We start from the raw sequence: 211,151 nt of genomic DNA, 5'->3' as shown, positions 1-211,151 counted from the left end.
TGAACAGAATTGTGCAGCAGCAGTTTTTTGACACACAAAACCTTAAAAACTCCTTTAAAGTTGGGGTAGGCAGTTTATTTTTAGTGCACAAAGAAATCCATAAACACCTTTTTAGCATGTTGTGATTTAAGTGGTCTGACAGAAAACTAGACTCTCTTTCTATTGTTCCTATTGTTCTACAAACGCAGATGTGCCTGGACTTCCCTTCAGATGTCGGTGAAAGCCTGATTCAGTGGAGGAAAGTCCAGCAGAAAAAGTTTCTATTGCAGCGTCAAGAAACAATAAACGCAATAAAACACAAGTCAAGACTGACCAAGTGTTTCAGAAATGAAGAAAACTATGAAGCTGCTAACTTTATTTTCCTGTCGTATCTAAATGTGTTGCAGGTTGTCTCAAGGACGTAACCTTATTGTCAGACCTGTTTAATACATCCATCTGTAGATTTACCATGAGAGCAGGCGAAGAGCTGCTTTGTTGAATGTTGCTAATAGTTTAGCCTCCTGCTGACGGTAGCCAGAGGCTGCAGCTAATTCTAGTTCATGATTATGTAGCTCACGTTAGCCGACGTAATATCATCTTAAAGGGCTTTACAGGTCCACATGTTTGCAAAGAAAACAAAGCGTTAATTCTCATAGTATTCCTGCTTTACAGTATGACTGCATTGGGATCACACACATGGCTTTGACGCAGCTGACTTCATTTTCCTGCATGTATGCAGCATTTTTCAAATTCTGGCTCTTTTTTTTTTTTTTTGCCTCCCCCAGCTTTAGGCGCTCCCACAGCTTCAGACACCTCACACAGTTCACATCTGTGCCTCACTGCGTCACAGCAGAAGAGCACCTGTCTGTTCCGACATGTTCGGTGCACCAAACAAAGAAAAATCCCCATTATTCCTATGAACACTGTGGAATAATGGTGACGTTGTTTGATGCTGCACCACGAGCTTGGTGGGTTTGCTGTCCACAGCTGCATAGGTAGCCCCGGCTCTGAACTCTGTCTGTTAACGTGTCATGAGATGTTACCAAGGTTGCCTTTGGAATCTCCTTTTCATGCAGAATCAGAGCCTTTTCAAAGGTCCTCTGAAGAGATAAGCGTATCCTGCCAGCCTGACTCTGGAATACAAATGCCCTTTTTAGCATAGGGAGGTGAAAAGGGAAAAGATAACACAGAGGGAATGTGTCAGAGAGGAGAATGTGCATGAATGTAGACCTTATGGCGAGGAAAGGCAAGGAAGGACCTGACCGACGGAGACAGATATGTGTGCGAAGGCAATGTGGACAAAGGGCAAGACAAATAGAAGGAGAAGACCAATGTGAGGAGGGAGAGGAAGGCTGGTGTGATAAATGGGTTTGCTGAAATATGGAATAGATTTTGGCATTTTGTAAAATAAGAGAATACCAGCCAGCATTATCTTTCCCAGGTCCAAAATCTGTACATTTTTCAGTAGAGTCTTGGTTCCTGGTTGCAGGCAGCAGCAACCATAGATTACAGCAAATTCATGTTTTCACAGCAGAATCATTGCAGTCTGCACCATAAAGAGACGAGTTTCTATCCTAGCCCTAATTATAAGGTCAACTTATCTTATTATCTTATTTTTCTGGCAGTGAATTACATGAGAGGATTTCTACTCAGTCTAGTTTCATGTCTGTGCTCAGCTAAGCTAACCAGCTCTTACTTATTGGACAAAATCTGGAAACTGGGGGAAACGGCACGTCCGGCTAGCAAAAATCCTCCTACCGACATCTCCAAAGCTCACTAATTAACACGTTACACCTGGTTTGCTTAATCCAAGGTAGAAAATTGATGTTTAGTTGTTTTGTGCCGGACTGCTTGGGACCAGTAACTGGTTGTCTGGCAGCTGCTCACAAACAGCGAATGCATTTATCGACATATTTCAGCCAAAAACATAAATTCCAACCTCACTGTGCCGCAACAGCAAAAGTCAGCCAGTCGCCAAAGCAACCAGGATAATTCGGTTGGAGACCACGAATGTCTGCATGAAATTTCATAGCAATTCATCCAAAATTCAACATATTTCAGTCTGCACAAAGTTGGTGGACAGACAGATCAGCATTGTCATTCATAGAGCTGCACCACTAACATTGATATATAAAAAAAAAAAATGAGAGAGGAGGAGAAAGTCAGAGAGAGAGACAGCATAAGGGGCAGACATGACAAAAGAGGAGTACAGAGTCATCTGCCTGGGGGCAAAACCATCAGTCAGCTCTTCAGAAGTTTAACTCCATATAGGACAGGGATCCTCAGAGCAGGTTTCTTAGATTTCCTCTCTCATATGTTCGCTCTCCAATCCTGTAATGCATATTAAATCAATGGGTGAATAATGAAGCCTATCTCACATAAATTAGAGAGACACGGTGAATTCCCCTCAGGTTCAATCACCATGAATATTAAAGCAAACTCACAAGGTTACAGAGAGAAATGAAGACGGGGAGTACAAGCGCAGGGTGGATGAAGAAAGATGAAGAATGAAGGACAAAGAGGGAGCAGATAAAGGGGAGAGCTCCTGGCGAGGAAGGGAGGAAGCGGTCGTTATAAATTTGTATCAGAGTTGACCGTGTAATCGTTATGCTCACATCTGAAAACAGGGTTAGGAAGTGGGATAATTAGATTGCCGGCACTGCACGGCATGTCACTGTTAATCTGCAAGGTTGTTTATTAAAGCTACTGAAATAAGAAGAAATAAACATACAGTTGTTACGGCGTAAGCTGCTTAAAGGAAATGGATATTCAGTCTGTGCTGGTGGTCTATGCACTATAATTAGAATTAACACTAACTACTTGTACAATAGTGGAGGAAGAAATATTCAGATCCTTTCCTGAGGTAAAAGTACAGTGTGAAAATAGTATTACTTGTAGTGGAGTACACTTTAATTAAGTAAAATGATGTACTAGTACTATAAATGTACTTAGTGTCAAAGGTAAAGGTTCTCATTCTGCTCTGTGTCAGTCTTTTACTATCATATCTGATTCATTTTAACTACTTTATATCCTGTTGGGTAGTTTAATCTACAAGCAATGCATCATGGGATATAAGATCATCATATGTTTGTATCATTGCTGTAATGGGACGACCACGTATCTAAAAAAAAGAGTCAACTTCCAATGAGAGAAACAGAAACGGCCTGTTTTCAGCTTAGTGATGGTGCATTTCTCTGCTGAATCTAGAGGCTTCTGAAATACTTGATTTAGCTGAAGAAGCAGGAGAATTCTCTCAGTGCATGAATCTCATAATTTGGAGATTCTTTGTTGTGTTTACTGAACAGGACGGGAAGGAAAACCTGATTAGTTTTACATTTACATTCACCCATTAGGAGTCTAAATGGGGGGGAGGGACAAGTTGGGGTTCAGCGTCTTGCTTAAGGACACTTGGTCATGCAGACTGGAGAAGCTGCACCTCTTAGTAACTAGTAGTTGCAGAGGTGGAGTCATAAACACAAGCACTACAAGTGTTACACAACAGAGGAACATTTCAGGGACAGAAATATGGATTGTAAGCAACTATAAAATGATAAGTGGAACCTGAACTTCAGCAACAAACCACCTTTTGTTCTCATTTTTCCTTTTACTTTTTGCACTGAGAGGCACAAAAATGGACAGATTTATTTGGGTTATTGCCAGATGGTGCCTTCAGGTGCAGTTGATCATATCAGAATTAAATGCTGCACACACACACACACACACACACACACACACACACACACACACACACACACACACACACACACACACACACACACACACGAGTAAACAAGAGGAGCAGGTAGAGATCTGCAGAGAAAGCTTGTGCATAGCTTGGTTATATTAAATTCCAAAGTTGTGTCTACTTTCATGAGCTGGCTGTCACACATTATCACTTTGTCAATCAGCAGTTCAAAGCAGCAAAGCAAGCATTAACTTCTATGAAAAAAACAAAAAACAATTACAGATTATTTCTCAGAATCAAGCACAGGGTCAAAGACTGTGATGCCAGCAAAAAGCCACAGTCAACTTCCTGCCTTTTATCTGATGGCAGGCATTCTTGATATTGACTGTGACTGAATTGTGCGTCTCTTTTCCAGAAGGGGGAAGTGAACAAGTGAAAATGGACTGGCACTAAATGACTGAAAGATCAAGGGGATTTTAGAGCCGCGGAGGGAAGCGCGTAGCAGATTACTGATCGGAATAAGATATTCACGTCTTTCAAATAGACATTTCTCCGTGCTTGAGTGAAGTTTCCAATTTTAGCCGTCGGTTCAGTTCGGAGGATGTTATCTCATGTGTGTAAATAAGATTGGAAGGGATGAAAGTTTTGTTAGAGTGTGTGTGTGTGTGTGTGTGTGTGTGGTGATCTCTGACCTGAGCAGCAGCTCACAACCCAAACTCTGCATTCAGAAACACACTTGCATGGATTAAAGGGTCATACCCACAATAATGACACTAGGACCCCCCCTCATGTATGTATGTATGTAAGTAGACGCATTAATGCAGATTTGATGTTCACTATTGATTTCGTTTGCGCTCACGGTAGCTTCACAGCTGCTTTTCACGGCCTTCAATTGGAGATGTCTTGATTCAGAGACTTAAAGTGATAAGTGATGACTGAAGGGTTCAGGTAGGCTGTTCATACAGAGGAAGAATCGCACTTTGCTGTCTTTTTGAGCGTCAAACAGTGAAGAGTTACTGCTTTATCTTTTTGTCGACAAATCCATCTCGTAAATGCTTTTGTTCCAATTGTTTAGTCAACTCAATAAAGCTTCTACAATCATTAGAAAAAATTTAACATCTAGTGAATCACCACAAAACGTTTGGTCCGGTTTTACTTCCTCCTTTGTGCGGCTTTAAATCCCACTAAGAGCATTTCAGAAGCATTTTACCCGGCTGATTAGTTTTTTTATTTCAATAAAGCCTCATTTTTGTTTCTATCTCAGTTAATGAAAATGTTTTTTAACATCTAAGCTTTGGTTATTTTCTTAGCTTTCATTAACAATAATAACTTTGGTTGGTGGAGACCAAAAATGGAGCTACAATTAGAGTAACTACTGGACTATCAGGTATCCATCAGGTGGCTAAAAACACTTTGACTCTAAACTATAATGTTGCTCCAAACCTGCTAGATGTGTAAATAAGATACCAATAATTTGACCTACCAGCTAAAACATTCACCTCCTACACCTTAAACATGACATCATGATTTCCACATGAAAACAATTAATCGTACACATACTGTGAGTTTTATATAAGGGGCTAAACTTGGTTTGTACAATAGAAGAAGACACTAAAATCAGTTCACTGTGTTAGAATTGGGCTCATGCATACAATCTTCTCACATCTTTGTGTAGAAGTCTTGACTTTGACTTCGTATCTGCTCTTCTTCAGCCTTGTTTCATGGAAATGAATCACTGCCACAAGAAAACCCAACTCATCCTGAGCTCAGCGGCACCATCACCTCATTATTAAATACAAAACCTCTGAGACGGGGCTGAGATTTATAACAAATACTGCCGAGGTCTCCTTCCACGATCAGCGCTTGCTGCATTGTGTACCGTTAGTTAGAATCGCACGGCTCCATTTTCTGACTTAAATTAATATCAAATCAATCATTAAAATAAAACGGGGTCGCACAATTTTCGGGCCATTGTTTTCATAATTACAGGTTTTAATTTAATATAATGTGAAATCTCTAGCTGCGTGCCCCTCTCCACAATGGAATAATCCATCCGCCCACCAGCTCATTCAAGGCTCTGACAGAAAGCAGTGGTTCCCGGCCCACCAGCCTGTGGAGAATCAATTGGCTCTGGCTGGGGAGAAAAAAGAAGATCACACTGACGAATTTGCAACAGGCAACTCCACACACACACACACACACACACACACTCACACACACACGCACAGGAACACACTCATGTCATTATGGCATTGAGACAGAAATACAGACTCATTCACGGGAGTGTGAGGGGGATACATGATCTCAGACACGCTGTGGCACATCCAGCGCCGAAGCAGCACTTCTGATCTTTGCAGCACTTCTGATCTTTGCAGCTCTGGCCTCTCGAGCTGTGGAGGTTCTTCCACATGTGCTCACTGACTCCTGCTGCCCTTTCACCCACTTCTGTTCATGCAGAAGGATGAACATGCATGTCAATACTTGTAATTTTATATTTCTACACACCAGGACACAAGCTTGGGTTGTTTTTGCTGATTAACTCTTGGGTGGCAGTACTTTCTGTGGATGCTTGAGCGTTTTGATTCTACAGCAAAGGGATCCTGATGAGGATCATTTTAACCCTTTAACCTTCTGCTCAACCATATGGTAGAGCACATTTTGACTCACTATATCTTATTGAAAACATGTTTTACTTACGACATCTCAACCGTTTGGTAGAGGCCAATATTTTAAAAAATGTGGGGTCTGTTCATAAAAAAACATAGATTTTTGTAATTAGTGCCTCAAGAAGAAAAGAATAAATTTTTTCATTGCTTTTTTCTTGGTGAGGAGGTTAAAGGGTTAAGAGTCCTGGAAATGTATTTTCTCCATCAGCACCTGGTACTGAACACTGGAGTCCTGCACGAACACGGTATTTTCTGCCGAACTTTGAAAAGTTTTGGTTATTTTTTCACGAGCTCTTTCTGTATGTGTGATTTTTGTCACTGCTTCTCTCAGTGGTTCGCTCTTTTTGCTCTTCGTATCCACTGAACACTTCATTTAAAAGTAATGTGTGTGTGTGAGACACATAACGTCACTACAGACGTTACATAGGGCCGAAATGTTGGTTCCTTACATTTAACAACGTTGAATTATGAATCTGATGCCTGTCGGTGGATCTTTTGCTCATGTTTTCAGGCCTCTGTTAGTCAGATCTGGTCAAACCACACCCACACCCTGCTGGTGGAGCAGTTTCAGAGTGTTGAATGTTTAATAAAGAAGACCTAGGGATGTTTTTCAACTACATACACATGCTGTTTATTTAGTCATAAATATGTCATGAAAACTGTGGCCTCCAAATGACAAAATCTGCCCCAGAATCCTGATAGTAAAAGTAAAAACACCCTGAAATGTTTTTAACTGTACAAAACTGAGCTGCTACACCTCCATCAACTTAAGGCTGAATCAGACTTTGAGGGATGTAAACAGGAAGTATACTGTTGCCGTGGAGACAGTGGGTTAGCTGTGGGCTGCAGCTTGACCCTGTTTTTGTGTACATTTTGGCACCATTTCAAATGCACCATTAAAATATGCAGAATTAGCTTTTAGCGGTTCGAGCCGGCAATGCACCCCTGAGTGTACACACAAGTATCACTGAAGAACACAAGTATTTACACAACTATTTAACAGTGATAGACTTGGAGATATTGATATCCTGCAGCATTAAGCTACATGTATCTAAATATACATGTGAAAATCAATGAATTAATTTCTTTATTGTCCATTTTTATATGCAACACACATCAAGTAAAGCACTTAAAGCATCCAGTGCCACAAATATAAAGTACAGTCAGTGCAATGGTAGAATAAATATGGGCTGGAAACATAGTTAAAGAGCAGTGCGGAGTGAAATGTCATTATTAAAAGCAAGTTCACACACTGAGGCAGAAGGTCTGTTTCCATGCTGTGGAGAAGAAGCTGTTCAGCAGTTCTGTGGTCCTGGAGCAGAGGCTTTTGTACCTTTTTCCCTGATGGCTGGAGAGAGAACGGGCTGTGAGAGCGATGGGAGGGGTCGTTGGTGATGCTGCGTCCTCTGCTGATGCAGCGTTGGCTGTAGACGTCCATCAGATGGATGGAGGAGCGGCACAGATGATCCTCTCTGCCGTCCTTACAGTCCTCTTCACTTCCTCTCTCTCTCATCTGACCCGCAGCTGCCAAACCAGGAAGTGATGTAATGTGTGAGCATGCTTTCGATGGCCTGTCAGAGCTGGAGTGGGCAGGTCCGCTGTCTTCAGTCTTCGGAGCAGGTGGAGACGCTGTTGTGCATTCGTGCTGATGGTTGAGGTGTTGCTGGTGTAGGACAGGTCATCATTCAGATGCACGCCCGGGATCTCGGTGCTCTTTTCTCTCTCTAATCTGCTGACGATCTGTGGTGGGTGCTCAATCCTCAATCATCTCCTTAATTTTGTTTGCTACATGTCTGTGTGTTCATATTTGACTTAGTTATGACTCGTTTTGCAGCAACTAAGCACTCAGGCTTTTCAAGGGCCTTAATTGGCTCCATGAGTGATGTGACCGTGAACCACTGCTGCTGCTGCGACCGCCGACTGTGTTGATAAGTGACCAAATCAGCGGGTCAAACCACAATAACTAACTTCCAGCATGCACCTGTTTCCTTTCACCTCTCACAGCAGCCTCCTGCCGCCTGCTCCTCTCAAAGTTTGATGTGGTTGTTTTTTAACATAATACACGTCTAATAATAGCAATAATTTGTAATGTAGTTACACATAAACATGATGACTTGTAGAGAAACACTGACGGGGACAACGCTGACGTTTCTTTAAACATGGCAACTGAACTCCAGACTTCCTTTTTAAAGATGGCAAAGCGCTCCTTAGGTGAAATGCGGCAGCGAGATGGAGGTGGGTGGTGAATTTATACAGCGTTTAATTTATTGATCTGAGTCAGCTTGACGTTTGAGATTCCATATTAATGGCCCGACTCCCTCAGACGGCATTTAATTTGGTGTTATCAGAATCACTAACAGGAACACAGCTGTGCTGTCTCATCAGCTGTGCCGAGGGAGAAGAAGGAAAGAGAGCTGGGACCTTAACAAATCAGCTGCAAATGACAAGACTGATTTGATTTTTCATTTTGGAAGAGGAGAGGAGCATATTTTCAGGCTGAAAATGGGGAAGGGTACATTAATTCATTAGCATGAAATATAACTTTAGGTGGAATTTGGAGTTGTTATCATTGCTCTGGGGAGAGGCAGCGCTGTGCGGGGGCCTGCCGCTCAGATGAAATCCCCAGCCAAGGTTGTACAAATTGAGCTAAAGCACACTCTGACTGACACACGGGATAGATGGTTGTTGTAGTTGGCAGTTTGCCGAGAAAGTCATACCCCACAGTCCTCCAGTCCACCGCTTTTAAATATAGATGACCATATGTCCAGAGCAAATGGAAAAAAGAGAGGAGCAGCGCCAGAAACAGTAATGAGACGTGCAACAAACTGGCCTGAGATATGACTCTTACATTTTATTATCATTTGAAGCATTTTATTATATTACCTTTATTGTGTGAGTGATCATGGCTGCTGACTGTGTCTTCTTGATACTCAATGAAACAGATAACAGATGGTTTTTATCGGGCTTCAATATTTGTAATCCACAGAAAACAATCAACTCACTTGCCACAATATGTTTGTTTCATTTTGTGTTGTGTAAATTCATATCCACAATAATACAGAGCGATTTGCAAATACGCATTACTCTGTCAACATGCGTTTTAATTTAGGTTTCACCACAAACATACATTTGTGGATCCATTAGTACATGTGAGGCGAGGCTTTGCACATTTATGGATCGCTTCCTGTCAGTTTGTGTGCAGAATAACATCAGTGACTTTCCTTCTGCTTGTTTGCAGGTTTTTCTAATAAAGTCTGTAGTAAAAATCCATAAAAATGCCTAAAAGATCTTTGCAGGGGAGAAACGTCTTCAGTCAAATGAAACTTTTTTTGGGAGCTAATCCAACTTCCAACCTCACAGAGCTGCTAGCATGGCACGTTATATTAACTGCATGTTAAGATAAATCTTGTTTTAGATCCAACAAGAGCACAAGTGTTTAACTACTCCAGTTAAGAGGAGGAATTATACATGCGACTTGGCAACGTGGAGATATTTCCAGTCTGCTCAGCTCATAGAGCCCTTTGGCTAACGCAATGCTAGCAAGCTTCAAAGCCAATAATGCTTTGTTTAATGTTTAATGACAAGACTAGCTAGCTAACCAGTGTCCCCAAATCAATATCAAGATTTCCACGATTGAATGAACGGCCATTTGTAACGTAATTGTCGGCTGCAGCCTGAAGCAGCGAGATGTGAGACGATCTCTTGTGCAGACTTCGCTCTACGGGCTCGCTGCCCTGATGAACAAAACGTAAACAGAGGCTCTGACCGCATCCCTGTTACTATGGTTACTCATTTAACCTCGTCTCCGAACAGTAAACAGACAGTTTCACTGGAACTACTTAGTTGGTGTCTATTATGTGATGGATAACGCTCGCTGTACATCGTTCCTCTGATGACATTTGACACACAATACTGACTTAAAAATGACTTTATTGCTTCTGCTATCAGAACTGCATCCATAGCAACAGTCTGCTGTCCATAGCAACAGCCTGCTGTCCATAGCAACAGTCTGCTGTCGTCCATAGCTGGCTGTGATTGGCCAATCAGGATCGAGTATTCAAAGAGGAGCAATAACACTTTTTAACAGACACCCAGCAGCCAATCAGAACCGATACCGTGGTGTAATGAGGATGTTTGAATCCAAAACAGCTTGCAGTTGCTTTCATATAAAAACATTAATTTGCTGTGTTTCAATGTTTGCTGTCTTGAACTTTTGCTGCTAGGACGACTGTTTTGTTTACATTCAGTTCACAGATGGTTTCCTTCAGTTGGATTTTCAGTGATTAACTTCACACTGAAACTAGTTTTCACCAATGTCCTCTATTATGGACAAAAGTGGCAACACAGCAGAACAGGGTAAGCTGAAATCTAATTTTGATTAAGCGCAGGGTTGTGCGCTCCCTTGAGTACGTGGCGTCACTTCTCACGGCTTAGACGACACACAGCTTAACCTCCCTGCCATGACGAATAAGAATTACACTGCTGCACACTTTCACTGTTTTCAGGGTCTAAAAATCTGGTCGCATAGTTTCTTACAATTGAATAATGACGTTATGGTAATGCACTTTTTGGAACTTGTATTCAGGACCTGGGAGCATTAGGCTAATGCCTTTTTAAATTTCTATTGTTTTTGCTATGTTGCAACACTTTTAAGCACCTCTGTGCTTTTATTATTTGTCTTATTTGATAAACTTTCATCCTTTTCTTTGTTGCTTCACTCTCAGACTTTATTTTTCATAAATCTTTCTGACTTCATCTCCAGCTAGTCTGCTTTGTAAACATTATTATTTCTTTGTTTAAAAAAGCACATATAATGAAGTTTGTAATTCTTATTATTACAGCAATTGCTTACCACTGAATCTGGTGTATAATATTGTATTCGATCATTCTGCAGCTGCTTCATCTGCCAAGTATGTGCTATGTAGGATTCCAGCAGACTGGACTACTCTGCCTGTGCATGCTGGCCCTCAGCGGCCTCCACCACATGATGGTGTTGCAGTTTATACAAAGAAAAGCTCAATGAAAAACCTTGTTTATGAAGGCTACATTTGTCCAACTGCTCCTCAAAAGATGCCTCTGTCAGCGCTGCAGCCACCGCAGAGAGAGGAAAACCTTGGCAAGAAGTACGCAAGACTGCAGGAGAAGATCATAGCTGAGGAGGCCAGGGCCGAGGCTTTGGCAGAAATAGTTTCAGAATGTCGCAGGAACAGAGAAACCGATTCTGCATCGAGAAGCAAACCGGGAGAAGTTGTCGTCAAAGCAGGGCCGAGCACCACGCCCCCCCCAAAAGACACAGCTGATGAACTGAAACAGCTGCAGATAACAGTAGCGGCTGAAGCAGAGGAAAGCGAAGACAAAATGCCTCCAAATCTGCCTTTGCTGAAGATGGAGTCCAACACGGATAATCCACTTCCTCCAGAAATCCCTAAGAGAAGAGAGTGTTTATTTCCAGAATCATATGAAGGAAGGTTGGAAGAATGTATATGTAGTTTTGAACCTTGGGAAGCAGAAGACTTTGGTTTCCTTGTGTGAGATTCTTCCACAGTTCAGCCCGAACAGACCTGCTGACATGAGTCCATTTAAATTTCATATATCTTGTGAACAACTATTTAAAACGTGATTAAACTTTTCTCGAACAAAATCCTCACTTTGAACAGTTCTCACTGTTTTCATCATGTGATCACAGATACTCAAATCCTCTGCTCGCAATCTTCAGCAGGAAATAGATTCTGTGAGAGACACTGACATGTCTGTGTATAATTTAATGGTGTTGAGGAAAATCATAACATTCATATCAACAACTCAACATATCCCTTTGGTGTAAATTAAAGTACCTCACAGTACTTCACAGGTTTACGGGAACCTTAATTTAATGGGTATTTCATGTCAAATTGGGGTAGACATGATAAAATAAGGACTGGAAATAGAAAGACAAATCAAATAAAAGTGATGAAATTGAAAGACAATGTCACCAAAAGATAAGAGAGCCAAACCAAATCTTTACTAGAGAGGCCTTTACTTTTCTGTATTGAAGTTTTATTGAATTTGAGTGGAGACGTTTCTGCTCAAATCCATTGTGCATAAAAATGAATAATTAACGCTTCTAAGATATCTCTGGTATTTTATCAGAAATGTTTTCAAACAGCTTGTTTAACAAGACAAAAGATGAGGATAAAGCAGTTGGTTTGTCAGATGCACGCTGCGTTAGCTTCCCAAGCTACAGTTAAGTGCAGGACTCAGCTGCTTCCTGAAGCTTAAGCATCCGATTCCAGGACAAAAGCTTCTCCAGAGCGTGCGGGAGGCGGTCCCTTAAGATTGTGCATGAAGATAAAAGGCCAGGACATAAGCGACAAAGAAAATATGGTCTCCAATGGAGGTTAATGGAGTTTTAGTCTTGGATTAAACCAGCAAACTTCCAGATCACCCATAAGCAAAAGCTTTTATTCTGCTGCAACACAACACAATCGCAGAGCAGGCTTGTTTTCCTTTATACATCTCCTTCATCCTGTACTACCTCTTAATGGCTATCGATTTCCTCCATACAGGTCTGATTGATTTTGCTGGTTTTTGCCAGAGATTAAAGTCCTAACCCTCTCACACACCAAGAATGCTTGTGATGCCAAAGCGTGACTGTAATTAGCCTAAATGTCACATAGTGAGTCCCAAGGATTGATAATGCCGGTGGGAGAAATGTTCCTACAGCTGTGATTCTCCCTTTATAATCTTTAATAGTCCTTATTCTGTGCAGCATAAAGACGTTCTTGTGAGTTAATTTTGATTGGATTAATTTCGTTGGCCTGTGGGGGGCACGAAAAACCTGAAAACATGTACGAAATATTATATTTTATATTATATTATATTATTTTGGTGACTTTTCTGTTTACAAATCCAGCACACAAACAAAAACGATCATTAGTAACACAGTAAACTCCACATACCTGCCTTCAAAGGTATGGTAGGTTTGGTCATAAAGTTATATACTGTGTTAAGAATGAACTTCTATGCATGTCAAGTCGTGTTTCTGACTTTCTGAGGAATATAAGTTCAATAATCACTTTGATTTCAGTTCTGGTTTGGTCTCTTAAGCTGCTAATTGGAGCTAACAACATTATCTTTATCTGCTGTCTGGTGCTGGAGAGGCAGCTGACAGTGGCTTCATCAAAGCTTTTTTTTTTTTTTTAATGCTGAAAAATAAGACAGAAATTAATCCAGACTGAAGTATCTCAACAACTATTTGATAGATTGCTGATGAAATTTTGTCCCCAGAGAAGGAATCCTTATAAGTCTGATGACCTTTCCTCTGAGCATGAGGCTGACATCTGTGGATTGATGAGACGACTACCAGTGGATGGATTGCCATGAAATTTAGGACTCATATTCATCTTGGCCCTCTGATGAATTATAATAACTTTGGTGGACCTGTAGCTTTTCATCCTGCACCATCATCAGGTCAAATTTGTATTTTGTATAATCTTTTGGTTTGATGTTAACAAATAACATTCCCATCAGCCTCAGCTGTACTTCCTGTTTTGTGCTAATTAGCAAATGTTAGCCGGTTAAGATGCTAAACCAAGGTGGGGAACATGGTAAACATGACACCTTAACATCGCATGTCAGTGTGCCAGCGATGTAACTATGTTGTATATCATGACTTTGACTTATTTCTATATATTAATCTGCAGCAGATTCACTTGGCTGAAGGCTAAAACTCTTCTTTTACACCCACGAAATGGTGCAATGGACATTTATTTCTTAAAGCATGTTCCTGATGTAACTTTATTTTGTATTTCCATTATTTATCTTGTCTGCTGTTTTCTCTGGCGTCCACTGTGCTTCTTTTTCCAGCTGAATCAGATAGTTCCCACTGCAAGGTCAAGGATAACACCACACTAAGTGGAAAACTGGATTACAGGCATTCACATTTGCTTGGTCATGCACCCCCCAAACACACACACACATACACAAACGCAGGTGAAATGTGCCAGACACAGCCACAAACTTCATGATTGCCAACAATTATCTTTTGCACAAAGTCAACCTCTTGACCCTTTTCTGAACACAGACTTTATCCCCACGAAGTCAAGCAATCACTGCAGTTTGTGTGTTTTATCCCGCTCTAATTGCCAAACTCTAGCATTAATAAGTTTCCTCAGTGATGCTATAATCCCTGCAGAAAAAAATTATCAAGTAATTACATATGCTGCAAACAAACCTTGTGACGATTTTTTAATAAATGAATTTATAATACATCAGAGAAATACAAATGTCATTACAGAAGGCAGACTGAGGACAAAGCAAGAATAGGCCTGTGACTCTTATTTCCCCAGCTGTCAAGTCTCAGACACTAAATCCAAATGGTTGCCAGAGCTCTTATGTAAAGTCTTAGCAGTAGATTGGTAGGAATGGTGACATACTGTTTGGATGCCCTGCAGAGTGACAAATGAGGCGCATTGACATTGCAGTCACAGTGCAGAATTTCCACTCATGCATTTATGTGCTGCATTTGGAAAGTGCCGTAAGTGTTGCAAAAATCAAGAGCATACATAATGCATTTTTATATAAGGCAAGTCACAGTAACGAGCAACAGTAACAATAGAAATCAGTACGAAGTGGTTACTGAGGAGGCTTAATTAGGCTGAGAGATGATTGAAAGGACCTAAAAACAGGAATAAGAACAAAAGTCTGCAGCCACACTAGCAGCTAATACCAACACGCTAACATGCTAACGATGACAACAGTACCATGATGATGTTTGGCAGGTATAATGTTTACCATGGTCCCCATCTTAGTTAGCATGCTAACATTCGCTAATTAACATTAGACACAAAGGCTGAAGGGAATGCCAACAGTTTTGCAGGTGTTTCGTAGTAAAACAGGAAAGCACACAGGTTTTCCTCCTCAGATAACTTAGCAAAGTGAAACACAGAATCCTCTCTCCTCCACTTTGGTATGGCAGCCAGCCTAGATGCTTTAGATCATAGGCTGCTCACTAAGATCAATTAAATCACTGTACATCAAACGCATAATCAAAACGGGCCCATTGTTCACTATCTGTTTCTGCCCTCTGGGTGGCGCTACAGGTGCCCTGTGCACCAAAACAAGGCGTGGCTTTACTACTTCTATTTCTAGTCCTTTCACCTTACATTTTCATACATTCAGCTCTTCATTGTCAAGAGATGTCGTGATTATCATCCATCCATCCATTATCTATAGCTGGGGTGCACCCTGGACTGGTCGCCGGTCAATCACAGGGCCGACACATAGAGACAGACAAACATTCACACTTAGGGGCAATTTAGAGTCACCAGTTAACCTGAGCTGCATCTCTAATTGCAGAAAACCCACACAAGCACAGGGAGAACATGCAAACTCCACACAGACCAGCACCAGTTTCAAACCTGGATTCGAACCAGATGTATTGTATAATATGTTTTGTCTGCATGCTGTGGCGCTGACACTGCCTCCTAAGTGATGTGTCCGTGCTTTAACAACAACTGTGCCTGAAGTCGGCGTGTGATCCACCTCCTCCCTTTGCCTGCAGTCGTACAGAACCATTTCTGGATTATTCCTCACCATTGCTGCCACATTAGACAGACTCCGTGTGTGCTGTCATGCTATGCTGCACACTTGGGAGGCTTCAGAATAAGAAAAAAAACCCCAACTGTTCGTATTCAAGAGGGCTACCCTCATCAAAACAGCAGCTGTCTCACTGACTGTGTGCAGCTTTCTCCACGAGCGCATGCTTGGGCAGGACAGGACCCCCTGCTGCCATCCAAGCCCACTCTGCGAGGGGCATGTCATCCTCGACAGCTCCGCTCAGAGAAATTTCGCTGGAGGATATTAGCGTGGCGTCTCTGTGCTCCTCCATTTGTTTTTAGCTGTGTTTTTATCATTCACTGTTGAATGTGCTTAGTGATGTTTGATGTTGTTTTCTTTACAGCCTTGCTTGGCAACTCCAGCCCCTGGTGAGCTGCACCCCCGTCTACGGAGAGCACTGAGGCTGCACTGCATTATGAACACAGCGATGCGTGCACATGCTCTCTCATAATCACCTTTGTGTTACTGTTTTGCACTATTACAGTGCATAACTATCAGCATGGCTTAATCTCCCATATGGCCGTTTACTGAGAGGTTTGTGAGATTATGTTTCACGGCTGTTTTGAAGCATATTTAGCCCACTTTGCTTATCTGATTGGGGCTGTTAACATACATAAACCATCATCCCCGGTGTCTCTCTCAACAGCAGGATGCTCTCAGCTTTAATTTGGTGGTGCGTTTTTACTGCTATCATGACAGTCGCTCCTCTCTCCCACTCAGTGCGTTATGACACTATTGTTCTCGTTGTTAGAATTTAAAATCCTTCTCCTCACCTATAAGGCTCTTAATGGTCTGGCTCCATCATTTCATACCATTTCTCTTTCTCCTGTTCAATCTGAAAACACTGAAAACCTCCTGAATCCACCTCGCTGTCCGCCGTCGTTCTTTCCTCACTAACGCTGGCTCATGGTAACACGAAGATGTCGAAGGTGAAGCACAGAGTTCTTCCTAAAACGAAGCAAGCATTCAGAAAGAAGCTCCATGTGTGGTATGAGAAAAAGAATATGTCTTCTGAACATTAAATGATGTAAATCTATTCTGATGGGACCTTTAAAGAAAGATAAATTGAATATAAATGTGTTTATATCTCCAACCCATGTCTTAACATTGAATCTAGTGCCACTACTGTTTGTTTACAGTGTGAATGAAGCTGCAGCACCAGCCTGAAGTCTGTGTTCCACCTGTGAGCTCCTAAACTTGAACCTTTACTCTTGCTGTAGTGTTTGTGCATGTCACTGAATGATATATTCTGTATTTTGGTAACGCTATTAATCGTCTCTGAATTACATCCTTCCGTGTCAGTTATCACAGATGTGATAACATGTGCGTGTAACACATTATTGCCTGCTGCTGCCAGCTACCTTAACATTTAAATTTGGAGACAGCCACACACGGCTGTATTATGTCTCTGCGATTCTCATAGTGAGTGGATATTTAATACAGTGGAAAAGCCTCTTTCCTCTTGGGAGATGTCACTCCCTTCTGTACCTTTTTTTATTAAGCTGTAGGAACGGCTGTAGCAGCTTTGTCTGTGTTTTCAGTCAGACTGAATTTGCAGGTATTACTGTGAAAAAAGGTCAAGTGGGTAATAGGATGAACTGGTGTCGGTGCATGAGGGCAGATAGAGGGCTGAGAAAACATGTTTGGTTGTGAATTATGTGAAGTCAAACTATTGACAGTTCCCGGAAAGGTGTGAGCGGAGGAGAGTGGGTAAATAAAAATTATGCACATGAGCAATTGAATATATCTATGCGTATTACCCATCTGGTCAATTTACAGTCTATTGGCCGAAGACATCCCACCGTAGAGCTGTATTTTCATTTATACGGCAGGACTAATGAAGGGAGGGCAGCGCAAAAAGCAATCAGCTGAAATATGTCATTTTCATGAAAAGGGAATTATTCTAATGCGTATAATGGGTGAGCCACCACTCCGAGGACACATTTGCAACTCGTTCCTTGTTATCTACACACTGTTAATTAAGATAGGTGAACTGAAGAGCCTGGGAACCGGATTTCTCTCTGAATTATTAAACATACAAATGTGAATTGGCCTGTAGTGAAGCTTTCCCTTTGACATTTCATTGTTCTTAAAACAGCACTTTGTATAGCAGCAGGCAGAGGATACATTTCCTGCTCTGCTTGACTGGTGTTAAGTTCTTATATGTCTTGTATGTTAACTATATCTTGTATCTAAAGCAATCTTAGAGCCTCTAAAGAACACTCCTGCAGTGAGGCGAGGACTTCAGACCAATGGGAAGAGAGCAGGGTCTCCATAGAAGAGATGGACCACTTCCATTAGCTCTCATACTTCCTGTTTCCAAAGTTTAATTGCTTCTATGTTGTAACAGACTGGGATGTTACTTGATGGAAACTTCTTCACATTAATTCTGCATTGAAAAAAAAATAAAATCCACGAAACACATCCATCCAGCTATACTTCTTATCCTTAAGGGTCGTGAGGGGGGGGGCTGGAGCCAGAGAGGCGGGGCACATCCCGGACTGGCTGCCAGTCAATCACAGGGCCGACACAAACCCATATACAGGCAATTTATAGCCACCAATTAATCTGCCCTGCATGTGTGGGGGGAGGAAGACGGAGCACCCAGAGGGAGGTTCAAACCTGGAAACTTGTTGCCGTGAGGCTGCGTGTTCATTATGAAATACAGAAATACAACAGTTCTCCCTCAGTAAGATGGCTTTCCACCTTCCTCTTATCGCCCAGGATACAATGAAGACCTTAAAAAAAACCCAACAGAAATAATGTTTTAGACAATGTGTTTAAAGAGGAGAGCTGAAATATGCAGAGGGGGCCTGCTGGCTACGCTGCTGCCTTTAGAGGCGTCAATCCAACACGCCGCACCCTCGCTGGCAGTGAAGGAGCAAAAGGAAGATTTGAAGTAAACAGTGCACCCTGAGTGACTGTGCGAGCGTCCTCCTGTCAGTCTTCACGCCTGGAGGACGACACAACAAATGGAAGCACTTTGTGCTGATGGGCCTTTGAGACTTCCCTTGTTCTTTGTTTGCACCAGCTTGTGGGGACTCATTTCAGAGGACTTGGTTCGTTTGGAAGTCTGACATTTGGCAGCGCTGGACATGATCACAAACAAGCTAATAAAGGTTGACAGATGGAAAAGTCTGCCTGAAAGAGGGCCAAACAGCTGAGGAGACTCTGTCCAAGTTTCACACAATGCTCCTGATTCATGTTTCTTCTTATTTATTTATCAAATGAGAAGAAGAAGCACAGTATTTTTATGCTGTGAAACAACCACAACAGCGACAGCAACACATAGAAACAAACATAAAGAGAAAGAAAACACAGAAAAAAGAAAGTATATGTAAATATCAAATTATCATACAGCCCACATATCCATCCACTGACATATTCATACTCACACATACATTCATATGCATGCAGTCATACATACGTTATGCCTGTGATCTCCCTGCGTACAGCGGACACTATAAGAAACACACATAAAACCAAAATAATAGTTCCTCCATTTGTTTTCATTGGAGCCACGTGCTGCATTTTGATTAAAAGATTTAAATAAATAAATGATTACCATGAGAAATCTTGAAACATGAGTATAAACACTGAAAACAAACGAGACCATCATGCTCGTTATGTTTGCCCGTCTCTACACCGCTGATAGTATCCGCTGCACACATGAAGGAGGTGACATTCCTCCAGCACAAACACTGCTGAAGCTTCCAGCGCTGGAAAGTGGACCGAATGGACGGCAGAAATGCCAAAACAGCAAAAAAACAAACCACATTCAACACAAACAAAACACAAGCATCACTTTTAAACGTCCCCTGGAAACAGTTTGGGGTGTCGTCTGTGCCACTTGGAGCGTTTTTCTATACTTTGCTGTGTTGGGTTTTCTAAATGGTGCCATGTGGTGTCAGACTGGTGAAGATCTTTTCTCAGTTTGCTTGTGTTTTTTCAGAGCGGGGTAGTGGTGGGAAGGAAGCAACCGAAGGAGAGCAGAGAAACAGGCAGAGACATGACTGCAGACAGTAAACAAAACATTAGTGCTTGATTATTGTAACAGATTCTTGCTGTGGCCTCAGCCCTCCCAAATGTAATCTGGACTAATACCTAAATATAACCCTTCCTGAGCGTGTGGCCAAGCTAAACTAATTTGAAATGTTTGCAGCATCACATGACTGAGTGGACATACCATGATAGACCATTAAAATGTGTTTTTAGCTAAACGACAGCAGGTGACAATGACGAGCTGGACTGTTGTAAATAAAGTTTAATGACTCTCCTTCTCCGCCTGAGTACCAGTAAAGATGCAGGTTACAGCGGAAGAAGACTCTCTGTTAAAACACAAGTTTTTTTTTAATGGTTTTGGCATTTTGGGAAATAAACCAATTCTCTTTCCTGCCAAGTGTTGGTTGAGGAGACTGACGCCGCTCTTACATGTGTACCATAAATACGAAGCTGAAGCGGGGAGGTGATTAGCTCAGCTTAGCATAAAGCACCTCTAAAGTGCGCTAATAAGCATCTCGTTTGTTTAATCCAGGTGTCATGGTGTCGCTGTGAGGTTGGAGTGGAGGAGTCGCAGATTAAACCATGTCTTACTCTGGCATGTTAGCATGCGAACATTTGCTAATTAGTAGAGCCGAAGCTGATGGGAATGCCATAAACCAAAATATTGGACACATTTAAACCTGGTGACGGCGCTAAAAGTCAGGAGATCACCCTCATCCTGTTATTGCAATTCCTCATGAGGGGAACCTGAATGTTTATGCTGAATTTTGTGGCAATCCACCCAGTAATTGTTGAGACATTTGGCTAAATGTGGACACATGTTGAAACTGCTGCATATTCTTGAAGCTCAAAGTTGGACATGTGGCTTACTGGGAATCTAAGAGGCCGCCGTGTTTAAAATCACCTGATGTGGCTGTGCAGACATGCGGCTGACAGACTGGCTGATGGGTGACAGGAAAGATGACATCAGCTGCCACTCTGCTGTCTGTTGATGGTGGGCAGCAATAACAGGGACATGAATGAGAGCTCTGTCCTTGTGCCATTACCAACAGTTAGCAGTCACAGATTCCTACTGTGGTGCGTCTGGAAGCAGCTCCAAGCATGCTCCTGTTTCCAGGGGAGGAGTGTTTAGACACAAGACAAATACTGAGACATACATTATGTATGCATGCTGCATGTGCAAGCATGAATATAAAGTAGTTTTCTGTAATATTTACATTGGAATGCCTGTTTTGTTAACGCAGAGAGGTGGTGTGAATAGATTTTTGCAGTTAGTGTTTTAGAATTCATCATTTTATCTGCCCCCCCTTTGTGCTAATGTTTGGAAATCTGACACCGCCTCTGTTGAAGATGTTGCCAAAGAAGAAGATTATACTATAGAGGTATATATAAAGGTTTAAGGAGTTACAAAGGTGCCTCCAATGGTCACAACAAATGCACAACCGCCTCATGTCTTCGTTCTGACCACAGGTCAGGGTAAGGACATCTGTCATTCTGCCAACCTGCATCAAACATCAAGGCCGAGGCTCTCAGTCCCTCAGAGGCCCTGACTGTCTTTTGTGTTTCACATCATTCATTAAAAATCAAATCTATTTTAGAAGTTACTGAACAACATAATGTTCTTAAACTGCTTCTATACATTTGGTGGCTTAAGGTTTTGGTAAAAATTATCTCAGTGCAGTCTACCTCCCTGCTCCTGAACCCCACCCTCCTGTTCACACCCCTCTGCTGCCAGATTTTCCCCTCCAGTTCACCGTCCACACCCACTGCCACGCCCCCTGTTTCATCTGCCTGCCAATCAGCTGCCAGCCTGCTCGCTCTGCCACTCACCTGTTGCTCATCAGCTCATTAGTCCTCTGTATGTCACTTTGTCTGCTTCTTTGCCAGCTTGTTGATTGTGTTTTGCCTGCTTTGTATCTTGTCTGGATATCTGACTTGTTTCTCTGCCTGATTGTCTGAGTTTATGGGTTTTTAACTTCTGGAACGTATTATATTCATCTAAATTATACCTTTACTCATCAGTAAAGTCACTGTGTTGCCTAACTAAAGTCTCTGTTGGTCTTCTGAACTGTGACATCAGGGGTATGTGTCCATTTAATACTAACACTATCAAATTTGAAATTTTCAAATTGTGCACACAGTTGCTTTAATCAATTAAGAAAATAAACCTCTGTCTGAAACCTAGAACGAGTTAAATGAAATATTAAACTGTAAATCACACTGGTGATTTTAGTGCTCAAAGATTCATGGACTGTTCTCCACATCCAAATAAGTGCAGGCAAATGGAATCTGATTGCAGCGAGAAGAAACAGCCGTCAACGATGCACAAGGAGAATCTTTTCAACAGGAATCTCTTTCAAATCCGTGAGTCAAATCATAAAAAGTTACAGCATCTCTGCTGAAAGAAATAAAACACGGTCTGATGCCCCAGAGCAGCCCTATTTTGGACACAAATGCCATCTTGGATGCCCCTATGGTTGATATAGCTTGATAGAGTGCCACATATGCTGGCCCGACGTGCAAGAAAACATGATGAAGTGCCCTCTAGGTGCCTTTCCAGTGGAGAAAACATGATGCAGTGACATATAAGCTGCCCTATATGCCTCTAAAGGGTTAAATACTTTTTTTTTTGTCATTGTGCTCTTTGTGCTCCTTGATCCGACAAGGTCTGCAACTGCAGCACCAACAGGAGGAACCGCAGTAATCAGAAATGAGGTTAGCGGCAGTAGATAAGGAGTGAGCTCACTACATAAGAGTTTTCAGTGGAGCTGCACTGGACTAACTAGAATTAAATCAAATTAAATGGAAAACGGGTTCCAAGACAGAAAAACAGCACAGGGGCCAGTGATAGATGAAAACAATAAAGAGTGAATGTTAAATTAACTGCTGCTGCACATGGTGACTGCACTCTTAATGAGTCATTTACAGGAATGGTACTGAACTTACAGTGGGTTCAGTAGCATCCTCATTCCTGCTCAGTCTGGGTCGGATCGCTCCCACTAGCTTGTGATTCATCACCACCAATGTTTTCTTCCATTTTGCATTTAATGTCCTTCCATCTCTCTCTTTTTTTTTTTTCAGAAGGTGGTGATTCCTAATGCACTTCTGTTTTAAACCACCTATAATATTTTCAGTCGAAGCCGGTCACATCAGGTTGTTTCAAAATGTTCCAGTCAGACTTTAGAGTGCACCTGGAAGGCATTCGTAGTCTCTGATTGGATAACTAGCAGCAGCTTGTTGAATTAGACACTAATTATGTGCAGATTTAAATCTAATAAAAAGGCAGAGAGCAAATTGCCTTTGTGTGCATAAATCTGGTCCTTGGAGTAAAGCACAAACAGAATCATTAACTGACGACATAATACGTCACCACGATTAACAATGACATAAGTTACAATACTTGCTTACTAATTGTGATTTTGAGTGAAATGTCATAACTATTGCATAAATATAAAATTCAGTCCACACGTTAATCCCTCAACCCTCCATCCATCCTGCCTACTTCAACTCAGCCATTCTGCCTCACTATTTAATAAGCTTTATTGGCCATTTTCAGCCTAATTTGATCAGCCTCACCCACATGTTCTTTTCATCTGTCCTCTCCTATTAACAGCTTTTGGTTTTCTGTTTTTATTTTGGTATTTTGGTTTTAGTTTGTTTAAGTTGTCTGGACATTTACATTTACATTAGTGTAAGAAACAGTCCTAACAGCAGAAAAAGCTAAGATGGCAAAGGGAGAGGGTGAATACTCCAAGGCCAGATCTGAAACCGGTTATTGTTAAATAAAGAAAACACTTTTGTGGATGTCGATACTCTTTGCATTCTTAAATTTTCAGAAAGCTATTCTTTTGGCTCTTTGTGGTCTCAGTGAACATAAAGGAGGAATGTGAAGCCTGCTAGCACCTGCTGAGAGCTCTTTTTCCCTCTGCCAGTAAGAAGAATAGGTCTGACAAGGTGACTGGCTCCACAGAAAAGAATTCAAATCAAACCCCTTGAGCCCTGCTCGACAGGCTTGTACCGATGACAAAGGACCAAATGGCAGACTTTGCAAAGGCCACACATTGTCAACATTGTCATCTTTATTTATTTATTCATTCATTCATTCAGGAGTCAAAGAAAAACTCAGATTAAAGGGACTACTGTACATGTTTACATGTTTTAATGCCATTTCATAAACACCTGTATCTGACAGTGGAAACAATGTGGTTGTGGCTTGACTTAATTCGTCTTGAACAATAATATTGAGTCAGTATAACCACCTCTGATATAATGGAGGCTCTCTGATGTCTTCCAGTCAGGAGGTGGACCAAACCATAGCACTGAGACAGCTGTTGTTTGATGACATTCACTTAAACATGGACAGTGGCAGAATTTCTTATCATAATTATGCAGACGACACACAAATTTACCTTATCATGTCAAAAGAGGACTTTGGTCCAATAGCAGCACTGAACAAATCTGCTTTTATCACTTAAACCTTTCTGATATTGTTATTTCAATCTCAAATTAATCATCAACCATCAATCATTCTCGTAACAAATCTTGTGAACTGTTAAATGACAGGAAATATGAAAAATGAAATATCCAGGACAAGGCCATCTACCATGAGACCGTTATATGTAGTTTGACAGTCCTGGACCAGTGAAGGTCAAATCCTACACTGATTAAGCTTTTGATGACATCTAGATTTTATTATTATGGAGGTTGAGTGCAATCATTGTGAGTTGCGAGGGATAAAAGCATCTGTCGAATGATTGTGCCATTTCCAAAAAGACAAAGTCAGACCAAGAGAAGAGACACTTTGCACCAGATTTAGTTACTTTTTTATAATGTAATGAAATTAAATGACAATCCCATCAATACATTTTCACTAAAACATAGTGGTGTTTTTATATTATTCTTTTTTAAATGGGAACAAGAGGAAACCACAGCTGAGCTGTTGATCAAACACAGAAAGTAAACCAAGCATTTCTGTGTTGTTTTATAAAATCCAATATTCACACGTTTTAACATCCAACATAAATTTTTAAAATCTTACTTTGCCTTAGACAGCAGAAACAGAGAAGAATGACCCCTAAATGCTGAGCAGCCTCTTCATCATCATCAACATGCACACGGACCAATTTCCCAGCAGCCACTTCAGCTTTCCCTCTCATGTTCCTCCTCCTCACATCATACGGTGGTCAGGCTTACTTGACAAGCGCATCCTGACATGCGCTGCATCATGAGCAGCTCTGCAGCTGCAACACACCATGAATAATGATTGTGGCGCGTATCAATGGTGCTAACTTGAGTGAGCACCAGAACCGCCGTTTGAAGACAATCGTCTGGTCTTTTTCTGCGGCTCAGGCTCAGATGTTGTCTGTGGGAAAGCAGCAGACGATGAAAGCTGCTGGCAGTGTGATAACAGTGACTTTAAAAGGCCAACGCGGGCATTTAGCCCTCAAGTCACTGACATAAACAGCTTCCAGAGTCATTAGAAATGTACTAATCCAAATTAACAGCAACATTTGCAGGAATATGTGCGTCAGATCCTGATCTCAACTTGGTTTTATCATTCGCAGCTTGCAGCATTGCCTCCCTCGCTCTCACCTCTGTCTCTCAAAGTTATTACAGCAGTGTGCTCCTTTCCCTCTGCTCTGCACAGATAACAAGCAGCTACACTCATCTGCTGACTCCTCTTCACCCAAAGCAACGCTTATCGGTCTTAAACACACTGCTCCTGTGAAACTAATTATTGTGCTGGCTTTCTGCCGCTTTGTCGCTGGACCAGTAACGCAAAAGAGTGCGAGGATTTCCATCCCAGCCAGTCTTCTCTTGTCCCTTTGACTTCTCTGTCTGAGTCCTGCTCAGGTGACGATTAACATGTTTAAATGTTAAAATCACACCTTCAGTCTGAATCCCACGTTTTCCCTTCTTATTACGGTCAATATTAACACCAAGAAGGCTTCAGGCTGTGAAGTGTTACACTCTTTTGGCAAACATGGCTTAGTAGTAAGAGGAACAGAATCCAAGTCATGTTTATTTTGTGAGCGACACACCTCCCCCACATACTGCAAGTGAGGTTTTTACACGTCTTATTTGCACTTGACCATATTCTAAAAACCTGTTTTTTCACAGGACCGCTTTTATTTTGTAACTTGTTGGGTGCCCAGGGGGAAATACTTACTTCACACCTCTTCATGTGTACTGTTTGCAGTCTGTGGCCTGGAGTTGCTATAAAGTACAGTGACCTACATGACATTGTCAGTATTTGTCCCTGAGCTCCATAAACTAACCAGTACTCTGGGGGGATGAACCCTGAAATCCATATGAGGACTTTAAAAGCAATGTGGCAGGCAGTATAAACACACACCTATTCAAATATGTATGAAACAAATATATTATTTCTACTTATCCTTACTCTATGTGCAGCAAAGAAAGTCCTCTGACAGTAGCAGTACTGGCTGCATGTTAAGACCAGAAGCACACACAAGAAAACAGACTCGACGCAAAGTAAACATGGTAAAACAATCGACAAAGACAAGGCACCAAAAACAGACACAATCCAAAAATAATTACTGAGAAATAGAAGATTCAAAAACTCTCAACAAGGACTAATGATGCTGAAACGCTCGACACAAGAGCACAAGACGATCCGGCACATGACCGGAGAAAACACAGACACAATAAAACACACAGGAGCAGGAAGGGGCCTGAAATAAGAGGGAGAAGTTGAACGCTCCAATAAAACAGGAAGAACATAAAACACATGAACTAAACTTAACATAACACTGCATTAGCTGAGCTCACACACACACGTACAGATGCACAAACACCAGCGGTGGAAGGCAACTTCTTCAGTAAGGTGCTCACTCTTTATTTCTGACACTTTTATACAACATTTCAGAGAAAAATATTGTACGTTTTACTGCACTACATCGTCACTGTTACTTTTCTGATTAAGCATGATAATAAGATAACACTATTCAACAGTATATAAAAAAAAGTTAATTAGTGCCACTTTCATCAGCTACAACACTAAAATAATCCTTAGAGATGATTTAAAATGATAATCTGATTATATATTACATGAAACAGCAACATAACCCTGATGTTGAGTTTGATTTTTACTCGTCAGGAGTGTTTCGGCTGTGTGATGCTGCTTCTTTTTACTCAAGAAAAGGATGTGAACTCTTCCTCTATCACTGACTCATGCTGAATAATAACAAACACCTGCTCATAACACCTCACAACATTAGACTCCAGCTTTTTTTTTCATGCTGAAAGTATCAAGGATTTCCTCGTCCTCATACACCAATTATCTTGGTTTCAGCCCCAAACCTGGAATCTTTCCCCCCGGCTACGTCTTTGATGCCGGGAGGGAAACCACATCATCAGATTCTCAGAGCGAGTGGAGTTAGTTGGTGTGTTTGTGACGGTGCTGATCAGGTTGATGTCGTCTACCGCTGCGCCATGATGACAGCTGGCGGGGATTCAGTGTCTTGCTCGAAGGCACTTCAGCAGGATGTGACGGGCCGGCTGGTTCTCCGATCACTTCTCCACTCTGCTGTGCACAATGTGTTGGTGATTTTCCTGTTTATATTTTCATCTTGCAATCAACATCATCAACATCACGTGTGTTTACTTTGCTGTAATTGTGTTCTGTGCATGAAAGTTCCCTGTGAATGCAAATGTTCCTGCAGACCACTTTGTAATTCACTTCAGCACAAAGGCTGGATTTTAAAAACAATGTTGACATAAAAGTGTAACTAATAAAAGCTTTTCTGATTTGCATATTGTGCCACCACTCTTTTAGCTAATCAGAGGTTTTTCATTTGTTTCGTGCGCTTGATTAATTTTTTTATCACACGGCTGCACTCATTAAAACCTAGTTAACAGCTTGTTATTGTGAATTTGTGGAATTATATAATCAGCCAAATTATTGATGTAACCATATGATTTCAACTTACTTTGCCTTTTTATTTCATACAAAGCTCTTTACAGTTTGACAGTTTGACTTGAACATAGTACTGCAGCTATTTCCCATAACATTATGCATAGATGAATAAGTCTAAGTGACCACTTGTGTTGCAGCATGGACTGATTAAAACGTGACACCACGTGGATATTCTGGATGTTAGTAAAGAAGGTAACGCTTTAACTGTCCATTCAGTGAAGTCAACACAAACATTAAGTGTGACTGAAAGGAACTAGTTCAGCAACCAACAAGACTTTCATTTAAAAAATGATACTGGGATAAAATACTGACTTCTGAGGTATGAATAGTGAATAAATGAATATGGGTGAATGAGTAAGAACAGGTACTTTGAAATTCTTTGTGTGTTTCTCAGTCGGCTTTGTGACGAGATACAGAATAAAAGTAAGAGCAGCAAAAAAAAAAACAACACAATAAATAAGAAAACAGTAGTAAAAGCACTCTGTATAGAAATATGAAAATAGTAAATCCCCGAGTAGGTGTTGAACATGTTATGTAGTGTACAGAAGTAATATTGCACATGTTTATATTGGTTTGTATGAGATGCAGTTTATCAAGACCAAGACCTCAGTTTTCTTTGTGACTGCAGCTGCAGCCCAGGACCCATTGACACTCTGTGTTGGATGTGAAAACCTACATAAGTAATGAGAGCTTTCTCCCACATTCCCTCATGGCCAACCACGTGGTAGCGAGACCAAGACGCCCCATCCGTTCCAGTGTCACGGGGGGGGGGGCAGGGCAGGTACAGGTCCTGGACAATCCTACCTGCTTATGTTGCAGACTTCTGTCAAGCACAATCCCCCATGCATGGAGTCTCCAGTAGCTTCGCTCCGGTCCTGGTACCTGCTGCGGTCCTGGTTCCACGGCATTGCCCCCACAGTCCAGTGCACAGCTGGGGGGGGCTGATGATTATTGGGGGTTCAGAACAACAGGCTGTCAAACACCGGCATGGTGCCTTTGGCTGTGAACCTGGTTCAGGTGTGTGTTTCTTTGTGACCTTGCTTTTCTCCCTTTTGGCCTCTTTGCTTCTGATGAATTCTTCCACATAGAAGAAAGTGAAACACCATCAATGTGCATCAACATCAAACAGCACGTTATATGGTCTATGATTAAAAACACCGTTTTAACTATTTCATTTATTATTAATTACACAATCTGTGCAATAGGTTTTTTGATGTTTTGATGTATATAATGACAACAAAGGCTTCTCATCTCATCTCATCTCATCTTTCTTATTTCTTGTCAATGTGCAGATTTTGAAAAACACCCAGTAACATATGACTTCTGTTAGAAAAACATTCATATGCACATGTTTTTATTCTTTTTTATCCCCCCCCCCCCCAAGATATCTACATACCTCAGCATATTACTGGAAACATCACAGACATGATTTTACGTTTGATATGTAGCAGGTGGAGAAAAACCTGGGATGGATCTGAAGGTCGTGAAGGGTTTGTCACACCTCAGGGCTACTGTGTGCAGCTGAGTGTAGAGACACAAAGCAGGAACAGGGCGGCTCTTACTCAGTAAACAAAGCTCACAGAGTCTCTGGGAAGGACAGATAATTGAAGAAGTGAAATACAGATGGCAATATTTTTATCTCTTCAGCAAAGCCTTAAACACCAGGGAGAGGATGATGGGGAAGAATGGAGATTAATGAGAAAGCTGGTGTTAATTTGCTGTAAAACATTAGCTTTAATAACACCTCTAATGACAGTGGAGCAAAATATCACACTGATTGTTGTTTCCAGATTTTCCACAATGCAGCTTCATTTGGAGACAGAAACACAGATGATGTCCACTCTATGATCTGTCGGTGACATATTGACTGATGCATTAATGGTGCACGCTCCCTGTTGTTCAGACACGTTGGACTTTGCATGCATCTGTATTTTGTAGAGATAGTTTGGCTTCGGCTTGCTGTGCCGAGAAAGAAGCTGATTGAAATCTGATGTATAATTTATGTTGTCGAGGTGAGCCTGTAATTTCCAGGGGAGCAGTAGTCTATGTGCTTGGCTGGCCACCATGAATGATTAATACGTAAACATTATTCATAACTTTCCCTCATAAATTTAGCTGGTCATTAATTCTGCCAGCCTCCGCTCAGGTCGAGAGGGGAGGGAAAGAGGATGAGTTTCAGGCGGAGGTGTGAAACGGCCGCAGACCCCGAAAAACCCAACAGAGAAAAAGATGTTAGATGATTTTTACTGTCAACTGTTCAGTTCGGCTGCACCTACTTTTGTCTTTGTGTTGTTTTTGTAGCAGCCATCTAATGTTGTGGTTAAACATGCTGTTAACATTTTCAGTCCAGCGGTTTGAACTAATTAGCTGCTAATTAGCCTGCGTCTGTGTGGTCCTCTGAGAGATGTTTCTCTGCGGGTTTTTTTTTCAGAGAGAGGTGCTTCAGAGAGCAGCTGATCAGAGGTGAGAGGCTTTTGACAGAAATAAGAGGAGATTGATTGTCCTGGATAATGAGTGCAGGAAATACACTCCGTCTAGGACTGAGAGTTTCATTAAACAGCCAGTCTGCACACACAGAAAAGGTCTTCAGGTGGAACACACTAGCAAAGACTGGCTTTCCTAGACTTGCTTCTCTGTAAATAAACAGTTATGTTGCATTTACCAAGATGTTATTTGAGAACTTATTACTTAAGGCCAGGAGCACAGAAGAAGATGATGAGTCAGCCAGTTCATACAACATTCACACTGAGCTGAAAACACACTGTTGCTGTGTCACTAGCTGTAGTTAAAAGGGTTAAGATGGGCGTCTGTGACAGAATTAAGGCTTCTTAAACCCCAAATCATCTAAATGCTGCTAGAGGACCTGGTTTAAAGTGCTAAATTCAGTATGTCTCCAGCTCAGATTATCTTAAACAACATCATACACGTAAGACAAACATAATTTTGTGAGGTTACATGTTCTATGGAGAGGGTGGATGGGCCGCTGCTTTCAAAGTGCCTGCTGGATGGTTGAATAACTTTGGACGCCTCGTCCCCACACCTTCCCTGGAGAGGATCTGAGTCCCACCATTTATATGACAAGACATTCACACCCGTTCTGTGCCAAAATAAGCCGGCTGTATGGAAGCTGGAGGTGAGAAAGGAGCTGGAGATACAACTTCTATCACTTTTCATGTGAAGAACCAAGTGCCACCCTATGAGTGTGTCCTCATATTTAAATACAATGATATAGATGATCATCTCTGATGGTGGGCCTTCACTGATCAGGTATAAACACTTCTGATGTCCGTTGTGGCGTCATGTCGCATGAATCATTTCTATTCTCTTATAATCTGGCATTTATGGATTTTTTGACAAATGGAGGGGATTATTTCATGAGCAAGGCTAAAGCAAGGCGTGTCTGTGAAGGTATCATGATGATGGTAAGCTGGTGTGATGTTTACTAAGTTTGCTCCATCGCCCACATCCCCACTTCTATTGAAGCCAGGGTGATTGATGAATTTTATCATGTTTCTGTGTTATTCCCAGTTCACCTGTGTTATTTATTACCCACGTCAGGACCAGGACATCCCGTCCTTCTACAGGACCCAGTGTGGGGAAACCTAAACAGGAAGCTGCACCTTCAGATGTTGGTTGTTGCTGCTCTTTTTGACCACTTTCACATATTCACAGTCAACCCTGCAATCAGGAGCAATTAATTCAGAAAAGTGAACGATGTTACAAACAGATGTTACAATAAAAGTCAATATGGCAAAATATGACACAGCGATTTGATTTGAAAAAGCAGTCAGATTCAATTTAGCACCCTGCAGCTGTGCTTTAAACCTCTGAACGTTGTGGTCAGAACGGAAATCATGGTCACATTACGGGACGTGTCACATCCTCCAGTGTTTGAATTATTGCAATGTTAAAAAAAAAAGGTAGGTTACAACATATCTTTTACAATATTAATGTCAATGTTAACCTTGAGTTTTGTCAGAAAGATACACCTCCATAAATCATGCAGAGAGCTTATCCTCGGACTGAGAATTACATTTTACTGTAAGTGAAATAGTTCTCAAAAGCTAACATCATTAATTTGTTTTTGCATAGTGGTGTTACTCATCAAAAATGATTAGATCAGGTATGATAAATGTTTGCAGATCTGTGCGTGAAGGATAAAGATACTTGAGCTTCGAGGCTCGTTTCACTGTTCCGATTACACGGTGCGTCCATGAGCACCTTCACTGTGTCATAAAATCATATGAATCCCACCCTTATTAAGGAAATGACAGAAAAACATGTAAAGCTAACACTCTCTCTTATTTTACTTTATATTCTAACATTCTGTGAAATATTACTAATCCTCACTATTCTTCCTTTGGAAAACCAAAAAACATAACTTTAACTTGTGATCTGCTGGATTGGAGGCAAAAGGTTCGACCACCCAACTATCTATAGCTCAGTCTGATCAGTCTGGCTTTATGTCTACTGCCACACATTCAGGTGCAACTCAGACTTTCAGAACTAGTAGAAGTGTTTCATATGAAGCTTTGGGTGATTAACCGTCAGAGAGCTCTTCACTCTGAAGCACATCTCAACAGAGAGAGTGTTTAATAGGCAGGACCTCAGAGTTCACTGGCTAGTACCTGTGTGATGATCTTTTCTAGACTCCAGTCCTGATAGGCCAGTTCAAACTGGGAAGGCGGGCTCTCACTCAATAAATGTTTGAGTGCAATTGGGCGGGGCTGTAAGGAATGACTGGTTCGGAGAGTTTTGATGTTTTGCCACCATGTTTTTCTTTTTCTTCTTGTTTTGGAGTGTTTTTCTTATTGTTTTTCCTCAAGTCTGGACGTCAGAGGAAGGTTTTGTCCTCCTCAGCCTCCTCCCTGCTCACCACTGTTACAACTTAAAGCAAACCAGCTGCGTCCATCTCCTGACTGGCAGGTAAGGCTGATGATCAACTATGAACACCTGCTGTTGTGTAATGTGCTGCTTTGTGGCTGCAGTCCAAGACCTGAGTACCAGACAGGTTCTGGTCTCTGCACCGGGTTCGTTGACCTCATAGACTTGGACCAGGACGGAGCTGTTTGTTCAATATATGACCTTTTTTTTATGGGCTCTGTTCAAGACACTTTAAATCATTTACAGTAATCATTGCTCCTTAACTGTAAATATGCAGTGATTCTGTCAGCTTTAACTTTTCCCAATCAATCTCTGCAGGTTGTAATCCAGGGAGGGAAAACCTGTGATTTAACCGTACTCACTTTTACAGTGCAGTTACATTATTTATTAGAAGTGGGAACGAATTATGTTTCTGACTTAAAACCGGCCAAAGCTCAGTCACTGAATGTCTTCAGCTCTTTGCAGGTTGGTGGTGTTGATGGATGGCTGCCTAGTTGCTTTATTGGTCAGGCTCACTTGATTCTCAGTGATTATTTTTATTTTGTGGTGCAAAAAGCTTTGTGAGACTTGAGGCCGGCTTCACAAGGCCCCTGGTGTTCTCCAGCTGAGACGGTCTGTGATGAACTGTTGAGATCTGTTGGTGACTTTAGCCTCCTCTTTTCTTCTTACTTTATTTTAGAGAGCTCTGGAAAAGTGATTGCATCAACTGGATATTGTGCATAGGTGTCTGACTGTCTTTTGTTTGACTGTTTGTTTACCTGGTAAGTAAAGGAAGATGAATGAATGAATGAATGAATGAGAGCGCTCCATCGCCCATAAAACAACGGCAAATAGATTTTTGCTCTTATCAGTCTTTTTCTTTAAGCTTTGGGTTTATCATTCTCTGCGTGAAGGTTTCCCACCAGCTCCCATATCGACATCAGACTCTAATTTAAGCAGACAGGGCACATTTAAAGGGTCTGTTAGAGTTTATTGGACACGCTTCACTGTCGCAGTCCCGCTTTGTGATTCAGGCCGGTGCGTTCACAGAGAAGTCCTCACTAGATCAACTTGAACTACAGCACATGTGATAAACCTACGCCAGTTCATCAATTTGTCTCTCTGCTTCGGAGAAGCCGTTTCTTTCTTTCTTTCTTTTTTTGGGCACCCGTCTTTTTCAGCCACGAGAGGCTCCTCCTGTCACCACTCTGAATTAACCATGGTGCATTTCTCTGCATTAAGTGAGGATAGATTTGTGCATTTTCTTATGAGAGAGCAAGAATGGGCACACCTTAATGAGGGAAATGCAGATTGTTTGGATGCCAATGAGTCGTGTGCTCCTTAACGTTGCATAAATCCCTCTAACGCACACAGATATGTGCACATCCACACACGTAGTTAGACACTTACAGGCTTTCTTTCATTGGCTGATCGTTAATGCAGGAGCTTGTGTTTCTCTTGGCTGGGAATCAATACAGTTTTAGACACATGCAGCACTTAAGTTGGATGGTCTATAAATAAGTCAGTTTGAGGTTTAGCCCATGACTGGGTGGGATCACGGATGGCTGAAGCGATGGCATTTTTTTTCGATGGTGGAACTGATCTAAAAGCTTCAAAAGACCAACTCCCCGGGGGCATCTTGGAAAGGTTGGGCACGTTGACCAGACGGTGCATTATTTTACATGCCTTCAGAGGCTGCCAGTGTTCCTGTGTTTTCCTTTTTATTTGCTGTCCTTTAAAATGAACGGGACCTGATTCAGATCAGCCGTGGAGCCAACACATCATTACCCGGATAAAAGCTCCTCTTCTCGGCACAGAACGGCAAGACGAGCCTCTCCTGCCACTCATTTGAAGTCGTCAAAGTTTCCCTAAACAACATTGATTGACTTTTAACTGACTTTGCACTGAGCTTGTTATCAGTCTGGATTTGCTGACTCCAGCTCGCATCCCTCATGTAACAACTCGGCCCCCTCTGCCTCTGCATTAGCACTTTAAAGCACATCTGTTGGCTGCAAGGGCAAATTACTGCCACAGATACGATGATTTCACATGAAGATTTCTCCCAATCATAGACGGAAAGTGAGGCTGGAATTTTAAAATGAAGGAACTAATGATGGAGCTCGAAGGAAACATGTTTAGGCTTGAGGGGAAAAAAGGATGCATGGAGGGAAAAAAAAAAAGATATTAGAGAAGGTATACATCACTCATTATGAATCTTATGCGCTGCTTCCCTTTAATGTTCTGTTTTATTTGTGCTGACCCACATTTTTTGTTAGTTTGCCTCGGAGGACTTGGCTTTGTTTTCAGGGTTGCGTCTCTCCGTCTGGCCATTTCAAACAGAAAAGGCATTTCCTAAACAAAGCCATATGCTGAGCCGGAGTCCTCTCCGCTCAGAAACACACACACACACAAGCAAGAGCACGAGCCACAGTTACAAATGATGATTTAGTCCAAACGTGTCGGTTCTTAGATGCAGTTTTTGCCTTTTTATCAACTATTCCATGGATTGTAGAGCACAAATGATCAAAATAACCATACTGGTGACTAGTTGAAAGGTTTATTTTAAGCATCCATCACAGTTAACAGTCTGACTTTCTGCCTCAACTTCACCATATTTCCATTCTTTAAGGAAAACAGTTGTTTTTGCATGTCTTATTGTTGTTGCTCCCGTTAAAAAATGCCAGACAATCATTAGCAGTTAAGTCCCCCCCCCAACCTGAACATTTAGACTGATATCCTGGTTTAGCTGTGACCTATTGGATTGACTGTGCATTGTGGGAGTATTATCAACATATCACTCTCAGATTTACCTTCCAAATAGAGCTTTTGATAATCTGGCTAAACTGTTGTGTAGGTTTACGTCCTGTCAGATCATTTCTCTGCTCGTGTTTGTCGCCCCTGATGATGTTGCCTTCTTGCTTGATCTCACTAATTACTTCAGTCAGTAGTTGTATGTTTTGAGCCTCATTTCTGACCTCACCACTCCATACGTTTCTCCATTATTCAGTGGAATAGATTTCCTCATGCAAACATCATTTTTACCTGTTAAGGAGTAGCAAAGGTGTTTTTATATCTCACAGATGTGTACTGTCTGCCAAGAATGATAAAGTTTTTGCAGCCATACAGCCACAACGTGCCACCAGGTCTGATCACACTGTCTAAATGAAGATGAATCCAACCGCAGGCTAATGAGGATGTGGTGGCTGAGTGGTTTAGGCAACAGACTTTCCCCCCCAGGAGTGCAGCTCCTGGCTCATGGGCAGGTGGAGCCGATGATATCAGAGAACATTTGTTTGTGCCCTCATGTTTACAGAGACCTGGCTTCGTCTCACCACGCTCCCGATGGATGCACCGCGCTGTGAGCCGGCAGGGCGACGGGCTCTGGTCTGGTGGTCCAGGTGTCTTTTTGTGTGATGAGTGTATGCATTTAAATATCTATGCATACAGATGCCTCCCCCTTTCTGTTTGTGGTCGTTACAGTGTGCAGGCTGGAGCAGTGAATGGTTCAGAAATGTTGAATTCAAGCGTTGGCGTTGCCCTGGGAAAACATTTTATCTTTCCGGGCAGACACCAGACATCTGCCCGATCACAAAGATATACCTTCCAAGATATGGAATAAAAAACCCTTTTCATATTTTCCCTCCAGATGTATAGAAAGCTGAATGAAATGTATGCATTGCATGGGGTCACAGATGGGGCTCGTTCTGTCCATGTCATTTTGGTCCTGCATTCGTTGTCGTGTGTTTATTCAGCTGTCTAGTGGGGCTCGCCGGCGGCTGAGTGACACTCAGTTTAAGTGGTTTCTCCACCCTTATCTCTACATAATCAGCAGCATATCAGCACACTTCTGGAGTGCACCCAGGTATCACATAGATGTCCCTCCCTGTGTTCACTGCACAGTCGCTGGTGTTATCTCACCATCTCGTCTCTGAGCCTTGTTTTGTGGGAGACGTACACGAGTCACACGTATGTCGGATATAAAAATCGCATAGATGCTTCTTTTGTCTTTTCAGTAAATCCGACTTTACCTGCAGGTGAGAATCTCAGGAAGAATCTAATCATTTAAACTGAAGACTTTCTCTGACCAGGACAGATGAGCAGGACTTTTGAGCCCACATCCTAAATTAGAAACTCTTCTCACATCCCAGGACGCATTAATATTAAACTTGCTCTGGTCATTAAGAAACCCATGTGCTGTACATCTGAGCCCTATTTTGGACCTGGAGCATTGGATGAATGAATTTAGAACCAAATAATTACACAAAATGAATGTTAATTGTATGTGCTGGGGAAGAAATTAGACTAGTTTACATCACAATATGGATCATCATTCAAATTAATTTAAGATATAAAGGAAGAAAACTTCTGTTTAGTAGCTGCGTCTAGTTTATGAACATTTTTAAATGTGTTTTAAGAAGTCCTAAACTTCAGGAGTCCGTCTGTGTGAGGATAAAAGGGTAACACACATTTGGTCCAGTAGATCGGCTCGCTGGAAGCTGAGAACAGGCGGAAAACCAACCAATCAATCAATGCATGCCTTCTGAAAGTGCATATTTTTTGCCACTGACATGCTCAGAGTGTTATTCTAAGTGTGTGACAGCATCATGGAAAGGATCCCTACAGAGAGAGACCTGGAAGATCCTTTTGGTTTAACCACAAACAGCTGTTATATCGCTCTCTGCACACACACACACCAGACTCCATTGACAAAAACAGTAATTTTACCTCGCAGAGCACCACAGCGGCTGCTCTACTGCTGCCTCGGTGGAAGACCAGCAGCTACTGTGTGATATTACTGTTTTTGTTAATGAAGTCTTGTGGCTTTGATCCAAGCGATGCAACGGCTAATTCTGGTTAAACCAAGAGGATCTTCCAGGTCTCTCTCTGTAGGGATCCTTTCCATGATGCTGTCACACACTTAGAATAACACTCTGAGCCTGTCAGTGGCTTAAACGAGCACTTTTAGAGGATTTGATCAAGGATTACAATACAGCCATTGCAGCTTGTTCGCTGCCTGTTTTACCAGTTTTATGTAATTTTGATTCCAACATATGTAAAATAAGGCTGAGCAGTAAAATTACTGCAGTTGTCCTTTAAATCTTTGTTTAACTGGCAGAATATGATGAGATAAATACATTTTTTGACGCTTAACATTAAATCCAAATATTTAAGTAAAGTGTCATTCAACTTGTACAGGATCAGGCTAGTTTTACCTTTGGGATGAGTGGAATCCAACATATAATAAACCAAATTATGATAAATCACAGTACTAATTGAAATAAATGGGAAAGCCTTCCCCTACAAACTCAGAGAGATGGGGCCGAACACATACCGTCCCTGTTCAAAGACAAATGAGCGTGGCTAGTTAAAAGACAAAGGAAACCACTGGTCACCTGAAGGGATCAGTTGCAGGGACCAATCACCTGTGTGGTCTGCTGCTCACACCTGTCACACGTGTTAAATATGTTTGAAACAACTGGTCACAGGTTGAAACTCTTGAAATAGTTTTCTGCTGAAGCTGCTTCACACGAATGTCGATAGAAGGACTAATATAACATAATGGCTGTAAAAAGAAAAGATGGCTGTGTTTTTGATAGCTTGGTCCGCTGCGTCTGTGCACGTGACAGATTTGGGTGTCATTGAAAACTTGGCAGCAAGGCCGGCCGTGCATCGTAATTTCAAACAAGCCTCCTGAGTCCTCAGAGCAGCAGAGGAGACAGCTGCCAATTCAGACCGCCTCGCCTCGCCTCTGCGCCGTGATGGATGAGCCTGCCTCGTTCTCTCACCTTGCTCATGTAATTGAGGCTTCAGTTGTTGTCACGCCACATGGTTGTGGTCATAAAGGAAGAGGAAAAGAAGGCTGCACTTTAAAGGCGGCGCCAGTGAAAACAGAAATGTTGGCTTGATGGATTTTTGCTGTCCTATAGGAGCCCGTTTTCAGTTAGATAGTTGAAATATGTGTTCAATCAGTATGATTGAGACATCTTTGGCATATGGCTGAGGTATGTGGGGGTCAAAACGATCCCCAGAGTGCGTTGCTTTTCAGGCTTCATTCTGGCTTCCTTCCAGAAAATAAGACTCATCTTATCATGTGGCTGTACAGTAGTGAAGTAGGGAATTAAAATAGTGGGATTTAGTTTAACGAGAACTTTTAAACTACCATGACATTTTGTAAAATCATTCATCGTCATTACAGCGGCTCTGATTTACTGACTTCAGCTGTACGGGGACCAGCAGGCCGCCATGTTTGGATTTTTATTGGATGAATTGCCGTGAAATTGACTTCATGTATCACAAATGACTTCATGTATCATGTAACCATGATGTGGTTATTCCTTAACTTCAAACATCAACACATCAAAATTGACATATTCCCAACACTTGACCTGCCAACTGAAGGCTGTGCTTATAGAAACTACCTCCCTCTGGAATCTAAAAATCAATATGTCTGCGCTGATGTTGGGTCATGGAAAAATCATGAACAGGACATTTATATTTCAGCTCTAAACCTGTCAATTTTTCTTGGCCAAAGACTGGAAAAAACTAGAAGATGTTCCCATCAGCCTGAGCTGTGTGTTTTGTTCAGTGTGGGGTGATTAGCCAGCGACAGCATTATAACAAGCTACACTTGGCGTTTCGCTAATATTAGCATTCACTCGTGCAACCAGATGTTACTGTAATGGAGACATATTCATGCAGATTCCTCAAAGTGAGCTTTAATTATAATAAAAAAGAACATCTCAACTGTTTGCTTACTTTAAAACTGTTAAAACAAAAACACATAATAGTTTATCTTTGTCGGCGCCCAAAGGAAATAAATAATTTACTTTTTTTGCAGGTGGGACGATTACATCTCATCCCTGACAAACGATCCATCTTCTCCTCGTGTTTTTCCTTTTGTTTGTCAGAACCAACATGCTGTGCAGCACTCGTGGCCTCTTAAAAAAGTTTTTTAAATGGATCTTTAATGATAAGACCCCTGCCAGTCCAATCAGTGTAATGTTTGTGAACGTAACAACTGGGTACAAATATGGATCATCCAATCATGTATCAGCATTTTCTAAGTTTTATCACTCTGATCTTAGCTTGACTTTCATCTACTGAAGTGGAAATATGTGTGAAGCTTTTGCCAAAAAGCCTGATGATCCTCATAAATGGAGCCGGATGGGTGATAACGTTCTGTCTCGCATTGCAAGACCATAATACAACACAGATTTACACCAAATCTGGATGTTAGTCAGATATTCTGCGCTCAGTATCCATCAGTCTGCTAATGCATTCAACCCGAGTTATGATATTAATGTTTGCTGCAGTGTATTTCATTAAGCCGAGCGTATTTTGAGTCAAATGAAGTTTGAAGGCTCAAAGTATTTCTGCCTGGGTCGAACACATCTCGCATGATAGCTGAATGCTTAATATTTAATATATAACACAGCCTAGCGATCTGTGAGCACAAACTGTAATATATATGAGCAAACGCTCTGCGAGGGACAGGGCGGGCTGCTCTGTGAAGCAGAGGACGTTTGGCTGGATAAGGCGCTGAGGACCACTTGACACCCAGACTTCATATCTGACGCTCTGCTTCTCCTCCCTTCAGACTGCTGTGGGTGTGGGCGGAGGTGGCTGGAGTTGAGATGAAGTGTTCATGTTAAAGTGTGTGACAGTAGACCAATGAGGAAGCATTCATGCTTCAGCCTGCGTGAGCCTCTCTGTGTACTTTGGTTGTTGCAGCCACAGAATCTCAGTCATGTAAAATGGCTGCACGGCCACACAGACATTAACTAAATGGAATATCCGATGCTGCTCATGTGGGGATTCTTGAATCCTTAATTTTGAATTCCTGAATCGTTGGGTCTCTCTCTGAATTAAAGAGTTTGGTCTAGACCTGCTCTTTATGGAAAGCGTCTTGAGATAACGCTGTTATGAATTGGTGCAATTCAAATAAAGAAAAGATTTATGTATTTATGGAAACTACCACCCTCTGACAAAATATGTAGCAACAACATTCCTGCAATATTCAGGTCATGACCAAGACGTTTTATATTTGAGCTCTAAACCTGTCAATGTCCCTTATTTATGCTGCAGACACATTTAATTTACTGGTATATCATTATTCCTGGCGGGGATTTCACTATAAGGAAAAGTAATGTTTTGGACAAGACTATATTAAAATAAACTCTCAAACTACTTTTCATTTCATTTAATTTCCGTGCAGTTTACTCACGTTGGCTGTCAGCCATTTCCTGTTGGTGATGCTGCTTAAGGCAGACGCTCACTTGGGCGTGACCATTATGGTAATGTCATCACCACAGGCATTGGTCTATCGGGCTGGAATTTAATCATTAGGAAAAGTTTTCTGCTGGAATATAACTTGATTTTAATAAAGACGCACATGATTTGAGATTACATAAACAAGCTTGGTATGCAGCCTTTAACGTAGTGATTCTGAAACTGGAGGGGTGAAGTGCACGTGGCTGGAGGGGTTTAGAAACCTTTAATTTAGATTAAGGTTTACAAGATTTATTCAGAGAGAATGAAATGTGCATCTTACTGTTGAGTTCTAGATCAACGTGGAGGTTTTTTGTGTTTAAGAATAAAGAAAGAAATTAACTTTGTACTTGCAGATTTAATGTGAACTTTGCATCTGCACAGTTGCATTAAGTTTAATGCATGATGGGGTCATGACTTGCTTGTTTGCTTCCCAAGTGGGGGCATGACGAAGCACTGCTTTAAAGGGATAGTTCGGATGATTTGAAATGCAGCTGTATGAGATTTTTCTCCATAGTTATTGTATTACCTACAGCGGATTGTGGTGGGCACGCCCCCCCCGTTAGGAGAAGCAGGCAGGAGTCCTAAAAGAGGCCCACTTAAATGTACCTTCTATTTAGTATATTTTCCCACCTTACACTGACGTCAGACACTTATTTTCCAAAGAAACTGAAGCTGTTCTCTCTTGTTCTTCACTGTCTTCAAGGCCTCCAGACTCCATTGACTAAAACTGTAATTTTACCTGGTCGCAGAAAAACACAGCGAACAAGCTGAGCGAGGCGACATTTAAGTGGTGGCTTTAATGTGAGCGATGAGAAAACAGAACGGCTTCAGATTCCTGTCAAAAAGGCCGCCTGATGGCCATTTAAAGCAGTAAATATATTGTAAAATAATATTGTAAATACAGCATAAAGTTAATGTGATGTTTAGGCCTTTTTATTAAGTGGCTAAGAAGTGAGCCAAGACCTACTGGGAGCGTGCTGACCACCATGTACTGTAGCAAATACACAACTATGGATAAGCACCTCATACAACCCCACTTTAACAATCAATCAATAATTTAATAATAAATAATCCTTTTAACATCATTTTCATATAACCCCTCAGGTGCCTGCTCCAAACTCCTCCTGAATCTCCTCCAAGACCAACTTGACTTTGTGCCTCCTGAGTTGAGCTTTTAGTGTATTTCACAATGCAGCACATCAGAACTTGCTGTAAATAGTTTTTTACTCAGGCACGTTAAGGATAATACAGACCCGTATTTTCTGACTTTCAGTCCCTCGTATGGGCCAAGCTCCAAAACCACTGGATCCTAAATATATCACTTTTCACGAGAGCTTGTTAAATTCCCGTATCTTCCACACTGAGCACCCCCCCGGTTTTTAATGTAGCTGTAGTTCTCAGACTTGACTTCGCTCCTCCAGAGCTGAGTGGTGCTCCTCGTGATTAGTTCACTGACCTTTCATGTGTTACGTCGGCTCTCTTTTAATGCGACTGTTAAACTGAACAGACTTGCTGACAAACTGGACATACTATTCACATTAACAGTTCATAATAACTATGCTACTTGCTGATTGACAGCTCGTCTATGACTTATGATCGACCCATCACCCCGAGCACATTTTAAAGGATAAATATTTACTTAATTGCTGACAAATCAGTGGTGAATCAGCTTCTTCCGCCCCCCTGAACGCACCGCTCTGCCCACTCTGGCACACAGAATGTGTCATGACGGAGAGGACTGTCCAAACTGTTCAGACCGGCTCCTTCAAAGGACAAACTGATGTCTTTCTGCAGGAATAAGCAGCACCTTTATATATCAATTCATGACAATTAAATATGCTGCAAAATACAAACACACTTACGCAGAATTTGCACTTGTGATGATTAAAAACACTCCCATTGACATTACCGTGTTAATGCTAGTGTTCATAGTGGTGAATTCAATAACCCCATGTGCAGTTAATTTACTCTGGCTCTGACTGTTTTCTAAAATAATTACACAGACTGCATTCAGTGACTGATTTAACTCTCCATAATAACACCATTAATGCGACTTAAGTGCTTAGTCGTTGTCAAATAGGGTTTTTGTTTAAAACAAAAGGAATAGAAGAAGAAAACATTTGTTTCCCGTCAAGTCATTATCAAACTGAACTGAGAGCTGTACACCACATTGTCCTATTCAGAGCAGCTCTGTGGCAATTAAAATGCACTGCCTCCATTTTTAAGTCAATTTTTTAATACAGCCCAAACTCACAAACCTGCCACAAAGGGCTTTATTATAATCTGCACAGCTTCTATCCTTTAGACGGTCAATTCTGATGAAGGAAAACTCCCCCACAAACCCAAAAAAGAAACCACAGGAAGAGCAACAGATGAGGAATTCCTCTTCCAGGACGGACAGACATGGGTACCGCAGTACAGTTTAAACAGAAGAAAGTATAGGAAAATTAGAATATGCAGAAACAGAACGATGGTGTGCAAATTTATACGAAGAGTAAGGATGGTCGAGCAGCTTCCAGGTGCCACCGAAGCTGGTAAAAGCTTCACCACATGACTTCATCACTTAATGCACATCGGGTGAAACAGAGGGTTTAAAAAAAAAGAAGTGTAAATGCATTCAAGAAGCTTTCAAGATGGACTAAAATCATCAATCATGTGTCAGAAAGCCTCCGAAGGTGGCAAACGGATTCTAGCCGGATGCTGAAGAGGTGTAAATGCATCCACTTGTTCCAGACGGTGTTTCCAGTGAGTCATTATTATGGCAGCTGCAGCCACACTGAAGTTACACTGAAATCACTCGTTGTTCACCTCCGACAAAGAGATCCAGGGAGAAAAGTTGTTTGGGTTCATAAAACCTACTTTGTAATCTGTTTTTTTTTTTTAAAGAACTGATATTTCTGTGATAACAAAAGATGTGGAAGGAGCCTCCAGGGGATGGAAGAGTGAGGGGATGATTGTGATGGTTAACGGGTCACCATTGTATGATTACTAACCCATTTAAGAGAAGTGCTCCTTAATGTTGTGATAAATGCTAACAGCTAAATCCTTTTAAAGCTTTTTATATGAGCAGCTTTTCAGCTTTAATTCAGCTTCTAACTTTGCACCTCTTTGCTCCTCATAGCCTCCAGCTATGCTGCTTGAGTCGGCGCTGATAATGCAGGTTTATATTTAAAACATTTGTCTAAAACGTGATCTATTCTGGCATCGTTTACGTCCTGTCTATGCTGACACAAACGGCAGATCAGCCGCAGCTCGGCCCCTCTGTCTGGTGTCAAACAGTGGATCTAATCGTGTTTGTAAATCCAGACTAATGAACTTTATCTCTCCTTTCACAGTGTGCACGAATTCAAATGGCTGTAAAGCGAGTGCATGTTGGAGGACACCCAAACAACTCCAGAGACTCCGACACACAGCCGTACAGAGACAAATACGATAAATTCAGCCAGATCGACACTGTGGGTAGAAAAGCAGAGCGCCCGGGCCATATGCCACACTTCATAGACTCTATTTAGTAGCTGTTGTCATGGAGGATCAAAGCATTCGCCATTGCGCTCCCTTCCAGTAAGATTTCAGTGCTGTGCAACTCTCAGCTCAGCTAAGGGATTAGGCCAGCCTTGAATTTAAAGGGGTGGGGACGAATTTTAGCCTACAGGGGGTGGCATGTTTCTATTTATGGCACGAGCTGCATAAACTCAAGCTTGGTGTCTTGCAGGCATTCACTGGAGTCTTGGCCCTGTTTTGAAAGGAATACTGCGGTACAATTATGTGTTGGCACAAAATGAGCCACATGCAGGTATTTCACCTCCCCAACACGCTGTACTTCATGCACTTAGTATCATACAGCAAATGTAAATCAGTCAGATTCCCCAAACTATTTTAAGGTCTATGAGAGCATATCTGGAATGCATTGGCGTCACGAGGAAAATGTTTCTTTTCCATGCGTATCCATGCCGAACCCTTTATAATTAATAGGAGCCGTGCTGCGTTCACGTCTTTGACTGTCATCTTGTGTGAAACGCAGGTGTCACTGAGATCACCGCGGCCCGGGGCCTGGTGTTACATCCACCAATCACACCGGGGCTAAGAGCAGATCGACCAATTACACACCAGCTGTGCACACAGGGGGGGGGGGACGAGGGGATGATCGGGGATGGGGGAGAAATGGGGAGGGGAGGGGGGCAGTAAAAGAGGCTGCAGATGACAGAGACATAGAGAATCTGAACAGAGCAGTTTTGACAGGAATGGCATGTTGCCCATTTTCTATTAATAGTTGAATATTTGTCGGTGAGTGAATAACTGATGCTTCATCTCCCTTTCAGTTGGTTCCCAACTGCGAGCTGCTTTCCACTTCTCTTCAACGCTGTCATGAAAAAGACGAATATTCGCTCTTTCTCTCTAAAGTTTATTCATTCCAAAGAGCCACTGATGCAGCGTTTAAATGACATGACACTGCTCTCTGCTGAGGCTTTCAGCTCATCCTACTGCCACTATTGGTGAAAACACAGTGTTCATACATGACAACATACGGAAAATTATTCTATATATATATGTATTTTTGTTACTCCCATGATCCTTTGCCTCCCTGCAGCCTGTTGGTCACCTAAGGCCGGCACTGAGTGCACACTGAAATCATGATGGGGTCTTTTTTTCTCTGACTTCCTTGTGTAGTCGACACAAACAACATAGCTGCTGGTGATTAGGACTGAAAAAGATCTGTGGAAAAGTAGTGAAACAGTAAATTTCATTACTTTATATTCATGTGACAAACATGCAAATGTCAGTTAGATGATAATCTGAAGGAGAGAGAAAGAAAGAAAAAGGTTTTCAACAATCATCTGATAATAGTGAACGATGTGAGCTGTCTCCAGCGTACCGACTAAACATCAGTGTGTTAGCATGCTGGTGTTAGCATTTAGCTCAGACCACCGTTTAAGTACATTCTCAAAGAGCTTAGGATGGAGTCAGGCTAGCTGTGGTGGAGGTAGAGCAGGTTGTCCATCAATCAATCAATCAGCGGTTCGATCTCCTCCAAGTCCACATGTCACTACATAGCTTCAGTGTGTGAAAGAATAACCTCCTCCAACTTAGATTCCTCCTGAATGAATGAGGATGTGATGTAAAAAGTGCTTTTAGTTGTTGAAATAACTTGAAAGACGCTTTATAAATACAGACCATTTACCATTTAGCGGTTTCCCCTCGTTTCCAAACTTTATTTACCTGATGCACCAAATGGTTTTTTACCCAGAACCATGTGAGAAGTCGTCCGTAGAAACGGTTTGTTAAAGAACGTCTAACACTACATATGACGTAGTGCCAGTCCGAACAGGAGAGGTGCTGCTCCTTTGTTCTACTTTTGAATTAAGGAATCGTCTCCACTTCAGATGTAACTTTAGCTTCAGCAGCATCTGTTCTACCCTCTTTAAGAGCCGCCATTGTTTTTTTAATCTAACAGTTGCTTCGTGCTGTCGTCACATCCGAAACCCCGTCTGTCGCTTAATGCTGATTGGTCCGAACCACTGAGGTTCTGCCACAAGCCCGTAACTTGGAGCAAGATGGATCCTCGCATGAGGGTGATTTTGCGACTCCAGCTGCCTCACAAGGTAAAAACATTACGCCAAATGAGGATAATCACCTATGTTTTCCATATTTACATTTCACAGACTGTGAACATGTTTCCACTGAGTTTATGAGTGAATGCCATTAAAGGAACGATGCATTTCATAGCAGAGGATAAGGGTTTGTGAAGTCTGGAGATGATGAGCTATCTGTGAATTGTACTACACTGTGCGGTTGTGTTATCTATATTAAAGTGTTACCTCTTGCCGAGAATCCAAATGGCTTGCTTGGTTCTGGGAGACGTCATGCAGATATTTCTCTGCTGAACCAGAGGAAAACATCTGTACCTGTGATAAAGCCCAGCCTGGCTGTCATACAGATGGCAGCTGCAGGAAAATCAAACACTTTCATTCTGTTTATTATATATAGGCTTTGTTCCCTCATAGATATTGTTGTCCATGTCTCAAAGGGAGTGTGTAAGGCTGTGTGTGTGTGTGTGTGTGTGTGAGTTTGTCAAGCAGCCATTATGACCACGGAAAAAAACGGATGCTGGAAATAAACAGAAATATCTGTGGAAAAACTTTTCTTCCACTCCTTCGTTCCCGTAATGATTTAGCAAAGTCTTATTTAAAAATTCCTGCAGTTGCCTCTCCTCCACTCCACCAATAAATAAACACTTAATAAAATTATGCTAATTAATATTTAATTGTGTGAATTATTAAAACCATAATGAGCTACTTTGGCATTTCTCATTGATTTTTATTTTTATTTTTTTTTGCTAATGGTGTTGATCTAATCTTGGAGATATATCTTTAAATGTTCTCAGACAGCGGGAGAACATTTAGTCACAAACAGATGGACAATTGAAAGCAGGAAAAGACAGACAGACGAGAGCAGCGACAGTGATGAAGTCATTAGAAAATAATTTGGAAAAACACTGATAATGTCCAATTCATTCCGTGCCAGTTTTCATCTTTACACTTATATTTAAACCCCCGTGATGCAACACTAAATACGCATAATTACTCTGCCTGTAAAGGAGTTAATTAAGCTAATTAATTTCAAATCCGACTGTGGTGTAAGGGTTAATCACCTGGCATAAATAGACAGCCCACGCAGTCCTTTTTTTTTTTTTTTAATTTTCTAAATCCATCTACAGATGAAAAGCAGACCCATTGCTGTGCATTTATCTGTCCTTGCTTCTGCAGCAGAGTGCGATGTTTGCTGCCGGATCGCCCAGACTGAACACCAACAACGTCGGTTTTATCTAAACACCTTTGAATTAAGGTGGAGTGTGTGTCGTACGTGTGGTGTTAGAGAGATCGGATGATTATAGAAACTATATCCTTTTTAAAGTGTCCTTAATCTGACCTGTTCCCTCAAACTCAGCTACTGTGTGCAGCATAAATGTCAAAGGGCTTTAGAAATATAAAAATCAATTAGAGCAACACAGTAACCAGGATTAGGAGGAGACAATTAACAATTAACAAGATGAAAAATAAGAAAAATGGGCAGACCTAATAGAAATACAGTTTCCTTTTAAGGGATCCAATGAGACATGTCTGTTTATTTTAAAGCTGCAATATTCTATATCAGCAATGGATCAAATGATGAAATGTGTTGAAGATAATTATTATTTAGAGCATTTATTGTTTAGAACATCTTATTTAGCCCATCGTTTTGGTCTTCTGGACAAAATAACTCCACTTTTAGGATCATTTTCATCAACAGCAGCAGCAGGCAGCGAAAAAAAAACTCTGATAAACCTCCAAATGGATGGCAAAGATAGCGACTAACTGGAGAACAACTAGATGGACTAGATAGATGTGTCTCTCAGGAGGTGGTGGAGACTAAAACGGAGGTAAAAAGGGGCATTGATATTGGACTGATGTTTCGTCATGTTGCCAAACACAAGATTACAAATGAATTAGTTTGATTAATGTAAGTTTAGTACTTTACATGTTAAATGATGTTGTTAAATGTTGTTCTAATTTAAGTTTCTGTGGTTTTACGACTCATGAGTTCTGAATGTTCGGTGAAGAAGTCACCTGTATATCTCCTAAAACACACCTTGAGTCTGGCAGAAGAAAAAGCACCAAGTAAACTCAGGCTGAAGTGAAGCACTCGGTTACTTCATTTTCTCTGAATTGAGGGCTACTGTGGACAAGAGGTTTCTAGTTTATACGTTGGAGAGAAGTGTTTGTCCAATGCCTTAATCTGCAATGTCAGACTGATATATAGCTCTACTAAAAGCCAAGGTGGGTAGAACAGACTGATCCGTTCTTAAGGGCACCTTGATGCTTCAGCTATTGTGTCATTATCAGTGAGAGTGGTTGGGGATTCTGTCTGCCCGAGTGGATGTTGTATTGGCAGCAGACCTGATGACTGTCCTACCCTTCACTGGCAGTGCAGTAATTTAGAAAATAACAGTAGATCGGTCAAGCGTTCGGCCCTGGAAATGAGAAGATGATGCACAGCCTTTTGGTTCATTGCCACTTTTCAGTTGTCACAGGTTTTGTTCTGTTTCACACATTTCGTCCTCTAAAACGGTTATGAAGGCTTGACCAGTCATCTTTGCAAATCCGACCCCTAATAAACATGCGCATGCTGAGCCAATGAGGACGACCGGTGCCGGTGGTGCTGATTTGCCAGGACTATCTGCAGTATGTGTGTTGGAAGAGGTTTTCTCCTCAAATATAGAGCATTATTTTGACGGGTGCAGCATGCAAAGACCGTCACACTTTGCCCTGTTGTCCTCCAGCCACATCCAAAGGCAAAAGTGTTTAGAACTGCACACTTGAAAGCAAAAAGCCAGTTGTCACTGACAAAGAAAAGACACAATGAACGGTACAAATGGTCTACACTTCCAGACAGGTTCTTCTCAAAGAATTTTACGGTGATGTTACGGTTGTTGGCGAGGAGAGGGAGGCCGCCTGCTGCTCTCGTGAATGCGCCTCTTTTTGGAGCTGGTTCAGCTTTTTTCGACCGTGGCAACCACAGTGAGGGAAACAATACAGGAACTGATGTTACTGGCACCTGTGTTCCCTGAGTGGGACGCCTCTGAACCAACGGAGGACGGACGGACGGACGGACAGACAGACAGACAGACAGACAGACAGACAGACAGACAGACAGACAGACAGACAGACAGACAGACAGACAGACAGACAGACAGACAGACAGACAGACAGACAGACAGACAGACAGACAGCATTAAAGTCTAAAGACTCACTGTATGAATAATACTCTGTATTAATGGTGTCCTATTTCTAACCATTCCTCTATTTTAGCCACAGCCGACTCTATTTGAACTAGTTCAGCAATGGTAGACCAGAAGCCTGTGTGATTTGGGGGGGGCAGGGGGGGGGGGGGCTTCTCTGCTTTTGCACATAAATGGGGAGGGTTAGTGCTGCTGACTGGACTCTGATAGGTGAGTGTCGACACTAGATCCAAGTTCAATCACTTCAAACTGTGTGGTGTTGCTGTTGCGTGTTGGATTCTCCCCGGCTGTCTGATGTGGTTAGGACTCTCCCTGGCTCCTTTTGTGGGACTGTTAGTGCTGATCTGCATGCGTCAGCTATGCTGCTCATCACAAAGCAAGAGGAGGAGGGGGAGGGAGGGTAGTCAGGGGGGGGCAGATTATTCTGTATCTGGATGACCTGTTGGTCTGCGGTCAGTCAATCTGGTGTCACAGAGAAGTCTTGTAGTGGAGAATAGTGACCTTACTGGGGTGCACGTAAAGCCTGTATGAAACATAGTGACTCCTATCTATGACTCCTACTGCACCCACAGCTGTCCTCATGTTTTCCTCATTGTTTCACATCTTTTGTGCTTTTGTTCCTTTTTATTTAAAAAAAAAAAAAGCTTAAATACTTGGACTGTAACGCTGAGCCTGATTTAAAATCTTTGTTTTAGATGGATGCAGTTCTGCAGTCTTTTGCCGACATTATTTACTTCGAATGCATCACTTGTCAGTTAAGACTTATTGTATGAAATGAGAAGCATTGCAGCCTCACAAGGGTTCGTTAAGCAGACAGATGCAGCACACACTGTAAATGGGAGGCTGCTTGAAGATGTGTAGCTAAGCCTGTAGTGCCCCATTATGAGCTCAACCATTTATCACAGCGCTTGAGTTGCAATGTTTACTTTTGTTGTTTGTTGCCATTATTGTTTGCACTATAATTATAGAGCTGTCTCTGCTGTAAATGGGGAGGTGGTGGTGCTAAACATGAGTCCTGTGATTAGAGAAGCTGGCCTTGCGTAGACCAATTAATTAGACTTACACTGCTAGAATATGGCCTGGGTCCTGTCAGCTACTTGCATTAATACTCTGCTGCAGGAAATGACTTAAACAACACTTTTTAAAATGTTCACTTTAAATGGCCTGTGTGCTGGACCCCCACCTTCGCTCGTGTCTAAAACCCAAAGGACTCCCGGGAACACGAGCAGAACCAGAGAGCTGCGGCACATTTTTCCACTCGTCTCCTGAAAAGTGCCATTAGTCAACATTAGTCGAATTGGCAAACACAGATAGTTAAAACTGCATTTGAATAATTAAATAAAGCAACATTATTTTTCCCTACATTTGAAATCCAGTGGCTGTCAGCGGTTGTTTGGCGCTCGGCAGTGTGCAGCTCAGCTCTGTGTAATGGGACTAACAACTCCGATAAACCTAAACTAGAAACATAATGAGAAACAATTCATCATGCAATACAGCCAGCCTGTCACACAATGTAATCTATTGACCACAGCAGTGTTGCACCTCGTTCTTTTAGGAAACGGATTGCTTTCCTCAAGAGAATAATGATACCTGCTTCTCTGTTTGTGCACAACTGGCAGATATGCTTCATACTATTTTATGTATTCAGGGATCCGCAGCAGCAGAGTGTGAGCTCACTGAACAGCATGTTTAAGGTGGCAAAATGTTTATGATGTCAAATTCATGGTGCAACACTCACCAATTTGTTATCTTTCAAAATGACAGTTACACCATAATTGGGTATTTTACATCATTTTAGATGCAGGAACCAAAAAAGAAGCATTTCATGATAACACCCACTACAGCATCTTTTTTTAGTTTCTTATATCTTTGTAGAGGATTTTAGAAAAAGCTGCTATTTCAATACATGCCGTTAGCGTACCTGCCTGGACGCAAATGACAATACCAGGCCTCGCCGGCACAAACTTGTGTCCCTGGAGAACGTACTTGACGTGTGCTCAGACAAAGTGGAAGTAATCATCTTCAAATGGGGCCACACAGAGCTAATCAGAGCGTTTCCATGACCTCAGTAGGAAACAAACATGGCATCTGTGGAAGAGCGTGTACGGCTGCATTCACTGCACAGAGGGAAGAAAACTAAACCAGATGATGGGATGTGCGTCTGAATGAAGAGGAGGCGGAGTGGCATAAATATGCCGACGTGTACGGACACGTTCAGCTACAGCTTGAAAGCTTGTGGTTGTTTTTTAGTGGAAGTGAATGTGAGAAGAAGGGCTCAGCTTTCTCGTTGTTTCCTGCTAAATCGCCTGCTAGCTGCTCCATCGATACGCTCCAGAGCTCAGTGACGCATGGAATCAGTCTTAAGGCGTTCAAGTACTTGCGTTGACCATGTTTGTGTCTTTATCTTTTCATGACAAATTATCTCTACAAATGAAATAAAAAGGGGGGTAGGATTAAATAAGTATACACTTCTTCCTACTCCTTTTCGTGCATGTAAATCAAGATGTTATGTGTTAATGGATGAAATTCCTTGTCCTTTTTTTTTCTCTTCTTTTTTTTAATTGTTTAATTGTTTTTTTACAATAAATTTAAAAAATCAATGCTGCGACTATGAGGAATTTCAATGATGGAAAGGACTAAATGTACTTTTGTGATTTCCCCATTGTGTGACTCAATAAATACTGCTCCGAACAAGGTCGTAGTCATAATCATTTCAAATAAACAAGTCTCACAGGTCGTTGAATGAAACACATTCTCCTCATATCTCTCTTTCTCACAGTCATGAATTGGCATCTTGCTGGCAGCAGATGCAGGTAGAGATCCGGTGTTGATCCCACTAAACTTTTGTTCTTGTGAAGCACGTCTGCCTGTCCGCTATGTTGTGAAGGTCAAGATCCAGGAGGAAACTGTATTGTCAGATGCAGAATTCACTCTGTTTGGTTAATTTTGGTTTGTTATAAACAGAAAAAATTGAAGATGATACTGGTTATACTGCATGTTGGAATAAAATTACTTGGGGCAGATCAGAAAACATCCCTCTGAATAGCTACAACTTCCAATGGGACTTAATGGGATTCTGTAATGCTGTGCTACATTTCGGGTTTACCCACAATTGACTTTCCCTCCACATAGAGGGGTTTAGAAACACTTGGCATCATCTTACTGCTCATGTTTCCTGCCCTGTCAGACTCATAGTGATATAGTGCTGCACCCTGTTCCCCCCCAGACCCAGAGGAGGTAGTAATAAACTGGAATCATCCTTTAAAACGTGCATTGTATTGTACAAATCATCATGTACCAGATTTATCACCACGTATGAAAGTGTTGTCTTGTCCACACACATACACACACACACACATCTGATCTACACCTCTAATAACCTTAGTTGTTATCAGTTTCCGTCCCCTTAAGGTGCTCCATGTTCTCCTGGAGCACTATTGAGCTTCCAGTGATGTATCTGTGTGATAGAGCTGAGAAATTGGGGGAAAAAAAGGCAAAAGGAGAGAGCAGCCACAGCAGGAAGAGGGGGGAGAGGCCACTGACGAAAACCCACTGACAGCAGCTTTAATCACAAGAGCGCAGGCATTTGTTCTGTCAGCAGAAAAGCAAGCGTCACAGGGGAAGTGTGTGTGTTCAGAAGGAGGCTGATATGATTGTTCCTGCCTCTGTGGACGGGAGTGTGAATGTGTGTATTAAGGTGAGAAGCACCACAACAAACGGCAGAGACTCATGCGGTACCTGGACATATGTGAGCATTTGTCTCATCGTGTCTGGATGAACCCACACAGGGGGGAGTCCTGTCTCTCCTCTTCACCTCCCGCTCCATCATCCCATCCTTCTCCTGCTTCTAGTGATTTTGGCACAATCGGTGGCAATCATTTACACCCAGTGGAAGATACTGATGGATGCAGGTCGACCTCTTGGGCTCCCTGGTGCTTTTGCACACAGAGAGAGAGAGCAGAAAGAGGAAGATGAGGGGAGCTTTGTCTTCTGAGCTAACATATCTCTGCAGAGATTTAAATCACTGTGGCTGGCTTTGATTCAGCTGGGAAGTGTAAGTTTAGGCTCTTGGATGGAGCAACTTTGCAGTGTTACCTTTTGGTTGATGATTTGTTATCGTCATCATTCAGTGGCAGTTATTTCCCAAGACTGTTGCCGATGTTGCTGATGCTCAGGATTCTTTTTCAGACCAAATTGGCACAATTTGAATAGAAATGGAGGGAAATACTACTCTAGAAGAGTTTTTTCCCATTTGGAATCTGCACTGATTTGTTCATAAAAGTCCTTCAAACATCCACATGAAAAGGCTTCAGTAGTGCTGGCAGTGCCCTCTGAATTACCAGTTGCACTAGCCAAGCCAGCATGACAGGTGCTTTAAAAGAGAGTGTGAGCTTTTTACTCTTGTGGGAGATAATGATGCTCGAGTTCAGTTCACCGTTCATCCAAAAACACGAGCACATTCAATGAACGTGCACTTTTAACGTGTTCATGTGCAACACTGATCAGAAATATGTTTGCTGTTTGCTCTTTAATGATATTTGCAAAGGCTGCTCAGGTTAAAGTTGAGGTCTTTTCAGTGCTAATAGACACTTTCAAAACAAAGGTTCAGTCCATACTTCTACATCTTCTTTTTTAGAGCCAAACCATATTTGTGAAAGTTGGCAATGAAGTGTCATTGTTCCTGAAAAACTAAGGTTGGAAAGGTGCTTTTGTGAAAAGTCCAAAACAGAAAGATGTGTTACGCTTCAGTGATACCAGAGTGAGACCAGTAGCTGTGTTTGCCAATTTAAACAATCTGATTTTTGCTTTAAATTTGACGATGAGCAGTGAAATAGTGAAATATAAACTTGTTGTCACTCTTGGGACGACAAACCATGTAATATCAGAGGTGTTTTTCAGCCTGTAGAGCACTCACTATGCTCACCATCTTATTTTAGCATATTAGCATTTGCTAATTGACAGTAAACCCAAAGTACAGCTGAGGCGGATGGTTATTTGTTTTTAGTTTTGCAAGTATTTGTCGAAAAAACCAAATTATTAGACAATTAGAGTAATGACTGGGTGACTTGGTTGGTAGATGAAAAGCCAAAAGAGCACCAAAGTCATCAGGATACATCGTCTGTGAACCAACATCTTGTAGATATTTCACCTCAACTTTGACCTGCTAATGAGTAGTTGGGGGATCATTGGGGTTCATCCTCTGGTGACCATGCAAATCTGCACCATTTTTTGTTTATAAATTCTTGTTACACTGCTATCGTGGCTAGAAATGGGCAAATATACAGAAGATGAGCGACAGATGTAACCTTGGGTTTACTTTTTTTTTTTAAAAAAGGTATTTGTGTTGCGTTGCCAGGTGTGTGACTCCAGGGACGTGACAAAAGGTGGTGGCATACAAATGGGTTAACCTATTTACAAAAGTCACCAGTTTTTGTAGGTCAAATACTCTACAGCACATACTGACTCATGTTGTGTGAGTCACTCACAGCCCAGTAGCTGATTATGGTGGCTTTCATTCTTTCCAGCCCACCTCCGCCAGCCGCAGAGTTCAGAAAGGAGCTTACGGAGGAGTGCAAAAGGCAGGAGTTCATAGCTTTGGATTATTCTCACTAATGGTTAAGTCCTTCTGCAGTGGCAGCAACCAAGCGCATTGCAGGGACCCCACATCTTATATTCATGAGACGAGCAAAAGACAGGAAAGCAAGTGAGAAGAGGAGAATGAAGGAGGAAAAAGAAAAACCGGTGAGAAGACTGAGCAGGAAGGACTCAAACCCCCACATTTACGGTTCAAGGACCCTCCATTTGCCACGGAAAGTGTAGCTATGAGCCTTGGGTGGGGGGTGCGGATCATTAAACCGGTAGATCAGTGAAGAGCTGTCGAATCTAATGTATAAGAAATGAAGACAGAGATTGGTAACAGAGGGTTGTTTGTAGAGACGGGATTTATGGCTCTTTGAAGGGAGCCGGATCTTCAGGAGCCGTTCCTTTCAAAGAGACGTTCAAACGACTGACTCGCTATTATATTTTCTTATTTATTTATCAGAAGTCAACCAGGGGTAACTTGTTTTCATCAAGGAAACAATCACTGGTAGCAGTTGTAAAATAAGATTTGGTTCAGAAAAATTCAAACTTATACATATTTATTCTAAAATATTGATTATAATTTCATTTGGCTTGTGTTTTCAGAGTAATCATTCCATAAGATGGTGCCATACCAACATGCTTTGACAGTGAGATCACTATTTTGAATTTTCCCTTCACCTAAAAATCTTTGTGACTCAATAAAAACTATGCAGGCTGCAGATAACTTCCATGCAAAATAACGTTAGTGTGAAATTTTCCACATATGAACATTTTAACAATACAGAAAAAATATGAAAATAATAAGTATGTATATATATATATATATATATATATATATATATGTGTGTGTGTGTATATATGTATATATGTGTATATATATATATATATATATATATGTATATATATATATATATATATATATATATTATTATATATTAAATATAAATAAAACTAGAATAGAAATTAGGACATGATACAAATGTGAATGCATAATTGTACTAAACTACCTGGTGTGTGTTCACCTGAACTACTTTACAAACAGGAGCTCAGCTCCTTGACTCGAATCCACATCAGAACAATGGAAACAATAACAAATGACTTTTCTTCAGTCATTAATATCTCCTGCTCCCTGATCCAGCGGTAAATGTAAATCTCTTCAGTCCAGTCGGGCAGCGCTCACTAATGTCTCCTCCCCTGATGCTGCACATCTGTAGCTGCGTTCACGTGAATGCAGCGTGCTGTGGACGACTCAAACTCGATGTCATTAGTCGTTCACGTGAAGGCAGTGTGGACAACTCAGACTCGTGGGGCACACAGGTGACACATGAAGGCAGCGCAGGCAATTTGCATATAAGAACGTCTCGCAACTGCGAATCGGCTCTCATCGTTCACTTAAAAGAGCCGTTCAAAAGACTCGACTTGTTCGCGAACGTCACATCTCTAGTTGTTTGGTTTCAGTCTGGCCCCAAACAAAACCTACGCTCATGTTTTGCTTGATTGTTCATATCTTCTGTGTTTCTGTTGACTTTGATTGCCTTCCACTCATCAAGGTCAATGTTCAAATAGAGCTGGAACAATAATTTGGATAAATTCCTCAAATGTTTTGCTTCACCATGACACTGCTATACAGTTCACATAAGAAAAGAGAGAGAAATGGAGACGGAGCAGAAGCCTACAGGCACTAAAAATCAGAAACTATTGAAGCTTTTGAAGCATCTCAGTCAGAAAGCGCTCCTGCTGTTGCACTAGAAGCTCCGCTCCGCTAGGTGGTATTTAATTATGGCTCCCTTTGCCGGCTTAGATTCCACAAAAGGCTGCAATCTGGGTGACGGCTGCCTTCAAGGGTCAGTGCCTAAAGCGCCACCTTTAAAACCAACCCACTGATGGGGGTCGGTATCCGTCAGTGTCATGGCGTTTAAAGGTAGCTTAATGCAATGTGCTCATCATAGACGGCCGCTCTGTTTCTGAAGCTGCTGCACATATCAGACGCTTAAACCAACTACTCCGGCCGTCCCTTACCTCCAACTGGTTCTCATTCCCAGGTCGTCAAATACTGGTGCCCCTTCCGTGTCCACATGAGACGCCTCGGTCCCCGACCTTTACCGCAGGCTGGACTGCAACAATAAACATGTGGTCAGCGTTTTGAAGTGGTCACAGTTCCGTTTTAAGCACCCAAACTACTTGGTTAGATTTAGAGGAAGATCATGGGTCAAAATACATCGGTTTATTATGTAAGTTTCACTTTTGGTTTCACAACAGGCACAAACCCCCTCCCCTCCCCTCCCAGGTGAAAGTCCTGTGTTTGACCAGTCCAAACCCCTCCGCCTCTTCACTATGTGGACTAATCTGTGTGCCATACAGATCTTCACACAGACGGAGGTGACGAAGTGGCAGTATATTTGACAACCTGAGAATGAAAAGCGTCTCCATAGACTACATGCTAGTACAATAATCTATATTGGTGAATACTGAGAGGTTTTAGATTTAAAGAACTAGTTGCCTGAAGATGACAAAGAGTAAAACGGGATGTTTTGATACTTCAGAATCAAGTGTTAATGTGTTAATTTAACATGATGGTGGATGGAATTTATTGGCTTTAGACTGAGCCAGAGTAGTTGTTTCCCCTGCTTTAGGTCTTTATGCCACGCTAAGCTAAGCATCTCCTGTCTGTAGCTACATATTGAACGGATAGACGGAGACTAGTATTCTTCTTTTTTTTTTTTTTACTATTGTTTATTGCCCCTGCACATTAGTGATAAAACGTATTTCGTAAAATGCACCTGAAAACCGTCGGGCAGTTTCAAGGAAGAAAATCATTTATCAGCCTTGAATGAACAACTTGTGTCCTTCCTGCCACCACTTGTTCCTCTTTCTATCTCCTCTTCCTACGCTTTCATGACCTTCAAGACTTTCAGAATGTGCAACTTTAACTTCATTATCAGAAAAGCCTCCAGATTCCTGAGTTTCTTACACTCCAAATGGTACATTTTATTTACTCACTGGTATCAACGCAGCCCCCTGCATTGTTATTTTTGACTAAATTGGTCTAAATGCCTGATCAAAGTTAAACAACTGCCCCTCCTGGAAGGGCAACCTGTGATTTCAGGGGGTGGTGGTGGTGCCTGAGAGCCTTTAGTAAACGTGTATGTGCTGGTTGATGAGGATACAGGCTGCAGTGCTGCGGAAAACAAATGAATTTCACCGCAGAAAATGTCATGTGTGTGAGATCAGAGAGGAGGCCAACCTGGTTGAGAGCTAACTGTATGTATGTGTGTGTGTGTGTGTGTGTGTGTGTGTGTGTGTGTGTGTGTGTGCGCGTGTGTGTGTGTGTGTTACAGGGGGGTTGGCGGCAAGAAAAGGGTATTTATCATAAAACACCAGGACGGTTTCCTATTTACAACACAGAGTAATCCAGCCTGGAGCAGCCACCAAGATTGCAAATAACACACGGCAGCACACAGGCGTTCATATACTAGTTCACTCATTCACACACACACACACACACACACACATAATACATGTATACACCATCCTGGGGGTATGAAAGGGGGGAGTGGTGTTGCAGTGGTTTCCACTTGGTCTGCACAGTACGAGGTGGCTGGTGGCAATAAGAAACTGTCAGCCTGATACTGAAGAAACATACAAATGTAGGTAATACAGCTGCACTGTTTGAGCTGCAGCCTCACTATAGAATATATTCTCTTAGGTGCACTAATTGATTTCACTTCTCGCTGTGAGGCCTGCAGGGGTAAACGGGTTTAGACTTCTGAGTTCATTATGCCTGAGGGTACATTAGGAAGGCACAGATCAATAACACAATTATTATCTAGGGGGCATTTTTTTTGTTTTTTTTATTAGGATTACTACATTATTCAACCCGTCCTCACTGACACTACAGAATATCTGTGGTGCGGGATGCTACCTGAGGAGGTGCATGCTAAACAGTTTCTGCAGAAGGAGACGCAAAATTATGTCCATTAAAATCGTTATACAAGTGGCCCTGGTTGTACACAGGAGGAACCCCTCAGAGGTGTACGTCGCAGATTAAAAACGGTGCTTATTCATCTTTTCTGGGAGCGTAATGCCAATTGGGCTTTTTTGCTGCTTACTTGAAGGAAGCTAATCCCTTTGCAACGCGCCGCCTGACGAGCAGAGCGCTACTGTACTGCAGACGACGTGTTAAAGTTCGACTGCAGCACTTTGTAAGGAATTCCCAAATCAAATAAACATGGTGTCACCGAGCTCTGTGCTGATTTGCTATTTTGCAACTATGCTAATCGAGGGAAAAGGTGTCAGTAACACTTTAACTGTAAATCAGCTAAAAAAAAAAGTAAGAGAGTGAAGTGGTACTATGCAGTAACTTTGTAATCCCTTACTTTGTTAGTTCTCCGTGTGATCGACCACTTAACTTGAGGGGAAAATAATAACTAATGATTATTAGTGATTGATAGTTACAATTAAGAGGTCAGTATTCACAGCTGTTAATGAACCAATCGTTACCTAATCATTCATTAATCTAACATCTCCTAGGCTGTTCTCTAGTCACTCATCATTATCTACTGTATGATCGCCGATCCAGAGTTATTCAGGAACGACTCCTTAACGATTTATTAGATATCTGGTCCCTCCTGAATCAATCCTAACTTCTTCCTCAGTAACTAAACAGTTTTGTGCACTGACTGTTACCAAATTGTCTTTACAATATTATTGCACCCAAAGGACGTCTTTCTCCGCTCACTGGCTTTTTCCAGAGCTGATGAACACAAGAACAGACGAATTGCCTAAATAATTTATTGGTTGTATATGATGTTCGGCTTATGAACTGTTAAGCTGTGATACAATAGCTGCTGTGAACGTTGTCCTCTGTGGCTGTTAAAACAAATGTTACGGTCAAATATCGAGTCATTATGTTTAGTCCAGTGAATAATATGAGTTGCCGGCTTCATTCTCCTCCTTGCAGTGATCTCATCTTCCAAGATGTTGCTTTTTATCTTTTTGCTCTGTAACTATTCCTGAATTATATACTCGAAGGGGAAACTGACCTGCCTGACCTTTACTTCAGTGTCACCATCATCTTAAAACGTCCACTTTATAGAAAAAAGAAACATCAGGATGGTAATGGACATGAAATGTATTCAGCATGTTTAAAGTTAAATGAACTCCTTCAGTGGAGACACTTCCTGCACTGTGTCTCCGCCCTCGTGTCAAATCTCCTCACAAGATTATCTCAAAATCAAATCAGCAGATTGGCATGAAATTTGCTGAGCACATTCATGTCCCCGAGGGAAAGAAACCTTTTAGATTTGGTTTTAAATCTAGCACCACTCTGAGGAAAGACTTGACATGTACGGTTCATTTCCAAAAAGGCTCCAAAGCCTCTTTATGTTGTGGAACTGACGCTCATTCTGTTGGGTATATTCATCATTTAAACTATTTTCATGTTACTGTTTTCATCCAGAGACCTTTTTTTATTGCAAAATATTAGAAATAACAAGAATCAGATGATGGCTTTTCCCCTCAAAAGTGTCTCTAATAAGAGCTGCTTGATGCTCACATTACGAAATAATAACTGGTCATAAAGAAAACAATACTTTAGTGACACAGTCATGAAGGTGCCTCTCTGTGTGAAAGCATGAGAGTTGTGTTTTTTAGGGATGTAATATCCTGGCAAAGGTTCCCTTCAGGGCCGCTTTATTCATTAGCCTTTATTGCCAAAGCATTCAACTTGCATTGTGGGAATTCCTAAGTGGAATAATAAAACAACAAAAACCGTTTTTCCAGCTGTCTTGTTGAAACAGTTTGTTTGGCTGAGTCGTGGAGGTGTCGTGTTGAATAAGAGTCACACTGCATTTACATCATGGGAATAACCGTCTGAGCGAGTTAATGGATCAACGCAGGACCTTGGAAGTGAATCCATGTTGGAAATGTTTTAAAGCCATCCTGATGACGGATCTGCTGTCCGGAGGCCGTTGTGTCAGCGGGTCCTTGCGTGTGGATGTTACGATGTACATTGTGGATGGATGTGTATCATCAGCAGCTGTCTAAGGTGTTCTTTAAATTATGGATGAAGGACATCTGCTGCATGTGGACACCTTGGATTGTCTTATTGAAGGAGGTGGCAGGCTAAGATCACCTGTCTCTCTCTTTCTGTCTCTCTCTCACACAGACACAGTATCCTTTCTACCACACAGTGGAAGCAGCATTTGTAAATCATGTTTTAACCATTTTGATTTGGGAATAACAAATAAAGATGTTACTTCAGAATAATGGCTGTTTGCACATCTGCTATTGTTTTATTTAATCTGTGACTTCTCACAAATCTGTTTGCCACTCAAATGTATTTTTGATGTAGTTATAAATAGTGTCTTTACTTGTGAGGGAACTAATTCAGCATTTTGGGAAATTACTCACCTTCATGTTGTGAGATTTAGATGAGTTACATAGACAGAAGATCAATACTGCAAACATCTTAGCTTAGCATAAAGACCGGATACGGGGAAATGTATAACTCACTTTTATAATTAACACTTTATATCTCACTGGTTTAATCGTAACATCTTGTATTTCACATGCAGCTGAAATTATCTGACACATAACGTAAAACAACGAATTGTGTATAAACGGGATATAAAATGTGATTAGTGACCTTTACGAGTGCTTGTAGGGGGACCAGGGCTAGCTGTCTCCAGTCTTTATGCTAAGCTAACATGAGAGCGGCATCAATCCCATCATGTTACTTTCTGCAAGAAAGCAAATGAGCATTAATAGCAGTCTTAATCCAACTATAGTGTGACCATGAATTGCAATAATTGTAGTTCAGCCCAGTCAAATGGACTCGAGTCACTCTTCAACAAATATAAACTAAACTAATATTCATCTTCATCAAATGCTTGCTGTAATACCTGGAACATTATTGGTTATTGTAGCAACAAACAGACAAAAATCAGCTCCACATTAACCTGAAATCCTATCTGGCTCTTTATTTTCTTCACAAACACAATTCTTTCTTTACTTTTTAGCAAATCATAATTTCGATTTGTTTCTAATCCATTGAGCTACTTCACAGTCTGTCCACATGCCCTGCCAGAACCAAAAGTTGGGCATGACTGATGTACCAATATACTATGAAACACAAACCAAAAATCCAGCGGTTGATAGTGTGTTAGAGCTGCGATGACAAACCAGCATGCCCTGCAGTAAAAGCTGAGTAAGTCTGGGGTAAAATATATTTTTAAAAAAATGTTTCAGCACATGAAATGGGTTATTTGGGACCCATCACAGGCTTAGTGTCCCAAATTGTAAAGGCACTGAATAAATGGCTTGTTATTTAATGTGGACACACGTTGCATGTCTTGCCCTGAGGACAAAATTATTTTTATGATGAAAACCATTCAGTGGGAGATGAAGGCACTGTTCCCTAAACTTGCCTGCAGGTGTGTCCTTGGTGACCCCTGGATTGCGGATAATTCGGGATAAATGTGACTCATCGGGGTCGTCTATGAACACCAGGTTCCCAGCTTGTATTTATAACCTGAGAGCTTAGGTGACCTATATTCCTACTAGTATTTATCAGTGTTTTCAAGTGCTGCCTCCTCTGGAGATGTGGAACAGCGTATTTTGTTGTTTGATTCGGGCGACTTGTTGCACCCGTGACACAGATGTTGATTTGGAAATCTGGGATGGACCAGATAAAGAGTAGACGGTGACTGGGGGTGACTGTCTGCTGGCTCTGATGTGGAAGTAGAAATTGCTGTTCCCCCGTGAAGCATCCTGTGAGTCAGACCCCCGCCTCAGCAAGCTTTTCTCGGGGGTTGCTGCAGGGCCTCGTATCCCCTCTGTCTTTTCTTGTCGCTTTCTATCTCCTTCATTTTTCTCACTCTCCCCCCTTCCTCCCTCCATCTTTCCTGCTCTGGTGCTGGGGCTGCTTATTGTCACCCTCTGTCTTTAATTCTTTCCTTATTTTCACCCCATTTACTGCACGGCTGTGGAAATCAATAATGCGCCTTCGCCAAACCTCAGCCATTTAATTTGACATTTGATCCAGTCGTGGGTTATTTATGTGGAGGAGATACAAATGAATTCTTTCTCCCTCCCCTCCCCTCCCCTCTGTTCTCTTCTTTGTCCCCCTCTTTGCTCTGGAGGTGAAGCCATCTCCAGTGGAAGTGTGCTTATGTAAGCCTCCTTGATACACCATGTAGTAATGCCCATAGGACCCCATTTACGGTGATTGGTGATGCTACCCAGTCATTGCCTAAGCTGTGGCCTAGTCTAGATCCCCATTTCAGGTTGCATGACTAATATCTTGCATGACTAGTCACATGCATCCCAGACCTTACACAAAGTGAGGCAATTGGCGATTTAGATGGGGCCTCACGCAGTTATGGTGTCTCTGTTAGTTAAGAATAAGGCACTACCTCATTTTGAAATCTGGATGACTCAACTGGGATTACGATGGAGTCAAATTGTGTGTGCTTGGGCCTCTGATATTTATTATTGAATGTAGCAGAGGGACAAGGTGAATTACATTAGAGAAAAGAGAGCAGTCCTCCTCCTCTTCACCTTCACTTCTTTATTCCCCTATAACACAGCGAGTATATGATATGAGTAAAAAACTCTGGGACACAAATTATGGGGCGTCACCACAAATTGGATGATGTGGCCCAGCATACACTCATGACTATGACGAAAAGATGTCCGCGGCGTTTTCTCCTGTTCTGTCAGATGAAAACCTGCAGGTCAGAGCAAAGGTTGAGGCAGCTGAGAATCAAGAAACACTTGCTATTAACATTTAAAATGTTTACATATAATCCACATAATCAACTGACCTGTTTTCATTTCCTACTCGTATGAAGCCCACAGATAATCAAGTGGTGCTGTTTTCACATTTTCCTATTTCTAAAAAGACACTGAAGTGTGTCATTAGGATTTCTAATTTGTGGCCGAGAGTGTTATGAAACAGCGACGTCACAGTCTCTCTCTCAAGAGTCGTCCTTCGCCTTACTGAACCTGAAGTGTGGGATGCTTCATCAGTGACTCTCCAGTCAGAGGAGTGTTTTTAGTCTTGGTTTAGCTTTCAGCCTGATTCCTGGGAGGGATTCTGAGATGTTTGTGCTTCCTGCTACCTGGACAATACCTGTGTGACAAGAATAAACCTCTAAAAGTCTAATTACAAGCTCCTAACAAGACTATGAGCTCTAGTATTTATCCCTTTGGGAGATTTTAAATGTTTTGTTTTACTATTTTGAACATTGAAGCAAAATAGTTGGGTGCAAGGCTCGCAAACCAAATAGTTAAGTTAGAAAAAATGTAGAAGAATTACATTAAGGCATCCTACTATCTGAAAAAGGGGAATTTCGTGGATCAAAATAAAACAAGAGCACTCGTGTTTACAGACGGAAAAAACAACGCTGGGTTTCCTCCTTGAAGAGGAACACATACATCTCTATATGGGGAGAACCATCATGTCACTGCCACTGTTTTTATTTCATATTTTCAGTTTCAAAGAAATTTCTCGGTCTCAGACTCCTGATTTGGACCCCAGGGTGTAAGAGTCTGGAGAGCGAATATATAGAAATAGAAATATCTCTTTGCAGCAGGACGATTTTACAATTTTGAATCACTGGAATAGTAAACAGAGGGCAAAGTTAGCAAAAAACACACAAACAGTAAATAAATCTGTAGCAAAACTGTCAACTGTGACATTGGGGATAATCAGACTAATAAGTAGATGGCAGAAAAATAGTTATATAACCAGTCAAAAATGTTGTTTTTTTATTCATCCCAAGACACAAATCTTCAGTAAATTTGGTCAAAGCGATCAGAAATGCCTCAAAGTAGTGAAATGGATAAATTTTTAATGAAGGTTCCTCCAGTGGAAATTGAATTTCGTGCAGAGACTAAACACCACTGCTGTTGAACATCGTCGGCTGTGTGGCGGTTTGTGTAGCACTTTGTGAATTTACGATTATGTTTCTGAGAAACGCTCTTGCCTCTTGACCCCCCACCCCCCCCCTGTGTCTTTGTCTCTGTGTCCAACGTGTTAATCCTCATCAGTGTTTGACTGATGAGGATTAACACGTTTGGAAGTAATTATTTTTAATCAGCCAGTCATTTATTCCTTCCACCATCTGTTGTCACCAAAAACTGAAAAGGCTTTGAACAGCTCCCCCCTCCTGGCTGGGCCACAGAGCCGTCCGGCAGAGTTCTTTCTGAATTTGAGCTGCTGTGAAAGGCGACACCTTTTATAGTGCTGGTTTTCCCCACGGGACAACAATTCATTTATGAAGGGGGGGTATTTGTATTTGCTAAGTCCAGCATTTGACACACAAAAGCTTATTTCTGATCATTGTGACCCATTCCAGCAGTGTGGCTCAGATTCTGGTGTTGTACGGGCACTCATGGTCCCCAGAGGATGAAGCCTGATGACTTTGATCTACTGACTTAATGTGGTCACACATTCATGTCCTGCTCAGGATGAACTGTGATGATGATGATGATCCACTGACTGTTCCTCATCAGGTCAATACTTTGGGTTATCACCAAATCCCTGCATAACAGACTACATAACCACCAGCCCCCAGCTGTGCTCTGTGATTAGATTATAACCCGATCAGACCCCCCGGACCATCAGGCAGAGGTCCTCTAGCTGGAGTTAGAACCAGGCCCAGTGAAGGTGCCGTCAGTTACTGTGGTCCTGTTCTGTGGAGCGAGCCGCCCGATGACCTGAGGTCCATCACAACCGTTTCCAACATTTAAGAACAAACTCAAAACTTTCCTGTTTTCACAGACTTACAGGTGATTACTGTGTGTGTGTGTGTGTGTGTGTGTGTGTGTGTGTGTGTGTGTGTGTGTGTGTGTGTGTGTGTGTGTGTGTGTGTGTGTGTGTGTGTGTGTGTGTGTGTGTGTGTGTGTGTGTGTGTGTGTGTGTGTGTGTGTGTGTGTGTGTGTGTGTGTGTGGTAGCACGTTGTGGATGAATGTTGGGTGTTTCTGGGTTCTAAATTTATATGTTGCTCATGTTTATATCAGAATTTAGCTTTTCACATGAAGCACTTTGAGTTTACCTGTAATGAATTCTGCTGTATAATTTAGTGCTAGTTAGCAAATGTTAGCATTCCTCACAGAGGCTGTGGACTAATGTGGACTAACTCCATCAGTGGCTCTGGTGTCGGACAGGAAGGGCCTATTTCCCCACATGTTTACCAGATGTGTTGACACACGTGCAGTCCTACCTGATTTCCTGTTTGGCTGCTGCGTCTCATATTCTCCATATGATCCTTTTTGCTGCTCCATTTTAAACTTAAAATGCACTGGAATCATCTGGGTGAGCACATGCTGTTCATGTCACGCCAGATCTGTTTACTTCAGCAAAATGTTTGCTTTAATACACTAGTCAAGTGCACTTGTGAGGGGGAACCAGAAACTAGTGAAAGTGAGGAAATGGATAAACCATCAGGGGGAGAGCACCTGAGACCGCCCACAGAAGCTCCTCCGGTGCTCCTCTCTTCTGGCATTGCCGTTAGCGATGTTTGCCAGCCGGCAGCCGGATGAAGGACCCTGGTGTCCAGACTTGAAAAAATAACCACCTGCTAAAACTCCACAACCTGGAGAGGAGCTTCATTCAGAGCTCCTGTGAGCACTAAACATGCAGCTTAGACGTTTTCTACAGTCTCCGTCTGTGTTGCTTTTTTTTTTTTCTCACTGTGAGCAGAAGTTTCTCTTTTATTATCCCTTTATTATTATTATTTTTGCCAAAGACTGCTGTCTGCACTTCTATCAGGGAGCCGAGTATATACAATATATATGTACTGACGTTTTTCATTTAAAAGACTTGTTATTGTTTTATGAATGGCACTTTTGAATGATAAGTCTTTGCAGTGGGCATGTGATACTTTAAATGTTTGCCTTGCCTTATTTATTTATCTGTTTATTAGCAATTCTATTCAAAACTAGCCAGGACAGGAGTACTATGATTTCATGATTTGTATTTCTATTTGAACACTATCATAGTAAGTATTCTGGTATTCTTCATAAAGTAGAAAAATATATGAGCGATTGATGATACTTGATGGTTTGAGGGACATTTATGCATCCAGTAGCTTAAACATCACAGAAAATAAACCAGTTTAGTAGTGTGCAGGTAGTGCAAATGTAAGGAGTGCAAGCACAATGATTATTGGTAAGACAAAATAGAATACAACTAAACAAATTTAAGATAAACATAGATTGACATATCCAGTGATCAACAGTCGAGCAGCCTGAAGACGGGATGCAGGTAAAATGACACATCTGTTCATGCATCCACACGCCAAGATGAATATGTCTTATAAAAGGGGAAACACCAGTAAAAAGAATCACTGAATCTCTGTTCAAACTCTGGATAAAACTAATAAATGCACGACATATATAATTAAACATAAGCTCACAGATCCATTCATAAGACGGCATCACTGTGAAGTAGTGATCAGTTATACTATAAATATGTAATCTATCAAACTGCATCACATCGTTACATCATCGTCTATTATAAATGATCAAATCTTCGTTTTCTCCCCAAAAAGAAAAATCCAAACTTTGCAGTTCAGCTTCATCAAAGTAACTTTTATAAGAGTCTAACCACAGCTGCTCTTCATAACAAATGACATTTAACATTTTAATTACATCCTCTTATCATGGTGTTTTTTTTCTTTTCTTGTGTTTTAGTGCAAATTTAAAGTGTCTGAAGCTCCACTCAGATGCATCAGTGGCTTCATGGACAGTTTTGTTGGAAAGATACTTTACAATGGAGTATATTTCCTTTACTTATTCTTTAAAAAAAACAACACAAACTTTTCTTTTTCCGTGTGTGTTGTCTTTTTCCGCTCTGCAGTCCTGGAAACTCTCAAAAGCAGCTTAGAAAAATTGGGTGTCAAAAGCTGGAAATTGAGTTCTCAAGTCCCCTGAAAGAAGTCTGGATGAGTCCTGTTGAGCTGCAAACTTTATTTATTTATTTATTTATTTATTTTGCAAACACACACACACACACACACACACACACATGCACGTAAAGAACAACACTGTGTGTGTGGGATTCCCTAACAGCGGTTGAACAACACTCTTCATCACCCCTGATGTGAGCAGGAAAAACCTACTGCAGGCTTCCCATCTGCTCAGCTCCAGAGTTATGGCAGAGATCCATCACACACACACACACACACACACACCTCATTCATGAAGTCGGTCAGATTCAGACCCTCGTCCACTGGGAGCAGAATGTAGCAGCAGAGTTAGAGAACCTCCTCTGCAGCCTACTTTTAACATACTGTGTCATTAAAGATCCTGACTGTTTGAAAACAAACCATAATATATAACTTGGAATGAACTGTAGTCCCAGATCGACGATGGCCCAGATGAAACAATATACTAATACAGTATAGAATAAATAATATAGTAAATACACACAGCCGCAGTGATTCTAAGAGGCTGGTTCTTGCCTTGCTGTGGTTCAGGTGACTGACAGAAGTGTGATGTTGCACAAAAAAATCAAATCCACTCACATTGTTCAAGGCTCTCACGAGGTTTACAGCCATTCAGCATATAATATGCAAGGTACTCGCAGTGTACGTGCTGACGAAAAGCAGGAAGACAGTAAGTGACAGGCAGGTATGATTGGGCTGGAGGGCAGGAGTGAAGAGTAACAAGAAGAACCAGAACTCGGCGTGACAGCTCAGGTTATGTGACAAACTGATGCTCACATTTATGAGAAGGTCATACTGAATTATGTATCTAAATTTGTCACTGAACTGGCTGGTTTTTGTTTTCTGCAGCCTGACTGAGTGCATGAGTAAACATAGCCATTATAAACCTTGTTCTGTCACTTTTGTGGCCCTCTGAGGGGGAAAAGAAGAGGAAAGAATGGCTGCATAACTCCAACAACTGGAACTTCAGTTAATGAATGAAGCAGTGGGGAAAGTGACGGCTGGTAGTGCAGCTGGTAACGTTACCTGTAAACCTGCTGAGGAAGGAGTGGCCGCTGAAAACCTTGAGGTGGAACACACAGATGATTTATACGTAATTTCTTACAGCGTTTATTTATCTGTATGTACGTGAGTTGGGCCTTTCAGTGTTCTTTAAATGGGCTGATTGTCCTTAGAAAGGCAAGTGTAAAGCTTTAATTTGATGCAGTACATTAAGTAAGGAACAAAACATTTACCGGGAACGAGCCTACTCAAGTTTAAAAACACCACATAAAGCTCTGCCCTTGTTTTTGTAATGGATCAATGTTCCCACCGGCAACCCCTCTCTGACTGAAGGATGCTAAAGCTACAGTTGAGCATAAAATAACACTCAAGTAACTAAGATAAAACTAAAAGTACTCCAGTTTCCTCTAATTGTAAAGTGATTTCTGCCTCTTTAACAGACGTCACACAGGCCTGTAAAGCAGCAAAAGTAGTTCCTGCTCTGTGTTTTTTATTTTTTGTATGTGTCCCTCAGGGTCGAGTGTTTTGCTGCGTGTGTCGGGACTCATTTTAAGGTTCATTTTGTGTAATAAACAGCAAATATAATAATTCAGCGGTCTCACGTGTTCTAGCAGAACCTCTGCAAAGGAAGGACAAACAATAACTAAACTAACTGCCAGTGAGACGGATGCAAACGCTGATGTCTCGTCTACATGACGTCGTCTCGGGCTTGAAAAACACCTCAATAAATTGGCTAATGGAGCAGGAGCTGCGTTGTGGTTGTGATGGCATTAATTGATGTGAAATATACATGGAGAAAGGTGCAGTTACGATAAAAAATGGCTGCTCCGCAGTGTCGTACTGTTGCTCAAGTGTTTGTCAAACACAGATTTTATGCATGTGTCACATTCCTGCCATCCATTATCCAAAGCAAACATTTGTGTTCTGGCATTTTTTTGACGTTTTTAATGGGAGTCGGCGTGAAAATGAACTTATAGTGACTTGAATCATACCTGGAATAGGTAATCAATCACACAGACCATAATGTATGCTTGGAAGTTACTTTATTAAGGCTCTTAAATCAGTGCAGATCTTGGGAAATCTGCCCCGACAACTGTATTACCACTTAACAGAAACATAAATTTGACATCGGATAAAAGCAGACAAGTTTGACGCCCTAAAAGGAAATTGTTGCTCGGCGTTCATCTTTGGAAGTTTCTTTTTTTTATCAACATGGATATAAGTTGCTTTTGATCATTAAGATCCTGCACAGTAGGGACGACACCTTTTCTTTTTTACAAGCGTGGATTTTCTCTGACAATGGGACAAAATATACAACAGGGGAACATTCTGACGCATTAATTTGCATTTGAAAGATTCTCGTTGCAAGAAAATCCCAACATTTAATACAAAGTATTGTTGCCTTGAGGCAAATTTCCATTCATTATATGTATTCCTTTGGTGGCGGACTGTTCAGTTACTGCAGGATGTCAGAGGTATCTATAGTATCTATAGGCTCTGTCCCTTCACACTGCATTTCTCAGAGTTCCTTGTAGTTAAATGCACCCAAAACAGGAAAGGTTTGGAGTGGAAAAGGGAGGAGGAGGTTGCCAGGTCTGATACTGATGTGGACGTGCTGCACAAAAGGCCTGTGAGAGTGGATAAAAACCACAAATTGGCATCTTTGCATTTCTGCTTGTGTGCGAATCAAACAAATCAGATACGATCTGTTAATTAGTGAGCTTTACTGATGTTGCTGTTTATTTATTTTAAACTTTGTGCAAAGCCAGACTGACGTAAAAAATGTTTCGTGTCTCTGAATTGAACAAATCATATGATTCCCAGAATGAAGTTTGATGTTGCTGGCAGGAGTTTTCAGCACCACGGTCAGCTCCACTGTGTCCACAGTAACGTCCTGTTGAGTTGTCATAGACGTCCCAAAATACCACAGCGGTTATTAACAATGTCCTTCTTTTTACTGACTTGAGGGCTGAAGCCAGTCAGTTTCATTTGTTTTAACATGGCAACACAGATTTATGGTAGTTTTCCATATTTTACACATTGCCAGAGAGGAGTGGCCACTTTCTTGTCATTATATCCACATAAATTGAGGGCTGTCTGGTTTAATGGGTTTCGTATTGAGGCGGCCTCATGACAATAAAAACTAAAATATGAAAAGTGTGCGCCAACATCTGATCCACTGGAGATTCACTGAGTCCTTCTGCTGCTTTTTATATTATAGAGCATCAAACTGGGATACAAGCAACTTTGTGCTTATTGCTCATCATCTTTAAATGCAACCAAAGTAAATATTCAAGAGATGTACATATGATTCAAATCCCAAGAAATGCAATTAGGAAGTGAGTGATCTTCCTAACAGTCCATGGAGGACTATCGCTTTTTACAGATTCTGTGCACAGCGAGAGGCCACTCGCATAAAAAAAAAGCTTAAAGAAAAGCAAAAATTCAGCTCGAACCGCTGTGGATTTTTGTCTATTTGGTGCTTAAGCTGTGGAATAACATATTGGAAAACTGATGAGTGAACTCACAGGAGTCAAATTAGTTTCCCGAGACGTCAGCAGCGTTTGCTCAAAGGGTGTGAATGAAGTAAATCTTTATTGATCTTTATGGGGAAATCAGTCCTTCGCAGCCACAAATATGATCAGATACAGAGGGGAAAAAAAAAACAAAAAAACCTCTGGACCTTGGAGAAAAGGTCCACTTTCAACCTCCTCTCATGGTCTTCATCATGTGATGTTAGTGGAGGGAGGTTTTGATTTACAGAAATGTAATTCGGGGGAATGACTTTGATGGGAGCGTTATCTAGAAGCTTTTAGAGTTTTAAACACAAAGAAAGAAGAGACGCTAAAATTTGCTTCCCTCGGTGCATCAGAGCTGAATTTCCTTTTTAAAATCTCATAGACATCAGTGTGGTTTTCTGTGGCAACGTTTCCTTTAATTGGATTCAGGATTTGGTATTTTAAGCCCCCATTAATATGACTTGAGATAGTAGCTTGTCTTGCAGAGTCGCAGACTTTCTCAAGGATGAATATGTGCTGATCCTCCTTTGAACAGAAGCTGTGTTTCCCAGATTTTTCTTTCTCACAGTGACAAAAGCAAAATCAACTTCCTGCACTGCTCCCAACACTGTCTCGCATATAATTACTCATCTTCAAGCAGCTCTACCCGAGGCATCTGCAAACCTCAAAATCAGCAAAACTTAAGCTGACTGCAGCCTCGCTATCTCCTACGGTCTCCACTTTTAGAGCATCACCCCGAAGAGAAGTAGCCTCCACTTCCTCTACTGTCTGCTGCTCACTTCTGCTCACAGGGTGCAGACAAAAACTTCCAAACTACTTTATTTCTGGAGAAATTAAATCAATTTCTGGAGAAATTACGAGTTATTTGTTCAAAAACAACATGGTGTGAGTTCACCAAACCATCAGCTTAAAGGAGCAGTGCAACATTTGTGGGAGTCGGGCTCGCTGTTTTCCCCCTTGCTGCTCTGTCTTTAAGCTAGACCAAGCAGAGCTAAGCTAGGCTAACCATCCCCTGACTTAATTTAGAAGTGTCAAGCAGATCTAGCACTTCTGACGCAGAGAGCTGTTTCAGGCTTTAGGATGATGATATAAATGGAGTGGACAAAATAACAGAAACATCAGTGTAGCATCTAGTGGCCATTAGAGCCACTGCAGCTGAAGACCCCTCACAGCCAGCCTGGTTTTACACTTGCTGGTGACACATTAAAGTGTTTGCATACAGTTAACCTCCTTCTGCTGCGTTTTTATTAATTCCCCCCAGAGGAGGAACACTGACACATGATGCAGCAGGGAGCATTTCTCAACCCTGTTTTCAAGCTGCTGCCAATGATGCTGCTGTGCTCCAAGTTTAGAGATCTGTGCCCTTAAAGCATTTTTGTGTGTAATTCTTGAGTCAAAAGTTATTTATCACACTGGTAATTGAGCCATAAATCAGAGCTGCTCCGTTTAATAATGTAGGTGGAGGTTCTGTACCTGCACTTAGACCCTCATGACACCAGGCATCCTGCTATTATAATGAAAAATGACAAATCAGACTAAATAACACAGTGTGGTGCCATTTTAATCCTGCAAAAGGAGGAAAAATAGAAGCTCGTTCGTTAAAATCACATTAATTGGGGCGATTAATGCATTTGAAATGGCACCTTTAAGAAGAAAGAAGAAAAAAAAGAAAGAAAGGAAGGAAGGAAGGAGTGTGCAGAATGGTTTGGAGGTGGCACAGAGAGCAGGGTTTATGTTGGAGTTAGGGACATTTCTCTTCTCCTGCAAAAAGAACCATCCGTAATCATTTGTCGGGCGGAAAAATAAAATCTCCTGTCAGCCATCAGTCACGGCAGACATCCTCCGAGTGTCTCGGTGTCAGCGGCTCTGGAAGTTTTGCTGTTAAATGCGCTGCGGGGACTTTTCCGCCGCTCGGCGCACCGCGGACTGCCTGCCGCCCCTCCTGCTGCCCCGCTCGGGTAAAAGGCGCATGTGTGTTATTGCTGTGATGTGAGTTGAGCCGCATCCAGACGCACTGGCCGCCGCTGGCTGATGCTCCCCCCCTCCCCACCACCACCACCACCACCACCTCCCCCCCCACCCCCAACCCCTCATCTCGGCGGTGTTGTGCGCAAAATCTCCAGCGCCGGACGGACGGACGCAGTTTGACGGAACAAACGAGCGGCTCTGCGGGGGGACATCCAAGAGAAAAAGCCATCCAAAGCAGACATGGATATTTAACGGGCATTTGCTTTTTTTTTTTTCTATCTTTGTTTTTTTTCCCCCCTGTGATGTTGCTCTTGCCCCGGGGGTGTTAATTAAACCTGCTCGATGTCTCTCATCAGTTTATAACCGAAACAAAATGAGGATTTCTTCTGGCGACTGGGTTCTGTTGATATTCTCTGGCTTTTGGGGACTGACAATGGGTGCTTTCCCGAGCAGCGTTCAGATCGGTGAGTGTGTGTGTGTGTGTGTGTGAGCCTTTAATGTTAATTCTAAGCAGAAAAATGAATCCTGTGGATGGATCATGTGGACGTCCTGTCTGCCCGCCGTTGAAACACCTCAGCACTACAACTAAAGTGGGAAATTGTTGATTATTTTTTCTTCCGCAGTCTTTATCTCATTTTGTTCCTCCTCTAAATGATCCCGTGCACACTGGGCTCCTCGCTCTGTTGATGCTGTGCATGTTTAACACACACACCTAATGCGCTTTGTATCTGCAGGCTATAGAGTGTGTATCCCAGTGCACCCCGCCACTGCAGCAGATCAGAGCAGCAAAGTGTGTGTGTGTGTGTGTGTGTATTCCCTATGCAGGCTGCCTGTGCATTGACTGCTGTTAACACTCTCGCAGACATCGGACCTGGCGCTGTAATAAACCTCTGCCACGGTCCCGCAGGCCTCTCAGCTCCACTGTTTCCTCTCTCTCTCCCCCCCACAGTTTTTAAAACATCTCCATGTTTCCATTTAACAAGTTAACAGCGTTTGTCGCGACAGGAAATCAAGGTGATGGATTCGTGGTTTTCATTTCACTTGCAGGCAGATTGACTGGGTTGATTTAAAGGCAGGGGGTGAAAAGAAGGGCAAACTGTGACCTCCAGTTGCTGATCATCGCAGCCCTCCCAAAAAAAATCAATTATCAGAAAAGCAGTTATTCATCCCTTCTCATGCAAAAAAAAAGAAAAGCCCTGCTCTCCCCTCTCACATGATCCCACGCTCACCCTGAAGGTGTCAGAACCTTATTTCTGCAATTAAACATTTGCACAAACTAGACTTTTTTCTGGTTTTTTTACCCTCCACTGCAGCCCGGCTTGTAGTGGAGTTGAGGCACATCAGAACCGGAGAGGCTGATGGAAAATGACAAGCTGTTCAAATGATTCTCCTTGTCCTTTTGTATCAACGTGATACTCCGATGCCCAGCCCCTCCAGGGAGGTCAGAGGTCAGGGTCTCCTACAGAACGGCACTTCTGAGACCGAGGACACTTGAGCTTGGTGGCGGGTTTTAACCTGCGTCTTTGTGGAAGCGCTGTGCCGTCGTGCTAAACAGTAATATGTGCTGTTGGTGCTGATTTAAGCAGAACTGCTGCTGTGGCTGAATTCTTGCTTGTACGGTTTCTCTGCACAGTTTACTGATATTTTTCTAACCACTCATTATTTTTTGGCCAACAGCACTGCAGCCAGTGATCCCAAACATTGTTGATGTAATACCCGTGTCGTCATATTTCCCATCTCAGTCCTGTAATTGACCTTTTGGAGTGCAAAAATCCACTGTGCCAGTGTTTCCTCACCCACCAGGCTTCATTTGACACTTTATACAGTGTTGAGCAGCCACCACAAAACTCCCATCAGTTCCCAGAGAGGGCAAACATATCCCCAATCAACACTTGTCAGCCAGTTCCAAATAATTGTCAGTGAAAGATCAACACTTATTAGCAGTGGGGAATCTGCTGTGTACACATGCATGCAACACAGAAACAAGTGCACAAACAGTCACGGCAAACATGGTACACAGCTGCTGCAGATTAATTCTGACAGCAGTGATACATGTGAAGATGGAGAATTCACTCATTTGCTCCACTGTGTGTTGTTTCCTTCTTATTAAGTTTCATTATGGGGCTGCAACCTGGCCCAGCGCACTTTACATGGAGAGCAGAAGGAGCATCCTTGACAGGAGAACACTGATTCAAATCCACATTCAAAGTGAAGCAGGATTTAGAAACATTTCTGTTCCAAGCGACACGAAACACTAACTGGCAGCGTGTGGGCGGCTGTGACTCCTCAGAGTTCATTCACTGAGGTGAAACTGGTGTTATCATGTTTACTGACACCAGTTACACCTTGAGACCCCGTTTCCACCTGGTATTAACATGTGATCTCCTCTCTGGATAAGGAGTAATGCACGTTAATGCAGGTGTAAAAGCAAGCACAATGCATCGCAATCGAAATTGGCCCAGATCACGTCTGGAGGTGGTTTGGCTCGCACTGAAAATGGATCTCAGCCAAGTAGAAATACAATTTGTACACTTTGACCACAATCTTGAGGAGAAAAAAAGAAAAAATCCCAATATGCTGAAAGGATCACCAGACTCCCCGTCCCCTCCCCCTGCTGTCTCAGGCTGCTTGTTAAAAAGCTACAGACGGCCCCCTTCCTCCAAACCGAATAAATAAACACAGCCCATGCAGCAGCATCTCTTCCTGAACTAGGAACAGGAACAGCCGAGCCGAGCCAAGCTAGCAGCGCACTAGCAAGCACCTCCGTTGGCTCTGATTACCTTCTTACGCTTAGTAGTATCAGTCAAGCCTATGGATACCATCGCCTGTCATGTGAGCCTCATCTTGCACGTCATAGCGGCCCCTTGAGACTATCGTGCATTGCTTCCCTCAAACCTGACACACACCGTGTTTTGTTGACAAGTCGACCAGCTCTGCCTGCATCATTTGCATACGGAGGTCTGATCGCAATGCAAAAAGAATTTGGATAAAAACCCTTCAAATGTGAGGTGTAAATTTAAAAGGAGGCTGTGATTGTGTGTCATCAGGTAACGTACCAGGTGGAAACTGGGTTAAAAACAAACTGTAGCCAAAAGAGTGTTGTTTTTGGCAAAGCATACGGCATTTATGAAACTTCAGAGGCCCCTACAGCACAGTGTATCTGAAACATCTGGCAGAAGGGAGCGCCGTAGCTGAATAAGAGGGATTTGGGTCAAAGCTGGAATTTTTTTATCCTCTTTTTAATTAGCAGTGAAGATAACTTGTCAAATCTGAAAGGGGCATTCCCACCGATCGGTGGCCAAGATAATCAAAATGTTCACACCATTAAAAAATCAATAGGACATGAGACCGTCACAGTGGACATTATATGAAAGTCATAACAGCTCCTTTCTGTGACCATTACGAGAGTTTGGCAAAAAAGATTTACATGAGTGGGCATCGTAAAGGAGTAAAATATTCAAAAGTTTACCTTTAAAGAGGTCAGCCATAAAAAGAGCACACTGGCATTTTCCCTTAAATGACATTTACACTGTTTCATCCCAAGAAATATAGCCTGAAGTTAGACTCTCAAATGTGAAACAAACTGCTTCTAACCACTGACATTTGCACAACCATGAACAGAGTAGTCAATATCTTTGTACATGAACAAGGCTGTAATGTAAAAAAAAAAAAAAAAAACAGGAGCAAAGTCTTTCCTCTGACGCCAAACTGAAGGGAAATCTGTCAAAGGTGATTTACATGCTAATCAGACTGAATCCCACATTGTCTCAAAGGTTAGTGGTGCTTAAAGAGTCATGAGTTGCTATACTGTAGGATTAGCAAAACAAATTGTCAGCAATAGGATATCGGCAAAGTGATTTACCGGACCAATATTGGCCTTTTATTGCATTTCATATATTGTCCAGTCAGTCGGGTCCACTTCTAATATGATAGAGGTTCCTCTCTGACATAGAGAGAGGCCACTAAAACAGTCTGTGAACCCCTAATAATGATGAACTTTTGGTAAAAAGCTTTTAAAACTCCACATTTAGGTTGTCCTCACGAGAAAAACTGCAGTCTCTTATTCCAACATCTAATAAAACCAGTGTTTTCCTCTTAATGACCCTAGTTTTTCACCATAACGATGGAGGTTTCTTAACCTTAAAGTGTTTTTTTTCTGTCTCAAACTGTAATTCTTCTACTTTGGCAATCTCAGTTTGTCCACCACTTTGCTCCAGACTGAAATATCTCAATAACTGTTGTCATGAAGCGATGCCCTGATGTTCATGCTCCCCAAAGGATGAATCCTGATAACTTTGGTGAACCCGTGACATTGCCTTGAGTGTCGCCAGCAGGTCAAAGATCCACTTATCCAGTTAAAACCTTCTCCTCCTCATCTACTGGGTTGATTCGCACAGCTGATTTTGATCACCTGACTTTTCTTCGGCAGGTTGACAGTGAAATGTCTGAAATGTCTCGCCATTTATAACCAAACACCTACAAAATGAATGACATTCCCATTCACTTCACCTGTACTTTGTGTTGAATGCTAATTAGCAAATACGTTGCTGCAGAGCTCTAGCATGGATGTTGACTCTTCAACTTTTATTCTAACCAAAACCATGATTTTTTTCCTAACCTTAATAAAGTAGTTGGCAGTGGCAGATCTTACTGTAACTCATGTGAAGACTGAAGCCTGATTTTATTCTTGTGTGTTGAATCTAAGCAGAGCCTTCGCCATCATGAGCTGTTATACTTGGATGCTTCTGTGTCTGATACTGGCTGCGTACACACAGGAGCTTCTGTGCCAATGTGTTGAGTTTCTTTAATTTTCTCCATGTATTTGGATAATGGCACCCGAAGCTGAGCGGTTCATGTAGGAGTTGGAGCTGATAAGTGTTCAACAGTTACTTTTACTCAACTTAATACCCAAATAGGGAACACAGTGTATCTTTCAGTGGGATTGAGTTTACAGTTTCTGATGTAAATCACCAATTTATGTCCATAAATCTGCTTAGAAATCAGAGAAAAAGATGCTTCAGACCTAAACATTTTAAAATTTTCTTCAATATCAAAGTGTCAAGGGACGGCCAATAGTTGATTCAGCATATTGGTATCAATCTGGCAAAAATGTAAATGCTTATTGGGCTTGATTGAGAATAATGTTACCAGAACCTGCCTGCATCTGACATTACAGGCGATATACAGGGTGAAAAATGACCGTCACATGCACTCAATTAATGTTAAAATCACTGAGCAGATAGAAATGAATCTCTTCTAAATGGGGCTTTATTAACTTATGAACTTAAACAGAAGTAGGCTAATGCTAGCTAATGCGACAATTATACTAGATGTTGATAATGTAATGCTAACAAGCAAACCAATCACAGTTGTTGTTTTGTGTGCCAAAATGCCACAGACGTAGAAATCAGGCCTCATTCTTGATGTTGGGAACATGTGTGATGAAATATTTCAGAAAAGTCGGATCGGAAAACGCTCACATTGATAATTTTTGGAGGACGAACATCTTATTTTGTTCTTGTTGTCAATTCTACTTCTCCAATCAGGACCCCTTGAGAAGGCTCAAGGTGGCGCTCGTGTAGGGGAGGAATCATTTAATCCCACTGTAATCTGAAGTTTGAGATCCTCCCCCAACAGAGGAAGTGTACAAATCATCCTCGAACTCTTCTTCGCTGGTTCTGGAAACTCAATTTGTACAGAAACTAATTTTCCGCCTTCATTTCACTCGTTTCTTATCTACGAGCATGTTAGAAGTAAGGCGGAGGATTCTTCTTCTGGTGCCTTTTCTTTTTCCCTCCACATGCTCCTCATCAGACTTGTGTCTCTCCCTGTCTAGGCGGTCTGTTCATCAGGAACACTGATCAGGAGTACACCGCCTTTCGTTTGGCAATCTTCCTGCACAACACCAGCCCGAACGCCTCGGAAGCCCCGTTCAACCTGGTGCCTCACGTGGACAACATCGAGACGGCCAACAGCTTCGCCGTCACCAACGCCTGTAAGTCGGTCGCATGCTTGATTTGTTGTTCGTGCTGTGTGGCGTTTATGATCGCAGTAAAAATGGGGAAAAGGAGGCTTCCTGCACGGGAAAGTTGGCACAGTAACCAGATTTCACCAAGATAAATGGCCTGTATTAGCTTTTTATTAAGGGGTAGTTCTGCTATAATAATTCCTAACAGTAACAAAAACATTGCACTCACAAAGTTAAAGGAATAGTTCAACATGATTTTGGAGTAAGGAGCTGGAGATGGGACGTGGTTACACAACACGACTTTCTCTGAAACCACAAATGGTCATAAAACAAGACACAGGATGTTAATCTGTGAGCTGTAGAGACGTTTCCAGGCACAGTTTAGTTGTTTCACCCCCATTTCCTGCCTTTTTGTGCGAAGCTCGGCGAATCACATCCAGACTCAATGCACAGACGTGAGATTGCCATAGATCTTTTCATGTCATTTTCACAGGGAAAGTGGAAGAAAGCATTTATTCTAAAGTATTTCTTTAACAGCTGCGCCATTTCAGTCAAACTCTCAGTTGCAGGAGGGAGTGTCACAGACATTTCAGGTTCACTCACCTCTGATATTACCTCAGAGTAAAGTGAGCTGAAATTTTGGCTCGTTTGTCGCCCTGCTGGACCAACTGTTATCAGTCCTGCCGTATTCATAGATCTCAGAGTGCAATGTCATCATGTAATGGATAGAAATTATACCCAAAGCTATAAAAATAAGGCCTAAAGTGTAATGAAGTGGAACTATTGGACACTTTCTGCCTCTTGTCATGATGGATATTGTTGTTGTTGTTGTTATTAATAAAACAAAGAGAAGTGGTCATGGTGACAGTCAGGTTTAAGTCAGAATTTAAAGATATTTAAAGTAAGAGATGTCAAATCAAATGAAGAAAAGTGGAAATGACACATATTTAGTTTTTTGTTTTTCCACCCTGCCACAAAAATAGATCTGTGTGTGTGTGTGTGTGTGTGTGATGTGGCAGTACAGCTGTGTCTGAATGTCTGTTGGTTCACATCTGATCTGAGTGAAGCCTCACACACACGCTGAAGGGGAGAGCAGCTGTAAACACACACACACACACACACAGCCATTGTTAGATCTCCTAACAGTAGTAGGCAGTGATTTTGTGATGATCCTCTGGGAGACGTACGTTTTCTTTCCTTTTGTGTGTGTGTGTGTGTGTGTGTGTGTGTGTGTGTGTGGTTGTGTGGTTGTGTGGTTGTGTGGTTGTGTTCACATGGGGGTGGAGGTTCCCACAAAGACCATAAAACACTGCAGCCTGATGTCTTCTGCTATCTATGGTGTGATCTGGTGTTAGAAAAATCAATGGCTAAATTAAGCAGAGAATGAAGTGCTGTTATGTTTGTTTGGCAATCGCAGGGTGTATTGTGTGTGTGAGAGTGTGTGTGTGTGTGTGTGTGTGGATTTGACGACCAGAGACAGATTTCTTATTTCAGAATCGCAGCATTCAGAAAACACATTTAAAGCCTTCACATTACACCAGAGGTTTCACAATTTTGGTCTGTTAGCTCGATTGAAGTTGTGCCGAATCAGCTATTAGTGGTTCCTGTTTGCATTGAACATATGGATGCACAGACAAGTATCACTGGATTACTTTGATGGTGAAGGAAGCTCAAAAACATAAAGATTCCCAAGCAAGTTCTGTTATAATATCACGAGGAGTGTCTTTTGCTGGTTTCTAAATTGATTTATGGACGTTTGGATGAACACTGGAGGTAATGATATCCTTGGAAAGTGTAAGTCACACTGAATCTACGAACACGTGCATCATGTCTGTGTATGTTCAGCTCCACCAGGCTTTGAAAACAGAATCTGAATCTGAATCACTGTGATATTTTCTGTCTGTTGGCTCCAGGTCTTCATTCATTTTAGTAACATTTCATGTGCAGTTTTGTGTGACTTCAGCACAGCAGCAAACAAAAAAAGTCTCTTCTGCAACATTAGATTTGCTTTTCTCTGGTGGGAGAATCCACTTCAAATGCTTTCATAACTAAAACCCATGTATGTGTAAGGTTTTCCTATTAATGCCCTCTAAGCTGAAATTACCATAGATGAAGTTGTATCGATCTCTGTGGGGAAATCAACTGTGTTAGCAGCAGATAGGATAATGCAGGGAAAAGTAGGTTATGAGCATAAGAATAGAATATAAGATGAGCAATTAAAATGACTTCAGGTTGTATGTATATACAGTATATAAGTCCACATCCTGTAAACACACAGCTGACATATAAGCATATAAGTGCCTAGAAGGAAAAGGGGATAAAGACACCGGGAAATGTAAAATGGGAGAGGGGGGTGAAAGCAAGCGATGTGGTTCGATCTCAGATTCCCCGCTGTGCATATAAGTGGACAAACATAAATATTAATGTTGTCTTATATATATATAGTACATTTGATGATATAACCGTAATGATCTAGATCCAAATTACCACTAAATGCATGAATATTTTTAATGAGCAACTTAAAAAAAAAAGTCTTCTGCGCTCCTCCGTCGAGCTGCAGAATCTGAAATGTCCTTATTGCAATGATCCTGTTTGCATTTGCTTGTATTTCACTTGCAAGGTTACACCATCCTCGAAACCCGGTCAATACAGACACTGAAATGAGGCACTGAGACAGGAAACGGCTGTTAGAGCGACTCTCAATGACCGATGCGACAAGAGGAGAGCAGCAGTGGTCGTGCAGCAGAGGCGTGGGTGGGTGTAAACTGTATATTTCCAGGAACAGAAGAAACTATGGGATTTTTCACCTCTAGTCTAATGGCTGCACAGTCACAGGAAGTGAGTCTGCAGCGCATTGATTGGCCAAGCCAAATCAGAGCAGAATTACATGAGCCAATCAATGGCTCTGATAGCTCAGGGCCAGCGGGGAATCTGAGATCGAACCACATCGCTTGCTTTCACCCCCCTCTCCCATTTTACATTTCCCGGTGTCTTTATCCCCTTTTCCTTCTAGGCCCTGCTTCGCTTCATTGTCAGCGGCCCTGAGATAATGGTTATGAATAGGCAGTGTTGCTATGTGACGTTTAAGGGCATAGCGTACATTTGGGAAGGAGAGATGAGAGAGGGAGCTAATTTGTGAAGAGAGATTAGGCCATTCAGCGCCTCTGCATGCTGCTGTCAGGATGGCTGATGGGATAATTGGTGGGAGGACTTGGACAAATGTTGTTGTATGTTCCCATTGTCACTGATAATAATTCTATAGGCCGAGACACTGATCATTTCTGTTCCATGTGTTTGACTGTATAGTCTCCATATCCTCCACAGTGGGGTTAGTGGTGCTTCTGGCCTTGTGCTGTGATTTAAAGCCACTAATAACATTTTATTTTGTTGTTTATTTCATAGGTTTCAAAGGCCCTACTGTTCGTAGTTCACACAGCAGAGTGATATATCACATCCAAGTTAATTGTGACACCTCGGTATAATTATCATGAACAAATGAGACAATGGTCAAGACATTTGTTGTGCCACAGCGGTGCTATTCAATGTCTCCCGCCGGCTGAGAATTTATTTGTGCTGCTTAACTCTGCTGGGGGACGCTGGGCTTCTGCCAACTTAACAAGGAAATACTCAAAGATATTGATTCATTTGACTAGAAGACAATAAAAATGTGCTTTAAATATTATTTTTTTTGCTCTTAATATGTTAGAGAACCACGTTTTGCTCAGTTCTGTTGTGTTAAAAAAGCTTAAAAGCTTCAAATGTAGATTTTGATCCAAAAAAAATCAACAAAAGGAAAATATGAATGAATGTGTGTTTCAATCCTCTGCTGTTATACAAATATTAGGAGTTGAGATAAACAGCTGATTGTGTTGAATTTCCCAGTAAGGTGCCATTTAATCATTGCAGAGAAAACATGATTAATGTTTGTTTCATGTATCAATTTGAGCCACGCTACAGTCTCCTCACTGCTTCATTAGTTTTTCGTGTTGAACTTTCGTTGTTTCCACCCAGGTTGTTTTTAAAATGGATGCATGGAAACACACTCACTGTGCCGTGTGCCACACTGATGCTTTCATTCATTTCCACACACGTATATGGTTGATGATGTTGTGTGTTTTTTCTTATAGTTAACAAATCCACAAAATCATAGAACCAGCAATGAATCATCCTACTGACAGTCGCCAAAATCCAGATACTTTAGTGCCAAAGAGCTCCTTTGTTGTCCAAAAACTATTCAAACACACAGTGAGTCACGCTGATGCTCTGGATGACAAGTTCCTCCATCACCATGAACACACACTGTAGTTTATTTTTCCAGCCAATCCCACATACACCATCCTGCTGCTACTAATGGTCATGAGGGCATCAAATGTTCTGTTAATCCGCTGCTGAAAATAGTCCCCAGCAAATGCACTTGTTGCTCCTGTCTAGAGATTTAAATCTTCAAATCTGACTGACACACGTTGGTTTTTGGTCTTTTCATGGGATTTATTGAGAATAACAGAATCCTAGAATAACACCAGTCTTGCCCTTTTTAAAGGAAGACTATGAAAGAACCTGAGAGAACTAATGACACAATCTTCCTCTGAAAACTGAAAGGTCGAATTGATGAGAAGTAAAATCCAACTCCGGCTCCAGGGGACGGATTTAATAAGCTAAACGTAGTTGAAGGTAAATTCATTCTTCACTAGCTTGTGTCTTCATTTTGTATCTGGGGCGAGGAAGAGAATCCGGCGAGTCTGTCCATCCATTTGGTTTCATTTAGGTTTCGGCGCACAATGTGAAAAGCTTTTGCATTTTTTTTAAAGAGGCCATCGGGTCAAAACAGCGACACAGTTGTTACTGACTGGCCTGGAGGAGCATCAGCTGTGTGGAGGGAAATATTTAATGTTGCCTTATGCCACCGACAAATGCTGCACGAGGCATCACTGACATTGTAAAACACTGAAATCTGAAGTCATGTCGTTGTTGCAGAGCGCTCAAAATGATGCTGCGTACACACTGGATGCAGATTTCAGTCTGTCTGTGCTTTTTTTTTTTATGTAACCTGGTATAAAAACAGAAAATCTGTGTGTGTCAGATGTGTAAAATGCCAAAACAACAGACTGCCTGGTTTATTATGAAACACCGAGCCAGCATGATGATTATTCCATGGGCGTCTGCCGTGCTTTCAACGTGCCAACGTGGTCAAATGCTGACGTTCAGGATGATCAGGGTGACTCTCAGCCATTTGTCCCTCGGTTGTGAGGACATTTCCTCCTCGTCCAGGTGTTTTCAACTACGGCTTGTGTACAAGAGGCAGGTTTTCACCATCACCAGTCAGTGTCTCTGAAGAAAAGGAGAAAAATGGGCAGAAAGTTGAGGTGCTGTGACCGTACGAGTGTAATAATGAAGAACTTGGGATATCCCATCTATTTTCACTACAATACAGCCGATACAACCTGAGAAAAATACCTCAGTGAGGAGATTCAACCTCAACAATACTTTGCAGGATAATTCTCTTGGTTCAGTTTTTCCACATTGGAGTGAAATGAAAATGAGCAGAATACGTGCAGGGAATAATTGGAGGGAGAAAGAAGTCCTCTTTCCTGGTGCAGCTCTGCCTCCTCGAAATTATGTTTATATATAAAACTAATTTTCATCAGAAGTACATTTTGTGGGAAACCTAGTGCTGACCAAATGATGTTGTCTATTAACATGATGAGGAAATGCTGTTAATTAATACTGCTAATTGGAAAAATGAATGTATTAGTATCATCAGCATGCTCACTGACAACATACTTCATTTGCTTTCGTTGCTTAAACCCGACCACAGACCTGTTTGTGTGGACAACAGACTCTGGACTCCCTTGTGACAGTCCCGCCCTCCGTCCACCCCAACCACAAACCACGACCACAAAATCCAGTTTCATTCACTCATAAAAAACGCTGTCTGCGAACATATTCCAGGCAGCCAGTTGTAAATAAATGTAATTTCTGGGAGACGGGGTAGCTTGGTTACAGTGAAGCTCCATCCACCAGCTTTTATCTAAAGAGACGCTTTGGCGTGAAAATATTCCTCCATTTTTATGTCTAATGAAGAACACTGAGCTGAACTACGACCTCTGACAGATGTGTAGTAACTGAACTAAGCTGTAAGTCACCCTCAATGTTCAGCGAACTTTTAGGTCACATAAAACAGGTATCCTTGTATTTGTTTTGTTTGCCTGAAATTAATATTTAATACTACGATTAAAAAAATCCCAGTCTCCTGGCAGGTTATTGTCTCCAGAGGCCTCTTGATGAGGCTAAATTAAAAGCTTTGTTGCCTTTTTTTCAGCAACTAATTTTCCAGTTTAGTTTAGTTTATTCTTGACTCTTGTATATAAATATCTGTAAAAACAACACAAAATCTAAGCCTTAAGGAGCTTTCGACCGTGCAGTATCTTACTGTCTTACTGTTCAGCCATTGGAGCCCAGCTGTCGACACTGGCTCTGGTCATAGAGGCTCTTTGGTGGTGGATTCTCTCCTCGATTTCTCTCCGGTCACCAGCGTTAAAGATGAGAAAGCTGAATAAAAGAAAAAGTAAAGTTTTTATCACACTTTTCTCACCAAACTGGTTGCTGGCAATAGTCAGAGTTGTGTTAAACCGTAATTTTCCTTTAGATTGATCATCATTTTACAGTGTATGAAGTCAGTTGAATGCTAAGACGCACTTGGATGCTTCTAAGTTGCCATTTAGCGTTCAGGACTTACCGGTTTGTTTTTAAAATGACTTTAGGAGGTGTGGATGAAGCGAAAATGATGTGTGCTCCATCCATGACTAAGAAAAGATGAGGTGAGGAAGACTGGAAGTAAACTGAGGTGAGAATTTCTTCATGTAGCAAACAGCAGAAAGATGATTGAGCTGGAAATAGGACACTGAATACATTAACCTCTAATGGACAGAAGAAGGATTTTGAAGAAGGAGGAGGGGGGGCACACGGTTCTCTAAGCTTTGTTAACCAAATGTTAACGTTGAAAATAATCTAAAAATCGAATCAATATGCCTCCAGACAGCTGTCGAGCCCTCAGCAGAGGGCGTTACCTTTTCATCTGCATGTTGTTCATCCAGCTGATCCTTGTTGTGTGTTTCTTGGTAACCTTTTCACCACGCAGCCAGACAAAGGTTTTAAAGAGAGTGTGGGGGTGGAAGGGGTTAATTTGACCTCCTACATGCGGCCCCTGCCTTCGCCTTCATTGAAACAGTGACATCTTAATCTGCATTGAGTCATTTATATGCAGCATGGTGCTCTGACTCACTCCAGATCCAGATAGTGAGCAGCTTGTGTTCCTATGCACTCATGCAGCATAGGAGGATCTTACGTTTTCCCTGCCGCTCACACGTGAACACATGCCTTTCTTGTCTGTCCTTGACTATGAAAAAGCTCTCCCATTCGTGTTTTATGCTTGCCTGTATGTGTCTGCGAGCATGCACACAGATAATCCAGCCCGTGCACCATGTTAGCTCTAGTTAAGTCTATTATCTCTGCCTTTATGGGCTCCATTCAGAGGGGCTCCTCTGCTCTGTAGTGCTGCCCTTTAAATGGCTGCCTGTGCCCCTCATTTGTCAGAGGATTCCTCTGATGCGCGGGGGAAAATATACAGGCCTTTTGGCAATATATACTAGTGTGTAGTGTGTGTGTGTGTGTGTGTGTGTGTCATGGCTGGTGTTCAGAGAAAGAAAAGATGGAGAGAAAGAGGGGGAGGGGGCTGCTAATGAGTGATTAATGTGCTGAAGCAGGGAGGATGGAGAGGTGAGGAGATGTGAGGGTAAAAGGAAGATGAGGTTATGGGGAAAAAATAATTTTTACAGGAAGGGATTAATTAGCCTGGTAGAAGGTGAAATTTAAGCATAATAACGGAGCTAACGCAGCTCATGTGGTCCAGACTTTGAACTGTTCCACTGTCTTTACACATAAGAGAGAACTTTTTCTTTTACATTCAGCTGTATTGGCGTTTACCACCCTGAAATGAGCAACGATGGGGCGTTAGTCATATTTTAGTTGAGACATTTTGATGAAAAGCGCCCCCTGTTTCACCGTTAATGTGGCTCAAAATGCAAGGACGCCCAATGAAAGAGATGACTTTGCAGTGAGAGAAACGCCACAGTGCTGTTCTCTGTGCACAGCAGTCTGCAGCCCTGCTAGTCTGCCGGAGTGCAATGATTTTAATGTATTATTTCAGTAAAACATTACAGTTTTTAACTGATGCACATCAGGCTTCATGTGATGGAATAAAAGAACATTTCAAATGATTAAATCCATCATGAAATTCTGTATTTCTCTACGTCTACTGGCAGAAAGCTGTTTACGAAAAAAAAAAAATCTATTCACGTCACAAAGTAGGCATTCAGCTATATAAAGATTTAACCTTGGGTACAGTATGTGAAACAAAACCTGTAATATATGTACTCCTAAGTGTTTTACATCTGCGTGACTCATTCAGCCTCCATGTTTCTGTAGAAGGTGAAGTGAATAGCTTTACATTGGCTTTCATACAAACAGGTTTTTAGAACTGAAAGTAAAACTCTAACAGTGCAGCTACAAGTAGAACATCTTAAATTGATTGTCTCTGTTGATTTCCTCTCATTCAACTTGGTCTCCTCCCCTTCTGTCCTGTTCCACCTCCCTGCACCTCCCCCTCCTGATCTCTGGACTGGTTATGTAAGTGGCCCCCTGAGGTGTGTGTGTGTGTGTGTGTGTGTGTGTGTGTGTGTGTGTGTGTGTGGAGGAAGAACTCAGCAGAGACAACTTTCACTGAGCAACAGTTAACTGTCTGTGCGATTCATGTAATCAATAGCTGGTCTAAAGAGGATTATAAGCTTCAGTTATAACTTTTTATACGCAGTGCAGCAAGAAAAAAAACCCAGTCGAGAACATGAATTGGACAACTAGAAAAATATAAATGTTGCTTTCACAGATTTCTATTCAATGCAAAGGATTGTGGAGCAAGTGTTTTACTTCTTATCAATTCAACTTTTAATTTATCGGCAAAATATGTTAATTCTTCTATCAAGACCTTCATAGTCTTGCTTTTATTATTTGGTATGGGAGGAAATGGTAGTGCTACTGCCAGGTATCTTTAGGAGAGGCTTAAAATAAACATCATCCTTCTCAAACTCCACCAGAAGATAAATATTTTCTACTGAATATTTAAATATCGAGGGACTTCCTAAGCCAGTCTGTTGACTGAAGGAAAACCTGAGAGCCAGATGTTACTCTGCTATAATGGTTTTCAGTCTTCCAAGCCAGAAACAGAAAGTAATTTAGCAACACATGCTGAGGTCATATTGTTAAACTTCATGTCAAACATGCCCCTTCTATATTTAGAGAAAGCCATGTGAGCTCTGAAAAACAGCTGAAGTGTGTCAGCAGGCCGCGCTGGACGGTGTAAAGGCAGATAACGATGCACCAGAGGGAACTACACAAGTTTGATTAGTTATGCCCTCCGTCACTCAATGAATAATAATGAAATAAATGGAATGATTGAACATTTAGCAGGCATCGGGAATGTGAAGCAGCCTGGCCACCTTCTTGCTCAATTAGAGATCTATTTTTGGATATGAGGATGTTCGGATGGATTCTCTCCAAACTAGGACAGGGAGTCATGCCAGTTACTTTGTGTTAATCATTTAAAGACTTCTGTACAAATTTCAGCATCTTTCAGCTCCCATTTGATTTTAATGTGCCACTCAGCATCACAACAGAGACAAATAAAGCCAAAGAAATCAGAACTGGGTAAACAGAAAGATGCAAGTACACAAGTGCATTGTTTTCCATAAATTAAATAAAGTCAGACTGCCCAGTGGGGGGATTTCTACTTTATTTATTTTGCTCATGATTATAAAGGAGTTGAACTATACGCAATGAAATGAACCAAATTTTGCTTGTAGACCTCTGAAGAGGAGACACGTTTTTTTGTTGTGTTTGTACTATGATCTATTTTCTTTTACATGTGCAGCTTCACATGTGTTTAGCATTTGTGGTCGAAACTTTATCATAATCATGCAGAATAAAAGAAATATCATGTGGATAATTTGCACCTGCAAACAATCTATTAGCTCCTGCTGCTGATCTCCCAAATAATATAATCAGTCAATCAAAAACCAGGTTGGGTGAAGACGCTGCTGTTTTTCAAAAGTCCAACCTCCTGCCCTTAGATGCTGTTAGTATTTATCACACACCCTAAGGTGGTTGTTGTTATTCTTAACCTCATGAGCAGGACTAAAAATGGGAGGGTTGGGTGATGCTTTAAAATAACTGTGTGGTTACATGCGTCGTCTGACCTTGTTGGAAACTCGACGTTGATAGTTGTTCTGAACGACAACCTCAAAGTGGGAGTGAAAAGCCGGCCATCAGAGACGTAATATCGCTCTAATACGCTCTAATAACTGTGCATATTCACGTGCAGTCTCTCCTGGAAGGCATTTATAGTGGTGTTCACATTAACAGTGAGCTCACAAGAGCGTTTAAAGCCTCTATGCAGCCGAACAAACTGAAGTGGGTGTCAACATCACCACCACCCCCATGTCAAACCTGTTAGTTTTGATGAGGATGGCCTCCCAATTAAGTTATTAGATACATTATGTGCCTAATTAACGTTTCATTAGATCTAGAGGAAGGTTCATGGAGCGTTCACAATGGAAATGGTTAATCCTGTTGGGAGTAGAAATTTGTTTAGTAAAGTTAATGGCAGTCTGCCCCGATGTGGCATCCAAGTGGAAACGGTGATCCTCAAGAAACGTCAGAAGGTCGAGATGATCATTCTTCTGGCCGTTATACTCTCAGCAAATTTGATAGAGATCCAGCTGTGAACATGTCACACATTAAAGAGTTGGTTTGATCTGAGGGTGGGAGCAGAGGGCAGAAGGCCAAATATGGACAGAAAGTCATCAGTGTTGTTGTTTCCAATATACTTTTTGTTGAACTGATCAACATTTCAGTCAGTAATCCTCCTGGATGCATGTTTTTTTTTAATTTTTGTGAAATTTTCTACCCTCATTGTGGTTCAGAAATAAAATTCAAACACTTTAAACAGTAATTTTAGTGTCAAACACAAATGGAAAGAGCAACATTAAGGACAGAGGGTATGTGTTTCTAATATGGCTCATTCCACGTCGACCTTCACACAACCGGATCAGTCAACTCCTAATATCAACATTGTTCATGCAACATTAACGCTAATGAAAGCCTAACGGATTGAAGTGAATTGCTTCGCGAGACAGTGATGCCCAGAATATTTTAAGACCCCGACAGAGACGGAGAGGGGAGTGGGAGGGAAATAGCAGTAGGTCTGCTCTCAGATCACAGTGAATAAGTTGTGTGAATTCACAGATGGGTTTTAACAGGAACACACTCTGGCCAGGGGAGTTGTTCTCACACACTGGAGGATGCTGTTACAGCTCACACGCATACTCATACGTACTGCATGCATGAGCCGCTCTCACATTTGTGAAATGACAGGAAGAAGCAGCAACACTGCTGCTACAATCCTCAGATTTCAAGCTGCAAGTGGTTCCTTCGGTATGTCAGTCAACACTGACAGGATGAGGCTCATGTTGTATTGTAAGAATCATCAGGATAAAAAGACTAAAAGGAGGCTGAAATTATTATGATGTGATATCAGCGTTTTTACCTTCGTCTTATTCTGAAGACGTTATTTACATCTAAAGCTTAACTTTTCACTTTTCTACTTTTGAAAGAAGACTTTTGCTGCTACAGCCTACATGTTCTGGTATGACCAGCAGCCCGTGGTCAATAATTTTGGCAACCTTTAGATGGATATTGCTGCCAAACTGCCATTACTGAGTCCAATCACTGATCTTATCGATGCAGCTGTTAACATTGTACCTCACCGAGAGAGAGGTTTGTTGTTTCCTGCTTGTGGTCCCAGTCCACTGACTCTGAGTCAGGTCATCGAATGATAAAGTCTTTAAAGCTGCTCTAATCAATACTTTCATAAGAAACTGACCCATATTGGATTTATTCAGGCTGACACCAATATGGGACTTTTAAGATGTAAAAAGACACCTGAAAAGGACATTTTACTTTATATGTCAGGCTCAGTCAGCGTGGTAGCAAAGTCACTGTGACCCTTTTAGCTTGTGGATTCATCAACCTCGATTTCACTGGGTGCTTTTAGCAGAAGATGCTCTGATAAACCAACTGTGCAGGACCTCCCCAGCACCAGGTGGGTCTCTGCAAATAAGCACGTTTGCTTTATAAGATGTAAAATGTTTTCAGCTTGAGAAAAAAACTAATAATGAAGCGCATGCATTTGCTGTCTGTATAAAGTTAATCATAGCAGATGTGAGATGTTGTGGAAATGAATGGTAACACCGTCATGACTCAGCACAGTATAATACAGTGTGTTTCCAGCATTATGAGCCTGAACTACACAAGAAGCTCTGATAGAGAATCGAACGCAGACGGAGACGGTGTGTGATGAGGAAGCTGCTCTGGTCGCCATGAAGACAAATGAGTAACGTATCCATTAGTTAAATGAGTAGGTGTGACCAAACAATTAGCAGTCCTGGTTTAACGGTCATTAGATCTCCAGTGCGAGTTGAGGTGCTTTGATGGAGAAACCCTTGGAGGACTTTGTTCATTAGCCAGTGTTCATTAGTTAGAGGTCAAATGGTCAAACTCCCGCTGAAAGGCCTCCGGTGAGAATGAATCATGTCCGTTTTCGCCGGCCTGCAGCTTTGATGACCTCTTGACCTTTAACTCCGCATCCTCGGTGGCCAGATGGTTTCCCCCAATGTGAGTGCATTGTTTGCAGGGGACAACCAATATGTGTTTTTAAGGAATCAAAGGGCAGGAATATTAGCCTGATTAGGATGGAATAGGCCTGAAAACCAGCCACATAATCAGGTTCCCCTCACACTCACGTGTGTTGAGTCTGAGTTGGCTTAAAATCTGTAACTAGTGTAGCTTAAGCAGTTTTGATGCAGCACTGGGAGTCCCACTGGGAGTCCCACTGGGAGTCCCACTGGGAGTCCCACTGGGACTCTGCTCCTGGTGTCTGCGCTGGCTTGAATGTTGCTTTCCGGTGTTAGGAAGACGTCTCTTCTCTCCTAAGCTCTTCTTGGCTTTGATAAACCGCTGCAGTGAGGCGTCACAGAAATGTTTGCACCTCCATAGTCAGCTGTCACACATTCCCATCATAGCGTGTTACACATTAACACTGCTGTTAGCAGCATTTGAACGGCTGATTTGATGGTACACAATGAGAACCGAATCCAGAAAAACTACTGCTATTAAACACTGTAATCAAATTAGAGTTCATTAATCATTTTAATGCAACTGTGGTTATTCAGTAAAAAGGCTAAACAAATATTAACGCAGCACTTTTTGATGTTTTTACATTAATAATGGCTCAAACTTTGACACATGATTACGATTTTTTTCATTTTTGTTTGTATTAAGTTTTGGTATCATGATTATTGGACTTGTCTCATTGTGAGATCACAGTCTGGATATGTGCTTTTAGACAATTTGACCTTGTAAGTATGACATTTTTAACTGCCAGTCATCCAGAAACAAGTATTTTCTGTGAAGCAGCCAGATTATAGCAGTCAGCAGTGATTCAATGACAGTCAGCTTCATCCTTCACAGTTTGATTTCCAACATTAACAAGCACATACGTCTGCAAACATACAGCCAGTAATGAGACACAGGACCCCACAGCACGCCCACACACTCTTCCTCACACACACACACACACACACACACACACACACACACCAACCATTCACCCTATGCTACTGTTTAATGATGACACTATTATTAGAGCAGATCACTAGTTATCAGTTCTCTGCAAGCTATTTACCCTGTGTGTGTGTGTGTCAGTGTGTAAGTGTGCGTTAATGTGTGTGTGTGTGTGTGCAAGCTTTAGCTCAACAAAGCTGTTGTTGGACCGTCTCGGCATTTCATCCCTCTCCAGCCGGCTACCAGAGAAGAGCCCCTGATTGCAGCATGATTGGCGAATTACTGCGCTTTTATCTCTCCAGAGAGAGGTCGGTGGACAGAGGGAGGGAGTGGACGAGCTGATTAGGAGAAGTTGGGCAGCGTGGGGCTGATAACTGTGGTGGAGCTCAGGATGCTCGCAGTGCGGCGGCTGGGGGGGAGGGGACATGAAAAACAAGGCTGCTTTAACTGAGAGTTTGAAATAAACGAGGAAACAACAATAAGAATCTAACATCACTCTTCTGACCATGTTAAAATAAAATAAAACAAATTTCCACCTACAATTTAGCGTCTCCACGTGTGGCCGTCTGCTGCTAATCAGAAAAGTAAATTATGTGGGATTATGAAGACACATCACTTATCAGACACAGTACGATACTTCCTCATTAAAAGCAGAAGACAACGAAAGCTACGGAAACAATCATAATCTAATAACGCGTAAATAATAGGCTGCTGAGGTAATAACCTCGTGCGCTGCGCTTGTATTGGCTGTTTTTCGTGCTGGACTGAGTCGGGTTAGCAACCATTAGCGAGCTGTGATGTGTCCACTCACTGGAGTGTATTTGAATGGCGATGTGCTTCCTTAGCTCAGGAGGAATGGGGAACAAACCAAAGTGAGTGACTACGAACCTTCAAACTGAACTGAATTGGTTTGAAACAGTAAAAACAGTGACTCCTGTTTTAATGGTTGTATGGAGGCATCTCGAAGCTCTTGGTTAAGGTTAGTAAAAGCTCTTATCCACTGTGTGGGAGACGGCTCTGGATGCTTTACATAGAGAGAAGTTAGGTTTAATTGAACTTTATGCACATTTGCCTAACAAACCACTCGGTCCTCATCCTTGGTGTTTTCTCTTTTGTAAAGTTGACACAAACTCAAATCACCTTTTGTTTTGCTTGTCCGTGCAAGCTTTGGCGTGCCAAGCTGGAGTGGCATCATTACTGCCGGCTGAAGCCAATGGGGAGCCTCACAAAGGTGAGAGATTTATGAAAGCTTTATTCTAGCTTTTTAATGGGAAGCATCCAGGACTGCCCGCCCCCCCGGTAGTCTTGGTAAATACTGAGTTGAATCATTAGAGGGGACGTGAACCCCCAGCTCCTGTGCTTCTAACATCGCTTCACACTTCCTCGACTTCTCCTCCACATCCTATAGTATATAAGATGGTATAAAAACATGGTTTGTAGGAGACGGGGGTTTAGGTCTGTGTCTCTTTCTTCTTGTGTTTTAAGATAAGATATGATAAGATATTCTTTTAGTAGTCCCACGGTCGGGGAAATTTACAACGTTACAGCAGCAAAAGTGGGTAACAAAAGTAGAGTGTTCAATAAAACTATAAATAATAAGTTCGTGGACAGCAACATGAGCAGGAGGAGGTATAGAAATAGGAACAACATATAAAAGGGTGGAATATAAAAAGGTATGGCACACTGAGAAGTGAGGTTGAATATACTTATTGAATAAGTGTATATATTTATCATTCTTTGAATTTTGAAGAATCACTTTCAGCCTTTTCCAGCCACCCTTTGTGACAGTGTTTCCTCTCGTCAGGAAGTGGAATAGTTCCTTTTGGGGGTCCATGTACAGATTTAGATGACAACTATTCCTCTTTTCCAAGTAGAAGCCCTGGGGGTTACCCTGGGGGAGAGAAATGGTCACCGGTAAGCTTTTAAAGATGCTATGTGAATGAAGCATGGACATATATTACATTAGCAGTGGGAGTAGTGGGAGAACAACAGCAGGCATTTCTCTTTAAATAATTTTAAATAATAAAAAAACAAAAAACAATCACACAACACTGATTAGATTCTTTTGCAGGGCCTCAGTTTGCTCTCTTCTCGCTCTATACACATAGATGCACATTCACACAGCTGACGTAAGGGCTTATTTTCTGAGACAGCTTGCAGTGGATTTGGAGAGCGAGCGGGGAAGCGGCTTGTTTATGTGATGCCCTTGACATTTCCCAGCTCCTCACTTCAGCTCAGTCAGAGAATCAAAACACACATTATTGAACCGCGATCCTACAGCCCAGCACTACATCCAGCCCCCCTTCGTGCCCTGCCGCACCCTGGCAGTGATAATGAATTGTCCTTGAATCCTGACCGGGGATCTTAAAACCCCTCCTCTTCTCACGGAGTAAATCCGCTGACTTGCCCGATCCTGTGGGAACAGACTGCATTATGATGCACATTAATGGCTCGGAGAGAAAAGACATTTCTCTCTGCATGACTGGGGCCGGGGAGATGTTTGATTCTGTAAGAGAAACAAAGGCGGTGATTGAGGTGAAAAGAGAGAGGGGATAAAGGGAACGATGGAGGGAGAAACGAAAAACATGTTTGACTTTGATTTGTCACATTAACAGCGATAAGACTGAAAATGCAAATGGATGCAGAGAGAAAGAGGAATCCTTTAAGAAAAAAGGCAAATACTCTTAACATCCAAGGAGTTTATGACTTATGAGTCAAAGAGAACATATGCACGCAGGAATGCCTGGTGTCTTCTGCACTACTGTGCTGTAATGTATTGCAGGGGGCAAGTCAGACTTTGTTGTCACCTGTCAGGAGGAACAAGGTGAGAAATAGTTTGCAACACTGAGATTTAGCATCTTAGGATGTATGAAAAGATGCCACCGCAGTGAAGACGGATGGAATTAGATTCTTTTAATTTCAATAGTAAATCAAATCCGTCTACCACTTCCAGGAGCCAGTGCAGATACTAGATATGAAACACACTGAACTTCTTCTGCTCATTGCCTGGAGGCATTTTTTACTGTTTTAACCTGAAGGGAGACAAAAACTGACACTTTTTTAGAAAAGATAATTTCTCACTGACAATATAATAGTTTGAAATCCAGCCGAGCTCGACATCAACCACTCTGATGCGTCAGCATTCAGATCACCAGAGGACAACAAGGCGGCCTCCATTACAGTTAAGCAAGAATGCCAGAAAAATAAAAAATAAAATGTAGGAATGCAAATGATGAAATATTAGAGGAAAACCTTGAGAAATTTAAAATGATTCTAGTCTCAGTTGACCTAAGAGGTGTTTTGGTAACACAGATCCAGAGTTCAATTCAAACTGACTCATGTATTGACAGAAATGGAGGCAGGAATATTTTACCTCCTAGAAAATATGACATTTATGTACAATTACCAGCAGGGCAGCAACAGCTCTAGTCTATAGGGACTTGGCTTGGGAACTGTATTTCCGATGTATGTGTGTGTAAAAGGGAAAAAAAAGAATCTACTCACTGGGGATTAATAAAGTAATCTTCTTCCAATTTGCAACTGCAAATACATTTTGAAGGATACGTAAAGCCGGTGGGATTAAGCTTTCTATTACCGTGAGCAAATGTTGTTAATTAATGTATCTAGGAACTCGCAAAAATGTGGATATTGAATGTATCAGAACTTATTTAGGGGGAAAAAACTGAAATATATTGTCAATGAACATTTTCCTAAGTTGAAACAGGAGGATAAAACTACTCAGATTCTTCACTTATCTGTTATTTCGTCTGCTCCACCTCTCAAGCCATCAGATTTGTCCGTTATATCATCATCATCACCGTCATTATCTAGAAAAGAAGATGCTGAATACGTCTTTTATTAAACAACAGAGGCCACATATCTCCAGAGTTTTAAGTGTGGTGCTTTGAGAGCTGCCTAATCTACTGTGGTGAGAAGAAAAGCCTGTTAGTTACAAACCTGGTTTTGAAATGTTGAATAAAGAATGAAGTCTTTGTATATTAACTCACAGAAGTGTGTGAGGGCAGGTTTAGATGCCACACTGGGTTTTATTTTCCAAATCACATTATGACTTCAGATCAAAAACGCGTCTTATTGCTCCCTCCCCGAGTTTACGTCATCACTTTTAAGTTTTCCCTGAGCTCCTTTGCCCCATTTTTCTATCTGTCCCCTAAACACACACACACACACACACACACATGCACACCCATCATTCATACCACTCCATGGATCCAGCCCTCCTCCCAGTGTTATTTCCTGTCTCCATGGGGAGCTGAGGGTGGGTTAATGAGGCAGACAGGCCAGATGATGCTCCTCCTGGTGAAGAACATCCAAAGTGTCTTAAACCTGCATTATGCAAGACCCCCGTCTAACGAAAAAAAATTATGACAACATGAGATAAAAGCAGTTTGAAGCTGTCTTTTTTTTTCAGCTTGAAAACAACCTCCCTTAACTGGAAGGTTATTTATCAACCTGGAAGCTGTTGTCATATTGTTATTCACTGTGATGGCACTCCTGTATGTTCTTAAAACACTGCATTTATCCAATTAAATCCTTTCACACATTTATTTATCTTTTACAGTCTCTGAGTTATCTGGAAACTGCTGTAGCTGTCTTCATGAACTAGGTTGTTTTATAACTATAAATGTATTATTTTCACAAAACTTGCAGACGAGGATAACCTCCTCCGCTGCTGCTTCATCATGAGCACCAGCTAAATTGGATGTGAGTCACCATGCTCACAAGAATCTGGCGTCTAAGTCAGCCACCAATTGGACCTGGAAGTGGATCGGCTACTCTGTGCAGTTTGCTACAACAGCAACTACCCAGGGAATGCTGTCTGTGTTTACTATGAGCCAGACTCACAAACAAGCATTTGAGATATTTTCTGTGAGGTTAGAAATGTTTAGAAAGCTGCAGCAGACTTGTGCTCCTTCCCTGGATCGTGGTGTTCTTGCTGTGTTTTGCAAATCTCTGCACAAGATGTCCAATAACCAGTAAGACCCAGGTTAACAGAGATATACTCAATTTATCTGTGTTTTAAAGACCTGATGATTGTCAAAGTAAAGTTTTTATAATTATACATTATATAATTTCATAACAATCAATTCAGTAGCAGTTGAGATAATTCATTCGAACTTAAAAATGTCAAATGGTGCCAGAGGAAAAGTCGGGGAATCATCCTTTAGTGACTAAGCATGTTTGTGGAAAACTTGAATAATAGTTTGTCAAACTGTGGCTCATAAATGGCTTGTGTGTGTGTGTGTGTGCTGGAGTGTGTTCATGTTTGCATGTCTAACCCCTGCTGCAGACTAGATGCAGTAAACCCAGATGATGTGCATCCTTGTTCGATGGTTTAGAAGTCTGTGTGTGTTTGGGCAGCTGATGGGACTGAAAGATAATAGGCACAAAAACAGAGAGGAGGAGGAGGAGGAGAGACGGGGGGGCGGGGGCGGGGGCGGGGGCGGGGGGTGAGTGTAACAAGGAAGTGTGTTCAAGGGATGGAAGAGGTTGGGAAGAGAGATTTTCTGATGTGGTTTGACACCAAGTCAGGTCAAGTCAATTTTATTTATATAGCCCAAAATCACAAATCACAGCTCGCCTCAGGGGGGCTGTAGAAGCTTTACAGCATATGACACCCTCTGTCCGTAGACCCTCAAATCAGATGAGGAAAGACTGTAACAGGGAAGTGGAGGAAAGCTCAGGGAGAGCAAGACAGGAGGGATCCTCTCCCAGGATGGACGGACATGCAATAGCCTGATATAAACCATAAACACACACACATACAGAGCGTCTCAGCGATGTGGATAGGTAGCACTGGGGGAATACAGTTGTGTTGTTATTGTGCAAAAACTCGAGATCTCAATGTTGGACTGAATCCAGTCAGATGTTCTCCTCTAGCAGTTTCTGTTTACTCTGAGACCTTAGAAAAATGAGGAAACTCTAATGATCTCTGCAGGGAAATGGGTCGTCACAGCAGCAAAGATAAAACGGGACACATTATGAAAAAAAAACTGTATGAATGTATTTACTTTTGCAGGTTTACATGTGTGTGTGCATACTCACAGAAACTGCAGGTACACCAGCTGTCAGTTAAGCTGCTGCGCACGTAAGAGAACAGCAGCGCCGCACACATAAACAAAAACAGCAGCGGTTTTAATTAATGATATTCAAATCGACAGGCGATCTCACCTGCCGACTGCTGCCACAGTTTACAGGTGCACACCTGAACCGCATTCATTTGTTCATGTCGGAGATGAAGGTACGGGGTGTGCTCTAAAAATGCTGATGACACGTATTATTCTCGCTGGTTTTGTCCTCAGCTAGTGGTAAAAAAAAAAAAATGCCCTTCTGCATTCTTTCATTTCAGATTAATTCGTCAAACAGTAGGTTTTACACAAAACACACTTAAGGGACACAAGAAATCAAACCAAACCTTCATCGGCCTTATTTAGAGAACAATCTCATCTGTGTTCACTGTTATTGATGTACGCACCCCGACAGAAAGCCGCTCAGCTCTGAGGCCGCTTCTGTTTGAGGTTTCTTCCAGTTAAAGGGGAGTTTTTCCTGCTACTGTTGCCTAATGACTGATGTTTGCTCATGTTTTCGAGGTCTCTCTTAATTAAAGAGTTTGGTCTTTTATGGATAGCGTCCTGTGGAATCTGGGAGGTTTTCTGCAAACAACACGAAGCTTTAATCTGGTTTGGAGGATCCTTCTGTAAACTGAAAATGGGGCTGATAATGTTAAGGAGGCGCTTGAGAGCATCACGTTAGGGCAGTTTTAATCTAATGTGTTGATTTAAATAGACACAGAAGGACCAAAACAAACCTTGAAGACAATCACAATTACAGAATTACAATGAGAAGATGACTTTTATTTTGAAATTGGACTTTAATTTCTCATTATTTGTAGAGAATAAAACATCACGTGCTGATGAAAGCAGAAAATAGTGATAATAGTGACAAATCCATGGAGCTGTTAGTTAAAGCTTTACTCTCCAGAGCTCATGGAAAATCTTACCCCCATTTTGAGTTGAATTGGAAACGTCTGTGTGGAACTCCAGGAGTGGAAAAGCAGAAATTATAGCCAGTTAAATCATAGCGACACAATAATACGCTGTAGCAACCCTGAGGTTAACAGCAGGGCTGCAGATATACTGGTGTCACGAACACTAAATACTGTAGGTTTGTTCAGGTTGTTGTGAAATGCTCTCTTTCCTGCCTTTTACTCCCTTTTATAGTCATGTATTACATGCAGCAGAGTATTTATCTGATCGTATGTAAAAACTAAGCACAGAGCTGCTCTGTACATGGCTGTGATGGCAGTTTTTATAAAATTGATGTGGATGTTGTTTCAGATAATTCATTTTTATCAAAATAAGATGCCAATACATCAGAACTGGGGGAGCCAAGACTGCTAAAGAAGCCCAGGAGCAGCTGTGTCAGAATGCTAGCTATGCTAACATGTTTACATCATACATACAAGCTGTGGGCTTGACATTGGGTTTTATGTCTCCCCCCAAAGTTAAAGATGGGCCAATGCACCCTTCTCACTGCCTGCAGGCTATTATAGTGATCAAACATTACCTGCACCCCCCAGTGTTTAACTCAAGTCAGCTCCATTTTAAACAATTAAATCTCAGTTCTCCAATTTTCCACTCTTGAAGCTGCAGTTTTCTTCTTTTTTTTTGGCATGAAATGACATTTTAAAATTTAATATCAGCATGAATATGAGCTATTGCCTTTTGTTTTTCATGAAACCTCATTGGCCTTCATTTAACCCAGCCTGTACTCCGCGGTGAAGACATATAAGCTCTTAAAGCCACCAGTTTCAATGCTGTGTGAGCTTCCTCTGGTAGGCCGTGTGACAAAAAGAGTAGGGAGTAGTGGGGGAATGAGAAGATAAATCCTCAGCCCAAATGGTGTTGATAACGCTTGTTACCAGCCGTAATGAGGTCAGAGTCGCCGCTGTCTGGCTCAGATGGAGATTTATACAGAAATGAAGAGGTCCAGCTGTCTTCCACAGCACACACCAATAAAGATGGATCTACTTCAGTGGCTTGGAGCATGAAGGGTGACGGGCATGATGGAGAATGCAGGATGTCTGATACGGGCGTGAGACAAACATGCTGGGGCATTTCACGCTGTGGGGAAAGGTGACTTTTTGGACAGTTAAATGAGGTACAATGAACCGTGCTCACAGTCAGAACCCATTATTTTTGATGATTGGCCATCGACCACCAAACTGTGCTTTCACATTGTGAACAATTTAGGTAATGTGTTGGGCCAAAGTGGGATAGTGGGTGGTGGGAGATGCTTGATTGCACCCATGTTGAGTCTGTAGCAACACAGATTTAAACAGACAAGCCACAAGCTTCTGCTTTTGACTTTTGGCTCCGTATTCACTTTAATATCAGCGGAGTCAGAATGGAGTCATGCATGTGGTGATTTTGAGCAAATAATAAAAAAGACTCGACTTAAGCCTTTTGACTCGGAATGACGTGACGTCTTCTCCAAGCACAAAGATGAGAAATGTTACAAAAAAGTGTGCAGAGTAACGTTTTCAGTGAATATTATTCAAAGTCCAGCAGACAGACGACACCTCGGATTATCACTTTCTGATGAAAAGACTATATAAAAATATAAATGTAATAATAATATAACTACACTGTTGCCCATAAAGTTGGAATAATTGTTCAATACCCCCAATTTAGTTAAAGCCTGAATACAGTTTGCAAAGGTTCATTGTGGTTTAAGTTTCACTGTGATGTGTTTGGAAGAGTTTGATCAATAAAGTTGAGAAGATATAAACTTTATTTATCAAGAATAAATCACATTGGCACAATCATTTCATGAGAAGAGGGAAAAAACATTTTATTCCAACTTTATGGGCAGCAGTGTGTATCAAGGTGCATGATTAAGTTTCATGAACACTTAGTTGTTGAGTACTCAAAGTGACTTGGTACTAATAATGTAGAATATACTAACAAGTAATAATAACATAGAATACAATTTTTATTTTGTACCTTGAACAGTCTAGAGGCGGAGATTTTCATCACAACCCACAATGAAAAACAAATTTTTCTATTCTATTGCAGCAGTAATAGGGATGAAATCAAATAACAATGCATAGAATCACCACAGCTAAAATGGTTCTTCCTCTGGGGACCATTAGGGTTGTGCACAATTTGAGGGTTTGGTTAAAGTTGAAATGTTGTCCTGATAATGATATTTGCTCCACAAACATCTAGGGTGTAGCTGTCAGCAGCTCAGGATTCAACAGGGACTCCGATTCTTAATGTTCTTTATGTCCTTAATCTGCCTTTTCTTTTCTTGTCTCTTTGCATTCATGTATGGAGCAAAGAATTTGCTCAAGTTGAACCATTTCTAAGTTGTGCAGAGACTCTTTGCCCAATGCACCATCTTGACCGAGCCGTATTATTTGCCTTTTGGATAACTGGTTATCCTTTTTAGTTACTGCGTCACTTCAGGGTTATTAAGCTGTAGATGGGCATCAGACGGTTTTGTGGAAGAGAATTATTTTTGTGAAAGTGAAGTGCAGAATCTCGTCCCAAATGAAATACCGCAGTAGCACTTTATGAGTCTCACTCCAATCATCTGATGTATGAATTTCTCTGTCTGGGCCAGCAAGGAGGCCTCTTGGAAGTGGGAAGCAATTAAACACACAGGCTGAACCACTTCACTGTACTGAACTTTACTGAAGTGTAACAGCAGCAGAAGGATGAGAGAGACCAAAGGACCAGAGTTACCCACCGCCGCGTCATCTCTTCTCCACAGCGAGACAGAGACTACATCAGTAGCAGAACAAATACAGAGCAAAGAAAGGAAAGGGCTGCTGGGAACAGACACATTTAGCCATCAAAAGACAAGGACAAAGAACAGGAAACACCAGGGAATGACAGATGGAGTTTGGAGGTAGACACAGTATCTGGTTTGGAACTGAGCCGAATATTCCCGTGAGGACAGAAGGTGACAGCTTACCAGGTGCCTCTTCCTCAGGTACAAGGTAAAGTGCCCTGTAACACTGTCCAGCTGGAAGTCGTAAAGTTATCCTCACAGCTACCAACTTTGTCTCAGTTTAATATGATGCTCCTGACACTGCTCACTAATATCTGCAGTGCTAATGTGTATGTCTGAAATTACCTCTGCAGCAGATCAATCCTCATAATTAATTTTCAAACTGTTTGAATCCGGGCCAGTTAATAATGTTGTATTGAGGGTGAATAAGGAGCAGTGGGACCAACACATAATGACACAGGTGTTATGGGGGGGTTTAATTGCCCTATGGTTGATATTCTTTATACATTTCATGCCTATATTTACATTTTTCCTGTGTTGTTTGGTGCTGCACACATGTAAAAAACTATTTCCTGAACAGTCTGTAACCGTGACCTTGTCCTGCACGAACAAAAATGGCATCGGTTGAATAAAATGTTCCTTCGTGGTGTCACGATGTCCCATTTCAACAGCGGGCTTCAGCATTAATCACATCACTTGAAGGACGCATTGATACCATTTTCAATTAACACCTGATTGATGCGTTTTCTGTCAAAAGTCGTCCCCCTTCTGACTCAGTCAAACCGCAATGCACAGATGTAATTTCTCTGGTGTTCACTGAGGATAAACAAGCGCGTTATGCTTTAATATCTTGCCTCATAGTCATCAAATTTTTCCTTCCTTCCTTTTTTTCCTGTAAATAATGTAATGGTGTCACAGTGCCTGTTGTTTTTTTTTTTCAAGGTGAGAGTTTACCTTTTGATCGTGCAGCAATTTGGATTTAGAAAACAATGCTTGCTGTGTCGAGAGGCGTTTAAACGCACCACGAGGCCTGGATTATTTATGGTCTGTGTTTTAATAATGCATGGTGTTTAACTTTACATTCACTGCGCATTTCACAATAATAACAGTGGAAGTGAGAAGAGCACTCGCGAGCTCGACAGTCGCAGGGTTAAACCCCAGGAAAAGCCGGGAAAACGGGGGGAAAATCTTCTCTCCTTCAACAATTACTGCCAAAGATCCTGTAGCAGTGTGTGCTTATGTGTGTGTGTGTGTGTGGAAGAGATTGGGTGTCCACGCTCCTCTGAGCCTCCAGATGGTATTTGCCAGTGACGCAGCTCCTAGCTTCAACCTACAATCCTTCATCACACACATCACATACTGTAAACCCTCCACACACACGCTCCCTGTTGGGTCTTTCAGTGGTCCCTGTTGGTGCAGCCCAACACCGTGGCGTCGTGTTCAGGCATGACTCTCTCCTCATTAACCCTCCCATCTGGTTCCAAGTTGTGGCGGTGTTTAAATGGAGGCATGCTTTCCAAGCACCGTCACTCAATCACCACTTCCTCTCGTCTCTCTCTCTCCTGCTCTCCTGCTCATCCACACTGGTTCTGGCTCGCTCTCTCATGTGGTTTGTCTTCTTTTCCCCTCCGACTCTGTGGTTCTCCGTTTAACCTCTGAGGTTTGTTCTTCTCAAAGAGTCAGAAGCTGATTCTGATGTTTCAGTCAAAGTCAGATATGGAACATTATGAGCGCCATTAACGCCAATAAAAAAATACAGACTTATATGAGTTAAAGCTCTTTAGGTTTTTCACCACACTGGTTCCACGTTGATCCGGATTTAAATATCTCACCAAGGACCAACAGTCGGGCTCTTCAGGATCAGTTGTAACTTTAGTGATCCCTTTTTCACGAATGCTGTCATCATGAAGTCATAATTTCATTTTTATTGCTTTTATTCTTTTATTTGTGTTTAATTGCATTTTTTTAATCATTGTTTTTGTGTGTGTTTATCTTCTCGCTTTAACTTTTTCTCAACTTAAACTTAATGTTGTCTTGTTTTATTTTTGGCCGTACTGTTTAGCTGCTGTCAGTTGTTGTATTGTCCTGCTTTTGCTTTGTCTGTTAGCATGCTATCATTAGCATTTAGCACAGTGGCCAGTGTAAATGTTTGCTTTTATGAAGAGTTGTAACGGTGTAAACTAGCGAGTCAAACCACTTTTATCCAGTGAAACTTGGTACAGACATTCATTCATGCCCCTGAGAGGATGAATCCTAACGATGTTGGTGATCCCCTGACTTTTCCATTAAAGCCACCACGACGTAGAACAAGTTTGGTTCAGACATTCATGTTCCCAGCAGGATGAATCGTAATAACTCTTTTGTTATTATAATTTGTCCAATAATACTTTGTCACATTGCAAAAACACCAACTTTTTGTTTAGTGCTAATTTGCATCTCATTCAAATTCAGTGTTAGCGTGCTAACACACTAAACTAAGATAGTGAACATGGACATTACCTGATAAACATCAGTGTGTGTGTGTGTGTGTGTGTGTGTGTGTGAAGAATCTTTCTTCAGGTTTCTGTGTATCCACACGTCCAGAGTTCAGGTTTTTTATATTCCTCTGCTTCCTCCCATCTTTCTAATCTTGTCTTTGTGTTTAAGCTCTGTCTCCTCCATGCACACACACTGGCATTTATTAATGTGTGTGTATACTGTATATTTGTGTGTGTGTGTGTGTGTGTGTGTGTGTGTGTGCAGTGCCGCTAAGCCTGAAGGTCATTGTTCGTTGCCGTCTTTTTCATCCACCCCATGACCTTCTGTGTTCACCACCCAAGGGTGAAAGCATCTCATTGCTAAATTAATCACTTTTTATGCACATTCACTTTTTAAAATAGATTTCTGGCCGTGCTCTTTGATGTGCTGCTTCTGTAGCAGTGCTGTAATGCAGACGCAGGCGTTTCTCCTTTCCAGATACATTTGTGTTGGTTTTCTCTCCGATTGTCGTCTGAAGTCTTGTGTGGTTTCCTTCAGAGGGACTGAGCGGAAATCAAACATTTTAATGCCAGTTTGACATAAGCTGATCCAGAAATAGAACATGGGAAACAAATGCATTGCAATGTGCATTACAAGCATATGTTTAACATGCAGCTAGCAGCAGTGGGAGTCTCCCTGGCCGTTATTATTGCCACTGAGATGTTGACCTTGTAATGGCTTTTTCGTCTTATTGCGTAGGTTGTCAGCTCGGCAGCTGTAATGTGAATCCATTAGTACCTTCCTTTAGATATACATCACTAAAATATAGAGAATTTACTTAAAGCCGCTGCAGCATCTTCTCCTCTTTATCTTGTTTTGATAAAAGGCAGCAGAGAGATGGAAGCTCCTCCTGGCATTCCCTGGAAAACCAAGTTGTTGCCTACTTTACGTTCTAAATAACCGCCTGCCCTCCTCCTCCTCATCCTCCTCCTCCTTCCTCTCCCATCCCTTTGCTGGGTAACTGCAAATATATTGTGTGCTTTTTGATATTTTCTGCTTGTCTGAGCTGCTTTCAGCGCTTTCTAAAAATAGGACAAATATCTCTACAGCGGTTAGTGCAAGGTAGCAGCAGGACAGAACATGCCAGCTGCATGACATCAGTGATGGGACGACCACATTCCCGGGAATGTCGATGAAACACTTTGTTTTCTAAATTGTTTTGCATCTCAAAGGCAATGCTGCAAAGACCGCTGATAATTACACTGCCAGTCATTAGTTTATTAAGTTCACCTGTGCAATCTAATGTAATAGAACAGGCCTGGAATAAATCTGACCTTTGTGAAGCTTTTAATTTTCAATTGTTTTTTTACACTGTCAATTCATTTGTATGGTAATTTTTGAGGCTATAGTTTGTTCTGGTTTTATATTGAATTCTGTATTAGATATTCTGACCTCTTCAGAGCTGTGTTAATAATAAACTGGTACATTTTTAACGCTTTATTAATTGATTTTAAAAGGTTTTTTTAATCTAATTGTTTATAGCAAACAGTTGCCTATTTACACATCCAGCAGACACAGAGCAAGTCTCTTGCCACATAATGATTGTAAGTCCCAATACTCACTCTCTTTTTAGCTCTGTTTTGGTTCCCACCGGCTCCTGAGAAACATACCTGCCTCTGTTTTCATCAGTTATCTGTGAGTGAGATGAGTTTCGGGCCATAAAATCAAAACATGAGCCCAAAAATTAAAAGTGGCAGAGTGAGTTAGTGATAATTCTCAGTTTGGCACCACAAGCAACAAATGCCATATCACACATTTGATTAATTATTACTATTGTTATTATTATTAGTACAATTGTTAGGTTTAAAGTCATAACTTAAGTATTGGCTGCCTGCCTTTGTAAGCCCAACAACAGACGACGACGACAACAACAACAGACAGATGGAATAAGACTCTCTAGGAGTCGACAACAAAGAAAGTGTTGGGCAGAGCCAATGACAGACTGATAATGTAACCCTTGGAGCTTTGGTAGGAGTGGAGCTAAAAGTGAGAAAGACACCAGACTGAAAGGTCATGAGATCACTGAAAGCAAACGGATTCGTCCCCTGGGGAGCAAGAATGTGTCCAGCAACTTTCATAGCGGTCTACACATCCGATTGTGAGATATCAAAGTGTGCAAAGATGAAATTTGATCTTGAAGAAAGGGATAAAAGGTGTAAAGGCCACGAGTTTTCTAAAGGTACAGACAGAGTTCGTCCCCTGGGGAGCAAGAATGTGTCCAGCAACTTTCATAGCGGTCTACACATCCGATTGTGAGATATCAAAGTGTGCAAAGATGAAATTTGATCTTGAAGAAAGGGATAAAAGGTGTAAAGGCCACGAGCTTTCTAAAGGTACAGACAGAGTTCGTCCTCTGGGGAGCATGAATGTGCTCTGTACGTTTTCATTGAAGGTCAGTTTTCTCAGATACTTTCTCTTGGAGCAAAGTGATGATCAAGGGGAAACTAGACCTGATGAGGATGTTGCCAAAAAGATTGAGGGGGTCACTGGTTTGATGAGTCATCCTCTGGAGACCATGATTATTCATACCCCAATTTATAGCAATGAGCAGTAATCTTTAAGATGAATAGTCCATCAGCTAGTGAAGTGAAAATCATCCCATCCTACCCTCTCTTGTCCTGAGATGGACACATCTTTAATTCTTTATAAAACAAAAAGGAGCCGCCTGGATGGATTAACATGACTAAAACCACCATGAATGGAAGTGTGATGTAATTTGAAACACAGAGAAGGGAGGAGGAGGAGGAGGAGGAGGAGGATGGTTGAAACATGTAGGGGAGGGAGGGGAGGGAAGCTGCAGCGATGGAGGGGAGTGTGTCTCAGCTCTGGTGTGTTATGGCCACTGAGATATCGCTGTCTGTGCTGCCCTCTCTTTGCCCCGAACCTTTTCACCCCCTTGTCCCTTCTTTTCTTGACTCATAGCTTTGATTTTTCCTCCCCACAAACCCGCTCTCTCTCACACACAATGCACGTCATGAATATTCATCTGTTTGTTTGCCTAAATCTTGTCCTCTCAGTGTTTACTTAAGGCCCTGTGTGTGTGTGTGTGTGTGTGTGTGTGTGTGTGTGTGTGTTCCCATGTATCTTTGAGGATGAGCGGATCTGACAGCCTCAGCCGAAAAAGAACTGTTGTCCTCAGACCAAGAATCTCCCAGCTCTGTCAGTGTGTATATGTGTGCATGCATGTTGGTGTGTGTGTTTTCTGTCTGCCTGTGCTCGTGTGTGTGTGTGTGTGTGTGTGTCGGAGGATACGCTGTCTCAAAAATCAGCGAAGCTTGAGTGTTTCTTCAACCAGTGCGCTTCCTCTTTTCTGAATGCCCTTTCCCGTGATGTCTCGGTGTGTGCGCGCACATGTGTGTCTGCTCATGTGTGCGCTTCTGTGACCTAAAACAGATCCTATTAGCGATAATACTCCTCTATGGGTAGCTAGTCAGGGCCTTATGGCGGAGCTCCGAGCTGGGCCCCGGGGCTGACAGCAGACCAGCAGCCACCTGACTGAGCTTAGCAGGTGGAGGCCTCGTGGTGCAGCTCTTCCCCGAGGCCCAGGCTGTGCTTTCTGAGTGAGTCATAACCATTAGCTAACATGCTAACAGAGCCCCATCCTCCACCACTGGAGACGATGACAACACAGAGGATCATTTAATATGACAGTATTTTACTTTTCATAAACACCGCCCACACACCTTAAAGTAAAAGTACCATGTTTTCTTTAATAAAATCACCACATGATATGAGAATAATTAAATAAAATATAAAAAAACCAAACATTTTTCAGTCAGTAGCAGTTGTGTTCACTACAAATGGACTCAGTCCCTGCTGCAGCCATACACATGCTCACTCAATTGTTCACACATCCTGTGTTTGTGTGCACACACACACACTCACACACCACCTGGTGTCAGTTGTTGTGTCTGGCTGTGTCTGTGCTCCTTGTTTATTAAAGTGCAGTGGACCTCGCTCAGCTACTTTCTCCTCATTGTTCCCACTGTCAGCATGAACGGTGACATTTCTGCATTTGTGGGTGTTTTCGTGTGACATAACAGATGCTGCAGACCAGTGTTACAGTGAGACGTTGTATTTTTCCTGCAGCACTGCCGACCGCTGATCGCTCACGTACAGGTAATATCAGCGATGGGTCACACTCACCTCTGTACTCACATTGGTTCATCAGGTCAGAAAATGTGACCTGCTGGCACTCTTGGACAAGTGGGAAGATCATTGTTGGCAGTGAAGTAAAAAAGTTTGGACCTGAAGAGCTCATGATACCTGACACTGCAGGAACATCCTCCATCCTAAAGAGAACATAAGTTATGGTTTCATTCTAACTTGTTTGCAGTTTGAACTTGCTGGTGACAGCAGATGAAAAGTCAGCGGTTCACCAAAGTCAGTGGGCTTTATCATCGCCTCTGAGCCGGCAGTAGAGGTATTAATAGAGCTCAGTTGTCGCGCTGCTGTGTTACACGTCACGCCTCTTCTGTTTCTGGAAAGCCAGCGTGCTGTCTAAAACCACACACGTGGGCGGCAGTTTGCCATTGTTTTGGTTGGGTTGTGAAAAAGCAAAGCCGGCTCAACGGTGAGTCTTTACGGTAATATTGAGTGATCTGTGTAAAAAGGGTTTGGATCAAATTTCAAGGCAAAGCATCCAGTATTTGTCAGTTATTGAACTGTGGGCTACAACCTGAGGTTTTTTTCACCCACATTTGTTCACATTTTGTTAAATTACACCCATTAAAAGGCAAGTCCTGGAGCTTTAAGAAGCATCGTCTATGACTTCTAAGCGAATTTAACAGCATTTGTTAGTGAGCCATGGAGACAATGATATCCCCGGGAAACTGTAAGTCACACTGAATCTAAAAATATGTGTAACATGTCTGTGTGTCCAGATTTGAATGAGTTATGACTGAATTATGACTCAGAGAAGGAATACGAATTCTGATGCAAATTGTGGCTCACGGCTCTTGTCCCTCCCCCACGCCCACCTCTCTCTCACACCCCCCCCCCCCCCCCCCCCCCCCCTCCAAATCCGGGTTGCACGTCATAGTTAGAAAACCTCTGGACAATAAATGTGCCATAAAAAGTGCTTTTGTCTTATTTCTGTAACTGCTGACATTTCATGGAACATGGAAACGATGCAGGACAAGATGAACCACTTTCTCTCAAAGACATGTTGTCTTTTTTTTAATTTCACTGATGAACAATATTTTAAAAGTTTGGTGTTTTGTTTTAAATATCCTTCATCAAATCGATTTCATATCTGTATTTTACATGACAACAGCAAAATAAGTGGATTTTCTACTATAATATTAATAATTAAATGACTATACATGAAAAAAGGTTGAATTATTCTAAATCATTCTTTAAATAAATGTTAAGTGGACTCAAATGCGCCTCATCTATTAACAATACATCTGTATTTGCTTAAAGGATTTATTTTCCTGACTTATGTAGAGGTCTATGTGCAGTCGACTGTGCAGCAGCTGCTGGGTGACACTGGTGATGTCTGTATTGAACAAACCATCACTATATTGGCCAAGTCACCTGTGGAGCAGAGAAATGTCCAGCAGCTGCTGTAAATCAGGCCGCACAGAGAGGAAGCAGCAGCAGCGGTGATCGTCGGGGGTGCCATACGGCGGCTTATTGGTTTTCTCACCGACATCCTCACATGTGGCTATTTATGGCATGTGTGTCTCAGCGAGCATGCATGTGTGCGTTTGAGTGTGTGAGGGCACATTTAGGCTGATAAAGCATCTTATTTAACATCACGAGAACACTGGGTCTGCATTTGTTAAGGCTTGTGAAGTAAAAAGCAGGGACATGTTCAGGTGAAGTGCCTCATACACTCTTTTCCTGTTTTAGAAAGAGAAAGAAGAACTAATGGAGTAGATATTTAATAAGCTACAGAGACTAGAAAAAAGGGGAAACAACTTTTTTTTATTCCGCTGCTTAAAACAATTAACTGTGGCCTTTAGCGATGGATGAACCTTAAAATGGCAAAACTCCCAAAAATAAATGACCTTTTCCCAAATCAACCCTCATCAGCAATTAACTTGGTGAACACAATACAGTTCATAATTATTATTATCAGTGTTAGCGATGGCGGCCAAAATGCCAACATAATTATAATAAAGCAGAATTCCTCTTGAAAGACACAAACTACCCACACACACTGAAAATATCTATAACCAACATGCTGTGCACCCTCTAATGTGAATCTAGACACACACAGTGATGCCAGTTCACATAATTGGAGATGATTTTTCAGTCAAGCTTTGATGATTTAAGTGAAAACATACTCACTATTTATTATCACTGTTCCTCGGCTGAGATATTAATTTGTGTGATGACTCTGTGGGACACCAGCTCATGGCGCAGTACATAATAGTCTGTTTTTCACACCTTGTCAATGTTTGGCAGCCGTCTGTCCATCAAATTCTCCCCTCCTCTGAAATGAGGTTGCTTTACAGGAAAAAAAAAGAAAAAAAAATCAGCTGACTTTGACTGTATGTTAGTTAAATAACTGCAGAAATTAGAATCTCACGTCCATCAACAGAAAAAAGGAGGGTTCCTTATAATTCATTCAGATTTTTATAATCCACAAACACATTGGTGATCCAAAATGGCGTCCACTGCACTGAAGAACTGAACCAGTGCCTATTAATCCTTTATTTCTCTAGAATTGTATTTTATCTTTTGGCTCCTGGACTGTTTGCTTGTGTTTTGTATCTCTGTGTCTGCCAGACATTGTTTGTTGTAGTCGTCCCTGCTGTGACACGATGACACATCTGCTTGACCAATCTCGTCCAGCGGCTCAGCCGGCATCCCGTGAAGGTACGAGGAGCTTGGATTTAGTGTCACTCACTGAGCAGCGGTGAAATTTAGCTCCAGGAACTTCTTCGGAAATATAGAAAGCAGAACCTCTGACTATGGGCCTTTTTCATAGGAGGGACAGCACAGGTGTTACTAATAACATTAACAATCCCTTTATTCTGCTCAAGTGTCCCAGTCAGCCATGACAGTGCGACAGCCAGCAGCCGACATTTATTTTATTCTTTACATCTGTGCTTTACCTGCTGTGACGTGTCAAAATACCTTCGCTGAAAAACGCTTATGAAGGCTCCACGTTATGGGACTGTAACGTCATTAAGCTTCACGAGGAATGTATTTCACACCGCTGCCTCTCTGTCAGCCTCACTTTTACCTCCTTAGGAGGAGAAGCAGGAGGCCTGGCCAGCCTGATTGGCTGTTATCTATTATCTCCCAATAACTTACTCCCTGTGTCTCCCCATCGCTCTCTCTCCCTATCTTTAGCTCATGTTTTATGGATGCTAAGTGGTAAAGGATTTATGAGGAGTTTAGTTCACTCATCCCTTGGTGGTTGCACTTAAAATATTCACAGTTTGGAGCATTTTGGTGCCTCTTGACGATCCCTCTGAGGATCTCTGCAACATTAGCTGTTATCTTTGTTGTTTTTAATGTTTTTTGACTTGGAAATCTAATGTGTGTTTTTACCCCCCACCCCCCCACCTCTCCATTAAAGCTGGTATACAGAGAGCCATAGGCAGCGCTGGTGGCTTATGTGTGTCTGACTTACAGTCATAGCTGTATTTTACCCATCTGTCATATGCTTTTTCCCACCGGGGCCACAGCACAAGAAGCAGGAATCTACTGGCTGCAGCGTGCAAGCACTTAGTGAAATTGTGCAGCTCCAGTTCAGTTTCTGATTGTGTGTTTTTATGTGTGTCACCAATATATTCCAACATTTTGCCAATATCTTGGGCTGACAGCTTCTGGCATGATGGATATGACGCAGTTTGTCTGATTACATTTATTTACTGCCATGTTGTAATGGGGCTTTCTGAATAGATTCCACACAGACACACATAAACATGTTTTGCTGTTTGCTTTCTTGCTGCTAGTTTTCAAATCATACTCTGGTGGATGCGGTGTTAGCGGTAGGCTCATACCATAGTTGTGACACACACCCTCGGTTTAGCGGGCATCATCCATGTGCACATACACACACAAGTCTACCTCTAATTCTCCCAGTATTCAACCTCAGGCTGCCTGATTGTATGGCAGGATGGAGGATGGAGGAGGAGGAGGAAGAGGAGGAGGAGGAGGGTGGTTGTGGTGTAAATGATGTGCAGAGCAGAGCTTCATCTTCCAGCCCACCCTGCACCACCACTCTTTAACCCAGGGCATGGTGGGAGACAAAGTCAAGCAGACAGAATATGGCACTGCGCTGTGCATGTGTAAATGTGTACATGTGTGTGTGAAGTGTGTGTATGGTGAGACATGGTCTGTCAGTGGCACTCATGCATTATGTGGAAATGTACTGCAATGATGTCCAGTGGGACTCTCTCTCTCTCTCTCTCTCTCTCTCTCTCTCTCTCTCTCTCTCTCTCTCTCTCTCTCTCTCTCTCTCTCTCTCTCTCTCTCTCTCTCTCTCTCTCTCTCTCTCTCTCTCTCTCGCTGTGCGTGTGTTTGTGTCTGATGCCAAAGGAAAAGTCATGTGCACAAATGCGTACATGCATGCAACATGCACTTGAATGCACATAAGCACATGCAACGAACGCCTTATTCAGTCTGACACATACACACACACACACACACAGACACAGGAAACAAAGGAGGTTGCAGGTTTAACTGAATGCTGGCAGAGGGCAGGGACACAGGCGTGTGTGTACGTGTCATGCAGAGTTGTATCATGTAAATTAGTCATGTTCACATACTGTACATGCCTCTGTTGCTGCTCTCTGGTACCTGCTGCTGTAACACAACACTGATTCAGTCCACAGTGAATGAAAGCTGATCCAGTTTCTATTCTGATTTTGTCCCTGCAGAGGAGGTCACGTTTTCTGTCCCGCTGGTTGGTTTGCTTGTTTGAGGAAAGTCGTGCAATAGATTAAACTGGATGATGGACAAGATCAAATTTAGTTGCAAAACCTGGATTTTTTTAAATCAAATTTCTTAACATTTTTGGTATTTTTTGACTACTCACATATGAAAACAAGATTTCTTGAGTGCTTTCATACCAGCAATGGCCCATAAGTTGTAGAAAACTACGATGGCGTTTCTTAAAAGAAAGCCACTTAAAAGGTGATAAAGGTGGACACCTCTGTAATCCACTTATTGTAATTGCCATGATTTAAGTGTTAATATGAGGTAGTTTTACTGCTTTGGACTACAGAGATAATGATTCTTCCCTTTGACCAGTTCATCAGTTTGTCCAGCTGACAGAGTGGGATCTTGTTCAACCAAGTAATTAAACCTTTAAATAAAGTAGATTCAAGCTTAAATGAAGCCACTATATTGTGTCTGACAGTGGTCGTGTCAATAGAGGTGTTGAATGGGGAGAGGGAATTAAGCGATTGCTTGCTGCTGTGATCCTGTTCAAAATGGCTGCCTGCCCAGCGTGGGCTGTGCACGGTCGGTAAAATAGTGATGGTTTCTTTTCATGTGGACTGCTCAGACAGAGGTCCGTATTGATTTCTGCCTCGTTGAAACTATTACGGACACAAAGGAGCTTCATTGTCGTCCTTTTCCATCCTCTCTCATAAAAGACCTCCACTCATGTTGCTGTGCCTCTTTGTGAGTCGATGAAGACCTCTTAGCACTATTTCACACACCTCAAGAGCTGATGATGACAGAAAGAAAACATCATGAATGTCTTTTTACAGTGATTTCATTTACAGAGAAGTTCCCCAAACACAGTATATTGATGTCAGAAATATTCTTTTATCCTTTGAAACACAACAACAGTTCAACTTTATTTCAGATCATTGTCATAGTTTCTTAAGTGTTTTCACCATAATGCATTGCTTTAAAAAACCAAGAACAAACAATAACTAACGAAAGATGTTGAGGTGCAAATTTCACGAAAAGAGCCGTCTTGCTGCTAGAAATACTCACTCGAGCACCAAATGTGTATTAATACGCTGCTGAATATAGTCCCCAACAAATGCACAGGTTACTTCTTTATGAGTGTTTAAGGATATTACTGAGCCTGTTTTGAAAAACTTAACTATATTTTTTTGACTCTTCTTCAAGATATTCAGTATAACTAAACTAAACTGACTGCACTGCAGCTGTAATGTCTGATAATACAAATACAATTATCCTTGTATTGTTTTTTATATGGAAGACAAATTTCAGAAGATTATTCCGTCAATAAAGTGAAATCAAATCAAATCTCAAGTCGGAACAAAAGGGATTTGAATAGGAAATCTGGAAAGTACTGAGAGATAAACTACAACATTGTTGGTTTTGGTCTTAAGACAATAAGAAAAAAGGAGAATAGCACCATCCACATTCTTTAAAATGAGTCCTATTTTAGTAGAAAGTGGCTTGAAGTCTTTTTCGGATTTGGGAACAAGTAGCTTATGAGGAGTTAATTAGAATCCTGGACGCTTTTTACACAATAAATCACTAATTAGTTTCACTGTGACCTTTTTTCTTTTTACCTTTTTAAAACCTCCCACATATAACGATGCATATTGTTGGAGAAAGAATAATACAGTTATTACAATTCTCCATCAGTCACTATTCCATTTTGTCCACAATTTAATTCATATAAACAGGTTTAGGTTTTTTTTGCTGACAAATGATTCGACATCAAATAATTTTCCAGAACTCAGTGGGCTGGCTCCCTGGCAGCTAGCATGACATGCCTTTGCTCTAAAACAAGTGGTAAATAATGGAGGTTTGTTCTGTGCAGCTGAGATCAATTTATTGATGGGGCATAGGTCGGGGGCAGTCATCATCAAACTGGCCTGCGCTGTGGGTGGGGCCTGACACCTGGGGGACCGAGGGGAAAGTGTGTCACTGGCACTAGCCCGTATCCAGCCGTCCTCTGATTTACACAGAGCACTGATGACAAAGCAGTTTAGCCGCCGCAAGCCCTGATCGTCAATATGGCCGGATTGGGAAAGCTTATCTTACCGTTGGCAAGAGTTACTGAGCTCAGCTCGCTGGTTTGTGTCAAATGATTCAGGTAGAAGATGCACCTCCGCCGCGTTTACTCGCACGAGGTTTCTGTTTGCTGGAGGAGATGATGTATGCGAGTTGGTTTCAGACGAGTGTTATGTAAAATGACAGGAGGGCTTCTGTTGCACTGCTCTGTTAGTGTGTCACACGCAGAATGTCTGGCCCATTGATCAGAGTGAGCTGCAGTGAGTGTGTGTGCGCTCTGACCTGTTTGTGCAGTGGAGTGTGAGGCCAGCGGATGCTGTTTCAGGGTCACTGCTGGTGTGGGACTAAATGGACCAGTCCAGGAGGCCGGCCCGTCACTCGCGGCCGCCCACTCACTGTCAGTACTACTGCTGTCACATCACTACTAGGTCATACGGAGCTAACTCTGTTTGATACAGCTTGACTCTGATGGATTGCTACTATTGGCCTCTGCTGTCTCTTTGCACAGGAGCAATCCTGATCTGGAGTTTCTGTGAAGCTGTGTGTCTCAAAACACGTGGCTAACGTCACATCTCAGACTGAGCGCAAGTCACTTGGACATTTATTTTAGTATTTTTAAAAATGAATTCTCCTGAAAGCTATGAACATCTCTAGTGGAGTAACTAAATAGTTAAATGAGTTGCTGTACACAGTTGTTGTTCTTCCTATTAGACCCAGTCAGTTGCAAATATTTAATTGTGCATTTGTAATATTTCCCCGTCGTGGGACTCATGAAGGAGTATCTCATCTTATTTTCACATTTTTCTAAAAAAAAACATCCCATTTTATTCAGTTGGAGTTGTGTTTCTAGCCACCTGATGACTGTAGGTCATAATATCCACTCTCCTTTTGGCTGTTTTGATCCCCAGCGACTCCTCAAAGAGAGATGTGGGCCATCAGGAGTTTTTCATCTGCTAGTCTGCTTTTGTCTGTCGAGTGCTGAGGCTGGAAATGAGGTTGATGAGAGCGGTGGGACCGAACCAAAGCAGCAAAGTGGGGCCACAAAAACAAAACACTGAGCTGGAAAATATTTAAAAAAAAGTTGAGTTGAGGGGCTTCACACAGTTGGTGATAATTCCCTTTGGAGTGAACAGCATTACATTGATCATAACTTAATGGGTAAGCAGCTGGAGTGAAAAGGAAGCCAAGTTAAAGCTGTTTAATGTTTTCATATTAACATATTAACATCAAATTGCTCACTTTACTACCCATAAAACATACATTTAACATTTTCTCTGCCTCTGCAAATACTATATTATATGTAAATATGGTGCTACTCATGGTTCAACTGTAATTAATTTAGAGTTTCTGTTTAATATGAGACAGGTCTGCAGGTCTTTAGAAAGAGGCCACAGGAGGTCTTTCTATTGGAACAGGCCTCTTTCACCTGGCCTCCACTGATAGGTGATAGGTTTCTCTCCTCTCATGATGAACCTTCACATCCCCCCAAGTAATGCTGCATTACTTCCACCCACTGTCAGAGTTCAGATGAAATGATGTAGGAGTGAAGTAGCTCCTACCATTAGCGAACCCTCTTGCTTCACAACATTAACAAACAGCCTTTACCCCGGACATAATCACACTCTCATCAACCTAATAAGCAACGATAAATGATTAAAAAAGATGGGATTACATTTGTTCCGGCGCTGAGAACAGAAAACAAAAACATTTCCTCTCAGAATCTGTATTAATCTATTTACTGATGGATAAAATGAGTTGTTGACTCGTCAGATAGGACTCCTCTGGGGACGCACCAGTGAAATATGAAAAGAACAAATGGCAGGTATGTGAAAGTAGGAGCGATTTAATTTGAGTGCTTTGTGATTGATTTTAGTGTTTAGTTGATGGTTGTTGGTCAACGATAAATTCAACTGATGACTGCACCGTTAAGGTGTTTCCTCAGCGAGTCTGAAAAAGAACTACGCAGGTGTTTACGCGTCTTGTTTAATGGTGTTAGCTTCATTAAATGTCTCATTGTTTCTCAACATAACTAGTCCACATCTTAGAATCTAAATGATCTGAGTTGTGACAAATGCTGCCAAATAAAGTACAGTACAACAGGGATTCAGTGGCTTCCTAAACAAATACAAATATGAAAACAAAGCCTCAAACACACTTAAATAATGTAAAACCCTGTGATAGTATTTACATGCAGCATATACAGAGATGGCAGATGCATGCAGACAATACAATTGTTCAAAGTTAGTGCAGTGAATGCACATACAGAAGTTTGTCTTCAGGGGAAGCTACTGAACAAACTGGGTGGTGAGCAGAGCCAGGCTGTTAGCTCTTTATAGTTTTGATGGATTCCTCCTTCATTGCAGAGGCCATCTATTTTAATGAAATGGATAACACTCATCATCTGCCATTTGGCATTGTACAGACGCTCCTTACTGTCCTGTCCACGCTGCCAGCCAGCGCCTCTCTGGGCAGACTGGGCTCATTGGCAGCTCTTGAATGGGAGGAAATGTGACCTTGAAGGAATCCTTTGTTACGCTCAGAGCTGGACTGAACACCTACTGGAAAAGTTTATGGGATATTCCAGCGTCAGAGGTGGCACCTCTGAAAGGAAGCCAATTGGCCAGCTGCTCCAAACCTTATGCTGATGTTTTTAATGTTTCTTAAGCTATCCAGCTATATTTAAATATGGAATAATAAATTAGCTCCACTTTTACCAGCTGCAACATTAAAGTGATGAACATTTTAGTGCATCAATAACTATAATATAATAAAATGAGTGTGAAATATGACTTTCTGCATGGTGATTACTTTTGGTACTTTTAAGTATATTTTGATGTTTATACTTTATTTCTGCACTGTGGTATTACCACTTTTTAAAAAATACTTTCTATATCTTATCTAGATCCATACCTATATCTTTATCTTTCAAAAAAAAAAGCTCTACTTCCTGTATGCACATACACGGATAAAATAAAGGTAAAATAAAATGGTTGTTATACGTTAAACAAAACATTCTCTTTTCAAGCAAAGTGTTTAAATTCCATATTAAAAACCTATTAACATCCATACAAAATATTTTAGTAAGACTTTAGAAAGCATAAAAAGATGAGAAAGGAAGATGGTGTGCACCCTTCAAAATAAAAGTCTCTGCCTAATCCACACAGGCATTGATCCTACTGCATTGAGAACTGAAAAAAAAGACCCAAAAAACCCAAAACAACAAAAAACACTTGTAACCTCATTATAAAATGTGTTATTGCAGTTGATTTAACAAAACTTACCGTCACTTTTGTCGCGTCCTTTGTCCTCCAGCATGATTGTGATGTAAAAATGACTCAGAGTGTGCTTGAGATGAATTTCTATCTATCAGTTATGATAATCAATCCCATTGATCGTATTTATCTGATTGTCTCCATGCCAGAGTGGCAGCAGGCTGTTATTTACCCAGCAGATGCTCCCACAAATTCAATCAACATATAACAGGATGTGACATTGCCACTGACATGTGTCATTATATGGGATGGCAGCATTTAAAGGCACGGTAGCGCTGGTAGAAATAGACGATCACTGGCTGTAGTGGTTGTATTAGTGTTAGCAGAGGATGTACTGTGACTGTCGGTCCAAATATGTAGGTGAGAACTCTGTGTAAAATCCTGGTGGTGTGAAACAGGCAGTAATTAGAGACAAACACAGCAGGGGGAGACAAAGTAAGAGCATGAGTTTGATCCCAGAGTGGCAGGTGTCCTTACATACATATAGATGTGTTGATCTGCTGGTAATATCAATGTAGCACATAGAGAGAGAGGGTGTGTGTTGACCTATAAGGAATCAGGGAAATGTGTGTGTGTGTGTGTTGGAGTCGTCCCATCCCTTGAGGGGACATCAGTGGGCTGTGCGGATTTTCCAACCTCTGGACTACTTTCTTGGTTGACTGGATGCTCGCTGTACCACATCTCGTGCAAGCTTACATCCTTCAATATGGACGAACACACACACACATAGACACACACACATTTACAACAAGTGATCGTGACTGTGTTCTTCTGGGAGCGGGTGTGTCTGTAAGTGGAAATAACAGCAGTTATTTGACATTGTGACTGATTTCCAGCTGCAATTAAATCAAGCCATGTATTATTTTTTACTGCTCCACACAGATACTCTCTGGAGATAAGTCCTGCTCTCTATCTTCATAAAGATATCTTTATTTATATATACGCCTCCTATCTGTGCAGTCAGAATGCTGTTGTTTCTCTGCTTATATAGCCAATCGAGTCATTTGATTTTACATGTATTTGCATAATGCATTCATCATCGGCTGGTGCAGACAGCAGCCTTTGAACAATTACTTTATTTTTGGTGGCAGGACAACATTATCATGCATTTAGAGTCGTGTTTCTGGGCCCCCTGATGAATGTAAGCCCACTATTCGCTCTCTTTTTGGCTCTATTTTTGGTCTCCACCAGCCCCAGAGGGAAATATCTGGCTCTCTAGCTGCTAAATGCTCTGCTGTATTCACCAGCTGCTTGCTAACTTTGTCTGTCTGCCGTTTGGTGCTGAGCAGGTAGCGTTCAAAACAGCTGTGTAGATCTGACGGGATCTGCAGCGTCACATGACAAGTTTCTGCTGGTGACGCATGTAAGAATACTGATTATAGCTGTTTTTCTATCTGCCTTCCTACAAGTATGGACACATACTGTATCTTCAGATGAACGACCAAACATCCACAGCGGGAAAAGTGCATTACTAAAGTCTGCTAGTGAATTAGCCGGTTCGACATATTAAACAGCTTGAATCATACCTGTAAATGTCAGCACCTTTATGCTAAATGCTGTGGTCTCTTTTTTTTTTTTTCTTTCTTCAGTACAAACTGCTTTCTGTCGTTGGCTTTTAATTAGCAGCAAAGGTTTGTGTAGTTCGAGGTGCCCCTGCTGGCTCAGCTGTCAATCAAACACGTATGCATACCATCCCACCCACTCAGAGGCTTAAAGGCTAAAGGAGCATTTGGTGGATCTCCAAAGAACTTTTTACTTCGTTTCAGCGAAATGTTAAAGCTCCCTCTTGAAGACATGTGGAAAATATGCTGCTTTGAGGCATACAGTTTTTGTTTTTCCTGCAAAAAGACTCTAATGTACTTATTTAGACTCTAGACTTTATGAATATGTTGGAGTTAAGAATTCAGTGACTGCTACTTCAGTGAAAGCTCTGGTGTTTGTTCACGAGAGCCTCCAAGTTTCCGCATCCCACTTGTGTTAGCTTGGTTTATAAACTGAGATCTGATGTGAGCACAGAGAAACTTTCCCTGTTCATCAGACGAATGTGTGAAAACAGCCTCTAGTGTCCAACATTATTCTGCACAGTGAAGGTCAAACACCCGACTTAAGTAACAATAAGAAAATGACATTTTAGCGAGGAGGGAGGACTTTATTTTAAAAGAAACTTGACTTTTCAGTGTGTAATCTCCCCCAGCGGATACTGAGGCCGACTTTAAGTGAGTCATGACACAAAGAGGAGCAAACTTTAGCTGTGATATTATAACAGACCCCACAACAGTGCAGTCTTGGCTGCCATGTTTTTTCCTGACGGTGTAGTTCCCAGGACCTCTGTGTATCTTAATTGTGCCTACAACAGTAAAAGCGTGGCTCTCCTCCGTCCGTCTCTCTCTGACTGTTGTCCTGTTTGTCTCGCTGCTGCAGGCAGATCAGAAAAGACAGACTGTCTCTCTCTCTCTCTGGCTCTTCAGTGGAGTACTGCACTCTGCATGGAAACAATGGCTGTGTCAGTAAAGCAGCCCTCTTGATTGCTTCCCCACCCCCCATTTTTCTTTTAACAAGAAGAAGCTTTTCCTTCAGTTTGCCACTCGCTCTGATTCTCCTCGTACCCGGAAACTGGCAGAGGATGCTCATTATCTTCCCTTTCTGTTGTTGTTCTGCGTGAGGGTAAAAAATGGGCAATTATAGTGCGGCTCTTGTAGACAGCCAAACCTTTCTTTAATGAGATCTCCTTGAGCGGTGAAGACACTGCGTATGTGTTAACAACAAAGCTTATGTAGACTTAATGAAAATGCAAAGTTTCTATTTAATTCAAAGTCTGACCAATAAGACAGAATAGAAGCAGGTTCAGTTTGTGCTGTTTTGATGTCATGAAGCCGTGCGGCATGAATGTGATGTGTTTTGTTAATGGGGAATACGTCCGCTAGAATATATCTACACTACAGCAAGGGGAGTGATTCAGTGCCGAGCGAGGAAATGTTAGTACTGTCGTTGCTGTTTAAAAGAGGGAAGAGAACAGCTTTTGAGATGAAAGAGTCGGAGGAAACGGATGCGTTTGGTTTTGATCTCTGTTTACTGCATTCAGTGGTTCTCTTGAAAGGATTTAAAGTGGTAATCAGTGGGATAATGGTTTGTTATTTTGTCTCCAGTTGTGGTGCTAAGCATTCATTGCTTTGGTGATTTTTGCGCCGCGTTTCCCAGCCATCAATTGTCATTCAAATCAGTCAGCGGCCTTTTGTCTTCATCATATGCTCAGATGCATTTGTCAAGCATAACGGCCGTCGCTGCTCGTGGTAACTACCCAGTTCTTCCTCCATTTATCCTGAGCGAACTGAAAACATCACTCTGTGTGTGCCAGGATTAGTTTCCTGGCATTGTGGTAAGATTTGTATCATTTAAGAAATGTGTTTCTCTGGAGATGAGCGCTCATTGTGTGTGTTTTTGTGTCCCACACAATGAAATTATCATGGGGGGGGGGGAATATGCTTAATAAAAGATAAAAGACTGATTCACAGCCTGACGAGGTCCTCGTTGTGTCAGTGATGAAAAAACAACCTGCCGATGAGAAAATAAAAATATTCTATTGTGTTTAAAGCTTTTTTAAATGGAAACAATGGACCAGATGACTTTTAATGTCTTTTAGCTCTTTGCCACTTTCACCAACCTCATGAGAAACGCTGCCTGCTCAGCTCCAAACTATGTGGAGCATTTAGAAGTCAGAGAGCCACATGTTGTGTTTACATCTTGTTCTGCTGCACCCAAGTGGCCAAAAACAGATTAAAGTAGCTTTCAGTTTGATTTGAGACAGATTATTAGGTTATTTGTTCTCCTTCATCCTCACTAGCTCGATCTTCTTGTATATTAACTGATTTTGGTTGTTTTCCTCTGCAGTTTGCTCCCAGTACTCCCGTGGTGTCTTCGCCATCTTCGGCCTGTACGACAAGCGCTCGGTCCACACGTTGACGTCCTTTTGCAGCGCCCTGCACATCTCCCTCATCACGCCCAGCTTCCCCACCGAGGGTGAGAGCCAGTTCACCCTGCAGCTCCGGCCGTCCATCCGGGGAGCGCTGCTGTCCCTCCTCGACCACTACGACTGGAACAAGTTCGTCTTCCTGTACGACACCGACCGAGGTGAGTGAGGATGGACTGCTTTTGTCTTTGGAAACTTTAGAGGCTCTTCTTCTTTTAACCACGACCATGATCTTCCTCTTGACTAAGTAGGTTTAGTTGCCTTAACTCTTGACTGACTGAGTCAAAGCTGCTGTTCTGTTGTTTATGGATTATGGGCTGGTTCATCTGTAGACTTTTGCAATAAATCTAATTTTAATAGATTCAAAATGTCCACCGCTGTCAGACATTACACTGACCCGTCCTCACTGCAAAGATATATTTAAGTCCGAATAATTTGATTGCAAACAATGTTGAAAACTCAGCAGGCAGGTGGATGACGTTTCTTTGCAAGCACAGATGTGCGAATGGATGTGCCTCTAAAATAATGGCTGTTTGCTGTCCACAATATGTCTTAGGGCTACCAAGTGATCAATATCGCAGTGCAGCTGCCGTTAGCAGTGTTGTGGATGGTGTTGCACTTCTCTCTCTGTCTCTCTCTGACTGGCTTCCCCTCTGCAGGACCATGTATTCCTCTCATCCCTCCCTGTTTCTTTCTCTGTGGATTTTTTTTTTCTCTCCCTTGTCATTTTTTTCTGTCACCCACCCAGTCTTCATCTCTCTCTCTCTCCACACACACACTCACAGAGTCAATAGGTTTGGACTTACTCACCCTCTCCCCCCTTGTCACATTTCCATTACAAGACAGAATGGATATGGGCTACTGCTTGGATCACATCTCCACATCTCGCTTTCATACATTTTCCAGAAGGTAGTCAGGGGTTTTCATTCTGTCTCTGTGCTGCTGTGGGGACTGCAGTCAATGTCTGAGCAGATTGGCTGTATGAGGGCCACAGACTGAGCACCGTATCAGGATGGCCTCCCTTCAGAACAACTCATTCCCTGCCTCTTTTTCTCTTATCTCAGGTTGTACACGCTTGACTGGGTAAAAAGCCCCCTGTCCTCTCAACAAAACCCACTTGTATCTGATCAACTCTCCTCCAAAAGCACAACAAAGGTTGCCGGCTGTAACACTGTGCTTTTAGGTCGCTTGAAGCCTCAATCTGGCATCACAACTGCTTCCAGATCAGCATTAAGCTTTGACTGGAATACAGATGATCTTATGGTGTGATATTTAAAGAGTCTTGTCTCTCCGCTGCCAATTTAAAGAGACTTTAATTATCATTTCAGATACTAGACATCTAGACATCCAATATGTCCAGCAATGGTCTAAAAACTAACCCAGAAAAAACAATCCAACCATGATGTAACCCTGAAACTGTGTTGATTTATCATTCTACATATTTAATTCACAGCAGAAATCAGGTGCAAGAGAACTGAAACATTTCTGAAAGCATCTTATTGACAGGTGGCACATGCAGGCCTGTCAGAGCCGATGTGGAGTGATACGTCTGTAGTGCATCTGTTCCAGGAGACAGATGACTGATGGACGTCTAAAACTTTGCAGAACTGCTTTAGAAGTGGTGTCAGTACATGTTGGCCTGTGCTGTGTTCCTGTCGCTGAGACCATAGGACTGTCTCTTCTTGTTCCAAATGTGGAAAAGAAAAGAAAAGAAACATTTGATCTGCAATGATCAGTTTCAGTTTTAGATCAGTCAGTGTTTAGGTGTAACAGCCTTCATCTGTAATCCAGCAGAGGGCGTGAAGAAGTAATGTGAGGAAGCATTTTGGGTATGAAATTCTCCGCAGTCTTACCTTTGAGGCTGAAACGTATTAACTGTCATTACCCTCTTATAACGTCCTCACCCGGCAGCCATGCAGTGTCTCTGTCAGCACACAGGCTCATATTATTCAACCCTGCAGTTACATGAACAAGGATATAAGCGGTCAACATTTTCAGAATATTTCATAATGTGAATTAGAGGTCAGTCTGGACCTCTATTTTACAGCAGGAAGTGGATTTTAATTCATTGTTTCTCAGGAATAAGAATAAGAAAAAGGAAGTATCGACATAAATTCAATTACATTTTTAGTCGACTACCATATATGTAGCTTTGTTTTTGATTTTCTTAGAATAATTTAACATGTGAACAATACTTCTTCTTCCATACTTCTCCAATATTTACAGTTTGTTCCTTCCATTTGAATCTTTTAGTCCACATCACTGTTTAAATTGTTCTCCAGCACCAGTGACGGCCGACACTGAAAGCTCTGTCCATGGTGCTGAAGTCAGACAGCAGACGGCAACTTATTTCAACTATTATTTGGGCTGCAGTTCTGTTGAAGGTGCTGTCATCCATCCTAACAGTGGGAAACACTGGCTGTCAGGGATATGATATACTGGATGCAACATGTCAGATATGAAAAACATGTCCTGCTCACTATGGGTGTTATTTCTTTGTGCCAGTTTTTTTTAAATATATATCTACACTGTTGTCCATAAAGTTGGAATAAAATGTTTTTTCCCTCTTCTCATGAAACGATTGTGACAATGTGATTTATTCTTCATAAATAAAGTTTATATCTTCTCAACTTTATTGATCAAACTCTTCCAAACACATCACAGTGAAACTTAAACCACAATGAACCTTTGCAGACTGTGGATTCAGGCTTTAACAGAATTGGGGGTATTGAACAATAATTCCAACTTTATGGGCAACAGTGTAGATAACAGGATTTCTTTTCTTAAATGAAAACATTCCTCTGGTACCTCTTTCGTAGTGCTGCAGTAGTATTTCAGGCTCTTTTTCCAGTTATTTCATCCTGTAATAAAACTTTTGTTTATTAATTGCAATAAACCGGTTGGTTTTATGTGTTTTCCTTCTCTATAATGTGCTTTTCTTCTTCTTTATTAATGTCTTATTCAAGCATCTCCATCCTTTTGCGTCCCTTGGTTGTTTATTTTGCCCACCAGCTTTAGCTGATGAGTTGAAATCCGTTTTGCTGCCTGACGCAGCGTGAAAGCATATTTGTGCACAAGCATTTTCCACAGTCCTAAAAATCACGAGGCCGTCTTTCTGCAAGTGGCTGCAAAAGCCGAGTGTTAGTGGAGACTCACTCATTACTGCACAAGTGCAGGTGGTGTCCTGCAGATGCTTTCTGTTCTATTTCTATCTTCTTTTTTTTTTTTGTACTGCACACTCGATCCACAAAGCAGTCGTATTAGTATGAATGTACTCAGGCAGTTTTTTCTGATGAGGCACACTTGCATATTTTAAAATGTAAAATATGTCATGAGCTCTTCCGTCTTTGTTCGAGGGGATGAATGCATGTGTGCACGTCAGCAGTGCCGGGATCTGCAAGAACGTATTAGTGTTCTGTGTGCGCATGCAAGAGCTTTTCACAAGGCTTTTGGGTGCAGGCTGCAGCACTTTGGCCTGAGGATTTTTTTTTTTTCACACACAGGGCCAGGCATTCATCCAGTATTGACTATAATGTAGAATCAGCCCACGCATGGGTGAGCTCAGTCAATGAGCGCCAGTCTGATTCCCTGCATCAAAGCACCAGAGATACAAGGGGCTGGATACTGTAGCACTGTGCATGTGTCTGTCTGTGGATATAGTGAGTGCTGTTTAGTAGCTTCCCTAGAAATCCTGTTAAGAGGTCATACAAAGAGAATAGAAATTTTAAAAAAGAGTGCAGGAGATGTTTTAGAGAGAAAATTAAAAGAGAGGAAGAAAGAGGCAGAGACAAGAGAACTGAGATAAAATGCAAAAAGGATCCAGGAAATGTTGTGGAGAGGAAAGGAAGCAGGAGAGGAGAGGAGAGGAAAGGAGGGGAGAAAGAAAAGAAAACAAGAAGAGAGAAAAGAGGAGAAACAGGAGGAAAAGAAATCATGAAAAATGAGGAATGAGAGATGAGCTGAAGAGAAAATAAGAACCAAAGGAGGGCAGGAAAGAGAAGCAGCAGAAAACAAGCTGATCTTTCTCCGGCACACACTCTGCTGCTACCAGTCCATCTGCCGGCCATGATGAATGGCTCTTTTTAAAAGCATAAGCCTCTCTGTGCACTCTGGAGAGCAAGAGGTGAAAAGAAAGGACCGACTCAATGAGGAGGGAGGAAGGATGGAGGCTCGGTAGACACACACTGACGGTTTGCATCACACTGGAGGGTAAAGACGGGACAACAGAGGAGGGAGAGCTACAGAGGAGGCTAATATCACACACATGATCCCAGATGTGCGCTCGCTCTCCTCTGCACACGCTGCAGCTGCTTCCATCTAGTGTCCAGCTCCGCTCCAATCAGCGCACCACGCGCCACCGTCAGTCTGCACACTAGCCTGTGGCTGTGTCTTTGACGCTGATGCTGATTGCGGCTGGCTGCTGCTCCACATACAGCCCCAGGGCTACACATTTATCAGCTGGTAATCAGCTGGCCCTATGCACGCTTTGCTTGCCTCGACTGCCACCACTGCAGTTCCCTGTCCGTGAGCTGTGAGCACCGCACGGCACTATCAGACCTGATGGGATCTGGTATAATCACACACTTTACAAGTAACTCACTCCAGCTGATTCGTACCCAGTGGGATGGTGGGAACTTTGTTTTAGCTTTAATCTTTTGATCAAAAGTCTCAGTTTCAATCACATTCTCTTGCTAGTCAATAAATAGTGAACATATTTTAGTCTATTTATATCTTTGGCTATGGATGAAAGAACAACTAGTGAGTTTGTATATGAACAAATTCATCCTAACGGCAACCGAGCAAACTGAGGGAGACCTGGAAAAAGCTAATAAGTGAAACCTTGAGTTCGAATTGATTCATTAAACAAATATTTACTTATAGCTGTTAGAGGGTTACATCGCCGAGCTAACACGACCATTAGTGAGCTAATCTACATGCAGCAGCATGTTTACTGACTTTGTGTGCTCATCATTACAGTGTTAGTTCATGTCACAGTCAAACATGCTGAGGGTTTGATTTTTGCTCACTTTTTTTTAAATTTTTTTTTTTACAAATGACACAAGTTAAACTACATGTGCTGTTTGCATGAATATTCTCGAGGGGGGTTTGCTTTGCTAGAAGCCTTTATTCAGTTTGTTTCTCTCATAATCATTGTTTTTATATTTGAAAATGTAGCCGTTGATTACAGGGCTTAGTCCAAAATAAAGAGGAGGAAGAATAAAGAAGCAGCTACAGTATAAGTACTCTCTAAGTATACTATAAGTACTATAAGTACAAGTACACAGAGCTGCAGCCATCGGATGTGTTTGATGTTTCTCGACTCCTGCTGACATGTTGTGACATCTTCCTCGTCATAGCAACAGTTACTACGGGCCACGTCGTTTAGCTACGGTCCATTGTATCATACAAGATACAAAACATAATGATAACACACTTCTTAAACTAATTAAACTGACTGGAGTCTGCATATATACTGTAGTTAATGCAAAGCATAAAGGGCAATTCCACTTCTTTTTGTTTACACTGTAGGTTATACATCACGCTATCATACTGCCAGACAAAAAGAGTGACATAACCCATGGTTTCACCTCAACAATGAGCAGAAACATGCTGCTCATTTGTAGCTGAAACAGCTTTAGTCAATACAGTCAATAGCTGCAAAGTAGCTGCAGCTACCACAGGGATTTTGTTTTTAGCTGCTCTGTGGCATCCCACCATGCACAGAGTCTGTTGTTTTGAATTTGTCAGGGAGCATTAGGGCTGCAAAAACCTTTATTTCAAGCAATAAGAAGAGATGCTTTGTATCAGGTTTATCTACCAGCTGCTATCCACATGCGGTCCCTGGGCAGGTCGACACAGACACCGCAAAGTAAATGTTAAAGTTAGGAAATAAAGTGTCCTCACACCAGGAGAATTGAGGACTTTGGATGTGTTGAAAGCAACTTTAGTTGTTTTTCTGTTTTTTCACAGTGTGAACGTGGACTCGGATTGATCAGTTAACCAGTTATGACCTAAGGTGTCATCTGAATCCGGAGGGTTTTCAGCTTCTGTGGTAGATGAATATGAAATGAAAACTATCAAAGCTTTGGTTTTACCTGCCAATTATCTATTACCATAAAAGAACAAAAATAAATACATTGAATCACCAGGCTTGCGGCGATGCGATATTCTTACAGTGGGTGATAGTTCTCCTTTTTCCATCATGGAGTCCAGCAAATTCACAAAAATCCTAATCCTCCTCCTCCTCTTCCTCCTCTTCAAACATGTCTCTCACCCACTGAGCCTCGGCTTGGCAAGCAGGTCAGAAGTCACATCACAATCTGAGTCTGAGTCTTTTAATTCACAGTTGTTTTCAGCAGTTATCCTTAAAGTACCTGCTGTACCCGGCATCAGAGCCGTCAGCCGTTGTCTGACTGTCTGAAGCTCAACTTTACAAACTTTTTGCAGTCGGCACGAAGGCTGAGAGACGAGGACGGGCTGAGAGTGCTGGAAAAAAACAAATGAAAAAATTCATCCCATAATGCATTTTGCCATTACCACGTGTATTTCAGCAAATCCAAAGTGATGGCATCATCTGAAACACGTTGGCTTGTGGCTCTAAAGGGAGAAGCCAAGTCTCCAGGAGGGCGCCAGGCTTTGAAGCCAATTTGACAAAGTGGCCAAACTGTGTAATTACAACAATGGCGTCCATCATGTGACGCCATTGGACCCAAAAAGACCTTTTTTTTTTCCATAGACTTTCATTGCGAAAGCGTCACAACCTCCCATGAAATGATTCATTTCACCATCAGAATTTAATCCATTCAGTCCAATAACATTCGGAAAGTCTAGAAGAGCTGCACAATTAAATATTTTCATCCCCATTTGAGGGCTAACCGGATGTTAGCCGGCTCGGCAGGCCAGAGGTGGTTGTACTCACAATCTAGGGGCTCAACAATGTGGAAGATCCAGGTACTTTGATGCCCGGCTAGTTTAACTTTTTTGTGCTTCATGCGCCACTGAGCAACTTTCATAGGAATGAGCAGAGCCGTGCCTCCAACGATGGATCCAGTTCTCTTGGGAGAAGCAGGCAAACGCCACTTATCTGGTCTTAAAGGGTTAACAGATAGTTAAGAATAAGAACAACACATAGAAATGGATAAAAAATGAATTGGTTCAAAAGTTATTCTGCTCAACAGATGGAGCTGATGTCAGTCTGTGGGTCGGACTTTAATACAGACTGAAATATCTCAGTGTCTTCTGGATGGATTCCCAGATCCAACCTACAGGATGAATTCTAATATTCGCTTCCTGCCTTTTCATCTAGCGTCATTATCATGATGTTCCCATCAGCCTCTGATGCTCTGTGTGTTGAGTGCTAATTAATGAATTAAACATGATCTCATATTTCTTGGCAAAAGTGGTTTAAAAAAGTGGTTGGAGTCCTTTTTGTTCATTATAATGTTGTTGCACAGGTTTACAAGTGAGCGCTCCTTTGTTGCATCCATTTCCTGTTTCTCTCCAATGTCGACTAAGAATGAAATGATACAGAGAAAAATGTGTCTGTCCCAGAAGTCCCACTCCGACACCGGCGTCTTGTACAGTAATGACCATGTCAAAGCAGCAGAGTTTGAATCTGCTGTTCTTTTCTTGCCTTTGCAACATGCAACCCCATTTGTCTTTTGTTAGAACTGAGAAACTGAGAAATTGAACAATGATTGCATCCCATTCGGGGTCTGTTCCCAACCGATGTGGAGGTTTAGCCAAAATGTCACGAATCGGTTCTTTCTTCAGGAGGAACCGAGGTCCGCCTTGAGCTGATACATACGTGTGTGTGTGTGTGTGTGTGTCACCCCAACCAGCAGTCCCTCCTGGCACCGTCATCCCTCTAATGGGGAGCAGGGGACGGGGATGGAGGAGGTGGAGAGGGAGCAGGGTTGCCAGAGCACAGGTTAATCCACTAATTGGGAGCAAGGGGAGACGGGTTGCCAGATTGTGATGGCCACCAGGAGGGGCCGTTTAAGGGGGGACATCTGTTCCTGCTGGAGAACAGCCGCCCTCACAGCTCCCTAGTTTCCTCTCCAACACTCATCTTCTTTATACACAAACCTGACAGCGAGGGTCCCTCCCCAACAGCGTCGAGCGTTACATCCTACTCAGGGAGGCGGGCCTGCCTCCTCGACTGGACCAAAAGCCAGGATCTGGCTGGAAAAAGATGAAAGCTTAAGAGGAGTTTGCCTCAGCTTGGTTTCACTTGGATTTGAACGGGGATGTCTTGCCAAGGATGGTGTGTCAACTGAAGCCAGTTTGCGATTGAAACCAGCAATTATGGGCAATGTGTTTTATCACTCTACATGAAGCGTATTTCAGCCAGGAAGTATATCAGTTTAAGTTTCATCAGTAAACATGCTGTGTAGCTCTCTCACACTCACAGCCAACAGGCATTCAGGGAGGGTTTAATTGTTTTGGTGGTAGAAGCAGAATAAGAAATCTGGGTCCAGATCTGCATCAAAGTATTACATGCCACCATTTTCCTCCACCTAAGAGCAGTGGGAATGGTACCTGTCGAGTTTTAAACACCGGGGGCGCTATGGAGCGATGTTTTGATGAGTGGGTCTCCATTTTATACTTATACCAACATGAGGACACAAAGATACACCACCTCTGTTGGTTTCACGCAGTTCTGCTGACTTATTGATGCCGATAATAAGCTAAGAAACGTAGCAATGCACCAAAAGGTAAAGAAGAAGAAGAAGAAGAAGAGACCTCCAGAGGACGCACTGTGTTTCTGTTATAAATACTGAATGAAAAACATACTTTGTTTGCAGGAAGAGTCCAGGATCCACAAAAGGAAAACTTCCCTGTTTGTTAGCAAACGCTCCACAAAACTTTGCTGCCATCCGGCACCTTGTTTTCAGACATCTTGCAAACGGAGAAAATGCACATCCTGCATTATCCAAACCGAAGGTTACTATTAATGCCAGACGAGAACAACACAATATCTACGCATGCAAACAAATGGTGTTGTTAAGGTTTGGGAATTTTCATTGTTACAGTTGAAAGAAAAGTGACCACGACTCTCTACTGGCCTTGTTACATTGAGGACACACTTGTTCCTGAAGTGCCACTGAATGTTTTCACAGGATATGAAATGTAAAATATAGAATCATCTGATATAAACATAATTATTGGGGATACTTTGCTGCTCTTAACTAAACTAAACAATTAACTTTTTTTTACTTTAGATGTCCCAAAGAAAAAGACATATATTTATAAAATATTGTACATTATGTATTATAATCCAGTACATAAAAACCAATTTCAGATGCTCATAATTTAAGCTGCTCTCCTGTATTTTCTGTCTGCCTCTATCAGGATACGCCATCCTGCAGGCCATCATGGAGAAGGCAGGACAGAACAACTGGCAGGTCAGCGCCATCTGCGTAGAAAACTTCAACGATGCCAGTTACCGACGGCTGCTGGAGGATCTGGACCGGAGACAGGAGAAGAAGTTTGTGATCGACCTCGAGGCTGAGAGACTGCAGAACATGCTGGAACAGGTGATGCCACCGTGTCATCAGCAACTAGCTGCTAATTGTGTATCTTTACTTTTCCTCCTCAAAAGAAGAATTTACCTTTGAAGAAGATTGTTGAAGCCTGAAGAAGTTTAAATCTGCACCGGCTATCGTCGGCTCTTCTCATTTAATTTCATCCTGTGAAGCTTCAAAAGTTAGTAAATGCTTCATTTGTTGGGAGACAACTACGGTTTGAACATTGTCCTCCAGAGAGGCAGCATATTATTTCATCTAAAAGAAGTCAGAGATTTCAGCTCTAACTGGGTTTAGAGCTGCAGTCGGTAGGAACAGCTTCACCTGCAGTGTGAATGTAGTGCGCCACACTCCTAAACACAGCTAGAGGTGAAAACAGGTCACTCTGCAGACTAATAACTAATTAAATTCCAGTTATACAAGGAAATGACGCTGTGCTACAGTTGAACTCATTCTGTTGGCTGATCTGCTGTTTTTTTAAGTATCATTTGTGTCTTATTATGATGTCTTCTACTAGCTACACCTACAATTCAGAGCCGTAATGGTTGTGGTGTTACATCGTCTTAGAAAAGCATCAAGAACTGTAAATCCGAAGAATGGCTGACAAAGAACACATCAGCAGAGATGACATTAAATCTGGCACCTCTGGCAAAAATCAAAAACATTTTATTCACTATTTTAAATTCTGCAATCTTCAAATGCGGCTAAAAGTCCAACAGGGCAAAGAAACACAAGCAGTGAGACGATCAGACGGGTTTTGAACAAACCCACAGGCAAGACAAACTTATTTGGACGGGATTTTATTACCCAGACTGTCTGAAGTAAACATCCATTAGCCTGCAGTTTCTCCATGGATGTGTTATGAGAGCTGGATCCTGGACTCCTGAGAGATGTCATTAACAATCGCTTCCTAGCCTTTGTGAAAGTTTTATAAATCTTACATTTTTATGATTTAAAAATTCATGATACAAAGGCTGGTACTTGATCTTCTGTGCAGTTTGAGGGCCCCTGACTTTTTCACAGATGTCTCTTTTATAATGGCGGTCTATGGGGAGACGTGTTTTGGGCCACGGGAGACGTTTTCTGCTGTGCTTATCCCAGATGGGTACTCAGACAAAAAGGCAACAAGACTGACCTCTCGTACCAAATTCAGCTCTCTTAGCGCATCAGTGCCGTTTAGAGTCAAACCTCCCTGCTCCACTTTGACCATACTTGCTGAGGGATTATTAGCGACATTTTGGTGGCGCTCATATTTATTTTTACCTACAAATAAAGCGGTTTACATAACCGGGCTAAACTGTTGGCCTATTTACACCCCTGAGGAAAATATTTTATAAGTTATGATGGAGAGAAGATTTGTTTCTTGTTTTCTCTTCAGGAGAAAGAGGAAAGTAATTATACATTTTTGTGTATGTCTTTATATTAGTAGCATATAATCAGCAAAACCTCTTTTTTAATGCTGTTTATTATCAAAAAATATCTTTCATTCTTGTTCTTCTTGTTCTTGTTCTTGTTCTTGTTCTTCTTCTCCTAAAAGCAGTGACAGGATCCCACTAACTATATTTTCTGCTATGAAAAGTAAAAGTAAATACTTAACATACTCACTCGATGTTTGTTTCACTCGATGTTTTTTGAGTGTGTTTGTGCTAATTAGAAAGTTTTCAACTTGAAAACAGCCTGTTCTGATCTCCGGTGGTGTTATTTGGCATAAGCACACTCGGAATTTGATGTGCGCCTTCCTCCTCCTCCTTCTCCTCATCCTCTTCATCCTCTTCATCCTCCATCTTTCCCCGGGGCAACTGGTGTCTGTAATTGTTCAATTATTCAGCAAATCTCCACTCTGACATCTGTCATAGTTTTAACAATTTACTTCTCAGATGTGTGTGTGTGTGTGTGTGTGTGTTTGAGAGAGTGAGAGTCTTCATGTTTCACACTTCCTGCTCCATCCTGTCTTGATGCCAGTGCACACAACATCTCATAAGTGGATGTGATGGACTATTACCGCTGGATACTCAGAGCTTGTGGGCTGCTGCAGGGCTCAGAGTTACTGCCAAAAACACAACCCTCTATTTTAGCATGTATTAGCATCCTGTTCATGTTTACATCTCGCCAAATTATCCTGATCCAGGACAAGGATTTGAATACATAACCGGGCCTCATTAGCTGCTTATTAACAGCATGGTCAGTTCATATCAAGACTATACAGGCATTCAGATGTTACTTTAAATGACAGAGCATGAAAAACTGTTTCATTTACAAGCTGAACAAACTGGACCGTCGCTGCAAAACGAAAAAAAAAGGGGATCTGTTGGTTTAAAGTTGAAATTAAAGTCCAACAAAGTAAACAAAAAGTACAGCGAAGCCACTTTAAAAGACAAAGCGGATTACACCTTGTTATGTTATGTATATAAGTGAATTTTACTTTAAAGCCACGATGATCAGAGCTGTAAACATTTCCAACACAACAGGAGTCTGACTTTAATGTCATCGCATTAACAGCAACCCAAAGTTAGTTATGCATGTCTTGTTCCTCCTTTTAATAAATGTATCACTTAGTTTTCATCTCTTATGGACAAAAAAAAAAAGCTCGATAAACTCTGAAATACTGTGAGGTTGTTGAGGAGAAGGACACTATGAAATAGGCAGTAGAAGTTCCTACTTGATAAATCGTTTAAACAGAATTTAGAGCGTGATTCACTGTGAGAATTGAGTGCGAGCGTTGGTCTTTAATTAAGGCTTTGGTAACGAGGCAAGTTTTAAAATCCATCAGTGCTGCAGCCTGTGAGGACAGAAAACATTCGTCCTCCTTCGTATCTGCTGCTCTCCAGCAGTGACACCACTCCCTCTCACAACAGATGTCAAATATCCCCTGAGCACTGTGGATTTTTCTGTAATGCTAACAAATAACTGAAGCCAAATGTCCTCCATGTCTGAAAATAGCTTAAGTGGTTGGATTTTGAAGACTTTAATAACCATAAAACATGTAGTACACAGTCAGTAAACCACACAGTGATGCTCACGGTCGTCGGTCTTTGCTTTGCGCTGGTGTAAACCTGCCTAAACTTCCTTTGAGGTAACATGAGGTTTTAAAAACAAGACACTATGCCAGTCACCATCCTGGGTGAACTGAGCCTTTAATCTGAGCAGACCGACCTGTTTTATTGTGGATTGGATGCTATACTTCCCTCTGCTCCGTGTTGTGATCCAGATTGATATTACGGATGTATTTTTTAATTTTAATCTTGCACATTGCAGCTGTGTGCAGGGTTTGACCACCTGATGCTCGGGTCCTGACTGCAGCAGTGAAGCTGTTGGGAAACTGATATCAGTCCAAGCTTTTCATGTCCAGACATTAACTGGATGTCTGGATGTCCAGTGGGATTTCCCAGCAGATGTCAGCTTTCAAAATCAGTTTTTATCACTCTATGGTTGTACTAGTGTGTGTGTGTGTGTGTGTGTGTGTGTTAGAGTTTGGGTAAGTCTCCAGGAAATCAATGCAAGTCAATGTAATGTCCTCCAAAGTGATGGAAACGTGTGTGAGCGTGTTTTTCTGTTCTATCCATCATTTCTCAGGTACTAGTTAATCGTTAGTTAATGAAAGTCACTGCCATGTAAGGATAGCTGCACAAATGTATGTGTGTGTGTGTGTGTGTGTGTGTGTGTGTGTGTGTTGTGTAAGAGTGTCGAGAAGCATTGTCGTGTCTTTGAAAGCGTGAAGTGTTTACTCCCTCTGTTAGAAACCGACATGACGGCCCGTTCATTTGTTTAGACGTCCAGTCTTCTGTGGATTAAACCTGACGGTCCCACCGTGCCAAGACGCACGCTCTCGCCTGTCACACGCATCATTAAATGTAATTAACGTGTGCTATGCTGTAATCCAGTCAGATTAATGTTGAGCTCTGCTTCGCCTCCTCACAGATTGTCAGTGTCGGGAAACATGTCAAAGGCTACCATTACATCATGGCCAACCTGGTGAGGAAATATTACTCCTGATTGTTGCTCATTTGTTTGCTTCTCTCTCTCTCTCTCTCTCTCTCCTCTCTCTCTCTCCTCTCTCCTCTCTCATATCTGCTTACTACCACTGTTTTGACGTATTGACGTGTAGTCTGGATGCACATTTTGAAACGCTTGTACGAGCAAGACTCACTGATTCTGGACCAAAAGTTGTGACCAAAAGCAAATTTAGCTCAAAAAGACTCTAATATGGGACAATATTTGCTTGATTTCATTAACTCAGACTGCTGAAGCCACATATTAACTTCAGGTCAGTGCATTTTTACACAACACGACGAGTGTGGATTTGTGTCCCCCTTCCCCACTGGAGTCACGTTACAAAGGGGGTTTCTTCAGGGCAGCAGGGACATTTGACAGGGATTCTTCCAGTGCACATACAGACATGTGGGTATTGTGTTAAAGTGAAGGAAAAATACATGGATCAGTCTGACAGCCTGCAGGGAACACGATATGTAGCGTGATTGTCCTCAATCAGTGCTAAAGAGCTCTCTCTTGCTCTTATTCACCTCGTTAATCATAAAGTAATTATTTCAAGCCTGCTGTAGTTTAGAGGTACTTCGGTTAATGTCTTGGCTAATAATGTAACCGTATCAAATAATCTACACCTGTTTGTTTCTGCCACCACTGGACTCAGCCCGTGACCACGCTTTTTCCCCTTGTTGCCCCTCAAGGGTTTTAAGGACATCAACCTGGAGCGCTTCATGCACGGTGGGGCCAACGTGACGGGCTTCCAGCTGGTCGACTTCAGCAACCCCATGGTCATCAAACTGATGCAGCGCTGGAACAAGCTGGACCAGAGGGAGTACCCAGGCTCGGACGCCCCACCGAAGGTATGCGGTGATCAAATCAGCGATGCAACTTCTTATTGTGATTCGGCAGTGTCGCTGCGAAGGATGACCCTTCTGGACACTCCTTGGTGGTGCATTCAGAGCGCTTGGCGAGCTATTTTGTCACAAAAATGTAGAAAGGATCATGTGAATTTATTTCCTTCTTCCATCAAATAAGTTGGCGATCAGAAGCCAACTCTCAAATCTCAGAAGTGAGCTTCCAAAGCAGTTTCCAAATCTCTATCCTGAAATTATCTAAAGCCAACAGCTAGCTGGCAGGTGGGGAATGTATCTGAAATTCATTGGATGTGTTTGAAGAGTAGTGTGCAGTCATGGAAATTACATGAAATTTGTACTCAGGTGGCTAAAACATACAAAACCACAGTCCTTTAATGACCCCTGTGGAGACCGGGTTGTTAAAACTGTAAAAAAAAAAAAAAGGTGGGTACAACAAAAGAAGATAATATAAGTACAGAATAGTGAAAGATAAGATGGAAATTGTGTGAATTTTATGCAGCATGTTTGCCAGGTGTGAGAAGAACAGCAGCAGAGCACCAAACACTTCTTGCTTGATGCAAAAACTAAGCAATGGCAGCGTATGATATAAGACGCTGCACATGCACGCAAGGAAGCGTACAGCAGCATCATCAGCTCGGCTTCTCCACCGCTGACACATGCAGTGATGTGGCAGACTGACCCACTTTATATTCTTTTCAGGCGCACAGATCACAAATGGCAGTGGGGCAAGAAGGCATCACGCCATGGTGGTGGTCAACCCCCCTCCTCCCCTCCTCCCCCCTCCCCACGGCAAATTTATGTCCCACAAAGATTTCTATTTTAAAAAACCATATGCAGTGAAGTGGAAACGTTGCGATTCAAGCAGTGTGTGTGTGTGTGTGTAGTATGTGTGTCTGATAGATTGGGGTGGTTCAAATTAAAAGTTTACACCACAGGGTGAAATCACATGATATTGTGTGAGTGTGTGTGAGTGTGTGTGTGTGTGTGTGTGTGTGTGTGTGTGTGTGTGTGTGTTATCTCTCTGTGGCTGTGTGTTTATCCCCACTCCATTTCTTGATAAATTGCTCTCTCTCCTGGAAATCCACTCAGACTAAATTACTCGGCTCCCCATTAAGTTTGTCCACAGCCTGAGTCACAGTCAGCCCTTCCTCCCTCTAATATATTAACACTAGCGGTGAGCTGGGCCTCCTCCTGGCATGTTTACTCACTTTGCAGAGACAAATGTAATGCCTTGTGTTTAACAGTCCCAGGTATTAGCAGCTAGCGGTGCCTGTACAATGTGTGACGCCAAGTTTTGACGTGACAATGACTGTCGGGGAATTCCTCAGCTATCAGCACGTGATCTACACCTGCATCGGCTAGCTTGACAGTGACATCTGATCAAGGCTCTTTGCATTTAAACCCTGTATCAATACATTTAATCAGATATATATCATGTGCAAATTAGCAGTAAACACCTGCACATGGTGGATACTCTAGAGGGGGACTGCACGTCCGTGCAAAGACGAGCGTCACATGATAAGCGAACACAGTTGAAGGCATCAGTAACTTTGCTAAAGTTAGGTTAAAGTTTATTTTGCTATAAGAAGGTAATCACATCACAAGCTTGACATCACATGTGCTAGTTCAACTTCCTCATCACGTCATAGTGGACCACTCCATTTTCTCCCAAAGCCCTGCTGCTGTATGGACTCTACTTATTCCTCCTTCGCCAAGGAGGAGGCCATTAGTAGTGGTGACCAGTGGTCCCGGTTTGTCAGGGACCACTGGACCACTAAAATATCTTGGGTTTCAACGTTCTCTACCAAACTGTCCCAATTAGAATAACACTTCTAATGTTCTGCTTGTTTCCGGTGCGCACAAAGACGTTTATCATGTTCTGTCCCGCTTATCTTAACATAAAGAAGCTACTGTGCATCTGAATTTATGTGCATCAGTCAATCAGTGTATCGTTGTTAAGGCAGCCTGTGACGAGGCGATCGCTCTTTTCTGAGGAGCTCCAGCAGCCTAAATTCCTTCCTTTGTTAAGTATCCATCTGGCAATGAAAAACAAGTTGCTGCGTTCGTGGCGTCTCTGTGGTGTTGAGAAGTAAGTGTACTGAAATAATCGTTCACCATCCTGATGAAAACACACACACACACACACACACATGGTTTGTGCACGAGCACATATATGTGTGCGTGCATGAAGGGTCTCTGTTCTGGGATTTGAAAAAATATGGTCACCCTGTATCTGACCCTTTATGGCGCTGGGTGGATGTGTGCATTCATGCCACTCGCTGTCATGAAAGCTCATTTAAAGGAAGATGAAATGCTGCCTTTCAGCCTGTCTGAAACATCATCCATCCAGTGTGGTGAGAGGAGAGAGAGAGAGAGAGAGAAGGGGGGGCAGGCTGAAGGAAATGCTGCTGCCTGGGCTGAGCACTGTTTTGGGGCCTTTTTAGCTCAACCAGCAAGGTTAGACTTCCTTTAAATCTTCGGCACGTCATCGTCAGACAGACTGGGATTGGTTTTATAATAGTGGTTGCATTTCCAAACCCGGAGCAGGGCTGCAAACGTCCATGGAGAATCTTTATCTGGTCCGGTTTCACGTCTGGCGCTGTGCTCAGCAACCAGGTTGTTTTCCTTGTTGGGGAAACAATCGGACAACCAGAGCGTTGGAGAAGGTTGACGCCAGCTGGCCACATAGCTAGCTAGCTACACAGATATACTCCTGATGTGTGAATGATGTTAATGCAGCTGTACAGGTCAACTGAAACTGGCACATTTCTTCAATGTGCTGATTCAGTAAACAAACAATAATATCAGTAAATAATCAAGTGAAACAAAACAGTGTGATAATCAGGCTACTTTCTGTCCTATTGACAACATTTATGCTTTTACTACAGTCCTATACAGTATGTTTACTCATTTCATACAGCTGACACTGTTACGAAGCTCCTCAGAATGATTTAACCACAGTCTCTTGTTTCGTCCTCTCCGTGTCCACGTCTGTGGCCCCTTTGAGCTGGTGGCAGTGAAGATGGTCCTGACTGTTAGTGAGTCTATCCCACACCTTGACTGTTTGTGTGTATCTGTGCGTGCTGCTTTGGGCATCTTTTCAAAGAGAAGCAGGGGGATAGAGAGCAGCAGTCTCCGCAGAGGGCCATAATGTCACAGTGAGCAGTGGGCTAATGAATAGGAGCCACCCCCGGCCGGAGGCGAAGTTAATGAACTCCTGCTAGCCGGGATAATTAATGCCAGACTGCTTCCCGGCTGGACAAAACACTTTCCCTTTCTTTTTACCCCGCTCACTCTCCATCTCGCTGCCTTCTCGTCATTCACTCAATTAGTTTTCTGCCGTGCCAGAGGTGAGTTTTAGGGAAATGTACGGCTCTCGACGGAAGAGCATGATTTGTGTAGATGTAAATAGTCAGCGGCAGCACAGAGTCTTCAGGTCACAGGTAGATTAGGGGAAACTGGGAAGCCTACACTGTGGGGAATGTGCTCTTCCCTTGTCCCCCTCTCCTCCTTTCCATTTCCAGAAAATAATGAGCAGAGAAAACTGCTGCAACAGCCAGGCCATTACGACGTACTGCTTGGCCCTGCAGAAACTCAGCGTGCTCTCAGAGGCAGCCTTATGCAGATTGTTTTTAAAGAGATCATACCAGCAAATATTGCAGAACATTTTGCCTAAATCAGCATTTAATTGGCCTCATACCTTTTTCCGGCATGTGTCCCACAGAGCTGTATATATATACCCAAAACAGAGCGAACAGCAGGGCGGCCTCCAGGTTACAAAGACTGTAATTTCCAAATCACACGGTCCATCCATAATTGGTTTTTTATTTTCCTTAAATAAATCTAATAGGCCAGAGGTGAACCATAATTCCTACTGCAGTGTTTTTCATGTGATATTAAGTTTAGCTAAAGAAAGCCTGTGCAGTGTGCCCACATACAGTAACGTCTGTCTCTGGATCTCTGAACACCTCCTCTTGTCTCCCAGTACACCTCAGCGCTGACATACGACGGGGTGATGGTGATGGCCGAGGCCTTCAGGAACCTGCGCAGGCAGAAGGTGGACATTTCCAGGCGGGGGAACGCTGGCGACTGTCTGGCCAATCCCGCGGCACCGTGGAACCAGGGCATCGACATGGAGCGCACTCTCAAACAGGTGAGGGTGACAGAGAAATGCAGGGAGTACGCTGACCTGCTATGGACTGCTGAAGGATAACACATCATGCTTTGATCCAAGTTGGTCTAAGAAACAAACACAGGAAATTCTCCTTGTTTTACTCTTCGAAAACCAAATAAATGAGCATTTTTTGCTGCACTTTTCTAGGTGTGTTTTACTGACATGAAGAATCTAAACTTGCTTTGCTATGGATGTGTACATTACCTATGAGCTTAGGCACATCCTTCGACTTCTTTTTACTTATTTTGCTGCAAAACGCTGTGAAAAGCTGGTTTATTGTCTTTGTTTTTCTTCCTTCAATGCTCCTATGGAGTAATAAATACTGTTTGCTGCTATAACATCATTGCATGTATGTGTTTCTATGTGCTCCGTATGCAGGTCCGGTTGCAGGGATTAACAGGTAATGTCCAGTTTGACCACTATGGCCGCAGGGTCAACTACACTATGGACGTGTTTGAGCTGAAGAATAATGGACCCAGACGGGTAATCACATCACACCACACCGCTTTCATTTGTGTTATGGTTGAACATTTGTCTGTATATTCTAGCTTACATCATATATCCTCTACATAGTCAGCAGTGTGTGCACACGGCTGTCACATGAAGTGTCTGGGGGGCTGCGACGCCAAAGTATCAAGTGTCATATTTTCTATTATCATAAGTAGGTTGTAAAAAAACTTCGGCCTCTGCTCCTGGTGTGAGAGGATGGATGTCTGTAGTGGAAATTCAGGGAAAATGGGGGGAAAAAGGGGGAGAGAGAGCAGTTGTGGGAGTGATGGCGAGAGGGAAAATGAAATAGAGAGCAATCAAGGTAAAGGGGAGGAGGAGGAGGAAGAGGAGGAGGAGGAGGGCGCTGGTAGCAGAGAGGAGCTCCCATCAATCAAAAGCTGCTTTGACCTGTCTTCCAGCGCACAGCGAGGGTCCTGTCAGACACTGTGTGTGTGTGTGTGTGTGTGTCACAGCCTCTCTCCTACATTTACCATGTTGCTCAATCATCCTGATGCCCCAGCACACTGGAGGGTATCGGCCAATCACAGCTCTCCGGCCCCTCTGGCTTCCCACCAGCAGCGGCCAACCAGCAGCCAGCTGGCTCGCTCAGCGTCTCCACTCTGGCTGACTTATAGCTGCTTATGGCTGCCGTCAAAGCTCTTAGATCAATACACCAGTTTGACACAATATTGGTTTGCAGATATTTTATTAAAATCGGCCAGCCGGTGCCGCGAAGCTCCTCTCGATGTTGTTTAGACAGAGGATGCTAATGTTGTGACCACAACATATCATGTCTGTCAGTTCCAGTCGGTCAGCTTGACCCTGAAGGACTCCTGGAAGACGGCAGAAACGTCAGCTGAACATAAAACAGCTTTTGACAAAAAGAAGCAGCACAACATCGATCCTGAAATGGGAATCTTGCATGAGGGCGTTTGAGCCGAGGCCGGCTTCAATTCAATATCACCGCTTATTGTCTTTAAATGGAACCATATGATTATGGATTTATGTAGGAAATGTACAATTTTATTAAACCCTGAGTAGATATTTTAAAAACTTGTGAGTGTAGCCAGAGGATGTTATTTAAAGCTGCTGTGTGAACATGACCCCTCACCAAACCAAATGAAATAAACAATTATGACAATTATGTGATAATTTTGAGGAAAAGTCTAATTAATATTTAATATTTCTTCTAATATAATGGCTTTATTCTTGTTATTTTACTTCATAGTTATGACTTAAGTTTCATACTTTTTATTACAGATTAGAAGATTAGGTTTGACTTTGGGAGCAGTAAACTTCCACTTAGATTTTTGTTAGCTTTCATAGATTTATTCCTAAAAACGTGGTGAAAATCTTTTTACCTCTGGCTGTTGACTGCAGCTTCTGATTTATGGAGTATAATAAAAAAAAAAGATATCCACAATTTCCCTCTGTAAAAACGTTCGGCTCTTATAAGTCAACAAAATGAAACGAGAATTTTGCACCTGCTTTATCAAATGTTTCGATTTAAGCACGGAAATGTGAGCAAATTAGCACATATTTAATTGGATAATGACTAATTATCTAATGATTATTTAGCCTGTTCATCCGTAGCGTCGGAGGGTGTAAGCTTTCAACAGTGTCTCATGGTCTTCATCAGTGAAAGGAGCTTCCTTTAGTTGCAACACGTGGCCAAGGTGTTAAACAATGGCATTATTTGATCACATGGCCGACACCTGAGCCTGCAGAGCTTCCTTAAGACCATGAGACGCAGTTGAAAGCTCAGAAGAAGCTCGTAAGTGGACCCTTTAAAGATACATTTTGTCTTTATTCTGAAAAAGTAACTTTTTAGCACAACGAAATGATTAATTATGGTGATTTAATCTAACATGTTCAGCCCAATCCCTCCAATCCAATACATCCCTGTTGAGGAGCGTTCTGCTCATTCACATTCAACCGTTATTGAGCCCTTTCAGTGATACTTAAAAACCGAGCCACTCGTACCAAGCTTCTCATTTCGGTCTTCATAACAGAGACCCAGAAACAGCGAGTATAAGTCCTGGTTCTGGCGGTTCCTTCCAGTTCTGTCATGCAAAGAGCTCCGCTGCTCTGTTTCAACATCGGGGATTTCATCAACAAAAGCGCTCCGCCAAAGTTGTGCATGAAGCCTAATACAGTATATTGGCACGGACGCGTGAACACGAACCAAATCTCATAATTTGTTTTCCCTTCAGATCGGCTACTGGAACGATGCAGACAAACTGGTGCTCATCCAGGACTCTCCGCTCCTTCCAAATGACACTTCTGGCATGGAGAACCGCACTGTTGTAGTTACTACCATCATGGTAAGAGACCGGCATGTTCTCGCCAACTCACACACACACTCACACACACTCACACACACACACACAGGCGCATGCAGCCATATTCTTAGCAATCTGTAATGCCAGGAGACTTTATTATCTAGTGCTGCTGCAGACCACATTGAGCAGAATATGTTGGGATATGCAGATTCAGGAGCATCAAACATCCTACTTCCAACAGCAAAAACCTGCATTCACAACAACCTGACATTAAAGTATGGTGTCAGCTGCACTGTTAATCCTAGAACAGTACTCTCAACACTGTTAACACCTATTATTGATGAACCTTGCATTCCTCGGTATTCCTTCTTGTGTGATACTGTATTTCTTCACTGATGCAAACACAATATAGACAATTCTCTGTGCTGTGTGCTGAGTTACTTATCTGGATATGTAAAACATCATCTGTTGCCAGCCTTTAGGGCAAAGAGCCAGCTTTTCTCTGCCATTTTGCACAAAACGAGCTTTTCAGTGTGAGAGTATCCACCAGCAGCAGCCTCAATAGATCAGAATACAGGAGCGATCGAGATCTGTGGTGCCGCAAAAACACTCACACACACAGTTTATGCAACCGAAATATTTCACGACACATAACGTCACATTGATTATATCCTAGGATTTATAGTGTGCGACGGTGGACTGATGAAGATGAAGCACATTCCCATTAAATGCTGCAGATTTCAGCTCCTCACCCTCGAAGGCCCTTATGTTGTGCACCATGACGGACCAGAGTTCAGGGCTCACACGTGCTTTGTTACAGCAGAGCAAAATGATCAGTGAAGAGACTCTTAAAGAAAGGGGGCTTTCTTTTTCATTGCTCTGAAAAGAAACTTCAATAAACCCTCATACAACCCCAGAATCTACCGTCACTTAGATTTTCTTTTTATTGCACCAATAAACATCTCAAAGAGCAGTGAACCAGCTCCGTAACCGGCTGCCTTTACTGAGGCTTTTGTTCTTTTTGCACAGATAGGAGTTCATAAAAGAGTTCCACACAGCTTCTAAATCAGTCAAAGCATTTTACACATGTTTGAAGTGAATGGCCTTTGCATGGCATGTGAATCTCAGGCTGCAGCAGTGACTCTGACACGGCTGGCTAGAGTAAAGCAGCCAGATGTTCAGCGTACATGTAGCAGCTGAGTGGAGGAGGGAAGGAGGTGGGAATGGAGAGTCACAGCTCAGCACAATCCTCCCTCTTTTCAGCCCCTGATGAGGAACCCCATTTTAAGAAACTGAGCCCCAGTTGGACGCAAGCAGGATATGAAAGCCCTTAATGGCAGAGTGATGGACACAACAACCCGAGCCAAAATGAAGCCCTAAAGACACTGGGCGACAGGAGAGACACGGCACCTATGTTAATGGACACCCTGTTCAGAAAACTGAACAAGAAATGGAGCCACTCAGAGCCGTAATGGAGCCCCAGGAGAGGAAAATGAAATGCAAATGGAGGGGAAAAGACACTGTCATTTTTAAGGACGGTGCTTGTGGATGGACACCCATTGAGGATAAAATGGGTCCCCAGCCATTAAGAGCACAGAGTCTGTTTACTAGCATAAAGAAGCTCCCACTGCACCTGTTTGTGTGTGTTAGATTCATACATCGTCATGCCCGGTGTGTTTGTGTGGCCAGTCACAGCTTGAATCCCATCCTGGTTTGTAATTTTTTACAAAGACTTGTGGACTCTAAACTACAACGTGAGGCGGCACCAGAATGTGAATATACATTATGTCTAACTGAATTGCTGTTTGCTCTAAATCTGTCACTTTATCCGACTACCTGCTCTACCGTACAGTACATTACACACTCAGAGGGCTTCCTGTAAGCTTTAAAACAGCTTATAAAGACTAATGCTCTCATAATCATCCCAGTTCATATCCATCACGCTTTTATGCAGCATGATATTATAGTTACATTGTGACGGCTGCCTTTCACACCCGCTTTTAATGTCCGTGACAGTAATGTTTGTTTAGCATAAACTTAATCAAGTGTACTAGTGTTGCATTACATCAAGGCTGCCCCCCCCTTTGTCCTAGGAGCCTGTAAGGAGCGGCGGTAAAAGGGAAGTAACGCTTGTTTGTCATCAAAATCACCAAAGTTTAAGTGTAGACGGAAACTCTGCCCAAAAACGGCGTCCAGAGCATCAGACCGCTTTGCAGTGTTTTTGTGGCGCCCCACTGTTTGCAATGTGATCTTTATCTTTCTATGATCTTGTTTTGTCTCCTTTCACCCTGCACTCTTACGCTGTGTGTTGTATCTTCAGTTATTTGGTTTGTTTTAGTCATCTGTGTTCTACATGGGCCTAAAACCAGGACCCGATCCTGACCCACCTGGTGCTGACAAATTAGAGAAATTAACCCAACTCGAGTCCCAAGGCGAGACTTTTATTATTCCGTCTTCAAAGACAAAGTTATAGGCTGCGCTGAGCTTTTCTCAGAAATAAGAAATAACTAATCTGATAAGCTCAGCAGCCCCCCCAGCACAAAACATAGATAACGTCTACTAGCTGATAAGCCATAGATTTAATGACACTACACACTATAGCATCTTAAAATAATGAATTATCGGCTTTGCTTTTTGGTAAATCAACTCCACTATGGTTGCTAGTTGTCCCATACATGATGATAAGTTGTTGACACACCAGCTTGAATGATTACGAACGGCAGAACTAGCAGCAACCCCTGAAATTTGATATTTAGTTCAGTGAACCTGTGACAAGAGATGCACATTATTTCATAGCACAATAAGTTCTTGCAGTGGAACTTTGCTATTTCAAAAAATGTTCTTGAATTTTCCTTTAATCATTCTGGTGTGCCAAGCTGGACATGGCTCATTACTGCCCCCTGTGGCTGAGGGGTACTTGTGTGTTGGCTAAGCTTGTCTACTTTAGGCTATTAGTCAGATAGCAGCTACTGCAGCTTGTTAGCAGTCTGAAAATGCTGCACAGCTAGCAGCTTTCACTTGGAACATTATGGTCCAGCTTGAACCGTCCACTTATTTGCAAATCAGCCTCATTAGGAACTGACTTTTACTGAATGAATTCACCCACATACATCTAGTATCTCCTTTTGTCTGGTGGATGTTTCGTGTAGTGGATTTAGCTGTTTTTGTCTTTAGTTCAAGGTGTTAACGGGCTTGATGTCTCAGGCCATAGCTGCCTGCAGGTTGACGCATCAACAGAAAAGCTCCCACAGACAAGGACAAAGTTTGAATGTCATTTTATTGGCAGGACAAGGCTGGGAGCTTTGATGAAGAGTCTTGGCTCGAAGCTCCTGCATTGCACTTAAAACCTGGCACACTATCAATCTGCCAGAGACAGAGAAGAACAGGCAAAGTCCAGTTATAACAATGTTGTTGTTTATCCTTTTGTTCGAGGAGCTGTGAGGAAGGGGTCTGTCTTAGTATCCCAAAATCCTTAGCTGTTTAAAGAACACACGGGGAATCATGCAATCACCTCTCGTACAAACAGGTTTGTTTTTAAGTGACATGAAGGAATGATTTAAGAGAATTTACCAACTTCCTTGTGGCGCATCTACAAATTAAGGAAGACTTCTGCCTCAGGGTCTTTATGGAGGTCACTGTTATACCACCTGATAAAGTAATATCACCTATATTTGGGTGTATTGTCTTGTCCATCTCATGGATCGCTTCGCTTTAGAAAGGTGTTTTTGGTATCTAACTTAATACCAAATTCTTACTTAATTGTTTTTTGTGTCACAGCTTTGCAACAACACGGTGTTCCCTGCTGTGGTGATATGTTTTTCGGTCCCCTAATACCACCGCTGACGATGCTGAATATGTTTATGTTTATGTTTGCTGACCTCCAGCAGCTGGACGTCATGCTCCAAGGTCTTGTTTTTACTCTTGGGTAATATTTTTGTGAATGTAAATTATCCACAAGTGGAGCAGAACTGGTCTCCTTATAAAGCAAATTGGGCTAAAAATCAAAAATCATCAAGTTGAAATTAACAATTTGCAAAGAATTTTATCAATCAAATGTAGGAATATGAAAATATTGTCTTTTAATATTACATTAAAAGACACAAGAAATATCTTAGCTTGTTTTTTTTCACCATATTCTGCTTTAATTTTCACTCTTACTTGCTCATTTTTATTACTTACTAGTAGCAGACAGGGACTACTGCAAGTGTACAGGTTGTATATGAGGTTTAATGATATTCAGTGAAGCGCACTTCTGCAAATATTTTCTGTTTGTGCATTTAAATGTGCTCCCCTTTTTCAATGCAACCACATTAAATCAAATAAAAATGTAATTAGTGGCTGCTGATGACTGAGACCCAGAAGTGAGTCACTCGCTGAGATGCATTAGTGTGCATTCGCCTTGTAAAAATGATGTTTTTGTGGTAAAGTTGATGTGCAATACAGTCCGTCTCCCTGCTGCTTATTACTGCTCGTATTCACACAGAACGTGCATCCGATTATTTATGTTACACAAAACCTCAAAACGTCAAACAGGCAGATTTTAGGCAGCACAGTCTAACAATTCTGATGTGGGTGCATGTGTGTGTTTGTGTGCGTACCCTGATGGACACACGTATGGATTCGTGACATCATGCAGGCCCCATAGTGTGTGTGTTTGTGTGTGTGTGTGTGTGCTTTTAATGGCATGTTAATTAGTCTCATTAGGCAGTGAGTGAAGCAGCGTGGTTGGGATTATTGACCAGCCTGTCAGCCACGCTGGCCTTTGCTGCGAAGACCTCTGACGCGCCGCTGTCTTGTCATGCCAGAAACACTGACTGCATCCTTTATCTCCGTCACTCCCTGCGCTCCTCCGGCTGCCAGCGCTGTCATAAACCCTGCTATCGTGACTCATGTGGATTAGGGATGCTTCACCTCTGATATGCATCCAAAACGTCTGCAGAGATGCAACTTGTAAATTAAGTTTTCATGAATAAAATGGTCGAGATTCATTCAAAAAGTATCGGGAATTCGATTTTTTAGGCGTTTTTTTTTTTTTTTTAGTGTTTTACTGGAAGTAATTTAAAACCACCACGTGTACAGTTTTTATTCTAAACATGATGAGACGATTCCAGTTTAAATATGTCTGCGTCATTTCCCGACTATTTCCACAGTGTCCATGGAGGCAGGGGAGCAACCTGCACTGCAATCAGCCACAACAGTGTGTGCTGTAATACTAGAGTCATAGCAAGTCCTACACTTACTGTAGGGGCTTTAAAGCTGTGCTCCTTAAGGCTTCAGTATTGGTTGTTTATTGGTGACACCCGTGGTTACCATAGTAACGCCAAGTGGAGTTTAATACTACAAGTCCCAGAGGTCTGGAGGAAGCTGCTTTACCAGTCTGATGTATCCGTTTTACAATACAGCCAAAAAAAAGTCACCGTTTAATAAAGAAGTCAGTCAATAATTGGCCTTTTTCCATCACGCCATGAGCCACTGAAATCTGATTTCATGCTACACAGCTCTAACGGCGCACTGCGAGTACTCCTTGGTGTTTCATTAGCCTGCAGTGTTCAAAACTGATCCACTGCCCCACAAAAAGAAAATGCAGGAATTACCCATATCTTGTTTTGTAGACACACTTTTAGAGGAATAATTGCTGTCAGCACGGTGACAAATACAAATACACTGCGCTACCTGTGACTGCCTCACAATAAAAGCTACCTCGTGTTTGTTAGCTGAGCACTTTTGATGTGAAGCAGAATGAAAGTAAACACTGAGGCTGATATCAATCAGATGGAATTAGATGAAACAGTGATGCTGAATTATTTTTTTCCTGTGAATGTCTTGTGGATATTTTAATCTGACTGAAAAAATTCAGTAAATATGATCAAAAACAAGCGTCTGATTTCAAGAAAAGCTTGAATGAAAGCTCTGATGTGAAAGAAATCACAGTCCCGCACCCTCAGGGAACCCAAAAGGCATCAGGTTTACTGTGTGGAAATTAGTTTAAATTCAGTACTTGCAAATTTGTTTGGTAGTTTACAGCCCTTAAGCAGCAGAATAAACATCCAGAGCCTCTAGGTGGTCATTTGTTTTCTAGAAGCGTGTGTCAAAGTGTCAAAATCTAGCTTTAAACTTTCATTGTTTTAGATACATTTTTACATTTAATCCAATTACCACAAACTATCACATATACAGGAAGGATAATACTCCAGAATAGGATGTTTGTTGGTTGGTTTCTGAAGCTGTAAGCAAAATATAATGAAGCCGCCCTGCCAGTTTAATCTGACCCTGCTTTTTCAGGCAGATAATTCTGATTGTACTACTTTATTATGATCACAGTTTGCAAAAAAAACCAAACTACAGTACAGGATGATGGATATGTTATAATTACAGGCAAAATGTTAATCTTTGTATGACATTTTCCATCATGATGCATCATAACCCACTGTTGTCGTGATTCATAAATTCTGCCAGGACTGATCTTAAGTCCCACTCTAACATTACAATCATCAAACTAATATTTTTGCACAAGAGCAGTTGTCAGACGTATATTTCAGATTACGAATGTCTTTTTTATTATTTTTGTTTGACATGACACTGTTACACTGTGCCATCATTACACTGTAGATTAACATTTTGTTGTGCCGCAGGCTCAGTCGAGCATTTGCATTCTCCCCCTACTGAGGAGTCTTTGGTTACCTGGCTTTGGCCCGGGGCAATGTCAAGCAAACACATCTCCTCTCGTTCTCAATATGCAAAAAGGCTGCCTTCCATGACAAAAAGTAATTTGTTTAGAAATATGAGCAGAGGAACCACACGAGGTTTACATTTAATGATCTATAACCCACCGCTGGTCACAGTGCAGACTGATGTAGCTACTTCTGATTACTTTAAGTGTACAAGTTGAGTCGTTACTGAGTCATTCAGTCTGACTGCAGCTCATTTCTCACTTCCCTCCAGCTTTATGTCTGCCTCCGTTTCTGCGTAGTCATGCTTTCCTCTATGCGTCTCTGTGTATCATGCATCCACATTAACTCTGATGATCCCCCCACCATCGTCCTGCCTAGACTCCAGTCTGTGCTGTGTATCTGCAGCGTGAGGCTGTTATTATAGCGACACATGTAACAGTAGTTGTCTGTTTAAAGTCATCGCATTTAAAGCTGCATTATACAATATTTAACTTGATACGATTGTGGAAAATAGATGGATTTAATGTCGTTAGAAGTGCTTAATAAAGTTTGCAAAGTATGTAATGTATGTAAATGTATTCAAGAGTTCAGGGCTCCAGAAGTAAAAGTAATTTTGTGCAGAAAACAGTGTAACAGTTGGATGGACATGAAATTATCCAGGTTAGATTATCGTGAACAACTGTGCTCTTTTGTTCTTTGACGGAAAAAAGTCAAAACTGCATGTGCATAAGGATTTAACTACAACTCCCAAGGTGCATCTCAGTAAGAAACATCCAGTCACTGAGCTTTAAAGTAAATGTAACATTCAGCTGCTTTAATTAATGCAGTTACTCTTTAAATTGTGGATGAACGTGACCTCTACGGCATCATGTTTCATCCCCAACTGCAATGACAAAGCTATCTTATCATGATAAAGTCCATAATGTCATTATAGCCTTAGCGGAAAAAGTTCTCTGCTCCAAATAAGTGACTGCACCTTTAATTCAGATAACCAGCTGCATTAAATCAGTCAGCGGTGAGGATGTGATTTTTCAATAAAACCTTACCATAGTGTTTTAAATTGCTTTATGACATATCAAATGTTTTCCTTGTTTGGTGCTGAAGACTTTCTGAAGTGAAGATGAGGGCATCCTGTGGAGTTTTATTGTAAACAAACAGATTTATGTTTAGATTTGGTATTTATTGTATTTATGGTAAATCTTTGAGACCAAGCAAAAATGTCAAATGCATTTCCTGCCTAACAAAACGTTTATTAAACTAAACTCTGTGCTGTTTATTGTACATACATGTTTGCTAGCTAGCAGTCGTCCTCAGTGGAAAAGCATGAAACCATCAGTAACAAAGTATGTTGCATCATCTGCATGTTCGTGCATGAGATTCAAACAAAACCGGGGCCGACTCATCTAAACGTTGCCCCATAGAGCTCCAGGTGGTGGAAAAACCCCACTGGGAGCCTTTAACCTCAACCCTGGTTGGTTTTAATGAGCCACAGCTCCTCTTTGTCATTCTGTTGTCTGTTGGTGTGTCAATGAATCATTGTGCGAGCCCTCATGTCTGCGTGCCTGTCCGTCTGACGGTTTGGTTCACTGGTTATGGTCCCATGTGTAGGAGGGTCCCTATGTGATGCTTAAGAAGAACTGGGAGACGTACGAGGGCAACGACCAGTACGAGGGCTACTGTGTGGACCTGGCCTCGGAGATCGCCAAACACATCGGAATCAAGTACAAAATCTCCATCGTTCCCGACGGGAAGTACGGCGCCAGGGACCCAGAGACGAAGATCTGGAACGGCATGGTCGGGGAGCTGGTGTACGGGGTAAGGACTTTTATTTTTTTTACTGTTTTCTGGACAGGAAGTGGTTTCTCTTCCAGCTCCCTAACGTGCTGTTTTGGACAGTGGTCTAAGCTGACTCATCTCATTCAAACATTAATTTTATGCTGTCAGTAAGATTCATGACGGTAATTAGGCACAATACTGTGTCTAATCTGTTAGTGCTAACAATAAATTTGTGTGGCAGCTCGGCTTTGACAGAACAGTTGGGGTTTTTTTTGTCTTTAAAATGAAAATGGCCAGAAATTAGTCATTAAAGTCGATTTCATTCTCTGTAAGAAGAGAGTCCATAAAAACAAGATTAGTGAACAGACACATTTGTCCATTTCTTATCCTGATGACCTTGTAATAAGAATAAAATAGTGCTTGTCACAACTCTTAAATGGAAACAACTTACTGTGAATTAAATAAGAATAACCATGAAATAAACTGGTATTAAAGTCATGGCAGATTCACAAATGGTAGCCAATAAACATCTTATCAATAAAGATACTGTTTGTATTCCCTAATTCATTAAAATATTATAACTATTCTGCTGTATCTGATCTATCATGTCTGTCTATCATAAGCGGATGGGGATGATGGGGATGGAATTAGTGCAGAGGGAAAGTACATTTTCATGAATTTATCAAGACACCAGGTGAACATGGAGGAAATGTTCAATCTGCATCAACAGAAGATAAAATCTGAGACACATCTTATTAAGATATGACAGACTGGTTCTCTTTGCAGCAGAGGTTAATAATAATATTTGCCCCATTAAAAGATTCTAAAATGTATAAAACACTCAGTTTTCTGTGCAGAAAATGGTGGTTTGCCTGTAGAAGAAGTCTGTGTACAGCCAGTATTTGTTGATCTGCAGAGTTTAACTTGATCTCTGTGTGAAGCGCAGCTCCTGTGTGTCGTTCGCTGCGTAGATAATTAAACCCATCTGAAATGAAGTTGTAAACAGACGCGCAGTCTCTGGTGGTATCATTGCCAGCAGGAAGAGGGGGAATTACTGGAGCATTAGGGCTGAGCTTTTGTGGAGGGGTTAAAGAGGAAATGCGGAGGCTGTTGGAGCTTGTTAAAGAATCTCTGAGGTGGTGATTTGTTTTGGCGTGACGTGTCTTTCTGCTGCTGACCTTGCTGAGGATAACCGTGGACGTGGGATGGGAACATGTTGGGATTTCATGGCCTGAAATGAATACAAAGAGAGGAAAGAGAGGAGTGTTTGTGTCCTTGTGTTGTTGAAAAGACTAAATCAGCTTTTATTTAGGGGCGAAAGATAAAGAAAGCCGTTCAAAGCGAAGTATTAAAATTGGATTTAGATTCAGTTAATGATAAGTTAGATGTTTGACTACTCTGAGTTGTGGAGACCACAGAGTGATAATCTTTGTCCAATTTTTAAGAAAACAATTTCCCCAGAAAACATTCGCATTTTATATTTGCATGAGCAGCAGTAGCAATTTGTTTTCAGTACATTTCTGACCAGAAAGAGAAACCCGCAGTTTTTTCTTCTAGTCCTGATTTTGTGATGAGCTAAGTGGCATTTTCACAAAGTGGCATTTTTCTCGCCTGCGCCTCTTTGGTGCCGCGGTGACTCACTGTGAAGTCGACTGCAGCGAGTGCACAGTTCGGGATGTGTCAGGACTGATCAAGCAGTACACCGCACTTTTGGTGTAAAGACTAACCACGTTGGTCAAAAGCACAGGAATAAAAAGTGCAGCTGTGTTCGCTGCTATTTTCATCTCCTTTAACAAGCTCTGCGAGTGGAGACGCATCCTGTCCACAAGCTTTGCTTTGAATGGGAGACATGACGGCTACATCACTTCAATATAAATCCTCAAACAGGAAAACTTGTCCTTTGTGGAAGTACAGCTGTCATCACTCAGTTTTTGATCTTAACCCTTTCGCTCCCAGACCAAAACTGCTTCCATTCATTTGACCCTCAATTTCTCTTATTACTCACATTATCTGTGTCAGGACAACCAGTTTTCTCTGAACTTAAGTGCTTTGAGTTGCCTAAACATAATGATTAGTTTTTAACTGGATACTATTGGTGAATAGGGTACAAATCTTAACACTAGATATCACCTACACCATCAACTACAAGTTTTTTGAGATTTGATGTTTAAATTTGATGTTCAGATGAGGCATTATCTAATTAAATATGTTTTAATTCTCATTTCATTTGACATATTAGAGCCAAAGGCTTTTTTTTTATCACTGAAATAATCTGAAAATACTGTCAACAGCTATATATATTCTTGTTTTTTCTTTCTTCTTTTAAAGAAATACACCATGTTTTGGGGAATAAAACATTATGTAAATCAGGCTGTGAATGATATATGAACAAACCTGTCTGCAAAAAGCCTTAAGGATACAGGCAGGAATAAAAGTAGAGGGTTTGGTGTCTAAGTGCTGCTGAATTGCAGATTTCTGGCTCAGAGTCTGAGAAAAAAACGCATTTTGAGAAAACGGCTTATAAAATATGAATTTTGGTGAAATCTACAGACGCAAATAGACAAAGTGTGGTGGAATAAACACCTAAATGTGCACTTTGGATGCTCTTTTTCCACTCGTCTAGAAGAAACACATGTTATGGCTGCAAAAAAAGCCCCAAAATGCCAAAATTGACCATAAAGGAAACAAAGCTTTTGCTTGTAGAGTCTCACCTTTAGCTCTCAGGAGCAGAAATGAAGTATGTTGAGTGTGAAACATTTGAGAGACAGTGAAAGATCATCAGGTGACCAATTTAAACACCATTATGTGACAAGATAAAATCTGCACAATGTCGATCACATGTTCTCATTTGATCATAATTATTTACTCTGCAGACCCTCAGTAGACTAAACACATCATAGAAAAAGAGCCATAAAGAAAAAGGTGCTAAAACTGTGTTTTTTTTCCATGTTAATATAAAAATGTGTGAATATATTTTGTATTCAAATGGTTTGTTTGCCTGAATGAATTTTCCCTGATGAAGTAAATAAAGTGAGGGAGTTACCAGCAGTGTGCAGAACTGTTTTCATTACCAGTCATAGCTGAATTTTGTGGTAATTATAATATGCAAGATGAATAAAAAGAGTCCACGTCAAGGTAACTTAATGGTAAAAGTGTGAAGGGCTGTGATGAAATATATAAACAAGCTCAGTGTGTGTGTGTGTGTGTGTGTGTAGCCTGTATTACACTATAGGGGGTGTGATTTTGGGGCATAGAGGGGAAGCTGGCAGCTTTTTCTACAGCGTTCATGGGAACATCTGAGGACATGGAAGCTGTCAGCACTTTCTCGTCTAAGACTTTGCTTAGAGACCATTCATTTCTCCCCAGTTCTCCCTGAAAAGCCTCCTTTTAACCTGCCATGTATTTTAGCGCACACTAAATGCCCCGAGGCTGTCATCTTAGTGCATTTTGCTGAGGATGAAAGAACTTAAATCTCTTTCATTTTCTTCCCCTCGTCTCTGTTTTCTCCTTTCCTACCTCCTTAAGTGTGGGTTGGCCGTAATGAAACTTTAAATTCTTGCTGATATTAAGCCCTTTGCTCCCAAGCCGGGCAGACAAGGTCACAAGTGTTGCTAAGTCACTAACTGTAATCTGGTTTGTGGATTTTCAGCAAGCCAGTATGCACTTTTCCACAGCTGCAGACCTCAGAGGTGGCTGTATCCCATTTTTGCCTTCCTGTGCTGTAAGCATATTTCTCTGACACATTATTTTATCCTCCTTGCCAATTCTCCTGGAGTTTGAGCTAAGCCTCTCAGCATTAGAGAGGGTCTCAGAATTTCTTTTTCAGTTTCTTTTCTTTTCTTTTCTCTCTCTGTCTTAACTTGATCACTCTGAGAGGTATTCAGCCGTCTTCTAAACTTGATCGCTTTGAGATTTCTTCAGTCAAGGGAGAAATTCAGATAAAATGGCATGAGCTGAGGAGAAAAGAAGAGGGGTAATTGTTGTTGTTTGTCTGAAGGCTGGCTGGCTGGCTGGCTGGCTGTTGGCCTTCGGCATGTCATATCTGTGACTAAGTGATGTTTGATTGTTGCATGGCCCGGCTCAGAGAGATGATCCATCATTTGTATTTGTTTATCTGCCATCTTTTGGATTTTATAGCTGCTCTCAGAGAGGCTCATTCAGACAGCTAATCAAATCCCTTTTCATCCAAATCCCTGCAGAAAGCGGAAATCGCTGTGGCCCCTTTGACTATCACGTTGGTCCGGGAGGAGGTGATCGACTTCTCCAAGCCCTTCATGTCGCTGGGCATCTCCATCATGATCAAGAAGCCCCAGAAATCCAAACCAGGGGTGTTCTCCTTCCTGGACCCGTTGGCCTACGAGATCTGGATGTGCATCGTGTTCGCCTATATCGGCGTGAGCGTGGTGCTCTTCCTGGTCAGCCGCTTCAGCCCGTACGAATGGCACACCGAGGAGCCCGAAGAGGGCACCGACGGTCCGCCAAGCGACCAGCCCCCCAATGAGTTTGGTATCTTCAACTCCCTTTGGTTCTCCCTGGGCGCCTTCATGCAGCAGGGCTGTGACATCTCCCCCAGGTAAGACACTTTAATTAAACTCTCAGAGAACTTCTTCTCATTAAAGTACAACAGTTGCTGGATGTTTGCTGCAAAGTGCCACTGATACAATATTAGCTTTTTGTCCTGAGGCTGGGGACACATTACATGACTTTTAGTCCAATTATAATCACTATGTGCCGCCACGTTCGATTGGATTCTGTCCGTGTTGGTCTGGTGTTTAAATCCCTCGGCTGCCAATCCACTGAAGACCTTCATCATTATTTCAGACATGTTTGACTGACACAAACTAAAACTTCACAAGTCTCGACACCCCACTGTGACGAGCACTAGAGAAATAAATCAGTATGTTTTCAGTCTCGATGTTGTTAATCATGTTTGATTGTCTTTGGCACTAAAAGCCAGTAGTAACTAGTCTTCTAATTCAGATGATTTTTAGTATCTTTCACTCCTGACAGCTGTGTAGTGTGTCCTCAGCTCGAGTCGTAACCAGTGTTCACGTTCCTGCTGCAGCTTTTATCATAAACAATGGAAAAATCCTCTAATTCTTGCCCATTGTGACATTTCTTGTTGACTGTATTGTGGGTTGTTGTCAATATAAGTTTTATATACCTGCCTTAACCATTTAATAGTATAATATGTGGAATTACTTTATTTTCTTTGCACAGTATTTTCCTTTAATACGATGAAAACCTCATAATCTGTCGATTTAAATTAAGATTTTGACTGATGTACTTCTGTGTTGGTTAATAAGATTATAGGCTTTGTGGTTGAAGGAATAGTTCGAGAGTGAGATCGACATCAAGCTCGTTGTGTGTTAAGTTGCAGAGCGACAGTCTGCATGCTGTTAGCTTAGCTTAGCATAAAGACTGAAGAAGAAGAAGGTTGAAACAACTAGCCTGGCTCCATCCAAAGTGTAAATAAAACACCTCTAAAGCTCACAAATTAACATGGATGTTGTTTGTTTCTGTACATAAACAGAAATGTGAAAGCAGTTTAAGTTGACCCATTACTTCAGGAAGCACCACATAATTACTGCGTCTAGCAAGAAGTGTCTCCAAAACGTGCTCACAATAACAATGCTAACATGTTTAGCACATATGACGTCTACCAGTGTCACCGTCATAGTTTAGCGTCTTAGCATGCTAACATGTGCTAATTAGCACTAAACATAAAGTGCAGCCGATCTGGCATGGAAAAGTTATTACAAAGTTATTTTAATTCATCCTCAGGGGGACCTGAATGCCTGCACCAAATATGACTGCAAACCATCCAACATCTTGGCGACATATTTAACTAAAATACACAAATTTCAATTTAGAGTCATGGGATCACTAGAGTTATTATGGTACAACATCTGGGGACCATAAATGTTTGTACAGGGCTTCATGGGAACAAAACAAAATGACATTTCTGGAGTCACACGGTTGAGACGGGTGTTAATTCAGGAACTTCAAAGGTGTTTCTACACATTTATTTGAGCGTTAATCAGGCTACCTGTTTCCCCCTGTTTCCAGTCTTTGTGCTAAGCTAAGCTAAACACACCCCACCTCCAGCTCCATACTTAACCCACAGACTAAATGCTCACCTATTAATTTAAATGTAAACCACGATAAAAACTAATTTCTTAGTTTGTCATATATTGATGCCTTAGAGATATGAGGTTTTCATCATAATTGCTGATTACACGAAGTGCGTCATCTTATCTATTGTAGCCTGTAAGTGTGTGTTCCTGCACATCACATGCTTTAGATCAGGTGTGATTTGCATGGGAACTGTAGTTCTTGGATAATGAGTATGAAAAGCATCAGTGTTGTGTGTTGTTAGCTCCTGTCTCATGTGTTATGCTGCTCATGCGATGTGTATACACGCACAGTGGCATCACACTTGTGTGTATATGTGATGTCCTTGTGTGTGTGTGTGTGTGTGTGTGTGTGTCTCTGCTAGTATCGATTTTTTAGTCTCTCTCTCTCTCTCCTCTGCAGCCATATTGTTCTTCGCTGTCTGACTTGCATACACTATGTTGTCTGCTTGTTAGGGAATTAGGTTGTCTCCGTGTCTGTCAGCTTCGGCAGTCGTGGCTTCACACTTGTGCGCCTCATGTCTGTGTGTTTGAGCTCCAGCTCCACCAGCGGCCGTGGTTCTGTAGAGCCGCTGTCCGCTCCATAGTATGAAACCTGTGTGATTCACTGAGAACACACCGGCAAGGTGTCGTCTGTGTCTTCTCTTCCCTTTCGCCAAATTTACGCGACTCAAACTCAGCATCTCCTGGACTTCAGACCAGCAGACTGGTGTCCAGTAAGCGTGGCGTATTTTGGTGCAAGGGTGGAGAAACTGTAAGAGTTAACTGTCTGGCTATGTTCCTCTCCGGCCTTTAATGGCCTGTCGTCTTTGTTTTTCAATCAAAGATCAGCCGTCCTGTCCCTCATCACACACCGACATTCTCTCTGCTGACATCCGCTGTTATGGTGAAACCTATAGACTGGTAAAGCCTGTAAATCTTAATGATTTCTCATTTTCTGTGAAGCCTTTCTCAGCTGTTTGAATGGCTTTGTCAAGCTTAAAGTTCCACCAGATGGATTGTGTGGGTTATTTTAAGCTATAGTTATTTTAAGTCTTTCATATGATACTTCCTTTATCTGCTTTAAGCCCTTATGGATCTTGTACTGTAATAGAGTTGGTAAGATTGTAGGAGATGAAAGGAGGACCAAACCAGCCTGTATCTTTCAGCCTCCCCCACACCAGAGGAGAACAGAGAAACACACAAGATGGAGGATCCCGAGGTACATTCGAAATTATAGCCTGGCCTCACGTAAGCAACCTATAGAGGAGCCTATAGTGGCCCTGTGCCTGTGATTAAGGCCACTCATTTAAGGAGTGCACTTGCTTTGTTCACATGTGTGCCGACCACCCCCACCCGCCACCATAACCACCCCTGCCCGCCACATCTCCGCCTGCGTGCTGCAGATAAGGACTTAAGAGCCGCACAACAATGTCGGCGTCAGAATGAAAAGTCTACATTTCAGCCCTCTCTGTCTCTGGCTGTGGTCCCCGCTGCATTCCACCTGTCACTGCTAATCCCACGGGCCTCTCCCAATCCATCAGCACAGAGCCCCAGAGCTCAGGAGCGCTTCCACTCCAGTTTAGCCTGACAGGGCAACATGCAAATCCCTTCACACTGGGGAGATTAGACGGGCGTGGAGGGAGTGACAAGGGCAGAGGTGAATGGGACGAATTTGGGGGCGAGGGCCGGAGCGCTCGCTCGTGTGTGTGTTACGGACGGTGCAAACTCCTCCGTCTGCATGCAACACCATGTTCAGCCACCACAAAGGGATTACATAAGAAGCTCATGAGGAGGGTTAGCTTGATGTGTGGTTTTAGGTTTCATCCAGGAGATTGTTTTGGTGGTTTTGGTTAAACTACACTGATGGTGTTAGTAATAAATCTCTCTTTCTCGCTTTTTATGCCTCCATGCTGCCGTTACGATTCCAGGTTGTCCGTCCGTAGGTCCGTCTGTCCATCCGTCTCATTCTCATGACCGCTGGCACAAACATCCAACATTTGAACTCAGCCATGATTTTGGTGGTCAAAGATGGTCAAGGTCACTGCGACCTCGCAAAACGCGTTTGTTACCATAACTTGAGAATTCACACGCTTTTCATACTACGAAACGTCTTACAGGATAAAAGTGACTAAAGTGATGACATTTTATATGCAAAACTTAACTGTGATGACATCATTTCCTGCATTTTCTGGCCATTATTCAGCAGCATACCTCAGATTGTGACCATGTGGTCGGATACTGAATTGGTGACACTTATCTCAGGTTTGGACGGACGCAGCTTGACTTTACTTTTAAATGCCAAAGTATGTGTCGGGTTTGTTTTTATCCGAGGTGCGTACACACCTTTGCTCTTCCAGTATACTCTCTATGAACTCACTGTACATATGGCGTGTGAGTGCAGTGTTAAGACAGACGTGAGAAAAATCCCAAGAGTTACTCGTATAAGTAAACTTCTATCTCCTCCATGTGATTATCTGCCTTTGTTTTACTCATTTCATGACACAGCCCCAACAGGAAAGGCAGAGGCTGAAATAGCACAGAACATCTTCCTCTTTCTCCCCCTCTCTCTCTCTCTCTCTCTCATTTAATAAGGGTTAATACCCCCTTCTGCTCCCTCAAGGCAGCCCATAATAATTAATTCAGTGATTAATATCCTGGTCTCCGATGGTAATGTCTCCGTGGAAACAGGAGAAGAGGGGAGCTTAAATGAAATGGTGACATGATAGTCTTTTTAATTGACTACAAATCCCAGATGAATAGAACCGAAGTTATTCTCGTGCTGCATTTTTTTTTTTTTTCCCTTTTCCCCCCCGAGACTGCTGCATCATAAGTCAGAAAATATCAATAGGAACATGTCACTCCACGCAGGTGTAGCTGGTCATGGCTGCTGCAGGTGATTTCTGTCACTTCCATCTCATCGCTTCAGATGGATTACCTTTGTCTCCTCTGCTGAGTCACAGTCGCCACATCTCTGGCGAGCTAATGAGAATGCCGTGATTGGCTTGATTAGTCCTGATTAGCTCGGAGCGCGCGCACACTGATGGCAAATTTCCTGGCGGCTACAGATGAAGCGTAACTTTTAATTTGAGTTGTGGATTCAGGCCAACAAAAGCTGCGTTTGAAAAGGAGAAATGACTTTCAAGTGGTCTATCTGCAAGATTCCCATTATTCTATTAATTCAATTCCAATTAGCTTTGTTATCCAGCTGACACACTGCCGCTGTGCCGCATCACTTATTGCTAATGTCAGCAGTGCTTGTCCTTCGTCACACTCAGTTGATTTGTCACGCTATTCTTGCAAATTATGGGCATTGCGAAAGGCTGTGATTGTATCTGTACGTGCAATAGTGGTGTATAGCTTCAAAGTCAAGAGCCAATTTAGAGTTTCCTGCTTTGATATTGTGGTGGCAATTACTAAGTAGGTAACTATCATCAAAAACAAACACATCCAGATGCCATTGAAACTCTTATTTGTGTAGTTTTGGTTCAGTATTTTTAGCTCGTGACCTCTTTTTACTGCGATTGCGTGTCTGTAAATGAGCATCTCAACAAAAAGAATGATTAATTTCAGCCATTTTTAGAGGCCTGAAGAGCTGAAACTTAACATTTCTTAAGAAGAAAAGTGCAACAATAGGAGAAAAGTGTTCAAAATAACCAGAATGTGCAGAAGCAGAATCTCAGTTTTCTCATTTCCTACCAGTCACCTTATTTTATATTTTTGGCGTATTGTATCAGACTTGCTTTTACTTTAAACTGTGGAAACTTTTCCTCATCTGACTAAATCACATTAAATAAATAATTTAATTCATACAGCACTTTTCAAAAAAGGGTAACAGTTTACTTTAACTGGTCCAATTTGTAAGCAGCATGTAAACCACAGGCTTAAAGGCTTACAGCACATTATAATGTACCTGTAGGCAGGAAAGGGTCTTATATAGGAGAGGGTGTATATTGATGATCAATAACCACTCATATCTGCTTTCAACTATTACATATTGTGCTCTGAATAATATATTACATGTTTGTATACTCTTATAAATGCCAAACAAGGGGGTTTGAAATAAAGTTTTACCAAAAAAAGTTACTTTACATGGTTGAACCTGGATGAAAACATTTCAGAACTGCAATAATCCAAATAAAACCAAAAATAATACTTAAAATACTGAACAATATCTATAAGATTAATGGTCATATGGATTTTACAACTCATTGAGTGTTGGAAAATTAAGGAGGAGGTCCATGATAGCTGACTGGACCAATTAAAACGCGTCTGAAGCAAAACAACAGACGCACATATGATAAAAACAGAAAAGCCTTTCTTCGAGGCTGGCGGGCATCATATGGAGCTTAAGGGGAGACGTTATCTGCAGATGTGATCTCTACAGAAGATGGGCTCTGCACAACATCCAAAGCTGAAGGGCCAGGGGTTATCTCTGAGGGTACACCACCACACTAGGAGCCTTCTCAGCAGCCAGGGCAGCTTCTTGTAAGAAGGATTTAAGTGTAAGTATATACATTTGGAAACTGAGGACTCTGACCTTTAGCCTTTATTGAAATTGAAACAGAAATACTGTTTAATTCACAAATTATTTCTGTCTGTGTTTTGATTTTTTTACATCAACACTTCCTGTATTTCATATTAAAAGCTTCTCCAGTAGCTTAAATGGCAAAAGACTCCTATTTTCAGCTATTAATGTGAACAATGTGCAGGAGCAGTTGAGTTTTGCCGTCAGTAACTTTGCAGCAATCCTAAAAAAAATGGAGGAGAAAAAAAGGAAGCAGCTGAGAAGAAGTTTGTAAAAGAAATCCATATTTCTGTTAAAAAGAGGAGCGGTGTTTCACGACTGTTGCTGTGCTGATGGGATTATTGCTGTGGATATGTACAATATAGTGAAAGCACCATGTGAGCCAGGAGAAGGAGGGAGGCTGAGGACAGAAAGTGGAGGAGGGAGCAGCAGAGAGGGATCTGGAGTGACAGTTTGTCTGCTATGAATAAGTCAGATAGTGTGGTCTCGCCCCAGGTATCACCCTGGGAGCAGAGGAGCACCTCTTCATTTATTTAGGCTCTGCTCAAGGTCAGAACACTCTCCTCCTTCCCTCCCTCCCTCCCTCCCTCTCTCTTTCTCCATGACTTTCACTTTATCACATCCTCCACTTCACGATGCCGTCTTGTCTTCTCTCTCTCTCTCTCTCTCTCTCTCTCTGTCCCACAAACACTCCCCAAATCCTGTGGAAAACACACACTCTGCAGCAAATCATCTCTGACAGCAGCTTTTTATGAAACATCAAAGGAAATAAGAGCGAAGTGGGGCATTAAAGTTTGTTACTTCACGTCACAGTATGACAGATTGTTTGCAGACTGGTTACTGATACTAAAGTGAACCGTATTGTATTTAATCCTGAGAGGAGATTTACGTTGCCTCAGTGTTTCTTTTTATCTTTGGATTTCCACTGACCCTCCTCAACATTAATATCCCCTTTAAATACCTTTTTTTTCTTCGCATTGAGAGAAGAAACATTATTTCACAGTAACACAGACACATTATAGATACACAGTATATTCTCTGAAGCTGCCTCCATTTTTATGGCGGCTCAGTTGCATCAAACAGACAGACATGTGCATCATTTTTACACATTTCCCCAGAATTCATCAGTCATGTTTGACATATTTGGATCTATTTGAAACATCACCACACATGAGGAACATTTGGCTGAACTCACTTCATCTTTAGCTGCGATTTCAGCTGAAAGTGCTTCTTATGTACGATGATAATAATATTCTTTATATGCAAAGATTGATGACAGAAATTGTTGCAGATGAGCGGAGAAATGCCACCATGCCAGGCTTTTTAAATGTCTCCCAACCTATTTAATAAATACAAATTGATTTAACGTAAGTGAGTTATCCAGTAGGGGGGAAATGCTGACTAATTGCTGTATAATTGCTGAAATTCTTCTTTTTCTACATTTGGTATTCTTTATACCCCGAGGCGTCTGGACTGCTGTGAAGAATCCCATTCCCCCAACACTGGAGCCAATTTCTGTTTTGTTTCCACTTTATTTCTTCTAATACTTCTCCTGTCTGGTTTTCTTGTTTCCTCCACTCGTGGGAAAACTCAGCTCATACATCATTACAGTCAAGTTCTCCCCAATGTTTTTCATAACGTCTAACTGCAGTGAAACAATTCTCTCTCTTTCTTTTTTTTTTTTTTTTTGCAGGACTCCATTAAAAAAGACACTTGTAATGACCACACTTGAACAAACACACGTATTACTAGAAATGCAAATGATTCAGCAGGTCCTCAGAGCTGAAGTTACAACACTGACACAAACTTCAGTGCATAAAGCTTTGTTTGTAATCACGTGAGGCACTGCGGCACAGGCCTCCGTGCAAGATTTGAGTGCGCAAAGTGGCGTTTTATACTCGGCGCGCTGTTCTCCGCAGTTATTCTCGGAGACGCCAGGGGCCAAACAAACAAAACCCTCTGTGAGGAATCAAGAAATCAGCAAATGTTTACCAGGAGAACATCGTAAACCAAACATGGCTACGAGCGCTACCCTTCAGCGACTCAGTGCTGAGGATGCATTGATCCTTCTATGGTTATTAAAAACACAAAAGCGAGGCAAGAGGGGATGGTCAGACATCACAGTGGGGTTTATTACAGCTGTTGTGTGAAATCTCTAAAAGTCTGCGTCCTGTTTTACATCCAGTACAGATGAAGTTTGAAGAGATCCTGGCTGCACCTTTGAGGATCCTTGTGTTGGTGTTGCTGCAAGCTACACATTACTGATTGTGACTGAGGCGTGGCAGATTATATGGAAAGTGCTGAGAAAGGACTGTGTGTGTGTATCAGAGGGTCTTGGATGGTGGATTTGGGTGATACTGGATCACCAACCAAAGAAGAGGGGACTGTTTTACCTCAGACCCTCGGGAGGCCGATGGCTTCAGGTCCAACAGGTGGCAATTAGTTGCGTTACTGTTTAAGCTTGAGGCCACTTCTTGAAAACTTTATTGTTTCAGTTCAATTACAAGGGGGCCCAACACAGTTCATTTTTGCCTGTGGGACGCCTGGAGGCTTAAGAGTCGTATCACATTTGTACAGACCTGTCTTGAGAAATAGTTCTGAATGACAGGAAAGGTGAAAATCCAGCAATGGAGGAGACATGATATCATTTAGATATGGGGACAACGGTGCTGGTAGACATTCGTAGTTTTGCACTCAGTTCACACGAAAAGTGACGGAAATAGTTGTGTCGAGAATTTAAAAAGAGAGCTAGCTCACCTCCACACCACTGAAGTGGGTGTAAATGTCCAGTTGTCAGTTCCGGGAAGTTATTTGACCATCCGCACATCATGCATGAAGAAGCGTCCTGGCAGCTTAATCCAGACCTGGTTTTAGGTGTGAATATGGTGGAAATTAGAACAGGATTTTATGAAATCTAACAAAAGAAAACTACCACTTGTACTCTGTTAAGTAAATATCATCTTTGAGGGACAGAAAACCTGACCTGACACGTTTAGATCAAGAAAAACAATACAAAGGTTTCCTGGAGATGCAGGCTGAAGCTACAGCGTACTGCTAATGACCCCTCCAGGAGTCTACCCTTTCTTAACATGCTATATGGATGTGATCTGTATGTGATATAGACTCCGTTAGCATTGTGCATAGCCATCATTAATTCAAGGTGAAAGGAGAAAAAAAGAAAACGGTGGAAACACTGACGTGGCCTGAGATTTACCCAAACTCCCAGAGCTAAGCTCACCCCTCCTCCCCCAATCCCCCCTGTTTACTGCGGGCCCATCAAGACACAGCAGTGTGTCACTGTGGATCAAAGTCAGTGGTATCAGCCAGCAAACACGCAGCACAGAGGGTTGGAGGGACGGCAAAGAGACACTCCTCCTCTGGTGCCATTATTACACTCCCACAATCCTCTGCTGCTCACACAGAGAAGGGAAAGATGGAGACGGCCTGATAGAAAGAATGAAGGGATTGGCAGGTGGGAAAAGGAAATGAAGCAGCCGAGAGAAGAGAGAGGATAGAACTCCTCCGCGCATCTTATCGTGCACACCCTCCACCCCTTTAGTCATTATTTTACAGTTAAATTCTCTGTGCTCAAAAGCCACAAAGAAATACTCAACCGTCTCAAGAGGGAAAATGGAGTGTGGGGAGAAAAAGAGAGGGAAGTCATTTGTATTCAAATCCAGAGCTAATACGTCAAGTAAGTCTATTTCATGGGCAAAGCTTCCTGTGTGCGTGGAGGAGACATGCTCTACTGCAGCACTCCTCTATTGGAAGCCGCCTTAGGCACTTTCATCGGTACAGACCGAGAAGACAGAGGTTTCCTGACAGACTTTTATTGGCAGAACCCTCTCATTGGTTGAAATAAAGTGCTTCTTCAAAGGGTTCTTTAGCAACGCTGGTAATCAAGGTTCTTTCAGTAGGTGGAGCGCTGGGCGGTGGTAACTGTGGCACCATCCCTTCTCTCAGCATGCAGTGAAGGGTACATGGAGATAACAGGACAGTGAGAGCAAAGTCTATAGTGTATGTTGGGGACAGAGGAATAGAGGAAATATCAGCCAAAAAACACTGACTGTTGCAGATGCCTCTCTCCTGCCCTTCTCATATCCTCATCTCTCTCTGTCCATCTGACAAGGAGGCCTGAGGGTTTTGTATCCTCTGCTGTTTGATTTGCACCGAGGGGAGATCTTGTTTGTTCTCCTCAATGCAGCATTTATGGTTTAAGATTCTCCTCACGACCTTCTGCTGCTCCTGAGCAGCAGGCTATCTGTCTCCCCTGAGCGAACAAACAAGAAAAGAACAGTGCCGCCGCGATGCCGGCCGGGGGACCTGCAGCTCTTTTCATCCCACCAATAAACAAAAAGAGAAGAGGGGTGGTTGGGGAAGAAGGGACAGAGGTAGCCAACCTTTTCTTTATCAGAGCTGGTCAACACAAGCATGAGGGGTTTTTTTATGAGGCAATCTGCACTAATGAGGGGTAAATACAGCTCTGGCAGGTTTGAGTGTTGTCGGAGCTCCACCTTGTGGTGGTACATCAGCATTTTTGGCCCATGCTTTACACAGTCATATATCATTCCTTCTAATTGTTCACTCTCTCACTGTGTTTTCCAACACTGACTGACTATTTTCTGTGTCTTTCTATCTTACCCCATTGATCCCACTTCCCCTTTTCCTCCTCTCCCTTTTTCTTTTTTACCTCCTCCACCTCTCCAATAATCTGCACTTCCCTCCTTTTGTTCCCTCCCTTCCTCTTATTTTTGATCTTGCCCGTCCTCAACAATCCCCTCTGCCTCCTAATCCCTCCAAATTGTCCCTGCACTATTCTTCCTCTCTCTCCCGCCTCCCTCCTCTCGCTCTCCCAAGATCGTTATCGGGTCGAATCGTGGGAGGAGTGTGGTGGTTCTTCACTCTCATCATCATCTCGTCCTACACGGCCAACCTGGCTGCCTTCCTCACTGTGGAGAGGATGGTTTCCCCCATCGAGAGCGCCGAGGATCTGGCCAAGCAGACAGACATCGCCTACGGCACTCTGGACTCTGGCTCGACCAAAGAGTTCTTCAGGGTGAGTTGGGGTCACCGGGGTTAACGGTCCTGCCCCGCCCGACAGGTGGGGGGATCCCATGCACGTCTTCTGCACACCAGAGAAAAGGCTGCTCGTGCACTCGTCTGAAACATTTGCAGCAGCGTAAGGGAGCTTAGCGGGTCTCCATGGCAACCCCGTATCCCAGAAATGACAGTTAAACGTTTGGTTAAACACGTTTTGGAGGGATACGTAATCAGGTGAAGGAAGTTACATGTTTGTCCTGCACCCAGGTTGTAAGAGGGAGGTCGGGGTGGATGCAAACACATGAGATAGGCTAAAACTTTATTGATCACAGAGGGAAATACACACTTAGAGACACACTTAGAGGTAAAGAGAAACATTAAAACACAATATCTTAGACCACATGAGACATCTTTACCAGCTGGGTTCAAATGGGATCTTAAAGATATTGGTTTGTCTTCCAGTTTAAGGCCCATGCAGGACTCTGTACTCTGCAGGCTTGAGGGGAAGCTGTAAGTTCTTCATGTTCTTCATGAAGAGCAGCAACTAAAGACAGCTTGAACTCATGTTCCATATAGAACAGTGGAACCAAGAGCGGGCAACAATGAGGCATAGAAACGGTGCACTTATATCTCATATTTTTGCAAAAATGCAAAGTGTTGGACATGTTGAATTCACAGGTGGACAGTGGGAAGGTGGATCCTGCTGCAGGAGTGGTTGAAGGCATTTCTATGAATAATTTTTCTCCACCATAAAAACTCCTCGACATGATAATCCGCTGTAACCAAGATAAATTCGAACTGACCAGCCTGAGCGCTTTGTGAATCAGCCAGCTACAACTTTTAACAGCCTCCCTTCAAGCCTACAAGAGGGGGGGGGAGTGTTTCTTATTTAAAGGATGCGGGGTGAAGTGTCACTTTGGGTCCGTTCACCCAAATATAACCGAAAATTATCTGCATGGCTACACCACTCCGGGGTATGTGAGAAAAATTTGTTTATATAATTGAGCCTTTAAGGGCTGGAATACACAACATGTATTGTTTTTCATGTGGTTCATACAAAGGATAATAGTTTGTTTTATCTTGCTGCTGTTGTATGTGGATGTTTTCTCCATCTCTCCCACCTCTCACACCACATCTACCTTTCAACCTCTAAACCCCCCTCGAAACCCCACAGCGCTCAAAAATCGCTGTCTACGAGAAGATGTGGGGGTACATGAAGTCGGCCGAGCCCACGGTCTTCACCAAAACCACGGCGGAGGGCGTGGCCCGCGTCCGCAAGTCCAAAGGGAAATACGCCTTCCTCCTGGAGTCCACCATGAATGAATACACAGAGCAGCGCAAGCCATGCGACACAATGAAAGTGGGAGGCAACTTGGACTCCAAAGGCTACGGAGTAGCTACACCCAAGGGTTCACAGTTAAGGTGGGTGGAATAGTGTAACAATATGTTCTACGTGTTGTTATGGTATTCCACCTTCCCTGGTGTGCCGCCTTTTCTATCTGTTATCTGTTTGTGTGGGTGGGTGGGGCTTTTTCTGTGCTTGTTCCAGGGCAGAAGTAGTGGCTTTTTTTTTTCCACATTCGTCTTTGTTGCATGCACGTGGGGGTCACTGTGACGGTGCAGGGGTGGTTCTGTCAGTGTTTTTTTCTTTACAGCTCTCCACAGCAGGTAAATCTCTGCGCTTGTGCTCGCTGTTTGGGGCAAAGATGTTGCTATTGCATGCTGAAGGCTCCGGCAAACTTGACTCATCTGAAAATGTCTCATTTAGAAAATGCTGTTTGCGATAATCTGCAATTTTATACACAGATGTAATTAGTAGTTTGGCTAATGCTACTTCAGCTTTCCCTCACGGTTGACTGGTTCTTTCTTTTCAAGTAAGTGGCTGAAATAGTGTTTGGGAGCCATGTGAGCGCTCAGCCCTGGGTAACTCTGCCAGACTCTGTCACTGCCTCCCGCACATAGTGGAATTTACAGACCTGCCAGGGAATACAGTGTCATTACTGTGGGGAGTTGCACTTTCAATCCGCACACTCATTGATCAAAGCCCGCCGGCAAGGTCCCACTGAAGGGAATGGATAAATATACTGCAGGCAAAACTTCACAGGTGTGTGTATGTGTGTACGTGACTGCAGACCAGTGGAGAACAGCTCCATGATTGCTTTCACTTCATCTATCAATGCACTTTTCTTTCTTTTTTTTTATTTCTAAAGGCTCTGATTACCTCTGCTGCATAAATAGATAATATTGGAGCATTGCTTTTATTGATCACATGTAATTAGAGAGTGCATTGAAAACAAAAGCCGAACATTAAGGTTCGTTATTCTTTGTGGATGAGTACCGGCAAAGTAATTTGTTCCAAAGCAGCCAACTCCTCACAGCCAGTAAATCAAACCGTGTTAGTTGTTTGCTGTAAATTCCTGCAGCCGTGGAGCCCTGAAGGAGAGCAGAGCAGCCGCTGGTTTGTTTTGCAGCCGGGCCGGTGCCGGTTTTCAGCCGCTGCTTTGACCAGGAAGAGTCCCTGACAGATCACGGTAGTCCCCTCCAGGGACAGGCCAGGCCTCCATCTTGTTGTTCTGGGGATTATCGTCTTCTGTCAGTCACTTATCCGGATACCAGCGAGGAAACACACCAGCAACATCGTTGGTCAAGGCTGTTGTTTCACATGGCTCCGCAAACAACATCATCAGCTTAAACCTGAAATATCAGCTGTGCTGCTTTGTGCTTCTGATCCATTTCCATTTCTGACTGTTTTTTTATTTATTTTCATAATGATGCAAATAATTAAAAGGATCAAAACGCACGCTGAGGCAAATCTCTCTCTTTCCACACTATCGTCAGACATCGCTGCAGCAGCCTTCAAAAGCACCCATGAAATTAAAATGCACACTTATTTGAAACAGCTTTTCATACACATTTTATGCAAGTCAATCATGATTTTCCAGAACAGCTTAATGCTCAGAAATCCTGTGAGCTCTGAATTGGCTGACATACATACAATATACACATGTGTAAAGCAGCTCCAAATTATTTAAAGGTGTCTGTTTCTCAAAGCGCTGGCTGACGTCGATATTTTGGGACTGACTATACAGATTGCCAACAATTTGTGCCAATATATGAGACAATTTCTACGCCGAAAAAAAAAATGTATTACTCAATTAAGACATTGAATTTAAAACTTGAGTATCATACTGCGATTTGTAATGACAACAGAAGCATGTTCAATCCGATCAAACTGACTTTCATGGCTTGTGATCCTTTAAATTATACGTGACTCTTGTCACAGATTGCATTCAGTGTATTTATGAGATTCCAAAGACTGATGCTCCCTCCTCTGGCTTATCATTTGTAGAGTTTCTCACGGCCTAAAGAGGTAAAACGATGCCAAAACCAAAGCAATTAACGATTAAAAGAGCTATTTCGACCAGGCGATGTTGTTAAAAGGAAAAGGAACCAGTGTGTGCCAGTGTCTCATCTATATCTGGAGATACTTCAGTTGATAGTTTAAAACTCTGACTTTCTGCTGGCTCACAAAAATCTTTAGGAGTCATCCTCTGGGGACCACGAATGTTCCTGCAGTATTTGTTGAGATATTTCAGTCTTAACTTCAGTATTTCACGTTTTATATATGTGCATGACGGTTATACACATATAAAATAATCAGTTTTATCATAATTTTCCTCATTTTAGACTAACAGACATCACATTTACATGGATATCATATAATAATATATTAGTTTACTTTAGAGACACACACATTAAAGGGAGAGATTTGTGTTCACCGTGTGTTCGGGTCTTGGGATGGGATGTAACCGTTTAGAGCATTAATGCACTTTTCCACCCTTGTCCCTCTCTTACTGCTACTCCTCCCTCCCTCCCTCCCTCCCTTCCCCCCTTCCTTCCCTCCCAAATTGGACAGCATACTCACCCCTCTCACCAAATATGTTTTATCGTTTTCAAGAAGTGCAGTTAACCTGGCAGTGTTAAAACTCAATGAGCAAGGCCTGTTGGACAAATTGAAAAACAAGTGGTGGTACGACAAAGGAGAGTGTGGCAGCGGAGGCGGTGGCGAGAAGGTTAGCCGCTATGTCGCTATGCCCATGTGACCTTGATGCGGGTAAAAGAGAAATGTGTTTTGTTGGTAACAGGAGCATCTGCCGGGTCGAGCCCCACGGTCACACAGCTGACAAGGACGCTGTTTTAATCTCCAGAGGAGGACGAGTACTGTCGAAGCACAAATATTTGCTGTACTGCTCATGTAGCGATAGATTGAGGAGGTAAAATTTGGATGAAAGCACCTTAGAATACGACAGCAGCCCCAGATTGGGCGTCTCAGCGTGCCACCAAGCATAAAGTAAAAAAACCTCATGAGCCAATAGTTTTGGGTTGACAGTACTAGCCTCTGTGCTTGTTCCAACAAAGGTCCCGGCAGAATGCGCCCGTTCCAGAAAAAGCGATGCAGCCGGGGCCCCATGCATATATGTCTGTTAGCTCTGCCCCTTCCCCTCAATAGCTCCCAATAAACCCGACCCCACAAACAGCTACCTTGACCAGTGGGCAAAGAGACATGTAGCGTAAGTGGGGCCCCTTCCCGGCTTCGTCACTTTGTGAAGAGTACTGAGCTGCTCTTGTTGGGCTTCTTTTGACTGAATAACATAAAATAACATGTCCTATGATGTTATTTATGTTATTTTCCCCACCCCACCCTTTCCCGTCCCCCGTGATTTGAAGAACGCCTGTAAACCTTGCCGTATTGAAACTGAGTGAAGCAGGAGTCTTAGACAAACTGAAAAACAAATGGTGGTACGATAAAGGGGAGTGTGGACCCAAGGACTCGGGAAGTAAGGTCAGTCTCCACCAGCCCGGGAGCCTCCCCTCCTCTCTTTGTCTCTATGCACACTTTTCTAGCGCTGGCAGTACTGTTCTGTTACTACAGCAGGCTGGCTGATATGACGCACACACATCGAGTGACAGACAGTGCAGGTAGAGACTTAAGGCGTAGCCTGAGGGATGCAGCGTGACAGAAACAAGGCACGGCGCAGCGCTAACAGTTTTACAGCAGCTAAACTATGTACCGCTTCTGCAGATGAAGGCTCACACTCACATTGGTTGTCACCTAAAATGGTCCCTGGGCACGTGCAGACGTTACTGTACGTCACACTAGATGTGAGCGCCGCTGTAGTAGACACACACTGCTGCCACATTTTAAACAAATGCACCTTCCACATCAGTCACGTCGCCTCAGTCAGATCCTTAAGTGCAGGATACACACACACACACACACACACACGCTATCACCTGCAAATGAGACTAAGCATGACAGACAGTCTTTTTGTGTCCAGGTAATAAGCTGAATGCCCCTTAAGGACGAGGGGGGGGGGGGGATAAATGGCAGGAGAGAGCAAGAGTCAGAGCTCAGCTGAACACATTTGAATAAGAGGGGGTTAAAAGGTGAAGAACTCAGAGACATAATGGAGGAAAATTAAAGGGCTAGTTCATCAGAATCATAAAGAAACGACAACATTTTCTCATTTACCTGTAGTTGTATGTAGACATGCATATTGAGAGCATCTCTTCTCAGGAGCAATGTTGTAGCTTTAGTTTCCATAAGTAGTTTCAGAGTTTAAACTATTTAAATTGGAATTATATGAGGTCCTTATCCTTAGTCAGTGTATTACCTACTCTAGATTGCAGCAAGCAGGAGTCCTGGGACAGATGCATCAGTTTCAGTGTGTGCTGTATTCAGAATATTTATCACAAACGTTATCGTACAGCCTTTTGTCACTTTACCTAACAGAATGCAGGAGGTCACTGAGCTACCTCTGACTTTGGTGTTTTAAATGCTTAGTTCAGATCCAAACAGACCTATTAGTCATTTGTTCGCAGCAGCTGTAGCACAGTGGACGTCTGTGTTCTGCGAGGTAAAATTACTGTTTCTGTCAGTGGAGTCTGGTGACTTTGAAGAGAGCGAAGAGAAAGAAGGAACGGCCTCAGTCCCCCAGCGGGAAGGCCCGTCTGATGGCAATGTTAAAGCAGTGAAAATATTTGAAATACACTTTAAACTGAGGCTTAGCGTCTGTTTCTCCAGACTGGAGGTGTGCCGACTGCCATCTACTGTAGGTAACACAGTCACTATGGGTAAGCACCTCATTAAACCCCACTTCAAAAGCTCCCAAACTATCCACTTCTGTGTGAGTTTGGGCTGTCTGACAAGTTGACAATGAGAGAAACTTCAATCCAGAACAGTTGCAGATTAAAACAGTCCACTGTGTTCTGTGGATTGTGTCCAGTAGGTCGGACCTTGTTTCTGGAAAGAAAAGAAGCAGATGATTTTGTAGATTGTATGCAGGTCTCAAAGGTGCATATAAATAAAACCCAGACTATCTGCATGTCTTGCAGGACTGCAGGTAAAGTGAGAAAATATATTTTTTTTTTTTGCAATTTGGTTGAAGTGACCCTCGAACGCAGAAACATTCCTGATTTCTCTGTAATGCTTAATAATAAATATTATTATTCTATGTAAATATGTTAGTCAGGGTGATAGCAGGCTACGCATGGCTACATAGAGCTGTGCAACAGTAAACTGAGACAATAGAGATAAATGGTTACTGTGTGTGTGTACAGTTTGTGTGTGTGTGTGTGTGTGTGTGCATGGTGTGAAGTTGTTTTATTTGTGCATAAATGTGTGTTAAAAAGTGTTTGTTTACCGCCTCTGCTAAAACCAGCGCTGACTTTTGTGTTTTTGTTCCCCTCCCGCCGGCTACAGGACAAGTCGTCCCAGGCCCTCAGTCTGAGCAACGTGGCGGGGGTCTTCTACATCCTCGTCGGGGGCCTGGGCCTGGCCATGCTGGTGGCCCTCATTGAATTCTGCTACAAGTCGCGCAACGAGGCCAAGAGAATGAAGGTGGAGGCCCAGTCCCAATCCCAATCCCAGTCCCAACACCAACACCCCCATTCCCACCATTCCCACCACCACCACTGCTACCCGTGCCAGACAGGCAGCCCCCGCCATAGCTCCGAGCCTAGCCAAAGCCAAAACCAGAGCCCGAGGCCCAGCCCCAGCATCCAGAACTTAGCCGAGTTTAGCGAGGTTTTCAATGGGTATGGCAGCGATGGGGAAGCTGATAAGATGTAGTTGGGGTATTCGTAGAAGGCCGCCCATGCCTTTGCTCCCCCCTCACTAGCTCCCAGCACAGAGACTGTAAGTGAACCCTATCGTATCCCTGTGCTAGCTTTGCCATGCTGATGAGTGACTGTCGTGACCAGTGGCAAAAATGCTTCCCACCTCTCTGTCTTATCTGCTCACTATGTGGTCATGTGACGTCCTGGTCTGCGTTTTTCGAGCTTTTTCTCAATGTGACAGAAAGCGATGAGTCATCCTTAGACATGACGTCGCCTCTACTGCTTTGCAGCTTGTGTGGCTGCAGACGTTGGCCCTCATTTATCAAGCGAGCGTACTGTGTGACCCATTTTCCTGCCAAAATCAAAAAGGTATTAGTCATTCTGAACTCAGTGGGAAGATAACATTCATCTCTGGTATTCAAAGGCATTCAATAATGTTGAAAACGCATGATAGATGCTGTGATTCATCACCCTTATCAAAATCTGCTGATTTATTAAAAGATTTAGTGATTTTGAGGGGAAAAAAAATCTGGGAATGAAAATGCAAGTTTACGCAAATTAAGTAAGAGTAGTTTTCATTGGCAGAACAGTTTTTAAATCCCTAAGAAGTCAACACGCTGCTCCTAAATGTGCTTTTGTTTTCGCAGCATAATAACAGCAGGTAGGAGAGGCGTGTTAAATGAGGACCAATGTCTTAATTGTACACACACGTGAGGACATTTCATCAAACTGCAGCACATTCGTCCGTCTAATGTCCAGTCTTGAACCTCTGAAGCTCCACTGCCTTGTTTTCTCACAGCAAACCACCTAAACACACACACACACACACACACACACACACACTTAGACCTGAACAGTACATGCTCCGGCTCAGGGATATTACTGTTTCAAGTCTGTCAGTAACAATAGCCCATCAATGTGCAGCCACAGAGCAAATTTAATGAGAAAGCAGCCCCGAGCACACAGGAAGCCCTGTATTACAAAGCCATGTTTAAGCACTATAGGTTGTAAAGTAAACATAAGTGAAGTATCCCTGGAGCTCAGCTGATTTTATTGATGCGAGCTGTTTTCTCCAGATATTTCCCCCAGGTCCTTGACCATTAGACTTCCAGATATCTTTCCACACTTGGTGTATCTCTGTCCAACGTGGTTATGTGTCCCCCATCAGCACTTCAGCGCAAACTCTTCATTAGCTTGACTGTTGCTTAGTCAGCTTCCCTGTCCCACTGCCTGCAACTATCACTCACTGTGTAATAACTCTGTCGCTAATGGATTTACATGTAGTATGGGGCTGGCTTGATTCTGTCCTGAATGGCTATGAAAGGTGTTTTCTGACTACTGTATACATATTTAACCGTACAGCTGTACTGTATTGTTCCACCTGTTGTTTCCACAGATGACCACGAAGCAGATTGGAGTTTTAGTTCCACTCAAGTGTCTCTGAGATAGATGTAACGCCAGTGGCTGATGAATCTGTATATTCAAGTGTGGTCCGTCTGTTCTGCAGCAAAGTTCTTAGTTTTATATCACAGCAGTTTGCGGGCTGCAGTAGTAAAATACCACTCCGATAATGTTAAAACAGATTTTTGCAGCAGCTGTGTGTGAAATTAGAGCATTGAAGTGCTCAGCCAGACGTACCAGGAGTCCAACTGACTGATGATTGTTGCCGTTTGACTCCTTCCTCAAACTTCATGTCAAACAGCAACCAGTCTGGCAGAAATCTGGCTCAATCCTAAAATAAGTAGAAGGCGACCAATCTGGAGCTAAAGTCAGACTTAATCAACAAACCTGAATGGCTCTGACACTTTGCAATGGTCAAAATATACTTATTACTGAAAATACAGCCGGATTTCTTTCTTTTTCCAGTCGTTAGCTAAAGCGCTGGGTTCCAGCAGCCCCGTAGTGTGGAGCCTCCACATCACAACAAGAACAGCAGGGTTTATTACAGCTTGGTTTCTCTGGCCATAGGTTGTGTTGGTGGCGATAGCTTTATAATCAGCAGTGTGATTGCTGAACATCGCTTAAAAAGAGACAGGCCGAGAAAAACAAGCAGACAGAAGCAGAGAAGGAGCCGACAGTGGATCCAGATGATCTATTTGGAGGCTGTGTATACACCAGATGATTGGGGTTTCCTTCATTCCTTTTTAAAATGATAACTGTCCCTTTAAAAGAAAAGATTAGGCCCCCCTCCTTCCTAAAGAGGAAGCTTTCTAAGGGGTCCTGATTGAGGAATAACTTTATGAACACATCCTAAAACTCCAATCTGCAACCGAACAGTTCTTCTCATTTCCACCCGATCCGTAAACAAACCTCTGTCTTTATTTTCCTCCTCAGCTAACCTTTACAGAAGCCATGAGGAACAAGGCCCGTCTGTCCATCACGGGCAGCGTCGGGGAGAACGGACGGGTGCTGACGCCCGACTGTCCCAAGGCCGTCCACACCGGGCCCCCTCTCCGCCAGAGCTCCGGCCTCGCCCTGGTCTCCTCTGAGCTCCCGTGAAAACCAAAAACCTCTCAAGTGCCTTATTCCAATAACGAGAAAAAACAATAATCACACCGCCCACGAAACGACCAGAAACCACCCACAAAGAAACAGGACTCACACACCCCCAACAGGTCACCTCCGGTGGGCGAGACGGGACCGGCAGAGGCGCGAACAACACACCCCACTGTCAGAGGTCACGACTTGTTGCGGCTCAATGATTTCTCTCAGAAATCTGTGGAAACCAGAGGCAGAACAATCTTGATTTCTTTTCTCTTTCTTTTTTTTAACTGTGTGGCCACTCTGAAGCGTACGTTTGACCCAGAGGATCATGGGAATCTACTGGAGCCATTCAACCTTTACCACTCCGGCGACAGAAGAGGAGCAGCGGGGAGGAGGAGGAGGAGGAGGAGGAGGAGGATGAAAAATATCATGATATATGATAAAGACGAAGACCAGAAAACTGTAAACTTTGAAACTCGAAACTGTGCATTTTTTTGGGGGGGGGTATTGCTGTGAATTGGCAAAAACTGAACCACAATCAAGATTGTTTTCACGCTGAACAGCGTTTGCTACACAGACATGAGCAGCGTTCAAGAGAGAGAGAGAGAGAGAGCAGTCTCATTAGATATCAACAGGTGACGCCGGGGGAGCTGCAGCCCGGCGCCACGACGACACGACGAAAAATATTTGTACTCATAATAACAAAAATGAAATCTATTGATATTGAATATATGAGCAAACATAGGAAACTGTGAAAATAAGTAAATATGTATATTCCGTGAAAAACAAAATGAAGAATTTAGCTGTACATAGGGACGACCGTGTAACATGCTTGCTTTTTAAACAGATGTACATAGCAGATACTGTAGTGGACAGACAGACAGTTCTTTTTTTTGTAAATCATCTTTAAAGATTTTATTCATCGCAATAATGAAAAAGATGATGCCACTGATGGAGGAAGCGTTCGGACGGCGGTGGTAAAATATGTGTTGAATACTTAACTGTATTATATAGGAACATTCAAACTCTAAATGTGAAGGGGTATCGACTGCCCGAATACTCTGATACCTGTTGCATACAAATTCATTAATATATTCAACGATGAATGTTAAGTAGCTCCACACCCAATCCTTAAACCACAACCCTCACTGTGCAGACGTAGACCCAGACAGTCGCTCACGAGTAGAGCTTTATAATCAAGTTTCTGCAGTCAGAATATAACTATTTTTTTCATTCTTTGATCTATTTTTTGTACTGAGAAATTAAAAAGAAACTGTCCGTCTCCTGGTTTTAAATGTCGACAGTCAAGTACTATCTGGGTAGATCTTTTAGACCATTATGTGTGTTTGGAAAAACGACGAAGCGGAGTTGAAGAAAAAAACGCCATTTCTCTCACTATATGTTATTTTAAGTGTCTATGATATTTCCAGTAAGACGTCGAAGCCGAGCTGATGAAGCCACTGTTTGTATGTTGACCAACGATTAGAGCCCCTCCTTATTAAAACACTGTGGATCCTCCGGGGGAGGCTGGACGCACTGTAGCAGAAATAATGTAATCGCTGACTGAAGTGTGTGTTCTCATCTCTTTTTGGAAAACAGAAGGACAATCTGCAATAGGACACATCTCCAGCAACGCCGGCCAACCACCATGTTGGTTCTCAATGTTTTCATTTATTCCCCCGTTCTCATCTGGCCTGTTTCCCCCACACACACACACACACTGATAGACATGCTGTGGCCAGACAGGGACGTTAGCAGCGGAGAAAACCAGCTGAAATATTTCAGGTCATGCCTTTTTGTCCTGCCATCCGTCCTTAGAGCTGAAGTGTAATATGGCGTCTTATTTTGGTTCAATTGTACATCTTTATTTTGATCTTTTTTAAGTAAAAACAAATTTCAAATTGCAATGTAGTGTCATTATTTGACGTATAGATAATTCATGTTTATGTGAGCGAAAGGTGTCGACCAGTGTCACATTTTAATTAAACTTTGCATTGATTTTTTTTCATGGTCTTTGGTGACCTCTTGACAAAGGCTGGATCATCTCAAATCTGCTGTGTTACATCGATTAAATCAACAACATTGGAAACATGCACCACTGAAGCACAACACCAACTGATATTAGAATAAAGTTCAATAACAGTTTGACATTTTTGTGAGATGCACACACAAGATGTTAATCAGAGAGGTTGTTTTTTTGTTTTTTTTTGCCAGACCAGCTGTTTCACCCTGCTCCCAGTGTTAACGCTAAGCTAATGTTGAACTATTCCTTTAAAGTAGATGTTACATTGCTATATCTCCAGGAGGATCCCTGTGTTGAAATGTAGCTTTAAAACCTGCTTTAATGTGCATATATGAAGCATATTTGTAGATTAATTTGTGTTAAATGAAATTACCACACATTACAGGTAGACGGATAGAATTAAACATTAAAATTCAGGTGCTGCAGCTCTTTTTTCTCCCCCCCCTTTATACCCTGGATTCCCCTTGTGGCTTAATCTGGCCTAAAATGTCCAGTTGTGCACAAGAAATATCAAAATTATAACATTTTTCAAGCATATTCATCCTAATTCAAGGGATAAAAGCCTCATAATTTATCTCAGTTTTAGCAGGACAACTTTCAGTCTTCTTCCATTACAGCAGCACTGTGTAAGTTGGCTGAACAGTGGCCTCTGTGGGCAAATGTGGTTTATTGAAATTTCCTTCATTTCCCAAGATCCTCTTGGGTCAGGTGCGTCAGGGACGTCATCGTTACGCGACCCGGCTGGGAGGAAGTGTATAGTAGGACCAGTCTGCCTCCAGCTCAGGTACGATGTGTTCACTTGTTGTTTTATCTTGATGATAAAGGAAATAAACAAACATTAAAATAGATCTCTTCGGCTTGCTACACGTTCCTGCCTCTTTCTGGGGGAAAACAAAAGACTTTAATGTAAAATAAAGTCACAAAAACGAACATCTGAATGAAATTACACTATAAATTTCTTGAAAACACAATTTAAAGGAAATATACGTCCATTCTGCTTGGCCCAGATACACGGAAAAGATTAATCTGATCCTCATTGTGAGTGAAATATCTCACCTGTCAGCCCTGCTCTGCTAACAGTATGCTAGCTAGCATTAGCACTGTGCTCTGATAGCGGAGCTAGCTAACGTTACGTTGTAGCCTATAAGTTAAAGTTAGCTTATGTTAGCCCGATTTTTTTTTAACTACAGGTGTTACTATTAAGTTAATGCAAGTAAAATAGCTTTGGCTTTACGCTCCTAAAATAAGATAAGCTAAGAAGAAACACAGGTGAGCCGTTGCGCACACTGGCTAATGAGCGACGCAGCGGCTAACACACGAACGTTAGCGTGTAGCGTTAGCATGTAGCTTGGAGCCATAAAACCCTTTTTATCAGAACATGAGGGGGAACAAATCATAGATCAGCGATTTGGGATTTAGTCCTGGTACAGCCAACTACACAGCCTCTCTTTGGCATGGCGTTTTTGGTTTAAATTGGCTTGTTAAAGTGTAGATGCTGGTGCTGTCAATGTCGGACAGGTGATTGTTTCCCCCCGGAAGTGGTTGTAGATGTGCTGCAGATCTGATCTGTTTATTTGTCTGTGATTTACCAAAACAAAATCAGTGAATTGTCTCAGAAATATCTCTACTAAAACTATTTCTTGTTCATGTGATTTCGCCCTTTTTTAATTTTTTATCATTAGCCACAACAAGCTGCAGCCATCAAACCCCTGAATGTGCACACCTGTCAGGTAAACAGTTTATTTTAATTCTTTAAAAAGTGTCTTGTGTTTTAGATCTTGTTGTTTGGACATGTTTGAGATTTAGAAGAACACATTAACGTGCTTTAACGTGTAAAAATTAATGTATTCTTCACATATTTCTGACACAAAATGACAAAATAAGTTAAAACTATGATTAACAAAATCCAGAGATGCATCATCGGCGACAGCCACTGTGTGATGTTTTATGTTGGAGCTTCACCACCACAGCTTTCATTTGTGGTTTAATCTGCTACATGGCTGCCTTTAGCTTCAACAAGGGGTTAAATGATCAAAATCAAACAAAAATAGCTCGTTTAAACAGCAGTAGAAACCTTTTTTAGGCCAGATAAACGGATAAAACTTTAACATATAACAACAGATTTTTGGTCATGCTTTATTGTGATCAATACTAAGGGGTTTTTGTACGTATAAAGCCTCATAAAATGAAAATGAGAATTTATTTTTTTTTTTTTAAAAGCCCCTAATCCCTCCCTGTTGGCCTTAAGGCTTTGTTGTTATTGTGGAATTTGTGAGGGTAACATTTGCTAATTTTTTAAAAAGGATTATAAATAATAATAAAATAATGAATATAATAATGAAAAAAAACTATTTCTACAACTATTAAAAAAAAAAAGATGATTTTTCAAAAAATATGATAAAAATAAATAATAAAAATAAAATGTTTCTGTGTCCTTTGAACATGTTCATGATATTAATGTTATAAAAAGTATTTTTCCTGGATGATGCCTCCTTTTCTGCAGTAAAGTTAGTTTTCAGTTGGATGGACTTTTCTATAAAAGTATTATAAAAAATGGAGGAGCGGTAAAATCAAAATAAACAGATGTGTCCAATTTGTTCAGCCAAGCAATAATTCAAGGTATTGATTTAGAGTTACTGCGTCACAATAAATGGAAAATATTGGGGGAAAAAATCATGAAATTTTATTTTGTGTAGTGTAATAATAATTTCTGCTACTGATTTAGGGCTACTGCAAAAATAGAAAAAAAAAGTTTTTTCAGATTTTTAGAAAATCTTGAAAAAAAACATCATAGTATTCACTGTGTGAAAAAAAATCCAGATTTCCCATAAACATGTTTATTAAAAAAAAAATATAAAAAGCACTAAAATCCAATATAAACATGTGTCCTGTTTGTGTAGTGTAATAATAATGTCTGCTACTGATTTAGGGCCACTGCAAAAATAGAAAAAAAGATGTTTTTTCAAAATATTTGTATAGAAAATCTTGAAAAAAACATCATAGAATTCACTGTGTGGAAAAAAAAAATCCAGATTTTCCATAAACATGTTTATAAAAAAAGTGGAAGAAGAAAAAAGAGAAAATGTGTTTAACCTTGGCAGGTGTTGCACTCGTTCCCCATGTGGTCTCAGATAACCATAATCAGAACAAAGCCCTGCTCGTGTGCAGCCTCCATGATTTAAGGTCGAACCTCAGGGTGCACGTGGATCCATAGAGCAGGGCCAGCGTGTCAGGAAACACTCCTTTAATCCCTCTGATCATGTACTTTTCCTTTACGTCTCCTGAGGTGAAACTGGATGAAAGTGATTTTTTTCCAAATGGGAACGTGAACCAGATCTAGTTACCAATATATGAAGTTTGGCTGTGAAATAAACTTTTTCCAATTATTGGCTTTAAAAGTCGCAAATACTTTAACTTTTCCTGCAAAGTTCTCCACGCCAAAATAAATTCAGTATGATAAATGGACATTAAATAAACACAAATGTAGATATTTATATGTAAAAAAGTAAAATTTTGAAACATTTCATTAACCAGTGAGGGAATGTAAGATCAACAGAATATTGTGTCCCCAACTTTATTTTGGCAAAAAAAGTGTAGGTTTGTAGGAGTTTACACTCTAAACTTCTTACATTTAAATACTGTTGTCAAAGAGGTAAAAATGATCCAGTATTTCACCAAAAATTACAGAAAAAGTCAGAAAGACAGAAACATGTTTGTGTAACACACGTTTTTTTTACTAATTTTTCTTAATCATCCCTTCAGGAACCACTGGACCAAAGAACCTGACATTACTGCAACAGCATTAAACATTTTCCTTCTGAGTGAGTAATACTTTTAATACTTTAAGTTAATGTGGCTGATAATACTTTTATGTTGAAGGAATTTGAAAATAAGTAACTTTGACGGCAGGATTGTTTAATTTCAAGAGTGACTGTGTGACTGAAACACCAGGTTATGCTGAAAATGAGGTGTTTTTCAAGGAGTACAGTTGAAGTCAAGCACATTCCTAATTTAGAGAACTGTTAAAATTAAGCCTTTTCCAAACTTTTAAGACTTTGAATGAACCCTGTACTTGTAATGGAGTATTTTTACATTATGGTATTGGCATTTTTACTTAAGTAAAAGATTAACACTACTTCCACCACTGCAAATAAATGAACAAATCCACAATCAGTGACTTTAATCTCACACCTGTGGGCCAGTGCTGCCCTCCAGTGGTTAAAGATTAGATTAGTTAACACACAGAGAGAAAAAGACGACACAGGACACATTTTTAACATTTCTTAATTTGAAGTTTAATGTTAATTCCATGCTGTGTTTCAGTAAGAATACAGATGGTACTTGTGGCTCCGGTGAGAACATCCAGTAGTACAAATCAGATTCACGTTACACATACTGAACAGAAGGAAGAGAGGAAACGAGGAGAAGGAAAGAGACAGTTGAGACGAGGAAACCTGAAAGAGTCGGGGGGGAGGAAAGATACAGCAGGCCTCTATTTCCCAAACTTAAGTTTTTTTTTCTTTTTTTAATATAGTGCCAATGCAAAACTGCATTACATTACAATCAAGAGTGTTGAGCATTCCCCTCCCACGCACACACACACACAGTTTCTCTGCTAAAAAGCCATTACCTAACTATCTGCCATTAGCACAAGCGCTACAGCCTCGCAGCACAATACTTGGTCCGAGAGTGGACAAGAAAAGAGGTCAGAGTGATGCTCGGAGAAGGGGGACATTCTGCTGTTTGTCATTAAAAAAAAAGAAGAAATAAACCTATTGATGTGTTGGAGGAGCAGGTTTGGTAACCACAAAGTAAAGAGGGCACTTAGTTCTTCCTAAAAGCTTTAACGCATCCCTTTTAAACCTTCCATCGCTGCTAGATTTCCTCAATTTGCAAACTGAAATGTTTCAAAACTGACAGAAGCACGGAGAACATATTGTTCATGAACACACACAGGAAAAAGTTGAACAGCAAAGTATCGTCTTTTAAATAAACTCTTGCATATGTGTGTTACAAATACAGGCAAGCGTACTTGGCAACAGATGATACAGCAAAGTAAAAACAGTAAAAGAGGACATGAACCTTAAAGGGTACAGGCTTGCAAAATGAGTCATCAAAAATAAGGTAAAACCCCTGGGGAGTGGAAATGAAGACCCTAAGGGGTGAGGAGGGGTGAGGAGGGGGGTCAGGAAATGACGTGCATACGAGGAGAAAGGGTGAGACAGATGGGTAGAAGTGGAGGAAAAGGGAGAGAGAGGGAGAGTGGGCTGCAGTATAAACCCAGATGAAAACTGTGGGTGGGGACAGGAGCTAGTGCTGGGAGGAGAGAGGAGGAGGAGGGAGGAAGAGGAGGGAGGAAGAGGAGGGCTTGTCTCGTGTTGTTCAGTCTCACTGGGTCTCGTCCTCCGCATCTTGCAGTGCTTCTTTGTTCTGTTCTTCACCTGAGAGAGCGACAGAAACACAGAACAGTCATGGAGGACGTTTTCACCATCTTATTAGAACAATTAGTCACCAGGAGGTCCCACCCTGAAGCACAGCCTGCTTCATTCTCCTCTAAATGGACCATCATTTACTAAATGAACATCCTGCTGTGCTGAAGAAGACTGTAAACTAGCGACAGAGCATCAGGAAAATGTTGACTGAGCTGATAAATCAAGCGAGAAGCTCATTTTCTCATTGACTTCCATCCAGTCACACTTCTGTTTACAGCCAGTGGAGTCGCCCCCTGCTGGACATTAGAGAGGATGCAGGTTAACAGTATTTTTCTTTATCAGTCTATGATTATAACACATTTAGGGTAATAGTGGGCCAGATACAATTATTTTTAATTCTAACTATTGTTATGACACATTTACTCAATAATCCAAGCCGTGTATTAATCAATCAACTGTAAACTGAGCTTTACAAAAGCAGACCGAGCACGTTCAAAAACAGCAAGAAAAGCTTGAAGTAATTTAACTACAGAAAGGGAAAAAGAGTTCTAATTTGACATTAAGAGGATAATATTCTTCTCTGCCAACAACAGGATGTGCATTTTATTTTACCACTGTGCAGTTCCTTTATTTAGGGAGGAAAGGAATGATTGGGATCAGCTCAGTCTACACTGCAGTGCAGGGCAAGAGTTAATTCACAGTACCTTCAAAACAAACTATGGTCAGATCTACTAAGGGGGGCAAATTGCCTTGTGAACCTGGAAAAGTTACCATAGAGACAGCACAGCCATCCATGTAATGAAGAATTAAGAGGCACAAATAACAAAAGGCTTGAGAATCCACCGTGATTAAAATAGAAGCCGTAACAGCGCTCATTAGCACCACGGCTAACTGGGATGTGAGAAAGCCACAGGAGACGGAGCAGCAGCCTCTCATGCTGTTACCGCCGTTTGTCCGTTGCATCACACTTCAGTGAGCTGCGTTCACGGCTTTTCAGACTCGGGGACGATGTGCCTTGGTGCTGATGTGCGTGGTGATGGAACAGGCTGTCCGCAAGTCCCTCTGGTCTGTACCCAAAGCTGGAATCACTCCTGCATTCACATTCTTCAGATTCAAATCCACTACCGGCATGATTTAGACTTTTACCGACTTGCGGACACCCTGAAGACCATGACCTGTGACTACAGATGGACGACATGACATCTCTCCTCCCTAAAGTGAAGCCAAAATATCGTGATCGCCTCCTGGTGGCTGCAGTTGGGTCATAAAGCCCGTCTCTTCCATGTTGTAGCCAAATCCAAATGTTAAAAAGAGAAAATAAATTGTTCCCCAAAGATGGTTTCTGTCATTTTTGGTAGTTCTCATCACACTAATGTCTGTTTTTTCTGATCAGTTTGGTTTTAAGTAGTTATTTGATGCTATAAAACGGGGGAACGTCATGACTGACAACCAACTCTCACCCTGTGGTGGGTGAATTTAGATTGCTGTGAAGTTATTAGTTTGCTAAATAGTTGTAATGGCTTTGGTTTACTTACTTATGTTTGTACAACTTATTTAACCACCTGTAACAATAAACGGCGACCTTACACCTCAAAACGCCTGTTTTTTTATGTCCTTGCCTTAAACTCTAGCCTCACAGGGACGTGACAGGCTGCACGCAGAATATTTTGGCTGGGAGACACGTCGTCCATCTTTGCTGAAGACTCTAAAAACACAACAGCACTCTAGTTCCACTGGTGCAGAAACAGGTGAAGACCAGGTGAGAAAGAAAAGACTGCATAGATACACATTTTAAATAGCTGCTGCAGTGTGATCCTTTCGAGCAGGAGAGGGTATCCTCTCTCTCTCAACCTCAAACATTCAGCAAGGCTGGACTTTGTAGCGTGAGGACGTTAGTGAGGGATGCCACGGTGGTGAGACAGGAGTCATAGCGTGGAAAAGCCAAAGACGAGAGGAAAGACTTACAAAATACACTTCTATAACGGAGGAAGGGTGAAGGAAGAGGGCTGTCCTTAAGAATCTACAGAGGAATGAGGGAGAGATGAGTTAAGTCGTGTGAGTGCTGAGCCCGAGAGAGGAAAGGAAGAGAGAAACCACTGTGCCGAGGGGAAGGGTTAGATAAAAAGTTAGGCCCGTTTTCTAGATGCATTTTGATGCGATAAGCCAAAAGCACTTGAGGAATATTCAGAAACCTTCTTGGCAAACCATCATTCATCCATCATAGTTTTCATTTCTGCGCTGTGCTGACAACCAAAGGCAATCCGGGGATGAGCGACGAAGAAAACTAGCAGCGCTGCTAATAACAACCTTAGCTAAAGCCCTGAGAAGAAAGGAGCGGCTCTCTTACCATCTCCCTGCACGTCTGAGGTCCATAGTGTCAAGTTGTCACGTAGCAACTGCATGATAAGTGTTGAGTCCTTATAGCTCTCCTCGCTCAGCGTATCCAGTTCTGCAATGGCATTGTCAAACGCTTCCTTCGCCAACCTGTCAGGAGAGACGGAACAAGACAACAGTTACACACACACACACACGTTGTAAAGTTTGGTTTCATACGGCACACATATAGGTAAGTATGTGTGCTGTCTGTGGCAGAGTTTCACCGCTGGAGAGACGGTGAGGTTACGTGTCAGGATGGAGATTAACAACTTGTTTTTACGTTGCCAGGGTCCAGAGAATCATTTAGCTCCAACAGTGTCTGACAGCTGGAACACACACTTTCTTTTCATGTGGGATCTGAGCCACAGCGGAAAGGAAAAGTTGGTCAGACGCCTGGATGTACTTTACCAAACTGGAGAGAAACGGTAAACTTGGTAAAGTTGGAGAGGACCTGGACTTTTTCCTGATGTACCTTTCAGTGCATTCATAGACGTTTGGCCACTAGAGGGCAGAAAAACATCCACACAAGATGTTTCTAGCTGCCCTTGGAGTACGTTATTCCTGCTGTTTTTAGCTCTACTTTTAATCCCCAGCAGCTCTTTCAGGGAAAGAAAACGGTTGTTTGCTTTCTAAATGCTTGGCTAACTATTCCTGCCTGCTTAGGACAGTAAGTCCTAGGCCACACAACCACAACAAGAACGCTAAAAAAGTTCAGTAGAGCTGCAGAGTTAAGTAATAATTTAGAAACTATGAGCAACCACTTTTACGTTACACACAGAGGCTTCGTTCTGATGATACACTTTTATGTACTTTTTATAGCGTAAATACTAGAAAAGGTTTTAGTAGTAGTAGAAGAAAAATCACAATACCTGTTAAATAAAAAGCGTGAAGTTATCACACCTACCTGCAAGCGCGGTCTGGCGAGTTGAGGATTTCATAATAGAAAACTGAAAAGTTAAGGGCCAGTCCCAGGCGAATGGGGTGCGTTGGAGGGAGTTCGTTCATGGCGATGTCGCTAGCAGCTTTGTACGCAACCAAACTGTTCTCTGCTGCCTCCTTCCTGTCGTTGCCTGTGGCAAACTCTGCCAGGTACCTGTGGTAATCTCCCTTCCTGAGCAGAGGGAGAAGCAGAAGAGTCAAACCCATATGTGCTTTCATGCATATGTATTACACACTCATACTAAAGCATCAGGTAACAGTCCAGAGCACGACCACCACCTCTCACATGTTTACACCATTCACAAACACTCCAAATACAATGTCTCGTGTTTTTCTGACATTACTCGCTAAGGTTTCCTCAAACTCTTGACACACTTCATCTTCTAAAGAAAAGACCATCCTCTCTCTCTGTCTCCTGCTCCATCTTTCAATAAATGTGCGTGAAAACAGCCGAATTCTTACCGACCCAACTGAATAAACCACAGACTCAAATAAAAGTCTGCTGCAGCTAAAGGGGACAGTTTTATCAGTTTCTAGACTTTTGGCGCCAAACAAATCTAAACACTGACTGAAAGAGACTTGAATCTTGAATCATCTACTTATTTATATAAGTGAGGTGCATTTTCTTGCACAGGCATGCAATGTTTCGTGGCGTCAAGCTTTGTGGTGGAGATTAATTTTCCCGGAGGACAAAGAGCCTCTAAATGTATCAGAGCTCTGACGGGCCTACTCGAAGGCGAGGAGGAGCCCAGAGTGCCGGCTTGCATGGTTTCCCTCCTCGGCCACAACACCTAAACTTCACTGATCACTTCATGGGCATTTAAAAAAAAATGGGACAAGGCTCTGGGTTCCTCTAAATGAGAGAGACTTACACAATTAATACAAACTGTGTGCAAACTGTGATTAAAAATTGAACCGTGAAGACATTTCCCACTTCTGAATGAATGCTGCCTACCTAGAAACTAAGGTTTAACAGCCAGGTTGCTCAGCAGAACAAGAATATTCAAATACTCAGATATGGATCAACTGCACTTTAATCCAAAAGAAAGATAAACACACTTATTATAATTAACTGCTGGGAAATGTGTGGATTGGAAAGAGGTGAGATAAGGTGTACATTCTCTGCCTTTAAGCATCACTAGAGGAACAGGAACGTAGGAAATCACATTAAAGCCGGTCTATACCAAGGTTTTGTCTTGTGTGTATTTGCCTGAGTCATGTTAATGCTGGTAGGTTTACAGATACGTACATTTTGTAGTAGAAAACCTTAGATTCTCCCGTGGTTGCGGCTAAGATGAGGTGCTTGTCCAGTACATCCAGAATGTCGTTGCAGATTGATTTCAGCTCTTTCTCAACCTGCAGACAAAAACACACACACACAGCTCTCAATGGTGTCTGTGGCTAAAAACCTTACTGGATCAAAATGTACTCACTCTGGCAGTTCAACTCAGACTCAAGAGCAAATAAACTGTTATACTTCAAGACTGTTGAATTAATGAGCTGCAGTGAATTAATGAGCTGTAACTGGCAGTAACTTCAAAAACATCACGACTTCCTAAACTTTTATTTCAAGTCATGCAGAACTCCCTCTATGATTCTGCCTACCAACTCATGAGCAGCAGTTTAAAGCGAGCAGAGGCACACAGGCAGATTTTGGGTCCCCGTGGAAGCATTTGTCACAAAAGAGCCAACGCAGTTGTGCGACAGGGTCACTGTCAGACATCTAAATCTGACATCTTTATCATCACTATGATTGGACTTTCTCAGTTGACCCTGACAGCTGTGCTGGCAGGTCCAACCCAACTAGACAGGTCAAGGATGAGGAGACTAGGGACTGCTTTGTCAATTCTTAAATTCAAAGCTCTAAGTCCCATATTGGACAAATCTTGAAATACTACATGTAAGCATTTTCCCCTGTAAGAGATTCTCAGTGTGTGATAAAAACAACTTTCACACATTGGAGTGTGGGTGTCATCCAATATCCTACATAAAGTATTAGACTTTTTCTCCCCTCTGTAAAAATGAGCGGGGAGTTTCTCTGCAGCAGAAATGACGAAAAGGTGAGTTGAAGATCATTCATGGTTGCTGCCTACCTCATTATTTCACCCACATAAGTGTTGTTGGGCTGTGAAACCTCACCATTTCCTCTCAAAGAGGAGAGTTTAGGAGGTCCAGCTAAAAGGGGGAACACATCTCTGGCATCTTGTTCACCGTCACCCCCATGGAATAACTGGGGAAGTGGTAACTCTACTTTAACGCACTGGGTTTGTATTTTCATAATTGTGTCCAACTGAAGACTTCGTATGAGCAATAAAACCCCCAGAGATATCTACTCCACGAATCTGTGACTGCAACAGGGCTAATTATGACGACTGCTGCTGTTTTGTTGGAATCTGCTGCAGACATCTGTGCAGAGGAATTGCAGCTGTGTGATGTGGTTTGGTTTCACTAATACGTTTAGAAAAATGGACTGCAAACATTCAAAAGCTTTCAGGTTCCTAAGAAGTCTCACAAAAGAGAGACTTGAATACTTGAAGATGTCTACGTGTCTTTTTTTCTGTTGTTTGGGCTCTAAAGTAGTTCATTTAAATGGTTTCAACTTGTAGGACAGTTGCACAAAATCTGATTATTTTCATGCTCATAGCCTTGAAGCTGAGAAATCTCTCACACTGCGAAGAATCTGTGAAAGTCACCAGTTGGTAGATTTGGATTTATATAATAATAACAGTGTCTGACCGTTTTCCTGTATTCTCGGATCATCTTTAGTTTGTCTTCTCCGCCTTTGTTTTCTTCTTTCTGTTCGAGGCTGCTGATTATCCTCCAGGAGGCTCTTCTGGCTCCGATCACGTTCTTATACGCTACCGACAGCAGGTTCCTCTCCTCCACCGTCAGCTCCACGTCCATGCTGGCCACCTTCTTCATCGACTCCACCATTTCTGAGAGACGCGGGGGGAGAAACGTGCGACATAAGGTGCCATACAACATCACCAAAATTAGTTTGAGGGGGTAAATATGGAGGTTTTTCACAGGTCCACACTATCAGGCCTGTGAAGACATCTGCCAGAGAGTACAGTCTAGACTATTTTTAACCTCAGTACAGTACGTTTATCAATACACATGGTGAAACGTGTCAAATGCTGGGTGAGCGTTCCTGTGACTGCCCAGTGTGTGTTAAATGATGTTATGACCTATCATTAGGCTGTGCACTGGGTGTCGGGCTGTGCCGCCATAAATCTACTCAGCCCTCCGACAGGTGACACCACTCTTTACCCCTGACCTAATGCACCTTTAAGCCACCTTTGAATCCCACCACCCCCCGAAGCAAAGAGCAGACACCCACTGGCTTCACCAACATTTACATCTACACTGTATGGCCTTAGGATAAAATACATTGGCTGGTCCACCTTGATAGATAGTCCAGCTAACATCTGTTAACCTACTGTTAAACCTTACTCCCCATTTCAAAAGTAAAATTCAGGTACTTTTATGTGTAGCAAGGTGTCTAAACCTACAATTTCCACTCTCAAAGCCATTCAATTCATCTAAATTGTAATTGTAAATGCAACAGTGCATAATAAAGTTAACAGAATACTCGGCCATTAATGTATATTGTCATAAATAATGTTTTTGATGTGATATTAACCTTGATTGTATGTTTTGATCATCATCATTATCTGGTCTGAGACATGAGATATTACCCAACATTATAAGCGATTGTGTAGATTAAACACCAGATTATGTCGAAATATCAAGGATTTTTCAAGCAATATATTCAAATTCAAGCAGATTCCCTGCGTTGAAAAAATAGTGGTTTAAAATTCAGCATTTTCCAAACATTATTAAAAAAGGTGGCTTGTGGTGCTTTTGAGCTTACTTAAAATACTATAAAAATGGCTTTGAGGAAGGAAATGTGTTCCACGTATTTGTTAGACTTCTGGGGGATAATGACAGTGAAAGTAAATATTTTCATTTTTGTGTATTTACAAAACAATCAGCAGGTACAGTCACCTGAAAGAGTTCCATCAGCTTAGAATGAGCCCTTAATATCTACTTTTGCACCAACATGTTTCTACAGTAGCCCACTTTCACATTTTCATGTTGGATCATACTTATTATTTAGCAAGAGAGTGTGAATCCTCGTCAGCCACCGTAGGCTCTCTTACACGCTTGGAAAGAGAGGGGTGAGACGATCTGCAACCTCACCGCTAGCTGTAGCTAAATCCTACACACTGCACCTTTCAAGGTGTTTTAATTCATAGAAGGTGAACTGTTTTCATTGGAGCTACTTTCCACAGAGGAGAAAAGCCTCCATTAAAGCTGCTGACGGTGTTTTCTGTGGATTATCTAGAGGATTATCTAGAAGAAATGTCTTAAAGCCTCTGGAGGTAAATGTGAAAATATGCTTCTGTAATTTGGGTGTCCATTATAATTATTAACATATTGGGGGAAATGCTGAGTTTCTTAACTGAAAACGAGCAGATCCTCCCTCCATTAACTGAGAGTTTAGACCACAGCGCACAGCCTTGAAAGGTTTCTGTCATCCACAGTATTTTATTAATGTGGATGAGTGCCGGAGACACTGCCGGAGTATAAACTCCCCTAATGCAGAGATTCACCACTCATGGACACAACCCGTCGGATGCTGGGAACTGGGCCAGGACGATGAAGCAGGGGAACGTTTACGTTTGACATTGTCGTGGTGATTCAGGAGGGTGTGGTGTGAAGAAGGAATATAGGACCCAGGGATGAAATGGCATTAAAAATAATTTGAAGGAGCTACTAATCAGCATAAACTGTTAAACAGACACAATATATGGCCTCTTCAGTCAAATAAGGAAGAAATCAAGGATGCTTTACAGGTACATAAACACCTAAAAAACTAAACTAGTGCTGCAATTGTCAGCAATATACTTCATGTTATTTCTGCATCAACCTGACAATGTATTTATATGGAACAATATATTATACTAGGATGCTCTATTTGATAATGCAACAACACGTTCAGTGTAATGACACCACATTTTCTACATCCCTTCAATAGCATCATGTTTCATTTTAAGTTTATTCGTAAAGGGACAAGGACGTAGCATAAACTGATGCCTCATTTCACAGCGTTTATAGCCTAAGCTATGTGTGGAATGCTAATTGGGGACAAAAATGTCATTGTTTTCAATAGTGGTTAAAACAAAACCGTGGTTAAAAGCTGCAGACTAGTCGCACCCCCCTGCTAAATAAGTTAGCCTGGAGGTAAAAGCAGCATGTCAATCACTTGGCTTTTAACTTCACAGATGGGGTGTTATCTACTGAAGCCAGTGGCAGCGTTGTATGCAGCATGCTGGTGAAACCCGATACATGGTGGTTGCAAGCCAGGAGGAGCACTATGCTGCTTTGATCGCTTTAGCCTCCAGCCCGGCCTGCACTCAAATAAACTCAGTGCCCTCTCTGTGCTTTTTAAACATTTTCGCAGCATTACAAGCTCTACAATCGCTGCTCAGCCACTAGCTGAGACAAATAAAGCTTCTGTAGAGTTGCAAACCAGGAGGAGGTTGCTGGTTCTGGAAGTTTTCTCCACACCGTGTGCATGTTTTACATTAAAACAGAAAAACACACGACTCTCCTGGCTGGTGGGAGAATCTTGCAGGTTTTTGTCAATTTTAAAATCATGTCAGCTTTGTTTCTGAGATACTGTGCTTTGTAATTTTGGTGTGGTGGACAGGTGTAAATACTACAATACCCATGAGCCTCAGTCACGATTGCCATGGAGAAGAAGCTGGTTTAGAGGTGCTAACTAATAGCACATCGCTGTTACAGTTGAGAGCAAAACACGGCGTCTTACTTGCTAAAATTCAACCACAGCTGACCGAGAATTCAAAAGTGAATTGATTTAAGTTGCAGATTGTGTTTTCAGTTTACTCATCTCTTATCTTTAGCTTCAACCTGCTGTAACAGGTGCATTTAAAAGATTTTTAAGCTGAGAGGACTTCGTTCACCTCAAAGTATTTATGTTCACGTCTGTTCCTTTGACTTCTTGAGTTCTTATTCTTTTACACCTAACCAGGAGAGCTGCCTGCTGATCCAAGCTGTGGAAGTTCAGCTGTGAGTCACATAACATTGTCTATGGGAAAAATGAATGGGACTTTTACTTCGAGAACCACAGGGGCCCTAAAATAGCTCCTCTCACTTTGCAACTCTACAACCCCCATTTGGCCACCAACTTCTTGGGTTGCTACAAAAGGAAGTCACACAGTCACCCTTCAAAGATGTGCTTTGTGTAGTCGGTGCTATAAAAAGCATCCCTTTTTGACGTGACATTATTGCATAATAATGGCGCACCGGTAACTGAGACAAAATCATCTCATTGCTGCTCAGAAATAAAAATGGCATCAGCGTTATCATAAAAGGTTGAATAAGACCCCTTTGATGCACGTGCAAATAGATCTGAAATCAGCCTAACTGTGGTGCCAATATCCGCTGAAAGCCTAAAAAAAACATGACATGACATTTGTGTTGGGCTGGGCCGTTCCTGTTTCTCTCTCCTCAACTAGAAACCACAGACAGAGAACGCCGTCTGAAAAAAACATGTTGGCACCAACTGGTTTGTATTTATTCAGGCTATGCAATCATTAAGAAAACAACTGCATATAAACAGTAAAGAAATCTAAGTCTTTATGTACATTAAAAATAAACCAGATGCATACAGAGCACAGAAACACATCACACATCTAGTTCACACTGAAAAGCATCGCTGCAAAACACAATGCAGTTGTGTCCAGTGGACACTAGGGGTAAGGGTTGTGTAGCTCCACAGCACCACAGGACAACACTGCTGCATGGCAGGGTTGGTGATTAAAGACGCTGTTTAACCTTATGTTTGGCAGGACGAGTGGAGCTGTGAGAACTCAAGTGAGGCAAAGCAGGTTAACACAATATATTGACTATTCATAGTGCTCGTTTTTAACTGTCATTGTCGTTTTGCTTCGATATAAATGGGGAGATGCTGCGGCGCAAACAGAGAAGCAGTCAGTGAGGGCGGGATACGATGCCTGACGGACACTGGCGGTCGCTTAACAACAGTTCATTTTTTCTCAGATAATGAGCAGGCAGGCTAACCGCCTACACTACACAGGTAGCTCTGAGCTTGTTACTGTGGGAATTATTAGTCAATCAATTTAAAACATAATGCAGGCGCTGATTACTGTTTAAAAGATAAATACTTTCCTATTTTGAGCAGCTGGTTAGTCTCAGTATCTGAGGAACATTAAACCTTGGATTCTAGTGACTAATGAAGGTCATTTAGAATTGATTTAGTTTTCTTTTTAGCTAAAAATGAAAGTAATCAAGGGTGAAAACAATTGCTAGAGCAATAAAAGCAATTGTCCAATCACATTCCTTTGGCACATCTCTGCTCGTACATGTTGTACATTTATGCAGCGTATGTGGCTCTAACAGAGACGGAGAGAAAAGGCGCTTTGAGCTTAAACAACTTAAGCTGAGAGAGAAAGATCACACCGATATTAAAACTTGGCTTCAGACTGATATCGGCTCTTCTGTTCCCATACCAGAAATGTGTTTTTCCTATCAAAATTATTGTTTCCACAATAGTCTGCCGGTAGCCTACCTGTGTACGCATCTGATGTGTGTTACGGCCATGAATTAATGCAGCTCAATGTGAGGCTGGTGTGTGATGTTAGTCATTACAGGATGTGCTGCTGTGATCAGCTGTGCACAGGCGTTAAAGCATGCGTGTACTGACCACTGCAGCTCCGTCGAACAAGCAACATGCATGCAAGTACTCTACCTGCTGTTACAGAGATATTTAACTATGGTGCAGTGTCTGATGTCACTCAAGCTGCTTTTCTGTACTATCTATAGAAAGATCATTCAACTAAGGCCCCTGTGTGCCAGGGCAATGATCAAGATCTGTACCGCCTGCACAGGTAAACCAACTACACATCAGAGTTCAGGGCAGCACAGTAAAGCGTGCTTTTCCTGGAGGACCTCCAGGCAATTGCCTGCAAAGAGAAGTTGACTCAAGCTCAACTTGTAGCCGAGATTGTTGCTCAGCCACCAATCACTAAGCAGCAGTCCTCTTGTGCCCCGCCTGTTCCTGTACACCATTGGTGCTACACCCATCAATCACTTGACCCAGGCAGGCCACCTCGCAGTTGCAAGGCGATGCTGGCTGGATGGCCCCTGGGCTGGCCTCGTCAGAGCAGCAGCAGCAGCAGCAGGAATGTCAGCCTGGTCGTGACAAAAGGCGAACTTCTGCACATTTAACAGCTTCTGCCTTTTAAGGCCGCCTTGTTCTGAACTAACGATTCTGCCTGGTGCAGCACAATAAAGACAGCAAACGCTTTAATAATCAGTTGGGTCACGTTTAAACTCAGCTTGCACCCAAACAAGATATGAACTTTAATTGTTTTCCATTGGCTCTAACTGGACTGGAGCAGTTTTCTCTCACCAAAACACTCGGTGGGGGCGGAACGCTAGCATTAACCGTGGCTCAATTTTCGGATCTATTTTCCTGCTGTAGCCACATCACATTGCATCAGATATCCAGATAGATCCCGCAGATTCAGGGGAGTTGTTTGGCGGGGTGTAGACGCTCGCTTCACCGCTGTATTTGTGAATGGAGTCCGGCGTGACGCGTGTCGGGGCTGAAGAAAGGCTAGCCAGCTAGTTAGCAATTCAGATAGCCACTGCTAACTAGCTAGCTAACTAACGCTAGCAGGGACTAGCTTAGCTCGCCGCCTAAATGTTAACCAGACACCGGGGCAACGCGGCGGAGCACGCCTCACACCAGGCAAAATGCCCGTCCCCTTTGTGCCCAAAACAGTTAAATTAAACGGTTACTGAATCATTATGCTGGAGAAATCTCCGCCATTTTGTCTCTCACTCAACACATCCATGTGAACTGCTTTACCTGCGTCTCAAAGCCCCCCTGCGCAGGGAGACAGAGGGGGGAAGAGGGGCCAGGCGTTCTGTAAAGACTGTTAACTTATTCGGTGCCTTACCGTCGTATCTCTCCGCTTGTTCGGCGAGTTTAGCCTGGTATACTAAGTTCTCTCTGTCCGCCATGGTGCTCGGGTTTTTGGGACTGTTCGTGGAGTCCCGGTGGGAGGAAAAAAAAAGGGAGGATTATCGGCTGCTCGGCGATTCCTGGTGGTGGATCAGCAACAGTGCTGTCGCTCCGCTCAACCAAAGACCCACCGGTAGCACTGGCGTAAAGATGGCGTCGCTACTCCATCCGGGAAACCCACGCAGCAGACCCCATCGACGCCTACACCCTCCTGTCCCAAAATTAGACATCACTGCACCAAACTCAATTCAAACATCGGCGAATCAATTGACAAATTACTTCCTTATCAATTTTACATTCAATAATTGAGTTATCTTCGTTCATTTTTAGCTACTCTTCCATTCGGCATACATATAGAGCACAAATAAAGCATGTATTGTTATATTTTAAGCTTTTTTAGACTCAGTCACCCAGCTGTTGTATTATAGAACTTGGTTATATTTGACCAAAAATACTACATGAATACGCAAAAATAACCCTAATTTCTTTTGATAAAGTGGTTGTTGGGCATATTCAAAGCTGCCTTGAGCAATAATGTCTTCTGCTTTACAGCTGAATTTAATGACTTAAGTTGAACCCCAGATATCTTTAAGGATATTGTAGTTTTCTTTTCTTTTTTGAATATTGTAGTTTAATCTCAGTTTATAGTTAGAAAAACTACAGTGTTTTCCAAATTGAAGCAGATATAATTAAAATGTTTTTCAGACTAACTTATTTTCTAACATATGTACTTTAACTACTCATCACCATGGTGCAATAGTTTCTAGGTATGTAGAAGGAGAGCCAAGGACACACCTTCATGTCGCCCTAGAAATCACTTTCCTTTCAACCTCTTAATTTATGTCTTTCACTGCGATGCTGTATTGATTTACTGAATCATCAGGCCGTGGATGTGGGCCAACATGAGACCAAATGTTCTCTAATGCTCATAAATTAACTGAGAATCTTGACATGAAAAAGCTGGGATCAGATTTGTGAACAGATGGATTAGCACAACGCAAAGTAAACTCCAGTTGAGCATTAAAAACAAAGACTGAGTTTAACTCATTTAAACAGACAGTAACTGACAATTTGGTTCATTTTTATTGACTAGGTATATCAACACATTACATGCTACAGAAAATAAAGGTAAATTTAAACTTCAAATAATATATTTAACACTTTGACACATTGTACAATCTCTGTAAAAAACCAACCTATTTTTGCTTGTTCTGGTCCTCTTCAAAGTCAGGATGAAACGGCACAAACAATATATGATCATTGCAAAAGAAAAATTAAAAATAGAAATTAAACAATATTTGGCATGATGAGACTTGATGTGATCTTCTTGAGCTGGAGAGGACATAAGGTGCACATTGTAGGATCATCAGTGGTATCTTTTTTAAAAAAATCTGTATTCATTGGTCTTCAACTAACTGCTGTGGCACAGCCGAGTGACGATAATGTCATGACTACGACATGAGAGTATTTTCTCTCAAAGGCAACAATTAGTGAGAGCTCAGAGCAGCCATGCATCTGAATGCCACACCGACTGATTAATTTGCATAAAAGGCATTACAACAAATAGAAAAATAGAATTAAAAACCTTTAAAAAAAAAAACACACACAATCACTTCTTTCCTTTCAAAGAGAGGAAATGTGGCAGAAGCAACAGCCGCCGCTAAAACATCATCTTACAGATTTCCAATTGATGAACAGATATAAAAAAAAAAATAACTAGATGACGTCACATTTTCCATTTTCAGTTTAGATTTTAGAGTTTTGTCATTACAAATCATACAACGGATCATTTAAACTTCCTAAAACAATGTGCGACACAATGCATTGTGTGTTTTGAGAAACATCTCACACCAGATTTTAGGCCCAAAATCCCCCAAACCACATTTGCAGCAGCGCACTTCATAACAACTGGACTGTCGCCACCATCAGCTGTGTACCCGTGTACGCTCTACACAGGCACTCTGTGCTGTAGTGAATAATGTAGTTAAACATGGCTGACTCTTATCAGCACACGGGCTGCTGAATGTGCTTAATTCCAAGCCATTTTTTTTGCTGAGCTCACGTATTTCACCCTAAAGAAACCTGGAATATGGAGACTTGGAGCTGCTGCATGTGTATGTTGATATTTACCCACAGGTGTGCCTCAAAACTCTTTATAAACATACCACTGTAATAAAATATGGCATAGAAAAAAACAATTGCCTTAAATTTGTGTCTCAATAATAATAAAATGGAGGGAAAATTATTTCACAATTAATAAACACACTGTAAACTCATGTAAACTATATTTCAGGATATCAGGGGTTAGATGCATAAAAAGTGTGTGAAGGTTAAAGACGCCAACGCAGAAATATGCTTTTGCTCTCTCTTTTCTTTTTTCTTTTTAGAAATCTTGTTGGGAAGTTGTGTGCAGGTTCACAGGCCTGATTTGGACACAGCCGCCCAACTTAACTGTTTGCAAATCCACACCTCGAATCTCTCCGACAGTGTTGAAAACAGCAGCAAACGAGCAACAGTTTCTGCAGAGCGTCAGTTCTCCACCAACATACAGCCGAGACAATTCAAAGCACACAGAGAGAGAGAGAGAGAGAGAGAGAGAGAGAGAGAGAGAGAGAGAGAGAGAGAGAGAGAGAGAGAGAGACCACCACAGGAATAAATGTGCCTCTTATTGCATCAATAATATAAATACAGTTTGTGTTCATAGGCCTTTGCTTACTTTTCCATTTCTGCTTCACCATGTGTCATCCTTTGTTAGGAAACCTTGGCTGTTTAATGTATGTGTGTGTGTTTCTCACCACATGATCTTTAGTTTAAACACTAAGGGAAGAGACGTATTAATGACTTTTGTGCGTAGGCATCGTTATACGTCTGACCCCAGGACATGGCTGATAATAAAATGTATTTCTGTGAGTGCTGTGGAGACCATTTCGGCTGCATATCAACGACCGATCGAGGCTTCAGCTTCAGGCCACCGAGTTCCTACTAACCTAACCGTTCCTCATCTTTGTCCAATTAGCAGACATGAAGCAAGGAGGACGCAACTCTGCAGGTCCTCCCTAGTGACGGACAAAAAAACCACCTCTATGTGCAGCTGGAGTTTGTCACTCACCATGTTCCTACTGTGGTTAATTTATGCATCATGGGACAGTTGATACATGCGAACACAAAAAGGTAAAGCCCAATACTACTTGTTCTATAACACATGAGCGATGAGTCTACGACCACAGGAGGATTCTTCTTCATCCTCCGTTTTTCTGCATTTTACAGCCATTTGCAATCAGTGTTCACCAAGTTACCCCGAGCAACAGTGAGAATAATGTTAGGGAGGATGTGTAAATGTGTGCTTTTGAGGAAAAGGTCTAAGGATGCTTTCTGAAACAGGATGCTTGGACATGACATTTCAGCTAAGGGGAGCAGATTCTCCACCGTAACGGACTATTTTATGGTTTCTTTTCCCACCGGCACAGAGCTCAGTGGGCCTGTGTGTGTTTGTAAAAGCTTCGTGTGTAATAATAGCACGTGTATTCAAAGCTGGAGAAAAACAACAAACCTACAGCACATGTCAGACAGTGACATAATATCTGTTTTACCAGTCACACATAAAAATGCAGTGGCATTAGTGTTTAGGGTGGATTTCATCCTGAAAGCATCTCAGGATGACAAAGTCTTAAAAACTGCTGCTGGAAGACAAAAATAAAATCCCTCAACCTTTCTCCTGTCGTCGTCTGCAGCGGCCTCGGGGGAGCTTCTCCTCTTCCTCCTTGAAAGCGTGCTTATTTTGTTCTTTCACTCCGCTGCGTTTGAAGTCATCCATGACGGTGCTGAGTAGTGTTTCAAAAGAGGAACATAAAATAACAGACGTAACAAAAAGCCTCCCGTAACAAAAAAAGAAAATCAAATATAAGGAAGGAGAGAATGTTTACAGTATTTAGCATGTAAGGTGTGTAATATATATATAGTCAATTCTATCATAATATTTTCCACTTTTAGTACAAAAAAGAGGACTTGGTTTGTAGTGTGGGATGTAATAAGTTGAAGGTGTCTTTGCGAGACGGACCGTCCACCTACAGCGAGACGGAGCCGCCGGGAAAAGTCTTTGTTCGTTTCACTCCGACGTTCAACAGTCTGGCACTACAAACCCTCACTGATTCCTGACTCGGTGAGAGAAGACCAAGCGTTTCGCCTCCTGTGTGCAACCGATGTCTTCCCCCCCTCGGTGTACGAATGACATGTAGTGGGAAGGGAAGCGCAGGTCGACTGTGTGTGTGTGGGGTGCAGACTTCAATACTGGGCTGGAGGTGTGTAAACTAGGGTTGGACTGATATCGGTCACTGCCGCCTCACACCGCAACGAGTTTCATTCACTTTCCTCTGAATGTCTCCCACTGCATTTTATTCCATTCAAAACCGATTCACTTCTTTCAGGGCTTCTGCTGAGTGACTAAAGGTGCCGAAGGCCAGTCTCACACCTGCAGTTTGGTTCATTTGGCCCAAAGACAGAAAACCGAACATTGCTGCCTTATAAATGAGCAAAAAGCAGTCAGCACGTGGCGATGTGGACCGACAGCTACCTCACTGATTGGACAGTGTTGGCGACCGTCGCTGTGCATCATGAGCACTACATGGACCCAGGAAATCAGATTTCAACAACTACAACCAAGTCACAGAGCAGTTTACTGAACCTTTTCCTTATTTAGTGACAAAAAAGAGTTATGGGCATTATTAGTTGAGACTGCAACTAGATGTGTTATAGATAATGCCCAGTAGGTAGAAACAGGATGAAAGAGGCATCCTGTGCCGGAAGATTATCATCATTAACTGTGTGGTGGCTATGTTTCATTCACTTTTTAATGAAGCACAACACACCTCTGATTTATCTCCTTTAGACTTTGTGATGCATCAGGGAAGGATGTACACAAAGGTTACCAGATTATATATATATATATACATATATTTACCTAATACAGTTTGTGAGAACATTTCCCTGTCAGCAGATGGATTTAATGGTAGTTTAGCTCTTGAATTCATGGTCTGCTTTGCTTTTCACAAACAAATCCTACTTTTCAAGCAGCCTCTTAACAGAGTTCGGTTAACAGCTTTCACAGCAGCCACAATGAACCAAACGAGTGAAGGCACCTTAAAACTGGGTCTCATTTCTACACCAGTTCAATGAACATTACACAAAAACTAAATAATCTGCTTTGGAGCTGGTGTCCTATTCTTTTCTCTTCAGTGAGCAAGAACAGCTGCTTCAGTTGTGAAGTTAATCTGGGTTAAACACGCCTCTCGAACAGAGATGAAACTGTGATTCTGGATCAGACCACCAACAAATGTGTCCGTTTGAAGTTTAACATCTATAAATATTAAAACAATAAATGCCGCTATCTGTCTCAATACAAGAAATATTTAAGCGCAGCTTTAATGGTTGTATGTGGCTGTAGTCGAGGAGGCAACAGTGGCAAAAAGAGCTACTATAGGTGAACCGATATCAGTCTGACCGTAGTGTGAACTCTTCAAAGTGACATTAGGTGAGATCACCCAACACGTCTTGCATTGGCAGGGTCAGGGGTCCCTGACCAGTTTAGCTCATAGGTTCATATACTGTGTGCTTGCATCATTCTTTTTCTTTCCCAGCGTGACAAAATGGCCGAAAGAGAAGGGTCGTGCTGGGCGCCGCCGGGGTGACGGGCGAGCGTGCGTTTCTCAGCTCTCGTCATCGGGATGGTGCTGTTCCAGCAGTCGAACGTGCGTGAAGGGAAAGTGGCCTCGCTTGCCCTTGCACTCACCCTCCCACTGGCCGTTCACGTTGATCTTGGTCACTTTTACCATGTCTCCCACCTGTCAGATTATAGAAGATATACGTGAATGCAGGAATAAAATGCACACAAAAACACTTCCTGTCTCTACGCAGGGTTTGATTGATATACATCATCAATGTCATCAGTCAGACGCCATGTTCAGTCAAGACAGAAGCTGTAAAGACAAATGTCCACCAGCACAATGTAGGAAACACAGATTTAAGAGTTATATATTGGCTGAAAACAACATCATCATTTCTGCAGCCAGTATTCCATCACTGTTTTTATGGATATAGCCAATATATGTAGTAGGGCTGCAATCAATCAATCTGTTGTTTTTAAATTGGTGAAATAATGCGACAAAAACAAAAACGGCGACATTATGCAGATTGTTTCCTCAATCAATACACTATTCGTTATATAATTACATATATCATTCATTTGGTCAATTAGATGTCTCTCAGTTTCCAAGAGCTCGAGGCGACGTCTCCAAATGTCGTTTTGTTCGATCAACAAACCAAAAATGAAAAGATATTCAATTTACAACAATACAAAACAGAGAAAAGCAGCAAATCGTCACATTTAAGGAGCTGGGGTGAGATTTTTTTGGGCATTTCTGCCTGAAAAGTAAATCAAATCATTTCATTCACAGTTGCTGCTTAATTTTCTGTTGATCGACTAATCGATCGATCATTTCAGCTCTACCGGGCAGGACGCCGACATACACACTCTCAGTCCCACCAGCAAGCCTCTGGTTGGTCGATCGTTTCTCCAACAGGGAGAAACAGCCTCCATCAATGGGCACAACACCAGAACTGTTTAAACTGCTGAACAAGTGGGACTTTAATGGTGAATTCAGAAACACCTTCATGTGAGTCGAGGCCTCGCTGCAGCGCCTGTTTTACATGTGTTTATGTGCTTTTATTAACAGGAAACAGGTGAGGTAGATGTACTGGAGTAAATTACAGCCAGCAGACTGAACTCACAGGATGCTGTAAATCCAGGTTAAATGTTCTGCAGACAAACAACTTTAAATAGGATTTAATTTGAAAATAACACAGCCGGCTGCAGATTAAGGAATATGTGCTACTCCCTGTCTACAGTGAGAGCACTGTGAATCTTCACTTCACTCAGTGTTTCCCACATGGAGTCTACACGTCGGCAGGCGGCATGAATATATTGCCACCTATTCTAACAGCGGCAGAGGTTCGTAAACACGGTGTAATGTCACGTAGTCTGCTCCATCTCACACAGAAAGACACACACACACACACACATCATTCTTCCAGTTCCAAACAAAATGGTGGCCCCTGTGTTGGTGTCTTGAGAAGACTCAAATAAACTGGGCTGCACACAGACCACACCACAGGCCCCAACAACTGACAGCTGAGGCATTTAAGAGCCGACTCTGCTCAGTTGGTACTAAATCAACACTTTCCCCAAAGGTGGACCGTGTAGATGGACTGCATTTAGTTGAGCTGTAACATTATTTAATGTATACTGTACTTTACTATTCTGCACTTAATCTGAAACAATTAACTGATTAGTCAATCTACAGAACTATTTCAAAATTAGAATATTTGCTGATTTTTCACGCAGACGTGCTAAAAAAAACATCTAGTTCCAGCTCCTTAAATGCAACAAGTTATTGTTTTACTGTTTTATATAATTACACATTGAATGTCTTTAGGTTTTGGTCGGTTGATCGAACAAATCGAGACATTTGGAGACGTCACCTTGCTGCTCTGCTCTGCAGCGTTCCCTGAGTTTGGTACAGACCCTCTGTGTGGATCACTGTGATGGAAACAAGCTACCAGTATAACCAGGTGTTCCCACTCCTCCTGGTTAGCTAGCACTATCAGCAGATATCCACGTGCTAAAGTATGATGGCTAATGACGAGCTGCGTGAAAATCCTCAATCTTTAGCGGATGGGATGCAGTCTGTGGAGTCTTTGAGTTGTGACTGAGCAGGCTGGGCTCAACCATCAGCTTGATGACAGCGAGCTGGTCACAGTAAATGTGTGCGTGCGTGTGTGTGAGCTCAGATCACTGTGGGACGGTTTAAGAGGATCCACAACAAACCAGATGATGTCAAACTGTCTCCATTGTTGTTTCTATGTAACGCACAAATCTGAGCAAACACTGTTTATTTATCTGTTCCAAGAAAAACAACGCGCCTTGTTTCTCCGGGCCCCGGTGGTAATGAATATACAATGTGACACTCACATTAATTCAATGGACCACAACGTGCCCATAAAGAGAGGCCACTGTAAAGGATCTGTGTGTGTCTGTCTCTATAGAGCCATCTCCACTGTGAGTGTCTTCATGTGCGCCGTCAGCCTGCGTTTGTAAAGACACTTTGTGTGCATGCACACATGCATGAGTAAGCCATTAACAATCAGGACAGGCTACGCTGCCTCAGCTGAGACCCGAAACAGAGAAAACAGAGATGGAAAAAGAGGTTAGCAGTGAATAGAAGGACAGCCTTGGAGGAAATGAATGGAGGGTGGGATTGCTACCTCCAGAGCGAGCGCCGTCTTGTCGTAGGCGTTGGGCACCCTCTTCTGAATGGCTCGGGCATACACTGGCCCGTTCTGCAGGTTAGGTAGCTGGGCGTTGACCACAGGCTGAGCATACTGGCCTGGGTCCCCCAGAGGGTTAGCCTGAGGGGCCCCTGTTCCGTCTGTGCCGCCCACTACCCCTCCAACATGCCCCCCTGGTCCAGTGCCCGCAACAGGGGCACCCAGACTGGCAGCTGTGGGTGAAGCGGGCTGGTACTTCTCCACATAGGGCACTGGGATCATTCCAGCTCGGCCCTTCTGGTTAGCAGCGTTCCACCACTGCTCCTCGGGCTTCTCGAGCACACGCAGGACGTCGCCTTTCTGGAAGGGGAGGTCCTCCTCATCGTAGCCCGGGAAGTCAAACAGTGCCCGTACAAACTCCGCCTCGTCAGGCTGCTGCGGGACGCCGGCAGAAGAGCTGATGAATCCCGTGTGCTTGGCTTTGCTTATGGGCTCTATGAGCGTGGTGGTGTCCAGGTAGTGGATCTTGTAAAACTCTAGCAGGGCCGGCAGCGCCTCAAACTCCTGATCCCCGATCCGAAACCGAGGAGGAGCCAAACCTGGCAGAGGAGAAGAGGCTTTGTTAGTCTGCTGAAGGTAAAACATGATCCAAAGAAGCAAAAACAAATAAAGTACAATGTCCTCTGGTAGATCAACAAGGGCCACAATTACTGGCAGCAATGACCAGCTTGTTCTAATTTCATATTAACACAGCAAGCGAGAAGATGAACCATTCACTGAAAAGTCCAACTATATACTTCTATCTATAGCGCTGTGTTGGAACTATTACATGAAGGGGATGTCATTTAAATGCATGACAAATCAAGGTAATCAATCATATAATGCAAAAATCCTGTAAATCCAATATTGCCATAAAGAAATCCGGCTCGCTGATCAGTCCCACTGTCACTGATCACATCACACTGCTGGTTTCTGTCTGAATTAATGATAATTAATGGTACTAACCCTTCACAACACCTCTTACTTACTGGTGAATATGTTTCATACTCTCTCTCTGACAGATTAGGATCACTTAATTGCCATAAAAGGCCCACAAATGATGATTTAATATGGGGAGAGAGAGTGAAAAATGAGTGCTACGGGCACAGCGGCAGACCTGTGAGCAGGGCTGTGTCTGTGCAACAGGGCAGGATCACAGACATTCCTGAAACGCCAATCTGACCAGTCAGTCATTCTCCAGTTGTGACAGCCCAGTGTGCCCACATCCATTCAGTCCCTGCAGCAGCAGCCCAGCCCACCTCCATACTGCTGGGCTACCGTCCTGCTGCTGCAGACACAAGGACTAAACATGGCCTCAACTCTCAGCCTGGAAAGATTAACAAACCACCTCAAGTACGGTGATCGAATAAACAAAGTCTGATTGGTTGTTGATAGCTTGCTAGCTACTCGATAAAGTAACACCAAACTCCATTCAAAAAGTGCTCAACTTAACTTAAAGTACATTAGCGTTACTTGTGATTTTTGTTTAAAGTTTCAGGTACAACTGACACATCTGACACTTGATGATTAACCCCAAGTCTACACATAATTTCAGTCAAAACTGTGAACACTTTAAACCACATCTTCTGTTCAACTGACAGTAGCAAAGCAGTTAGCATAGCTAATGCTACACGTTCCAAAACACACTGGGCGGTAGCGAGCACTGTAAACCACATCTAAAACTTTTAGTTTCTAATTAAAAGAGTGAATATTTTTAAATCATATATATGCCGACTAAGAAAGCACGTTCTAAAAACACAGAAAATACCAAACGTCTGGATAAATCCCAGGCATATTCACTGATATACCAACTCCAAGTTAAATCGGAAATTTCACAATGGGAGTTTGGCGTGGCTTGACGGCTAAATGTTAGCAATCCAGACTTCAGATGAAAACACATACTATAACATTAGTTTCTTGTGAAATTGCGTAACAGGGTTCCTCAAGTACCTGTCTAGGTGACAAATAATTCAACGTTACCTGAGCCAGATTGCCGGTTGTTACTGAAGCTGTTGATTATATAATGGGACACTTTGGAGTTCTCTGAGACGGACAGCACGTAGTCACCGGGGCTGGTGATTGAGTCTCTCACCAGGAAAACGCCATGTCTCTGTCCCTGTAAAAGAGAAACGGCTTCCTGGCGGCTTAGCCTCCCCCAGTACCAGCTAGCACGGTCTTCGGCATCAAAATTACCGGCCATGGCTGCGAGATCCCGTCCGAGGCTTGAGGCCTTTCCCCTTCGCCTCTCCCTATCCGCAACTCATACAAAAACTTTAGTTGACTCGCTGCTCCTAAAAAAAAACACCCAGCACAACACCGCAGTTTTGGCAACTTCCACGACTTATACCAAGGCTTTTGGGAAGACGGGACTTCTGTTGCTTCTTCCGCTTAAGCGTTAAAATGACTAGAAGAGAAAAAAAAAGAAAATCAAAACTAATGTGGAAGAAGAAACTCCGGGACTGAAATGGCGGATTTAGGGAAAAGTTGACCTCATCTACCGGAAGGGATGCTGGTCAATGGGGAGCGCTGCGTTCACGCCCCTTAAAAAACATCGTACATACGGTGAAGCATCCACTCTACATCTTTTATTTAAGGGACAGGACTTTATTCTGCTGCCGCCCGTTGATTTTTCAGCACGTCTTTTATTCCTTATTTTACCACCTGAAAGTATTTACATCACCAGGAATGAGCAGGACTAATGTGGGTTAGCACAAAGCAACCGGTGGAATTTCTCCCAGTTTATGTTTTAACTACTTTGAAGCATTAAACGCACCATAATTAAACTTTTCTGCAGATTTCTTTTTCTCCTAATCAGCTTTTAAATTGTTCACAAGCATGTGGTTTGTCATGATAACACCAAGTTTTAGGGTTTTAAAAAAAAATATTATTTTTTAAAATTCAAATTAGCATTTTGTCATAATAACACCAAGTGTTTGTTTAGTTTTAATTAATTAATTAATGTTTTTTTTTAAATTAGAAGTTAAATTAAAAGCATTTTGTCATAACACAAAGTTTAGTTTTTAAAAAAAAAATCAAAACCATTTTAAAGTTTTGTTTAAAAAAAATTAAAAGCATGTTGTCATAATAACACGAAGTTTAGTTTAAAAAAATTTGGCATAATAACACCAAGTGTTTGTTTAGTTTTAATTAATTAATTAATGTTTTTTTTTTTAATTAGAAGTTAAATTAAAAGCATTTTGTCATAACACAGGGTTTAGTTTTTTTTTTTTTTTAATCAAAACCATTTTGTCACAATAACACAAAGTTTAGTTTAAAAAAAATCAAAAGCATGTTGTCATAATAACACCAAGTTTTTGTTTAGTTTTAATTAATTAATGTTTTTTTAAATTAGCATTTTAATCAAAACCATTTTGTCACAATAACACAAAGTTTAGTTTTAAAATAATCAAAAGCATGTTGTCATAATAACAGAAAGTTTAGTTTAAAAAAAATTATTATTAATTTGTCGTAATAACACCAAGTTTTTGTTTAGTTTTAATTAATTCATTAATGTTTTTTTTAAATTAGAAGTTAAATCAAAACCATGTTGTCATAATAACACAGTTTGATTTGATGATTACTTTTGTACTACATCTCTCTACCACTAGATGGCAGTGCACACTTTTACACACACAATTTAATCAACCTGTTTCCTATCAACCTTTTTCTGACAGGAAATATGAAAAGAAAATGTAATTTTTTAATTTTTTTTTAAAAAACTCCATTAAAAACTCCATCATTAAGCTGTGACTTCCATATTTAAAAGCAGTTTGTTGGAAACACATAAATTACATCACTGTAACATGACAACATCTCTGTATACTGCTGGAGCTGGTTGAGGTGGATCACTGTGATTATCTTTTATCAGACTAATTATTATTTTCATCATGGATCAA

At 42.0% G+C, this 211,151-nt stretch overlaps 3 protein-coding genes across 3 annotated transcripts; 1 reads left to right on the top strand and 2 right to left on the bottom strand.

The window, feature by feature from the left end:
• Positions 1–74,177: 74,177 nt before the first annotated feature.
• On the top strand, positions 74,178–179,063 carry LOC139212605 (glutamate receptor 4). The gene is made up of 16 exons (XM_070843076.1): positions 74,178–74,268; positions 79,641–79,799; positions 123,908–124,147; positions 133,341–133,525; positions 137,432–137,485; positions 138,199–138,357; positions 142,358–142,525; positions 142,925–143,029; positions 145,249–145,359; positions 153,597–153,803; positions 157,964–158,337; positions 169,263–169,461; positions 170,620–170,867; positions 173,404–173,518; positions 176,209–176,346; positions 178,899–179,063. Exons 1-16 carry the CDS (start codon positions 74,178–74,180, stop codon positions 179,061–179,063), a joined length of 2,718 nt encoding a protein of 905 aa, XP_070699177.1.
• A 6,971-nt stretch (positions 179,064–186,034) lies between these two features.
• On the bottom strand, positions 186,035–199,041 carry LOC139212716 (14-3-3 protein epsilon). Its single transcript, XM_070843226.1, has 6 exons — positions 198,833–199,041; positions 192,555–192,754; positions 191,068–191,174; positions 189,784–189,990; positions 188,851–188,987; positions 186,035–186,512 (listed from the first exon to the last, which is right to left on the bottom strand). The coding sequence occupies exons 1-6, from the start codon at positions 198,894–198,896 to the stop codon at positions 186,460–186,462; spliced, it is 768 nt and encodes a 255-aa protein (XP_070699327.1). The 5' UTR covers positions 198,897–199,041; the 3' UTR covers positions 186,035–186,459.
• Positions 199,042–204,428: 5,387 nt separating this feature from the next.
• Positions 204,429–209,519, bottom strand: LOC139213216 (adapter molecule crk-like). The gene is made up of 3 exons (XM_070843863.1): positions 209,236–209,519; positions 207,214–207,815; positions 204,429–204,734 (listed from the first exon to the last, which is right to left on the bottom strand). The coding sequence occupies exons 1-3, from the start codon at positions 209,453–209,455 to the stop codon at positions 204,600–204,602; spliced, it is 957 nt and encodes a 318-aa protein (XP_070699964.1). The 5' UTR covers positions 209,456–209,519; the 3' UTR covers positions 204,429–204,599.
• Between the last annotated feature and the right edge of the window lie 1,632 nt (positions 209,520–211,151).

Source organism: Pempheris klunzingeri, chromosome 14 (assembly GCF_042242105.1).
Source record: "Pempheris klunzingeri isolate RE-2024b chromosome 14, fPemKlu1.hap1, whole genome shotgun sequence".
NCBI lineage: Eukaryota > Metazoa > Chordata > Actinopteri > Acropomatiformes > Pempheridae > Pempheris > Pempheris klunzingeri.
The sequence above is the reverse complement of the archived record's forward strand: the minus strand, read 5'-3'. Positions and strand labels throughout refer to the sequence as shown.

Excerpts from the sequence above, each read along its gene's own strand:
- LOC139212605 (XM_070843076.1), top strand. The coding sequence starts at position 74,178 with ATGAGGATTTCTTCTGGCGACTGGGTTCTGTTGATATTCTCTGGCTTT. Across the intron at positions 138,358-142,357 it reads GCTCGGACGCCCCACCGAAG|TACACCTCAGCGCTGACATA; the intron begins GTATGCGGTGAT and ends CTTGTCTCCCAG. Across the intron at positions 170,868-173,403 it reads CCCAAGGGTTCACAGTTAAG|AAGTGCAGTTAACCTGGCAG; the intron begins GTGGGTGGAATA and ends ATCGTTTTCAAG.
- LOC139212716 (XM_070843226.1), bottom strand. The coding sequence starts at position 198,896 with ATGGCGGACAGAGAGAACTTAGTATACCAGGCTAAACTCGCCGAACAA. Across the intron at positions 192,755-198,832 it reads ACAAGCGGAGAGATACGACG|AAATGGTGGAGTCGATGAAG; the intron begins GTAAGGCACCGA and ends CGCGTCTCTCAG. Across the intron at positions 191,175-192,554 it reads TCCGAGAATACAGGAAAACG|GTTGAGAAAGAGCTGAAATC; the intron begins GTCAGACACTGT and ends TTTTGTCTGCAG.
- LOC139213216 (XM_070843863.1), bottom strand. The coding sequence starts at position 209,455 with ATGGCCGGTAATTTTGATGCCGAAGACCGTGCTAGCTGGTACTGGGGG. Across the intron at positions 207,816-209,235 it reads CAACCGGCAATCTGGCTCAG|GTTTGGCTCCTCCTCGGTTT; the intron begins GTAACGTTGAAT and ends CTCCTCTGCCAG. Across the intron at positions 204,735-207,213 it reads AGACGGCGCTCGCTCTGGAG|GTGGGAGACATGGTAAAAGT; the intron begins GTAGCAATCCCA and ends ATAATCTGACAG.